This window comes from Schistocerca gregaria, chromosome 4, assembly GCF_023897955.1.
Source record: "Schistocerca gregaria isolate iqSchGreg1 chromosome 4, iqSchGreg1.2, whole genome shotgun sequence".
NCBI classification, from domain to species: Eukaryota; Metazoa; Arthropoda; class Insecta; order Orthoptera; family Acrididae; genus Schistocerca; species Schistocerca gregaria.
Window position 1 is genome coordinate 440,815,871 of NC_064923.1, and position 288,358 is coordinate 441,104,228.

A 288,358-nucleotide genomic window follows, 5' to 3' on the forward strand; every position below is an offset into this window, starting at 1 on the left:
TGCAGGTGAGCGCCGCAATCAGGACTGCATACGACCGAGGCACACAGGGCCAACACCCGGCATCATGGTGTTTGGAGCGATCTCCTACACTGGCCTTACACCTCTGGTGATCGTCGAGGGAACACTGAATAGTGCACGGTACATCCAAACCGTCATCGAACCCATCGTTCTACCATTCCTAGACCGGCAAGGGAACTTGCTGTTCCAACAGGACAATGCACGTCCGCATGTATCCCGTGCCACCCAACGTGCTCTACAAGGTGTAAGTCAACTACCCTGGCCAGCAAGATCTCCGGATCTGTCCCCCATTGAGCATGTTTGGGACTGGATGAAGCGTCGTCTCACGCGGTTTGCACGTCCAGCACGAACGCTGGTCCAACTGAGGTGCCAGATGGAAATGGCATGGCAAGCCGTTCCACAGGACTACATCCAGCATCTCTACGATCGTCTCCATGGGAGAGTAGCAGCCTGCATTGCTGCGAAAGGTGGATATACACTGTACTAGTGCCGACATTGTGCATGCTCTGTTGCCTGTGTCTATGTGCCTGTGGTTCTGTCAGTGTGATCATGTGATGTATCTGACCCCAGGAATGTGTCAATAAAGTTTCCCCTTTCTGGGACAATGAATTCACGGTGTTCTTATTTCAGTTTCCAGGAGTGTAGTTTTGACGATCAGCTTTTGAGGACGAAGGCCCGTTCCAAGAATTCGGAACGAACTCACTAATTTCACGGTGCAGTTATCAAGAAAAGCACATCTTCTGTAGTGGAATTGAGGACTAAGTCCGATAATGAGACGTAATTACGTCGGATCGCAACCTCATAACGCACATAGTGCAGCAGCATGCAAGTTACTAAACCCATGAAAAGAAATTACAAAACGGACGATAAATAAAAAAACTCAGCACAAGAACACAGAAACGCACACGACACATTCATACATGGTGTATAAAACTAACTGAAGTTTCACTCACTTGACGCCACTGCGTGCCACCGCAAAGTTGCACTTAAAGAAAGAAAGACAATAAGTAAATTTCATATTAATAAAATAACATTTTTCCCTAAGTGAAATGATTTGTATAACACGATTACCGATGATTACAATGAAGAATGACTTCTAGACACTCAGAAATTAATTCACAGACAATTCAACTTATGCAGCTAGAAATGACCACTGGAAATAGCCTTACTCATATGCGACCCGGGAAAAGTACACGCTACTGTAGCTGGTGTCTTTACAGAAGCTGGCAATGCTCAGAGAGCGTACGCGGTGGCTACCTGTGCCAACCTTACAATAGCTGTTGATTATTGTCCACCAATGTCTCTCTGACCCAAAGTACCTCTCTTCAAACTCTACACAAAGGTTGGGGAAACTCGTCGCAAGGTCCACAGAAAACTTCTCCTAACCAAAGGCTTTATAAGTACCACACACGGACAACCCACACATTCACTTTAGCAGCCGAATGTAGGAAAAGGAAAGCCATGGCATTAATACACGATAAACAAGTTATATGGACACATATAGAAAATGAAACATGAATTATAAATTGAGAGTTCAGTCCCTTTTAGCGTTGAAATCTGGCTGAGGGTATTAAATGACGCACTCTCCCTTTCATCTCCTGCTCCAGTTTCTAGTACAGACGCACCGAACATCGGAGGCGAGAAGAAACGTATAACCGCAGTTTGCTCTGCAAGTTCGATGGAACGGCTCACGTGGAGATGTTTCGGCGCTTGTCATCCACCAGACCATGGACGAGGCGAAAATCCTGAAGAAGATCCAGAGAAATTGAGAGAGAGACACCCGTTTCATCTAAGCTGTGATGTACGGTAACAATACAAAACCCAAAAATTAATTTCATTTTGACTTTGCCTCCTTCTTCAGGATGCAAAATGGAGTTATGTACTCTGGTGGGACGATATTCTACAAATTTCGGTCTAACATAAAGCAACCAAATAAGAACCACAACCAATTAATAAGAAAATTAAAAATAATATTCACGAGCCAAACTCTCTGCAAATAATCTGAGTATCTACCTTCAGGAACTGAAAATTATAGTTAACTAAATGGCGAGCAGCGAAGTTTGTTGTGAAGGTTCATGACTAGTAGTAACGTACTGTAAGTAGGACTAGCAAATACAGATATGGGTAAATACACCACTGGGCATTAAAATTGCTACACCAAGAAGAAATGCAGATGATACACGGGTATTCATTGGACAAATATATTATTCTAGAACTGAAATGTGATTACATCTTCAAGCAATTTGGGTGCATAGATCCTCAGAAATCAGTACCCAGAATAACCACTTCTGGCCGTAATAACGGACTTGATACGCCTGGGAATTGAGTCAAACAGAGCTTGGATGGCGTGTACAGGTACAGCTGCCCATGCAACTTCAACACGATACCACAGTTTATCAAGAGTAGTGACTGTAGTATTGTGACGAGAAAGTTGTCGGCCACCATTGACCAGACGTTTTCAGTTGGTGAGAGATCTGAACAATGTGCTGGCCAGGGCAGCAGTCGAACATTTTCTGTATCCAGAAAGGCCCGTACAGGACCTGCTACATGAGGTCGTGCATTATCCTGCTGAAATGTAGGATTTCGCAGGGTTCGAATGAAGGATAGAACCACGGGTCGTAACACATCTCAAATGTAACATCCAATGTTCAGAGTGCCGTCAATGCGAACAAGGGGTGACCGAGACGTGTAACCAATGGCACCCCATACCATCACGCCGGGTGATGAGCCAGTATGGCGATGACGAATACATGCTTCCAATCTGCGTTCACCGTAATGTCACCAAACACGGATGCGACCATCATGATGCTGTAAACAGAACCTTGATTCATCCGAAAAAATGACGTTTTGCGATTCGTGCACCCAGGTTCGTCGTTGAGTACACCATCTCAGGCGCTCCTGTCTGTGATGTAGCGTCACTTGGTAACCGCAGCCATGGTCTCCGAGCTGATAGTCCGTGCTGCTGCAAACGTCGTCGAACTGTTCGTGCAGATGGTTGTTGTCATGCAAAATATCCCCATCTGTTGACTCAGGGATCGAGACGTGGCTGCACGATCCGTTACAGCCATGCGGATAAGATGCGTGTCATCTCGACTGCTAGTGATACGAGGCCGTTGGGATCGAGCACGGCGTTCCGTATTACCCTCCTGAACACACCGATTCCATATGCTGCTAACAGTCATTGGATCTCCACCAACGCGAGCAGCAACGTCGCGATACGATAAACCGCAGTCGCGATGGGCTAAAATCCGACCTTTATCAAAGTCGGAAACTTGATGGTAGTCATTTCTCCTCCTTACACGAGGCATGATAACAACGTTTCACCAGGCAACGCCGGTCAACTACTGTTTGTGTATGAGAAATCGGTTGGAAACTTTCCTCATGTCAGCACGTTGTAGGTGTCGCCACCGGCTCAAAATGGTTGAAATGGCTCTGAGCACTATGGGACTTAACTTCTGAGGTCATCAGTCCCCTAGAACTTAGAACTGCTTAAACCTAACTAACCTAAGGACAACACACACATCCATGCCCAAGGCAGGATTCGAACCTGCGACCGTAGCGGTCACGCGGTTCCAAACTGAAGCGCTTAGAACTGCACGGCCACATCGGCCGGCGTCGCCTCCGGCGCCGGCCTTATGTGAATGCTCTACAAAACTAATCATTTGCGTATCACAGTATCTTCTTCCTGTCTGTTAAATTTTGCGTCTCTAGCACGTCATCTTCGTTGTGCACCAATTGTAATGGCCAGTAGTGTATTTTCTTCCAGAGATTCCTTTTGTATTCAAGTAGATATTAAGCTACTAATAGGATATACACAACAGCTATATATTGAATAATTGATGAAGCAGCAGATTTCCTAATATTCTAATTTTCCTTACTTGAATTTAGCGGACGTAAACATGTACCACATTAACCAGTATAGTTAAAACTTTGCTGCTACGCGAATAAGCTGTAGTAAATTACTTGCGTTTTGTTGATACGTACTTTGAATTGTTCCACATCGCTATTGAAGGTACTCGTACTAGACAGGGTCTACGGACCACGAGGAACCAATTAATTAATTAAGCCTTCCGAGTGACTGTTTTCTTCTTACATTCACAGACAGCTTCCTGTTCCACCTACAATTCGTCTCCGAAGGTCCCTTCTTTGGAGTTAGTTATTGACTAAACTGTTAGCCAAACAAAAGCAAAAAAGAAATGAAGAGCTGTTTTGTCTGGAAGTAACCTTTCTGTGGGCGATGTTTCCATACTCATTGAAAAGGCATCTTGTATAAACATTATAGCGTTCCATTGTTAATGGGGGGGGGGGGGGGCAGGGAACGCAGTTGCATTGAAAATCAGAGGAGAGAAACTTTTCCTCGGACTGGAAATAAATTGCCATTATCGATTTCGTGGCTTCCAGTGTATACGCTATGAAGATATTGCTAGTTTTTCTCTACTTTCTCATTCTACATCACTGCAACGCGGGAACTTTATACATATCGCGTTCACGTAGTATGTTCTGTGGGAAAAAGTATATCTTTGCATGACTTATCATTTTATAGTACGTAGGTATCATTAATATGTCTTTTCTGGGTGTGCAATATCTTAGTTTCATGAAAATGTTTGTCGTACCTTTACCAAAAGTAACGATTGTAATGAAATATTATGCAAGAAGAAGAGAATGAGTGATAAATCGATGGTCACAGAGTCGAACGTAGTGTACACGGGTGCAACTTCAAGTGAATGCCCAGACAGTAGAGGATTGGTGTCGTGTCGGAATGAAAATGATTCCAAATACTTTCGAATAGTACATTTTCAGTAATGTATGGACTTAATGTTTCCATGAATGCTGTGAAATGAAAGTATCAGACTGCTTCAAATAAACCTGTGAAACGCTGCACGTCAAACTGACAGAGTGTATACGGATATGAAGTAATCACTGCCTGGCTGGACTAAATTCGCTGATGTGACGTGAGTCGTAAAAAATCTAATGGGTTTTTTCATATTTCCAAGCGAATACGGTTACACCCACTTTATGACAGTAACATGGCTATAAAAGGTGTTAAAAAGTTTTCTATACCGAAATATTAACAGCCAGGCCTAAAATGCACAAAAACGCACGAACTGCATTTTCATATTCCGCAAGTTCAGGTGGTTCCTCACACGTTAGAAACTGTAACCCTGACAGCAGTAATTCTGTCGTGTGATAGATATGTTATTCTCGTGCAATTACGAAAGTGATTGAACTACAGTACTATTCCCTTCCGACCAGCCTTGTCATGCAGGAGACGACGGTGGAATGGTATCAGCGCCAAATGGATTATGCAGACGGCAAGACAACGTAAACGCTTGTATTTTAATACTAACGGATATCCTACGACTTCGGCACCAACGCAAAGCTGTTGAGGACGGCGGACGGAGTCATCAATCACACACAGATAAGAGACTTTGTAATAATACATTGTCGTACACTGAGATGACAAAAGTCTTGGGATTGCGATATGCGCATATACAGATGGTAGTATAGCGTACACAAAGTACGAAAGGGTATTGCGTTGGCGGATTCGTCATTTATACACAGATGATTCATGTGAAAAGGTTTACGACGTGATTATGACCATGCGACGGGAATTCACAGACTTTGAACGCGGTATGGCAGTTGGAGCTAGATGTATGGGACATTTAATTTCTGAAATCTTTGGGGAATTCGACTCAGTATTCCGAGGTCTACAGAGTCAAGATCATGCCGAGAATAGCAAATTTCAGTCTTTGCCTCTCACCACGGACAACACAGTGACCGACGACCTAAAGAGGGCAGCGGCGTTTGCGTAGAGTTGTCAGTGCCAGTAGACAAGCAACACCGAGTGAAATAACCGGGGAAATCAGTGTGGGACGTACGAGTGACGCATACTTTAGGACCATGTGGCCAAATTTGGCGTTAATGGGCTATTGCAGCAGACGACCGACGCGAGTGCCTTCACTGACACCACGACACCGACTGTGGCGCGCCCCCTGAGTACGTGACCGCATCGGTTACGTCCTAGACGATTGGAAAACCGTGGACTGGTCAGTTGAGTCCCGATTTCATTAAGTAAGAGCTAATGGTAGGGTCCGAGTGTTGCACAGACCTCACGAAACCAAGGCCCAAAGTTGTCAACAAGACACTGTTCAAGCTGAGAATTGCTCCATAATAGCGCGGACTGTGGTTACATGGAATGTACTGAGTCCTCTGGTCCCACTGAACCGATTATTTACTGGAAATAGCTAAGTTCGGCTACTTGGAGACCATTTTCAGCCATTCACGGTCTTCATGTTATCAAGCAAAAATTGTTAGGGGTGACAATGTGCCATGTCACCGGACCACGTTTGTTCAATATTATTTTGCAGAACATTCTGGACAATTCGAGCGAATGATGTGACCACAGAATATGGTACATAATCGAGAGGTCAGTTCGTACACAAAATCCTGCACGGCAAATCTTTGTAAATTAGGGACTGCTACAGAGGCAGCATGGCTCAGTATTTCTGCAGGGGCTTGTTGAGTCCTTCCCGCGTAGCGTTGATGCACTATGCTGGGCAAAGGGAGGTCTGATACTATATTATGAAGTATCCCATTACCTTTGTAACATCAGCATAATTATCCCTCTCCACAAAGAGGTAATTTCTGTCGTGATTTGAATGGGGGTATGGCCGCGCGGTCTATGGGCGCCCCGTCACGGATTGCGCGGCCCCTCCCTCCTGAGGTTCGAGTCCTCCCTCTGGCATGGGTGTGAGTGTTGTTCTTAGCATAAGTTAGTTTAAGTATTGTGTAAGTATAGGGATCGATTTAGCAGTTTAGTCCCATAGGAATTCATACACATCTTTTTATCGTAATTTCATTTTCATCGAAGTCATTAAATACGTCCCCTTTTTTATATTAATGTAGCTCTATCTACACACATCATCAACAAAAGTAAAACGAGGATAACGGAGTGTAGTCGAATTAAGTCATGTGATGCTGAGGGAATTAGATTAGGAAATGAGTGAAGGAGTTTTGCTATTTGGGGAGCAAAATAACTGATGGTGGGTGAAGTAGAGAGTATATAAAATGTAGAACGTCAATGTCAAGGAAAGCGTTACTGAAGACGAAAAATTTGTTAACATCGAGTATATATTTAAATGTCAGGAAGTCGTTTCTGAAAGTATTTGAATGGAGTGTAGCCATGTATGGAAGTGAAACATCGACGATAAATAGTTTGGACAAGAAGAGAATAGAAGCTTTCGAAATGTGGTGCTACAGAAGAATGTTGAAGATTAGATCGGTAGATCACATAACTACTGAGGAGGTATTGAATAGAATTGGAGAGAAGAGGAGCTTGTGGTACAACTTGACTAGAAGAAGGGTTCGGTTTGTAGGACATGTTCTGAGGCATAAAGGGATCACCCATTTAGTATTGGAGGGCAGCGTGGAGGGTAAAAATCGTAGAGGGAGACCAAGAGATTAATACACTAAGCAGATTCAAAAGGATGTTGGCTGCAGTAGGTACTGGGAAATGAAATAAGCTTGCACAGGATAGAGTAGCAAGGAGAGCTGCATTAAACCAGTCTCAGGAGTGAAGAACACAACAACAACCACATCTACACACGTTAGTTACTTAGAGTCTCCTGAAGCGTTTTTCTGTCTATATGTAAAGGATAACCTCAGGAACTACTGTATGGTTATTGATACTGTTTACATTGATAGATTCATGAGGTGTTACCTGTGTCTGCAGTTGTGTATCAGTAGTTTTCTTGGGATAAGTGATGGTGAGTAAGTATGCTATTGTATATGCAGTAACATCAGCTGCTCTCACTGTCCTAACTGCTCGAGTAAGCATCGTTTCTGACGTGCGCTCTCCCTCTCACCCCTCGCTTAACTGCCACAATGCTCAACAATGGCAAGCAAAGCGTCGGTGTGAGCAGTGCGTGAGAAACAGCATAGGTATCTGTACATTATACAAAATATACAATTTGGACAAATATAATAATTTTGTAACGTGGTTTATGTTCACTTATGTTCTTAGAAGCGCATCGTTCTGTTCTTTTTTCCTTTTTTTTATTTTATGGAAAAGAAAATAGAGGATAAATTTGGCATTAGGAAAGGTAAAAGCTCCAGAGACCTTGAGGTTGATAGTGGAAGCAAGGCTAAAGAAAATTCAATACGTGTTCATAGAGTTTGTAGACCCGGAAAAAACGTTCGACAATCTCAAATCCTGCAAGATGTTTGAAATCCTAAGAAAAATAGAGGTAAGCTATAGGAAAATACGCGTGATATGCAATATGCACAAGAGCCGAGAGGGAACAATAAGAGTGGGAGACCAAAAACGAAGTGCTCGGGTTAAAAAGGATTTAAGGCAGGAATGTAGTCTTCCACCCCTAGTGTTCAATCTAAACATTGAAGAAGCAATGACTGGAAAGATTTAAGAGTGGGTTTAAAATTCAGAGTAAAAGGAAGATGAGGTTCGCTTATGACATGGCAATCTCCAATGAAAGTGAATAACACTTATAGGATCTGCTAAATGGAATCAACAGGTTAATGAGTACAGATTACGGACTGTGAGTACATCGAAGAAAGACGAAGGTAATGAGAAGTAGAGAAATGAGTACAGCGGGAAAGATAACATGAGGATTATTTATCACGAAGCAAATGAAGTTAAAGAACTTTGCTACGTAAGCAGCATAATAACCTTTGACAGACGGAGCAATGAGGGCATAAGAAGTTGTGTTTTTAAAGAAGCGACTACATTTCATCTACGTGATTATTCTGCTATTCGCTATAAAGTGCCTGGGAGAGGGTTCAATGAACTACCTTCAAGCTGTCTCTATACGGTTCCACACTCGAACGGAGCGCGGGAAAAACGAGCACTTCAATTTTTCTGTGTGAGCCCTGATTTCTCTTATTTTATCGTGATGATCATTTCTCCCTAGGTAGGTGAGTGCCTACAGACTGTTTTCGCAGTCGGAGGAGAAAAATGGTGATTGAAACTTCGTGAGAAGATCCTATCGCAACGAAAAACGCCTTTATTTTAATGACTACCACACCACTTCATCTATCATGTCTGTGGCACTATCTCCTCTATTTCCTGATGACACAAAACGAGTCGCCCTTTTTTAAATTTCTTCGATGTCATCCGTCATTCCCACCTTAAGAGGATCACACACCCCACAGCAGTACTCCAGAAAAGGGCGGACAAGCGTTGTATAAGCAGTCTCTTCAGTAGACCTGTTCCACCTTCTAAGTGTTCGACCAATGAAGCGCAGTCTTTGGTTTCCTCTGCCCACAACATTTTCTAGGCGATCGTTCCAATTTAGGTTATTTGTAATTGCAGTCTCTAAGTGTCTGCAGCTCGTTGTCTCGCGGTAGTGTTCTCGCTTCCTGAGCACGGGGTCCCGGGTACGATTCCCGGCGGGGACAGAGATTTTCACCTGCCCAGAGATGACTGGGTGTTGTTGTGTCGTCTTCGTCACCTTTCATCCCCATTACTGTAGGAGGAACGCAACGGCAAACCACCTCCATTAGGACGTTTCATAGTACGGCAGGGCGGTCCCCGGCATCGTTCCCCTACGCTCTATCAAGAAGCATGGGACATCATTTCCAATCCCTAAGTATTAAGTTGCATTTACAGCTTTCAGATTTGTGTGACTTATCGCATAATGGAAATCTAGCGGTTTTCTTTTAGTACTCAAGTGAATGACCTCACACTTTTCTTTATTCAGGGTCAATTGCCACTGTTCGCTCCAGACAAATATCTAAACCATTTTTCAATTCGTTTTGGTTATCTGATGACTTTACAAGACGGTAAGTGACAGCGTCATCTGAAACCAATCTAAGATGGATATTCAGATTGTCTCCTACTTCATTTATATGTATCAGGAACAATAGAGGGCCTCTAACACTTCCTTGGGGAACTTCGGATATTACTTCTGTTTTACTCGATGACTTTCCGTCTATTACTACGAACTGTGACCTTTCTGACAGGAAATCACGAATGCACTCGCACAACTGAGGTGATATTCCACAGGCACGCTGTTGATCAGAAGACGCTTGTGAGGAACTGTGTCGAAAGCCTTCTGGAAGACAGTTGACATCCCCTGTCGATAGCACTCACTACCCCATGACTGTAAAGAGCTAGTTGTGTTAAACAATAACGATATTTTCTGTATCCTTGTTGACTATGTGTCAACAAATCCTTTTCTTCGAGGTACTTCATAAAGGTCGGACACAGTCTATGTTCCAAAACCCCACTGCAAATCGACGTTAGAGACATGGACAAGTAATTCAGCGGGTAACTGCTACTTCACTTTTTGGGTATTTGTGTGACTGGAGCAATTTTCCAGTGTTTAGGTACGGCACCTTCTGTGAGCGGTGTGAGCGAGAGATTGTATATAATTGCTGAATATGGGGATATTGTAACAGCACACTCTGAAAGAAACCTGACTGGTATACAAACTGGACCAGAGGCCTTGCTTTACTAAGTGATTGCTTTGCAACACAGAAGATATCTACTATGTTTCTTTTCTTGACAGTTGTACTTGATTGGAATTCAGGAATACTTACTTCGTCTTCTTTGGTGACGGAGTTTCGGAAAACCGTGTTTAATAACTGCTTTCGTGGCACTGTCATCACTGACTTCACCGTTGCTATCGCGCAGTGAAGCTGTTGATTGCGTCTTGCCATTGGTGTGCTTTATGTATGACTAGTATCTCTTTGGGTTTTCTGCCAGATCCCGAGACAGAGTTTAGTTGTGGAAATTATTGAAAGCATCCCGCATTGAACTACATGCTATATTTCGAACTTCTGCAAAACTTTGTCAGTCTTAGGGATTTTGTGTTCTTTTAAATTTGGCATTCTTTTTTCGTTGCTTCTGCAACAACGATCTGACCCGTTTTGTGTACCATGGGGGATCAGTGCCATCACTTATTAATTTATGTGGTATACATCTCTCAATTGCTGTCGACACTATGTCTCTGAAATCATACCACAGTTTTTCTACGCTTACATGACTAGATCGGAAGGAGTGAAGACTGACTCTTAAAAAGGCACAAACAGCATTTTTATCAGCCTTTTTTTTAAAAATAGAAATACTTCCCGTTTCTTTTTCATGGTTGTAGGTATAACGGTATTCAGCCTAGCGGCAACTGCCCTGTGGTTGCTAATCCCTGTATTCGCCACGATTCTCCCTATTTGTCCATGATTATTTGTTGCTAAGAGGTCAAGTATGCTTTCACAGTCATTTACGCTTCGAGTGGGCTCATGAACTAATTGTTCAAAATAATTTTTTGAGAAAGCATTCAGTACAATTTCAGATGACGTTTTATGCCTGCTACCGGCTTCAAATGCACAATTTTTCCAGCATATCGAGGGTAGATTGAAGACAGCATGGACTACAATTGTATGAGTGGGGTACCTATTTGAGATGATCATCAAGTTTTCTTTGAACTCTTCTGCAACTATGTCTTATGAGTCGGGGTTCGGTAAAACGATCCAATTAATAGTTTAGTCCGATTGTCAAGTATAACCTCTACCAATACTATTTCGCACGAACTATCTATTTCACTACAAGGTAAACTACTTCTGATAGCAATAAATACCCCATCACCAACGGTATTTAATCTATCCTTTTTGAACACTGTTAGATTGCTTGAAACAATTTCAGCTGGTCTTATTTCCGGCCTCAGACAGTTTTCAATGCCTGTAACTATTTGAACTTCAGTGTTTTCTATTAGGGATGGAGATCTGGTTCTTTCCCAACACAGCTACGACAATTTACAATACCGATCGTTTCTAAAACTGCCTTACAGTGTTGTACCTGTCCCCTTTTAGATGGACACCCTTTCTGTGGTTTCCTGAGACCCTCTAACCTAAAAACCGCAGAGTCTACATCTACATCTACATCTACATCCATACTCCGCAAGCCACCTGACAGGTCATTTCCACACAGTCCCCACTACCCTTGTACTGCTTCCTGTTTGTAGTGGACTCCTGACCTATTAAGCAGAAACCGGAAACACACTACCCGATGGCGCAAGTCAAGGAATCTGCAGCCTACACTGTCACAGAACCTCCTGAACGTCTGATTCAGACCCTCCACTCAGCTCTGCACCAAAGGACCACAGTCGGTTCTGTCGACGATGTTGCAGATGGTGAGCTCCACCTTAATCTCACAGTCGAGAATCTCTTCTGATTCAAAGCGACTCACGTTATTGATACCGACATGAGCCACCACCTGCAGTTGACTGCACCCTGTACTCCTCATGGCTTCCAGAAGCACCCTTTACACATCCGGAATGACTCCCCCTTCCTTCCCGTCCTTGGCAGCCATGTTCCTAAGGGGCCCCATCACGCTAACATTGGAGCTCCCAAGTACCAGTTTACCTTCCCTCTGTGAATTCCCAGACTTAGCGAGCCGAGAAGCTACCTCTGCAACAGGGTGGACTGGACGACTGCATCCAGCTCAGAGATTTCGTCATCCGCAGATATCACCCAAAACCTGTTCGTCAAACGAACTGAGGAGGCCCTACGATCGGTCCCCAGGGTTGGGATTGATCTCTCACTCGACCATGCGTGAGGGATCAACCTCATTGCATGTAGTACCTGGAGCGGCCACAGCAGTGGACAGATGGGGGGACACGTGGGACGTGCTCGACGTCCGTCGCATCCCCGCATTTGACCCCCCACAGTGATTCCCCTTGGCAGCAGCCTGAAGTTGTGTGGCAGAAGCCAACACAGCCTGGAGGTGTGAGCGAAGGGTCACCAACCCAGCTCACATCTGTACATGGCAATCACAGTTCCTACCCATTACTGAACTCACTCCTGTTAGAAGCTCATAAAAATATGTAACAAACGAACAGTGTACTAGCTTTATTAGCAGCAGGAACTCGAGTTACTCTCTGACTGACAGTCTATCCGACATGTTTGTGCCATCAGCTTTAGTACTGTTTGTTTAGTGTGAGCTACACTAACAAAAATATACATAAGCCGGTACGATACGAGGGTCGATATAGGGGTCGATAACAATGGCAGTGCTGTATGCTTCACTGTTATTAAAATAAAAGGTTGTGCCTAGTAATCACTCGAATACACAATAAATTGCAAAAATAAACTACTAACTAAACAGGTATCTGTAAATATAAGTCGTTCCTGCTGGAAGCTCGCAAAAATATATAACAAACGAATGTTGCAATAGCCTTATTAGCAGAAGGAACTCGAGTTGCTCTCTCACTGACGGTTTATTGTCTACCGGTTTCGATTATAACTGACATCTTGAAGGGGAAAACAGTGTACATCAACAGATCCAACATACACTTTCGTCACGTGTGAGCTAACCAAATGTGGAAAATACGTATCATACTAGTCTGTTTTTACACATTCTGTGTAAATGCTCTCTGCCTTGGCAAAATAGGATAGCACACACTTGATAACTCCTTACTGAATAGTCAAGTTAAATATTAATTGTGGAGTTATGTCGGAGTGTGTTGTGCCGACTCACAGCGCATTTTTAGTGTCCTTTGTTAACACGGACTTTTGTGATCATTATACAGGGTGGTCCATTGATAGTGACGGGGCCAAATATCTCACGAAATAAGCATCAAACGAAAAAACTACAAAGAACAAAAACCAGATGGCGGTATGGTTGCCCTGCTAGATGGCGCTGCCATAGGTCAAGCGGATATCAACAGTGTTTTCGTTTAAATAGGAACCCCTATTTTATATTTCACATTCGTGTAGTTGGTAAAGAAATATGAATGTTTTAGTTGGACCATTTTTTTCGCTTTTTGATAGATGGCGCTGTAATAGTCTCAAACGTATAAGTACGTTGTATCACGTAACATTCCTCCAGTGCGGACGGTATTTGCTTCGTGATACATAACTCGTGTTAAATTGGACCGTTTACCAATCGCCGAAAAGGTCGCTATCGTGTTGATGTATGGCTATTGTGATCAAAATGCCACACGGGTGTGTGCTATGTATGTTGTTCGGTATCCTGAACGACATCATTATTACGTTATTTAATGAAACAGGAAGTGTTCAGCCATGTGTGAAACGTCAGCCAGGACCTGCAACAAATGATGATGCCCAAGTAGGTGTTTTAGCTGCTGTCGCGGCTAATTTGCGCATCAGTAGCACACAAATTGCGGGAGAATTGGGAATCTGAAAAACGTCGGTGTCGAGAATGTTACTTCAACATCGATTCCACCCGTACCATATTTCTATGCACCAGGAATTGCATGGCGACGAGGTTCAATGTTGTGTACAGTTCTGCAACTGATCACAAGATAAATTACGGGACGGTGACAAATTTTTTACACGCGTTCTATTTAGCGACGAAGTGTCATTCACCGACTTCGGTAACGTAAACTGGCATAATGTGCACTATTGTGCAACGGAAATTCCACGATGGCTGCGACAAGTGGAACATCAGCGACCTTGGCGGGTTAATTGGCCCCCTTTTATCGATGGCAATCTAAATGGTGCAATGTTTGCTGATTTTTTAGGTAATGTTCTACCGATGTTACTACAAGATGTTTCACTGCATGAGAGAATGGCGCTGACCTTCCAACATGATGGATGTCGGGCCCGTAGCTCGCGTGCGGTTGAAGCGGTATTGAATAGCATATTTCATGACAGGTGGATTGGCCGACGAAGCACCATACCATGGCCCGCACGTTCACCGGATCTGACGTCCTGGGATTTCTTTTTGCGGGGAAAGTTGAAGGATATTAGCTATCGTGATCCACCGATAACGCCTGACAACATGCGTCAGCGCATTGTTCAAATGGTTCAAATGGCTCTGAGCACTATGGGACTTAAGTTATGAATCCATCAGTCCCCTAGAACTTAGAAATATTTAAACCTAACTAACCTAAGGACATCAGACACATCTATGCCCGAGGCAGGATACGAACCTGAGACCATAGCAGCCGCGGGGTTGCAGACTGTAGCGCCTAGAACTGCTCGGCCACACCGGCCGGCCCAGCTAATTGTCAATGCATGTGCGAACATTACGGAAGGCGAACTACTCGCTGTTCAGAGGAATGTCGTTACACGTATTGCCAATTGCATTGAGGTTGACGGACATCATTTTGAGCATTTATTTCATTGAGGTGATGTTTACAGGTAGTCACGATGTAACAGCATGCGTTCTCAGAAATGATAAGTTCACAAAGATACACGTATCACATTGGAACGACTGAAATAAAATGTTCAAACGTACCTACGTTCTGTGTTTTAATTTAAAAAACCTACCTTTTACTAAGTGTTCGTCTAAAATTGTGAGACATATTTTTGTGACTATTACAGCTCCATCTATCACAAAGCGAAAAAAGTGGTCCGACAAAAAATTCATATTTCTTTACGTACTACACGAATATGTAATAAAAAAGTTGTGGTTTCTATTAAAAAAACTGATTTGATATCCGTTTGACCTATGGCAACGTCATCTAGCGCGCCCACCATAGCGCCATCTGGTTTCCCCCTTCAAGCTACACAAGTTTCGTTCTTTGTAGTTTTTTCGTTTGACGCTTATTTCGTGAGATATTTGGCCCGGTCACTATCAATGGACCACCCTGTTTATGTTCTGCATTTCGTTGGCTCACGTATGATGAAAATATATGTTTGATCCACTGATGTACACGGTTCTTCTGTGCAGATAATTGTAATAAGGGAAACTGGTAGAGAATGAACATATAATAGTACAGCTGATAGCACATTTGCGGTTTTTTTCGAATTATGCGACAGCTTTAGACAGTCCCCTATTCATAGCTCTACTGTAAGTTGAATGGAATTCATTATTATAGTACCGTAGACTTAGGATTTTAGGTTCTCTCACTTCAAGTTAGGAGTGCCGTTACTAGTCCGTCCAGAGGGATATTCAGTGTGAGTGGTATACGTCACGATCAGGTTTTAGTAAGTTGGGGTTCTTAGTATGGGCGCTGTCCGAGGCTAAGGCGGAACTTAAGTTTCCAGATTAGGATCCGCTAGTGCAAATTGATACGTTCATCCTTCTCCATCATCCCTGAAAGTCTGTAACATCGTCAAAGTATCACCCTCTGCATCAGATATATCTGATGTAGAGGCTGGAAATCGATTTTCGCAAAATAAAATTAAGATTGTTTAATTACAGTCTGAAGTTTCTTTCTCCTATTCACCCTGTACAGTTTTGGAGGTGTATTTGAAATTCTAAGTGCGATCCGAGTTCAGAGACTATATCTCGAATGGCGGCAGAGTGGTAGGGATCTCGAAGCCCTGTCTCGTATTATTTCGTATCCAGCGCGGCTCGGTGTCCCACCCGCTAGACTTCAGAGTCTCTAAGCTCTAAACTAACGCAAATTTTAAACATGAATTTTGTGATTGGAAGGTACTGTTTAGCGAGAGAAGGTAGCGCGTCGCAGGCGAATGTTAAGTAACGGCGCCTCGCGTAGCCGCAGCTGACGGGGATCCCGGGAGAGACACCATTTGCATTTTTGCGGGTGATTGCTTGGGGCCGGCTGCAGGCGGCGGCCCGCAGAGCCCGGCTGGGCGACGGCGGGCTGTGCCAGACGCTTGACGGGCAGCGTTCAGACACGGCGTCGGACCGCCCGCCCGACAAAGACGCCTCCAGTCTTCCACCTCCGGCTGCGTCTCTCCCTCCTCGCCCTCGGCCCCCGCCGCTAAACCAGTTAATTCCTTTAGCCAATTTTGTCTAATGAGATTTCCGAGCAGTTCCCCGGCTCTCGCAGGCCACGTATCTCTCCTTTATTTCTTGGCTTAGCTTCCGTAACTGCAAGATTAACTGTTTTAGTCCAACGCGCGCGGCCGCCAGCAAGCAGAATTCCTAGTAACTGGATTAAGTGGCTCTCAGGTCGGGCGACTGCGTCCCGTCACGTAAAGAACGGCAAAAGCATTCGGCGTCGATCCACCTCTCTTGCAATTAGTGTAGCTCGTTTTATCACGCTGTTACAGTTACAGTTTAAAAGTGATTCTACTGAAAATTTAACGTCCACTGTATATTGTAGTCCTGCTAAACTGGGTGGATCTAATGTTTAACTATAGTGAATTGCCTATTTAAGTGCACTGTCTGTTACTTTTGGGAAACAGCTGTTGGTACGGCATCTCTTGCCTTTTGACAGAGTTCCTAACATCGTTTCAAATGGTTCAAATGGCTCTGAGCACTATGGGACTCAACTGCTGTGGTCATCAGTCCCCTAGAACTTAGAACTACTTAAACCTAACTAACCTAAGGACATCACACACATCCATGCCCGAGGCAGGATTCGAACCTGCGACCGTAGCAGTCGCACGGTTCCGGACTGCGCGCCTAGAACCGCGAGACCACCGCGGCCGGCTAACATCGTTTCCCTTGTTCTACATGTACATATATACTACGCAAGCCACCGCACGGTGACTCTTTTTTTCTGGTTTTAGGGCGCTCACCTACAGTGGTCATTAGGGCCCAGACTTAAGTTATGAATTGCCCACATGGGCAGAACAGCGCCGGCGCAGCCGTCAGCAGATGTCGATGGCTGAACCGGCAGTGTCCAATTCGTAACCGGGAAGAAACGACCTCACCCCGCGAAGAAGGGCGTGAAGAGGTCGTCCAAGCCGTGGGAAGAGGTTTCAAGGCCCGAAGCTTGTTGTCAGTAAGTGTAGCCCAATCGGCATGCCACAGCGATAAAATGCGCTGACAAATGACCTTGCTAAAATCGAATGAAGGCACACAAAAAGAAGCTGTCCGAGGCTGGAGGACCGCAGCCTTGGCTGCGGCATCTTCGGCACGGTGCGTGGCAGAGTGTACCTGTACCATTACTAGTCATTTATTTTGCAGTTCCACTAGCAAACAGTGCGAAGGAAGAACGACTATCTATGTCCCTCCGCATGAGCACTAATTTGGCGTACCTTATCGTTGTGGTTCTTACGCGCAGTCTATGTTGGTGGCAGTAGAATCGTTTGGCAGTCGTCTTCATACGCCTCTTCTCTAAACTTTTTCAATGGCGTTCTTCGAAAAGAACGTCGTCTTCCCTTCTGGGATTCCCATTTGAGTTCCTGAAGCACCTCCGTAACACGTACGTATCGGTAACAAATCTGGCAGACGCCTCTGAACTGATTTGTGTCTTCTTTCTACCCGACCTACTGCGGATCCCAAACACTCGAGCAGCGCTCAAGAATAGGTCGCACCAGCATCGTATACGGGTGAACCTTTCTTTTCCTAACATTCTCCCAATAAATCGAAGTCGACCACTCGCCTTACCTACCATATTTCTCACATGCTTGGTCCATCTCATATTGTTTTGCAACATTATGCCCAGATATTTAAAAGGCTTTACCGTGTTAAACAGGACACTAGTAAAATTGTATGCGAACATTTGACGTCCCACTCATCGGCATTAACTTACATTTTCCCACATTTAGGGCTATCTGCAATTCATCACACCAACTGTAAACTTGGTGTAAGTCGTCTTATATCTTCCTGTAAATGGTTCAAATGGCTCTGAGTACTATGGGACTTAACATCTGAGGTCATCAGTCCCCTAGAACTTAGAACTACTTAAACCTAACTAACCTAACGACATCATGCACATTCATGCCCGAGGCAGGATTGGAACCTGCGACCGTAGCGGTCGCGCGGTTCCAGACTGAAGCGCGTAGAACCGCTGGGACACACTGACCGGCCCTTCCTACAGTTATTAGACACCTTACCTTCGTCGGTTTAGGAGCAGCGCTATGGTTATCGGTTCGCCCATACAAATGTGCCTCGCCTCGTCACAGACCCATCGTGATGCGCACGCGTGTAGAATAGGTCTCGCGCCAGGAGGTCGCCAATTCGAGCACCTGCTTTAAGTAAACAATGTCCAAGATATAAAAAAAAGGCCCTTTTCAGGGCCGACACAATTTGTAGAAGACTTTCTGTACGCGTACTAGCAGCTGTGGACGTTTTTGTACGTCTTATCATGAAACTACAATGTATGGATCGGGACACCGGCGAATTCGCCCCCAGGCCCCTAGAGAGGAAGGTGGGTTCGCTACCGCTGAGCGTACGGACCACCTTGGATGCAGCGCGACCTTCGGCAGGCAGAGCATTCGCGGTCATGCGTTGTTCCGAGCATCCGGCAACAGGAAAATCCCGCAGCCGTAAGGAGCGCATGCTGCCAAGTTTCCGTACTTTAAAAATTGTGCGTTGTCGAGCTACACAACATTAGTAATTTTGGTCCCTACTACCCAACGCTAAAATCTCGTGACACAATTTATCTCCACCATGCATACAGAGAACAACAGGGCTCCTATTCTAGTTGATTCTTGAGGCTCACGAGACAAAGTGCGACGGTAACTACCAGCCATCTTAGGTGAGGTCAATAATAACCATTGCGGTGAAGTTTAGTCATTAGTTCCCTTTGTGAATTCTAATCCTCAATTTAATTAGAGATATCAAGAAAGTAACCTCCTTTGTCAGGTGACATGGAAAATGGTGTTGAAAGGGAACAATCTAAATTGTGATTCACGTAGGTCATTGTGAATCAGTGCTGCGGCAGAGAGAAAGTCAGATCGGTTTTCGTTTTCTTACAGTAACAGGCTCTGCAACTGAAAACTCCCCCAAACGTGAATTCGATTCAGTAATACGATTTTGCTGTCACAAAATCTCAGATCTATTGAGATTCATCTTGAAGTTTGTACTGTACACGGACCAAATGTGATGCGTTAAGTGATGTGCCTAAATAGACTCTTTTGTTTGAGAGCGTGGGAACAAATGTTCATTATGACGACAGAAGTGGCCGCCGGTCTGTAGTCATCAGTAAACTGGGACAGACAAGTGACAATACATTTCATCGACACCGGTGCTTCGAAATAGTTCAGTTCTTTGACAACTTTCCTCAGAGTTTATAGAAGGTTTTCAGTGGATCGTAAGCAAACAACTAGGTCTGTGCTCTCTGGATTAGAAAATTACGTTCTGAAAAATCACAAAACTCAACGGATGACTGCTCCTCTAGCCTCTTTTTAGCTGCGATACGAAAGGAAAATGCCAAATGTTCAGAATTTTGACTTATGCGTGCATATTAAATAATGGCTTGTCTCCCAGTGCTTTCACTCCGGCGAAGATCTCAAGATGCCGTCAAGGTTTGAATGCTTTCTCAAGCGGCCGAATTTTACTGTCTCCTTTACTTCACGCATTAGCCAAATTGCGTGTTACGCTACTCCATCTCTTCTATGGCCATCGTGCATTTCTCTTTCCAGCGGATTTATCATTGAGAACCTTTACCGGAAGTCTTTTTCCATCCACGCGTTCGCCATGTTCCTTTCACTTTCTCCTTCATTTATGTTTTCATTTATGTTATATATTCAGAATCTTTCCTTACGCTTCATTTATGTTAAGATTTTCGTTTGTATATGCTTCCACACTTCTTGATATCCGTTTTTCGTGGGCCTGTATTTTACTTTCTCGGAGTCTTATTGTTACTCATGCTTCACTTTCATATGTAGCGACTGGTACTGCTATAGTTTCACTAAACTTAAACTGGATTTCTTTCCTGATTTCTATGCTGCAAATTTTTCATTATCATTCCATATATAGAAATACGTTTATTTAATTTATTGTACACGCCATGTTTGTTTCATATGTGATATCGCACCCTAGATATTTTAAATATTTAAAAAAATAGTTCAAATGGCTCTGAGGACTATGGTCATCAGTCCCATAGAACTTAGAACTACTTAAACCTAACTAACCTAAGGACGTCACACAACACCCAGTCATAACGAGGCAGAGAAAATCCCTGACCCCGCCGGGAATCGAATCCGGGAACCCGGGCGTGGGAAGCGAGAACGCTACCGCACGACCACGAGCTGTGGACTTTAAACATTTAACTTGCTCGTAGATTTTATTATCCAAGACTACTTCTGATCTTTCTGCTCTTATGTGTCATCACGGTGGCTCTAAAATATTTAATTGAGTCTCTTTTTGTGACATTGTTTAAACGTTTCGAATACTGTTCTGGTGTTTTATGACATTTAATTCATGTTTTCCCAACAAGGCTCCGGTGTTCAGGATGAAATAAAAGCATTGTCGATGCTATTGAAAAACTGAAAATATTCCTTTACTTGAGCTTTCCAGACTCGTTTTCAGTGGTATCACACAACCTTGTTCCTTAGGCTAAGTGCCTTCAAAGAGGGATTTTTGATTTTAGGTACCACAGAAATGCTTCTCCACTCATTGGCAGAGTATTTAGTATTCAAATATGACAACGTCTTAGAGCAGAGGTGAAAACTGTTAGCAGTAGAACGTCTCTTAGGGAGTTGTTGGGAAAAAATGTAAAAGTATTAGATTTTAATATCCGTTCAACAACGAAACCATTAAGGATGAATAGCAAGCTCGAACTGAAGAAGGATATGGAAGGAAACGGGGCGTATGTTCATCGAAAGGACTCTTCCATTTTAACCTTAAGCAGGAGAAACCTAAATCTGAATGAGTTAAAGTTAAACATGATCTGGGATATTAGCAAGAGTAGATTCTGTTTATTTTAGCTAAAGGTATGTGTATAGAAGTAATAGTGATTGTAAAGGACTAAAGCTCTGTGTATGGCTGTACACTTTATATTTAAAAAACCACAAACAAAATTTTTTTAACAGTTGACTTATTTTTGTTCTTACATTAAAGTTGCCTTATTTTTGTTCTTACATTAAAGTGATATGGAATACTGGTAAGGGCAGCTTCTGTTTGTTCCAGCTAAAACTAATATGTATAAAAGTACTGATTTATGTAAACGATAGATGGCTTTAACATTAGAAATGTAGTACAGGCTTTATTCTATAGTAGGATATTACACTGACACCAGTGTAGTCAGGATTTAAGGAGAGGGAGGGAAGGAGGTCGTTGGGGGGGGGGGGGGAGGCGGTGTAGGATTTGTTGAGTGATTACTTGTTTTTAACTAGTAGATCTCCAAAGTACTGAAGGAGAAACTTGTTTCTCAGTTCAATTTGATCTTTGAGTAGGTAGTCAGGTGGTGTATTTGTGCAAATATTTCAATTTCTTCAAGAAGGTCAAGTATTGTGGCCTTGTTGGCAAAATGGAGTATTTGGAGATTCTGTTCTATGCTGTTTGCAGAATGATTGTGTTGGGCAAGATGTGAGGCAAAGCTGGATCTATTCAGGTTGCTAAGGCGGAGTACTTCTATGTGTTCGTTATATCTTGTTGTGAAGCTTCTACCTGTCTGTCCAATGTAGAAGTTTGTACATGAGTTGCAAATGAGCTTGTTTACACCTTACTTTTGATACTGTTGGACAGTGGTTTTCTGTTGTGTATGGTTTTATTTTGTATTTTGTTGTTGGTGAAGAAACTTGTATTTATGTCATATATCTTGAAGAGGTCGGCATTTTGGTGAGAAGTGTTCCCCAGGAAAGGCAGGCTTATAAATGTGGTCTTCTTGGTTGTGGGTGGTTTTTTGTTTTGTATACAAATTGTCTCTAGCCCAAGGGTTATCAAAAGCACTTGACCCCAACTTTTGGTCACCTATCGCATGCATACGCATTTGTTAAATTCTTGAGTGCAGCAGATCCCTTACTGGATGGGAGAAGAAGATGAAGAAGAAGATGGTGCTGAAAGAACACAGGAGCTTAACTGCCTATGACAACGTATACAGGGTATTTTAAACATTTAGGGTCAGAATTATACGGATGGTGGAGGATCCTAACCGAGTACTTGGAGATAAGGAACCTGTGCTCAGATATTGAAGCTCCAGACACTGCGAGGTTTTAAATAAATAATGAGTGCGAGGCTTGTGTTTGTAAACTGGTTATGTTTCAACTGCCCGAAGCAGAGACTATTATGGCACTGCCCTGAAAAACAACAAAAAATTGTCTATCATGTGTCCCCTCTTCACAGTCCGTAGCTTGAAACAAACATCATGGTAATTGGGTAAAAACGTAGCCGTTGATAGTTGAAGCTACAAAGACCTGCCCAAATGTTCTCAGCAAAGATTGTTGGCGTAGTGTTGCACTACGAGGGAAAAATTTCATCGAAATGACCCATCTACTTTCCTGCCAAATTCACATATCTGAAATTACTTCTGGAGGATAAATTACATCCTTATTGTAAGCATCGTGTCCGCGTCATGGAAGCAAATGATATTGAGCCCATCTTACACTGCTGTCAATGAATTAAGCAGGGCAGTAGCGCGGTGCCGGACTTAATACAATACGTACGGAATCACTCATAACGGTGTTTTCAGCTGGCGCAGTAGCCCTACCTGGGGTGATGAAAACTCATGCATTGTAACTTCTCCACCTATATACTTTTTGCTCTTGCTCCTCTGCAGTATCTTAGTTTGCAATATTATAGTTTGGGTAAAGGACGGTTAACAGAGAGAACACGGTTTACAGCAAAATCTGATCGTGTTGCCTAGAATGAAAAACGTCTCTCTTTATTTTGTGATCATTCTGTTGGTCTCCTTCTGTTAGCTCTGAATATTAATTCGCGATTTGTAATATAATAGTAATCAATATAATGATTTCAACAATGTAGATAAGAGATACCGTGCTTGATAAAACATTTCAAGACGTATAGGCATCTGGGTAACCGGAGTACGCCGGGATCTTACAAAAAAATGAGACTAATAGAAAAATAATCAATACCAAAATAATATCAAATTATATTTACATCAGCACAAGAATAAACATGAATCGTAAGTACAAACCTAAATAGAAATATTAAAGAACGAACCAATCATCAACCATTTTACTCCATTTACTGATTTCATGAGTAACACACTTCCCAACAATGACTAGACCTATCCTCTCACATTAACAGTTAAATTTATTCGTCTTTCACACCAGAGCTTGCAACTCCTGTGTTGATTCTGTAGGTTAGGCTGTCACGATATACGATAACTGTCCACGATAGCCTCTATAACTGTTCAACCAATGGATGCTACTGATGTAAAATGACGATACGGTTTTGTCCTCTGCTTTTGTGTATAGCTACCCCCGCACCCTTCGCGAATAAATGGAATTGTTACTCCCTGTTTCCCTGGCAACCGACGGAAAACTTTCTTTCTCATTTTTAATAACATCTTCACTCTGTTTACATGATTTTTGGTGAGACTCAACTGCAAGTAATCGTTCCGAGCGAAACCCGGAAACACGTCGGCATGGCGTGCCACTCTGTTTCATACTGCATTCAAGCATGTACAACATGATCGACCGGCCGGTGTGTGTTATCTTTGTGCCGTGTAGCGTAACATAGCTGCTTTAGTGAGCAGGAGCCAATTACAATGCAGACTGCTAAAATTCATTTGAGGCAGCATGCTCTGAAACAGGAAATAGACTCTAGTGGCTTGGCTTTCATGGGATGTGGTCGTTCTGGCGCTGCGTCTTGCATTGTGTGAGCGGAGGTGACCATTTTGCGGGCTCCACATGCTGCTGGTATAACTGCGTGAGTTCAATGACTGATCTGGGCTTTATCCGTGCATTGTGCGTTTCATTCGCCCTCCACTTTCTTGTATTTCAAGTACTTTCTTAAGTCATGCATAGCTAGAATACCTTCTCAATTTGCACGTTTGTTCGATTTCCAGCACGACATCAGTGTCCTTTTTTGGTCTATTCGAATCCATGTCCCCGTCTTCTACTTCTACATGGATACTCTGCAAATCACATTTAGGTGTCTAGCAGAGGGTTCATCAAACCACCTTCACTATTCTCTAGTATTCCAATCTCGTATAGCGCGCGGAATAGAGTTCTGATTTGCCTTATTTTATCACTGTGATCGTTTCTCCCTATGTAGGTCAATATCAACAAAATACTTTCCCATTCGGAGTAGAATGTTGGTGGTTGGAATTTCATGAGAAGATTCCGCCGCAACGAAAAACGCCTTTGTTTTAATGATGTCCAGCCCAAATCCTGCATCATTTCGGTGACACTTTCTCCCCTATTTCGCGATAATGCAAAACGTGCTGCCCTTCCTTGATTTTTTTCGATTTACTCCGTCAAACCTATCTGATAATGATCTCACGCCGCGCAGTAGTATTCTGAAAGAGGACAGACAAGCGTAATGTAGGCAGTCTCCTTAGTAGACCTGTTACATTTTCTAGGCGTCCTGCCAATAAAACGCGGTCTTTCGTTAGCCTTCCTCACAAGATTTTCTACGTGTTTCTTTCAACTTAAGTTGTTCGTAATTGTAATTCCTACGTATTTAGTTGCATTTACGGCCTTTTTTTTTACATTTGACTGATTTATCACATAACCAAAACTTAACGGATTCCTTTTAGCACTCATGTGGATGATCTCACACTTTTCGCTACTTAGCGTCAACTCCAATTTTCGCACCGTACTGATATCTCTTCTACATAGTTTTGCAATTTTTGATCTTCTGCAGAGTGTATTAGTCAATAAATGACAGTGATATCTGCAACCAACCTAAGACGGTTGCTCAGATTGTCTTCCAAATCATTTACATAGATAAGGAATAGCAAAGGGCCTATAACACTACCTTTGGGAGCGCCAGAAATCACTTCTGTTAGAAAAAGAGACTTTCAGTTAATTACTACCAACAGTTACCTCGCTGACAAATTATCACGAATCCAATCACATAACTGAGACGATATTCCATAAGCACGCAATTTCACTACAAGCCGCTTGTGTGGTATAGTGTCAAAAGCCTTCCAGAAATCCATAAATACGGAATAAATCTCAAATTCAACGTCAATAGCCCTCAACACTTCATACGAGTAAAGAGCTAGTTGTGTTTCACAAAAACGATGTTTCTAAATCCCCATGCAGGTGCGATTCTCCATTTGCAGTTAATCCATCTGTGAATATCCTCTCTCTCTCTACCTCTCTATTTCCCTGTCTCTCTCTCTCTCTCTCTCTCTCTCTCTCTCTCTCTCTCTCTTCCTTTCTCTCTCTCTCTCTCTCTCTCTCTCTCTCTCTCTCTCTCTCTCTCTCTCTTCCTTTCCTCTCTCTCTCTCTCTCTCTCTCTCTCTCTCTCTCTCTTCTCTCTCTCTCTCTCTGTCTGTGTCTCTCTTAAGAGTATGTGAAACATTTTTTCGATCTTGTTAAATGATGGTGTTATTTCTGTGCTTGTGTAACAGGATTTGTCCATGTTGGATAATCCTTTCTCTAGTATTGTTGTGAACATGTGGTATTCATTTCAGACATCTCGAGTATGCATACTCTTTGTGTTAGACAATTCGCCATGACCACACGTACAGCCACTCATATTAATACTTGGTTGTCTTACGGAATATGGTCCCATTTTCGTGAACTGGCTCCCGTGAATGAAGGCCACTTACATATTTTGTTGCCGTTGTCAACAATCTGCCTTATTGTTAGTAATTTTTCAGTGATCAGTTAAGGCAACGTCATGTAATTATGGAGATGCAGCTTAGGGCAGTTGTTTAATTCTCATTGTTTATTAGGTTTTCAAGTGATAAATGCAACAGATGGCAAACATATTTGCCATGCGCGAGCTTCGCCTATAAGGTTAAAGTTCATTGAAAATTAGTCATTGATTACACAATAAGTGTTCTTAATATATTAATCGCGTCCTTAAATATGTTTCACAAAAACCGTTGTGGGACTTGCAAAGGTTCTATCGTGTCAGTAAAGTTTTTAGAGACTCATATTGCCTTACCGACGTCGCATAGTGGAAAATTTGGTGTATAGATCAAGGTAAAACTTGTTCAGACTTTCTCTTGAACATGCAGCATAAAATTTACATGACACTTCTCCTCACATTCTAGAGCCTCACCGTAGCTCTTAGGAATTGTTTTATCTAACAGCAACACAATGCTCCTACCGGAGAAAGCCACACTCCGCTGCGAAAGTTAAAGAGAACCAGCGATTTACTACGTCATATAACCATCTGTAGTATTACTTCTCACAACTCCACGTTCATTTCATATCAACAGCAGTAAGTCTCAGTCGGCTTGAAAGTTGAATTTGCACTTTCATTTTTTCCAACAATATTTTCGCTTTCTTAAATCGCAAATTTATCTTTGCAGTATTCTGCAGGAGCATCATGTGGTCAGCTTCGATTAGTCGCACAGTTTCTTTGGATTGTCTGTTTAGTTGAAGCGTGTTCGTATCTTTGATACTTTTGCTTGGATCTTCAGCCAATGAGAACCTTTCGTAGTTGACCAACCACTAGACAGTGTAGTTTCAGATGGGCATTCAGCATTCAGTCTCCTGCTTTCAGCGTTCTGCTTTTTGCTTTGTTGCTATGACGCCATTCGGAACTTTTCTCTGTTGGAGACCTTGGGTGAGATCTTTAAGATTACATGTCTTGGTGGTTAACAGGCGATTTTTAGGTCCTTTCAGTCGTGTAATCCAAATTTTCGCACAGTTATTCTGCGTACAGAACTTGCACTGAACTATAACGTGAAATAGTATCGTTGCTCATGGAAGAGGTACACAGAACTCTCGTCTTTTGTAAACTGAAAGGTAGTAACGAGTGGTATCTTTTCAATCCGTCGCATTATTTGTTCAATTTTATCATCCACTTTCGGGTTTTACACTGAGGTGAGGAAAATCACGTGATAGCGATATGCACATGTACACAGATGGTGGTAGTATCACAAAGGACATAAGAAGGCAGGCATTGGCCGGATTGTCATTTGTACTCAGGTGATCCACGTGAGAAGGTTATTACAGCCACACAACGGGAATTAACACACTTTGAACGCCGGGTGGTAGTTGGAGCATGCGATATTCCATATTGGAAATCGTTGGGGATTCAGTATTGCGCGATCCACAGTGTCAAGAGAGTTGCGACGGCCTTCAGTTGACGACCAAGAGGAGCGGTGTCTGCTTAGAGTTGCCAGTGCTAACAGACATGGAACACTGAGAGAAATAACCGCAGAAATCAATGTGGAATGTACGACGAATCTATCCGTCAGGTGAGTGCTGCGAAATTTGGTATTAATTGACTATGGCAGCAGGCCCCCAGCGAAAGTGCCTTTGCTAACGTCCCAGCATCGCCTGCAGCGCCTCTCCTGGCCTCGCGACCATATCGGATGAACCCAGGAGAACCGTGGCCTGGTCAGATGATTCCTGAATTCACTTGGTAAGAGCTGGTAGTAGAGTTCGAGTGTCTGCACAGATCTCACAAAGCCATGGATCCAAGAAGTCAACAGCACACTGTGCGAACTGCTATGGCTCCATAATGGTGTGGGCGGTATTTATATGGAATGGGCTGGGTCCTGTGGATGTTCGGCTACTTGGAGACCATATGCAGCCATTCACGGCATCTTGTTCCCAAACAACCATTGAACATTTATGGACAAGGATGTGCCATTTCACCAGGCCGCAATTGTTCCCGATTGGTTTGAAGAACGTTTTGGACAGTTCTCGCGAATGGGTTGACCACCCAGATTATCCAACATGAATCCCATCAAAAATTTACTAGGTATATTCGAGAGGCCAGTCCGTGCAGAAAATACTGCACCTGCAACACTTTCGCAATTGTGGACGGCTATAACAACGCCGCATGCTCTCTTTGTGTCGATGCTGCTGAACGTACGACCACTCAACGAGTGACACAGTCATTATTTCACTTTCTTTAATAATATGTCACCTCACCAACAACTTTAATCTTGCTACAAATAAAAACACCTTTCATCTATAGTGACACAGACTCCGCCTCATTTATTTTCCGACGATTTCTGGTCCTAATAACCGACGGCATTGTAGACACATAATGAGATGTACCGTGTCGAGTGGGACTTAGTTTCTGGCGTGGACGCACACCACGGGCTACAGTATTTCTGCACGGAATTTCTGACCACTTGTTGAGTCCATGCCATGTCCAGTTGCTGCATTACGTTGTGAAAAAAGGACATCCGACACGATATTAAGTGGTAATCAATGACTTTTATTACCCCATCGTAAGCAGTTAATTGTTATCTCGAAAACGTGCGATTTTGTGACCTTTCCGAAACGTTTTATTAAAGTTTCGTCACAGAGAACTCATGCGGTCTTTGTGAACAGTCTGCACAGGTTTTAGTACATTGCATTAACTGTTTGTGATATTTCTGTTAATTATTTCCTTCAGCCTAACTCATTGTTTTAGTACATTAAATAGTTACATTCTAACATGCCACCATCTTGTTTACACCTACTGCTGCAGTCTTTATTGTGTCAATGACCATTCACTGTGTGAATACTCAAATAACCATTCATGTGCTCTTATATCAGTCCATTAATAAGAGATATCATTTCTTTTGTATAAGTGACTTTAAGATGCCGAATGGTAGGTTACTGGATCCTGTTGAGGAATGTAGATGACTGTGTAAGACTATGCATGTGCTTTGGAAAATAGGTATATATTTCTTGGAACACGTGTTCCCTATTTGCAACAGTGGGTGTGATATAAGGCGCACGCGCCTAGCAGATCTGCAACTCCTCTAACACCTGTGATATGCAAGCACCCTCACATAGAAGGGGCTATATTAGTAGATGTCAAACTCCAGTCATGGATGCTGACTACCCCAGAAGGCGGCATTGCGAGCGTCGCTGGCAATCACTATAGTTCAAGTATCACTACATGACTTGGATTTAGGACGGTTCAACGACGTTCCAAATCAGCCTTCCATCGAGCTCTGGGCCAGGCATCAACAGCAGCTGCAGTTCTTTAACCGCAAACTCATTTGCAGACGCATTTGAAATCGTCGCCACGTACGGGGCCATGCCATTCACCAGACGAACCCAAAGACCGGGCCGCCAGGGTCTGTCTTCACCACAACCTGGACTTGAATTCGGAATGACCAGAACTTTGGTGTCAGCCATTGGCCTTATTTTCGTACATTGTTCTTCTACCAACTGAACCTTAGACTGTATCGTGTATGTTGGCAGCACATCTGAATGATGCACCTTATACGTGTTTATTGGATATGTGCTGCCACAATTGTTGGAAACTGCTCTTTCTGTTAGTCGCGAGAGTTTAACAACGGTGGACCACCCCACTTCAGTAATAATGTCCGTGAGTAGCTGAGCAAAACCGTTCTCCACGGCCTGAACGATTTGCCTTCTCTCACTCCTACGGATTTATTTATTTATTTACTTTTTTTGTATGCTGTAACATGAAGTCGACAGCGTAAACCCGCTGTAAAAGCTGTTGTATAAATGGTTGCTTGGGTTTTTACTGACCGTCTAATACAACAGAGATGTTCGAGTGAGGGCAGTAAATGCATTGAGGCCTCTGATTCCCACTCTGAATAATTTCTATGAGTTTAAATTTTTGCTGTAAGTGCCGAAGTTATTTTGTGCACGCAGCAAAGCACGCACTAAAGCGCAAGGAAGTTAGAGCAAGCTGTCATGGCAGCGAGGGCTAATAGGAAATTGTAATTCTTTTTTTCTCTGCACTCATTTCATGATTTGTCATGTCAGGGGACAACAGGGGAAAAAAGAAATCTGTCGTTATGAGTGAAAAATCGGGGAAGAAAGCTTGATGTTTCCTCGATAATAACTTATGTTTAGAGGATAAATACTCGTTCCAAAATGTACTTTAGGTACATCTTTTCAGTCAATGTTGATAGCCGCAACTTCTTGTGGATCTGATGTCATTTATTGAGTTTCCTTTCTATTGAGTTGCACCCCGTATGTAGCAAGTTGGTCATTCCAAACTTGTACTTGGTACCGGAGATCAAACCAGTTCTCTGCAGCCAACATGACATCATCAGCATAGAGGAATGTCCATGATGGTGGCATGTGCAGGTCTGACGTGTTAGTCTCCATCACACTGGTGATAAGGCCGAGCCATTGTGGGCTCCTTCTGTGATGCGAAAGCCGTTGGAAGCCCCTGCAGCCACATCTACTGTATGTAACACCTGGGGCTCAACATACATAAGCCATACTGAGTTAACAACGTACTCTGGACTCGAAGTGCTAACCAGATTGTGCCATGCAGTACCTGGTCAATAGTCGTCTTGAGGTCTAGGAAAGCAAAGTGCAATAGATAGCTATTTTAGTGGAATTTTTCAACCAGCAGCCGTGCAGCATGGATCGCGTTAGTTGTGCCACAATTTCTCAGAAACCAGCGTTGGTTCCTTATGATTTCACCTATCTTCTGTCCAGAATGCGGTCAAAGATCTTCTTGCTGTAGCTCAGTTATCTGATTGGGCGGCAATTAGAATACTCGGCTTCTTTTAGTGTCGAAGATTGGTACAGTGATGCTCCGCTACCAACTGTTGGTACTCCAACATCTCTGTTGATCTGGTTGAAAAGATCTGTAAGCCAACATGAGACATTGCAATGCTGAGAGCATGTCATAGAGGCCAGTGGCTTTCCCCTTCCTCACCTCCTTCACAGCAGCCACGACATCAGCATTGTTAATTTCGTTTACTGGTCCTTCAAGAGCTAACACACATCGCATTGATGGAGGGGAGATTCCTCAGAGATTCTCTCAGAGTAACTCCGCCATCATTTCCTTGCTTTCTTCTAGTCGACCAACAGTTGTTGAATATCTTCTGGTTTTCGATGTTTTGATTTGAGTAATTGATAAACGTCACCTTCTCCTTCCTGTGAGTCAAGTTTCATGTAGAAATATGAATATTTGTCTGTTTTTGACACTGCAATCACCGAAGCTTCTCTACGAGTTTGTTTGTAGGAATTTTAACAGGATAATGTTTTATTTGCAAGAGACTAGTGGTACAATGTTTTCTCGTAGTGCAGAGCACTCTCAAAATTGTCATTCCAAACCCACGCGACTTCATTGGTCCTTCGTTGTTCCGAGTATAGTGCATGCGGCTGAATGAGCAGAGATCTTCAATTTAGCCCAGCTGCATTAGACTGTGATAATTGTTGGTGCTGTAATTTGTGCCATAATGTGAGCCTCCTCCTCCTCGAAGCGCCGCCATTTAATTCTTGACGGTCCATTTCTGTACAGGGTGCCCAGATCTCGATGGAATTGTTCCAGGATTACAGATGATAGGTCGGGTTGCTTTGTGAGGGTTTCATGCAGGACAACTTTCGTGTGCAACACCCCTTTGATGTTCCTAAGTCTTACTAGGACAATGTCAGTCTCAATCCAGCTCGATCCACTATAGTATGCGATTCGGCGAGTTTCACGCTTTTTGAACCAATTGTTCGTGATGACGAAATCGCGACTTGCCCGTCAACAAGAGACTGATTATCAATTACTTTACCAGAATGAGATTTTTACTCTGCAGCGGAGTGTGCGCTGATATGAAACTTCCTGGCAGATTAAAACTGTGTGCCCGACCGAGACTCGAACTCGGGACCTTTGCCTTTCGCGGGCAAGTGCCCTACCAACTGAGTTACCGAAGCACGACTCACGTCCGGTACTCACAGCTTTACTTCTGCCAGTATCCGTCTCCTAACTTCCAAACTTTACAGAAGCTCTTCTGCGAACCTTGCAGAACTAGCACTCCTGAAAGAAAGAATACTGCGGAGACATGGCTTAGCCACAGCCTGGGGGATGTTTCCAGAATGAGATTTTCACTCTTTAGCGGAGTGTGCGCTGATATGAAACTTCCTGGCAGATTAAAACTGTGTGCCCGACCGAGACTCGAACTCGGGACCTTTGCCTTTCGCGGGCAAGTGCTCTACCAACTGAGCTACCGAAGCACGACTCACGTCCGGTACTCACAGCTGTATTTCTGCCAGTATCCGTCTCCTACCTGCTGTGAGTACCGGACGTGAGTCGTGCTTCGGTAGCTCAGTTGGTAGAGCACTTGCCCGCGAAAGGCAAAGGTCCCGAGTTCGAGTCTCGGTCGGGCACACAATTTTAATCTGCCAGGAAGTTTCATATCAGTTGCTTTCATTAGTTGCTCATCTGTGTAATTTGACTTAAAATGTCTGTGAATCCCTGCATTTTCAACAACACAATGGTAATCACTATATATACAGGGTGTTTCACAGTTCCCATTACAGGCTTCTAGGAACCCATGTCCGCAAATACACATTTTGGACGTGAAATAAGGTTGAAGATCGGGTCACTTTCAAATCCTTTACCTCACGGGACGCACAGAGCAGAGACTGTTGCTCTGACCTGTGTGCTCTAGAGAAGCACATGATATCGTCAATGTTGCGAGTATTCGTCGTAAGGTTCTCCTCTACTTGATGAAGGATATCCTCTTCAAAGTCGACAGTGTGGCGCGTCCGTGGAGCTGCAAACATCGACCCTCCTAGTTGCGAGCGTGCCGTTTCTGTAGTCGGGCGAAAGCGATACGTTGTGCCATAATTAGAAAAGAGACTGACGACGGCGCCCTCATCTGTTTGTGTGCGTACCGTGGAGCGGGGAATTTGAAAGTGATCCGATCTTCAAACTTATTTTATATCAAAACAGTACATTTCTGGAAAACGGTTTACTATTAAAACTTTGTGTGTCATGTCCCCTCTCCAAGCCTTAGAAGCGTGTAAAAGGAATTCTGAAATATCCTGTATAAGCGTAAGTTGTGTTTCTTGCCAAGGTTTTGGAAATATGGTGGAGAAAAATGGTATAAATGAGAAACAATGACGTCCCACAAAAAAGCAAGAATGTTTGGATGTTATTGAATCTCTATACTGACCTATTTACCAGAAACATGGATAATGTATAAGAAAGAAATTCTCCGATTAGAGGCATGTCAAATAAAGTTGCTCAAAGTAGGGTAGGCGTCACAAGGACAGATAGGATGAGGAATGGAAGGATAAGGGAAACAGTGAAACAGAAACCCTTATACAGTAGGATAGAAACATGAAGTCTAAGATGGTACGGACACTCAGAGAATGGAAAACAAGAGGAATCACAAGAAGATTCCTGAAATAGAGGTGCAGAAAAAAGACGGAGTGGAAGACGAAGGGATAGATGGCTGAGTGGAGGAGTGTACTGTAAAAAGAGGAGAGGATTTATTCAGCTTGAATACAGAATAATGATGGCAAAATAGGACTAGACGGCGAGGTTTGTGTTCCAAATAGACACAACCGGCGCTGGAAAGTGTTCAGGGTGAGGATGATGATGATGATGATGATGATGATGATGATGATGATGGTTGTAAGTAATGGTACGCCGAATAGAAGATGATGCCGCGGAAGCCGGCAGCCGGTGGATACTCATTTGGCCTGGACGAGGAGCTCATTGTAAGTAATAGTAGACGAGATATGTTGAAGATTCATGATAGTCGGTCCACATATATGTCTTTCACAGGCAGTATGCTAGATGTGTGCCGTTGTCTGAAACGCACCTCGAGCTTGTAACTACTTACTGATAAAAAGCTAATTCATTCCACGAACTTGTGCCTGCTTGTAGTGCTTTTCTCGCTAATAATTTACCAACGAGTGAAGAAAATGCTCGGAGTCTGCTGCTGTGAGATAGGGAGGCGGGGACTGGGACACCGGCCGTCCATTCTGCGCCCACATTCGGAAGCGAGCCAAGACCGGGCGGTCATTAGCACCCGCCACTTGCAGGGGGCGCAAAAAGCACAGCGCCTAGTTTCACAAAGCCATTTCAATTAACCCTGAATTGCAGCCAAGATGATGTAATGCATAAATTGCTATCATAAAGCAGACCCGTAAACCTAGCGCGACGAAAAAGTGAGAGACTTGTCAGATGCCTCCCGGACCGTGGCACGGATTTACGACGAGCTCGGGGCATCTGTCGCTGCAGGACGCCACAGCGGCAGATAAGGCGGCGGTCTGGTGTTTGTCACGCGGGAGGCGCCAAACGACGCAGTGATTCCCTGTATGCAAATGTAAGGAGAGTGCGACGTTTCCCAGCAGCTCAGCACTGAGCAACCACACTATATAGTGCATACGTCGTACACCATCAGCAATAATCGCTCTTATGTCATGGGTTCAATATGGAATGCAACACTTTTTTTATGGAAAAAGGTTGGTTTTATTCAGGATTTCAATAGACCATATTACTCCACCCTTTTTGGCTATAAAATCCCGTTTTTCAACATAATCTCCGTTCAATAGACACCATTACGCCATGTTACTGAGCCTGTATGCCCGCATTATACCATTCTACGGGTTGAAGTCTGAGCCAACCTCTTGGTGCGTAAATAACTTCCGCATAATCCACGTACTGCCTGAAGCGTAGTGTATCCTTCATTGTGCTACACAGATGAATGTCGGAAATTACGAGATCCGGACTGATGGGTGGATGAGGAAGAACAGTCCAGTGAAGTTAGGTGAGCTCCTCTAGGGCCCGCAGACTTGTGTGGGGCCTTGCGTTGTCATGGAGGAGTAGGAGTGTGTTTGCATTTCTGTGGCGACGCATCATGAAGGAGGACATCAGACAAAATAGCCCCATAAATTATAGAGGTCGAAGCGGAAATATTCCACAATATCCCACATCAAAATGCGCAGTTTTTCAACCGAACCTGGTCGAGAAAGAGAAATACTGCATTTATAATTTAATGTCTCTCATAGTAGGATCTGACATCTCTCCGATCTCTCACTGGGTCGTAAATATTGAAAGTATTAATTATTATTATTATTAAGTGGCTGGCTTCTACTGACATTGCTTCGCTATATTTGTATTTTAGACTTGAACAAGCGAAGGAAGTTTCTGAAATCTCTATATGTGGTAATACTTTACTTCATTGGGTTGTACTGAGTTGTTTATAGGAAAATCATTTTCACGCCTCTAATTTATAACATAATCTAACGTGAATCCAGAATTATTTATGTGCTCTGAACTCATTTAACGTGAATTTATTGACAAGATCATGCTTTGAAACCGAAAACCTTTTATTATACTAGTGATTAGGAGTTACGGACGTTTTCTTTGCTCTTCCTGTCATACATCCCGTACATTCGTCCAGCAGCGAACCTACCTGTTGCAGTGTGTTCAGTACATACTGTTCAGTGTTTACAGAAAGCGACTTAGTGACAATGGAATATAAAGTAAGAGTCTGGGTTTCGGTATAGGAAACCTTTAAACGATGTGGTATAAATCTCTACGCAGTGTATTACGTTTGTTGTTGTGGTCTTCAGTCCTGAGACTGGTTTGTTGCAGCTCTCCATGCTACTCTATCCCGTGCAAGCTTCTTCATTTCCCAGTACCTACTGCAACCTACATCCTTCTGAAACTACTTAGTGTATTCATCTCTTGGTCTGCCTCTACGATTTTTACCCTCCACGCTGCCCTCCAATGCAAAATTGGTGACCCCTTGATGCCTCAGAACATGTCCTACCAACCGATCCCTTCTTCTTCTCAAGTTGTGCCACAAACTTCTCTTCTCCCCAATCCTGTTCAATACTTCCTCATTAGCTATGTGATCCACCCACCTAATCTTCAGCATTCTTCTGTAGCACCACATTTCAAAAGCTTCTATCCTCTTCTTGTCCAAACTATTTATCGTCCATGTTTTACTTCTATACATGGCTACACTCCATACAAATACTTTCAGAAACGACTTCCTGACACTTAAATCTATGCTCGATGTTAACAAATTTCTCTTCTTCAGAAACGCTTTCCTTGCCATTGCCAGTCTACATTTGATATCCTCTCTACTTCGACCATCATCAGTTATTTTGCTCCCCAAATAGCAAAACTCCTTTATTACTTTAAGTGTCTCATTTCCTAATCTAATTCCTAAGAATCACCCGACTTAATTCGACTGCATTCCATTATCCTCGTTTTGCTTTTGTTGATGTTCATCTTATACCCTCCTTTCAAGACACTGTCCATTCCGTTCAACTGCTCTTCCAAGTCCTTTGCTGTCTCTGACAGAATTACGATGTCATCGGCGAACCTCAAAGTTTTTATTTCTTCTCCATGGATATTAATACCCACTCCGAATTTTTCTTTTCTTTCCTTTACTGCTTGCTCATTATACAGATTGAATAACATCGGGGAGAGACTACAATCCTGTCTCACTCCATTCCCAACCACTGCTTCCCTTTCATGTCCCTCGACTCTTATAACTGCCATCTGGTTTCTGTACAAATTGTAAATAGCCTTTCGCTCGCTGTATTTTACTCCTGCCACCTTTAGAATTTGAAAGAGAGTATTCCAGTCAACGTTGTCAAAAGCTTTGTCTAAGTCTACAAATGCTAGAAACGTAGGTTTACACTTTCTTAATCTACCTTCTAAGATAAGTTGTAGGGTCAGTATTGCCTCATGTGTTCTAACATTTCTACGGAATGCAGCTGTGACTTATTAAACTGATAGTTCGGTAATTTTCACATCTGTCAACACCTGTTTTCTTTGGAGTTGCAATTATTATATTCTTCTTGAAGTCTGAGGGAATTTCGCCAGTCTCATACGTCTTGCTCACCAGATGGTAGAGTTTTGTCACGACTGTCTCTCCCAAGGCTGTCAGTAGTTCCAATGGAATGTTGTCTACTCCGGGCCCCTTGTTTCGACTCAGGTCTTTCAGTGCTCTGTCAAACTCTTCACGCAGTATAGTATTTCCCATTTCATATTCACCTACATCCATTTCCATAATATTGTCCTCAAGTACATCGCCCTTGTATAGACCCTCTATATACTCCTTCCACCTTTCTGCTTTCCCTTCTTTGCTTAGAACTGGGTTTCCATCTGAGCTATTGATGTTCATACAAGTGGTTCTCTTATCTCCAAAGGTCTCTTTAATTTTCCTGTAGGCAGTATCTATCTTACCCCTAGTGAGATAAGCCTCTACATCCTTACATTTCTCCTCTAGCGATCCCTGCTTAGCCATTTTGCACTTCCTGTCGATCTCATTTTTGAGACGTTTGTGTTCCTTTTTGCCTGCTTCATTTACTGTATTTTTATATTTTCTCCTTTCATCAATTAAATTCAATATTTATTCTGTTACCCAAGGATTTCTACTAGCCCTCGTCTTTTTACCTACTTGATCCTCTGTTGCCTTCACTACTTCATCCCTCAAAGCTACCCATTCTTCCCCCATTCCTGTCAATTGTTCCCTTATGCTCTCCCTGAAACTCGGTACAACCTCTGGTTCTTTCAGTTTATCCAGGTCCCAACTCCTTAAATTCCCACCTTTTTGCAGTTTCTTCAATTTTAATCTGCAGGTCATAACCAATAGATTGTGGTCAGAGTCCACATCTGCCCCTGGAAATGTCTTACAATTTAAAACCTGGTTCCTATATCTCTGTCTTACCACTATATAATCTATCTGATACCTGTCAGTATGTCCAGGCTTCTTCCATGTATGCAGACTTCTTTTATGATTCTTGAACCAAGTGTTAGCTATGATTAAGTTCTGCTCTGTGCGAAATTCTACCAGGCGGCTTCCTCTTTCATTTCTTTTCCCCAATCCATATTCACCTACTACGTTCGTTCTCTGCCTTTTCCTACTACCGAATTCCAGTCACCCATGACTATTAAATTATCATCACCTTTCACTATCGGAATAATTTATTTTATTTCAACATACGTTTCTTCAATTTCTTCGTCATCTGCAGAGATAGTTGACATATAAACTTGTGCTACTGTAGTAGGTGTGGGCTTCGTATCTATCTTGGCCACAATAATGCGTTCACTATGCTGTTTGTAGTAGCTTACCCGCACTCCTATTTTTTTATCCATTATTAAAGCTACTCCTGCATTACCCCTATTTGATTTTGTATTTATAACCCTGTATTCGCCTGACCAAAAGTCTTGTTCCTCCTGCCACCGAACTTCACTAATTCCCACTATATCTAACTTTAACCTGTCCATTTCCCTTTTTAAATTTTCTAACCTACCTGCCCGATTAAGTGATCTGACATTCCACGCTCCGATCCCTAGAACGCCAGTTTTCTTTCTCGTGATAACGACATCCTCTTGAGTAGTCCACGCCCGGAGATCAGAATGGGGGACTATTTTACCTCCGGAATATTTTACCCAAGAGGATGCCATCATCATTTAATCATACAGTAAAGCTGCATGCCCTCGGGAAAAATTACGGCTGTAGTTTCCCCTTGCTTTCAGCCGTTCGCAGTACCAGCACAGCAAGGCCGTTTTGGTTAATGTTGCAAGGCCAGATCAGTCAATCATCCAGACTGTTGCCCCTGCAACTACTGAAAAGGCTGCTGCCCCTCTTCAGGAACCACACGTTTGTCTGGCCTCTCAACAGATACCCCTCCGTTGTGGTTGCACCTACGGTACGGCCATCTGTATCGCTGAGGCACGCAAGCCTCCCCACCAACGGCAATGTCCATGGTTCATGGGGGTGGAGGGGGGGAGGTATTACGGTATGAGTGTAGATATTATTATTATTATTGGTATCTTAATACTTACCTATTTCGGTATGTTAATTGTTTTTTTCCTCTGCATCTAGAAGTCTCCCTACAAACATATCACACAATTTACTACCTGATGTTTTCTGCAAAGTAAATATTGAAAGTATTAATAATTATTAGTAAATGTCTGTCTTCTACTGACATTACTTTGTTGTGTTCGTATTTGAGACTTGAACAAGCGAAGGAAGTTGTTGAAATCTGTATCTGTGCTAATACTTGCGTTATTGCACCACAAAGTGGACTACGCCTGTCGTATAGACTAGCTGTTTTGAGTCCACGCACCTACCCGTCAACACCAGTCCAGCTTCCCAGAGGAAAACAAGAATTAATGGGAAGCTCTTGCATCACGTACTTGGATATACTAACTAACCCAAAAACATGCAACTTCTAATAGTTGTAATTATTTCCCAGAGGAAAACAAGCAACAATGGTATGATCTAGCCGCATGTACTTGGATGTGCTAACCAATCTAAAAACATACAACTTCTAATAGTTATAATTGTTAGTCTGCAAATGAAGTAAATACTTATGTTATGTCGTTCAGTACACTTTCTCAGTCACCAATAAAAAATCATCTCTTAAGCCTCTAATACCCTGAATTCTGTGAATCCAGCTATAAAAGGTAACTGAGGTTTCCAGTTGCGAACAAAGCAAGTGCGTCCATGACCGAATACCACATGCACACAGTTCGTGACCACATGTTATTGAGATTATAAGCATCAGGAACTGCTACATTAGTTTTAACCGCAAGATAAATGGAAGAAAAAAGCAGGCAGAAAGAGTATAAGAGGTTACAAATAAAGAATATGGAAAGCAATAACTTCCATGTGGGTCAGAACATGTATTCAACAGAAATAATACGGCCTGTCAAAGAATTTGCTGGACCTCCGAAACACAAAGATTTGTACTACATACAGGGAACGCGGATAACCTACCACAGTGCGGAAGAAAGTGGGTCGAGTCATCGTGACAGATAGTCATTGAAGAGGATTGTGACGAATAATAAGAAACAACAAGCTGAAATACTCACTGCAGAACGGAATGTCGCACTCGTAAACTCCGCCAGCACCAAAATAACATGAAGGGCGCTCCGATAAGCAGAGACTTGCAAGACGAACTGGGATCCCAAAACCATTTCGTCAGTGATGCACAAGCCTATAACTGCGAAACGTGGTGCCAAAGCCATAAAACCTGAACTACGAAGCAACGGATGAACGTCATTTGGTCGGATGAATCTATTTTCGCATTATTTCCAACTGCTAGCCGAATTTATGATCCAGCAGTGGAATATGGCGAGGGTTCTGTGATGATTTGGACAATAATATAGCGGTAATCCACGGGCCTTGGGTTTACGCTACAAGATCGCATTATAGCAAGATTATGTAGCCATTTTGCTGATCAGGTACTGTAATGCCACTTCCTCGGGCGGAAATGAAAATCAAAAATTAGCTCTAAAATTCCCAAAAATTTCCACAAAACAAGTTCCAAATTCCATTAAAAATGAACAAGCAAACAAATTTCCAGTTATTATTTCTATATTAACCAGTAATTGAATCAGGAGTCTAATACTTAGCAATTTATTAACATACAAAAGAAAGATAAAATTCGCAAAGTAGAACCAACGTTCCCAAAGAATACTCCGTGTGAATAGTCTTTGAGAAACGTGAGTAATGGCTAAGGATAATTCAATCCATTGTCGCTACGTTACGAGAGTTAGCCAAAGCAGGTCATACTTTAGAATGCTCATACATGTAGGCGCAATTGGAATGTTTTTTTGTTGTTGTCAGAATTGATTATTGCGATCTACTATGACGCCAGTGAAACGATACTTCGACTTCAAATATTACGTTATTTAGAATTCAGATAGAGGACTTGTATATGTTTGACAGAAGTGACTTTTAATTAGATAACCTGAAGTTAACACTGTTTATGAAGTGAACGCAGATAGACAATTTCGTTCGTAATGACTAATGGGCTATGGAACTTGGCGAGAGTTACGAAGCATATAATTTGAAATTCCCCCAACACCTGGGAAAGCTTCTTCCTCACGGCTCTGTTAGGAGGACACTAATATTGTTTAATAAACCAGCATATCGTGTCAGTTCACGCATTTATCAGTCAAGTTTTACAATATTATGTATAGAGATAACGTGCTGCGATATTATTTAACTGAAATGCTTGGCTCTTATATAGAAACTCCTTGACGTTAGGAATTAATAACACTGTTACGACTGATTATAGATTTGAGATTACAACCAGTCTATAGGGAATTTGGTGTCGCTGGAACTAATTTGAACTTATCATTAATATTTAAATAGCACCTGATAAACCATCGATTATAAACGATTTAATTACGACATTCGGTGAAGTAAATATCTCGCACAAATCGCGATTTCAGTTCATCAATGTTCTTTTTGTAACGTCGATACCGATACATAAGAAATAACGATCTCATTGTTCTACCGCTGAGTGTTAGCCAAGACCGAAGATCCGAAGGACGTTACAGTACTTATCATGGTGTGGTTATGTTCCAAGGCGACAGGACCCCTCTTCACCCATCATCGTCCAGGACTGATTTGTGAGCCCTGGGACGAATTGTCGCATATTTCTTGGTCAGCATAGTCACCAGATATCAATATTATTAAGACTTTCTGGTATATAAGGGGCGTTCAAAAAGAAACGAACCGGAGGCATAATTACACACACAAGCATCTGTATGTTAGAAGTATTGACCCTGGCTGTTGAGACACTTGTCCCAATGTGACACAAGGAGGTGTGTGGCTGTCTCGTAAAATTCCTGAGGCTGCGATGTGAACGAGTTCCGCAAGGATAGTAGGACGTAGTCGTCCGAGATGAATCGTTTTCCCCTCAGAGTCTTTTTAAGGGAACCAAAAATGCCGTAATCACAGGGAGAGATTCACCACGGTGGACGCCCAGCGTTACTCGCGAACTTTCACCACCCTTCCCCAAGCGATCAAATCAAAACGACCAGGCAATCGCACGACAATGCAAAGCATCATAAGGCCAACACAGTCACGGAACTCCTGCAGAAATTCAAATTGGATGTTCTCAGCTACCCTCCATATATTGCGGACCTCTTTCCCTGTGATTACGTCATTTTTGATTTCCTTAAAAAGGCTCTGAGGGGCAAACTATTCACCTCGGACGACGACGTCCACAGCTGTACGTGCAGAACTGGTTCACAACGTAGCCCCGGAAATTTTATGAGATAGTCATTCACCGATTTGTGTCACAGAGGGACAAGTGTCTCAACAGCCGTCTTCAATACTTCTAACATAGGCCTACAGCTACTGGTTTATATAGTTATGCCCCCGGCTCGTTTCGTTTTCAACACCCCTTATATTATCGCTATCCACCTTCACCTTCGTTACCCAAACTTGTCACTATTTGAAGGAAGAATGGTACAAGATTTCCTTGAATACCAAAAAGGACCCGGTTTATCCACTCCGAGACGACAAGAAGTCAATGTGAATGCAATATCGCATTAGACTGGGTAATGTGTTGTGTTTGTGGTGTTTCCATATATCTACCCATCTCAGGATAGTCACGTCACGTACTTACAGTCAGTAAATATGCTTACGTCGTGTTTTCTGACCAATCCAGATTCTGTGCATGGCATCACGAGGGATCTTGTGTGAAGTCTCCAAGAAAAACGTACTGTACATTTCTATATTGCACTGTCGTACAGACCGAGCACCTAGTGTGATGTTATGGGTGCCCATTGGTACACAACACCATTACATCCGGTTCGCATAGCTGCCAACGCAAGAATCCATAATTCTCGTTTTGTCGTATTCAGGTTAGATACAGAGGATACTACACTGTTGCACTGACGAGCATGTTTTCTGGATATCTCACACATTGAAACATGTGGTCGAGTATTTCTGGCAGAGTGTCAAGCAATCATTCGGCAGTCATTGCAGTTGATGAATCCCGTCGAAGAGTTGGAGCTGCGTGGAACTCCGCACCGTATCGTCAAGTTAGCTCAGTTCTACTCTATGCCCACAGCAATTAGAGCTATTGTTGCTCCCAGAGGTGGGGTATTTTATACCCCCAAATCAGCTACAATCTTAATCATGTCGCATTCGGGAGGACGACGGCTCAATCCCGTCTCCGGCCATCCTGATTTAGGTTTTCCGTGATTTCCCTAAATCGTTTCAGGCAAATGCCGGGATGGTTCCTTCGAAAGGGCACGGCCTATTTCCTTCCCAATCCTTCCCTAACCCGAGCTTGCGCTCCGTCTGTAATGACCTCGTTGTCGACGGGAGTTAAACACTAACAACCACCACCACTTAATCATGTCTTCTTCTTACTATATTGTATACGTACAATACGTAAAATTTCGATATTTGCTGTCCTTCCTAATCTTGAGATTTTAGTGGCCAGTTGTGTAATTTACAGCCTCAACAGTGATTGACTCACGTAACATGAAGCATATTCTAATTTACTTTTGAGAATGCAACACAAATTGTGCAGTGTAAATATATTTTGCTGCGTTACATCTATTATCTTTAGTCAGTGCAGTTAACAAACGCATATCCAAAGTTCATCATCACCTCACATACAGCGCTTTACTTAGCCGTTGCTTGCCACCAAAGCAGCTGCGTAAAGTTGCCATTCCCCTGACTATAACAGTGTGATGTACGGAACGTATCTGGATTATGCTCTTCAATGACTCGGCTGCCCACCTCTAGCCTCACCACAGCTGATCCATTTAAACATCTGGCCTACCGTCTACCATGTCTCCATCCAACTACCAACAGCCACCCGTGAACATGAATGAATCTGGGTGTCTAGCTCCTTCATTAAGGTACCAGGAAATTTCCCCTTGTATCTCGTCAGCTAGCAATTTAATCAGACGAAGTCTACGAAGTCTAAAACCGATGTGAGCGTCTGTAAAGACTTTCAGGGTTTCTTAAGCTCCACCATATGCAAAGCACAATTTCCTCATTTGCACTCACTCAGACGTGTTTCGACACCTACGTGTCATCTTCTGTAGTTTGAATCTATATATGTGTTAATTATAATACAAAGTTCATGATATGTTATCTACTTTACGCCCAAAAATTACAACGTGTGCATTTCGTTTGGCTTGTTTCAACTGCTCAGAAGAAAATTACATTGCAAGTGGAAATGCATTTTGACAGCTCGACTTTTTTCTGCCGTTTCTTTTTCTTCTTTTGATAGTTTGTTATCTGCAAAGCAGTTATGTAGAATTTTGTGCATTTTTTAAATACTTTTTCGTTAGTGGTGGACACGTATCTTGGTGTACTTACATTTTCCGTCCTGTTTGGCATCTCTAGAACCTATCACTTTTAATTGCTATTGTGTACACTGTCCTTACGCTGTTTTTTATAATATTTCACTCTCACCGTTATTTCACACTTATTTTCCTCAACATGTGAACTGAACAGACACTTGTGTTCGTACTCATTAAAAGGTGCTATGTTATAATCGCTGCTCACTCGTTCATCGTTTGCCTTAACCTTAGCGTGACTCTAATTTTTGAATGTTCCGCTTCAGCTATTGTCGCGTGTGTGCTGAGAAAGAACTTACGTGGTGTGCACTTTGTCTTCATCTGCGCGTGTGAGAGACACATTCTTATTTTCTATTATTTTCCTTCTCTCTCTCTCTCTCTCTCTCTCTCTCTCTCTCGCTCTCTCTCTCTCTATCTATCTCTCAGTGTGTGTGTGTGTGTGTGTGTGTGTGTGTGTGTGTGTGTGTGCGTGTGCGTGTGCGTGCTTGCATGAGGGGGGGGGGGGAGGGAAGGTTAATTATTACAAAAGACTCAAACGTAATCCAAACGAGGAACGAATGAACAGCCACTATAACATTTTGTGGAATATACGAGAAAATAAAAGTGAGAGGGGCGAAGGGGCCCTACACTTAAGCAATTAGGCAGGTGTACCAATTTCTTTGGCTCTTCAGTGCATTCCGCGCTCAGAATCTGTTAATTCCCATGTCTGCAGCCATAATCGACTCGGTAACTGTTTCACATGAATCATCTAAGTACAAATGACAGTTCCGCCAATGCACTGCCCTTTTTATGGGCCTACCCTGTGTAGGCGATGTTACCGCCATTTGTTTACGTGCATAACGCTATACCATGACTTATTACCTCAGTGTATGAGTGCTCAAGCATTCATTACCGAATGAATTCACGAATTAAGTACTCGACATACCGGTTGTCATTTGGCACCCGAGCCACGTTTTAGCGGGGCTAGGACACAATCAACCCAGATGTGTACTGGTTGGAGCCAACTCCACCTAGTCTTCATGAGCTATGAGCTGCATTTAACCGCTTTTAATGAAGACAACTGCCCTAATTTTCTCAGTTTTCGCGAATCTCACATCGCGCCATTGCTACAGGCCGTGTCCAGCCTGATTGCCCTTGAGTGTACATCGAACAGACATCCGCAGGCACGGAATTTCACGAGAAATTTGTTATCGACACCCTTGTTATATTTTACATGAAGTAGACACGTTGGTAATACTCCATTCTAAAACCAGAAAATACGATTTTATATGATAAATCGCAGTTTTGGGTGAAAATATGCTCCTGGGAAGGAGAACACTGTTAATCGCGAATACTATTGCAGCACTGTGTTTCTGGAGGAACAGAAAATTTCTGTTACACAGTTATTGGAAAAATTGTCTCAAAGCGATAATTGGAAAAGAGGTCCAGTGAACGACAGTAATGGTTTATAATTCCGCGCACGCAGGAAAACGAATGTAGATTGAATTCCAATAAATTGTATGCTGGTTCGTTCGAAAAGGAGCTTGGAAATAATGACGCAACACGAATTTTGTTGAATATGTTATAGAATTTATCGTCAAAAAATTTAAATATCACAAAAAAAAATTACGTGGAAACTGAATCCAAATTGGCTCTCAAACTACGTTCGCAAATGAATAATTGATCGTTAGGCTTGTAGTACTGTACCTCAGAAGAAGAAATGTTACTGCTTTAATAACGGTTGGAACCCATACCGGCATTACTACTGATACTGTGTAAAACGTATAAAGCACAGTTTAGAGGGGTTCGTGTGAGACAGTTCTGTGAGATTTAAGTAATGATTAACTTACAATAAAATAATATTAGTTGTACGACGAGTAGACTTGTTTAGCATAAAGGTGTGTTACAAGTTTCATTATTCATGAAGTACGGTACTGATGTTGTTGTTGTTGTTGTGGTCTTCAGTCCTGAGACTGCTTTGATGCAGCTCTCCATGCTACTCTGTCCTGTGCAAGCTTCTTCATCTCCCAGTACCTACTGCAACCTACATCCTTCTGAATCTGCTTAGTGTATTCATCTCTTGGTCTCCCTCTACGATTTTTACCTTCCACGCTGCCCTCCAATGCTAAATTTGTGATCCCTTGATACCTCAAAACATGTCCTACCAACCAATCCCTTCTTCTAGTCAAGTTGTGCCACAAATTTCTCTTCTCCCCAATCCTATTCAACACCTCCTCATTAGTTACGTGATCTACCACCTTATCTTCAGAATTCTTCTGTAGCACCACATTTCGAAAGCTTCTATTCTCTTCTTGTCCAAACTAGTTATTGTACATGTTTTCACTTCCATACATGACTACACTCCATACAAATACTTTCAGGAACGACTTCCTGATACATAAATCTATACTCGATGTTAACAAATTTCTCTTCTTCAGAAACGCTTTCCTTGCCATTGCCAGTCTACATTTGATATCATCTCTACTTCGACCATCATCAGTTATTTTGCTCCCCAAATAGCAAAACTCCTTTACTACTTTAAGTGTCTCATTTCCTAATCTAATTCCCTCAGCATCACCCGACTTAATTCGACTACATTCCATTGTCGTCGTTTTACTTTTGTTGATGTTCATCTTATATCCTCCTTTCAAGACACTGTCCATTCCGTTCAACTGCTCATCGAGGCTTTTTGCTGTCTCTGACAGAATTAGAATGTCATCGGCGAACCTCAAAGTTTTTACTTCTTCTCCATGAATTTTAATACCTACTCCGAATTTTTCTTTTGTTTCCTTTACTGCTTGCTCAATATACAGTTTAAATAACATCGGGGAGAGGCTACAACGCTGTCTCACTCCTTTCCCAACCACTGCTTCCGTTTCATGCCCCTCGACTCTTATGACTGCCATCTGGTTTCTGTACAAATTGTAAATAGCCTTTCGCTCCCTGTATTTTACCACTGCCACCTTCAGAATTTGAAAGAGAGCATTCCAGTCAACATTGTCAAAAGCTTTCTCTAAGTCGACAAATGCTAGAAACGTAGGTTTGCCTTTTCTTAATCTTTCTTCTAAGATAAGTCGTAAGGTCAGTATTGCCTCACGTGTTCCAACATTTCTACGGAATCCAAACTGATCCTCCCCGAAGTCCGCATCTACTAGTTTTTCCATTCGTCTGTAAAGAATTCGCGTTAGTATTTTGCAGCTGTGACTTATTAAACTGATAGTTCGGTAATTTTCACATCTGTCAGCACCTGCTTTCTTTGGGATTGGAATTATTATATTCTTCTTGAAGTCTGAGGGTATTTCGCCTATCTCATACATCTTGCTCACCAGCTGGTAGTTTTGTCATGACTGTCTCTCCCAAGGCTGTCAGTAGTTCCAATGGAATGTTGTCTACTCCCGGGGCCTTGTTTCGACTCAGGTCTTTCAGTGCTCTGTCAAACTCTTCACGCAGTATCGTATTTCCCATTTCATCTTCACCTACATCCATTTCCATAATATTGTCCTCAAGTACATCGCCCTTGTATAGACCCTCTATATACTCCTTCCACCTTCCTGCCTTCCCTTCTTTGCTTAGAACTAGGTTTCCATCTGAGCTGTTAATATTGAAACAAGTGGTTCTCTTTTCTGCAAAGGTCTCTTTAATTTACTGATAGAATGAACAAATCTTGCCACGTGGAGTAGCCGCGTGGTTTCAGGCGCCATGTGACGAATTGCGCGGCTCCTCCTGCCGGAGTTTCGTGTCCTCCCCATGGTATGGGCGTGTGTATTGTTCTTAGCGTAAGTTAGTTTAAGTAGAGTGTTAGTCTAGGGACCGATGACCTTAGCAGTTTGGTCCCTTAGGAATTCACATACACTTGAACAGACCTCGAATTGCACAGCGAATGATGATTGTGTTAAGACACCAGGGAATACCTTCTACGATACTGTAGGGAACTATAAGAAGTGATAACTGTAAGAAAAGACAGAAGCTGCAGTATATTCAACAAGTATCTGAGGATGTAGGGCGCAAGTGTGACTCTGAGATGAAGAGGTTACTGCGGAGAGGAATTCGTGGAGGGGCATATAGAATCTGTCACAAGACTGATGACTTAGAAAGACGAAACTAATGAGAAATGGGAATAGTGAGAGACTTAACATCGAATTTGGTGATCACAAAGTATACGACGCTAAGGAGTTCTGCTACCTTGGAAACAAAATGACCCATGGCGGATGAAGCAAGAAGGATATAAAAAGCAGACTAGCACAGACAACGATAGTTCAGGTATACATGCCGACGTCGCAAGCTGAACATGAAGAGACAGAGAAAGAGTATGAGGATATTGAAAGCGCAATGCAGTATGTAAAGGGATATGATAATCAAATAATCATGGGAGACTGGAATGCAGTTGTAGGGGAAGGAGTAGAAGAAAAGGTTACAGTAGGATATGGAGTGTTGACAAGGAATGAGAAAGGAGGAAGACTAATTGAGTTCTGTAACAAGTTTGAGCTAGTCATAGCGAATACTCTGTTCAATAATCACAAGAGCAGTTAGATCACATCGTGGTCAGACAGAGATTCCGAAATCAGGTACTGGATTGTAAGACGTATCCAGGAGCAAACATAGACTTAGAACACAATGTAGTAGTGATGAAGAGTAGGCTGGAGTTTAAGATATTAGTCACGAAGAATCAATACGCAAAGAAGTGGGATACGGAAGTATTAAGGAATTACGTGATACCGTTGAAGTTCTCTAAGGCTATAGATACAGCAATAAGGAATAGCTCGGCAGACAGTACAGCTGAAGAAGAATGGACATCTCTAAAAAAGGCCATCAAAAAAAATGGGAAGAAAAATATAGGTACAAAGAAGGTTCAAATGGTTCAAATGGCTCTGAGCACTATGGGACTTAACATCTACGGTCATCAGTCCCCTAGAACTTAGAACTACTTAAACCTAACTAACCTAAGGACATCACAAACATCCATGCCCGAGGCAGGATTCGAACCTGCGACCGTAGCGGTCAAAGAAGGTAACTGCGAAGAAACCATGGGTAACACAAGAAATACTTCAATTTATCGGTAAAAGGAGGAAGTACAAAAATGTTATTTGAAACTCAAGAAATACAAATCGCTGAGGAATGAAATAAATATGAAGTGCAGGGAAGCTAAGAAGAAATGGCTACAGGAAAAATGGGAAGATATCGAAAAAGAAATGATTGTCGGAAGGACAGACTCAGCATGCAGGAAAGTCAAAACAACCTTCGGTGACATTAAAAGCAAGAGTGATAACGGGATATCCGCTGTTAAATGCTGAGGTGAGAGCAGATAGGTGGAAAGAATATACTGAAAGGCTATATGATGGGGAAGATTTGTCTGATGTGATAGAAGAAAATACAGGATTCGACTTAGGAGAAATAGGGGATCCAACATTAGAATCAGAATTTAAAAGAACTTTGGAGGACTCAGAGGGACATGCTCGTGAAAAATGACCAAAAATTTGAAAAAAAGCTTGTTGGTCTATAGAAAAGAGCATTTCATGCTGATTTCAAAACTATAGTTTATGGGCATTATCATTTTCCGTTCGTTCTTAAATCGCGTTTAAACATAATGTTGCACAGGGGCCACTTCCATCTGTCAGTTTGAATTGCGTCAGAATACGTGATGCATTATTTTGTTATTCCGTTTTTTCCGTCGTTAGTTAGGGATCGTTAACACAGGTGTATTCTAGAAACATTGATTCCTGGAACCAAAGTAGAGACATGCCTAGAAGGCTATGGTTCGAATGTCAACAAAAATATGAGAATATGATTTCGGAATTTCATGTGCATGTGGTTTTTAGGTTATTTTGTGTTTTTTTTTTTTTTGTTTTTTTTTTTTTTTGTTTCGCGGCAACCAGTTCCAAACACAACTTAATAATACACATCAGTTGCTTCAAAAGTCACCCGTGTAAACTGTGTCTTCAGGCAGTACTTCTCGACGTAAGCTTTCGCTTTCTGAATCCAACAAGAACGAGCCTAGTAGTACTGTGAGAAGCAATAACGACGGAAATGTTATTGTGAACCAAAATAAGCTGTCAAGACTTTTGAAGAATGCTGTGAAATGTAAGTAGTGCAATTGTGAAGATAGTATTCACGTTTCTGAAGGCATTTCAGCAAGGAAGGGTCTTTCAGGTCGGTTAGTGATTGCCTGTAACTCGTGTAAGATGCACAGTGATACTATGACATCGCCAGAACTGATTGTCGGCTTTACAGTGTAAATATTCAGCTTGCTTATGCTATGTGATGTATTGGATGGGGAAGGAGAACTGCCCAGACCTTTTGTGCAGTGATGGATTTGCCTCCACCTCCACTGAGGTTTGACAGATACAATAAATTAATACATAATGCTTTGTGTGGTGTAAGTAGACATTTAATGAAACGAGCGGCAGAAGAAGCAGTATCCTTGTCTGAGAATACAGACACTGTAGCAGAACTTGATGGATCTTGGCAGAAGAGAGGTCATATTTCTCTAAACAGGGCTGCAACTACCATATTTATTGAAACTGGTAATATACTAGATTATGAAAGGGTTGTTAAAGTAAATTTATTGTCATCAATGTTTGTGTAAAGAACTTTGATAGCCCAAGTGGAAACATGGAAACGAAAGGAGTTATAAACATTTTTAGACGATCAGAGGTCAGTCTTGGTGTGAGGAATGTAAGCTACCTTGGGGATGGAGACTGTAAACGACACACTACTCTTGTTAATGACAGACGAAATGGGGACACTCACAGAAAATATTGAATGTGTTGGTCATGTACAAAAAAGAATGGGAGCTCGGCTGAGAAAATTGTGTAAATACTTCAGTGGGAAAAAACTATCAGACGGAAAACACATTGGTGGTACAGGTCGTCTTACAAATAAATGGATTCTTTGACTCAACATTATGGACTAGCAATAAGGACGAATGTAGGAGATTTGGAGAACATGAGACGAGCTTTTTGGGAAACATGGTTTCACAGAGTGTCAACAGATAAAAGCCCACAGCATGGTTTGTGTCCAAAAGGGGAAGATTTATGGTGCAAGTACTGGTTGAGCAATGGTGCAAGTATTTCATACCACTTGCTGTAATGGAGGCAATAAGGCCTATATAAATCTGGCAAATAAAAATCTACTTAGGAAATGTATGCATGGTGTCTCTCAGAATGCAAATGAAAGCTGTATATGGGAGAGAATACCCAAAACTGTATTTGTTGGGCTGACAGTGCCGAAGATTGGTGTAATGGATGTGATTTTAACATTCAATGATGGTGCAATTTCAAGGATCATTGTTACGAAGAAATTGAACATCCAGACTGGTAGGAATATGGTTTCAGCTCTCACTGCTACTGATAAGTGGCGGGTAATCGAAGCAGATACAGCTGCAGAAGCTGCTACCAAGGAGACAAGGATAAAGAAAAGAATGAAGAGAAAGAGCATTGAGGATAAGGAAACAGGTCAACTGTAGTACTCAGCTGTAATGTTCTACACGAACATAGTGGTAAGTTAATTATTCTGTAAACCTTCTTTTGTGACTTACCAAAATCAAGAATTTTCATCATTAAGGTACACTTTTCTCCTAAACGACTGACGTTAAATTCACAAAAATTGGTACAGATATTTAGAATGACCTTCTCTACCTCTCTTACCTACTATTACTTGAAAAATTTATAACATGATGTTGATGTCTGTGATATCTGAGCTACATTTTTAAATATTTTTGTCGTTACAACATAAATTACTTGTCTTATTCACAGATCAACATCATGGAAGGAAATTGGAGGCATAGAACACTTATGTCAATGTTGTCTGTACTCTGACTCTTTCTCCAAGCCGAGCAGTCAATGGTTAAAAAGAAAATGGTACCGCAGTGAAACAGTGTTCCGTTTTCTATGCTATTATAAATATTGTTCTCAGTACCAAAATATAATAAATATCTCAATGATTTTTTTGGGAAGTGCTTTCACTAACGACCCTAATTGTGTGTAAGAATTTTGAGCTATCTCTCATGTGTAGATCAGTTGCCCTATGCGAGTGAAGATAATGCTAAAAATAGAGCCTGTTCAGGAGCGTGTCCCCTCAACATCAAATAATCCAGAAGGAATAGATAGCATTCCATCAGAATTTCTAAAATCTTTGGGGGAAGTGGCAAAAACGACTATTCACATTGGTGTGTATAATGTAACTTTCGGAAAAGCATCATCAACACAATTCCGAGGATAGCAAGAGCTGAAAAGTGCGAGACTTGCCGTAAAATCAGCTTAACAGCTCATATATCCACGTTGCTTATAAGAATAATATATAGATGAATGGAAATGAAAATTGAGGATCCGCTACATGACGATCAGTTTGACTTTAGTAAGGATAAAGGCACGAGAGAGACGATTCTGACGTTGCGGTTAATAATGGAAGCAAGATTAAAGAATAATCAAGACACGTTCATAGGATTTGTCGACCTGGAAAAAGCGTTCGCAGTGTAAAATAGTGCAAAAGGTTCGAAATTCTGAGAAAACTAGGGGTAAGCTATAGTGAGAAACGGATCATATACAATATGTACAACAGCGAAGAGGGAATAATAAGAGTGGACGACCAAGAACGAAGTGCTCGTATTAAAAAGGATGTAAGACAAGGATCTATCCTTTCGCCCCTTCTGTTCAATCTCTGCATCGAGGAAGCTATGATGGCAATAAAACGAAGGTTCAGGGGTGGAATTAAAATTCAGTGTGAAAGGATATCAATGATACGATTCGCTGATGAGATTGCGATACCGAGTGAAAGTGAAGAAGAATTACATGATCTGCTGAACGGAGTTAACAGTCTAGTTAGTACACAGAATGGATTGAGAGTAAATTGAAGAAAGACGAAGTTAATGAGAAGTAGGAGAAATGAGAACAGCGAGAAACTTAACATCAGGATGATGGTCACGAAGTAGTTGAACCTAAGGAATTCTGCTGCCTAGGAAGTAAAATAACCAATGACGGACGGAGCAAGGAGGACATTGATAGCAGACTAGCGTTGGGAAAGAGGGCATTACTACCCAAGAGAAGTCTACTAATGTCGAATATCGGCCTTAATTTGAGGAATAATTTTCTGAGAATGTACGTCTGGAGTACAGCATTGTATGGTAGGGAAATATGGACTGTGAGAAAACCGGAACAGAAGAGAACGGAATTATTTGAGATGTGGTGCTACAGAAAAAGGTTAAAAACTTGTTGGACTGGTAAGGTAAGGAATGTGGATGTTCTCCGGAGAATTGACGGGGTTAAGGAATGCGGGGAAAACACTGCCAAGGAGAAGAGACATTATGGAAGGACATCTGCTAAGACATTACGGAATAACTTCCAGGTACTAGAGAGAGCTGCAGAGGGTAAAAACCGTAGGGGAAGACAGAGATTGCAATACATCCAGCAAATAACTGTGAACGTAGGGTGCAAATGCTACTCTTTTTCAGCGTAACAGCGTGGTAATTTATTCGTGTCAGTATCATTTTACAGTGGTATGAAGTTTGTCACTTTGGATGACACCAAACAAGACGGGTATTCTGTGGGGACAGAAGTCATAGCATAGGCATTTTCCACAATCTAGTCTAATCCATGTAAACACCAGAATTCTTTGTGAAACTGTGTTTAATGTTTCTATATGTTTTCTGAAGTTTCTCATCCGTTTATTCGCAGACCGCCACATCGTTAAGCCTAAGTAGTCAAACAGTGATAGATATTTATTGTATTACATCTTCTTGCTTCTGTGAAGACGCTTCTAGTACAATCTGATTCAAAGGCAGATATACAAATAGAAGTGAAGAAATCTTTCATCAAAATGAACTGCAGTGATGCCAAAAATTGGTATGGGATTGAGGAAGATATTTCTGAAACTATAAGCGAAATACTTCTCATGCGAAGTATATAATCACTTTCACAAATGACACGAAAATATTCTGACCATGTAGAGTCTCATCTTGCGATGCGGAGCCTCAGGAAGTTGGCTGATCAGGTTCTCCCTCGCCCTCCTCTCAACTTCACGCATCGCAAATATGACACCATTCTACACACACACACGAAAACTAGAAATCGCTTCCACGCTACACATTCATAATATCACTGTTAAAATTATCAGCTTTCTCGCTTTCGATTGTTAACCACCTTATTTAAGAAACTTTTAACTCGATTTTGACACACAAGCAGACACCCAGAACTGCGCCGATAAGATTAAATTCTCAAGTCATTAATGATTTGAGTAAACGGCAATTCTGTCGCAACAGCCTAAAGTTCTCGGACGACCTGCTTACTCTGTGAGCTCTGATGTTATGCCTCATTATCCTCACGGTAGGTTGTCCATGTCAACCGAATCCTGTTCTGAATTAATCTACCCAACTGGAATGAGAAGAGTGACACAAACGAAAAGTAAAAGACATAGAAATGACTGAAGAAAAATAAACTGGAATAATTGGTAGTAAGATGTTACAGAAAGATGTTTAAAGAGATAAAAGATTACATCGAGTGTCGGAAGAAACAAAGAACATGGATAGACATCTTACTAGAGCAAGAAACAAGCTGGTGGGTGTCTTCTTAGGCAGACACGAATACATAATTTGGCACTGGAAGAAGCCATAGATATTTTTAAAAAATTTAGCAGGCAGCGATTATAATGCATAAAACAGATTATAGAGGAAGCTGAGTGACGGGTGTTTGCTGGAATCAGAAGATGACGACAAGTATCGGGACAGAGCGAGAAAGATGATTTTTGACCTACCACACACTTTAGGAATTTTAAAAGTATTTCCTCAAATCTTGGTTCGGAATTCCACGATTTTCTCCTTATATTTTGATCTCCGCTTGACATAAATCCTAAATTCTCTCTACTGTGTTGGGAAATGAGGGCATATATCGTTACAGACGCCGTCCGACATTGGCATTAACTTCAGAAAATTCTGCGTCATGTCAACGATGACAGTGCAGACGGAATTCTGTATTGAAAATGCATCAGCATTTCTATCTCTGTTGGTGGGAAATGCTCTGCAGGATTTTATTTTACGATTTACATTCGAATTTCTTCTCATGTGGTTACAATGTTAATACGTTTCCTACAGGGGATTCCGTTTGCCCTGTCACCTTACGTAAATCGTAAAATAAAATCTTGCAGAGTATTTCTCATCAATCGAGCTAGAAATTCATGAAGTAAGCAAAGCATTCAAAAACGACAGAGCAAGTGATGAGGACTCCATTTCAGCAGAATTATTGAAACAGTCAGAACCAAAGATTATAACTGATCCACACTTGCTTTTGAATACATTTGGAAAGTATAAAAGATTTCAAATTGAAGAAAAATAATATTATTTCACACGCTACGCCTAAAGGAAGGCAAACAGAAAATCTATAGTTACAGGAGAGTATCACTTCTGCCAGTTGCACACAAAACATAATCAAAAATTCTCCTAAACAGTGTTGAAGACACACAGATAAACAAGCGGAAAATGTCAGGGCGGTTTTCGAAATTAGTACCTATAAATAATAAATTTTTAACTTAAGAACAATTATTCGTCACAGGATGTTAACCAGCATGCCTATAATAGTATTAGTTATTAATGTCAAGAAAGCGTTTGATTTTTAGATTGGAAAACAACACATAAAGTCATCACAGAATTCGGTGTTAAAGCAAAGTTAGCAAACACGTTTCATGAAGCTTTAGCGAATAGTGTATACAGATATTCCTCATCCATTTGAAATAAAGACTTGTGTTAGACGTGGAGACGGCTTTTCGTCTTTACTACTAAACAATGTTTTAGAAAACATGGCAAGGATCTGGGATTTGGAACCAACAAAGAGAAAATTGAACTAATAATTCTAGGAAGAAAATCGAATGAAACCAAAATTAACTGCTCAGCTTTCGCAGACGATTTCCCAAAATTTTGAGCAAAACTGACAGAAGCAGTTAGTCAAATAAATAAAGAACTGGTTTCAGAATTTCAACTGAATAAATCAAACTAAATATTTTAGAGAAAACTTATATCAGAATAGATTAGAAAATCGAGCAATATATATATATATATATATTAAAAATTAATAATTTTGGGATTTTTTTCCTTTACATTTACTGGCAAGACTTGCTGACCGCCAAATTTCATTATTGTACCTCACCAGAAAGTATCCTACAGGTTTTAATGAACGTAAATACCCGTATCTTTTGTTTGCATTGACGAAGAACTTAATATATTATATATCTTTGTGTGTGTGTGTGTGTGTGTGTGTGTGTGTGTCCGAACTTATATATATATATATATATATATATATATATATATATATATATATATATATATAAAATGGTAAGATCACATAGTTCGACAAAAAGCTATTACACAGCTACAACAAGAAATTTATATCTGTACAAAGAAAACTAAAATCTATGCTACATTTATACGACCAGAATGTGTATATGCATGTGAATGCTTAACAATGAACTACAGGCTTGACAGAACGAAGGTATTTGAAAGACGAATTATTAGAAAAATAATGAGTGCAGTACAGATTACAGATTGTTGGAAAATGAGAAGATGAAAATATATAAAAATTATGGAAGTACTGACTAAGTAAACATAACTCTTTTTGACAACTCTCTTATCAAAATCATGCGGAACGAGTCAGTTAACAGGGTATGTATACATAATTTATATTATTTTCAGTCCTTCTCATACATTCGAGCAATTGAAAAAGATGCTTTTGTGACGCATGAATATACACTACTGGTCATTAAAATTGCTACACCACGAAGATCACGTGCTACAGACGCGAAATTTAATCGACAGGAAGAAGATGTTGTGATATGCAAATGATTAGCTTTTCAGAGCATTCACACAAGGTTGGCGAGGGTAGCGACACATACAACTTGCTGACATGAGGAAAGTTTCCAATCCATTTCTCATACACAAACAGCAGTTGACCGGCGTTGCCTGGTGAAACGTTGTTATGATGCCTCGAAAAGGAGGAGAAATGCGTACCATCACGTTTCCGACTTTGATAAAGGTCGGATTAAGGTCTATCGCGATTGTAGTTTATGATATCGCGACACTGCTGCTCGCCTTGGTCGAGTTCCAATGATTGTTACAAGGATATGGAATCGGTGGGTTCAGGAGGGTAATACGGAAAGCCGTGCTGGATTCCAACGACCTCGTATCACTAGCAGTCGAGATGACAGGCAACTTAACCGCATGGCTGTAACGGATCGTGCAGCCACATCTCGATCACTGAGTCAACAGATGGGAACGTTTGCAAGACAACAACCATCTGCCTGAACAGTTCGGCGACGTTTGCAGCAGCATGTACTATCAGCTCGGAGACCATGGCTGCGTTTACCCTTGAAGCTGCATCACAGACAGGAGCGCCTGCGATGGTGTACTCAACGACGAACCTGTGTGCAAGAGTGGCAAAACGTCATTTTTTCGGATGAATCCAGATTCTGTTTACAGCATCATGATGGTAGCATCCGTGTTTGGCGACGTGGTGGTGAACGGACATTGGGAGCGTGTATCCGTCATCGCCATACTGGCGTATCACCCGGCGTGATGGTATAGGGTGCCATTGGTTACACGTCTTGGTCACCTCTTGTTCGCATTGACGGCACTCTGAACAGTGGACGTTTCACTTCAGATGTGTTACGACCTGTGGCTCTACCCTTCATTAGATCCCTGCGAAACCCTACATTTCAGCAGGACATTGCACGACCGCATGTTGCAGGTCCTGTACGGGCCTTTCTGGATACAGAAAATGTTCGACTGCTGCCCTGGCCAGCACATTCTCCAGATCTCTCACCAACTGAAAACGTCTGGTCAATGGTGGCCGAGTGACTGGCTCGTCACAATACGCCAATCACTACTCTTGGTGAACTGTGGTATCGTGTTGAAGCTTCATGGGTAGCTGTACCTGTACACGCCAGCCAAGCTCTGACTCAATGCCCAGGCGTATGAAGGCCGTTATTACGGCCAGAGGTGGTTGTTCTGGGTAGTGATTTCTCAGGATCTATGCACCCAAATTGCTTGAAAATGTAATCACATTTCAGTTCTAGAATAATATACTTGTCATATGTTAGTTCAAGTATGATATATTTGTCCAATGACTATCCGTTTTCATCTGCATTTCTTCTTGGTGTTGCAATTTTAACAGCCAGTAGTGTAATAACATCCCAAAGAAGGACTTTTCTGAGATGTGAACCAACATTTCAACTCTTCTCAATCGGTAAAAACGTAACCCTTATAGGATCACTTTGTTGTCAATCTGTCTATCTGGACGACTGTTTAATACAATTTTTCTCATGAAGTAGTAGACGGATCAAATTGAAATTTACGCTACCTACTAAAGTGTACGTTCTCTTGGCAGTATAAAAAAGTGAAGCTTCTAACTCAAAGCAATCAAAAGATACTGCTACTTCAACACTCGCAAACTCACGAAAAACTATATGGTACTTACGTTTGGACTAGAACCATGATATTTGGCTAGAAGCAAGGTATCAATGTCCAAGTAAAGGAAAAAATCTGAAAATCGTTAATCTGTAGCTATTTCACAGTGTTTTTATCTGACTGTCTGTCCCCTGTACGAAGATGAAGCCTACACTATGTGATCAAAAGCACCCGGGCACCTGGCTGATAATGGCTGACAAGTTCGTGGCGTCCGCCATCGGTAATTCTGGAATTCAATATGGTGTTGGCCCACCATTATGCTTGTAGGCATAGGTTCAGCCAGGTGCTGCAAGGTTTAGTGGGGAATGGCAGCCCATTCTTCACGGAGTGCTGCACTGTGGAGAGGTATAGTTGTCAATCAGTCAGACCTTGCACGAAGCCGACGTCCCAAAATATCCCAAAGGTGTTGTGTAGGATTCAGGTCAGGACTCAGTGCAGGCCAGTCCACTACAAGGATGCTATTGTCGTTTAACCACACCGAAGCAGGCGGTGCTCGATCGTGTTGAAAGATGCAAACGCCATCGCCGAATTGTTCTTTAACAGTGGAAAGCAAGAAGGTGCTTTAAACATCAGTGTAGGTGCGAGCTGAGATAGTGCCACGCAAAACAATAAGGGATGCACGCCCCCTCCATGAAAAATATGATCTCCGAATTTTACTGTTGGCACTACGGTACTACACACGCTGGCAAATAACGTTCACCGAGCATTCGAAATACACAAACCCTACCATCGGATTATGTACCGTGATTTGTCATTCCACACAACGTTTTCCCATCGTTCAGTTGCCCAGTGTTTACTCTGCTTACACCAAGCGAGACGTCGTTTGGCATTTACCGGGGTGATGTGTGGCTTATGAGCAGCCACTCGACTATCCCAATCACCTGACCATATTTGAAGTCCGTGAGTTCCCCGTAGCGCCCCATTCTGCTCTCTCACAATGTCTGATGACTACTGAAGTTCTTGATATGGAGTACCTGGCAGTAGGTGGCAGCACAATGCACCCAATGTGAAAAACGTATGTTTTTGGGGGTGTCAAAAAATGGTTCAAATGCCTCTGAGCACTATGGGACTTAACTTCTGAGGTCATCAGTCCCCTAGAACTTAGGACTACTTAAACCTATCTAACCTAAAGACATCAAAGACATCCATGCCCGAGGCAGGATTCAAACCTGCGACCGTAGCGGTCGCGCGGTTCCAGACTGTAGCGCCTAGAACCGTTTGAGGGTGTCCGGATACTTAAGATCTGTGGTCCCTTGGTGGTGTAAGAAACTTAAGCTGCAAAGTCAGTGCAGCCAAGAGATACGGAAATCAGTGTCACGTATTTTGATATTCGAAAAACTCACTTATCAAAACCTGTAGGATATATCCCGTTGACCTATCTTCTGAAATTTTGCAAGAAGCAATATTTCATCATTCAACTAAAGAAATAAATCCGAAAGTTATCAAATCGTTACTATATTAAACTAAAACTAAAATCTCTTTCTTCTCATTTATGTCCGACTCTGCCGGCCGGTGTGGCCGTGCGGTTCTATGCGCTTCAGCCTGGAACCACGTGACCCCTACGGTCGCAAGTTCGAATCCTGCCTCGGGCATGTATGTGTGTGATGTACTTACGTTAGTTAGGTTTAAGTAGTTCTAAGTTCTAAGGGACTGATGACCACAGATGTTAAGTCCCATAGTGCTCAGAGCCATTTGAACCATTTTGTCCGACTCTCTGTCTGTCCGTCGGTTAAGACCCCATTTTCTCATTAACCAGGAAACGTATGAATTACAAATGTACACAAGATGCTAAGGCCTACGGTTAACTGGCAGTGTAAAAATTTAAGGTTCTATGTCAATACAAACAAAAATACGGTCATTCACGTCGCGTACTTTAATACTCACAAACTTGTTCACTAAAACCCGTAGAATACTTTCTGGCGACATACACTCATGAAATTGGACGGTCAGAAAGCTTTCAAAGTAAATTTCAAGGGAACAAATCGGAAAATTATTAATTTCTAATTGTCTCACACGAAAAAAGTTCTCATTTCTTATCTGGCTGTCTGCCCCTCTGTCTGTTACGATCCGTTTTACTCAGGAACAGGTAGGTGTAATAAGCTGAAATTTATGTCACACATTTAAGTCCACTGTCCCAGTGTGTTGATAAATATTTCAGTTTCTACATATTTTCAGTCAAAAGACTCGGCCATTTATGTCAGATATTTTGATCCTTACCAGTATCCATGTCGACAACAGGTAAAAACCGTCGAAATTCTCAATTCCTGTGATGGATGAACTATCTATTTACATAATTAAGAGTATACGGAACCCTCGGTACGTGAGTCCTATTCTAACTTATCCGGATTTGTTTATTAATCCAGTCGCGAAAATTGTAGGACAGACGGCGCAAAATACTAAATTTAGTGAGCTTTAAGGCACAAGAAATAAGATACCAGGAAGAGCATGGATAGAAGAAATGTATAGCCAATGTGTGGAGAAGGTGGAGTACTAGGAGAATAGGAAACGACAAAGTAAAATAGTAAATGAATTTGTTATGTGATGCTAATTGGCCAATACGAAAAAACGTAAGAAAGTTATTTATCTTTACTGGGTGTTGTATATACTGCAGTTATTGACGTGCCTGGTGATAACGATAAGCTACGATTTGTCTTCCTTAGAATGTACAATTTATCTTAGTCAAATGGTTCTAAGCACTATGGGACTTAACATCTGAGTTCATCAGTTCCCTACGCTTATAACTACTTAAACCTAACTAACCTAAGGACATCACACACATCCATGCCCGAGGCGGGATTCGAACCAGCGACCGTAGCAGCAGCGCAGTTCCGGACTAAAGCGCCTAGAACCGCTTATAATTTCCCAGGGTGTACAGGAAGTGTATAGTGAAGTCAGTGGAAACATCAATAAGTTAATCGAGTCCTAACAGTTTGGTGGCAAGAATTCGTTCTTTTTTCGCAGCAGCACCTTTTGCATCAGTCGTAGCTACTCCAGCTATAGGAAACAACTTGTGTGTTATACAAAGCAAGCTGATGTATTGTTGGCCTCTTCCAGCAGCCGCTTCACTGCGTGCACATGGACAACCCCCGTGTGAAAGGGGCAACACGGAGCACGTTTTGTCGTTTACTTCTCATTTCGGTCTTGTTTAATTGGGAAATTAATTAATCTCGTATTTTGTCGAGGTCTGTGCAGTAACTTCTGAGTTTACACAGACAGTGAAACAGCATAGAGCAGAGACTAGTTCCCGAACGGAGCGCCGGCAGGAATGTGGGTCGCGCCACTGTTGACCCGCAGCTGCTGCGTCCGTCCAACCTCGTTGGCTGCAATTCGTGGTGTCAGCAGCGCAGAGGCGCCGCTTTGCGCTGTCAGCTGACAGCACCAACTATAGGACGTCTGCCAGCGCGTCACTCAATCACGCGAGCCGGTGCGGCATTCCGCCGCGACGTGGAACAGTTAAGCTCTCCTGATTTGTCGTCCTCTCTCAGAGCTTCTGCGAGACCTTCTCCTCTATCATTTAGCTGGCGCCTGAGTGGTTAACGTTACGCCGACATTTGAATGTAATCAAGGTAATCAAGCTATTTTTACAGACACTTTGCTTAATGTACTCTATGCCAAATACAACTTAAGAACACATTCAAATCCGAGGACAATAGTCGTTCACGGTGAATGTGTACAGAGTTCACGGCGAAATGTAGCAAATATGTCTATAAAGACCTGCTCGTAAGCGCGTATAAAACAAGACGCTGCGTTCCCTTTGACACTACATCTCCACAAAAGAGTAATGACACTGGGCCAATCTCCCGGCTAGCCCCCTTTGGTATTGCTGCTAGTTCATCGAGCCAACAGCAGACAGGTTTTTGTGAAAATGGCAAATCATCATATGGGACTTGCATTTTACAACTGCAACGTAATACATGTGAATGAAATATCGCACATTTTAAAGTCGAGCTGGGACGTTTCCCTAAGGCCAAGCCTGCCACTGTCGCCGAGCGGTTCCAGGCGCTTCAGCCCTGAACCGCGCTGCTGCTACGGTCGCAGGTTCGAATCCTGCCTCGGGCATGGATGTGTGTGATGACCTTAGGTTATTTACGTTTAAATAGTTCTAAGTCTAGGGGACTGATGACGTCAGATGTTAAGTCCCATAGTGCCTAGAGCTTTTTGAACCATTTGAACCCTAAGGCCGAGCATGTCAGCTTCTTGTGACAATTGGTATATTTCTAGTCAGATGTGTGAGTGGAGCGACAGCAAATCTCCTTGTAAATTACACAAGAGATTTTTGTCCGAATTTTCATAACAAATCTGTGACACTATAGCTCTAATGCTGTACGGATTTATTTTGCCTTTTGTTTTGGTTTAATGTTATAGCATTGAGTATCTGTAGATGTTGTTTCATTGAATCGTTATCATGAGAGTGTTTATTCTTCTCGGTGTAAAAACTTTGGTGTCATGGTTTCATTCTATGCAACGTAGTGTATCTATCACTTAAATTCTTTGTCTTATTAAGAGGGAAACAAAACTTACTGTATATAATTGTAATTTTGTTTAAATAATTCTTTATAGAAATGCCAATAAGTGTAAAGGTTCTGTTTGGTTTAAAATGTTTTTTGTCTGTTATGTAAATTGCTGATCCTCACTTAGGGTTTTAAGTTATTTGGCACGTAAAAGGTGTTGTGGTTCCCTCGGGAACGGAACTGTGTAGCGCGCGCAAATTATGGTGGACCTAGGTAGAAAATGTGGAACCAAGAGTCAGTCGGGGACGAACCACCAAACTGTGAACTGCTCGTGTAAAAGATGTATATTATGCTGTTTCCGAGGGCCGCTTTTCCTGATGTTTTCCTGTGCCTCGGGTTGATGGACAAAGAGCTGTAAATATTCTGAAATTGGTATCTATCATTGCCACCAAGAAATGAATGTCCAGCAATTCTACCTGCAAATCCACCTAACAACATGCAATCGCCACCACATTGCACAACCACTGTAATGGAACACTATAGTAATGTACAGTAAAGGATCACTTTATTGGTTGTGTTAGTGTGCTTAAAAATAAGGAAATTTATAACTGAATTTATGAACCTACGTAGATTTTTTTCCCTTATCATATCACCTCTCAGGTTCCTCTCCGTTTGGCCTAAAGTGATTACCGAGTGTCCTCATTGAAAGAACATTAAAGCCCAGTGTTTTAACTAATTAATGCCTCTTGAATATAGTAAAAAGAAAGTTATAGTTAATGTGTCAAGAGAGTGAACTAAAGTAAATAATGTTTGCTGAAAATAATTTTTCAATTAAAATTGCTAATTAGTATGTTGTTGCCAACTTCAAAGTTAAAAGTTCTTAAAACTGAGGCCTATAAAGTTTTGCTTAGTAAATGATCACAATGCAGCCAGTTGTCAATCGTAAAAGGTGTGTCAGTATCTTACAAATACGTCAGTTTTGTGTCCCACTGTAGTAAAAGTGGAACACTGCAGTTGTGGAAAATTATATACTCATGCTTGCTAAGCATTTGTTTCTTTTGTGTATTGAAAGTGCTCATGAATAGTGTAATAGGATCCACGAGTTATCGTTTATGCTCATGATAAATAACAATTAATAGAAACACCACTATTTATGAAAACAATAATTTCTTAATTCAAAAGACAGTGAGAAGTAACCTGTTAGTGAATTCCACTTAACTTTCATTATAACTATAAAAGTATTTAGCTGAGAGAAACTTAACCTGTGGCCAGTTCATAGTTTTGCAATAAACTACATTTATAATTTTATGTCAGCTAGAAAAATGTTTGAAAAATAATACTGAACCTATGTACAATTTATGATTCTACAGTGTTTATTAATAGCAATGTATTAAAGACCATTCAGTCTGAATAATCCATGAAAGTAATAGTGTGTATTGTTATCTGTTATATTTATGCCAGTAGTTTGTTCTGATCTGCTCATTCCTATCTTAACGTGAACTCACTGTATTCAGGTGCAGAGTTCACTGCACTCACGTGTGGCAAAGTATAGGTTGTGTTTGTCCGTGGAAGTTACTTATACCTATTTTCTTAAACAAGAATGTTAAGCATTATCTTGCCTAATTAGGCTGGCGACCGTTTTCTATATTCTTTAAACAGTGTAGCTAGGTAAAATTTTAGTTATTACTGTTTGAATATTTACCTAATTCTGACTTTCAGTTCCGTTAAGCCATCTCCATTAGGTACAGCACGGTCAATATCACAAAACTCCTCTCAAAGGGTAACACTGCTCTCCTTCTTCATACTATAATTACTTGAATAAGAATGTGGACATGCAAGATTTCAGACTGACCATCGTAAGCCTGAGTTGTTATCAAATCTTCGAAGGAAGCACTTGAAATACAAATTCACGACATCCAAATACTGATGGCGTCAGTATCTCAATATCGATAAGACTGAGTGTCTACACACGAGGTGCATATGGGACCTGAAAATGGCATGCTGAATTTCCGAAACTGATAATGAAGATAAAATAAAATAACGTCTCAAATTGGACTGCTGATTAGCGAATTTTCTTGTTAAATAAATCGTAAGGTCTAGATTTGCAGAAAAAGGTTTACTTGCTTGCAAATGTATTGGAAATTAAGAAAAACTTAATTATTTATGTGGGAAAAAATTGAAATATGTCGCTCTCAGCTGCTATTAGCTTTGTTAATCAATTGTCAAAACGTTTATCTCTCCAGGTCTAGCTATTTTGCTCACAAGAACTTACGCTGGTTTACTTTTAACTGTCAATTAAAAAAGTTTAGAATAACAAATTGAAGACAAAGCAGTCAAAAGTTTTAGTAATTTATATAGAAAGAAGGAATAAAATAGATTAGAAGAACATTAGACACACCTTTGTATGATGCTCGAAATCACGTACAAAAAATGTTTTGGTGGCTAATAATTTCAAGTTCAGTGTGTAGCTAAGAATTTTTGAACTGTAAGGAGAGAAGGTAGACGGTTGATGTCCTGGGCCAAAGTACTTACATAACTGAATGAGTACATGCATTAAGGCCAGACCGAGTGGAAACTCATAGTGATAAACGGTCTCGTACTGCCAAGTTCTTTGAAAAGTTGGCTCGGTTTTACAATAATTTAAATAACGTGGCATACCATCTGAACCCTTAAAGATTCGTTTTCTTTGTGGGTGCTCCATATTTCGGTCAGGGACTATACACAGGCTGTACCAGAAACGTTGCGACAAACTTCTAGGGGAAGTGGACATGTCATAACGATTAAGAATTGCATAGCAACTCGTGACCGCGGTCAGGAGTAAGAATTAGCTGAGATCCAAGATCGGAAAGGAAACCAGAGAGTCAATCATTTCAACGTTTATTGGACATAATGAGTAAAAATGTTGTATGCCATGAATACAGCTCTCATGTCACAACAGGTGCTCGACGTTTGGACCATCAGACGCCATGCATGCCTGACACTGACCGAGTGTTGACTGCCGGACACACCAGGGTTTTCTTTGTTTGTAGCAGGCGAACAGACGCTTCTTGCGACTCCACAGAAAAAATAAGGGCTTTATACACCCCGCAAGAGTGGGGGGCAGGTAAGCGATCCAACACAGCCAATCCATCGATGCAGTAATGACGTGTTCAAATGCCTGCGACCAGCCAATCCAAAATGAGGAGGTGACCCATCATGCTGGAACCACATGCTGCTCCTCGCATTTGCAGGAACGTCTTCAGACAAGCCGGAAGCAACTTGCTCTCTTCCAGTACTCTCGTGTACAGCACTACCTAGTGGCGTATAATGACTTTTGCTCCCATGCGTTGCTAAACAGTTCTTAATAGTTACGTGGCCCACCTGTCTAGAAGTTTGTGTGTGCACAACAACTTGCAGAAACCTCCACTTCACAGCATATGCTGCTGCTAAACCACTTCCATACCGTATAACCACTAAGCTAACGACCAGTTTAACTATCTAAAAGCCGCATACCGAACTCCATGCATTAGTTTTCAGCTTTATGCATCCATGCCGTTTCTAGATGTTTTCTATTGTCATGTACCCACCTTCCCCTTGATCGTCTTCCCAGGATTTTATTCTCTGGAACCCAGCCTCGCACCTTCCATCTACCAAAAATTCACTTAGTGACATGGTTCACTCTCTTTCGTTTTAACTTCAGTATCATAATAATTACGCCTTCCGCTTGTTCCCTGATCCACTTTATTACTCTGCGCCCCTAATAATTTCCAACAGATTTACCTCGACTACCACTGAGATACCATCAGCTGTTTTTGTAGTATTCGTTTTAAAAATACATGTGTCACAGACATATATGAAAACTGGCTGAAATCCCGATTGCGACCCTGGTCTCCAAGCACTTCAGAATCTTATGTGAAAGGATGAAACCGCATTTCCAGCTGTGTGCCTTGTAGACAAGCACCCATTCTACCATCCTCACTGTTCTATCCGAGCATAAAGCATGGAATTCAAGTGCTACAGACCCCATGTAATAAACACACACACATATATATAATTAAATACTTTAACATTGAAACTCACACGACTGATCAAGGTAAAAAGGCACTGAAATAGGTTTACAAAAAAATGGTTCAAATGGCTATGAGCACTATGGGACTTAACTTCTGAGGACATCAGCCCCCTAGAACTTAGAACTACTTAAACCTAACCAACCTAAGGACATCATACACATCCATGCCTGAGGCAGGATTCGAACCTGCGAACACACCGGTCACGCGGTTCCAGACTGTAGCGCTTAGAACCGCTCGGCCACTCCGGCTAGGTTTCGAAATAGCCTGGGTAGGACATAGTTGTCACTGGACTGGGTGACAATAGTCGGTCAATGAAGAAAAACCGAATTCTCAAGTAATCCGACGACAAGTTGAAAATGACGAAATAAGACATGTAATTGTGAGCGAGTCGGAGAGATACGGTCTAATATTGTTACATGCCAGTGGAAGGTGGCAGAGTACCCTAGCAGCGCCACAGAGGCGTCTGTGCTCTGGATGTGGTCCTAATTACGAGCAGCGGTCGTAGCTCCAGATGATCTTGTTGTCGTAACTATCGCACAACAAGATAATTAACTGTTTCTCCGGCTAATGAACAGCCCTTTAAGCTACCTTTTGGTGTCTGTAGCACTTTGTTAAACCATCTCAACATGTGACATCCGTGGGAGGACCATGTAGTTTGCAGACTGATTGTACCAGCCACAGAAACACGCATCGATGGCAGAAGAACTCAGGTTCCAGAGAGGCAGATCTCTTTCTGCGGGGGTTATTTAAAGTCTCAGGAATCGAAGAACACACCCGACTCCACAGATGGCTACGATTTCCTGAGCCTACCTAAGTGAGAACATCTGCCACCTTTGGACAGGCTGCTCAGTTCTGCTAGGTTTCCAGGCACTGGCTTTCCTTGAAATCCACGACCAGTCCTTCGCCGCCTCCGTGGTGTATGCATCCATGCATGGAATACCGTTCATAGTTAGAGCATATGACTCCTCTACAGTGGAAAATGCCATCTTGTCGGAAATTACGATGTTGTGAACTTATTGCATTTGCGGCCATCAGAAGTTATGGATAATATCTCCAAACCAGGACATCATTACTGCCGATTTGGAAACTCTCGTCTGTCCTAGCAACACACATAAAACATGAATCAGTTACTGTCACATTAATTCATACAGGAATACCTTAGCCAATCTCAAAGGCTTCTTAATCAACGTAATTCAGATTATTCAACGAGAATTTGCACCCCTGGAGAGTGTGTAATCATGTTTAGCTCTGAAAAAAAGCATTATTTATTTGACTAGAAGCGTCTTTTGCTTGTCAGCCAACTGTCGTTGTTTTCAGCTGTATAAAATACAAAGATACTATATCCGGCGGCATGACTTCAGTGAAAAGTTGTATTTTTTTATTTTCTGTGTTTTGGTTATACTATATTTTCGTCTTATCAATTGATTATCAATCCTACTTTCAAAGTTCCTCCCTTAATGGAATATCAGTGGACGATCCGCTACAAACGATACAGGTTTAGTACGAGAGCCATCTCTAGATGCAGATCTAAACTGCCATGAATCTCCTCATGCAGCGATATCCTGCGCGAGTGCCGAAGGCGGTACTTCCAAATATGCTTTCTGCTAGTTATTGTTTGTGGTTTACGATTGTTGTTGACATCTGTAGCCAGCAGGTACCTTTGGGTTTTTATATGGAGATTTTGGAATTTTTCCGTGATTAATTTTCCACAAATAAAGTAATTTAAGAAAAGAAATATTTTCTGCAAATAAATTTTCTTTTGTACAAGCTGTTTCCACAAAGCATCTTTCTACTGATAGCTTCATATTCTAGAAATACTGTGGATCCGAGAAGAATTAAGCGTCCCAGTTGAGGTCTTTAGTGAGGAAAGATGATCATAATGACCGGAGGTATCATAATAAGATATGTTAGCAATTTCTTATGTATGAGTAAATATGCGTAACAATATACAAGTGTTATTTTCGATTTGCGTATGTGGTACCGCAATCGACGAAAAGTCACGTTTGATTCGGTTTCATATTTTACTTTATTTCAGCGTACTAGTAAGGAGAAACTGGCAAAAGTCGGCGAGAGGGTCCACTCAGAAGATGAATTGATTCTTACCTACGACAAGGTGAAACTGCCTCCTGCACTACTGTGTCACTTGAGAGAGCCCCTTTCTTTGTGACTTTTAGCAGCTTGTCGAAATAAGCCACGTCCTTCTCATAAAATTCCGAAATTCCTGCTCATTTTCGGGCCTCAATTCCTTCATTGATAGGGAATATATGCCACCACCCTTGCCCTTTCTTTCCATCCATGTCTGAATCCAATAACACCTGGCTTGTAGTCATCCTGCCATAATCCTGAGGGGTACAGACACTGCAAGCACAAAAGTTCCAGAAGCAACTGCATCATCGACGTACAAAACCCTATAAAAACGTAAATTTACATAAATGTATTCTTGCGCCACCAACTGTCATAACATAAAAAGAACAGTTCAGCCCAAAATTCAGGATAGTTATAACTCCGTGATAATTACATAAGACAACATCAAATACTAAATAAGTAGTAAGAAAAAAAACAAATATTTAATAACGAGGACTCTTGAGCTCTTACAGATTTTAATTTTCATCAACGACTTTACAAGAATTCAGTTTACATTGAGATTTACGCCCTCTAATGGGCATGCGTGGATTCGCGCCAAGACTATCCCACGTGCGTCGTGTAATGGAGCTACATGAATCATCCTGCAGTTACAAACGTGTATGCTTGGGGCGCAGCTGCGTAGATGTACAGCCTGTTACACGCATCCTGTAATAGCGGCTTAAGCCACTCCACTCGTCTCTGGAGCTCGTCGGTTCTAGTGGCAAGCAGTCCAATGTCTTCAGCAAAACTAAGGTGGGCAGTACAGGCTGATTCTTATTAGCATTTAAAAATTTCCGAAGCGACGTAGATGATGGTAAGACAAGTGAATTAATATAACACACATGGAGCCACAGCTAGCGGGAAGGACCACAAAAGTGGATGAAAAACATATGACATCAACAGACGACGTACCTCGCCGCAAGTGCAGTGTTTGGGCCTATCGATGTGCCACATCTGATCATCACAATATTAGTCAAGTATTCACGTCGGTAGGGCTCTACGCCCAGGTGTACGACTTTAGCACTTGAGCTCAGAGTTCGAGCCTTAGATCGTGCAGGAAAAGTATTTTTGTTATTGAGATAGATAGTTGTGTGTTTATATTGAGCTAAGATTTATTATTTCATTTACGGGTCTCGCGATCTCCGTTTCGTTATTGCGAAGTTCATTCAAAACAATTCTGCCATATAGCGTCATACAAATAAGTATAAATTTCAGAATTGCTCCTTTGCCAGTACATGATCTACGTTTTCAGTACTAAACAATGTGTCGGAACAAAAACAGAAGAAACAAAAGGAAAGAAACACTAAACAAGAGTAACCCTTCATTAGTTAGACCGTGGACAATAATTTTGTACCTTCTGTGTTCACAATAGATGAGATTTACAAACGATTTTCGAAATTTGCATCGTTTGCTCAAATTCAGGTATTGCATAGCTCAATCATCCCTTCACGCCCAAGCCGGACCGGTGCGCTTAGGGTGACGTACATTATCTTCTGACGTGAAGTGTTCAACATTTCTCATTCACTTTTGGCGTATTTTCCGACATTTGAAACCCCATGTGTCTTACATCAAATAACTTGTCTCTGCGTCATTTGCGTCACTTCTGGCGTTTTTAAACGTCAGTAGGAATCATCCCGTATATGTTTCGTTGACATGTGCAGTACTTAGCTAATGAAGAAGTACTTCATATTGGGGTAGAAGGAAATTTATGACACGACCTGACTAAAAAAAAAGGGGGGGTTGTTATGAAGACTCATGCACAGTATTGACTGGAATTCAGAGCTGCTGCAAACAGTCTTCGGTCTTAAGACGACAACTACTTGACTTTTCCAGTTTAAGCAACTGAAAATTTCCTTCAAGGCTGGTGAAAAAGTTTTCCTGACACGGAAGCTAGCCTAACTCTTCGTTCAATCCTAGTTGTTCAGTTAGTCAAAATTACTATCAGCTATAATATCGTGTTGAAGGAAGAAAGAAAAAAAGCTTAGGGTCTTACTTCCCGTCGATGATGACGTCATTGCAGACAAAGCACAAGTTTGGACTCTGGAAAGATGGGGAATGTAGTCGGCTGTATCTTTATGAAAGGAAACATTGCGGTGTTTGCCTTAAGCGCTTTGGAGAGACTATGGAAAACGGAACTGCCATTGACACTGTGTAGATCTGAACCGCCATTCGTCCGAAAACACGGCGTTACCACTGCGCCAACTCGCTCGGCAATAACATCTTTGACTGCTATAGAGCTATCATTTTAGTGGCTAGCTGTACACAGTTTCGCTACATTTCAGAAATAGTGTCTTCTTTCCAAGTTTTTAGCCATACTAAACCGATGTAAATGAGGTATGGTGTTACGGACTGCTCTTGTCTGACCTATTATTCAGTCTTTTGACTGGTTTCATGCTGTTGCCATCGTTAACTGCCTTCTGAATCCTAATGCTGTTGATCACTGCACATTTATCCTAACCTAAAGGTTCTTTAATGACTGCTCGTGACAAGTGCGGCGATTATTGCCATGCTGAGCCTTGTCTGTCACGAGGTGTCATTTTAGTTTACACTTCAGGGCCAAAATTGGGTGTGTTGTAAGATCTGTCTTTTGTGCAGTATGGTACTGGAACGATAAAAGTGAGGTTATAAGGAACTATGCCTCTTACGGAAAAATGAAACACAATAAGAGAATGCAGGTACAAACAGTAATAACAGAGTTTATTAATGGCCAAACTAAAATTCGTAGTGGATGTTCTTGACAGAAGTCGTATGGTAAGCACTGAACATTCTTTAAAATTGGAATAATAGCAAAAGTGTGATCAACTCGTTTCAAAACATCTACGTTTAGTTGATAAATGTAAGATGTGCCTAAAAATACGCAAACAATATAAGGCAGTAAACTGCGCTTTCTTAAATTATACTTTTTTTTTTCAAAGGGCAATTCAACATTGAAAACTATTTTTCTCGTTAAACAGCTCTGGATTTTTCACTGTTGACATAATCTTCATTAATAAACTCCAACCTATTTACGTTCTTATTTATGCCCAGAGTAGCATTTTTCTTTGTACAAGTGTTGTAGAACGTAAATATCTCTTTGTCGTCAAATATTTCTTCTTCATCTTTCGCTACACCAGTAGCGAAAATCCCAGTCCTTCGTGCCGCTTTTGCAGCAGTCACGAAAACAAAACAAACAATAAAATAAAGACTAAGAATACACAAAAGTACGAAATGCATTACTGTAACAGGGGCGAACTCGGTGAGAGAGTGTTAACTTCCGACTGCTTCCCCACATGCACAGTCTGAATGATACTGACGATCTGAGAACGCCACATCCGGCACAATCAGTTGATCGCGATATCACAGTTCCATTCGTGACGTGGATGGCTGATTATTTTCACTCAAGCACGTGACGCTCACTCACAAGAAGCAGTCGATTTTGACCAGAAAGTCAATCGCATAAGGTGGGCTTAAGGAAAGAGGTTGCCCTGAACCTCTTTCTGTTCCTCCAACCTCCTCGACAAGACTGTTGGCCGAATGAGGTCGACTCTTTGTACCGGAAGTCTTCAGCTGCCATTCTTCATCCTCTGCAAATGCCTGTTTCTGAAACAACATTGTCTATCAGTTGTGCCTACGTTCTGTAGACAGTATAATCTACCGCGTCCAGCACCACGCCTGATATCAGCCTTCCTTTGAAATATTGATTGCAACATTCTAACAGTCTGCGTGGTGTCTGTTTGTCTTATATCGTGTCTCCCTACCACTTTCGCGCAACGACGCTCTGAGCGTGTTTTTTAGGGAATTGACTAGTTTGAACCTGGGACCTGTTGCTGGTAAGGAGACGCCAGACCACACATGACATATAGAAATCAGAAGAGTACAGGGAGACTAGCGATGATATAATCAAATACTTAATGATTTCAGCGTCAGCTCCACTGCACTGCCTGTGAAAGAATCTTAATACTAACTAAATTTAGTGGAAGGGGTTCAAGGCTTTCCTATTTTTAGTTAACTGGTAAAATAACGTCGAAAAAGCAGTTAAGTTTACCATTGGAAATTTTATTCTACTCACAAAACATTTTTTATAAATTGCACTATTGATAAAAGGAAATGTTTCAATACAGGATGGTAAAAACCAACTGCGTTCAACAAAAATGAGAGCGAATATTCCTTGAGTGGTTTTCCAAGTTCTACAATCGATCGAAGGATGACCTATGCCATATCACATCTATAATCTAGGTTTAATTTAAGTTTCACAAAAGAGCAAACTATCAAAATGATTTACAGTGACCCTCAATTATCTTTAATTCTTATCCAACTTGTCGTAAATAACGGTGGCTGATGTGGCTTCTCAATAACTATATAACAGTAAAATCATCGTGTTTCAGATTTTTACTTCAAGTGGCAAATGTGAACACGATGAGCTTTAATTGACGATAGACACTAGACGCAAAAAGGGGCTGTAACAGATAAGACTTCTGCAGTTCTGAGTGAAGCTTTATGCGCTGTTATGCGGCATCGCATGCGTTCATTACCTTGTCGGCGTTCGTCAGGGGGCTGCGGGCAGCACAGCACCGCTCACCTCGCCGTCTCGGAAGCAGCTCTTGTCCTAACTTCTCCTTACTACAGTTTACCAAAGTTGGTTTAAAGAAACTATCTGACTGTGTTTTCATCTGACCAATCAGGCTCTCAATGTTAACCTTAAGCTCCGCATACAAAAATTCTGTCTCTCCAATGAGAAACGTTATACTTTTCGTGGGGGCGCAATATTTTTAAAGTTTGCAACGTAACAGAGACGCGAAAAAGTCTCACGCTAAAACTTGCAGCTCGTGTGGTCCTTTTAGTGTTAACGTGTGATCTATACTGTTCTTCTGGAGGGCTCTATGTTTTAACATGGGCTGGGGGGTGGTCCTGACATAACAGAGACGCGAAAAAGTCTCAACACTAAAACTTGCGATTGGGGTGGCCCTCTTTGTGTTATCGTAATATCTATTCTGTTATTCTGGAGGGCTCTAGCTTTTAACACTGGCTGGGGGGGGGGGGGGGGTCCTGACGTAACAGAGACGCGAAAAAGTCTCACGCTGCGGTGTGGTCCTAGCGGTTAGCTTGCGATGTTCTGCTTTCGGCTTCTTTTCTCGTTTCTCCCCTCGGAACTGTGTCTGTCTCACGGCGGGAAGGTATGACATGCATTTAGGCATTCTTGTGTTAGTCTGTGGTATTCCATTTGCTCACTCGTTAACTCGTATTATTTTGGCTAATTTAATGTCACGATTTATTCGGAGCTATGTGACGTATTACTGGATTTACATATCATGTCAGGGTTTTCATGGAAGGTGTTGGATTTGCCTGACACCTTACAAACAGGTGGTATTTGTTTTTCCACAATATATGGCTAAAGTACTGCAGTTTTCTTCTGTCGATGACCTTGAGAGTTTGTACATAAAGGTTCTTACGTCGCAGTACTGTCACAGATCCGATTTTATCTGCGTATGGGATCCTTAATATTCTTCCGTTTACAATAAACTCCCATTTATCCGAAGTGATTGGGACGGGGGCCGGTTCGGATAACGAAAATTTCGGATAAACCGAAGTCTCCCTGTTTTCATGCGTGAAACACCCAGGGTTCCGTCAATACCGCGAAATATGATCGTAAAACGTGCCTAGGGAACGTATGATGTTATTGATATGGTTGTGAATAAGCCTGCTTGTTTTTGACTAAGAAAATTGTGTTGATGTGTTAAAAAGGCACCAAAGTATGATTGAAAACTCCACGTTTTTAGAGTCTGAATAACAAAGCTCGTTTATTTTGCATACTTATAGAAAAAATTCGCCTTATTTGACAGCAGGAAGAAACAGGAGTTTTAATTTTATTACCTACCTTTTTGAGTGAATAATAAACTACTGTACAAAATTATGAAACAAATCTAGAGATACTCAAAGGAACGAAAAGTTTGTCTAGAGGAACTTTAAAGTAAAGAAAAACAAAAGCTTTTAACTTATGGACGTTTAAGTTCTAGGACGCTTCATTAGAATTTAGATTTTGATAAAAAAGTGTGTAATGGTTTTTTGTTTTTTGCCTTGAGAAACTTTTGTTGCGGCAATATATCTCCAACATTCGAAACAAACGATTTCGGGATAAGTCGCCTCCTCCTGTTGGCTGATGTACTCCGGGGCAGTTAAGATCGCTTCGTAAGCGACTGTGTGAGCAATCTTTTTTCTGTTTTGTCTTCACACACATATTCTTCTGACGGTTTCTGACTGGTAGCACTTTGGACGATTTCTTCCTCAGTCAAATCAAAAAAGTCGTTTTCCATCCACTCTTCAACGTCTTAAAAGTTGACGTCTTCACAACCCTATACCTTCTCCAATAAACTCACTAAAATTAAGCCTGAGTTTCGGTGTTGCCTCCTTCTTCCCACCACACATGATTTTCCTTAAGATCTAAGAGTTTTTTCAAAGACCTAACGAGAGAAATTGGAGGAATTAGATTCCAAGCTTCAGCAATCCAATGACTGACACGATTTTTTTTAAGAGCTTGCACAAAATCGTGTTCAGCATCAATCGCACCGATTAAGTATTCCAGCAGCTTGCATTTTTAATGTTTTAATGTTGTCTTATGGGCACCTTGGTCTTTCGGTTGACACAGGGAGGTGACATTTGGTGGGAGAAACACAACTCTGATATCCCCATCTTCCAGATCATCTGGGTGAGAAGGAACGTTGTACACAAGAAATAGCGCTTTACGAGGAAGTCCATTGTCCTCCATGTATTTTTCCACGGCTGGAACAGCCCGCCAGAAATCACTCTTCAAAGATGGCACCGCTCATCCATGCTTTAGACTGATACGTGTACCACAACGGCAAAGGTTTATCAGCTGGCTGCCGTCTAAATACTCTTGGGTTTTTGGATTTGCCAATTAAAGTAAGGTGGAATTTAAGATTGTCGGTGGCATTGCTGTATGCGAGGACAGTAATTCCTTCTTTGCTTTTGTTATATCCGGATGCCGATTTTTCTTTTTTAGAGGCAAGGGTTTTTGCTGGCAACATTTTGTAATTCAACCGGTTTCATCACAGTTGTAAAGTTAATCGTCAGAATAACCTCCTTCGTCGATGACTGCGTGCAGTGTCTTCTTAAAATCAACGATAGTGGCTTCATACTCCAAATAATGATTCGCCGCTGATGGCAATTCCATAATGCCATGCCGCTTCTTGAATTCTCACTCCTTTCCTTCAATCAGCTCGTAAAACGTCATCGCTTTTTGTCGAAGTAGAGGACCTGAAACTGACACAACTTTGGCTCTTATTTATTCGTGCCACAAAAATAAGGCCTTTCTAACTGAGGATGTGCAACTTTTCTCATTGATTTTCGAGATTTCACTGCACTACCTTCGCTTGGATGGAACAAAATTTTTCAACTTTTGATCGCTTTATCTTCCAGTCAGTAATCGTACTCCCACCGACGCTCAAATCCGCAGCGGATGGCTCACCAGCATCAATTCTCTGCAGAGCGCGAAGTTTTTGTCCTAGCGAGATCACATTCTTTTTTCGTTTCGCACTCGTAGTCACGTTCAGCGGTTTTTTACCGTCACTCGACTGACTCTTTTTCGGTTTTGGTCACTTTTATCTCTTTGTATAAAAAGCATGGAGCGCGAGCACGAAACGTTACATCGAAAACACAAAGACGTGCGACTTGACAACATTCGAGACGCACTTGACAAAGCTTTTGACTTCTGAAACCGGGTTGTGGTAGCCATCGAATAAATATCGAATCTTCTTTCCTTCTCCCCTGTCCTACCCAAGCCCACGCGGCAATACAACGGTGCGTTGTACGTTCACTGTTAAATTGTTAAACCGTCTGCTTCGTGTGAGTCACCGACAACAAGCGGGAAGTGCTTGGCGCCGCACCCTCAATGTCGGTTTCGACAGGGCTACATCGCGCTGCATGGAGCAATACTGTACGTACCGTACTTTCAAGGACTTCCAATAGATGGCAATGGAATGAAACCACGCAATACGAACAAGAAACACACTAAAACGTCAACCAACACAAGCACGAGTTGGCAACACTCGGACTTTCCACACACACTGATTAGCAGTAGACTGCCGAAAAAACACAAACGCTACATAACTCCAGGCGTAGACAAGTTAAAACCAGTGAAGTGTCAATCTAGCTAGTCAAAAGCGTTGCTATGCGATGTGTCAGACAGCGGAAATGTCAGCAGTGATAATCGGAAAAATTTGTTCGTGTAAAAAGGATTCCGGATAAAAGCGATTCAGATAAACGGGAGTTTACTGTACTTGCTTTTCAAATACCTCCAGTTTCGTTGCTAAAACTGCTTATGACTCAACGCCATACAGGATACTAAACGCACTGAGTCGAAGTAGTCGAGTATGAAGTATAGCACTTACTTCACGGGTTATCAGAACTTTCTCCATAATTCTGCTGCAAATTTATAGAGAGCCGCCGCAGTTATCATTGATTTGACACCCCAAATATTTATATAATGAACCTCTTTGGATCTGATCAGTACTAAACGCGAGAGTGCCCTAAGTCTCATCTCTGTTTGTACTAACAACATCCATTTCGTCTTCTTGACATTTAAATGCATGATGTAGTCCGGAATCGCGCGACTGCTTCGGTCGCAGGTTCGAATTCTGCCTCGGGCATGGATGTGTGTGATGTCCTTAGGTCAGTTAGGTTTAAGTAGTTCTAAGTTCTAGGGGACTGATGACCTCAGATATTAAGTCACGTAGTGCTCAGAGCTATTTGAACCATTTTCCCATGTTGTTGCTTTCTTCAGTAGCAGTGTTCAGTAGTTCTTGCAGATATTCCAGCCTGGTTGCAAGTAAGAAAGTGCCATGAGCACATCCGATTTTATTATTGATGACTCTGTTACCCAACACTTCTTGCTAGTTAAGCAGTCACTGCCGTCAAACCCTGGTTAAGATATTTTGATCGTTAGTCAAAGACAATACCCATGGTACTTCCTCTAACAGCTGTATCTTGAACTTTCTGAGTGCCCATGCTGCCTGGTTGTGTATTTATTCCAATCTTCCATTCGTCCATCTCCTCATTCCTCCTCTATCTCCTTCTCACCCCTCCTTGGTCCATTCCTCCTCCCCTTTCACTCTGCAGTTGTCCACCTCCTCCTCTGTCCAGCTGATCCTTCCCCTACTGTCCATCTCCTCCTAACCCCTCTGAGTTCATCCCCTCCTTCCTCTCTATCTTCTCTTCACCCCCTATAAGTTCATCTTCTCTTTCCCCCTCTCTTTCACCATCTTCTTCTCTCCTCTCTCTCTGTGAGTTTCCTCATCTGTCCAACTCTTCCTCTTCCCTCTCTGTCCTCGACGTCCTCCTCCCCTTTCTCTTTCCACATCCTCATCTTGTCTTTTTGTCGATCTCTGCCTCCCCCTTTCTCTGTTCATCTCCTACTCGCTCCTATTTGTCTCCTTCTGTTCCTTTCACCCTGACTGTCTGTCCATCTCCTTTTTCTCGCTTCTCTCTCGACGTTATCAACAAAACCTCAATACGAGATTGCTTTTTCTTACAGCCAAAAGTATTTCTTTCCATGTAGTATGCAATAAGTGTAGAAAGTTTTGTTCAAATCCATCCATCGATTTAGGAGGTGCTTTTTACGCGTGACTTTCCTTGCGTACTCACATGTGAAATATTTTTAACGTACTTAAGTCTTTCTCTCCTTCTATTTGTTAGTCTCCTTCTCCTCCCTTTCTCTGCCCATTTCCTCGTCCTCACCTCTCTTTCCATCTCCTCTTCTGCCTCTCTCTGTTCATCCCTCCTTCCTGCCGCTCTTGTCAATCTACTCCTCTTCCCTCTCTGTCCTCGACGTCCTCCTCCCCTTTCTCTTTCCATATCCTCATCTTGTCTTTTTGTCGATCTCTGCCTCCCCCTTTCTCTGTTCATCTCCTACTCGCTCCTATTTGTCTCCTTCTGTTCCTTTCACCCTGACTGTCTGTCCATCTCCTTTTTCTCGCTTCTCTCTCGACGTTATCAACAAAACCTCAATACGAGATTGCTTTTTCTTACAGCCAAAAGTATTTCTTTCCATGTAGTATGCAATAAGTGTAGAAAGTTTTGTTCAAATCCATCCATCGATTTAGGAGGTGCTTTTTACGCGTGACTTTCCTTGCGTACTCACATGTGAAATATTTTTAACGTACTTAAGTCTTATTTGTACTCGTATTTCACCTTTATTTCTAGCGCATTTGGCCCTGCAGCTCCGTTTTCACGGAGCTCAATTTTTACATTGTCATGTCTACTAAATTATTTATCATACAATGATATAATTTTGAAGGTACATCCAGTAGTATATGTCAGAACTGTCTGGGAAGTGTGATGCATACAAAGTTAAGAGGAAAAAATAATAAATTTAAGTGTTACAGGATGCCGCAGTTTCTCACGCATCTCTCTTTTTATGACTTGAGATCTACTGAATTATGTATTGTACAATGATATAATTTTGCTAGTACATTCAGTAGTATTTGTGGATACAATCTGAAAAATTTGATGCAAATAGATTAGGTAGTGAAGAAGTAATAAATTAAAAGATAATGCCTGATGCAGCAGATTCACTACATGAATAGGGAAAATGTAGTTGTAATGGTTCAAATGGCTCTGAGCACTATGGGACTTAACATCTGTGGTCATCAGTCCCCTAGGACTTAGAAATACTTAAACCTAAATAACCTAAGGACATCACACACATCAATGCCCGAGGCAGGATTCGAACCTGCGACCGTAGCAGTCGCTTGGTTCCGGACTGAGCGCCTAGAACCGCGAGATCACCGCGGCCGGCCCAGGAAAATGTAGTAACCGATAAACTTTTTTGCTTCCATTATTTTGTGGGGGTGTCAGTGGAAATAGTCTTGTAAAAGTTTGGAATTATGCGTTAAATAGAATGCAAGTCACTGAGTATTCTCGTTGTCAAATATTCGATGAATAAATGGTGGCTATCAATGTGTCGTGATCTACTCTATTTTCCACTCTATCCTCGACCCTTTGAGAGGTAGGTGGTTCTTAAGCACACAGTCGTTTCTTACAGGCAATATGTGATAGGTATGCCAATTATGGCTGAAATCGATGCAGTGGTATAGGAGGAGGTGTGGAACATATACAAATGCACTGACGGAAAAAAATATCGCAGCACGTAGAGAGAATTGTACATAATAAACGAAAGTTTGTAGGCGTTTTCCTACATTTAAATGATGATGTCTATTAATATTTCGCGCCAGTAGCGTAAGAGTGGTGCTACTAGCCCCATTATGAAGACGAAAATCAGGTTTGCTTCTAATCCATGCTATAACGGTCATGAAAGGTCGTTACTTTTGAGAATACGTTTAAGGATACAAAGACGCCATTATCAGCACCTCACTGAGATTAAACTAGAACGTGTAATAGGACCTGGAGAAGCTGGAGGTTCCTTCTGCGATATTGTGGAAAGACGTGGCAGGAATGTAGCTACTGTACATGAGTAATAGAAGCTTTGGTAGCAAGAATATACGGTCGCAAGAAGATCGGGATCCGGACCGCAACGTGAGACTACCGAGAGGGAAGACCATCGTGTTCGGCGTATGGCTCTTGCACATCGTACTGCATCTGCAGCGGCAATTTCAGCAGCAGTCGGTTACTTCCAAAAACAGCTACGAGCCGGACGCCCTGTAGCGTGCATTCCACTGATCCCAAACCCACGCCATACGCCACTCCAGTGGTGGCAATCGAGAGCTCATGGAGGAGGTGTGTTGTGTTTTCTGATGAAAGTTGATTCTGACTCGGTGTCAGTGATGGCAACGTGTTGGTTAGAAGGAGTCCAGTTGGGGGCCTGCAACCAACCTGTCTGCGTGCTAGGTACACTGGACCTACATATGGAGTTATGGTCTGTGGTGCGAGTTTGTATAACAGCAGGAGCAATCTCGTGGCTTTACCACGCTCCCTGACTGTAGATTTGTACGTCAGTCTGATGATTTGACCTGTTCTGTTGCCGTTCATGAACAGCATTGCATGGAGTGATTTCCAACAGGATAACACTCGCCAACATATTACTCTTGTTGCCGAGCATTGTCTACAGAGCATCGACAAGTTGCCTCGGCCTGCTCGATCTTCAGATCTTTCTCCAACCGAGCACGTACTGGACATCATCGGACAACAACTCCAGAATGAGATTTTCACTCTCCAGCGGAGTGTGCGCTGTTACGAAACTTCCTGGCAGATTAAAACTGTGTGCTGGACCAAGACTCGAACTCGGGACCTTTGCATTTCGCGGGCAAGTGCTGTACCAACTGAGCTACCCAAGCACGACTCACGCCCCGTCCTCACAGCCTTACATCTGCCAGTACCTCGTCTCCTACCTTCCAAACTTTACAGAAGCTCTCCTGCGAACCTTGCAGAACTAGCACTCCTGAAAGAAAGGATATTGCGGAGACATGGCTTAACCACAGCCTGGGGGATGTTTCCAGAATGAGATTTTCACTCTGCAGCGAAGTGTGCGCTGATATGAAACTTCCTGGCAGATTAAAAATGTGTGTCGGACCAAGATTTAATAGCTCAGTTGGTAGAGCACTTGCCCGCGAAGGTCCCAAGTGGGACTCTTGGGCCGGCACACAGTTTTAATCTGCCAGGAAGTTTCAACAACTCCAGAGTCATCGAGATCTGTCTCCAACCGAGCACGTATTGCCCGTCTTCGAACAACAACTCCAGAGTGATCCAGTAACAGTTTTAACTGTCCCTGTATTGACCGACCAATGGCTTGCTTGCATTCAACAATCTGGTAGTTACATCAGTTATTAAAGTACCAACATTTGACATCTTCAAGGAATATATAGTACTTACATTATCCTGTGATCTTTCCATGTTAATAACTTATATATGTTACCTAGAAAGATGTATTCCCTAAATTTCACTATTCTACATTAATTATTTTTTGATGTATCAATTTTTTCAGTCAGTTTCGGTACATTAACCTTTATAATACGTATGGACTCGCAACACTCTGATGCACCAAGCGCGTCTCGTGCATCGTCTCAGTTTTATTCTTTTGTATTTTGATACAATTTCAGCTACTTTGTTGAGAAGCAGAAAGGCGAGAGAGAGAGGTAGAGAGAAATGCACGTCTAGTGTTTAGGACGAAGAGCACCAAAAGGAAGAGTGCAAAATACGTGCTCAGCAGCAGGGCCCGGTGCACACTTAGCAACGTTCTCCCCTTACCGGAAGAACATTGCCGGCGGGACTTATGTAGCCAAGGACTGCGGTTACAGGCGCGGCGCGCAGCTGCGGCAGTAAACAAGGGAGAGCATCAGCCCTGTGCCCGGGCGTGCGAGAGGCACCCCGCCGGCTGCGCGGGGCGGTAAATCCCGAGCACAGCGCCCCGGTCTGCACTCGCAGCAGCCGCCAGCCGCCAGCCGCCGCTGCCCTCCCTCGCCATCGCCGCTTGTCCCGGCTGTTTGTCTTCCCCTCGGGACAGGCCGGCGCTCCGCCGTGTCATTGTCCTTTCGCGGATCGCCTCCGCGGCTGGCAGCCGCCGGCAATAAATGGTGTGCGCCACCAGCAACAGCGACGGGGCCGCCGGCGCTGCCGCGATATGGACACTCGCCGCTATCGTTAGGCTGCAGCGCGACCCTAAAGCTGCGCCGCCCGGGATCCATTTTTCTCCGGAAGCTTCGACCACAATATCACAAGGGCTTATATCTCGCATCGTAGAAATAATTCCGGGGCGTTTTACATTTCAAGAGAGATAGCGCAAGTCCACGTGCGCGCGTGAACCTGTGTGTGTGTGTGTGTGTGTGTGTGTGTGTGTGTGTGTGTGTGTGTGTGCGTGCGCGCGTGCGTGTGAGCGCGTTGCTGCAAGTGGTGAAGAAATATATGTTTTGTACGTGGATACGTGCTGATGCATGAGGCAAAAGGGGGCCATGAAAAGTAATGAAGTGCGAGATACGTTGAATATGAGCTAGACTTCAAAACAACATTTAACCATTGCATCAACACTGCCGTAAATTAAAACTGCTACCCGCCAACAGGCTTGAATCTAGGCTTCAGTTCTGGGAAGGGCGACACAATTTTTCACTCTCTCTCCATCTCCTTTCCCACATAAAATATACGACGGGCATTCTATATGCAATGCAACACGTTTTTCTCTGCCAATTTCAGTAGAAACTATGCGAAATTTGTTGTGCGACATCGTGGAATATTCCTGCCTTGACACCTATAGCTTCATGAACTTCCGACAGTGGTGCCGCTATACGCAGCTTTCAAAATGGTGTCTGTATCGGAAGTGTGTTCCAAGGACACAACTGTCCTTGAGTTTCTATTGGTGGAAAACCAGAGCTTCACAGATATTCGTAAGCGCTTGCAGAATGTCTGCCGACAAGCTGCTGTGGGAAAAAACACATGGAGCCATTGGGCGAGGCGTTTGTCATCGTCGCAACAAGGTCACGCAAACATGTCTGATCTCCTGCATGCCAGTCGGCCACACACACCTGTGACTGCTGCAGTGTTGGAACGTGCGGACACTTTCATTCGAGATGGTCGACGGATCTCAACCAAACACTTTGTTGCACAACTGGACATTTATGTGGTTTCTGCTGATACACTCGTCCATCAGTAGGGTTACCCAGACGTGTGTCTCCGCTGAGTTCGTCGCTATAAGGCCAGAGAGAGCAACGAAGGACAATTTCTGCGCAATTTCTTGCACGGTATGAGGCTGAACGTGACATTTTTTTCTCTACCGTCGTCACAGGCAATGAAACATCTGGTCATCACTTCGAATCAGAAACAAAACAGCAATCCATGGAGCGACACAACGCTACGTCTCCGGTGAAGTAAAATTTCAAAGTGATTAAGACGGTCTTCTCGGACTCTGAAGGCGGTATTCTGTTTGATATTCTCCCTGATGGTGCAATGACCAACTCAGAAGCGATTGGGCTATCCTCAGAAACTTCAAGAAACGACTTCAGCGTCTTCGTCGCCACGAAAATGTAAACGGATTTCTCCTTCTCCGTGGGAACGCAAAGCCTCAAACAAGTCTCTGCATAAGACAGGACTGTTCTGCCTCATCCAGCCTATACCTCCGACTTCACACCTTACGACTTACATGTATTTGTCCCAATCAAGTATGCACTCCGTGGGAATCAGTACGTGGATGATGGACACGTTATTGCTGCTGCAAGGCTTCGGCCCCGAAGTTGACCAGTAGAGTTGCGCCATGCTGGCATACAGCCCCTCCCAGTAAGGTGGCGTAAGGCCGTCACATTGAGGGGAGGTTATGTTGGAAAATAAGATTTTGGAATAATATGGAGTATTGATGATTGAACCAACCAGCTTTCACAAAAATATGAGTTCATCCGCACTTAACGTGTCAGAGATACCCAGAATTTTAATAGTAATAACAATTAACTGTATTAAACTTTTAGTTTCTTCTTCTCCCTGAAATTTTTCTGCTCATGCAGGTCGTTCACAAAGCCTCTTCCAGGCTTCTACTTTCTCCCTCACAGTCTACCACTTAGGATCTCCTCCCACTGCAGTCCTCTTCACCTCAGACCATCCTTCACCTGGTCTCTCCAGCGTGTTTGTGGTCTACCAATTAGCCTTCGTACGGATTCTGTTCGTTCTAGAATCTTTTAGGAAGTCTTTCTGGTCCCATTTTTTAAGTGTGGCCAAACCATTTAAGCGTTTTTCGCTCCAACTTTACTTTATGGGTTTGATTTGCAAGGTGTTTCGCATCGTTTCATTCCTTATCTTGTTCCTTCTCGTCTTACACAGGATCTCTCGTAGAACGCCCATCTTTGTTGCTCGTATTCTGCTCAGATCCTTCTTTGTCCAAGTCCAACCTTCTGATACATTGGTCGTAACTCATAGACAACACTATCCTTGGTGTTTTCATTCTTGGTTAACCTACTTCCTAAATACCTGAAAGCATCTACGGTATTCCTTCAACAGTTTTCAAAAAATGGTTGAAATGACTCTGAGCACTATGGGACTTAACATATGAGGTCATCAGTCCCCTAGAACTTGGAACTACTCAAACCTAACTAACCTAAAGACATTACACACATCCATGCTCGAGGCAGGATTCGAACCTGCGACCACAGTGGTCGCGCGGTTCCAGACTGAAGCGCCTAGAACCGCCGGCTAACAGTTTTCAATTACATCTCACATCCCTCATTTTTTTTCTTTTTCCTGCTCATTTTTATTACTTCACTTTCTGTTACGCATATTTCTAGGCCTGTTTCCTGATTCTCTACCAGATAATAAAAGTTAAATAATAATAAGTTAAATAACAATAGTTGTTACTTCAGTGGTTTTGCTATTTTTTGTGTGTGGGGGGGGGGGGGGGTGCAAGTCAATTCGGAATTTTTTTCGCATGAATCACAAATGAAAGCTCCTTTTATACCTTGTGTACGCGATACTACCTCTATGTTTCTACGTGCATATCATTATCCGATTACTTTTGTCGCCTCAGTGTAGGTTAACAGTACACTCGGTACCCGACGTGGTGCGTTTTAGGAAAATGCATTTTGCCCAACGGTTACTAAAGAGTTGGTTAGCCAGGAAAACGCTGTTCTGCACTGACGAGCCAAAAAATGTTTCACCGGCGCCCAGAGTGGGACTCAATGTCATGTGGTTGCGTTGCATGCATATAATGTCCTAAGAATAGTACTTTGAGTGGTGTTGAGATGAATGGATAATCATTCTACCGAGGATACGGCCAGCACATGTGGTAAATGCGACTCTAACAAAGGTCATATTGATATGCCCCGGCGCCTGGAAACGAGCATGTCGGAAAGTCGCGATGCTTGTCGACTGTTTTCGCATGCTAATATAAACATCTATGCAAACAGGTTCAAGGTTTGTGAAAGCACGAGGGGACGACAAGTTGTGGGACATACACGCCTTATCACAGACCGTGCAGCTTGGAGGATTGCCCACCCTATAAAGCAGGACGAACGGCTCTCTGTGGCACATCTAAGGACAGAGTAAGAGGGTGGTTCGACAATACTGGTAAAAAAATATTGTTGTAAACAACTGACCTTACTTCTCGATATATAGTCTTTTAAGAGACATACACTTAGTCCAATGATCCTGTAGCTTTTTCATCCCATCGGAAAAATATATTCAGTCAAACTCTATAAAATAATCGTTGATTTCCACTATGAATGCACATTTCTTTCCAGCAGGACGTAGTTTGAAGGCAGCCCCAAGTGACTGCTTCCAGTTCCGGATGTCTGGTCAATAGGGTGAATGAGGAACCAGCTCAAAGGCCAGTTCATGTACTTTCGCCATTGTCGTTGATGTGTGGGATGAAGCATTATCCTGATGAAAGAACCCTTTTTGACTTGCCAACCTCGGTCTTTTCTCAACCAACACCAGTTGCAAACGATCCAACAATATAACATAATAGGATCCAGCTATGAGTCTGCCTTTTTTCAATGAATCAGTGAGAATTATTCCTTGTGAACCCCAGAAAAAACAGTGGCCATCGCCGTATCAGGCGACAAAATGGTCTTTTCCGTCTTCCGTGGAATATCACCAGTCTTTGTCCTTTGCCGTTTCGACTTTCATCTGAAATGACTGGTTCAGGTTTCATCAACAGTCACAAATCGGCACAAAAAGTCTTGCGGATTACGATTGAACCTCGCTAGACTTTGTGCTGAAATGTGCCAGATGCGTTTTTGATTGACTGTGAGCAATCGCGGCACCCACCTCGCATATAACTTCTTCAGAGTCAATTCTCCGTGCACGATATTATACACTCGCTCAGTTCAGGTGCGTACAATCTCATCACACTGACAAATTTTTTATTCAGCCGTCTTGCAGTACCATATCATGGATTTTATCAATGCTTTCCTTTGTGGTTACTCAATTGGACAGCCAGAGAGCGCTTTGTCTTCAGTGCTTGTCTGACAGTTTTACTGCATCAATCCAAAGTAAATAATCTTCACCCCGATGGTGCATATTCCACGTTCACATCATGCAGTTCTGTTTTGGTTGGTGCGGCAGTCCAACCCTTCAAATGAAAATGTTCCATAACAGTAACAAACTAGGATTTCTCCATTTTCAATGGCCATGAACACACTGGCCATTTCAGGTGCCTGTCAACAGTGAACTGTATGCTGTACATTGTTGGCATTTTTTATATGATCCTAGGAATAATCAAGCTTACCAACCATGAAGGCGCAACAAAAATGATCCATTTCTTCTTTGAAATTTAGCAGACTTACCAAACCACCATTATACAATGCAGGGGCAGGAGCAAATGTTTCGGAACACATCATTAAGTGCACATACGCAGGTCAACAAAAGCTCTGCATCATCCCTTTATTTCTAAATTCATGGCACAGAAAAATAATGGGTTTGAGGCATGTGCATATATTGATTTGTGGCGTGTCCAGATTACCAGACTGAAGAAGAACAAACATTTGTGTTGAGGCTAGGTCGTCTGTTTGCCATGGGAGGTCTGTCGCAGCACTCCAGAGCAACGACAAATCATGGTGAGACGTTCCTTTGCTCGCACGTGGGCATAAATCTATCGCGGCGTACCAGCGATGATATGATCTAGCCATCCCTAATTCTAACTGATCGTCCCCCTCCCGTTTTCAATGGCGAGCTTTCGTAAGTCGCGCAGAGAACGTGCTCGTTGTCGACGTCCCAAAACAAATCGTCTTAATCCATTCCACACATGTTCGGTTGTGTTCATTTCGGGGGAACACGCATGCTATTCCATTCTACTGATTTGGCATGCTAAAGAAACGTGTTGACGGTAATAGCAAGAGTTATCAACTGTGAAGGTGAAATTGCCAACACAATTTCGGCGATACGGTTCAACTATTGGTTGCAGAATCGCGTCACCATACGGCAATGCAGTGTTATATTCCTCGAAATCCACGGAAAGTGTACGGGGACCCACGTCACGCCACCCCAGAACATCATTCCATGATCACGTTGTTGCATGTATGGGACAATGTTGGAGACGTGCGATATTCCCCCATTGTCTCTTAACACATTGTCTGCTATTACCAGGATACAAACCAATTCGGATTTCGTCCGTAAACAGTACTCAACACCAATCCTGGAGCATCTATTCGGCATGATTTCTTCCTCATCTTCAGCGGAGTCCATCGTGTTGTTGTGTACGACATAGTCAAGTGGTTCAAATGGCTCTGAGCACTATGCGACTTAACTTCTGAGGTCATTAGTCACCTATAACTTAGAACTAGTTAAACCTAACTAACCTAAGGACATCACACACATCCATGCCCGAGGCAGGATTCGAACCTGCGACCTTCGCGGTCGCTCGGTTCCAGACTGCAGCGCCTAGAACGGCTTGGCCAGTCTGGCCGGCACGACGTAGCCCTCCCCATGGTCTTCTCAAATGGAGATTCACATCGCCATGCGAAGCATGACGTATTATAGCCTCTTTGAATACCAGACTAAGTTCTGGATCACTCGGAACAATTTACCCTTGACTTAAAAGTCATAGATATCGATCATCCTGTCGACCTATGTACATCATTTTGTCTCTGATACACACATCGAGCAGCTATCACAGTTGACAAGCATCTGCACGTAACGTGACGAAGCGGGCCCAATGATTGTTCGCGAGTGTCCTTCACGGCCTAGTGGATGCTCACTCTGCAGGTGAGTAGACACCTCTAATGGATTCCTACTGGTACTTTACTTACAGTCGAAATGCGGTGTTCTGCCTTCAGGTAGAGCTCATGGTAACTGTGTGTATGTTTACAAACAACGTAAGCGATGACCTGCCGATCGATACTGGAGCGGTCACAATAGAAACACACCTCAACGACTTATTGAATGTTGTAAAACTTTTGTCCATGTGTGCAGTTGATCAAAGGGCTCCGAAGTGTACTGCCCCTAGAAGTTCCCAACATGACCCAACAACACTGTCAATTACGATTGCAGTGGGCATGGGGACATCGTGATTGTCCCGGATTGACTGACTGGATGAACCACATTCCTTATTACAACATGTCGACAGTCATGACTTAAGGTCATTCAGACGAAGGTCTGCTCGAAACAGGACTGGACCTCGGACGCAGTCCGATGGGAGACAGTGTTATGCTATGGTAAACAATGAACTGGGTTTCTAAGGGCTCTGTGGTAGTAATCAAAAGTCTCATGACATAAGTGAATTATGTTAAAGTTTTTACGAACTACCTGATTCCTTCATGCTTGATGTTTTCCCGATGGCGTTGACGTCTTGCAGCAGGATAATTCTCCATGTCACAAGACCGAAATAGTAGTATAGTGGGGTGTCATGGCGAACTCACACTGATGTCTTGACTACCAAACTCACCGGTTCAAACATCCTTTCCAAACTGTGAAGCCGCGCAAAGTGACCACGTGGTTCGAGGCGTCATGTCACGGATTGCGCGGCCCATCCCACCAAAGGTTCGAGTCCTCCCCAGGGCACGAGTGTGTGTGTTGTTCTTGGCATAAGGTAGTTTAAGTAATGTGTAAGTCTAGGGAGCGATGACCTCAGCAGTTTGGTCCCTTAGGAACACACGCACATTTGAACATCTGCGACGCTATCAAGCGACATCTTAGCGCCACAAATTACCGGACCGTAATTCACAGTTAGTATGTAACCTATACGTAGACATCTTGTGCCAAGTCCCCCCCACGCAGACTCGCCCCTATAGTGCACTCGGAAGATGACCCGACATGCAGTTAAGCAAGCGGGCTTAACGTCTTGGCTCATTAGAGTATGTTGCCTGAATATACATCTTACACAGCTCTAAATACAACCCATGACCTTTCCCCCAAATGAGAGAAATGGTTCAAATGTCTCTGAACACTATGCGACTTAACTTCTGAGGTCATCCGTCGCCTAGAACTTAGAACTAATTAAACCTAACTAACCTAAGGACATCACACACATCCATGCCCGGGGCAGGATTCGAAGCTGCGACCGTAGCGGTAACGCGGTTCCAGACTGAAGCGCCTAGTACCTCACGGCCACACCGGCCGGCCAAATGAGAGAGACTAGTCGTGTTCCTAGCACAGAGCCAACCAATAATGTAACTGCTGGCTCGTTTACAGTTAAAAGGGTTGTCTCACACCCAATTTTCAGCAGCTAATCGATGCAGGAAATTAATTTGATTTCTCGCTACGTTTAATATTTTCGTTTGATTTCTGTTTTATATAGTCAAGACTAATTAGATAAATTAGTTTTCGCAAGTGATTTCGGTCAGCGTTGAACAATTGAAACAGCTATTGCAATAAAACATGACCCTATCTAATATTTCTTATGCAACAACTTAAGTGTGTTCATTCAAACTTATCATAATAAAAGTAACTAATCTATCAAACTGAAGCTGAATTTTACCAAAACAATATTAAAGTTAATGAAACCTGGCACATTACTAACAAATAGAGTCTAAAATTTCTATAATATAAACTGGGAATAGCTATTTGTAAAAACACAAAATGCTGAATGTTCCAAAAGTTAACAGAATATTACACTCATTCGGGCTGAAACAGTTACTGATTGATATTCACGGGTGCCACAATGGCCCTGCTACACCTTAGCACGACGAGCTCTGAGACACTCAACTGCCGACATTCACCTGCCAGATTTAAAGTTTCTGGCTGCCTAAATGCTTCATAATTGAAAATCCAGCTACTCTTTCCTGACTGAAAAGCCAACTGGCTTAATGGTGGACTCTACACGGCCCAAGTATTTTACTAGAACACTGCATAAAATAGCACACAACTATCGTGCAGTTTGGGCAAACAAGCAATAGAGAGGAGTAACACAAACACTAAAAATACACTCTGGGATTGCAGTAAAAGATGTGGGGAACATAAATCGGATTTTTTTTAATGCGTACAACCATATGACACATGTAAATGCCATGGAAATAAAACCAATACCAAAAGCGAAAGTCTACGCAAGTATATAATATTCTGCTACTGAAAAGGCATGTAACGAACGTTTCAGTTTAACATTTTAAAGCATTGAAAGTTTGATTTAAATTGCCTGCGAATTAAGTTACGTGAGATGGGTAAAAACAGTGAGAGTCTGTAAATGTAGCTTCAGCATAAAATTTATTGGTCATGACAGGAGTTCTTTTGAAACAAATTTTGGAGTGGAGAGGTTCTTAACAGCCATAATGTCCGATAAAGAAACACTTAGCCCTGAGAATGATGTGCAATAATCCCACGCTGGTGACCCTTGCGCCGGAAGTGTAATCATTATTAAGAATTGGCGCAGAAATTTCCCTTTGAAAACCGCCATGTATAATGACGCAGATGCGAACAATGTGCAGTCTCCTCGTTGACTGAAGAATCTGTAGTGTCTAACGTAGACCAAACCTGTTTAACATCTATGTTTATAGTCATAGCACATCATCAGTATCAAAAACAATCTACTTAGTAAATATGTTACTCCACTGTCCGAACATCGAAGCTTTCGAATTACTTTGGAAAGTATAGTCCATGACACGAAATATATTTATGCAGTAACTTCGGGTTTCGCGCTATGCTTTAAGAGTAGTTCACTTGGTAAACCTGTTTCTCCACTGTTCTGACTTTTGTAGCTTTCAGATTATTATTTTCTGAGTCAATAATTTAGTCAGTAGAAAGTACCACTAAGTTCACAGTCTGCTCTAGCCCAAAAACAGTCCAGTCAGCAAACTCGTTACTCCAGTGGCCGAACATCGTAACTTTCAAAGAATTGTCTTGAAAGATAATGGTTTATAATAAGAATCATTTTGGTTTATACGCCCATTAAGTTCATAGCCCACGCTGTAAATAGAAAACAGTCCACGTTTTACAGCGAAAACACTATCTATAAAGTTTCTGCTATAAAAAAAGCCAATTTACTCGCTGACGCACGACAAAAATCATTATTCGACTTTTTTGTTACTCTTCCACATAGCGACCTATCGATACCCTTCAAGCTCGTCTCTCTCTCGCAAAATAAGAGATTTATTACGATCTTCAATTGACAAACCCTTTAATGTACACAGGAATATAAGAGGCAGTCAAATGGAAACGAGACTGATGGAGAAAAAGGAGATACACTGTTCATTATTTCAAAAGTAATCGCCATAACTGTCAATACAGTTATCCCACTGTCAGAGAAAATGGTCAACGCTTTCATGTAAAACTATTTGCGGTTGCTTATGGAACCGTGATTGTACCCTGGCATGAACTTCTTCATCCGAAGCAAATCGTTGGCCACTAGTGTCTGTCTCAGGGCAAGAAAATTACATAAATCGTATGGGAGAGGTTGAGATGGTATGGAGGACGTGTAATGGTTTCCCAGTGAAACTTCTGCAGCATCGTCGCAACAGCCTGGACAATATGTGGGCGGTTATTATCCTGCATCAAAATGACGCTGTCCCTCAACATCCGTCGGTGTTTGGACATGACGGTGCGCTTAATTTTTCCGAAGTGTCTACGTGCCACTTTGAGTTAATTTTGTGTCATGCTGCAGAGGTTCAAAGAGCAGCGAGTCCTTGCAGTCAAAGGAAAAAGTTATCATCACTTTCCCGGAGCTGCCTTGTCTGCTGTTTCGACTACAGCAGAAGTTTCGCTGGGAAGCTTTTACGCATCCCTCATACACTCCTCATGTCTCCACACGCAATTTTCATACTTTTGAAACTCTGAAGAAAAACATTCGTGGCCGTCAATTTGCTTCAGACGAAGAGGTCCTCGCCTGGGTACAATCATGGTACTGTAGGTAACCGCACACCTTTTTCCCTGAAGGCATCGACCGTCTTGTCTTACACTGGGATAAATGTACTAACATTTATGGCGATTGCTTTGGAAGTAACGAAGAGTTTGCTTTATTTGTCCACCCTTCTAATTTTTATTTGACTATCCCTTATATTTTAACAACATGTTACTAAACATGCGCCAGCCGCGGTGGTCTCGCGGTTCTAGGCGCGCAGTCCGGAACCGCGCGACTGCTACGGTCGCAGGTTCGAATCCTGCCTCGGGCATGGATGTGTGTGATGTCCTTAGGTTAGTTAGGTTTAAGTAGTTCTACGTTCTAGGGGACTAATGACCACAGCAGTTGAGTCCCATAGTGCTCAGAGCCATTTGAACCATTTGAACTAAACATGCCAGAACCCCACAGCATAAAATGAGAAACAGTTCCTTTGATGACAGCCATAGAACATAGACAGAAAGAGCCATGAAACGTGCACTATTGCATATCTATTTTTGATTAAAGGAACATTTCAAAGTCTATGTACATATCACAAGGGGTGACAGACCACTTCTTGCGAGACAACTTTGGCTAGAGAACAAATGATCCCTAACGGTTCCTAGCTTCGCCAGGGTTCCTTAAGTATTCACTGGCCCTAGGACGAGGAGATTTGATCGAACTACTAGAGTCTACTAATCTGCGGTGCTTCACACTACCTGTCCCAGTAAATTGATACAGTCGTTTTCAAGAAGAAAACCTAAGCAATGAGTGTCTCTAAGAAGGGACAGATGTTTTAGAAGCGAATTAAGATCTTCTTTTCCGTGAGCCTACCCTCTTTCATATGGAGCAAAAAGATTATAGGCAACACGCAAGGCATACACACGTCGCAAGGTTCCTGTGCCATGCCGCATCTCAGGAGTATAACCAGTACAAAAGCACGCCTGGGAAGTGTCAACGAACATTTCGGCTTTAATGATTTCACATGATGCGACCTGTCACCCCTATGTATTTTAATTCAAAGACTTTTAAAAATATGTGTTACTAATCAGTACTATGTACTTTCTAGATTATTAATTTTGTGGTCGCAATTTAGGGCCGTAGTTTACATCGATTAGGTGCAAGGCATATTTGAATTCAGTCGACCATTTCTTAAGTACATTAAAATTGTAAAGCTGCCTTCCCTCTTAAGTGCTGCCAGTAAGTCTCAGACTCATTTTAAAGCTTTACCGTCAGAGAATGAATTTCTGTCTACTTTGAACCGCTGAAAATAAATACTGAAATACTTTTATGACGCAACAATTTCCCGTATTGCTCATGTGAACGAGTGGAAGTAGTAGTAGTAGTAGTAGTAGTAGTAGTAGTAGCAGCAGTATTAGTAATAGTAATTAAATCATCCAAATATTGTTTTGTGGTTTTGTGGTACTTGTGGATATATCAGCTTAATTCTAAAATATAATTAAAAAATTAATTAATTTGTACAAACAGATATTATGGTATACAAATCGTATTGACGAGATTGCGTACTGTTTTGTATGCAAGTACATGTAGACAAATTCGATGATAACATAAAACCGAATATTACTATATTCACTAAATTTTCCAAACTACTTACCACACACACACACACACACACACACACACACACACACACACACACACACACACACACACACACACACAGCTATTCACATTGTCTCTCGAGTCGGTGCTCGAACGTGAAACCCTGCTTTTGTGGGCACTGATAGAACTGAGGAATCCATGCAAAACCTTAGTTCTTCCATTACGTGTCTCCTGCTGCCCTAATTCAAAAGCAACTTTCCTGCAAATCGTATTATATTCAAACTGTTGAAAAAATACTGCGATAGCACATGGCTTAGCCACTGCCTAGAGTCAAAAGTACGCGACGTACCGTATTCTAGCAGATACTGTTTGTCTGAGGAATGCCACCCCAGCAATCTGTTATCATGGGTTTTCAAAGTGGGATGCAGGTCATGAAATGTGAGTAAATGGCTCAGCTGGTAAGAGCATTCTGCGCGAAAGAAAAGGTCCACGTTTGAACGCTGGTCCTACTTAAATCTCAAACTGCGGCGAAACGTTACACACACGTAAGATTGACATGATGTCTATGACGATAATGCCCCTTTAGTCACAATAAAAAGACTTTCATTGCAGTTCAGTAACAGCTCTAGGTTTATTTTCAGCAACAGAGCGTAATATTCTGGTTCCTACTAAGCGCGAATGATAGAACATGCACTCCGACAAGTTTTGTTACTTGCAGTATTATTTAACTAGCTGTACAAGATTAATGATTGTCATATTATGCCCACTGCTCATGGTACGCTGAGAGTTAATTACGATTAGTTATTGAGCACAAAAGCAATCTGAAAATGACGTCTCGACGCCATCTCCAAACAAAAGTAAAACGCAAAAGGAAGCATAGATTTTAGACTCAGAAATGGTAGTAATTCACCGTCTTGCCTGCTACGCTGTGTAACGGTAGTGTCAAGACGGTTGCCTAACTTTCAGGCAATCCGGCTCCGTAACGGAGTGATGCGACGTCGAAGTTTACATGCACTGCGTTTCTAAATTCCCGTTAAAAAACGTGCTGTTTCAGAACTGTTTACACAAACATGTTAATTGACCTGTTCCACTATTACTTTTATTGTTCGAGTTACTTATTTACTATGACTCCGTTGAATACTTACCTTTTTCTTAATCAGACTTGTGGCTGGTTTTATGCGGTACACCACGACGTTCTCTCCTGTGTCAACCTATTTATCCCAGAAAAGAACCTGCAACATACGTCCTCAATTATTCTTTGGATGCATTCCAGTATCTCTATCGTTTTTACTCTCTCCCACGCCATTCATTTATTCCCTGATATCTTAACACATTCCCTATCACCCTATCTTTTCTTCTTAGTGTTCTCCGTATGATAGTTTCCTCGCCTATTCGACGAAGAATCTCCTTGTCTCTTGTTGTCATTCAACCTTATTGTTAATATCTAGCTGTAGCATCACAACACAAACTCTTCGATTTCCTTCTTTTACGGTTTTTCCTGAGATTTTGTCCAATTAGTTAATGTTATGATGTTTCTCAAATGCATGTTGATCATAAGTGAACGAGGAGCAAGATAAAGCAATGCAGCACATAAATGGCGAAAATGTCCTACATACTTGAGCGCTGGGCACAGTAACCAGATTATTTAATTGATTGAAAGGTAATAATTAAGTTATGTCACAGTAAAATATTGTTTCTCTTACACAAAATCATTCTGAGAGATTGGAAACCATGATTATGATGAATTTCATTACTGCCTCTATTATTATGTTTACGGTCGTATGATAGAATCTCTGACAGCCTATGCCGTTATATTGTTAATTAACGCCGGACGGGGTGGCCGAGTGGTTCTAGGCGCTACAGCCTGGAAGACTTTATTCAGGGTCAATTGCCACTTTTCGCACAATACATATATCTTATCTAAATCATTTTACAAGTCGTTTTAACCATCTGATGACTTTACAAGACGGTATATGACAGCAACATCTGCAAACAATCTAAGACGGCTACTCAGATTGTCTCCTATGTCGTTAATATAGATCAGGAACAATAGAGGACCTATAACACTTCCTTAGGGTACGCCGGATTTGTTCTACGACAAATAATAATAATAAGATGAAATGAAATGATGGTATGGCATTATTCGCCGGAAGATCCCTTCTGGGGTTGTTTGCGAGCGTGGTGCAAGTCTTCAGAAAATAGGTGTACTGAATTTTTATACAGGGTGGTCCATTGATCATGATCGGGCCAAATATCTCACGAAATAAGGACAAACGAAAAAACTACAAAGAACGAAACTTATCTAGCTTGAAGGGGAAAACCAGATGGCACTATGGTTGGCCCACTAGATGATGCTGCCATAGGTCACACGGTTATTTCAAAAATAAGAACCCCCAATTTTTATTTCATAATCGTGTAGTACGTATAGAAATATGAATGTTTTAGTTGTTCACTTTTTTTGCTCTGTGACGTAAAACGTGGTTGACTGATGACACAACTGAGGCAAAAACACACACGTCCCAGTAGCGTCGCACCAATTTACCATCTGCCAAAAAATTCAAATACACAATTTCCGGCAAAATGTCGTAGCCTCAGTGTTGAGGGGCTTAAAGGGCATGATTTTGGTTGAATTTCTACTTCAGAGGGAGACCCGACGATGTTGTGAGTCTCTAAAAAACTAAAAACGAACATTCAAAATATAAGGAAGGAAGTTCTGACAAGAGCAGTGTGTTTGCTGCACATCAATGCCCGTCCTCACACAGCCTTAGGCACCAACACGTTCTTGTACTCATTTGTTTTTGATGTTTTAAACCACCCCCGGTATTCCTCTGACTTGGCGCCTTCAGGCTAGAATATTTTCACCTCCCTGAAGGCAAACATGTGTGAAATCAAATGTTCCTCCAATAATCAGGTACCGAGTGAGGTTCTGAAATGGGGGAAGGAGATGGCGGGCGAGTTCTTCAGGGAGAGCGTAAAGAAAAGTTTGTGTCCTGGCTCACCACATGCTCTGAAATGGGTGCCGTTTATGTGGACAAACAGTCAACAAGTGCATCTGTAATAGCTTGTGATACTTTTCCAGTAAACTTTTTAAAAATTATATATACAGGATGGCCCATAAATAGTGACTGGGCCAAATATCTCACTAAATAAGCATCAAACGGGAAAACTACAGAGAAAGAAACTCGTCTGCCTTCAAGGCGGAAACAAAAACAAAATGGTTCAAATGGCTCTGAGCACATCTGTGGTCATCAGTCTCCTAGAACTTAGAACTATTTAAACTTAACTAACCTAAGGACATCACACACATCCATTCCCGAGGCAGGATTCTAACCTGCGACCGTATCGGTCACGCGGTTCCAGACTGCAGCGCCTAGAACTGCACGGCCACACCGGCCGGCGGGGGAAACCAGATGGCGCAATGGTTGGCCCTCTAGATTGCGCTGCCATAGGTCAAACGGATATGAACTGCGTTCTTTTAAATAGGGACCCCAATTTTTTATTACATATTAGTGTAGAACGTAAATAAATATGAATGTTTCAGTTGGACCACTTTTTTCGCTTTGGGATGGATGACGCTGTAATAGTCACAAACGCGTAAGTACGTGGTATCACGTAATATTCCCCAGTGCAGACGGTATTTGCTTCTTGATACATTACCTGTGTTAAAATGGACCGTTTACCAATTGCGGAAATGGTCGATATCGTGTTGATGTATGGCTAATGCGATCAAAATGCCCAACGGACGTGTGCTATGTATGCTGCTTGGTATGCTGTACGACATCACCCAAGTGTCCGGACCGTTCGCCGGATAGTTACGTTATTTAAGGAACAGGAAGTGTTCAGCCACATGTGAAACGTCAACCACGACCTGCAACAAACGAGGATGCCCAAGTAGGTGTTTTAGCTGCTGTCGCGGCCAATCCGCATGACAGTAGCAGACAAATTGAGCGAGAACCGGGAATCTCAAAAACGTCGGTGTTGAGATGCTACACCGACAACACCTGACAACATGCGTCACTGCATTGTCAAAGAATGTGCGAACATTACGGAAGCGAACTACTCGCTGTTGAGAGGAATGTCGTTACACGTATTGCTAAATGCATTGAGGTTGACGGACATAATTTTGAGCATTTGTTTATTAATGTGGCATTTACAGGTAATCACGCTGTAAGAGCATGCATTCTGTGAAATGATAAGTTCATAAAGATACATGTATAACATTGGAACAACGGAAAGTAAATGTTCAAATGTACCTACGGTCTGTATTTTCATTTAAAAAACCTACCTCTTACCAACTGTTCGTCTAAAATAGTGAGCCATATGTTTGTGAATATTACAGCGCCATCTATCACAATGCGAAAAAAGTGGACAACTAAAACATTCATCTTTCTATACGTACTACACGATTATGTAATAAAAATTGGGGGTTGTTATTTCAAAAACGCAGTTGATATCCGTGTGACCTTTAGCAACGTCGTCTAGCGGGTCAACCATAGCGCCATCTGGTTTCCCCCTTCAAGCTAGATAAGTTTCGTTCTTTGTAGTTTTTGCGTTTGACACTTATTTCGTGAGATATTTGGCCCGGTCACGATCAATGGACCACCCTGTATAAAAATTCAGTACACCTATTTTCTGAAGACTTGCACCACGCTCGCAAACAACCCCAGAAGGGATCTTCCGGCGAATAATGCCATACCATCATTTCATTTCATCTCATTATTATTATTTCTCGTAGAACAAATCCGGCGTACCCTAAGGAAGTGTTATAGGCCCTCTATTTTTCCTGATCTGTATTAACGACATAGGAGACAATCTGAGTAGCCGTCTTAGAATGTTTGCAGATGTTGCTGTCATATACCGTCTTGTAAAGTCATCAGATGGTTAAAACGACTTGTAAAATGATTGAGATAAGATATCTGTATGGTGCGAAATGTGGCAATTGACCTTGAATAAAGAAAAGTGCGAAGTTTTCACATGAGTGCTAAAAGAAATCAGCTAAATTTCGATTATGCGATAAGTCACACAAATCTGAGGGCTGTGAATTCAACAAAATACTTAGGGATTACAATTACAAATAACCCAAACTGGAACGATCACATAGATAAAATTGTGGGTAGAGCAAATCAAAGACTGCGATTCATTGGCAAAACACTCCCAAAGAGACTACTTACACAACGCTTGTCAGCCCTATTCTGGAGTACTGCTGTGTGGTGTGGGATCCGCATCAGGTGGGACTGACGGATGACATCCAAAAAGTACAAAGAAGGGCAGCTCGCTTTGTATTATCGCGAAATAGGGGAGATAGTGTCACAGACATGATACGTGAACGGGATTGACATTCATTAAAACAAAGGCGTTTTTCGTTGCGACGGGATCTTCTCATGAAATTTCAATCACCAGTTTTCTCCTTCGATTGCGAAAACATTCTGTTGGCACCCACCTACATAAGGAGAAATGATCATCGCGATAAAATAAGAGAAATCAGGGCTCGCACGGAAAAAATTAAGTGCTCGTTTTCCCGCGTGCCCTTCGAGAGTGGAGGGGTAGAGAGCCAGCATGAAGGTGGTTCACTGCACCCTCTGACAGGCACTCTATTGTGAAAAACAGAGTAATCACGTAGATGTAGATGAAAGTAGCAGTTCATCCCGAATCTTGGTTTTATTCCTCTGTGTTTCTAATAATTTATGTATTATATGGATAACTATAAGTTTTTCGGAGTAAATGGTTCTAACGTTGTGCATGATAACAGAGGTGTGGAAGCAATGTGATTTATCATAAAGCGTTGCAGGACTCAACGGAAATTTGCACTCAGACTGGTCGTGCGTTGGATGAGTGGTCGTTAATCTGGTGTGTAGAGGAAGTAGTATTTCATCGGTTCTCTATGTTCAGTAAAACCGACTCTTATTTTCTTGTAGGAAATTAATTAGAAAATTGTGCTTCGTTGGTTGACCGTTGCGTTAATAACTTCAATGTACTCTGCTGTACCATCCAGCAGTCGAGCAGGATCAAAGCTTTTTTTCTGTATAGCTATAATACGTACGCTGCTCGTTCGATTCATATAAACAACCTGCCATATGTTTCAAATCACTAGGGAAAAAACCCAATTGAATGAACTCAAACTGGGTTCCATCCTGCTAACTGCCCATAACAAGAGCTTTTATTAAATTATCGATATTTACCTAACATTAATTTCCCACGTTGGCTTCAAAACTGTCTCACAGATATTGCAGCCGTCCATATATTTGAACTAATTTCATTTCTCGATTAACAAAGCTCTGTGATTTCTTTGGGGCATATGTTTACTGAGCTACTCTTAAATAACGCCGGTGTTTCTTTAACTACGGTTATCATACAGAAAATGTATGAACATTTAATTATCATCACACTCGCCGCATTTCCGAGTTGATCACTGAACAGTTTAGTAGACCTGAAGAAGCCACATCTAAGTGCGTAAGTTATTCCGTTTCTGTCTAGTTGATTTGTATTCGTTATCTTATCGCTAAAAACTACGAAAAACAACGACTCGAACTTCTCTCAAGCTCGCTCTTGTTATTAGCCTACTGATATTTTCTTGGATATTTCTATCTTTAAAACTGATATCTGGAAGAGATTTCATTATAGTATTTTAATAAGAGTGAAATTCATAACGAACAAATCACAATTACGTACTGGAAAGAATAAAGATTCGCACTGCTCCCCTATTTAGAACGAAACGACACTATCACACACAAATATTTATGTCCATATTTTGATATTACATATATTTTTGTGTAACTACAAACTGTGTTTCACATTTATTACTACTTGCAATAATTATGATTACACAACTCTCTCTTGCTATAAATGCAATATTATAGAAACAGTACAGTACCTCAAAATTTATGGAATTATTTCTTAATGGTATAAGTACTGTAGTTTTTGGATGAGCTAATCTACCCCTAAGAGAAAATTACCACCATCTTTTGAAGCTTCGTCCACCATGAGACAGGCGTCGTTTCATTATCATGTAGCGTGGTGAATATTGGCGCTCAGGTGCAGAACATAACCAATCAGCATCAACTGTGGCAGAGATCGGAATCCGATGTACTTGGTGAAAGTTCCTCTACAGTTTCGTCCCGCAAAATTGCATCGGACAGGAGGGGTATGAAGGCAAACAGACCATTCAAATGTTAGCTCCATGATAATAATGATGACAGTCAAAGGTAGTTCTGTGGAAGAGCTGTATCTTATAACTGCTGAGTTTTCGTAATTAAAATGGACATGAACAATCACAAGCTTGTGGTTTTGACCGTTCTTGTTCATTTTAAGTAATAAAAAACCGCTTTTCTCCAAGAGAAATGTTCGTAAAAATTACTTAGTCGTGAGAAGCTTCGGTGTGGAACGTATGGGATTGTTAAGGGATGCTCAAATCTACCGATGAAGATCTACGTTTGCCTTCAGTTTTAAGGTAAAATTGAATATCGTTCCATTTAGTTTTGTACAGCGGAGGATCAGCTTCATTTGATCAACGTACGTTAAGTGTGCAAAATATTGGGTAAGTGCTGTAGAATGCCTCGAGAACTTTAGGTAATATGTGATCCTTTCCCTATTCATGCACGTAGTAAGTTCATTAACGGGTTCCAGCAGTAGCAACATAATAATTTACATGACATCATGTTCTATAAATGCGTAAGAATTGCATTTAATTTTAATAGCAAGGAAAACTGTAATATGAAGCTAAGTAACTAAATTTATTGACTAGGATGTTTATATCAGTTTAAACAGAGCAGAGACATCCACGTTGATGATAGTCGGAATTAAACGATGAGAGCTACAAATCAAAGTGGTACTGAGTTTCTTGCTTCGGTAAAAGGAATGTTACTTGCTGTTGTTGTTTAGAAACTAATTTCGTTGAGACGCTAAGCAGAATAATTCTTTCAAACAGTTGCATACATAGGTCTCAGTTGTCAGGTGCTGCTACTTCCTAGCGGTCTCAATTCAAAATCATAATACAGTCACAATATTTAGAATAGAGAGTACACTGTTTCTCGTACGTGGAGCCAGTTTTCTGGATTTTATTAAGGTTTTTCACTTTTTCTAATTGTAAGTATCCATTTATTGGAATAATTTACATTATTCACGCTGTATTTACAAAGGCTGTATACTAACAATTTTTTATTCTTTTGTAGCAATTGCGCAATGTCGTTCTGTGTTAATATTGAGATCATGTCCATGGTTTGCTTTTCCAGCTGAGTGTTTGTGTGGAAAGTGCACTCGGGGTCAGTTACCACAAACGTTTCGGAGATGGCTGTTATTAAACAAGTTATCCCAGCAGGAGATTATAGTAATTCTTTCGTTTGTTTCATGGATAGGTATTGAGATACCATAAAAAAGAGAAACCGAGGAGAATTTTATAGCGACATTATGCTTGCAGCAGTGAAAAAGCTGAAGAGGAAGGGATCAGCTCGTAAAGCTGGAGCTTATTGTCAAAACAGGTATCGAACTTTAGTGAGATTCTGTAATAAAATTCCCAAATTCAAATAGGCAATATAAAGACAGTTCTGGCTTCCACCACCGTAGATTACTTTCCACACTGAAAATTTCTCTGCTGATGGCGGTAAGGTCTTAAGGCAATATGTTTTTCAAGCAACCAAAGTTTACTACTGTTTAAAGCCAAAACAAATAAAAACTTTAGCCTATCAGCCTTGCTTGGCAAACTGTACTAATTAAAGGCTCTATATCTTGGAAAGATAATTCGTGTGCCGAATACGGTTGTTTCCCCGACCTTTTAGAAAGACAACCAACTCTTTCTGTACAAATAGCAGATGCGACCAGCTTAGCATAAGCTTCTGACTTCAACCGCACAGATGTGGTATCTTCTTTCTAAAATTTTACAGCAGTTTTAGTAATATCTGGTTTTCAACCTCACGGAATTTGGAACGTGTAACTGTTGCTAATAGTAAAAGTGGGGAATTAAGGACCCATATATAGAACGGAGGAAGTGTTGTCACGAATTACGTGTGCGGCGGCCAAATAACCTTAATACATACGAAAATATCGAGAATTTTTTCTATCTAAATCATCCTTTAAAACCAGTTCCTTCGTCTGCGACAAATAATCCAGGAAGGAGGCAGGTTGCCAAAAAGATTCTTCATTTCTGAACTAGGCGTATGCTGCTATGGTTTCATATTCATAAGAAAATATATAGCCACAGCTACATATTACGAGATAAACTAATGATAGAAAGGGAAACTGTGAAAACGTCCATTTCAAAAACTGAAAATCATGAACTGTGCCTCGGTCTCCCCTACATAAAATTTTCGCTAATAAGTAAAACGAAAAAAGCTACTTCGATTCACATATCAAAATAGGTGTTCTTGCTTGTTTCATATCAGTTGGTTGAAGAAGAGTAGAAAACGCGTACAAGTGAAAAATATGACTGCTTTAAAAGGAAAGTAAAAATAACTATTTGCCACAGAGATTGGGATTATTTATTCGGAGCACAGCTCTTCCATCCAAAAGATCTTTTTCTTTTCTAACCAAAATCCAGTTTTATTGCCAATTTCTGGCTTCTTACGTGAAACGTGCTAGTTATAAGTGTTTGTTACGTATACATTGCACCCTTCGAAAACTATTACATGAAACATAAAAACGATCTGTATTGTAAAGTACGACTGTTTGATTACATACATGTAAAAAGAAAGGCTTGATACATGACTGTTTCCCTCCTTTCGGCCTCTTCTGTGCTGCAATATCCCTCCACTTACGACAAACAGATGATATCATCTGGTGCTGCTTTCTCGAGCTCACTACTGTACTACAGCCAGCCTCAATCATTTATGACCTATCAAAACGTGAGAGAGATTTTTTCAGTCATCTAAGTTTGTCTCCTCCTCTCGTTATACTTCCCCTCGTGTCACTATTTCCACAGTATCGTTGTCAACTGGTTCACCAATTTCATCACTTGCCATCCATTCTCTGACGCCCTCTGCATCGAAATCATCACAGACCGGCACATGTTTGAGTAAAGAAACGACATCATCGTTGCCATCTTGGTCTTCGATTTCACAATGGATTCAAAGTTGAAATGTCGTTTTATGGCCTAACAGAATTCTGCAAGACTTTACAAGTGATATGTTCAGGATCTCGTTCCACGCATCGGCCAACCACATTATGATATCTAGGAAGTCATTCCTCTACAAGTGTGACACAGTCTTCGTTATTTTGTCACTGATATCAAAGAACTGAGAAGATGTCGACGATACTTCTTATTTAGCTTTTCGACGATGCTCTGGGCTATCGGCTGCCTAAGAGCAGTCACGTTTGTGGTCAAATTCATGCTTTCGTTTTTTATCTGCACCTGTGAGTTCGTCGCTGGTACGTTATCAAGAATAAGCAAAGCTTTCCTCAGAAAATTGTTGTCTTTCAAATATTTATCTACTGCTGGAACGAATCATTTTGTGAGTTTTCAAAACGTTGTGTGCGTCTTTTTAATGCTTGTCTGGAGTCACACACACTTTACGTTAATACTGAATAAATTACTGGAACCACTTTTCAACAAAAGATACTTAGAAGCCCTTTCCGGCGTTCATAAGCAATAATGAACACTCTTAGAGAGCAGCTCTGTTGGCAACCCTGTGATATTTGTTTTCTCAGTTGCATCACTGATGTCCAAAGAGCGGGCGTTGTTAAATTGTGGTTTGTGCAGTCCTTTTTATTTTAACTGAAGAGTCCAAAATGAGTGATAAACGAAGAAAACTTGTAATGACTACGGATTAGAAACTACGTGCTTTAATGTGACAGTATGCTGGGATAGCAGTGAAAATTATTGTTTTGGAGTCAAGTGTAGGAAAACGTACTGTTGGATACTGGGAGAAAAATCGAGCATAAAATGAAAATCGGTGTGTTTCCCAAGCTATTGGAAGTTGAATAAAAGTAAGGTAGGCAATGTTGAAAGGTCAGCTTAAAGAAGCTGGGGAAGCTTTAGTTTCGTGACATGATCATTTAAGGGGAAGAGGTTTGCCACTTAATGAGCTGATATTGCAAGAAAAAGCACTGCAGTTGCAGGGGTCAATACAAGGAGAAAATTCAGAATTTATTGCCAGATATGGAAGGCTGTATTGGTGGAAAAAACGACTGGGTATTCGCCAGATTACCATTAACTGGGAGGCTTTATCCTCTGACAAAGAGGCTGTGCCGTATTTTGAAGCCTATCTTTCGAAAATAATTGACGAGGAACGAATTTCTGGGGAAGTGTTGTAGGATTGAGATGAGATAGATTTAAATTACAAGGAGCTCCCTACGAAGGCGCTTACTTAAAAAAGTAAGCTGCGGCACACAGATACAACAAAGATAAGGAGCGAGTTACCATACTGGCTTGCACTAATGCAGCTGGTAACCAAAAGCTTAAGCTTACACTAATAGGGAAGTCACGGAAATCTAGAGCTCTCAGAAACCTGAAAACTCAGAAATCATTGCTTCTACAGTACACACATCAAAAGAAAATATGGGTGAATTCAGAAGTCTTTACAACCTCGCAATAAATTAATGTTCATTTCATCAGAGAGAATTATTTCCGACGGCACAGAAGACGGATAGTCACGAGCTGGATAATCGAGAGACTGCTGTATCTGACGTCAGGTAATAGGGCAGTCGTAGTTATTAAGGTTACATTTGGTCACGTTAGAATATCGGAATTAAGCGTAGCTCTGCGATACATAAAAGACATATAAATATTTATTCCTAGGCCATTGCACAGCACTTTGTTTCAGAAACTAGACTGCCGTTCAAACGTTTGTTTTACATTCATACACAATGTGGGTAAACATATTAACGTTGAATTGCAGGTACAACATTCAATCAAAATAATGTAATACTTGTAAGTCACAAATTAACTCAATGCTCTATCTTACTATCAAATGTCTACCAGATGGTTATAGTTACAACGACAGTGTACTGAATGTTGTAGTGTCCTCTCTACACATCGCAGGACGCTGTTTATTGATTAGTGCATTCGCAGAATATGCTGAAAAAAATAATAGTTCCACTTTCTGCCAATAGGACGAGGCGATAATGGATCAGAGGGTATCACAAAATGTTACTGTATCAGCCGAGGAAGCACGTCTCGAATGTCGACTCGACTAGAGCCGACCGTGTTCAGCTACTCGAATTGGCAATTCTCCGATCCGTCTCCCCTAAATTTACCGAGACTGGAAACTTTAATTTAACTCGAACCAGAAATATTCATCTTGTCTTCAGTCTGGCTACACATTACGAGTAATCGGCCAAAAACTATAATAACACGAAGGATCACCCATTAGCCCAAATAAAACAGATTACCACTGATGAAATATTCTCCTGAACAAACTGAACAACTCGATATTTCTCTAATAATGCAATGGTGGTTGAACGCACCTAAAATTTATCGACAGAGCACAGCAATTCGCATAAGATAAAATGCGAAACAATAGAATATGGAAATGCGTAGAAGCACTCACAAAACGTATAAACAAGGAAGCATTGACAATTAAAAGCAAGTGAACGGGAGTAAAATTGTTTGACCTTTATTTCGTTAGTATTGATAGCAACTGTTTGCAATAATGAGGACTATGTAGTAAGTCAATGAGTTTGAAAAATTATTGCAATTATTGAAAAGTAAGATAATGGATGAAACCAGGGTTTAACTATTATTCTTAACGCTATTACTCAAAATAAATTAAATAAACATTACAATGTGACAGTTTATAATCACTTCAAATTAACCACCATGAAAAGTTACACCTACTTACGCATACTGAGCTTTTACATAACTGATAACAATAATATAGTCCGCAATATCTCTTATTCAATCCTCATTCAAAACAGTTTCCATTTAGCTTATGCTGTCGGTGAGGTTGTCGGTGTCCGCCTCATTAGTCCATAACCCTTGAGCGCTTAATCTGTTAACTGGCACTGTTTTGCTGAGCTGCTTGACCGGGGGCGCCCGTTATGAATGTAACAGAAACGCTGGATGTTTGCAGAATTAATTCCAATTTGCATATCTACATGCAACGACGAACTTAAGTCGCGCTTCTTTCCATTAACGCGTGACGTAGCCTGACGTCATAATGTTTGTTGCACAAATTAGCCACAGTTTTCACATTTATTTTTTACGATTGCGGCGTCGCACTTTTCACCACATACCCGTCCACACTACGAAAGTAAATCAATTCAGTTGTACCGAAAATCATTAGCCCGTCGTTTAAACAGAACATTAAGTTCGTGCGCAATTGTCTACGCAGTCACTTCAATCTCGCGGTAATCAGCACACCGTACTTTCACAGTTAAAGTTCTTCATATCTATACACGACAGGAAATGTGTACCATATTTTCTGTTTCTTTCCACAGTCCGTGCTATGCACTAAACCGTGTGTGGTGTCTACAAACGAAAAAAATATCGTTACGGCGTGCACGTGGCTTACCGGTCTACGTATCAAAGGTTTATACTTAATGAATCAAAACACAGTTCCGACAAATGAGCAAGCGACGCCTAAAGGAACTAGGTCTTCAATCGCAGTACAAACCGAGATCATAAATGTAGCACTGGCCAAACACTGATATCTTTCGGGTTAGGTTGTTTGGGGGAGGAGACCAAACAGCGTGATTATCGGTCTCATCGGATTAGAGAAAGACACGGAAGGATGTCGACCATCCCGGCATTTGCCTGGAGCAATTTAGGAAAATCATGGAAAACCTACATCAGGATGGCCGGACGTGGGATTGAACCGTCGTCCTCCCGAATGCGAATCCAGTGTGCTAAGCACTGCTCCATCTCACTCGGTCTGATGTCTTCCACTGGCCATGAGTACAATGCTTAGCAGTACATACGCGGCACTACAATTATCACCACTCTTTTCTACTCGTTCCTAACACTTTGATGACGCCTTTTACTTCGATCTATGGATAGTTTAAGTCTACATCGCTCACACAACTCGCTTTCCGTAACACCTCCGGAAATTCCGATCTTTGAAAAGATTAAGTGTTTTGAGATAAAACATTTCTGCCAAAGAGTATCTTTCATAAAAAAAAACTAGTGAAATTAGAAGCAGAGTCTCTGTGACGAGTTCCAAATAGTTTCGTGACTCTTCAAATCTGATACTATACAAAGTGCTACATGTGACCGACTCGCTCACGTAGGTTAGCGTCAGCTCTTTTGGTTTTGAGATGGCACAGCGTCGGATCAAGTTCGTTTTACGAATTAACTATTATTTTTGTGCCAAAAGGCGAGCGTGGTTGCTGATCTTAGGCTGTCGCCAGCACCTATTCAGGCCAAATTTTCTGTTTCTTCGCTTAAGAAATTCGACGTCAAAGAGAATGTGGTAATGGTAAAAAACGGAATTAAATGATTCTCGGACACTTTGGCTTCATCGTTTTCCTCCCGTTAGATTATTCGGACGTTGTGGACAGAGTAGTTGGTGAATGCTGCAGTGATGTAACCCGGGTCCCTAGTGCATCCCAGACGTGCTCTATGGGATTCAAATCGGGCGGGCAAGCTGACCGTGCCACGCGTGCAATATATTTCTTTTCCAAGAAAACATCAACCACGCGTGCTCTATGAGGTCGAGCTCTATCGTCCAGCAGTACCAAGTCTTTATATCTCGTCACGATACCTGACAGCAGTTGAACCATACCGATTCCATCACACAATTTCATGAAGAGTTGATGGAGTGATCAACATAATCCATGCCCACACCATTAGTGATCCTCCTCGATATCGGCCGCTTTCCACAATGTTTGGGTTCCGGAGTCGTGTTCCACGTTCCCTCCAGAGGCGAATCCGTCGAGAATATTTCTACAGACAAAATCGGGACTCGTCTGTGGAAAGAACATTTACCCACTGTTCGGCCATCCACATGGCATCTTGACGATCCACTCTAGACGTTCCCTTCTGTGAAGAGGCGTCAGAGGTACATTTACAGCTAGTCTCCGACAATAAAGGCCACTCTGCCGATGCCTTCTGTACATCGTTCGTGTAGATAAGACACGACCAGTGGATGCTGCAAGGTCAGATGCCGGTTGTAGTGCAGTACTAAGGCTGTTTGATCGTGCCCTTACAAGGGTTTTCTGATGCTACATGTGGGCGATCCCGTCCTGGTCTTCGGAATACAATTTCGATCTCTATTAACTGTAACCACATCCGAAAAAAGAAAACGATTCACATTAAGCCATAGGGCCATATCAGTTTCGGGCTTCCCTGCTTCCCTTCCTCCCATGGCTCTCCACCAAAGAGAGCCTGGTAAGCGTCTTCTCTGTGCCATACTGCACCTTCTGTGACTGTGTTCACAGCGATTGTGGATGTGGGACTACCTGTCAGACACTGTTAAGTTTGATAAGTGCCCTGGAGTCATGGTTGTCGTTGTCCGTTGAGCAGAATGCCATTTTCAGTGCAGGACACGAACGTACGAACATCTGTAGACAGTTTGCATGATCATATCTTCAGTTATCCGCAGGACTGAGAAATAGTGTTTTGTTGCTTTAGTTTTGACATCAGCGTAATTGGTTGCTTTAGTTTCGGACACCGGTGTAGATCGAAACCTGTCAGAGTTAAAGGAATGAAACTGCGATGAAACATTGAACATCACAAATAGTAAAGTCATAGGAAGTACTGCAGGAGGACAGAAACTTATCCTAAGAAAATAAAATGTAGCCTTTCTCTACATCCACATCCGTATTCCGGTAGCCACAGTACGGTGTGGCCAGAGAATAATTAGAGTACCACATTGATATTCCTTCCTTCCTGTTTCCGCTAAAGCATTAGTGCGCTGCTCTAGCGATGACTAAAGAAACCCTTGAGGAAGCACTCTGCTCTACTCTGAATCTTTATCTCTTTACATACACCCACCTGGTAAGGCTATCAAGAATTGGTGGAACCAGCGATTTTATAAGCGACCTGCGACAAAGGTGATACATTTCATCAATACGTTTTCGAGAAACCTCACTCGTGTGACGGCCTCTCCGGCGAGTAGTTCTACATTGTTGTTCCTACTTTAATTTCTCCGAGCAAATATTCCTACATACACTGTGCTTGTCACTCATTGCAGTAAATGGTCGTTGAAATATAAACTAATACTGATCTGGCCTTGTAACAATAACCAAAACAGCCTTGCTGTGTTGGTACTGCGAACGGCTGAAAGCAATGGGTAACTACAGCCGTAATTTTTCCCTAGGCCATGCAGCTTTGCTGTGTGGTTAAATGATTATGGCTTCTTCTTGGGTAAACTATTCCGGAGGTAAAATAGTCCCCCATTCGGATCTCCGGGCGGGGACTACTCAAGAGGACGTCATTATCAGAAGAAAGAAAACTGGGGTTCTACGGACCGGAACGTGGAATGTCAGATCCCTTATTCGGCTCGTAGGTCAGAAAATTTAAAAAGGGAAATGGATAGTTTAAAGTTAGATATAGTGGAAATTAGCGAAGTTCGGTGGCAGGAGGAACAAGACTTTTGGTCAGGTGAATACAGGATTGCAATGGTGAAACAGATATTTAGGAATCAGGTTTTAAATTTTAAGACATTTCCAGGGGCAGATGTGGACTCTCACCACAATCTATTGGTTATAAACTGTAGATTAAAACTGAAGAAACTGCAAAAAGGTGGGAATTTAAGGAGATGGGACCTTCATATACTGACTAAACCATAGGTTGTATATAGTTTCAGGGAGAGCATAAGGGAACAATTGACAGGAATAGGGGAAGGAAATGCAGTAGAAGAAGAATGGGTAGCTCCGAGGGATGAAGTAGGGAAGGCAGCAGAGGATCAAATAGGTAAAAAGACGAGAGCTGGTAGAAATCATGGTTAACAGAAGAGATATTGAATTTAATTGATGAAAGGAGAAAATATAAAAATTCAGTAAATGAAGCAGGCAAAAAGGAATACAAACGTCAAAAAAATGAGATCGACAGGAAGTGGCAAAATGGCTAAGCAGGGATGACTAGAGGACAAATGTAAGGATGTGGAGGCTTATCTCATTAGGGGCAAGATCGATACTATCTACAGGAAAATTAAAGAAACCTTTGGAGAAAAGAGAGCCACTTGTATGAATATCGAGAGCTCAGATTGAAACCCAGTTCTAAGCAAAGAAGGGAAAGCAGAAAGTTGCGAGGAGTATATAGACGGCCTATACAAGGGCGATGTACTTGAGGACAATATTATGGAAATGGAAGAGGATGTAAATGAAATGGGAGATACGATACTGCGTGAAGAGTTTGATAGAGCACTGAAAGACCTGAGTGGAAACAAGGCCCCGGGAGTAGACATCATTCCATTAGAACTGCTGACGGCCTTGGGAGAGCCAGTCCTGACAAAACCTGCGGAAGGTTCATTACGAGTGTAATGTGCTGCGAATACATAGAAAGATAGAACCCTTATCATTTAGCTACGAAATAGCAGGTCAGCAACTGGAAGCAGTTAATTGGTTCAAATGGCTCTGAGCACTATGGGACTTAACAGCTGTGGTCATCAGTCCCCTAGAACTTAGAACTACTTAAACCTAACTAACATAAGGACATCACACACATCCATGCCCGAGGTAGGATTCGAACCTGCGACAGTAGCAGTCGAGCGGTTCGGGACTGCGCGCCTAGAACGGCGAGACTACCGCGGCCGGCAGCAGTTAATTCCATAAATTATCTGGGAATGATTTAAAATGGAATGATCATATAAAGTGGATCGTTGGTGAAGCAGATACCAGACTGAGGTTCAGTTGAAGAATCCTAAAGAAATGCAATCCGAAAACAAAGGAAGTAGGTTACAGTACGCTTGTTCGCCCACTGCTTGAATACTGCTCAGCAGTGTGGGATCCGTACCGGATAGGGTTAATAGAAGAGATAGAGGAGATCCACCGGAGAGCAGCGCGCATCGTTACAGGATCATTTAGTAATCGCGAAAGCGTTACGGAGATGATAGATAAACTCCAGTAGACGACTCTACTGGAGAGACGCTCAGTAGCTCGGTACGGGCTTTTGTTGAAGTTTCCAGAACATATCCTTACCGAAGAGTCAAGCAGTATATTGCTCCCTCTTACGTATATCTCGTGAAGGTCCATGAGGATACAATCAGAGAGATTAGAGCCCACACAGAAGCATACCGACAATCCTTCTTTCCACGAACAATACGAGAATGGAATAGAAGGGAGAACCGATAGAGGTACTCAGGGTAGCCTCCGCCACACACCGTCAGGTGGCTTGCGGAGTATGGATGTAGATGCAGATGTAGAACTCTTCCATCTGGTGAGAAAAATGTGTGAGACAGGCGAAATACCCTCAGACTTCAAGAAGAATATAATAATTCCAATCCCAAAGAAAGCAGGTGTTGACAGATGTAAAAGTTACCGAACTGTCAGTTTAATAAGTCATGGCTGCAAAATACTAACGCGAATTGTTTACAGACGAATGGAAAAACTGGTAGAAGCCGACCTCGGGGAAGATCAGTTTGGATTCCGTAGAAATATTGGAGCACGTGAGGCAATACTGAGCCTACGACTTATCTTAGAAGAAAGATTAAGGAAAGGCAAATCTACCTTTGTAGCATTTGTAGACTTAGAGAAAGCTTTTGACAATGTTGAGTAGAATACTCTCTTTCAAATTCTAAAGGTGGCAGGGGTAAAATACAGGGAGCGAAAGGCTATATACAATTTGTACAGAAACCAGGTGGCAGTCGGAACAGCCACTCCCATGAGATACCGCTGCGAGAATCATCTTACAGCTAACGATGAATACTTGTGCAGATCTAGCGGTACACAACGGCGTAAGAAGATACTTACTGCTGCAAAATACTTACCACCAAAGTGAAACAAAGTGTAAAAAATGACGACTATAGTGTCAGTACAGTGATCGCCAAAGCTGTTAACGAGAAGAATCAACATATTAGCAGCTATACCGATTTAGCTCTAGGAAAACCATATACGAAGATAATGTCCGCGCACTGTTCTGGGATTTAAGATATGAGCTGCACTGGTGCAAAGACAATATCGCTGACCTATTATATTTAATTACACGTAAGGAGAAATAACAGTGTAAAATCGTATTTAATTCCAAGACACCTTTTGTTAATAGACAAATTATATCCAAAAATATAGTTCAGTGTTTTAAATGCATCTATAATCTTTAGAAATTTTGATAAAATGTATGTATGGAAGACTTGGTTTCAAGGCACCATGATGACATACTTGACTTAAAATACTTCGTACACCGCCAGTACGAGTGAATGCAGACTTAATGTGGCACAAAAATTGTCTACATGAATTTATCTTTTTCTGTTTCTTTTTTTTTTTTGTAATTACAAGATTTACAAAATTCATGCTTCTCCAAAATAAACAACCTCAGTAAATTCTTAATAAACAGTATGGAAGACTGGTTTGCAAAATAAAATTTTCCTGAATGTATCTGCAGTGCAGAAGATCGCCATATTCATTAAATACACATGCCGTTGAGGATCTATGTTAATGAATCCTGAGAAAGGAGCAATCATTTCTACATCTGTTTACTGTGTAACATGGATTGGCAGAACTCATACGTTTGTTGATGGCTTCCCTTCCGAATGCTATCGTAGCTGCGTGTTAGTTCTGCATTACACGGTTTTCTTAACAATTTGCTGACTATGGAACGACACATTCATGTTGCTCGCCAGTCATATCGTCTCAGATCGATGCTAAGCAGCGGCGTGGTTCCCTGCAGAGGCGCCTGTGTTGTTGAGAATTGCAGCACGTCGCTATGTGTTGTGTATTTTAAGAGGATACGCGCACAGATAAGTAAATACCCAGCGGTAATAGTAGGGCGTAATTAGACTAGGACAACGTGAGGAGGTCCCAAAAGAAAAAAAAAAGAAAAAAAACGAGGAAAACTTTAAAGTTTAAATTCGTAAAATCGGTCTGTTGAAAAATATTTTGCAAATCATTCTGATGTAAAGATATGTGAATCGCTAACCCATTTTATCGAGGTCAAATAGCAGTCATCATGAGGATACGAACACTAACAATCTGAATATATAAAACGAAAGGGAGTAGCTGTGTGCTAATTTTTCGGTCACGGCTTCGACGGAACATTTACCGTAAGTGTCGTACAAGAGAATGTGTAAAAAATAATTAAGTCACAATTTTAATTAAGTTCTTAAAGGCGCTGTACATACTAAGAGAATACTCAAAAACGCCTCCGTATTTTGAGAGAGTTGATAACATTTATAATTCAGTTGGTCATACATTACTAAGGTGATAGGACATAAAACCACGTTCCGTGAAGACTTCTAAGGTAACGTTAAACACTCTAAATAAGAAACAGTCTATACACTTACAGATCCTTTAACATTCACAAGACTCTGAAAAATTTAATTCGTAAGAGAAAGAAATTTAAAGAAAGACAACGTCGCAAGAGCTGTTTAAAACCTTGTCTGAACCAATTTCAGACATAATATAAATGACAAGAAAGAATTAATACCCCACCTAAAGCCTTGGAGTCTGAGAGACGTACATCACAGCTACGTCCGACTTCTTAGGAGGGACTCTGTCAGAAATGAAGATGGAAGATTACGATTTAACGTCCCATTGACTACGAAGAGCAAACTAACAGAGTGGAAAGACGGGCAAAAAAAAATTGGCAGTACTGTTTTCAAAGGAACCATCCGGACTCTCGCTTTGTTCTGTTTAGGCGAGAAATCATGGACGGACAGGGATCTGAATCGCCGTCCTCCCTAATTCTGGATCAGTGTCTTAACACTACGCCAACTAGTTCGGTTGTTGCCATAAATAACTAGCATCAAATGATCATGTGATAAATTTGACGAAACTTTCATTGCCTGTGAAATATGATTGTATATTTCCTAACAAACGAATTGAAGCAGAAAGCAGCACTTCGATAAGGTTTGCTAGGACGAGAAGCTGACAGAGCACGTAACTGTCATAAAGATAACACGCCTTCTTTTTCGAATGATTGCCGACACTAATTCACAACTAAATACGTGGATTTAAGGAATGGTGTACGTCGTACATGCTTAGAAAGAAATATAATCTTTCTTTCGTATCTACTGCCTGCTACCAAGACCCTAGAGCAACGCACGTGAGTATTTCAGTGACATTTTCTCACGTACAACACTTATCAGAGCTGATCTCGATTTACCTAACGTCTGCACAGCCGTGCTGATGCATCTAACAAATGCTACACAGATGTTAGCAAAAACTGAACGTTCTTTTCCCAAACAAAAATATTTTTATAAAACACGTTGTGCAGTGAGTCTGTATGGTTATTCTGTTTGTCTGACTGGTGTGAAAGTGAGACAGGAATGGTGAAAATTTTTAATGGGAAGAACACGAAGAAAGACGCCCTACATCATTTAAGAACGTGGTTGGGGAACTGAGCAGTTCTGCGACTGAGGTCAACACAGTTGCTCCAAGTCTCGTCATCGTCAGCCAAATGGCGCATTATCTGGACAGGGCCTACTAGTAGCGGCCGCAACTGGTCATATTTTTGATGAATGACTGTGCGATCAAGATTTTTTTCACTAATTTTACTTAACTGAGAGATCGCCTTTAAATCTCAATAATGTTATCTAAAATTTTATTTCATCTCATATTGTAAAACTCCTTTCCATATTTCTAGTATCACAACAAGCCATCGATACTTCAATTCGATAGTTAGTGTGGTATTCTAGTATTTCGTAATTCTCATTGATATTTTGAGAATGTATGACTGACAGAGTGGATTTTTAATTTATTAAGTGCAGTGCATCATTTACATTTAAGTGAAGAATATTACGAGAAATGGAATTATTCGGTAGAATAGAAAAAAATTCCATTGACTTAAAACTATTGCATAATGAAAAACTTTATTTAACACACAGTCAGAGGCACATTTCGGGCCACAAATAGACAGTTTAGTTTTGAATTCGAAGAGCCTTTTTTGAGAATTATATCTCCCTCTTTCACGGGCGCTTCAACTGAGCCAGAATTTTGTACTTATTCAAGCGCTCATGAACATGGGATTGGAAGTGTTAGCAATTAGACGCAAGTTTCCAGTTGTTCGCTGCTGTGGTCTTCAGTCCAAAGACTGGCTTGATGCAGCTCTCCATGCTACTCCATCCTGTGCCAACATCTCCATCTCCAACTAACTACTGCAACCAACATCCTTGTGAATCTGCTTAGTGTATTCAGTTCTTGGTCTCCCTCTACGATTGTTATCCTCCATGCTTCCCTCCAGTACTAAACTGGTGATCCATTGATACCTCAGAATATGTCCTACCAACCGATCCCTTCTTCTAGTCACGTTGTGCTACAAATCCCTTTTCTCCCCGATTCTTTTCAGTATCTCCTCATCAGTTATATGATCTACTCATCTAACAATTTACATTCTTCTGTAGCACCACATTTCAAAAGCCTCTTTTCTCTTCTTGTCTACATTGTTTATCGTCCATGTTTCACTTCCATACATGGCTACACTCCATACAAATACTTTCAGGAAAGACTTCCTGCTATTTAAATATATACTCGAAGTTAACAAATTTCTCTTCTTCAGAAGTGCTTTCCTTCCCATCGCCAGTCTATATTTTATATCCCCTCTACTTTAACCATCCTTAGTTATTTTGCTTTCCAAATAGCAAAACTCATCTACTACTTTAAGTGTCTCATTTTCGAATCTGATTCCCTCAGCATCGCCTGATTTAATTCGACTATTTTCCATTATCCTCGTTTTGCTTTTGTTGATATTCACCTTATAGCCTCCTTTCAAGACACAGCCCAGTCCGTTCAACTGTTCTTCCAAGTCCTTGGCTGTCTCTGACAGAATTACAATGACATAGGCAACCCTCGACGCTTTTATTTCTTCTCCCTGGATTTGAATTTGTACTCCCCATTTTTCTTTGGTTTCCTTTACTGATTATTCAAAGTGCAGATTGACTAACACAGGGGATAGGCTAAATCCCTATCTCACTCTCTTCACAACCATTGCTTCCCTTTCATGCCCCTTCGTTTCCAGTAAACCCCCCCAGAATAACAGAAGGATCACAAAATAATAGTGCATTAAAAACATTATATGCATAAACTTTACGGCAAAATAATTGGAAAATCTACCCGAATTTCACATTAGGTTTGATTGGGCCAGTGGTAGAGTGTAAATGTTAAGGTCAACAGTTTTGTGACTGTACATACCATTACCTCCAGACTTAGATCAGTTTCTGCTGTAATACCCTACAGCCTGAATATAATCAAGAATAATTATTCAAATTACGATAATTTTATAACACATTTTTGTACTGGATGAAAAAGAATAAAACAGTTTCCGGAGTCCCAAACATTTGTGATTGTGAATTTTCTATAGCTATGAAAATACTTGTAAGATTTATAATGAAAAAATTGGGCGCATGCCACAGGTAAAAGTTAGTTGGTGAACTATTCCTGCATCAATTATGGACTGCACGCACCACAGGTTTTTTGTTATGAATCTTACAATTATTTTCATAGCTACAAAAAAATCAAAATCACAGATTTTCAGAAATATGTACGGAGCATTAGTGATCTGTATGCTGCTAGGAGTAATTATTTTGCACTTTCTAGTAGGACAGTATTAAAAATTTATTATTATTTAAATAATTATTTTCTGCTTTCCAATATTACATGTATGAAGTTTTTCAGTCGATGTGAAGTATCTCGATGGGACTACAGCGGGGACATTTGTACCGGTCCACATGGGGGCCGATAAGGGCGTGTTGGTATCAGTCCACAGACGACACTTCGAGAAAAGCGTGTTATATTGAAGAATAATTATTTTCTGCCTTTCATTCCGGCGTGTGAGGGGTTTTTAATTGTCGTGAGGTATCATACAAAACTTTAAGTTTATTATTTAAGTTATTATCCTCAGCTTTTGATATGCCCTACGCTTACGCTTTTGCTACTTCCATTAATACTGGAAGCAGGAAAAATCGCTTTTCATCTTCACATGAGTCAACAAATATATTTCTTCCTCCTACATGTATTTCGCGAAAACTCCATGAGGTAAAAATTAGAGTGATTACAGCTCACATAGAGGCTTACCAGCAATCGTTCTTCCTGCGAACCATTCTTGATTGTAATAGGACATTGGAGAAATGGCAGTGATACAAAAAGTACCGTCCGTCACACACCAAACGAGAAAACGAGTTAATATTGCATTGTCACCAAGTTCTGAGCTATGTGGGAATTTTCAAGCCGCTAGCCCATCGGGAAGTTAATTTCATATCGATTAGAAAATTTATACCGAACGGACAAACAGATATACAAAAGAGAGACTAAATATAAACGTAAGAAAATGAATCGTATCTACATTATGTCTAGTTCAAATTGCTCCAGGCATTCATGATTTATTATTTTATGTCACCCCTTTGTACCAACCCCTGAGCGTTAAGGACGCTACCTGGGTGTTACAGTCACAGTAATTCTTTTTTCTAGGTTTCAAGTGATATGTATGCCCAGTTTTCGCAGAAATTGCTTTCTACGTTACAGAGGTGCACCTGTAAATCGTATGGGTTGTCGCAGACTCTTTCTGCAGTAGGTAACTGAAGGATATTACGCCTGCAGGGGCTCTGATGCAATGTGCTAAGCACAAGCGTCGTGCTGGAACTGCAATTGGACAGGCAGTGCCCTGCATTATGCTTCTTCGTTACCAAGTTTTTACCTCCAGCCCCGTCCCTTTTGCAAGTAGATGGTTTGTTTCCCCACAGTATTAAGTTGTCACCCAATTTCAAGTTATGTTTTAAATTTCCAATTTCTAGCATATCGGGTAGTTAGTTCGTAATCAATTGCAAAATTTGCTTCGAGCAGACCAACAGATAAAAAAAGGAACTACGGGGGCTCTTCTGAGAGTGTGGTCCGATTGGTCGCGAAGTTGATACTACTGTGAAAATCAAAACTGTTTTATTTGCTACAATTAGCTACATCTTCCAGCTGCTTCTCTACTCCGACTTGGACATTTATCATAGCGCTGTACCAGATTTCCTTTACTCTCATCGTAGAAGGCAACCGCCTGTGCTTTCCGCCTTTCGTCTATGCTGATCTACAGCTCGTTGTCTGTAACCGCCTGTACTATCTGCCTTTCGTCTATGCTGATCTACAGCTCGTTGTCTGTACTAAGATATTGTCTTGATAGCCACCTGCTCCTGTGGGTAGAGAGGGAATTCGAGTGGGGCCAATGAGGGGCTGTATTGTGGTTGATCAAATACATCCCATAGAAAACGCTGCAGGAGCATCTTCAATGCTCCTGCAGTGTGCGCCTGAAAACTGTCACGAAGAAGAAAGAGCGTGACATTTATGTTATGTGAGCTGCATGGCGTCATGCGAAATCTCTCATCAGGTCTTCATACGTGGCTGGAGGCAATATTTTCTAGGCATTTTTATGTGCTGACTGTCTGGTCTGAATTGAAACAAGCGAAATGGCGCCACCGATAGGTATACAAGAGACGCTGCCCAACAGATCTGGGCTAAACTTCATCGGATTTTCGCTGTGGTTTCCACTTCGCGCCCGACAAATTAATGTTTTTCAAAGTGACTTAGGTAAACGTGCCAATTCTCATTGTTTATTGTTTTTATGCACAATGTTATATCTATTGCTCTGAAGATCATTATCTTAAACTTCATAATCATCATCAAAATCACCAAAAAGCCAATAACAAAAATGACTATCCTCATTAGACTCTTGCATTTTCTGGGCCATTGAAATGGCTCAAGCAAGCTGTCTTTGCTAAATGATGGTTTACCATCACAAACGTACGAGGAGTATTCGGAAAGTGAAGTCCGATTAGGCCCGAAATGAAAATCACCGTAAAAATCCGATGGAACCTTGCGCAGATGTGTTGGGCAGTGTCCTTAGTGTGTCTGTCGATCGCTTCACGTCGCTCTTTTCAATTCAGAGTGCAAAGTGATCGCATATAAATGCCTAAAAAAACAGCGTACCCCGTCAAGTATGTGGATTTTGCTATGCAGCCCAAATAACATTAATGTCATGCACTTCTTTCAAGACAATTTTCAGCTGCATTCTGCAAGGGCAATGAAGAGGCTCCTACAGCTTTTTCGATGGGAAATGTTTGATCACCCATAATACAGTTGGCTCCCTCCGTTCTTCATTTCTGCGCACATTAACCGCTGGATACGACGACAAAATTTTGGAACAAACAACGAAAGGCAGACCAGTGTAGAAAATTGGCGGAAAGCACGGACGACTGCTTTCTGTAGCAAGGGTACTGGAAAGTTAGTACAATGTCACGACGAAAGGCTAAGTCAGAGCGGCGACTATTTAGAGAGGTAACTGGAAGGTGTGGCCTACTGCTGGGAATAAAAAAAAAAATTATTTTCACTGTGGTTTTCATTCTGTTACCGATCAGACCTTACTTTCCGAACAGCTCTCATATAAACCGAGTGAGTAGCCGCAGACTCTTTTTGCAGCAGGCAATTGCCCGCCTTTGCCCCTATATGTGCTGTAACGCAATCTGCTAAGCACAACCGTTGTGTAGGAGCTCCAACCAGACAGGCGTTATACTTCTTCGTTACCACGTTTTCAACCTCACCGCTTCCCCTATAGCAGGTAGGTGTTCATAACCACACACTATTCAGTGTCATTTATTTCTGCGCTATGTTTACGTGTCTCTGGCTTATCGGGTAGTTAGTTAGTTTCTGACCGACTGTAAAATTTCTAACTAATAGACAGAAAGGCAGAAGACAAAAGTCATGGGGTGGCGATATGCACACATACAAATACCCGTAGTATCGCATACACAAGATAGAAAAGGGCAGTGCATTGGTATTGTCATTTGCTTGAATAGGTTTGGGCTTGATCGTGGCCACATGAGGGGAACTAACAGAATTTGAACGTGGAATAATAGTTGCACCGAGACGCATGGGACATTTCATTTCGTAAATCGTTAGGCAATTCAATATTACGAGATCCACCATGTCAAGAGTATGTCGAGAATACCTCAGTTCGCGAATTACCTCTCACCACGGACCATCTAATGGCCGACGGCTTTCACTTAACGACCGAGAGTAGCGGCGTTTGCGTGGAGTTGTCAGTACTAACAGAGAAGGAACACCGCGTGAAATAATCACAGAAATAAATATTGGACGTACGACGAAAACATCAGTTAGGACACTGCTCCGAAATTCAGCGTTAATGTGCTATGGCAATAGATGGCCAACGCAAGGGCTTTTGCTGACCTGCGAAGCCTTTCATAGGCTTGTAACCACATCGGTTGGACTGCAAGCGACTGGAAAACAGTGGCCTGGTCAGATTTCAGTTGGTAAGAGGTGATGGTAGGGTTCGAGTGTGGCACAGATCGCACGAAGCTGTGAGACCGGGTTGTAAACAAGGAACTGTGCAAACTGATAGTGGCTACATAACGATGTGGGATGTGTTTACATGGAATGAACTGTGCCCTCTGGTCCTACTGAATTGAACATTAACTAGAAATGGCTATAACCGGCTACCTGGAGACCATTTGGAACCATTCATGGGCTTCATGTTCCCAAACAGCGGGGGGATTATTATGGATGGCAAAGTGCCATGTCACCAGGCCACAACTTTTCCCGATTGCTATGAAGAATATTCTGGGCAGCTCGAGCTAATGATTTGGCCACCCACATTATCCGACATCAATCCCGTCGAACGTTTATGAGACACAATTGAGAGGTCAGTTCGTGCACAAAATTCTGCCTGGGAACATTTTCGCAGTTATGGCCTGCTATAGATGAAACACGGCCCAATATTTGTGGATGGGAATTCCAATAAATGGTTGGTTCCATGAAATGTCGAGCTGCTGCACTAAGCCGGGCAAAAGGAGGAACGACACGATATTGAGAGGTGTTCCGTGACTTCTGTCACCCCTGTGTATTAAATACCTGCCTCAACGAAAGAAACAAAAAGATGTGCCACTTTCTGCAATAACAAAGTGCGAATGAATGACATTATTACCTTTGCTCGAATTATTTGATGTGGAACAGAGCGTATGACACGTACACCACGTGGTCATTTTCTGGAATTTTCCCTTATAAGCTTACCATGTGTGGCAGACGTGCAGGCCTGCCTTGTCGGGAGCAGCCGAGAACAAAGTGTGCAATAAAGGCGGGCAGAGCAGAGCTGGCGGTGCGAGCCGGCGACGCGACATCCCACTTTATGTAGGCGGGCAGTATTTTAATTTCCAGGGCAATCCCGGCGGGCGGCGGGTGGTCCAGCATTTATCACGTAACAACCCGGCTTTAGCGGAGCCCCGTTAAAAGTTAATGGTCGCAGCAAGCGCGTTTGCGGTTGTTATGAATGCAGCTTAGATTTATCGTTATTGTCTTAGAGCGGACTACCGTTTTAATTAAGCCATAAATAAATTATGAACTCCATCTAGCGGTTTAAGAATCTTCTTACTTTCGATTACGCGGCAGCTTTCTGCTGGTCCGTCGTCAATTTATCCCTTGGTGAACCGCAAGGGTCAAGGGTTTGGAGTTTCGTAGGCACGCAACACGAATATCGGTCATGCACACTCAATTAGAGGCAATGGAGAAGGTAATAGAAATTCGGAGCCACTTGGAGAGCACTTGGCAGATGGCGCCACTGGATGAATGTTCTCCGAGGCAGGGTCAGCTTGATAAATCGTGCCGACGAATTGAAACTGGCTGAGACAGTTAAGATCTGTACGAGAATGCACTCCATAGATATTAACAGAACCCGATGAGAAATGTAAATCTCTTTCGTGAATGAAAATTGAAGACTATGCGTAACGATGTCATCATTATACTTTGTAATGGTAAACCATCATTCAGCAAAGCTACCTTGCTTGAGCAAATTAAATCGAAGAACATATAAGAGTGCAATGAGGATACACATGGTTGTTACTGTCTTTTTGGTGATTTTAATAATGATTATGAAGTTTAAGATACTGATCTTCAGAGGAACATAACTAAAAATGCGCATGAAAATAAGAAATGATCAGAGTAAACACGCTTACCAAAAGCAAATTTAAATATTAATCAAATATATGAAAGAAGACATAGGTCAACGACAGACCTTTCACAAGAATGTGGAAATACCAAAAACGTCTCAAATGATCAAGTTTTTGAATAAATTGCAATTCATATCGACAGTTAAACTGTTGCAGAGTTACAAGTGACTAGCAGAAGAAAAACTGAAGCCAGAGTGTGATGTCATATTACAGACGATTTATACAGGGTGTTACAAAAAGGTACGGCCAAACTTTCAGGAAACATTCCTCACACACGAAGAAAGAAAATATGTTATGTGGACATGTGTCCGGAAACGCTTACTGTCCATGTTAGAGCTCATTTTATTATTTCTCATCAAATCACATTAATCATGGAATGGAAACACACAGCAACAGGACGTACCATCGTGACTTCAAACACTTTGTTGCAGGAAATGTTCAAAATGTCTTCCGTTAGCGAGGATACATGCACTCACCCTCCGTCGCATGAAATCCCTGATGCGCTGATGCAGCCCTGGACAAAGGTGTATTGTATCACACCCGTCCACAATACGAGCACGAAGAATCTCTACATTTGGTACCGGGGTTGCGTAGACAAGAGCTTTCAAATGCCCCCATAAATGAAAGTCAAGAGGGTTGAGGTCAGGAGAGCGTGGAGGCTATGGAATTGGTCCGCCCCTGCCAATCCATCGGTCACCGAATCTGTTGTTGAGAAGCGTACAAACACTTCGACTGAAATGTGCAGGAGCTCCATCGTTCATGAACCACATGTTGTGTCGTACTTGTAAAGGCACATGTTCTAGCAGCACAGGTAGAGTATCCCGTATGAAATCATAATAACGTGCTCCATTGAGCGTAGGTGGACGAAACTACAATGAGGTCTAACATGGAAATTAAGAATTTCCGGACACTTGTCCACATAACTTCTTTTCTTTATCTGTGTGTGAGGAATGTTGCCTGAAAGTTTGGCCGTATCTTTTTGTAACACCCTGTACAAATCGGTACTTTCATTTGCTGATATGAAATATTTCATAATAATTCCGTAGCTCAGTTCTTTTGATAATTTTTGAATAATGTATAGTTTACTAACAATGAAAAAGGTATTTGTTTATTCCCTGAAGCCATCACAAAAATGCGAAGTTTCTATTGGATGACGAAAACAAACATTTTCCTACAACAGGCACACTTGATAATACAAAATTAATGCATTCAGTCACTTCACAGTAATTAATAGTTTCATTTAGACAGAACGGGAATTGAGTACAAAATGTGTGTGGTCTTTGTTTTGCATATTGTGCTGTGTACCAGGCACACTTTGGCCAAATTCATAAAATGTGTTAATACAAGTTGACGACGCAGAAATGATTGAAGTTTAACAATACTGTTCCGCTGATAAATCTTAAATGACGAAGAGCTATCGAAACATATAGTGTTTGACAGTTTTCTGGAAAATGAATTACACTGTCCTAACCTTTTTTATGGAGAGGTTGAGTCACCCTATTAGCTGAGTGGAACCCCAATCATATTAACAGTCTTTTCGCCGCCCTCCTCAAGACGGAGTTGTCTTTGTGTCCGGACCAAGAGTCCAACAAAAATAGGGAATTATTTTTACAGCCTGACGACAGAGATAAATCTTCGGGAACATTAATCCAATAATACCTATCACTGCCACTATTATATACGAATGTGTCAATAGAGTTCATCGGTCTCTTTTCACTTGAAATTACAGTATGCAGTTTGCACGTAACCTAACTGATCGGCATTATATAGAGTTTGTGTAGGATGATGAAAGGCTTCACCTTCACGCTGCAAATTTCCCTATAGTATTACCTATTAATGACAGCTCCTCTACGCTTTTACTTGAAGTAAACTTCATAATTTCCAGTATAATTTCGTGGCTCTACTTAACTACGTCGAAGGATCCTGCAGTTCAGAGCACCCAGTCCTGTAGTCCTCCTTAATAACAGATCATAGGCTCTCATGAGCAGTTCTAAATCTTTCAAACTTTTGCGAGTTTCATTATGGTACACATTTTGTACTTCGTATAAATCTTTCTTCCCTTTATACACTTTAAGTTTACATTTTAGGAAACGAATCGGCTTTGCAACATGCGTAAGTTTAAACGTTTTTCTCTGTTTCTTTCATCTAAATAATTTACAGCTTTCCCTTTCTCACTGAAAACTGTTATTGTACACGATTTATTTGGGCTTGAAAGGTACTCTATGTTTTTTTTCTGGACTTCAGTTAGCGCAACAATCATTATTCGAACGACAGTTCACAAAATCGTCCCAGTTATTTCTTTTAGTTCTCATGTGAATAACTTCACACTTTTCTTTATTTAGGGACAATTGCCACCCCGCACAGTACAGATATCTTATCTGAATCATTTTGCAGTTCATTTTGGTCATCTGATGACATTACAAGGCGTTAAATTACAGCATCATCTGCAAAAAATCTAAGAGGGCTACTCACATTGTCTCCTATGTCGTTAATATACCGTAGATCAGGAACAATAGAGGGCCTATAAGACCTCTTTGGGGAACGCCGGTCATTACTTATGTTTAATCGATTACTTTCTGACAGGAAATCACGAATCCAGTCGCACAACTGAGGCGATATTCCGTAGGCACGCAGTTTGCTTAGAAGACGCTTGTGAGAAAAGGTGTCGAAAGCCTTCTGGAAACCTAAAAATATGAAATCAGTTTGACATCTCCTGTCCATTGGACTCATTACTTCATGAGTATAAAGAGCTAGTTGTGTTTCACAAAAACGATATTTTGTGAATAAGTACTACGTGTCAGCAATCGTGTGGCAGTGGACATATCTATTGACCGTGAATACGGAAATAGCACGGAAAACTTACTACGGTTGACAGCAAGTGTATGGGACATGTACGTATAGCTTTTCAGCGTACATCACGTCTATTTTTAAGACGTTAGAAATCCACATGCCACTGGTTCGCTATACCTCAAAATTCAATCGATGTGTTACAGTGGTAAATGATTGGTCGCATAATTCGATTTTTATTTTTTTATATTTTTTTTGTTTTGTCTATAGTGCACCTTGGCACCCTGATCGGCGTTAGGTAATCTGAATCAGATGATCGTCAGTAGAGAGACTGATTAAAGTGACCCAGTGTCCTACGGCCCTGACATAAGTGTTGTTGTGACGGTACGTCACGTAAATATTGACATTTTTATCGGTTGTAAAACGTAATTAGGTATTTTGTGAATATAATTAGTGTAAAAGATATAGTTAATGTTTTTGAAACAACTGATGTGCAACGATAATTAAAGAGTAGCATCTTTATTTAATGTCTATGAAAATAAAAAGGGATCAAAAGAGACGCGATTGTACGGCCGAAGAGGAAGGACGTATTTTGTGGTGCACACACTGTTTTGTTTCGCTATACGAAAGGCAGCCATTGAGCGGATACACGTATTTTATGTAAGTTATTCGTATCTGTTGCTAAAATAAACTTGTTATTACTATTACAAAATGAATTTCTTTGTTGTCACCTCAAATGCTCGCAGTGGCTAATTATTTTTAATAAGCATTTTTTCCGTAATTTGCGCTGCGAGAAGCTCATCGTCCGATGCAGTCTCTGGTCGGCCATTAAGCGCCGAAGTATTAATTTATTTTTCAGTGTGTTAACAGTAAATGTAAATGGGAGAGATTTCGTTGCAAGAACCTTATTAAATTGCAACAGATAATTACTTTACGTTAAAGATCATGTTTTTAAATGATACAGATTCCATGAGTTCAGTAAGTTTTATCTTGGCCGCTTCACGGCAACAATCGAAATTCTCTCAAGCCTTACTTTGCAATCAATGAATAGAAATTGACAAAAATTACATTCAATTCAGTTAACAGCAACTATATTTTAGTCATCACGTTCAAAATCTAAAGTTCGTTCATGAATAACTGAGGCCCTTCAAGAACCCGTTTCATATTTACTTATGCACGTAAGTAAAAGTGATAAGAAAAGACAATATCCCTGAGGGAAAGAAGCATGATGATATAATTTATTTCGTATGTGACGTAACGAATGCCACTACGTCACAGTGTCCCAAACAGCTTCATTCCTGACGTCTGACGAGACAGAGACGACTCATCTTGATACCATTTGATATCTTCGGCCTTCATCCTTTAATTTTATCCATCGGGACTACGCTTACCAAATCAACGCAGATACATCGATGATCGGGTGATCAGTACAGGTCGGAGTTTTCGCGACAGCTACTGGATGGGTCTGAGGCTAGTTGTCTATTGTTCAGGATAGTGTAGCATTTGTGGTGTATCATTCTATGTTATCATTACAGTCGGAAACAACAGTTTAATTACATACGTTGTTGAAAACACACGAAGGAACCAAAACATTATGACCACTTGCTTAATAGGGTGCCCGTCCATCTTTTGAATACAATAGAAGAGCAATTCTGTTTGACGTGGATTCTAAAAGTTATTGGTAGGTTTCTGGACGCAGTACACGTGTCCGCACATGCACTCCATGCATTTCCCGTGAATTACGGGCCGGTATTCTGTGGACTTGGAGCTGACACCCAATAGCTCGCAGATGTGTTATATCGAATTCACATCAAGCGAATTTGGAGGCAGTGACTTCAACCTGAGTTCACTATCATGCTTCTCAGACGACTGTAACACGTTTCTAGCTTCGAGGATGGACGGTTATCTTGCTGAAAGATGCCATCGCATTCGGAGAAGCATCAAGCATGAAGGAGTGTATGTGGTCCGCAATAACCTTCAGGTAGCCCACAGCTGTTACGGCGCCCTATATTTCTCCCACAAGTGCCACAAACCCCAGGGAAATATCTCCTATAAGATAATACTGCTCCCACCCATCAGCGCCCATGGTGGGGTTCAAGTTTCGAGAGACTTTTGGTGTGAATGATGGCGTATCCGAGCACGACCATCGACCTTGTGTAAGGAGAAACACAATTCATAGATCAGGCGACACGTTTACATTAGTAGATTTTACGGTCTCGACAATCCTGAACTGACTACAATCGTATTACGTGACGACGTAGGGTAAACAAAAGAACTCATAGGCATCATTTTCTACGGAGCCTCTATGTTCAGAAATGCGCCCTGGGCGGAATTCTTTGGAACATATATGCCTGCACCAGGATTGTACTCTCTCGTCAGATGTGCCACAGATTGCCGTCTGCCCTACTTTACAGGCTGGTCAAGCCTCAGTTCTCCACGATCTGTGATGAGGCACGGACATCCAACACCTTGTCGCCTACTAGTCGTTTCACTGGTCCTCAAACATTTTATGAAATTCATTCTAGGCAACTGCTTATAAGTCCATTATTACCACTACTAGTTTCTGAGTTTCGGTTAATAAACGTTGCTACAGTGTAATATTGCATGGACATTTGTGTATCATGCCACGTTACGTTAATGGAGCAACAGTTTTCGCATTTGAGACACCACCTGTTACGTATGGGTACCTGCACGTGCTTGCAATGTTCAGGGCTTCAGATGGGGCTGCATCAATAACATTGCCACATTGATATGACATGCTACGAGCCAGAACTCGAATGGCAAGTTTTCAGAGGTTGTTCAGGGAGACCGTATACCGAGGTCTGCCTGGGGCAGCAGCTGCCTACGCGTGGGAATCACGTGTGTGGATATCGATTGGTCGATGCTTCGTTAAATACCGAAGCACTGAGCTACAGATGACGGTTCTCTTCAGTTATCGCCGAGTCTACAAGCTGCAGAGTTCGTCCATCGTCTGCGAGACTTAGGCTCTGTAGACATCTACGGCCAGCGCTGGACTCTCCGTAGGCATCACTCAGAGGCGCAGTGACAAGTCTGTAATCTTTTAGAGGACTTGTCATAATTTCAAAGAGCTAATTGTCGTGGATATTTCACAGGATCATTTAAGTTGAGTGTTGTTGTTGCGGTCTTCAGTCCTGAGACTGGTTTGATGCAGCTCTACATGCCACACTATCCTGTGAAAGCTTCTTCATCTCCCAGTACCTACTGCAACCTACATCCTTCTGAATCTGGTTAGTGTATTCATCTCTCGATCTCCTCGATCTCCCTCTACGATTTTTACCCTCCACGCCGCCCTCCAATACCTAATTGGTGATCCCTTGATGCCTCAGAACATGTCCTATCAACCGATTCCTTCTTCTAGTCAAGTTGTGCCACAAACTTCTCTTCTCCCAATCCTATTCAATACTTCCTCATTAGTTATGTGATCTACCCATCTAATCTTCAGTTGAGTATTACTTTATATTTAATAAATGTCATTTCATTATTAATTGTTGGAAATCTTTATGATTGAAGATAATCTATGCCGTCCTTTTGTGTTCACAACATTTGCTACTACATTTCTTCCGCTGTGACGCAAGATGGTCAGTGTCTTCACGGAAAAAAGTTTTCGGTTGCCTATGACACCATGATTGTAGCAATGTGTGCACCTGTTCTTCAGAAAGAAATCGACGATCACGAATATCCTTCTTCAGGGCTTCAATAACATGGAAATAGCTTCGTCAGATATGGGGACTGTATGGAGGTTGTGTAAGGCCTTCCCAGAAAAACTAGGACAGTTTAGTCGAAACAACTGTTCTTCAGAAAGAAATCGACGATCACGAATATCCTTCTTCAGGGCTTCAATAACATGGAAATAGCTTCGTCAGATATGGGGACTGTATGGAGGTTGTGTAAGGCCTTCCCAGAAAAACTAGGACAGTTTAGTCGAAACAACTTTGGCGACACGTCGGCGGGCATTAGTCTGCAACAGAATGATGCCGTCCGTCAACATTCCTGCATGTCTAGATATGATGGCGTGGTTCAGTGTTTGCAGTGTCCACGTGCCCCTGCGCGTTAATAGTGGCGCAGTGTTCCATAAAGTCAACGATAAGTGGGCCGTCGGTTTGTTTCGCACGAAGAGGTGATTCCTCGAAGCAATAATGGTTCCCCAAGCAATCGCAATGATCTTTCCATGAAGGTACTGATCATCCTGTTTCACAGAGGGCTGAATGCATTAACATATATGGCGATTACTTTTGAAATAACAAATCGTTTAAATACTATTTTTTTCATCTGACTGGTTTTCATTTGACTGCACCTTATAATTAAGAGAGTTTTTCACTTTTTCACAGCAGTCGACATTTGTTCTGTGTAATTACCTTCTCAATAATGAAGAAGCCTGTAATACACAATATTGAAAGCATAGAACACAAAATACAGGGTAATGGAACAACAATCGGATGCAGAAGTACAGAGATGTACCTGCCGGCGCCGCAAGAGTGGCTCAGCACAGCATCATTGTAGTGCTGTTCCACTGCTTTCAGCGAATTCGTAGACGAGGTGAAAACTGGCCAGTTCTTCGTCAGTGAACCTGTTGATGCTACTGTATGGCACTGTGAACATACAACGAAGACTGCCGGAATAACGAACTTGAGAAACAAGCGAGCAGCACTGAAAGAATCTAGAGAACGAAGTTTAAATTTGGCATTAATGTTGTCAACAGCAAGTCCAAGAGTGTCTGAAAGTAGTTCGTTTACAAACAAGATACACAGCGCAGACCGTCAGTAGTCACAGCGCATGACGTCGGTATTTGTACTGTTGTCCACTATTTTCTGTGCAATACAAGTATAAGAGTAAGTCAAAAATTATCAGCAATTTTGCTCTAATTGTCTTTAGGTTGGCCACACGGCGTTGTGTGCTCATCTGGCGCTAGATGGCATCGTTGTCTTCTCCTGTGGTAGGTTGCAGCGACATCACACCAGTCCGCTTTGCGCTATTGCTACGCAAAGACGGCCGTGTCACAATCTGTTTGCACTATACAAGAACAGAGTGCTGAAATCCGTTTTTTGTGCTATCTAGGTTTACCAGAAGCGGAAATTCATACAAGACTTTCAGCACAATATGGAGCGATTTTTTTATCACAGTGATGAGTTTACCAGTGGCTTTAACAGTTCCAAAATGGTCGAACAAACGTGAAGGATGAGGAAAGAATGGGGCAACCAGCTACAATTACAACTAATGCCAATATTGAACAAGTCCGTGTCTTGATTCTGAGTAAGTAGTGAGTGATAGTTGATGACAAAATATATGCAGATTAGTCACGATCCTGCGTATGAAATTATGTCGATAGGCGTTGTTTTGTTGCATGACATGGAATATTCACACACTGTCACCGGCATTACTCAAACTCTTCGGACGTTGCTTTTTGAGATCGCGAGCATCCTGCATTTTGTTCCGATCTCACCCCGTCGGATTACCGTCTGTTTGGTCCATATAAAGATGGTTTAAGAGGCCGTCGATTCATCACCGAGCAACAGGTAAAGAAAGTGGTGCTTAGACGACTTGCTGCGTAACCAAAACCATTTTTGTGGAGTGTATCGGAAAGCTTGTGCAACGAGGGACCAAGGTAAATCCATAGCAGGGTCACTCTGTTGAACAATGATGTGAATAGAAGTTGAGTAATCTTGTTGAGGTAAATGATAAAAATTGAGTGCCGATACTTCTTGACCTATCCTCGTGCAAATCTAATTGCAGCAAGAAAACAAATGAAATGTCACAAATGCCTACCGGAGACCTCGGACCCCTTATAGAAAAATTCTTAGACGGTCACCTAGCGAGGTGGCGCAGTCGTTAGCACACTGGACTCGCATTCGGGAGGACGACGGTTCAATCCCGTCTCCGGCCATCCTGATTTAGGTTTTCCGTGATTTCCCTAAATCGCTTCAGGCAAATGCCGGGATGGTTCCTTTGAAAGGGCACTGCCGATTTCCTTCCCCATCCTTTCCTCACCCCAGCCTGCGCTCCGTCTCTAATGACCTCGTTGTCGACGGGACGTTAAACACTAAGATCCTCCTCCTTAGACGGTATCCCTCAACAACCTCTGAAAATTTGTTGGTGGAGTTCTGGTTCACCCTATAAGCACCAAAGAAACTGGAAGAGGCATGCGCATTCAAATATAGAGATATGTAAACAAGGCGCTGCGGTCGTCAACGCCTAATAATATAACAAGTGTCTGACACAGTTGTCGTAAATCGCTTACTGTTGCTACTCGTACAATGGCGGGTTATCAAGGTTTACGTCAGTTTGAATGTGCTGTTGTTGTCGCCGCATCCACGAGGCAGCGATGGAGTGGAGATTTTCCCGTATGACCAGTTCACGAGTGTACAGTTGATATCAGGAATCCGCTAAACCCTCAAATCTCTGACATCGCTGCCGCCGTAAAGAGGTCCTGCAAAAACGGAAGCAACGACGGCTGAACAGAACCCATCAACCTGACAGATGTGCAACCCTTCCGCACATTGCTGCAGATTTCAATGATGGGCCATCAACGAGTGTCAGTGTGTGAACCGCTCAGCGAAACATTATTGATATGCACATTCGCAGCGGAAGGCCCACTCTTGTACCTTTCATGAAGCACGACACAAAGCTTTACGCCTCGCCTGGGCCCATCAACACCGACATTGGACTGTTGATGGCTGGAAACATGTTGCCTAATCGGACGAGTCCCGTTTCAAATTATATCGAGCGGATGGACGTCTATATGGGACCCCTGATAGGGGACCCCTGATATGGGACCCCTGATACTTCTACACTCATGCTTATAAATTATGGATAATGTGGTGCCACACAACGTGGCACTACACAAAACTGGCGCTAATAGCAAAGGCACATCAGGAACACACACGAAAATTCTGTAAGCCCAGAGTATTGGTGATAAGTTGAGAAACCATCACGAAACACATGTGCTACAAAGCTCCTGCGCTTGTACCCAGATATCAATATGGGATATGATCACCATGTACACGTACACAGACCCCACAACGGGTTGGTATCCTCTGGATCAGGTGGTCGAGCAGCTGCTGGGCTATAGACTCCCATTCTTGCACCATTTCCTGTCGGAGCTCCTGAAGTGTCGTCGGGGTTTGAAGACGGGCATCGATACGTCGACCAAGAGCATCCCAGACATGCACGATGGGGTTTAGGTCTGGAGAACAGGCAGGCCACTCCATTCGCCTGATATCTTCTATTTCAAGGTTCTCCTCCACGATGGCAGGTCTGTGGGGCCATGCATTATCATCCATCAGGAGGAAGGTGGCACCCACTGCACCCCTGAAAAGGCGGATATACTGGTGCAAAATGACGTCCCGATACACTTCACCTGTTACAGTTCCTCTGTCAAAGATATGCAGGGGGAGGGGGAGGGGGGTATGTGCACCACTCATAATCCCATCCCACACCACCGAACCACAACCTCCACAGAGTTCCCATTCAAGGTCATTAAGGGGTTGGTCTCTGGTTCCTCGTTCATGCTGGACGAAAACCCGGCGAGAATCACTGTTCGGGCTATACTTGGACTCGTCCGTGAACATAACCTGGTACCACTGTTCCAATGACCATATACTGTGTTCTTGACACCACACTTTACGGACTCACTTGTGACCAGGGGTCAGTGGAATGCACATTGCAGGTCTCCGGGCTAATAAACCATGTCTGTTCAGTCGTCTGTAGATTGTGTGTCAGGAGACATCTGTTCCAATGGCTGCGATAAGGTTCCGAGCAAGGCTACCTGCAGTACTCTGCGGGCACTGATGCTGAGATATCGGTCTTCTTGTGGTATTGTACACTGTGGACGTCCTGCATTGTAGCGTCTGGACACGTTTACTGTCTTGTGGAGTCGTTGCCATAATCTTGAGATCACACTTTGTGGCACACGGAGGGCCCGTGCTACGACCTGCTGTGTTTGACCAGTCTCCAGTGCCCCTAGTATTCTACCCTTCACAACGTCATCAATACGCGTTCTTTGAGCCATTTTTAACACACAGTCACCATTAGCACGCCTGAAAATGTCTGCACACTTACTCGCTGCATCGTACTCTAACACCTCTGCGTATGTGGACTGCTGCTAGCGCCACCGTGCGACGACCGCAGGTCAAATGTAATAAGACCTGCACCAAGGTGGCCGGACCTGCCTCACAAGGGGCCTCCCGGCCAATGACGCCAAACGCTCATTTTTTTTTCATTGTACTATATGAAAAAAACACAAGTTAGTTACAAAATACGGCGCGAAACACACTTTATTAAACATGTAAACGTCACTACAGATATTCGGATTTAGGTTATGAGATGTTTTATACGCCTGTCATCATTGTCGATGATGTGGCGCAAGCGAATAGTGAAATTCGCCATGAACGACTGAATTTATTATTTTACACTCCTGGAAATTGAAATAAGAACACCGTGAATTCATTGTCCCAGGAAGGGGAAACTTTATTGACACATTCCTGGGGTCAGATACATCACATGATCACACTGACAGAACCACAGACACATAGACACAGGCAACAGAGCATGCACAATGTCGGCACTAGTACAGTGTATATCCACCTTTCGCAGCAATGCAGGCTGCTATTCTCCCATGGAGACGATCGTAGAGATGCTGGATGTAGTCCTGTGGAACAACTTGCCATGCCATTTCCACCGGGCACCTCAGTTGGACCAGCGTTCGTGCTGGACGTGCAGACCGCGTGAGACGACGCTTCATCCAGTCCCAAACATGCTCAATGGGGGACACATCCGGAGATCTTGCTGGCCAGGGTAGTTGACTTACACCTTCTAGAGCACGATGGGTGGCACGGGATACATGAGGACGTGCATTGTCCTGTTGGAACAGCAAGTTCCCTTGCCGGTCTAGGAATGGTAGAACGATGGGTTCGATGACGGTTTGGATGTACCGTGCACTATTCAGTGTCCCCTCGACGATCACCAGAGGTGTACGGCCAGTGTAGGAGATCGCTCCCCACACCATGATGCCGGGTGTTGGCCCTGTGTGCCTCGGTCGTATGCAATCCTGATTGTGGCGCTCACCTGCACGGCTCCAAACACGCATACGACCATCATTGGCACCAAGGCAGAAGCGACTCTCATCGCTGAAGACGACACGTCTCCATTCGTCCCTCCATTCACGCCTGTCGTGACACCACTGGAGGCGGGCTGCACGATGTTGGGGCGTGAGCGGAAGACAGCCTAACGGTGTGCGGGACCGTAGCCCAGCTTCATGGAGACGGTTGCGAATGGTCCTCGCCGATACCCCAGGAGCAACAGTGTCCCTAATTTGCTGGGAATTGGCGGTGCGGTCCCCTACGGCACTGTGTAGGATCCTACGGTCTTGGCGTGCATCCGTGCGTCGCTGCGGTCCGGTCCCAGGTCGACGGGCACGTGCACCTTCCCCCGACCACTGGCGACAACATCGATGTACTGTGGAGACCTCACGCCCCACGTGTTGAGCAATTCGGTGGTACGTCCACCCGGCCTCCCGCATGCCCACTATACGCCGTCGCTCAAAGTCCGTCAACTGCACATAGCTTCACGTCAACGCTGTCGCGGCATGCTACCAGTGTTAAAGACTGCGATGGAGCTCCGTATGCCACGGCAAACTGGCTGACACTGAAGGCGGCGGTGCACAAATGCTGCGCAGGTAGCGCCATTCGACGGCCAACACCGCGGTTCCTGGTGTGTCCGCTGTGCCGTGCGTGTGATCATTGCTTGTACAGCCCTCTCGCAGTGTCCGGAGCAAGTATGGTGGGTCTGACACACCGGTGTCAATGTGTTCTTTTTTCCATTTCGAGGAGTGTATTATTATTTATAATTATCTAATATTTCAGGTCAAGGTGGAGCCTATAGTTAAGAGGAAGTGGGTTACAATAGAATTTTGTTTATAACGGATTTGATGGTGAAATACCGATGCTGTCGAAGACCTCCTGAATGGCTATTTTCAGCTCAGCAATGGCTCTGGGGTTATTACTGTACACCTTGTCTTTAATATAGCCTCACAATAAGGAGTCGCAAATGTTCAGATATAGAGAATATGGCGGCCAGCCGTCATTACAGACGGAGCACAATCCCTTGTTGGTGCATGATGGAAAAGGAAATCGGCCGTGTACTTTCAAAAGAACCGTCCCAGCATTTACCTGAAGCGATTTAGGGAAATTACGGAAAACCTAAATCAAAATGGCATACTACTGGCCATTAACATTGATACACCAAGAAGAAATTCGGACGATAAACTGGTATTCTTTGGACAAATATATTATACTAGAACTGGCATGTGATTACATTTTCAAGCAATTTGGGTGCATAGATCCTGAGAAATCAGTACCCAGAACATCCACCCCTGGCCGTAATAAGGGCCTTGATACACCTGGGCATTGAGTCAAACAGAGATTGGATGGCGTGTACAGGTACAGCTGCCCATGTAGCTTCAACACAATACCACAGTTCATCAAGAGTAGTGACTGGCCTATTGTGACGAGCCAGTTGCTCTGCCACCATTGACCAGACGTTTCCAATTGCTGAGAGACCTGAAGAATGTGCTGGCCAGGGCAGCAGCAGAACATTTTCTGTATCCAGAAAGCCCGTGCAGGACCTGCAACATGCGGTCGTGCATTATCCTGCTGTAAACAAAACTTGGATTCATCTGAAAAAAAAATGACGTTTTGCCATTCGTGCTCCCATTTGTTGAATCAGGGATCTAGACATGGCTGCACGATCCGTTACAGCCATGCGGATAAGATGCCTGTCCTCGACTGCTAGTGATATGAGGCCGCTGGGATGCAGCATGGCATTCCGTATTACCCTCCTGAACCCACCGATTCCATATTCTGCTAACAGTCATTGGATCCCCATCAATGCGAGCAGGAATGTCACGATATGATAAACCGCAATCGTGATAGGCTACAATGCGACCTTTATCAAAGTCGGAAATGTGATGGTACGTATTTCTCCTCCTTACAGGAGGCATCGCAACAACGTTTCACCAAGCAACGCCGGGCAACTGCTGTTTGGGTATGAGAAATCGGTTGGAAACTTTCCTCGTGTCAGCACGTTGTAGGTGTCGCCACCGGCGCCAATCTTGTGTGAATGCCCTGAAAAGCTATGCATTTGCATATCACAGCATCTTCTTCCTGTAGGTTAAATCTCGCGTCTGTAGCACGCCATCTTCGTGGTGTAGCAAATTTAATGGCCGATCACGTCATCCAAAACTTTTTGCTTTAGGTTGTTGTAAGGTTCTAGATTTCGATGAAGTAATGACGACATTCCAATATTCCCATTCTTTTCCGCCTTTTCTTGAATCTTCAGTCCAAAAGAGCCAGCACTCCATAGCCAAATGTAGCGCTGTTCACAACGTGCTATGAGGCGATTTTACCTGCACCGGGAAGCTATTATTCTCTTGCTGCGCCCAAGGACTACTCGAAGATCAAAATGAAATTAACGGAATACGAAGTCGTGTACGCTTTAATTTCAATCCTTTCTTGGAAATGTAGTCCGAAATTTTCCTTTGCCTTTCCTATTCATGCCCTTAATGAAAATATTAATGCGATAGACTGAGAATTATTTAGATCTATTTTCGACTTAAATAACTTAAAAATAGAAACAAGAAAAGGAAAAGTTTCCGCGCAGTGACTGCATTACACGCAATCGTATTAATGTTCTGATCACTTCCCGCTAGCCAGCTGCTGTCATGAAACTGCGCTAACACAAATGGATCATGCCTCGATCGACCCACGCCAAAAATGTTATTTGTTTCTAAATGCTTGCCCACCTACAATTCGCTCTTCTGTCGCTTCCCTTTCTGACCAAGCCCTGAATATACAGTTAATTCGAACGAAATTGCTGCTGACGAGCAGGCGCGGTCCTCTTTCAGGGGCTGCCTAACTTAATCGACAGCTATCCGACAGACAAGTTAGCATCAAGTGCCACATGCCCTCAGTTCATGAGACAAGGTGGAGAGGTTTGGAATTTAATTCAAGGCATTGGCGTGAACATTGGTGGTAATCGCCTCTGCTCCTCTTCCAGCCAAATACTGACAAGGAAAATTTCGCCCACCACCAGGATTCGAACTGGTTTACCTTCGAGTAGAGCTCCAGCGCACAGGCGTGCGTTACCGATTTAGGGCATGTCGGCGGGTATGTAGCTATTGGTGGTAATGTTTCGGCTCAACGGGTGGACCGTATGTGATTGAGCTAGACTACAAACCTGAGCAGGGAAGAAGAAGCGTACAAGTTGAAGTGGCTGGGAGAAGAAGGAAAACAAAATGTTGACCTCGTGCACTTACAAACACTTTATTCTCCTTGAGGAACCGAAAGATAGGCGTTAGGGAACTGCAAATTTAACTTTCGATAGACGTCATATTACCTTAAGACTGTTGGGAAGTACCATGATTTATATAAATATCTACGGTGGAGAAAAGATTAATCGCGTCGTCTCTAGAATAGAAATGTGGATGACGTCTCGGTGTTTCCATTATTTTGGCCCCCATCTGCAGCTGACAGAGAGGCCGGGCGATCCCAACAAACGAGGTCTCATCTCTATGTAAATCACACACATATCGCTCGTCGCCGCGGGTGGCTATCAAATAACCGCAACATTTACATGTGACCTCTGGGCTTCGTCACGACCACAACACAACGCTATTTGACTCTCCCCTGCCCGCTCCCGCTTGTAACAACGAAATAAAACAGAATCGGGGCGGACGATTGGGAACAGTGTGGTAGGTGCGGCGAGCACAGTTGCGGTAAGGTGAGGTGAGGTGAGGCGGGGCTGGGCGCGGGCATCGCGCTCTGGGAATTGCTACCCGGCGTTGCGACATGAAATATTCATGGCGGCGCGATAAATATTTAATTTGGCTTGCGGCTGCGTTATGAACGGACGCCAAAGCCGCCGCCATCACAGCGGAGTATAACGGCGGGTTGCCGGCGGCACCTCCCGGCGTTGCAAACGGCGCCCCCAGCTCGGTGGATTAGCCTGCAGCTGTTTGCTCTCGCCGCTGCCGTTCAGGCAGCTGCTCTGTTTCTTAGGTTGGTGGTCTTAGCCGTGTCCGTCCACCTGTTGTTGACTTTTTTCTAATATGTTGTGACACACCGTTCGAAAGGGTTAGGGGAACATTACTTTGTGCGTCTTCCGTACTCCATTTAGTAATACCTCAGGACTACGTTCCCAAAGAAGAGTGAAATGTTACATCATTACAGCCTCATTCATTTACATAACAAGAAATGAAATGTAAGAAAGGTGTCGAAAATAAAGTCGAAACATCCAATCAGTCAGTCATCCTGGGTGCTTTTCACTGGACTTTGTGATCTTCAATAAATTGTATACCCTCCGTGAGCGTTACCACCGCCTGACACCTACGCGACATGTTCCTATAGATCTGTGGAGGTCAATCTGTGGTGTCCTTACCCGTTTTTCAACGACAGCCCTTGAGAGTTCTTGAATATTCTGTGGTGACCAAGGCTCCTACGAACACGTCTTTCAAGCATGTCCTACACACGCTCGATGGGTTTAGGTCGGGACGCACCAATGGCCATTCCATTACTTCAATGTCTAGATTTCGCAATACATCCCTCTCGTCGACCGCCACATAGGCCGTGGTCTTTTTGAGCTTGAAAAGGAATTCAAAGCCTTCACAGCTTTCATCAGCCACTACACGGTCCAAAAGGTTCTGTTGGATGTACTGCCTGGTGATAAGGTGACCATAGACAACAACAAGACACGTACAGCTGGCAACCTTAATTCCCCACACCCCATCATTGTCGATGAATTTTGGCCGGATCTGTTGACTCCCTGACAATACTTGGCACTTATAGCTGGCCAAGGCGTCTCCACACACGAGCACAGCCTTGCATCATAGGAAATCTGGACTCGTCTGTGAATAACATGTTTCATCGGAGACGAAGTCGCTTGATATGGAAATGGCAGTACTGAAGGCGAGGTGCGAGATGTTTTCGTGTCAAACTGGGCACTCGACCAGTACGTCTAGGTCTAAGGTCCTTCCTCGTAGCGTGTTCCTTGAAGTCTGGTCGGGGCAGAGCGGCCCCAGTGGCTATTCTGTAGTGCTCTGGTGGTAGCCGTACGATGCTGCAACGCAAATATTGCGAGATTTCGATCTTCACGTGGGCTTCTAATGCATCGGCAACTTTGTCAAACTCGTCTTGTGTACTTACATGTTTCTCTGTACCGTGTCCACAACCTGTGGAATATATATGAATATACACTGGCACTTGTAGAAACACGATGAGAAGTCCGTCCTTCTTGCGTCAACGTGCACGACATAAGATGTCGCACTGCATTTCCTTGGTTGAATACAACGTCCACAAATGGCAACTCCCGCCTGCGTACCTCAATAGAGAATACTGGGACATCGGTACTCACTTCCTTCTGAGCGTTCGTCTGTTAATGTAATGCATAACACACCCCATAGATGCCGGATGATTTTATTTACTGCGAAGGTCTCAAGCTATACGATAAGATCATAGGTGCTGCCTTATCAAAACAGATTTTACATACCGGACGTTGAAACGCATGTCCCCCGAAATGTTTTGAGCAATGTATAATTTTAAAGAACTCAAGACTTTTGTCATAAACCCGAGATCCATTGCGACCAGTCGATGGATTCCAAAATTTTTCGGATGAAACCTCATTTGCAAACTATAACGTAAAATACTACGTTTCAAAAATTTCTTCTGATGTAACATAGCAGACACATTCGGACACTTCATTAAATTGCCTGAAATTATCTGTTCCTTTCCATAGCGAGCTTTTTACTTGCACTAGCTGTATCAGCTTTCCTCTTGTGTTTCAAGTTTTTATATTTTGTTTCCTATTTAGACATTGTCCTCAGCTTAACTAAAATATCTCGGATGTCATAGCTTCTTCTTACGCACTGACATAATATGTTTTGTGGCGATTACATCATCCACCTTGCAAAACCTGATTTTGACACTTACAAAAGTTTTTTGAAGTAATTGAGATAATTGATCTCATACCGTGTTCAAAATGTCTGTGCTCTATTAACTAGTTTTACTGAAACGACGCTGTTTTAATTACCATTAACTAAGTAAAACATCGATAGGCGAACATCGGTAACTGTCGCAACACTTTGCCTAATAAATTATCTTTCCTATTTCGTATTCCTGTGATTAAACAGAATCGTTTGATATATGTGACGGAAGCAGTCTCTTCCATCTTTATTTTGAAATTTTTCCGGCTTGTTTTGGTTTTGTGTGTCCTTAGATCTTCCACCCCCTTTCAGCTCCGTTGAACCAACATATTACGCGCATGATTTGCAAGCGAAAAAAATCTACGATTTGTGAGGGATATCATACCACTGTCCTTTAGCTCAGCTTTAAGCTGCAATGCTGGACAAAAATATGAAACGCCCAGAAGACATGGTCAGATTTCACTGTAAGTTCGTATACATTCACACCATCGATGACTATATAAGTGATTAGAGTTGTAGTTCTCTCTGGCTTGTGGAACGGCCACAAGTGTACACTAGTGTTGTTAATGTTTGTGTAGTTACTACGCCTGGTAAGGTGTGTTACGGGAATGAATAGTGTCAGATGTTGAGTGATCGACGTGCAGGACACGGAGAAGCTGGGTACACGTGTGAGACGGCGTTATCAGCACCTTAGAGATTTTGAAAGGGACTTCATTGCGGCTTTCCACTTGGACAGTTGGGAGCATCGTGAAATATTCAGATTAATGAGTCATTCAAATGTGAAAATGGCCCGTCGTTGAGCGCATTGGGGACATGAGGCAGGCATGCTCGTCGTCTAGTGTCCAGTCTACCACGTCTGACCACCACATGGGAGGATCGCCGAACTGGTGCACCAAGGACATCGGAACCCTTTCTCATCAGCCATTCCAGAACAAGTAATGAACTCCTTGGAACAATCTGTGTAAACGCGCATCGCTCTTCGGAGACTAGCAACGGCTGGACTAGGGTATTACCGTCCCATGCGTAGACTGCAGTCAGTACCACAACATAAACGGCTGCATTTAGAATGGTGTCATGAGCGGGAAGTATGTACTATTCATGAATGGCGTAGCACTGTGTGCAGCCATGAATCACGGTTCTGCACTATCATTGATGAGCATTGTCAGTGAGAACGATAGCGACTTGAGGAGACGTCTCACTCTTCCATTGTTTAGAAGTGGCACCGAGCTGTTTACTTCTGGCGTCATGTTGTGACTTCACATCACGGCTGGTAGCGACTGAGGGACCTCGGACATCTTGCGTCCTCAAGTGTCACACCCTAAGGGACATTATCGGGATGCCATTTTTCAACAAGACAATGCTCTTCTATAATGATATGTATCTCTATTTGTTTTCTGCGTCGTATTCAGGTACTGCCATGGCCAGCAATTTCCCCAGTTCTGTCCCTAATATAACATTTGTGGGACGAGTTTGTACATCAGTTTGGTTCTAGATCCAGTATCCAGGATATCAAGGACGAGTTACAATAATTGTGGGCCATCTTGCCTCAGGGGAACTACAAGGGCTTAATGACAATTATCCCGGCTCAGTCAGTACATATATCGAGGCCAGACGGGATGCAATTTCGTTGTAATAAGTGCGTTCATTCAGACTCGAGTTTGTAATCACTGAAATAACATCACATACAATTTCAGCTCATCTAGGTTCATTTCGTTTCCTCCTTCATTCACGGTGCTTCTTCTTTTGTCAGGCAGAGACTATGAAACTTCATTTTATCCGTATGACATCTCGAAATTCCGCAGTAGGTCTTGTTTGTTTGGTGAAATAAGATTCATGTCAAAAACCAACGGAATAAAAGGAGCCTTCTGTGCTAAACGTGGTCAGTTGTGGGCATCATTCTAGAGAATATTGAACTACTTATGATAGTGATAAGGATTTCTGATTTCATTCAATATGTTGGCAACACTGTGTAGTCCAGGTGAAGAATTTCCTTGTTTATTAACTTGACAATAATAGACCATCATTACTCAGAGTTGTTCTTCCTTATTCATAAAGACATGATCCTTTCAGGATTAAATGGAACCATGGACGCACAACCCTCAACAATCAACGATCACAACATAAGTTTATCTACAGGAGTTGTGGATCTGACATTCCGTTGATGGAAGCTCTCTTTTTGTGTATTAAACAACGTACATTGGTAGATGTCAATGTGTATTCACTTCGTAGAAATATAAACAACTCTTCACAGAGAAGTATCGTTTATTACGGAAAATTATTAGACAACATTACTAGAAATCGATTGTGTTAGGAACTTGATATATATTCTAAAATAATAGCAGGCATAAATAATTTAAAGAAAAAGAATCATACAATATGTGTGAAACAAACAGAAAGAATTGAAATATCTTTCCATCGATATTATCGTCATCAGCGAAACCAGTTCTGCTGTCGTATATTGGAAACGTGAATTTTCCTGCTGGTTCGTCACTCTCCTCAGAGATAACTATCACATCACAGCCACCAGTGCCAACATCATCTTCACCATCCGCTCTGAGGACAGTACAAGTTCACTCTGCACTGACGTGACCGTCGCTACAGGGCATAGACTCTGTAAGAAACGGAATGGAACCACACCAATTGAAGACCACTGTTACATACACCACCTCACAGGTCCCACAACTACAATCCTATCTTAGTACACGTATCGCATTTCACAATAACCTTGCTGCCTATACTATATTCCATTAGGTTAGTTCAGCTCGAGTGCCCGCCCGCATGCAGCCGCGTACCTTACAGGCACGGGGCAGTTAGACTGCCAGGCTGTAACTTCACGACCGTACTGCTCCGCCTTCGCGTCTGTAAGTCGGGGTAGCCAAGTGCATCGTGATGTATGGAATGGATGCCAATGGGCTTCCTAGTAGGAAGCTTTTACTAGCTGTACCTGTCCTTGAGTAAGCTAGAGGCACTCAGCAGTACCCGTGTCCAATAGGGCAATGTCACTTTTCACATCTATCATCGATATCATAAGCAGGACCAGCACCATCGCTATCTGCATAACCAAGTCCTCAGTCACATCAATCACATAAACCACTTCCAGTTTCATCATCAAAATAATTGGCAGTCCAATGACCACCACCGGTTGTGCAGGCTCCAGGAAATCACCAACTTTCGAGTTTCATGGTATAATACGTCCATTAACCATCACAACCCTTGAAAAAAAAATCCATTAATAAAGCCTATAACTAAGAACCCCTGATCTGGAAGTTCGAACTGGCATCCGCGTATATAACAATCACCATGCCATCAGTCGGCTCTTTCCAGAAACGTCGCCTGCCATTTATTCATAATGCATCCTTCCTCCACCTGGAATGCCACAAATTACAACCATTGGGATCCCAACCGAAAGTTATTTCCTGTCTCCACTGCCTGTAACATACTGACCACCACACAAATCAATGAGAAAAAATTTATGCACCTTTCTTGATTGATGGTGCCAGCATATTCACAAAGATTGCCCAAACTGAAAATTTGCCCAGTCCATATAGTCCCACATATGAATGTCGAAGCCTGCTCCACATAATCCCAAATTAACCGCCCCATCTCACCAGACGATATCCAAAATCATTGCAGCAGCTCCTTCCAGCCAACGCTAGCAGCTGAAACTAGAGATTTATCACTATAATCCTATTGACTATTCCTCCAAGCTACACCAAATCTCTGTTAGCACGGCAACTGTTTTCACCTTAACACAACTGTCATACTTTTCCACAAACAGACCCACATCGTAGTTAACACATTGTTCACCCTAAATGTAACCAGTCTACTTTGCTATTCTACAGCTCTAACTTCAAAATGCCGCTAAAATGTTTCGTTCTCCCCATTTCTTAGTTATCAGTTGAACTTTACTTACCGATACTCTTAGCCAGCACAGCCTCCAACGAGTATATATCTACAGCTGCAGCTAGAGACTGAATTCAGTTCCTCAAAAGGTTCTCTGTTCAGACAAATCTCCTGTTCAGTTATCCTGATAAACTCCTTATCTTTACCACACTTTTCACTACTAAGTCATGTGCAACACTACATAACACTACATATTAAATGTGAAAAAGCTTCTAATGTGAAGTTTTTTATTGCCTTAACCGCTTCTTTGTATACTCAATTTAAGAAAAAACTAAAAAATGGTTCGAATGGCTCTGAGAACTATGGGACTTAACATCTATGGTCATCAATCCCCTAGAACTTAGAATTACTTAAACCTAACTAACCGAAGGACAGCACACAACATCCAGCCATCACGAGGCTGAGAAAATCCCTGACCGCGCCGGGAATCGAACCCGGGAACCCGGGCGTGGGAAGCGAGAACGCCACCACACGACCACGAGATGCGGGCAAGAAAAAACAGAACAGCTTGAATGACGTTCATATTCACAGGTAATGTACATTAGTATGTTCGGCAGCAATGACTATTATTTCAGTTACCTCGGTCCAGAATCTGTCCTGTTGCCTAGTAGGCACGGGATACACCCTGGTCCCTGACAACTTCCTCCACGCGTTATGGCATCGACGCGTATAAGGTGCGAGTGGCGTCCTGTCCTATAGTCGTCCATGCTGCATTCACCTGGTTCCAAAGTTCATCTGTGGCGCTTGGCATTGGGTCGCAGAGATCCACCTATCGTTTCACCACGCCCCATACATTTTCGATTGCGACATGTTTGGTGATCTAGCGGTCAAAGGCAAAAGACTGACATCCTCTGCCTCCAAGAAAGCACATGTTCATGCACTTTCTGACTGAACAATGATGTCTGCGGTGTTGTCCAGGAAGGGTATGGCTACGGATCACAAGATCTCTTTCACATAGGTAACAACGGTCGCAGGCCCCTGCACACGCACCAACTGTGATTTGTGGTTGTACCGAACAGCACAACACACTATAAGGCCTGGAGATGGTGCAGTATGTCTTGTGCGAATATAGTCACTGTGATACCCCTCTCCTCTCTGAATCCGGCCGCTGTGGCCGAGCAGTTCTAGGCGCTTCAGTCTGCAACTGCGCGACTGCTACGGTCGCAGGTTCGAATCCTGCCTCGGGCATGGATGTGTATGATGTCCTTCGGTTGGTTAGGTTTAAGTAGTTCTAAGTTCTAGGGGACTGATAACCTCAGATGTTAAGTCTCATAGTGCTCAGAGCCATTTGAACCATTTTTTCCTCTTAACGGTGAACCAAACTGCGACCATCATCTTCAAACAAACAGAACCTAGATTCGTCCGAAAGGACTATCGGTCGTCATTTCTGCCCGTTATTTCGTCTTTCCATACACCATTGCCATCATGTATATGCACATTCGTCAAAGGTAGACGGAGAAGTGGACGAAGCGCACGTAACCCTTGCCTTAATAATCGGCAACGGGATGTTACCGCTGACTGTGTACGATGTGTTACACTATTACACTGTTGCATCAGAGCTGAAGAGGACGCAGACCTGTCTTGCAGTAACATTCGGATGAGGTGTCGCTCTTCTCAGGGTGTTGTCTGGGTGGTGAGACCTTACACATCCGTTTCACTGCCAAAGCACTACATCCCACGCGAGCAGCAATTTCCTGGATGTGTGCACCACATTGTATCATGCCAATAATGCGCCCTCCTTCAAACTCACTGATCTGACGGCCTGTTCCCGCATTCGTCTGTGAGGCATCCTGCGCACTGCTCGAGTCACACAGATTCATTACCTTCCTTTCATAGCGACAGCGAAAGCCGCAGGTACATTTTATCGGTCATGGTGTTGCGCCGCAATATCGATGTCGACCTTGAACACACAGGCCGACATTGTTTAAATGCTAATCATTTCTGCAGAATATACTAACGTGTATGTCCTGTGAATTAAACGTCCTATCTCTAGTCGTACAAGGTGTTCTCTTTTTTACTGAACATGAGTGTACATTACAGTACTGGATTAGACGGGACTAATCTGCTCTCTAAAGATCTGTAAAATTACAAAAACGACGAAAATATCTACCCTGAACTAGCTGTAATCGTAAAATAATGAATTAACATGACTTCTTTTTAACGTTCCCACAGAAGTTACGAAATCAAGCTGTGCAATAAACCACACCTTTGTAATCGTGTGAAAGTAACAGACTATGAATTATAAGCACAACAAAATCAATTTAGATAAGTTATTACAGTAAATATACAAATTCGAATATAAGCCTAAGATAGCATTACATCGAACTAAAAGTAGAGTGGGACATTAAAAAGTCGTAAGACAGAGTCATGCAAGAGTGGTACATCAAGAAATGCCGCATGTCCTGGAATGGCTGCCAGCTACACACTTCGTTAACATTAAACTCTGTTACAGGCCAAATGAGCGATATATGGAGAAACAATTTAGATAACAGTACGAAAACCATTCATTCATTTATTAGGATTATGGCAGAATGTCTGCTTTCACAACTTGAAATATGATGTATTTTACTTTGCGTCCTACAGTAGACATTATATTGAAATTTCTAATTACAGTGACGTTTTACATAACTGTTTTCTTGCAATGTATACATAGATTTACAAAACATGGCATAAAAGTAATATCATCTTGCCATACTACAGTAATGGGTATCGGGTCATGTCTAGGGTACAAATTTAAGATGCACACTTAAATATTTCACAATAAATGCACACAGATACATTTTCCCATGCAGTGATAATACCATGAGATCTAGAGTAAGGAACTAATGGAAGATAATTTTCAACTGGTATAAAGATTGTTTGTCGATGACAGCGTTGTCACTCGTCGTTTAGGTAAAAACTGAACAATGTGATTATCGAGATGTGATACTGTAATAATTTACAGAGAGACACTATGACATTTGCTGGCTTTTTAAGGCAATACACAGATTAATTAGGAGGAATACAGTTAATTACATGTGAGGAAAATGGCACGTACATAATTACTAAACTACAATATATGATTACATTCCAATGTAACATGACAAACCACAAAATTATCATCAATATTTCAATAAAACATCCAATCCAGAGTACAGCGAGGGGGGGGGGGAGAAGGAGAGAGAGAGCTACGTTGATCTATCAAGCCCTGGGCGTCACTTGCAGCGAGGCAAGGATTATTGGTATTAAGAACAAAAAACATTTACCTGGAAAACTAATTATTATTAAAGTAAATTCTGTATATTATGTCACAATATGAGTTTATCTAGGAGGGAGGTGAGTGCCAATAAATCTCGTGCCCCAGTGGCTGGGGGCTTTGCCAATGAAGTGTTGCGTTCACTGCCGTGATGTTATTTCAGTGATTACAAAATCCAGTCAGATATACAGAGGACCCGACAACATGAGTCCATTTGTCAGTATGATGTTGCACCGCCTTTGCCGCGGATGCATGCACAGGTTCGGTTGGTAATGTCTTAAACTTGTTTATTATATTTTTACTTGGACTGAAATAACTGGGCAGTTGAAACTTCTCAATTTAATTCTGAAACTGCTAAGTGAAACTTACGTACTTTCGCTTTGATCGTCTTTATTGTTTCATTTCCGACCTACAGAATTATTCCTGATAAATAAAACGCAGACGCAATCTGACTGCCCAAACAATTAACACAAAAACTGGCCCTGAATTAGAAGAAATCTTAACAATAACCTATACCTTTCATAAGACATTTACCTTACAGAAAAATCTTCAGTACACGAACTGCAGCGATACTGCAAGCACCAATACAGCAAACTAAATAATATATTCTAATTACTTTAGGCTCTAACTACTAATAGAGCAAAGGAACGATTTTGTTGCAGAGCAAACAATATATTTACCAAATTTTACCTTAATAATGTGACAACCTGTTCAAAAATTCAACACTCATCTGTGACATCCAGTTCCAAAAAATTATATAATCGTCAATAATATAAAATATCAATGACAAACACATCCAGACCGTCCACTTCTGCTAACACTTCAGACCTCCAACCTCTATCACAGCTAACTTTTAACTTTCAACCTCCATCACTGCTGACTATACTCACCCAACTGCCATCACTGCTGGCTATTCACTCCCAACTGCCAGTCCGACCAGCGACACGGAGTCCCTTACAGAGGGCGCACAGCGCTATCAGAGTCATTAATGCAGTCTATCACGCTGCAAACATAGAAATATGTAAATTGGCTACTTACAATGCCCACCTGCTCCAATCAAAGAGTTTTACAAAGTGTTTCGGGCAGTGGCCAAGACCAATTTGTAAAAATTAGTTGTATTAACAATATCAAATAAATCAGATGCAGACAATTAGTAATTAATATTGGTCAATAAAGCAAAAAAATTGTCCTCATAGTCCCTAAAGACAATCCTAATCATTCATCAGAAGAGTAGTCTATGACAGTTTTATGTACAAAGTCTAAGCTGTGAAAGAAAATACATACGTAAGTAGTGGCCTCAATGCAGTCTTGAAGAAGTTGTCTTGTCCTCCCAACGCAAACGCAGTGCTGATTCTTGACATGAAGACATGATGATTGGTAAGGAGCCACAACAGAGCACATCCAAAGCACAGTCAGTCGAAGTCTTGAAGAATATTGGCAGAATTCGTAGGTCATCGTAGAGCAGACCTGCAGTATTCATTGTAGAGATTATTGTAGTAATGGGTCACCAAAGGTGCAGACCCTCTCTAGTCCTTGCAGAAATTATGGTAGTAGTGAGCCCACTGTAATCTGTGTAGAGATGGCCAACAGCCATCCGTTGCGATTGTGCAGGTGCCCAATCACAATTGAAGAGTATTGATGACAATGTAACAAGTCCGTGAACCACTACTTGTGCACTAACTAACTTTTTTTGGAATATCCTTAGAACCAGCAATGCTGTAAACCAGTCCCTTGATAAATTATCAACACAGTCGTATAACCTCTGACATTTTATACATATAGTATGACCAACAGACAAAATGTGTAAAGTTAAATGAATCCCTGCTATTTACATAACCTGGAGAACTGGTGTCTATACAATTCAATTCTACAGCATACAAATTCAATCGCAAATGCAAAGAAAACATCATTACAGTAAACAACATGATAATACAGATAACATTTGTAGTAATACAAGCTTTACAAAAGGAATAGAAATAAACATATACATGAGTATTACAGGAACTATGACATAAGTGCCGGCAGCTGTGGCCGAGTGGTTCTAGATGTTCCATTCCAGAACGGCACTGCAGCTACAGTCGCAGGTTCGAATCCTGCCTCGAGCATAGATGTGTGTGATGCCGTTAGGTTACTTAGGTATAAGTAGTTCTAAGTCTAGGGGACTGATGACCTCAGATGTTAAGTCCCATAGTGCTCAGAACAGTTTGAACCAAGACATATGTAAATGACTGAAAAATGAGAATACCCTTAAGAACATTAACTTGACACATGAGCATTAAAAAGAAAAAGAACAGAATAAATAATTCCTGAACATCTTTTCAAAGTAAAAAATAAGATAGATTTGAGGATAACAGTATTCCTCATCATTGTGAATGCAGCTTAGTATTAGAAGGAAAAAATTCTACTAAATTTATCTTGACAAGTATACACACAGAGACAAGAAGAACACAGACATACGAGGATACACATAAACATATAGCAGAATAACACAAAAAGGAAAGGACAGGGACTGTTTTCAGTGTGACATTTGGTATGACAGTACTTGTGGTACTTCATTTACAACCAAAATTCCTTTTTTTCTTGGAGATCTCGCTTAGTTCAACATTTGTTCCCAAAAAAAGTCATATCTATCTCCATTTATACTTTCGTATATTTCTTACCTCATCATTTGTTTCCTACCTGAACTTGTTGTCATTACATCCTACATATCTGTTCATTTTGTTTTCAAAATAATTGTTCTTCATTGTGCAATACTCTTTGGCCAAACCTTTTCTTCTTATAGCTTCTCAATGCAATCTTCCCAACACATCGCAACTCATTTTCGTATATGGCATACCTCCCTCTTAAACCACCTTAAACCTACTGAGCTCAGATGTATAAACTACATATGGAGGCAATGCAGCAGCACAAAATAATTAACACAAACAACAATGAGAAAAAATGCAAATCGGCAAGACAAGCAGCAGTGTATTTAAATTAGCAAAGAAAATGTAACATTGCAACTAATATAAGGCAATATGCAGCAAACAAAAAAAAACAGTGGTAATACTGGCTTATCAGAGTAATACAAACTAAAATTCAGTAGGACAATGCCTGAGAAATGGTAGAAGCAAATACAATAACGTATACCTAAACATGAGAAAGCACAAGCAGAAAAAATATATTACAGTAAAAACAGCAATGGAGATAAGGGAAATGTCTATTCACATGTTAATGTCTGTGTCGCATCTTATCACTAAAGTGGTGCACCACAACAACTTATTCTACAAAAGAAAAAAAAATCAAAGTCTTTGAAAACAGAATTATTTATGCAATTCCTGTTACAAATCCTTCCACCTTGTTATACTTCCTTCCTTTCCTAGTCCTCTTTTTGTAAGAATGTAAATCATAGATTAATTATTTAATAGATGTGTTGACAGAAAATGTATAAATTAGCATATATATGAAATTTTTGTAAAACCAATGCTGCGGTCCAAATAGAAGCCAGATATCAAATAAAATAAGCAAACATGTACAAAGTAAAGCATGGAAACATCGTTCAATAGCCATGTGGCATTACAAAAGTCAGTAAAAAATTGTCGCATCTCTCGTAGAGAGATACTTGTCGTAATCAGGTGTGTAGATGTAAGAATATTTCCCATCACTTCATAATCATTTCAGTGAGTAGCAAAAAGTACAAAATCCAAATTGTAATTATATGTTTCCAAGTAATATTGTGTCGTGTTTGTGGTGTGTCTGCAAAGAAACGTCTACAGTGAGGTGAATGGCCTCTCATTTATGCAGCTCTGCAAGTGCTTACGGAAGTGCGGCGAAGTTCATAGCGGTACAAGTGAAGTTGAGAGTCCACACAAAAATGGGTATATTTCAAAGCGGCTAGTGCGTAGCTGGGTGCAGCGTTACGTCAAGATCACATACACTTTTTACCGACACTTTTATGACTTCAGTTTCAGCTACAATGAAGTTTGGTACCAATAAAAAAAATTCACAGGTTAAAAAATTACAGTAGTGTAAAAACAAAATCTCATCAATAACAGTGTGCAGAAACTTCAGTCAGCATTGTGGTACTCTCATTCACATATATATTCACATCTCATAACTTAAAGTGCGATTCTAGGTTTCCAACATTCTTTGCCACAAACCACACCCCTACTCATTATTCATATACATAAAAGTTGATACTACTTCAATACTTCATCAAAATAAATACGCAGCATAAACATATTCCTCATACAGCATCATCTTATCAATCATAACCATATCTCAACATCATAATACACATGTCGAAGTAATAATATCATCATAACTCCTCAATCAAATTTCATAATCGTTGTAGTTTCCTTCAATTACCTCAAAACATCTAAAAAAGATTTCTGCTCGTTCCAATAGTGTCATCTACCCCAAACGTACTTCAAAAAACATGATTCCATACAAAATGCATCACTCAAAGCTCTCACAATATCTCAATGGTTCCAGAAATGTATGTGAACAGTTCATAAAATGCAGATAGAGTATAATTTTCTATATGCGAAACAATCAAACCGTGTAATTACGTAGGCATGTGTCACTGACGTAGTAAATGTTAATTTCTCTCATTATAAAATGACCAGATAGCTGTGTACTTTAGAGAAATATGCTAACGATGTGTAAAATTGTATAAGCAAATACCATATTAGCTAGGCTCCTTGCACTTGCCACGCGCTTGATACACAAAGTAGGCATACCCCCAAGAGGGATAACGTAATTATGCCCTCAGATGTTACAGATTAAAATTGCGGAATGAAATGTATCTCCGAAAACATTCTCTGTATCATAGTAGTTTCAAAGTATCTCTTAAAATGTTCCAGGTAGATAAGGTTATCACTCAAATGCGTGTCATGTAGCGCTAAACTCTAGTTCTTGCTCTAAGATTATTTCTGTCATTGCTTAACGGTAAGAATGTGCCAAGTGTCGTAGTTATCGTCGTCCATAAGCGAAGTTCTCAAAAAATCAATCTACTTACCTTTGTCATATGAAAAAGTAAAGTGCTGCGCATATAAATGTCGTAGCTATTACGTGCATTCCCATAACCTTGAAAGTACTATGCTGTAACGTATTGTTATGTTACGAAAAATAGCCATCTCATTGTAGCTATGCCACAAAAGTCATTACAAAAATATGTTTTACTTTTCAGAAGGACACAGAAAAACTGAGCAGACATTAAAAAAAATACAGTGCCAAAGCAATAATCATGATTATGCCACTCCTAAGAAGCGTCGTAGCATACACCTGAAGCTGTCAAACAAACCACATATTCTGTCATTTGTGGCCTCTCAGAAAGTACTTTAAATACAAAATGTCTCTTCAAGTCAACCAAAATGTTTCAGGAAAACCTCGTTAGCAATATATATTTTCAAAATGTGAGCATTATAGGTGTGACGTAATCATGCAACTAACAAGCAAAATGTACACACCGTAGGACTGTGTCGTCTGTTCCCTGTATAAGTGAACTCGTAAAAGTCCTGTCTTAATATGTTCCATAGGTTCTTGATTAGATTGCTGACTTCAGAACATCGCTGCATGCTAAATGCGAGAAAGTGTAATAGTAAATTAAAGTTAAAGTTTAATGGCAAAGACTAAGTCAGAAAGCAAATTGTTTCTCAATAATCGGTTTTACACGAGAAATGTGGTAAATTTTTTATTATTTTTTTCTCTACTCTAAGAACCAGTTAATAGGAAAGCAATAAGAAAAGTGATAAAGCCAAGCCTGTTGATGTATGTCATTACTAGAATTATGAAATGTTCTGAATTTACGCATTGTGATGAAGAGCTCATAGTGAAAGTCATCGTGTCGCCGAGTCGCAAATCTGCCATTCTTACGTTGTGTCGGCGGTTCCATCTCAAAATTGGTTATACCCTGCCAACTCCTTTCAAGATCTCCGAAATAGCATACATTATTGCTGTGCGACTTTTGTGTCATAATGATATCTACTGTCTCCTTAAGGCTTTCCTGATTCTTTACAAGTTGTGTGACCATATCGGTAAATGCAACAGCGTCAGTTTAGCCTGCAAGGTGTCGTGATTTTCGTGAACAATAATCTGCAATTCTTTTATGTCACCTTACTGATTCTGTAATATGTCTTCATGTCAAGAAAAAATAGAATGGAATTGTTCACAAATATGTGTTTTTACATCTTCAGAAACTTTTTGATATTTTGATTCGATTTCGAGTGTCTCAGCCGTTAAATCTACATGTGTTTGTTCAAGGGGTTGTTCAGTAGCGTTAAATTTTGGGAGCCATTGAATTATTCGTTCTTGATATTGTTCCAAAGTGTCGAACGTTTGAAGCTTTTGGTCTATTGGGTCTCATTTTTGGTCTATTAGTTTCTGATTTTCTTCCATTTTTTGCTGTATTTGTTCTTCAGTTTTAACTAATTGTTTCATTTGTTGCATTAATTGCAATAACAATGTGTTAATGACTGAAACATGTTCCTTTGTGCTTCTCGCCAGTGCATTTGCACCTGCAACATTCGTGTAGTGAAAAGTTGTGAGCGAGTGTTGACTTAATTGAGAAAAGGGTGATGACGCAAAACCTGAGTGTACGGTATTTGCAAGAACTGATACCGTTATTTCACATTCCTGAGGCGAACTGTTACCGACTGATCGATCGACAATAGATCCCTAAATAAAATATTCTAACTACTGTAGGCTCCGACTACTAATAGGCATGTGGTTACCAAAGGAACCATTTTGTTGCAGAGCAAAACAATGTATTTAGCAAATTTTACCTTAATAATGTGACAACCAATTCAAAAATTCTATAACCGACTGTGACATCCAGTTCCAAACAATTATATGATTGTTAATAATATAAAATCTCAATGTTGAACATGTCCAGACCGTCCGCTCGTGCTAACGCTTCAGACCTCTAACCTCCATCACTGCTAACTATTAACTTCTAATCTCCATCACTGCAGACTATAAACACCCAACTGCAATCACTGCTGGCTATTCACTCCCAACTGCCAGTCTGAACAGCCACACAGAGTCTCTTACAGAGGGTGCATTGCAATTTCAGTTTTATTAATGGAGTCTATCGCGCTGCAAACATACAAACATATAAACAGGCTGCTTACATGGTGTCATAATACGGTTGTATCCTCTCCTGAGGCAAGCTGGCCCACAAATGGTAGCGGCGATTCTTTATATACTGAATAGCTGCTGTCACCGAGACAAGGTTGATGTCCGAGCTGGCCCCACACATGAACAAGGGACAGAGCGGTGGATCTTGCTGGCCATGAAAGTATCTCAGCAATGCGCAGGCAGTTCGTAGATACACGCGCCACGTGTCTATATGCACTGGCGTTTAGAAAAATGGCAATACAATGCTGCTGCATGAGAGGTAACACATGATGTCTTAGGATCAGAGTGATGCATCATTGCGCCTTCAGCGTTCTCTGCCACTCCCAGCTATGACCTGAAGACATACACAATGTGTTCCCACACAACGACGCCAGAAGTAACACCTCCATGCTTTTCCAAACCATCGGGAGTACAGGACCTCTCAATGTCCCCGCCATACTCGCCGATGACGATCATTCAGCATAGTGTAGAAGCGCGGTTCATGGCTCAACACAATACGACGTCATTCATCAGCAGTCATGCTTCCCCATCACAACTCTACTCCAGTCGTAGTTGATTGTGAAGTGGTGTTAGCAGGAGGCTACACATAGTACACATGGGATAGTAATTTCCCAGTTCGGCTACGGCCACGCTCCGACAAGTGTTGTGGGATATGACATAGAAAGTTGTAGTGAGTGGAATGCTTGTTCTCGTGGGCGGATGCAGATGTGAAGGGTTACAATATGGTTGGTGAACAATAAGGAGATTCCTCCTTGTGGTGTGCAGACGTGATCGACCGACACCATGACGACGAGTGTGCCTGTTTCACGTAACCGCGCGGTCCTGCAGCGAGAGACTGTCACATCTGAATGCCCTACAATGAGGATCTGGTACAATTCGACCAGATGGCCAAATGGAGATCCACAGTGAGGCCCCTTTCAAACTGTGTCAGGTGGTTACAAGCTGTCTCACACAAGTACGAGGCATCCCCATATCTTTCACAGTGACTACTCAGTTTCTGAAGTTGTTCGCTCCATTTTACGCCGTACCAATCCTGGTAACTGCACTAACGCGAACAACAGGAGTAAATTCTCGTGGCCGTTCTACCTGTCTCAGAGATTTTCAACCCTAATCATTTAATACCCACCGATGATGTGCACGTGTACGAAGTTGCATTGAAGTCAGTGCATGTTTTCTGGGTTCTTTGCGTTTTTTCCAGGTAGCTCTCTCCTGAGAGACTAAAGGAGGAACCCGAACAGGCTCTACAGCTACTTCTTCTGCACCTACAACTGGTACTCACTCACTGGTGACCATAAATTCCATGCCAAGTCCATGATTTTCAAAAAAAAAAAAACACTAGGTATTCAATAAACTTTATGCATCGCTACACATTAACTCAAATATCTGCTCAAGGATTTCCAATTTCTCTCTGGGCACACCCCTATCCCATATTCCTCACTCACGCAGAACAACCAACCCACGCCTGACAAATTAAGTTAAGTCAGTCTTTTCGTTCATATCCTAAACATATAATCATCACCTCTGACAATCCCAAATTTTGTTTCGCCTTGGCGTTAAATTTGTGAATTTTGATTATCATTCTGTTGCTCCTCTCTCTTCAAATTTACCATGCTCCTCATCTTGGCCACTCACTGCACACGATGTACAAACTGAAAAATAAAGTAAAAGAAAGGAAAGGACTCTCCTAGCAACTATAGAACACATCAGAGTGTACAATGGTGCCGACTGAGGCATATGGAAAACCTAACTTATTTTTCTCTTCCTGAATTCCAGCGAACCTCGTAGCGAACCCTTTTCCTAGTGAACAATTAGCCCAACCCTACTCTCCACCACGAATTCTATCCTAACGAAGCACATACCCAAACAACTAGGTCAACATTACCATACTCAACGTGCAGTGTGATTCTGACCAAAATATTCTCATCGTCTGGAGCTGGTCTATACCAATCTCCCCAACTTCCCCCCTAATTCTATCCCTAGAAATTTGACGCGTCTGTAAGACAAGAAACGTCGCATCATGAAGAATATATCATAAAGGGATGTAATGAGATGTACAGGCAAACAAATGATTACAATTTCAGAAAAAATTGTTGATTTATCCAAGAGAAGGAACCTGACAAATTGAGCAAGTCTATAACGCGTTGGTCCAGTCATGGTCCTTATACATGTGGTATCGAAAGCTACGATGCCACAACGTAGGTGCGCTCTCGTAGGTTGGCACTACGCAAGCGGGCGAACAATCCCGACCACAGCGCCCTCCAGCCGACGCTGTGCAGCTCTACGAGCGTCGCTCCAGATTCAGCGCCATTTGTTCACGAGCAGACGACCAACTAACATTGTTTCATTTTCATAGTGGGCGAGTCACTACAGATTTGCCTTTGTCACTTCTAGTTGCTGTTGCTTTGATACATGAACGGCTTCGCACATTCGTGCTCATCTGTACGCAAAGTAATATTATAATTTGTATATGTCCATACACCAGTAAAAGAGCTACCCGCCAGGATAGCCAAAGGCGCTAACGCGATGCTTTCTGGACTCGGGTAGGCGCGCCGGCCCCGGATTTAATCTGCCCAGCGGATTCACGACGACGGCCGGCGTGCTGAGCATCCTTGATGTGGTCTTGAGGCGGTTTTCCACATCCTGTTAGGTAAATACCGGGCTGGTCCCCAAGTCCCGCCTCAGTTACAAGACTCAGCCATTTGTAACACATTTACACTATTTCACGATTTACAATAGCTGTAAGCAGCTGGGGTACAGTAATTCCGTCCCAGGGGTATGGGGTGACAGCAGGAAGGGCATCTGGCAACCCCAAAAAATTAACCATGCCAATTCCGTACTTAACCCTGCAGACCCTGCCCACAGTGCGGGATAAAGGCAGTAGCAAAAGAAAGATACACCAGTAAAAGAGCTTTAACCTATACGCAGTACCGAAGTACTTCATCTATTCCGCCAAGCGGTTGTAGGGGCTTCAGTCCGGAACTGTGCGACTGCTACAGTCGTAGGTTCGAATCCTGCATCGGCCATGCATGTGTGTGATGTCCTTAGATTAGTTAGGTTTAAACAGTTCTAAGTTCTAGGGGACTTATGACCTCAGAAGTTAAGTCCCATAATGCTCAGAGAAATTTTAACCGTTTCACTTTTTCCTGCTCCTACTCGCGTCCTTCACTCTGGCCCTATTTTGCAGAAGCAGTTCACAGGAGCAGATCCACGCGCCGCCTATCCAGGCGGGATACAAAAATACAAGCTGTTCAAAATGGTTCAAATGGCTCTGAGCACTATGGGACTTAACATCTGTGGTCATCAGTCCCCTAGAATTTAGAACTAGTTAAACCTAACTAACCTTAGGAGATCACACACATCCATGCCCGAGGCAGGATTCGAGCCTGCGACCGTAGCGGTCGCGCGGTACCAGACTGTAGCGCCTAAAAGCGCTCGGCCACTCCGGCCGGCCACAAGCTGTTATTTAGGTTGGGGTTGATTGATGGTGTTGTTGGATTTCCTCCTCAGGGATATCGTGCCAAATTCTACCCCACTGGTGCCTTAGATTGTAAAAATTCCGAGCTTGTTGGAGGGCCCTGCCAATAATGTCGAAACGTTCTCAGTTGGGGAGAGATCAGGCTGTGCTTTTGTCCAAAACAGGGTTTGGCAAGCACGAAGATAAACAGTAGAGTCTCTCGCTATGTGCGAGCGTGCGTTGTACTGCTGAAGTGTACGCCCAGGAAGACATGGCATGTACTGCAACTAAACGGGGCGTAGAATACCACCAATGTATCTCTGTGCTGTAAGGATGCCGCGGATGACATCCGAAGGGGTCCTTCCATAAAATGAAATGGCACCCCAAGCTGTTCACTGCTGGTTATTGGGCCATAAGTCGGGCGACAGTCGGGTGTATCTCCCATCGGTGTTTGAGGCGTCTCTATATGGGTCTTCGCTGATCATTGGGGCTATATTCATTTGTGATTTGTCACTGATGGAGATTCTGTTCCATTCAATGAGATTCCAGGCCGAGGACGTTTCTGGAGACGCCTCAAATAGCAGTGAGGTGCCAGTCTGGCTGTTGCCAGAAATACGGCTCGACCGCAATGAGTGATGGTATCAGATGCTATTTCATTTCTCGGCAGGGTCCCTTTTGTTGGCATCCGCGGGACCATTACAGCAAAGCTGCTCGTCGACGATGTTCTACACCATGTTTTGTTGCCCTACGTAGTAAGCCATCCTGGGCTTCCATTTCAGCGAGACAATTCCCGCTCACACACGTCGACAGATTTTGCTGCTTCTCTTCGTGCTTGTCAATCTCCGCCTTGGCCCACAAGGTAGTTGGTTCTCTCCCAGCTGACAACGTTTGGAGCCCTCCAACAATTTTGGCAGTTTGTTGATATGACGCGCCATATTGCACAGAATCTATCAATTGACGCTGACATAAGCGCCAGAGGTGGACCAACTACCATTATTGACTTGCTCAATTTGTGAATCTCGTTTTCTTGAATTTAAGAAACAGTTTTTCTAAAAGTGTAATCATTGAGTTCGTCTAAAGATATATATGACTTTTTTGTCTTAGAGTTTAGTTATTCACTTATGAATCTGTTAAGTGATGTGTAGCAATATACACAAAAAAGCCACTTTTGTGATTTATAAAATTTAATAATTGCTGCTAAATGTAATCTGAAATAGTATAGCAGATTTTAATTAATTTTCATTGCCCTTACGAGGCATAATTTCTTAAGTGTAATACTAATGCGGAACACTAAAGTAATGTGGTTAATAAGTAGACACCGGAATATAGGCATTTGCATTTTGCATATACACTACTGGCCATTAACGCGAAATTTAACCCACAGGAAGAAGATGTTGTGATATGCAAATGATTAGCTTTTCATAGCATTCACACAAGGTTGGCGACGGTGGCGACACCTACAACGTGCTGACATGAGGAATGTTTCCAACCGATTTCTCATACACAAACAGCAGTTGCCCGGCGTTGCTTGGTGAAACGTTGTTGTGATGCCTCGTGTAAGGAGGAGAAATGCGTACCATCACGTTTCCGACTTTGATAAAGGTCGCATTGTAGCCTATCACGATTGCGGTTTATCATATCGTGACATTCCTGCTCGCATTGGTCGGGATCCAATGACTGTTAGCAGAATATGGAATCGCTTGGATCAGGAGGGTAATACGGAACGCTGAGCTAGATCCCAACGGCCTCATATCACTAGCAGTCGAGATGACATGCAACTTATCTGCATGGCTGTAACGGATTGTGCAGCCACGTATCGATCCCTGAGTCAAAAGATGGGGACGTTTGCAAGACAAGAACCATCTGAACGAACACTTCGACGACGTTTGCAGCATCATCGACTATCAGCTCGGAGATCATGGCTTACCCTTGACGCTGCATCACAGACAGGAGCGTCTGCGATGGTGTACTCAACGACGAAGCTGGGTCACGAATGGCAAAACGTCATTTTTTCGGATGAATCCAGGTTCTGTTTACTGCATCATGATGGTCGCATCCGTGTTTGGCGACATCGTGGTGAACGCACTTTGGATACGAGTATTCGTCATCGCCATACTGGCGTATGACCCGGTGTGATGGAATGGGGTACCATTGGTTAAGCGTCTCGGTCACCTCTTGTTCGCATTGACGTCATTTTGAATAGTGGACGTTACATTTTAGATGTGTTACGACCCGTGTCCCTCCCCTTCATTCGATCCCTGCGACGCCCTACATTTCAGCAGGATAATGCAGGACCGCATGTTGCATGTCCTGTACGGGCCTTTCTGGATACAGAAAATCTTCGACTGCTGCCCTGGCCAGCACATTCTCCAGATCTCTCACAAACTAAAATCGTTTGGTCAATGGTGGCCGAGCAAGTGGCTCGTCACAACACGCCAGTCACTGCTCTTGATGAACTGTGGTATCGTGTTGCAGCTGCATGGGCGGCTGTACTTGTGCACGGCATCCCAGCTCTGTTTGATCCAATGTCCAGGCGTATCAAGGCTGTTATTACGGGCAGAGGTGGTTGTTCTGGGTACTGATTTTCAGGATCTATGCACCCATATTGCGTGAAAATGTAATGACATGTCGGTTCTAGTATAATGTATTTGTCCAATGAATATCTCTTTATCATCTGCATTTTTTGGTGTAGCAATTTTAATGTCCAGTGGTGTATATTTGCATATTTGACTTATTTTCACAGGTTATTGAATATTATACCTAAAAGCTAGTGACTATGCGTATTTTCGCTTTGTGTGTGTAATATTTTAAAAAATTAGACAGGCGGTCTCTACCTCTATCTAGTTTTCATGTGTCACAGATTGACCGCGACGTAGAGCTGCGTGCAATCGCTAACCGCGATGCCGCTTTCTAGCGAAATCAAATGGTTCAAATGGCTCTGACCGTTATGGGACTTAACTTCTGAGGTCATCAGTCCCCTAGAACTTAGAACTACTTAAACCTAACTAACCTAAGGACATCATACACATCCATGCCCGAGGCAGGATTCGAACCTGCGGCCGTAGCGGTCGCGCGGTTCCGGACTGTAGGGCCTTGAACCGGTCGGCCACTGTGTCCAGCTGGCGAAATCATTACAGAAGAGAAACAGTAACAGGCAGAAAGAATCAATGCTCCTGCGCTCGCGCCCCTGGTTACTCCCCTCCGCTGTCATCCCGTATTCGTCGGTAACAATCAAGTTAAACTATTCAAGCTTTTAGTCTCAGTTAGCTTCCTATTTAACAGCTGAACGTGTTCACGACGTGTAGTGTGTAACGTGCTGTGCGCCATGCCGCCTGAAAAAAGAAACGCCGTTTCGTGGATAGCTGACCATCCTGGAACATTTACATGAGACAGAATTGCTAGAGAAACGTTTCGTGGAAAAGAAAAGATACGTTTCAAATAGACCAGCATGTCAAGATTAGTCTTCATATCGCAGGAATGGAGAAGAAAAGCACGAAAACTTCTGACAACAGCAACTTGCAGTAGCAGGTATTTGTTCAAAGATAACCAAAGAAGTGGGTTTAACATAGTTCTATCTGAATCAATATTCCTTTTCATAAACGTCTGAACCCTATCCTTAAAGGCTTCCTGCGCAAATATTTCTTTAATCAAAATATACCAGATGAAAAAATATTGCGTAAAAATTACATACCGACAATCTAAGTAAATGTTCTGGAAGAAATACACAATGAACTCATTGTCAGCGAATCTGCATTTCAGCTGTCGAAACTACAGACATTTACGGCCGTTACACTGCAAATTTAACTGTTGGTGCATCAAAAGATGAGCCTCCTTCTTCGTATTTAGTCGCCTGCAAAGAACTTGAAAAAGTAAATCATTCTACGACCGCCAGGTTTATGAATGGGGGTTTTAAGAAAAATATTTCCAGAATCTTCTGCAGATAAAGGAGTGTTTGTGTTTGTTTCAAATGCTGATCCCTATATGGTCAAAGCAGGAAAAGTCCTCAGAATGTTTTATGGCAATGTGATTCATTCCGCCGGCCGATGTGGCCGAACGGTTCTATGCTCTACAGTCTGGAACCGAGTGACCGCTACGGTCACAGGGTCGAATCCTGCCTCGGGCATGGATGTGTGCGATGTCCTTAGGTTAGTTAAGTAGTTCTAAGTTCTAGGGGACTGATGACCTCAAAAGTTAAATCCCATAGTGCTGAGAGCCATTTGAACCATCTGATTCATGTGACGCGCTTTGCCCATGGAGCACATCGCCTTGCTGAAGAAGTGCATTCCACGTGTGTAAATGTAAATAAACTGATTAAATCCACAAAAAATGTGTTTCTAAAGGCTCCCGATCTCATCAAGACCAACGAAGACAAACTACCAAATGTGCCTTTACCTCCCGAACTAGTGGTAACTCTTTGGTGTACGTGGGTCGAAGCTGTGCTCTTTTACAGTGAACATTTCGCGGCCATTAGAGGAGTAGTGATCGACTTCAATAGCGCAGAGGCTTTTGCAGTTTGCCAATGCAGGGAAGCTTTTAATGATTACGGTATTAAAAAGACATTGCTTATTAATAGGCTTGAATCTCAAGGTTTGGCGTTCAATGAATCTATTCAGTTAATGAATAAAATTATTCTAGTGAACTCCTCATTGCCGGAGTTATTCCTACGAGAACTCAAAGAAAAGATTGAAAACATTTTAAACAATAACCCATACTTTCAACCATTGTGCTAAGTTGATAGTTTTATTAATGGGGCGGGCGAACTTATAAGAGAAAGAATAAGTGCCAACATATCACCCAAATTCAAATACTGCCCAGTTACAGCAGTTGATGTAGGACGGTCCTGTTCTGCTTAAAAGAATGTTTAGAGTGATCGAAGACACAATCTCACTACCGAACGTTTGGAACAGTACTTGGTCGTTTACGTTTACAATAGTAGAAAAATGTAAAATAAATTGTTTCAATAGTATTATTAATAGTTAATGCTGATCAAAAAAATTCATGATTGTATGTTGGTTTTTAAATAAAATATCACGTAGTTTTTAAGCGTGCCCCTCTCCGTGCGATATATCTCTAAGTAGGTCCTGAACATAGCGATTGTTTCTCTGCGACTAACCCCCATCGCATCCGCTTCTTACCGACACAAATAGCAAAAAAGGAACAATTCTTTAAACTCGGTACGCGTCCCCATTTTGCAAATTTTTAGAAAATAATCCCAGAAAGGCCCCCTTTCTAACCTCTACTAGATAGTATTGAGAAAATGATATCAGCCTTCTAAATGCACCGATTTTTCACGTGGCCGGCGCTCTTCCTTGTAACTGAGAAGCACCGGTTCGACTTTGTGATATAAAGCACACAGTCATCATCATCATCAGTGTTCTGCTTAAAGGCAGGTTTTCACATGGTAGTTCTCCAGGCTGTCCGGTCTTCTGCCATCCTCTTCAGGTCTGCATAACTTCCTCTTCCCTATATGTCGTCTATCACCTTGTATCTCCTTCTTCCTCTCAGTCTTCTCCCACAAACCAATCCTTCCAAAGCATCTACTAGCAACCACTCCCTTCTCAATGAATGTCCCAACCAGTTCTTTTTCCTTTCTCTAACAACCTTCAGCAGACATCTTCTCTCACCAACCCTTTCCAATAATCTTTCATTACTCACTCTTTCCATCCAGCTTATTCTCCTCCACATCCACATCTGAAATGCTTCTAACCTTTTTTCATCCTCTCGTCTCAGAGTCCATGTTTCTGCCCCATATAGTGCCACACTCCAGACAAAATATTTGGCAAGCCTTTTCCTTAGTCCTTTATCGAATTTGCCACATAAGAGTCTCCTCTTTCTGTTGAATGCCTCCTTCGCTATTTCAATTCGAGTTTTCACTTCCTGGTGACATCTCAAGCCTTCAGTTATTGTGCTTCCGAGATATTTAAATTCACTTACTTGGCTAATCGTAGATTGGCCTATTTTAATATTGGACAGTCTGTGTCTTGTACTGATGACCATACTCTTTGTTTTTGCTGTGTTTATTTGCATCCCATATTCCACACAAGCTTCATTCATATCTTTGAGCATGTTATTCACTGTCCGCTCACTTTCTGCCACTAATACCATGTCATCAGCAAATCTCATACATTCTATTCTCTTTCCACCAATACATATTCCCCTTTTCCCATCTAAACTTTTCCAAAAATCTCTTCAAGGTATACGTTAAACAACAGTGGGGAAAGGCAACAACCTTGTCTAACACCTCGTCCAATGCTGCTTCCTTCTGACATTTCATTTCCAATCCTTATCCTTACCTTCTGTTGTAAATATAGATTCTGTATCAGTCGTCTCTCTTTCCAATCTACTCCTTTCCTCTGCAAGATATCTATTAGCTTGTTCCACTGAACTCTGTCAAAAGCCTTTTCTAAATCTATAAAAAGAGCAAAGATTTCTCTACCCTTCTTCATATATCTTTCCCCTATAGTTCTTAGCAGGCCAATAGTATCTCTTGTTCCTTTTCCTCTTCTAAATCCGAACTGCTCCTCTGCAATCCCTCTATCCAGGTTGCCATATAACCTTCTGTTCAACACTCTCAGCAAGACGTTAGCTGCATGAGAAATTAGACTGATGGTCCGGTGCTCTTCACATTTTTTAGTACTTCTCTTTTTCTCTGTTGGTATTATAACTGTTGCAGCGAAGTCCTCAGGCCATTCCTCTTTGTCATATATCTCGTTACAGAGGTAGATTATTTCTTTTCTTGCCTTGTTTCCCAGACTCTTCAACAGTTCTGCTGCCAATCATCTATTCCACATGCCTTCCTATTCTTCATCTCCTTCAGCGCCTTTTCTACTTCTGTTTCCAAGATGGTAAATCCCTTTCCATCTTCCGGCACATATCGCTCCTCTTCAACCTTAATTTCGCTTTGCATTTCATCCCCCTTAAGCACACAGTAACTACCATATTTTTTAATTATTTGATCTTGCGTATTTCGACACCTTGCATGCATTTTTCATTCATATTTTAATGTTTTTATGGTGCATATAATCCGGTAAGTTAATCTAGTAATTAGTGAAAAATAAGACTATCAATGCAGAAAAGCAATTAAAAGTTATTTGAAATGTTTCGTTTTATTCTTGAGGAGAAGTGTAATTTAATATACTTTTCAAAATTCATTTGTATTTTTTGTGAGCTACATGTCAGTGAAAATTAATTTCAGACTGATTTGATACATAGCTGTACTGGTGGATAAATATGTTAATATGCCGGATTTATCCTGGCAGTAGTTTGCTTTTGTGCTGCTGATATAAATGAAACAAGCATGTATCGTATTTATTCTAGCGGCAGACAAGCGGCACGTGGCGGTAAAATAGCGGACATTTCCGTAATGTGTTGTCATGCCACGCTCACAATGCGACAGCTACACCGATTTCAGTTATGGCAAGTGGCTCTCGGATGCTGCGTTGTACGATTAGCTTCATACAACCACGTTTCTGTGTGTTTATTTGTATACATGAAATGAAGTGAAAACAGAATGACAGTAAGTGACAATTGTAAATTCTCTGTTGACATATTTTCTACCGAATATTATCCTATGCATTTCTACGGTACTGTGCATTTAGGGCAACTAATTTTATTTTGAAACTTTATTTGGAGAGCCGACTGGAGAAGACATCGTAGTTCAAAACAATCATATGTGTGAAATTTAAACATGTGTTTCGGAGACATATATTAGGCCTATTGTAGAGGTTAATAATAATGATAAACAACCAGTGAAAATTATTGTGTATTAAGAAATTATAGTTTAAGTCATATTTACGCAGCTTAGCTAGTTCACTCCGTTAAATGTCAGTTTCCCTGCGCCTTAATGTTATTTCAGATGACAAAAGTCGGTGTACCAGTTATCTCTGAGGTGCGATTTTGCGTGTGCAGAATCAAAAATTTATCTTCCAAAAACACGAAAAAGGAAGCACGTAGATATTCTTTGTTTGAAACTACTGGCACTTACAAAGTGAAGATAGTAAAAATAAAACAATAAACTACTACTTCATGGCGACTGTATTATTTATCTTTCCACTAGCATAAAAACAGTTGTGTTTCACTGTTGCCACAGCCTGTGATTGTCTGAAATTCATTTTTGTTTAAGTGGCAAATCACACTGGTACGGTAGGACTCCCCTCAACTCCCGATGTTTACGTGTAGTTGTTGCATGGAAACGTACCTAATACTTTCATTTCATCCTAACTAAAGTCTATAGAAGCTAAGTAACCATATGTACTGTGGCTGTGAAATGACATTCAACTCAGCAGTGGCAATATTCCCACGGTCTTAAGGTCTACTCTCGACTAGGTCATGTTATTTGCTTACACAATCTGCCACACCAATTTGAGAAAACATCGACCACCAAACGTAGTTTCGTGTTTATAACATCTTCAAGTTTTCTTGTCCTGTTTTCAGTTGGATGCAGTACAGGGTGATCAGTACAATGGATCAGCAGAAGTTGGCTACGAAGGATACTGCAGTGACCGTCACCGAAATAGGCACCTCAAGGTCATACACACTACGTGACGTCATCAGATGCGAAGCACTGCGATTTGTCCGCTTCACGGCTTTGTTACCACACACACTCTTCAGCAGCGATGGAGGCCAGCACCAGCTGTAATTTCAGTGTTCCCGTGCGCTCTCGGGCGTTCATGTGTCATTTCACTTATCCGAAGAAAATTGCAATGACTTGCGTTGTATAGAAGGCGTAATGCAGGAGCTAAAGGCCTAGATTGCTGTGTGTCCATAAAGGACGACAAGACATTCAAATATAAACTAATACTGATCTGGCCTTGTAACAATAACCAAAACGGCCTTGCTGTGCTGGTACTGCGAACGGCTGAAAGCAAGGGGAAACTACAGCCGTACGTTTTCCCGAGGGCATGCAGCTTTACTGTATGATTAAATGATGATGGCATCCTCTTAGGTAAAATATTCCGGAGGTAAAATAGTCCCCCATTCAGATCTCCGGGCGGGGACTACTCAAGTGGATGTCGTTATCAGGAGAAAGAAAACTGGCGTTCTACGAGTCGGAGCGTGGAATGTCAGATCCCTTAATAGGCAGGTAGTTTAGAAAATTTAAAAAGGGAAATGGATAGGCTAAAGTTAGATATAGTGGGAATTAGTGAAGTTCGGTGGCAGGAGGAACAAGACTTCTGGTCAGGCGACTACAGGGTTATAAACACAAAATCAAATAGGGGTAATGTAGGAGTAGGTTTAATAATGAATAGGAAAATAGGAATGCGGGTAAGCTACTACAAACAACATAGTGAACGCATTATTGTGGCCAAGATAGATACGAAGCCCACACCTACTACAGTACAAGTTTATTTGCCAACTAGCTCTGCAGATGACGAAGAAATTGAAGAAATGTATGATCAAATAAAAGAAATTATTCAGATAGTGAAGGGTGAGGAAAATTTAATAGTCATGGGTGACTGGAATTCGGTAGTAGGAAAAGGGAGAGAAGGAAACGTAGTAGGTGAATATGGACTGGGACAAAGAAATGAAAGAGGAGCCGCCTGGTAGAATTTTGCACAGAGCACAACTTAATCTTAGGTAACACTTGGTTCAAGAATCATAAAAGAAGGCTGTGTACATGGAAGAACCCTGGAGATACTAAAAGGTATCAGATAGATTATATAATGGTAAGACAGAGATTTAGGAACCAGGTTTTAAATTGTAAGACATTTCCAGGGGCAGATGTGGACTCTGTCCACAATCTGTTGGTTATGACCTGTAGATTAAAACTGAAGAAACTGCAAAAAGGTGGGAATTTAAGGAGATGGGACCTGGATAAACTAAAAGAACCAGAGGTTGTACGGAGTTTCAAGGAGAGCATAAGGGAGCATTTGACAGGAATGGGGGAAAGAAATACAATAGAAGAAGAATGGGTAGCTTTGAGGGATGAAGTAGTGAAGGCAGCAGAGGATCAGGTAGGTAAAAAGACGAGGGCTGGTAGAAATCCTTGGGTAACAGAAGAAATATTGAATTTAATTGATGAAAGGAGAAAATATAAAAATGCAGTAAATGAAGCAGGCAAAAAGGAATACAAACGTCTCAAAAATGACATCGACAGGAAGTGCAGAATGGCTAAGCAGGGATGGCTAGAGGACAATAGTAAGGATGTAGAGGCTTATCTCACTAGGGTTAAGATAGATACTGCCTACAGGAAAATTAAAGAGACCTTTGGAGAAAAGAGGACCACTTGTATGAATATTAAGAGCTCAGATGGAAATCCAGTTCTAACCAAAGAAGGGAAAGCAGAAAGGTGGAAGGAGTATATAGAGGGTCTACACAAGGGCGATGTACTTGAGGACAATATTATGGAAATGGAAGAGGATGTAGATGAAGATGAAATGGGAGATACGATACTGCGTGAAGAGTTTGACAGAGCACTGAAAGACCTGAGTCGAAACAAGGCCCCTGGAGTAGACAACATTCCATTGGAACTACTGACGGCCTTGGGAGAGCCAGTCCTGACAAAACTCTACCATCTGGTGAGCAAGATGTATGAGACAGGCGAAATACCCTCAGACTTCAAGAAGAATATCATAATTCCAATCCCAAAGAAAGCAGGTGTCGACAGATGTGAAATTTACCGAACTATCAGTTTAATAAGTCACAGCTGCAAAATACTAACGCGAGTTCTTTACAGGCGAATGGAAAAACTAGTAGAAGCCGACCTCGGGGAAGATCAGTTTGGATTCCGTAGAAATGTTAGAACACATGAGGCAATACTGACCCTACGACTTATCTTAGAAGCTAGATTAAGGAAGGGCAAACCTACGTTTCTAGCATTTGTAGACTTAGAGAAAGCTTTTGACAGTGTTGACTGGAATACTATCTTCAAAATTCTGCAGGTGGCAGGGGTAAAATACAGGGAGTGGAAGGCTATTTAAAATTTGTACAGAAACCAGATGGCAGTTATAAGAGTCGAGGGACATGAAAGGGAAGCAGTGGTGGGGAAGGGAGTGAGACAGTTTTGTAGTCTATCCCCGATGTTATTCAATCTGTATATTGAGCAGGCAGTGAAGGAAACAAAAGAAAAATTCGGAGTAGGTATTAAAGTCCATGGAGAAGAAATAAAAACTTTGAGGTTCGCCGATGACATCGTAATTCTGTCAGAGACAGCAAAGGACTTGGAAGAGCAGTTGAACGGAATGGATAGTGTCTTGAAAGGAGGATATAAGATGACCATCAACAAAAGCAAAACGAGGATTACGGAATGTAGTCGAATTAAGTCGGGTGATGCTGAGGGAATTAGATTAGGAAGTGAGACACTTAAAATAGTAAAGGAGTTTTGCTATTTGGGGAGCAAAATAACAGATGATGGTCGAAGTAGAGAGGATATAAAATGTAGACTGGCAATGGCAAGAAAAGCGTTTCTCAAGAAGAGAAGTTTGTTAACATCGAGTATAGATTTAAGTGTCAGGAAATCATTTCTGAAAGTATTTGTATGGAGTGTAGCCATGTATGGAAGTGAATCATGGACGATAAATAGTTTGGACAAGAAGAGAATAGAAGCTTTCGAAATGTGGTGCTACAGAAGAATGCTGAAGATTAGATGGGTAGAACACATAACTAATGAGGAAGTATTGAATCGGATTGGGGAGAAGAGAAGTTTGTGGCACAACTTGACCAGAAGAAGGGATCGGTTGGTAGGACATGTTCTGAGTCATCAAGGGATCACAAATTTAGTATTGGAGGGCAGCGTGGAGGGTAAAAATCGTAGAGGGAGACCAAGAGATGACTACACTAAGCAGATTCAGAAGGATGTAGGTTGCAGTAGGTACTGGGAGATGAAGAAGCTTGCACAGGATAGAGTGGCCTGGAGAGCTGCATCAAACCAGTTTCAGGACTGAAGACCACAACAACAACAACTGTCGTATCGAACGTACTAAAGTATTTTTTACTGATATGGTTAACAGTCAAGAAACTAGGAATAACATTTTGCGTAAATTCACAAACTGACAACAAAACCTTGCTTTACTTCGGAATCGGCTGTATTCTGAATTAAGGACTGCAGTACCACCGGCAATATCTCCTTATGTAAGCATGTGTTTTGGTTCTCCAATAAAATAATATAAACGAAAACGGAAATCTATCGGCTAAAAGAAAATAAAAAATAGATTAAATAATCTAGCTCAGACACCTCTGCTCTCCGTTTTCTCGCTCACTTGGTTTTTCGATTCGGATAGTGTAATGATTAACGAAAAGTAGAGACATTGCAGCAACGAATACGATGTATGGTATCGAACTCAGTTACTGCGTTCTGAGGGCGTTAGCCTTGTAGTATGCATCGATGAAACTTGGGTTTCACAAAAGTATACATTTTGTCCAATTTAACAGAAATAGTGGCTACACTTTTGTGTAGCGTAGATCTGCGTTTTGGTCGGTAGGGGCAGTGATGAAGGGCGTGTAACAACGGAAACTAAAAATTTTCGGGAGGTAGGGATACAAGTACTCGCGCGTGGCGCGCAGAGAGTCTCTCGTAAATAAATCACGTCCATAGGCGACATGATGCAATACTGTTTTATAAGATACTACCAAAACACATTCTATTGTTTTCTTAACATGTTACCCGTTGGAAGTAACTTCACACTTGTCACTGTATTTTATTTTTTTTATCTCCGAATACCTTTCTGTTTTCAGGAAAGAGAATTGTATCACATGCGTGTATAAACTTTTTAATATCATATATGTTCTGCAGTCAATATATGTTTGTGTGCTCTTTTTTCCATAGGTCAAAGTTAAAAAAAGTTAAAAAAAATTTAAAATTTCTTGTAACGCTAAGTTTTATTTCTCTTTCTTCTGTAACGACTGGGCAAGAATTTTCTTCTGGAAAATACTCCGTTTTGTTCTAGACAAAAGAAAGAAAACAGATGTCTAACATTTTTTCGGAATTTTTAGTAAAATTAGATGTCACTATCTTGCAATTCTGTGGAAAGGAGACATAACCTTTATCTGTTTAGTTTCGCCACTGTCAGTTCAGGGCGATCTAAACCAAAAAGGAAACTAAAAGTGGCGTTAAAACAAGTTCCTGGAAACGCTCTGTGAGATATGGAAGTGGACGAAGCCACATTTACCAGAATTTTATTTTCAGTCAACACGATTACCATGTTTCGGCTACCGAAAATCCACACGCCATCTTGCAGGTCCATTCCCAGCATTAGTTCTCCATCGGCATTTAGGAAAGAACAGCCTGCTTGGACCGTTTGAAGTGTATGGACGGCCAAGACGTGTCAACTACCAGCTGTTCCGTTACAGTGTTCTTTCTGATAAATTGGAAGCTGCTCCGCCGGCTACGCGACTACGATAGTTTCCTTAGTAGCCGTGGTCAGTTAATGGCAACCGCGTTACCTTTATATTAGGCGTGTTACATACCTATTGATCGTTATCTCATTTCTATCGCTTTGTTTGCGTGTGCAGTCAATGTCTCATCAGATTCCCCTAGAAACCGGAAGCGGGGAGCTATCTATAAACGGAGCGACTATTTACGGAAAATTTTTGTTCTACATTATAGTCAACAGTCATGGATCACCTTGTATTATGTTGATAACTATAATTTCAGGTCCGTGTACTACAATTTAATTCCTGCTGCTCTAGAAACGACCTTTGTCCGCTTTTAGATGTGTAATTCTATTCACAGCAATTCGAAATTTCATTTGCATAGCAGTAGTAAATGAACACTCATGTACTTCATACCATGAAATAGATGTAAAAGCAACGTAGAGACGTGAAGTAAATAAGTGTTCCGTGCAAACAAATTTTGAATGGCAGTAAGCAGAAGGAAAGCTCTAAAATCGGAACAAGAACATACGCAGAGCACTATCTACGAAATTTGCCAATGATGATGGCTTTCAAATAATAAAGGCAAAGCGCATGGGAGATGAGAAATTCGTTTTATTCGGGAGTAGCTAGACGAACCTAAGTGGTAAGCATGAACGTAATAACTCTTGTTTATGTTTCCACGATCAGAATGTAGATGGCAGTGACTCTCATTTTGTCAAGTGATGGCTCTGAATGACCTGGAAATTGTCAATTGTTTTCTAAAGCTGAAACATAGGCGCCATTGCTTTACTGTCTTTTCCAGTGATATTTGGTTGACATGCATAAATTGCAGTATGCGTTTTACACACTACACCTTTGAGTTAATATTGGTAAAGCAGTTGCTTATGAACAAGAGAAAACAATTTAACAAAAAAAACATATGAATGTTGGTGCATAAAATCCTTTGAATTTCTATGGAGCACACTGCTCAGTAGTGTGAAAGTTAGACTCAGGTTAAGTTATAGAGGTACTGACTTGTAGCTGCTGTTATGTGGATATGGCGGAAAATGACAAACCGAACTGCACGGAAAGAAAAACCAACCTAGAAGTCTTGAGCGAAATCAACAAAGAGAGAGGATTATTAAAGGAAACTGAAAAGAGAAAAATAAAATTTATTGGACCTGTCGTCAGGCACCTTCACCATGAATGTTCTTCAAAGAGAAGCGCTGGGATAGAAAGGAAGAGGGCGGTCTAGGATGATGTATTTTAGAGGTATCGAAAACAGGATAGGATATAACAGTTATGTGGAACTGAAACGAACAGCCAATGAGAGAAGAACGTGGCTGCATAGACAAAACATTAGCCTTTAGAATATGCACGTACATCGTTCAGTGTCGGATGACCTTTTTTGAAAGTGTCACCCGACTGTCTATGAAGATCATTAAAATGATGCAAAAAAAATTCAGCGCAACGGGACATAATGTCTAATCTAATGCAACTGCAATACAAATTTGCACTTTTATGCTATAATTTGGCATATACGACTATCTTTCATGACTATTATTCATATGTAATATGATCGCAAGTCCTATAAAGTCGAAGTAGTTACAGGCACGCTGAAACTAATTTCTATCCTTGTCTGGATAACATTTATTTTTAATACAAATTTTCTGTCACCTGTATAGCTATTACGACACTCAGGAAGTCTTATTGTTACAGTGATAATAAGGGTTGGGTTCGGTTTCCGTTTGTACACAGTCACTTAGCAGACACAGCTCAAGAATCTGGCCTCCGATTTTCGGGACAGTTAAATTACTACAGAACTGAGAACGCAGACGTTTATAGTTCAAATTCCAACGTCTCAACGACGTTGTAAATATGAGAGATGAAGCACGCACTCTAACTGAGTGGCCAAAATTCAATCATGCTCTTTTGTAAGAAAAGTTCCACAGACGCCGAACGTCATTAGGAAAGTTACGAGGAACCTGCATATGAATGCTGATCTCTTTTACCGAATACGATTTCTGTGTCTTTGGCACTTCGCCGCGTCACTCTTACATACACCATTGGACAATGAAATCACAAAACTACTAAGGACAGCAAATAACGAAATTTCACTCCTTGTGTATATACGGCTATAAAGGAATAAGTTTACTTAACTCAGGATACAAAATTTATGGGAAAGTTATTCATCAAAGATTATAAACTATCACTGATCCAATACTCTCGTAAGAGCAATCGGGCTTCAGAAAGGAATGTTCGTGTAAGGCTAATGTATTTTGTAATACGATATATTACTGAAAAAATCAAGAATTTGGTTTCGAAAGACATTCAACATTTATTCGTAATGAGATATGCTTTGACAAGGTAAAACTACAACTTTTCTGGAAAATGTTAAAAACCGGTTTTCCTAAACACCTTACTAATAAAGAAAGATTCTGTATGTAAATACAAAAATAATTTTAGGTTGCGGTTAGAGAATGTCTGGTGGAATCCAGGTGTTCGACAAAGGTGCAGTCTATTACACACTTCAGTTATCTATTGACGACCTAGTTATGAAGTGGAGAAATGAATTAATACATTTACAAATTGCAACAGGGTGTAGTGTATAATTAAATACTCTGTTACGGGCTAACAACCAGAGAATTATACGGAAGACAGAGGATAATTTACAATGAACTATATATATTTTGAGCCAGAACGCAATATATTACAACTTAAATATATCTGCAAATAAGACAAAGATAATGACTTTCAAAGGAAAGAATCCAGTCAGATCGAAAATAATAATAAATGAGCAAATTTTAGAACTAGTATCCCTTTTCAGTTATCTTGGATGTGATATTAGTTTTAACTGTGGCAATGACATTGAGAAGATGGTTCATAAATATCAAGTTATCTGCGGAACTTTTGAAAGAATTTTGGGAAAAAATTCGAGAAAAGAAACACAAACGAAATTGTATAAAGGTATGGCTGTACCTACTATTGTACATTGTTGTGAATCTTGGACAGTAACAAACAAAAATCACGTATAAGGGCAGCAGAGGTAATGATAATGATGATGTGATGATGATGATGATGCTGGTGGTGGTGGTGGTGGTGGTGATGTGTATACAATATGCTATGAAGAGTACATCATTTAATATGTAGTTAGGAAACCTGGCACACAGAGTATCGTCGGCTCAAGACAGTCAACGAATTGAGTCAACCTGTACTTGGATGTCGCACAGGGATACTTCGTCCCACTTTGCTGCAGCCCTGTGCTGGAGTTCATCAGTCATAGCGGCTGGCGATTGCTAGCATCGCTGTCTCTAGGCGTCCCGTAGCTAAATGTTTTCAGTGGTTGACACATTTGGAGAACTTGCCGATCAAGGCAACAGTAGAACAACCTTTGTATAGAGGAAGGTCGTGGTAGTACAGGGAAAATGCTAACTTGCATCATCTTACTGGATAATAACTTCACAGCCAATGGCTTTGATACGTCAAAAATGTAACCTCTGTTGTCCAAATTATAGGCTGTGCTAACAAGACGTGGCTATTTTCTGTACAAATTTTCACCCGATACCATCGCTCCACGTAGACAGCGTGCACGATTATTTAACCGCTATCTGCGCAGAAGGCGCTGTGAGCGAGGGGTCAACGGTAGTGATGGGAGGGGGGGGGGGGGGCTCTTTTTGGCGAAAGCGCGGAGAGGAGGCGTAAGTTATACAGCTTAAGCCTTCGCACATAAGTTTAACGTGCAGAGCTTCTGTAAGTTACGGCCAGCGGGTGTTAACAGACTATGCTGGAAAGACAAATAATTCAAGAGGTCAACACTTTTATTATTGAAAGTACAATAAGTACAGAATTAGGCTGAAATTGGATTGGAGAACGCGATTTATTTTCTCCTGTCTCACACATCTTTTTTGGCTTTCTCTAGCTGCCATGTTAAAGTTCGCTTATTTTGCCAAAACACAGCTGTGGTTACACAATTTCACCTCAGTAAAATGCTAGTACCGCTACAAGTGTAACAAAATCCTGATAGAATCTACTATTAATCAAAAAATTGATGACAAATAAAAGTCAATAACCTCGCGAGAAGCCCTTGCTTGGTATAAGGAGAAAACTGTGATTCCCTCATTTATGAAGTTACAAAATACAAACTAACTCTCATTTCACCAACTATCGGTAGCACTTCGCGAAATTACATTATTTCATTAAAGAAAGTGTAGTCACTCATAAATCGCAGTATATACAAATGTTATACATGTTATCTATGTGGTAAACTAATCTTTGTCTAGCATACTATCATTTTCCAAAAATTCTTTCCGGTATCTCAAACCATTTATGGAACCTGAAGGATGATATGAATATTTCACTTCCACTGCCGTTCGTGCCGACGATCGGAAGTGAGTACACTATACACAAACCATTTTCCCGAGACCGGCGATAATATAGGTCTTGTCTCAAGTTTAAAGATAAATCCAATATGTTAGCTCAATTTTGTACGTGGCAGCATATGGACTAATATGGAAAACTCATGGCTACCCCAATTTTTCATTCGAAAGCATTTCAATTTAGCACTGTACATTGCTACATGTATGAATATCACACTAGCAATGATCTGTAACGAAATGATTGGCAGTTTATCACGAAGCTGACGAATGAGGCTATGAGATGGGCTAGAATCAGATTTTTTTTATCTGAATGGATTCTTTAAAACTATTTGAGAAAGGTAGTAGTGCAACCGGCGTGCACACGCCTCCGTTTTCGCAGTGTAGCTGGGCCGGCCGGAGAATGTTTCATTCCTAACGGACAAAGCTCACAGCTGTGTAGGCGATCGGCAGCTGAGGCGGAGGCCCGTTCCGAACAGAGGCGTCGATTCTCCCAGCGCTGGAGATAGAGAATGCGCTACTGCGTGCCGGGCAGGCAATCCTGCGTCAGCTCTACTGGACAATGACGAACGCATGCGTCCAGGCATGAATATCTCCATCACATTGTCGTTCAGGGTACCACTGACGGCACGCTCTGTCTACTGCCGTGCCAAGGGAAAGTGCAACATTGGTCTCCATGATGGCCGGCCACTTTGATCGAGCGCTTCAGTCCGGAACCATCACATTGTCGTTCAGGGTACCACTGACGGCACGCTCTGTCTACTGCCGTGCCAAGGGAAAGTGCAACATTGGTCTCCATGATGGCCGGCCACTTTGATCGAGCGCTTCAGTCCGGAACCGCGCGGCTGCTACGGTCGCAGGTTCGAATCCTGCCTCGGACATAGATATGTGTGATGTGCTTGGGTTAGTTAGGTTTAAGTAGTTCTAAGTTCTACGGGGCTGATGACCTCAGATGTTAACTCCCACAGTGCTCAGAGCCATTTGAACTATTCTCCATGATGACAGTCCAAGATATTCCAAACGTCGTCACACTGTCCGTGTCGATACCCATCTTCTACATCTACATCTACATGATTACTCTGCAATTCACATTTAAGTGCTTGGCAGAGGGTTCATAGAACCACAATCATACTATCTCTCTACCATTCCACACCCGAACAGAACGCGGGAAAAACGAACACCTAAACCTTTCAGTTCGAGCTCTGATTTCTTTTATTTTATTTTGATGATCATTCCTACCTATGTAGATTGGGCTCAACAAAATATTTTGGCATTCTCTCCAAAATGACTTCCATCCCAACTCGCGTATCATATCTATCACACTCTCTCCCCTATTAAGTGATAATACAAAAAGAGCTGCCCTTTTTTGCACCCTTTCGATGTCCTCCGTCAGTCTCAGCTGGTAAGGATCCCACACCGGGCAGCAATATTCTAACAGAGTACGAACGAGCGTAGTGTAAGCTGTCTCTTTAGTGGACTTGTTGTATCTTCTAAGTGTCCTGCCAATGAAACGCAGCCTTTCGCTCGCCTTCTCCACAATATTATCTATGTGGTCTTCCCAACTGAAGTTGTTCGTAAATTTAACACCCAGGTACTTAGTTGAATAGACAGCCTTGAGAATTGTTCTATTTATCGAGTAATCGAATTCCAACGGATTTCTTTTGGACCTCATGTGGATCACCCCACACTTTTCGTTATTTAGCGTCAACTGCCACCTGCCACACCATACAGCAATCTTTTCTAAAACGCTTTGCAACTGATACTGGTCTTCGGATGACCTTACTAGGCGGTAAATTACAGCATCATCTGCGAACAACCTAAGATAACTGCTCAGATTATCACACGGGTCATTTAAATAGATCAGGAACAGTAGAGGTCCCAGGACGCTTCCCTGGAGAACACCTGATATCACTTCAATTTTACTCGATGATTTGCCGTCTATTACTACGAACTGCGACCTTTCTGAGAGGAAATCACGAATCCAGTCGCACATCTGAGACGATACCCCATAGGGTCCGCAGCTTGATTAGAAGTCGCTTGTGAGGAACGGTGTCAAAAGCTTTCCGGAAATCTAGAAATACGGAATCAACTTGAGATCCCCTGTCGATAGCGGCCATTACTTCGTGCGAATAAAGAGCTAGCTGCGTTGCAGAAGAACGATGTTTTCTGAAACCATGCTTATTACATATCAATAGATCGTTCCCTTTGAGGTGATTCATAATGTTTGAATACAATATATGCTCCAAAACCATGCTGCAAACCGACGTCAATGATATAGGTCTTTAGTTCGATGGATTACTCCTACTACCATTCATTAACACTGCTAAAAAGCTAACAAGCCCACTTCCCGACAAAAGGTACATGACACGGCTGTATGATGCTATCCCAGCGAATCAATGTTACAATGACGTGACGAGAGTCATGGCATACCTCTTAATATCGTGACGGGTTTCTTTTTGCCCAGCGTTGTGTAGTAACTCGCAGCGGCCTGATCTCAATAAGTCGTGGGAAAACTCTGAAAAACCAGTGAGCTATGCTGTGCTAGTAGCCTTCCATGGCGGGGGAGGTGTTGTCGGTGCAGGAATTTGTGCAAGAATTGACCTCCCGATTATTTCCCATAAATGGTCGATGGGATTCATATGGGGCGATCTGTGTGACCAAATCATTCGCTCGAACTGTGTAGAATATCCTTCAAAACAACCGCGAACGTGGACAAGTGACGTAGCTCATTGTCATCCATAAAAATTCCATCTCCGAAGGGCGATAATTTGTCTCCAAGTAGCCGAGCATAACAATTTCCTGTCAATGATCAGTTCACTTGGACCAGTTGATCCAGTCCTTTACATGTAAACACAGCTACGCAACTACGGAGTCACCGCCAGCTTGCTCAGTGACTTCTTGCAGAGCTGGGTCCATGGCTTCGTGGGATCTGCACCACACTCGATCCCTACCATCAGCTCTTACCAACTGAAGCTGGGAGTCGAGTCACGGTTTTCCAGTCGTTTAGGGTCCAACCGATATCGCCACGAACTCAGGAGAAGTGCCGCACACGTTGCCGTTCTGTTAGCAAAGGCGTTCGCATCTGTCGTATGCTGCTATAGCCCATTATCGACTCACTGTCCTAACGGATACGGACGTCGTACGTCTGACATTGATTTCTGCGGTTATTTAACGCAGTGTTGGTTGTCTGTTACCGCTGACTACTCTATTCAAACCCTGCTGCTCTCGGTCTTTTAAGTGAAGCCGGCTGACCACTGCGTTGTCTGTGGTGAGGGATAATAACGGAAATTTGATATTCTCAGCACACACTTCACACTGTGACTTGCTATCCCACCTCAGTTTATGCCTGTCCTCTGGACGTTAGTCGCGGGGAGCACTGACATCCTACAAGACGATGACTAAGACCCTCCTAAATCCACCCATTACTCATTAGCTGCACAGTAGTATTGTGCTGACCAACGTGGGCAGCAGTATTGCGGAACGATAAACTATTGTCTTGATGGACTATGATCGTGCCGCTGACGAATTCGCGAATCATTATAGTACACGTTACCACTAACACGAGGCAAATGCGATTTTTCCTCGTATACATATTGTACTCTCACCTGATTTCTGTGGTTGTGCGTAAATGCTAATCATCTGCATATCCAAATATTTAGTGCACTTCATATCAATTTCAAATTTGTATATACTGATTCATAGTGCTACACTTTTAAAGGCCAGCCGTGCGAATGCTGAAATAGAAAAAAATAAAGGTACTATGAAGTTTTCCACCTCGACTGTTTCTGACAAGTGCAGTAATGGAAATCTGTATGACGTCTCTGTTGTTACAACAGTAATAATACAATGTCTGAGATTATATATATATATACTCCTGGAAATGGAAAAAAGAACACATTGACACCGGTGTGTCAGACCCACTATACTTGCTCCGGACACTGCGAGAGGGCCGTACAAGCAATGATCACACGCACGGCACAGCGGACACACCAGGAACCGCGGTGTTGGCCGTCGAATGGCGCTAGCTGCGCAGCATTTGTGCACCGCCGCCGTCAGTGTCAGCCAGTTTGCCGTGGCATACGGAGCTCCATCGCAGTCTTTAACACTGGTAGCATGCCGCGACAGCGTGGACGTGAACCGTATGTGCAGTTGACGGACTTTGAGCGAGGGCGTAAAATGAGCATGCGGGAGGTCGGGTGGACGTACCGCCGAATTGCTCAACACGTGGGGCGTGAGGTCTCCACAGTACATCGATGTTGTCGCCAGTGGTCGGCGGAAGGTGCACGTGCCCGTCGACCTGGGACCGGACCGCAGCGACGCACGGATGCACGCCAAGACCGTAGGATCCTACGCAGTGCCGTAGGGGACCGCACCGCCACTTCCCAGCAAATTAGGGACACTGTTGCTCCTGGTGTATCGGCGAGGACCATTCGCAACCGTCTCCATGAAGCTTGGCTACGGTCCCGCACACCGTTAGGCCGTCTTCCGCTCACGCCCCAACATCGTGCAGCCCGCCTCCAGTGGAGTCAAAAAAAAAAAAAATGGCTCTGAGCACTATGGGACTCAACTGCTGTGGTTATTAGTCCCCTAGAACTTAGAACTACTTAAACCTAACTAACCTAAGGACATCACACACATCCATGCCCGAGGCAGGATTCGAACCTGCGACCGTAGCAGTCGCACGGATCCGGACTGCGCGCCTAGAACCGCGAGACCACCGCGGCCGGCGCCAGTGGAGTCGCGACAGGCGTGAATGGAGGGACGAATGGAGACGTGTCGTCTTCAGTGATGAGAGTCGCTTCTGCCTTGGTGCCAATGATGGTCGTATGCGTGTTTGGCGCCGTGCAGGTGACCGCCACAATCAGGACTGCATACGACCGAGGCACACAGGGCCGAACACCCGGCATCATGTTGTGGGGAGCGATCTCCTACACTGGCCTTACACCTCTGGTGATCGTCGAGGGGACACTGAATAGTGCACGGTACATCCAAACCGTCATCGAACCCATCGTTCTACCATTCCTAGACCGGCAAGGGAACTTGCTGTTCCAACAGGACAATGCACGTCCGCATGTATCCCGTGCCACCCAACGTGCTCTAGAAGGTGTAAGTCAACTACCCTGGCCAGCAAGATCTCCGGATCTGTCCCCCATTGAGCATATTTGGGACTGGATGAAGCGTCGTCTCACGCGGTCTGCACGTCCAGCACGAACGCTGGTCCAACTGAGGCGCCAGGTGGAAATGGCATGGCAAGCCGTTCCACAGGACTACATCCAGCATCTCTACGATCGTCTCCATGGGAGAATAGCAGCCTGCATTGCAGCGAAAAGTGGATACACACTGTACTAGTGCCGACATTGTGCATGCTCTGTTGCCTGTGTCTATGTGCCTGTGGTTCTGTCAGTGTGATCATGCGATGTATCTGACCCCAGGAATGTGTCAATAAAGTTTCCCCTTCCTGGGACAATGAATTCACGGTGTTCTTTTTTCCATTTCCAGGAGTATATATATGAAACCTTTGATGACTCGACGACATTGCGCTCGGAGTCGTTTGTAATTAATACAATGCGCCAGCGTACGATATATATATATATATATATATATATATATATATATATATATATATATATATATATTTGATTTATTATGAAAGTAGTAAATAGATACAAGACGTAAAGGATCATGACAGAATTACGTAATTTCTTTCATAGTATTAGTAACAAAATAAAACGTTTGCGTTTCTTACATGGAAAGTGACATTAAGGAACTCACTGTCCTGTTGTGTTAGTGCGTTGGTAGTATAGTGTCCAAGCTCTGTTCTTCATAATTTTGTCAAAAATTCTGTATGGCATTCATTTTGTTATGGTTTGTAATTCTCGGAGTGAAATTGTCACCCATTCTTTTCGTATCGCTCTTTTCATTACACATACGGCCTCAAAATGCCTTCCATTGCTATAAACGCTCCCTACAAGTATTCTCTAGAGCTTGTTCACAGGGTTTCAATCAAGGCTATGCGCAGGCCAGCACAAGACACCACTACCTTTACCTTAAAACCACTTTTCGGATGTAGTGGAAACATGCATAGGTGCATTATCTGTTTTAAACATTATACTTCCGTACCCAAGGTCCTCATACATTTATCGCAGAAGGCTGCCCAAATTATGAGACATCTACGACAACAATTTGTGCTCATTCTTACCTGCTGTTCTGTTCTCAGATCATGCCAGTAACATCGAAATCCATCTTCTCCATCTAAATTAAACTTCTTGTCGTCACTGAAGGTCACTTTATCTCATTCTGAGTCCGTGCCATAACTTCTGTCTAGCCGGTGTATGTTTGGCTGTTAGAGGAGGTTTCTGCAGTCGTTTCTTGAATGCAAGATGTTTCTCATGTGACATAATTTTAGTATACGTCTAACAGTTACTGGTATATGTAAATCAGCAGCAAACTGAGAAGAATAACGGTTTGTGCTCCTTACTTTGCGCAAATGTAATCATTTCGATGTCTGATATAATTATCTACTTAAGCACATTTCCGTTCTGTCAACATTGTGCTCCCTATCTTACGAAATTATCGATCATTTCCTTGTACGGACAGATTTTCTCTTTCTTATCACATGACACCATTTTCACAATCTTGGTTTATACACTGACAATGTTAATTATCCTACAGATGTCTATGGATTTGTACAGATTTCCATTAAAGTCTTTACGTTATTAAAATTTGACAATTGGCCAATTTAGGCCTTGCGGGTCAGTTTCAGGCGCAGTAGGTGTGGATCTATGCTTTAAAATGGCCTGTGAGGTTCAATTTGGCCAATCGTGAAAAATGAAATATAGTGAATATTTATCAAAAACAGCCGAAATGGAAAACTTCAAATCGTCTTTAAACCCCATATGAAGAAACTGATCGGAAAAATAAAGGTGAACAGAATGGGAGAGAGGAAAAACACGGGAAGAGAGAAAGAGTGGGAGAGTAACTAGGAAAAATTAAACGATATTAGAGTGTAATTCCAAGGTCCTCAGTAGCAGATCACAAGATTGGACTCGACAAGAAAATAGAGCTGTCCTTTTCAAAAACGACCCTGTTGTTAGTGCAACGACGGCAATCTCAGTCAGGATACGCGAACGAGGATTTAACCCCGCTGCTCCCGTTCGAGTTCATTGTCTCGACTATCGTATCCTCTCAAAAGACTGAAGAAATGAAATTTGTAGAAATGGGGTAAAGGGATCAGAGTTACGAAAGAGTAGGATGGGAAAAATGGAGAGAAATGATGCGTATGTGTGTGTGTGTGTGTGTGTGTGTGTGAGAGAGAGAGAGAGAGAGAGAGAGAGAGAGAGAGAGGGGGAGACAGAGATGGACAGACAGACAAGGAGAGGAAAACAAAGAGAAAAAGGGAAATAGAGTTGGAGAGGCGGCTTCAACACAGCATTTTTCTAAAACTCTCCATTCATCGGTAGCGATATTTTTAACAGAGAACCTAAGCGCTTAATCATCTTTGTATATCAGGTAGGAAGCATACTACACATTTCCTGTGGAAAAATCAATAGTAACTATAGTTGTAGTCTGTGCGTGACTGAGCACTTAAGTGAGAGATCGTTAACTTCTGCATCTGCATCTACATTTATACTCCGCAAGCCACCCAACGGTGTGTGGCGGAGGGCACTTTACGTGTCACTGTCATTACCTCCATTTCCTGTTCCAGTCGCGTATGGTTCGCGGGAGGAACGACTATCTGAAAGCCTCCGTGCGTGCTCTAATGTCTCTAATTTTACATTCGTGATCTCCACGGGAGGTATATGTAGGGGGAAGTAATATATTCGATACATCATCCAGAAACGCACCCTCTCGAAACCTGGCCAGCAAGCTACACCGCGATGCAGAGCGCCTCTCTTGCAGTCTGCCACTTGAGTTTGTTAAACATATCCGTAACGCTATCACGGTTACCAAATAACCCTGTGATGAAACGCTCCGCTCTTCTTTGGATCTTCTCTAGCTCCTCCGCCAACCCGATCTGGTACGGATCTCACACTGATGAGCAATACTCAAGTATAGGTCGAACGAGTGTTTTGTAAGCCACCTCCTTTCTTGGTGGACTACATTTTCTAAAGACTCTCCCAATGAATCTCAACCTGGTACCCGCCTTACCAACAATTAATATTATATGATCATTCCACTTCAAATCGTTCCGCACGCATACTTCCAGATATTTTACAGAAGTAACTGCTACCAGTGTTTGTTCCGCTATCATATAATCATACAATAAAGGATCCATATTTCTATGTATTCGCAATACATTACATTTGTCTATGTTAAGGATCAGTTGCCACTCCCTGCACCAAGTGCCTATCCACTGCAGATCTTTCTGCATTTCGCTACTATTTTCTAATGCTGCAACTTCTCTGTATACTACAGCATCATCCGCGAAAAGCCGCATGGAACTTCCGACACTATCTCCTTCTGATGACACTCTCGCTTGTCGACACATTCTGTCTGGTTTTAATACAGCGGCGATTCCCAATGTTTCAGCGGAAGGGCAGAGAGCTACGTTTCCTGGTAGTTAGGCTTCGGCTGTTTTTCTCGTAGTCTGTTGAGTTTAAGAGCAATATTTCTGGGACAACGCTACAGCTGTGCTATCCATTGCTTCCAGTTTTCAGAACGTTGGTATAAGAAATAGCATTAATAGCTGTCGGTGCTGGTTTTTAGTTTGTACGTACACTGGCGAAAACTGAATTGTCTTGCACCACGACCATCCAGCACAAAGATTCCCAAATGATACTGCGGCATTCGCATGCCTATAGGGCACGCTGTTTAGAATTGAATCCTTATTTGAGCTAATCTTCAGCACGGAAGAACTACGTTTTACAGACAAGGACTGGTGTGAGTACATCACGAGTACTGTGTATGTATAACGGCAGTAGGACTTTCTCTGTCAACATAGAATTTCTACTGGTGGTGCGCACGCAGCTTGGTGCAGACTTTCGGACTTTGAACAAGACCGATAAGTTGGCATGAGGGTCATGAGAACATATACTGTGCAGATCCCACAGACGGTTCTCTATAGTGCAGTGATTGCAGAACGAGTGGCGATGAGGTGGAGTTAAGATAACATTGTGGCAAGAAGAGAACGCACGTAGCCATTTTAGAAAGTCTACGCTACGAGAATATCGTAGGATTGTTGATTAGACTTCACGCATAGCACAAACAATGATGATTAGAATGGTAGACATCCAGAGTCAGCTGAGACATTGAGTGGCATTTTCTGGAGTACAGCCAGATCGTGCCAATATATCCATAAACAGCCTGGTGAAAGGACATAGAAATCAGCACTTCTCGACAGCCATATCACTGCAACTCTTGGTATAATTTGTTAGGGAGCTACTGGGTATTTTATAATTGTTGAGTGAGGATCAATGTTGCCAGTACGTGACAAGAATGGAAAAACCCCGTCCTCATACCCTTCATGACCAAGATACCAAATGGCATATTTCATCACAACGTACGACTACACACTACAGTTGAAACCTCACATGCTTTAATGAATGTGCGGATCGTTCACAGACCTGCTGGATTCCATGATTTGTATTCCAAAGAGCATGTCTGGGATGCGATGATGGAAAGACGTGTAGTCTCTAGACGGAAGAAGAGGATTAGAATTTGACGTCCAGCCACCATCGCTGTCGTTAGAGACTAAGCATGAACTCTTACTGAGAAACTACATGGAAGGAAATCGGCCACACCCGTTTGGAGGACCATCTCGTAAATTGCTTTAAGCGATTTGGGAAATTATGGAAAATCTAAATATATGGATGGCTAGATGGAGATTTGAAACATCGTGCTGCCGGTCACGACTCTGGTGTCGTAACGACTGCTTAATCTCGTTCGACGTTCTTCATCCATCAGTCTTCATGGACTCACGCAGCTTGTTTAAAGTACGAATTCTTCCCTCTGTAGTGGAGTGTGCGCTGATATGAAACTTAACTGGTTGATCAAAACTATGTGCCGAATGGACACTCGAACTCGGGATCTTTGCTTTTCGGGGGAAAGTGTTCTACCGACTGAGCTATCCAAGCACTACAATCGATATGTCCTCGCAGCTTGCCTGTGAAAGGCAAACGTCCTGAGTTCGAGACTCGGTGCAGCACAGTTTTAATCTGGCAGGAAGATTCAGTGACCTAGAGTGTGTTTCATCCATGGTAAGGAATTGCTAGTGGTAACGGACATTCGGGTGCTATTTGCCTCCATGCTACAACGAATACAAGTTTAATGATTTAACATCCGCTATATAAAGTACATATCCACGAAATTTTATAAATACCGTTACAGTGCTTCATAGTGTAACTTGTTTCATTTCGGTCGGTGTACATCGCGGAGAATGTTTGCTAGAACGTCAAAGCTAGGGGAAAAACCCTACGATTTTGTCGTGGTGTACACCATGTGGAGCAACAAATGTCTATTCTTGTTGCCGCAGAATTGTCCAGAGCCCATCTCACCATCGTCCGACCCCGGTAGCTGAGTGGTCAGCGCGACAGAATGTCAATCCTAAGGGCCCAGGTTACATTCCCGGCTGGGTCGGAGATATTCTCCGTTCAGGGACTGGGTGTTGTGTTATCCGAATCTTCATCATTTCATCCCCATCGACGCACAAGCAGCCGAAGTGGTGTAAAATTGAAAGACTTGCACTCGCCGAATGGTCTACCCGACGGGAGGCCCTAGTCACACAACATTTATGACTTACCATCACCTATTCTGCACTCATTGCACGACACGTAACTCTCTGTGTGATATGGTGCTCCAATACCCGTAATACCAAAGATTAGCTATTTATCAAAGTCCGAGACATGGAATAATTGCTCATGCACCTCCTCTTGGAATGTTGCTCTGTTTATCTTCGCCATAAAAGTTTCAGTAACGTTAGATACCGCCAATAGCTATCATGGACTCTCTCCATTACTCTCCTGTATGGATGGACTGGTTCTGTACTGACAATAATCGTGCATAACAATGTTGTTTTATTCAATTAGTACACTGACTCAGAAATACTGCAGTACCACTTTGGTGGCGTTCGGGACAGGTGCCAAAGTGTAACGCTTTATATTTTAGTCAGTGTACATCAGAAACGATGGGCGCCAGGATGCTACCCCGTTGGTATCGACTATATTGAACTTCAAAACCAATTAAACAACAGCTCACTTCTGGAAGACGACGTTCTGCTGGCGTAGATAACGAGTTTATAGCATTCTGTAAATGGGTGAAGACGTTGGAGCTAAATTATCTTGCAAAAGTAAACACACTGGTTAGTCGATGGCCATCAGACTGATTAAGGGCCATTGTGCAATACAAGAGTTCGTCCCCTCGCCTTATTCGAAGTCAACAGCCGGAACGTTCCGGCAGTAATGAAACGGCAGCGCTTGTTTGTAGAAACAAAGTGGAAACGGCAGTGGGTCCATCGTTCCCCTGAACTCCTCGGGCGGACAGAATTCGTTCTGGTGCTGGAGCCAAACACTCAGAAGGCCAACAAGACCGGCAGGACGGGGACTCGAGGAAAGCAATACGGAGACCGCGGCTCGCCGCCCCTCCCCCACCCCTCCTCCCCTCAATTAAGTCGTCCAGTTGCTCTCGGGAGGTCGATCCAATTGCGCGGCCGGTGGCCGGCAGCCTTTGTTTTTAATCCGACAGCTGCCGGAGGCGAGGTAATTGCAGGGGGTGTCACTGGGGGCGGTAGCCGGCTCGCGCTGATGAAACAAGGGCCCCGGGGGCGGCGCTAATTGACAGAGACGGGCGGGGGCGGAGTGCAGGCCGCCGTTAGCGAAAACTGACGCCACCTGCCGCCCCCAGGTAACGACGCGACGCCCCGTGCTGTTGAATGCTGATCAGCTGCTCGTCGCCAGTCCGGCCGGCCGGCTCGTAAAATAGAGAGCACAGCAGGACAGGCGCCAAGATGACAGCACAGAACAACTTTGGATTTTATGTTCTCCAGGTGAAAGCAGACTTCTTTTTGTTACTGCGATGTAGCCTCGCACATGCAGTGGTACGACAGCTATGAGATGTCTCGTTTCGGGGACAGTTGGATGTTTTACAATTAGCATTGTGCTGGTAATTGTATTGTGTTGAATGAAAATTATTGAATGGTGAGACGGTGTAATACACAGTAGTGTAATGACATTAATTGGCGATGTATTAGGTTGGTGCATAAGTTAGTACCGTTTTTACAAAAGTTTAATAAACATAACAGATACACGTAACAAAGACTTTTGTCATCAATAATACAGGGTGAGAAGTATTTAAACCGAACAAATTTGGGAGGTTGTAGGGGACATCAAAGCAAATATTTCTCCATAATGTCATTTTTTTCCCATGAGGAGTATTTAAACCAGTGGAGACCGTATTACGCTCTTCATTTGTTAGAGGTTGTATTACGATCTTCAGCTGTAGGCAACTGCTGTCCACCAGCGTAGTAGTGCATTGTCTCTGTTTACTAAAGGAGCAATTCGCCTGGAATGAGTACACTGATATGGTTGGTGCGTACTACGTAGTGCACCACAATGCATGAGCTGCACAGCGGGTTTATCAACAACAATATGCTAATCGCCGTACCCCGCATCATACGATCTTTGCTGCTGTGTACCAAAATCTGCGTGAGACCGGGTCATTTAGCAGATTACCTGGACAGGGACGCCGTCGCATGGTAAGACCGCTGAAATTTAAGGAAGCTGTCTTGTAGCATGTGGAGCGGGATCCTTCACTCGTGAAATTGCACGTAACATGGGGATCAATCAGACGAATGTAAGAACAGTCCTTCGAGAACGATTGTTACGTCCATTTCACTTACAGGCTGTTCACAACCTGGAACCAGTTGATTATCCACCCAGAGCACATTTTTCGCAGTGGTATATGGAACAGTGTGAAATGCATGCTACCTTTCCATCCTCTGTTATGTTTACCGATGAAGCAACGATCGGGCTTGATGGAGTCTTCTACATGCACAATTCGCATGTTTGGAGTGAGGATAACTCACATTCCACAGTCACTAGCGCTCATCAAGTGCGGTTCTTCGTGAATGTGTGGGTCGGTGTTGTTGGGAATTGTTTAATTGGGCCGTATCTGCTACCTAGACCATAAAATGACAGGCACTATTACAATTTTCTCGCCAGAACATTGCCAGAAGTGCTGGAAGACGTACCGCCCCCTACAAGACAACGCATGTGGTTAAAACATGACGTGGCGCCGGGACATTTCAGTCGTCGTGTGAGTCGATTCCTGGACCGACGGTTCGCAGAAACGTGGATTGGCAGAATGGTCCTGTACCATGGCCTGCTCGATCCCCAGGAATGTCCCCTCTGGACTATTTTGTGTGGGGAGAGATGCGCAACCTTGTTTACGCAACTCCTGTTGCATCAGAAGAGGATATGGTTGCCCGGATAGTAGCAGCAGGAACAATTCAGGATACTGCTGGGGTTTTTGCCCGTGTCAGACAGAACATGATCCGACGGTCTACCTTTGTTTACGTGTCAATGGAGACATTTTTGAAAATCTACTGTAATTGAAATTGAGTTGTGTTAATGTGTTGTCTCTTCGTCATGAAAAAATGGAAAAGTGTTTGTTGGTTTAATTTGCCAACAGATAAAAATCTTCCTCTATCGGTTTAAATACTCCTCATAGGAAAAAATGACATTAGGGAAAAATATTTGTATTGATATCCCCTACAACCTCCCAGAGTTTGTCGGTTTAAATACTTTTCACAACAGATACAAGTAACAGAGACTTTTGTCATCAGTAATATATTTTCCTTCGCTATTTGCAAAGATCAGCCAATACTAGGGTAGCTTTACGATTCCACGACTATAGAAATCACTTGGTTTTTAGGCAAAGAACTCGAAGAGCCATGTTCGGAGCTCATTTTCATCTGGAAAGGAATTTCTCTGACATCTGATCGATAGAGAGTGACTCGAACCTCCGACAGAGGGAGCAGTGCGAACCGTGGCAAGGTGCGTTAGTCCGCATGGCTATCCCGCACGGCTTTGAGTGAAGGACGATGTATTTCGTTCAACTACATCTTGATCAATTCTGTGCTTGCTCTCGAGCTAGTGGGCTTCCTACCATGATGTTTGTGTCCCTAGCTCTGTCTCTATGATTACACACCTCTCCGTCTATCGTTAAAACAGGATCTCCAGCTAAGTGCGTGTATGTTTATGCAAGTTTCACAGCAAGTTACAGCGGCATCTTTTTCGATAATAAAAATCTATAACACGGAGGAGGATGAGGTGATACGGCGCTTGCGGATAGGTGCTTGTGACTTTACCTACAGAGCTTGAGACAGCTGGGTATGTGCCCAAATATTCTCCTCATTGTCGCTATGGATTGACTTGAGCCTATAATACCCGTATCTCGCATTGCCAAACGCAGTGTATCACGACTACTAAGGGGTGTAACTGCCACTGAATTCTGTCGCCATCAGTTGACACGGTAGTGTTGTGATGGGTTACTGGACATTGTTCGTGAAGGGAGAAGCTGATGGTCATGGCTACGCTGTTTCACATTCATCGTGAATCAATGTTAACTTCTTATTAAGTGGGAAGCTCCTAAGTACTTTCGGCACTGAAACTCCGACTTTCTTTCGACTTCAGACTAGTCTGATTCAACCCTCACGACTTCCTTTCTTGTGCCAGTCTCATCATCTCAGAGTACCACCCACATCATCCGATTTCAGTTTTATTCGTATCTTACAATGTATGTCTTTCCTTACAGATTTTTCTGTGCACATATCCAACTAGTATCATGTAAACAGTTTCCTGATGTATGAACGCGAGTCCGACATCAATTTCGTCTTCTAGTCAATGTTTTCCATGTATTTCTTTTCTCGACAAATATAGAAAAGCCTTCTCGTTTCTAATCTTCCTAGTCGATTTATTTTTCAGACCATTTCTGCTATACTACACGTCACGTGCTTTGGATCTCTTTATTTCTAGTTTTCTCCACAGCTCCTAACTTAGTTCCACAAGACGCCTTGTTCTTGATGTACATTCCCAGAAATTGCTTTCACAGTTTAAGGTACAGTGTTGATTCCAGGATTGTTCGCCCTTTTTGGAGAGAAATGCTCTCGTTTCCTGTGCTAATCTGTATCTTATGTCCTCCTTGCTTCAACCATCACGTGTTACTTTTCTTCCGAGGCAGCCAAATTCCTACACTTCATCTACTACATGCTTCACAATTTTGATGCAAATTTGCTGCTACTTTCATTTCCTTCATTCGTTGATCGAATAAAGTATTTCTTCTGTTACCCAAAAGCTATGCTTAGTTTCAATTCTACTGCCCATAGTGTTACTCAACTTTGTAGTGTGTACAGATCCATAGAACTTGAGCACTCACCGTTATTCCTCGGTACTTCAGACATCCCACTGACTCCCACTTTGGACTAAAGTATGGAAGACTGGGGCTTAACGTTCCGTCAGGAACCAGGTCATATGAGAAGGAGCACCACCTCCGATTGGGGAAGGAGAAAGAACAAAATCTGCCATGTCTTTTAAAACGAATAATCCCGATAATTGTCTTAAATTTAGACCAATCACGGAAAATCTAAATCTATAAAATGACGGGCATTTAAGCTGGTGTAGTTCTGAATACGAGTTCATCTCTCTCGGACTTGCACTTTGACTCTTCCTGACGATTCCCTTAAATCGGAGCCCACTAGTCTTCATCAGTAAACTGCGATATCAGTCTATATGTTCTCTTTTGAAATTTCTGTCAGATTATGATATAATTTATGTAGTGTCCCCTTGTCTCAGCTGTCTTTCTCCAAGTACGAATATGTCCCCTCCTCTTCTCATTTTCTGACAGTGTATTTGGAATTACTAGCTGAAATTCATTGCAGAAGTGAAGAGGTCTTTTTGTCCTCTCATTCGTAACTTCCATAAATTTGTCTTCTGTACATTCCTGTATTGTTGTTTTCCATTTTGCCATGATTATAAGATTTTGGTCTTCCTTTACATACTGAATTGGGGGCTCAGTTTCCTCCTATATGTTCTGTACCACATCGTCTGCTTCTGACATAGACTTGTGTATCCGATCCACGGTTTTTGGCGTTGGTTTGGTTCATAGTAAATCACTACGTTCATCTGCTGGCGCTAGTTAACTGACACACAAATTAATCCCCAAATGTTTCATTTCTTAATGTATACAGAGTGGTCAGAAGTACCATGGCAGCTTGTAAGTTTGTCGCAGGGTAGATTGTACTCAGAAATAATTGTTGATAAATAGTTCTACACATTTCGCCGTATACAAGTTAATTAGTATCGAAGTTAGCTACTCAGGCCATTACGCGTGCAAATTCAAGCAGCCTGCCAGATACGGCGTCGCCAAACGTGTTCTTAGTTTGCTTTCCTAAAAACGAACAAGAGAGAGACACAAAAATTGGACATTGAACGGTGGTAAGGATCGAACCCGAACCTAAGGCTGAGCAGTCTCGTGCTCTGTTGCTTATGTTATGAGAACAACTGACCCTAATTGTACCTGGCGGGCGTTTTAAATTTGCAGGTGTAAAGGCCTGATTGGTTAACCTCAGTGTTATTTAATTCTGAAACGGCACAACGTGTCGATTCGTTTTTTGTTAACAAATATTTTATCAGCACAACTTACCTTGCAACACCCTTACAAGCTTTTCAAACTACTTACAATTGTCTTCTAAAATTACTATATAAGTTTTATTGCACAGTTTATTATCGCTCTTAATCAGGTATTAGTATTGTTGAACTCGATATTGTCAATATTCGTTTACTATATATTGTCTCGTCGCTACCGAGTTTTAAGTGAAACTTGTAGGAATTTGTGAAGAAGCTACGGTGTAGCAATTTGTTAGCTGTCACTGGCCTCCAAGCCCAATGTGGCGACATGTAGGTTATAGAAACACGTACGCAAAGAATTGTGAGACAGGCTCCCCGTACTCTGCGAAACCCGTGCTGCGCAGCAGTAATAGCCGGAGCGGGCAGTTCGGTGTCACCACACCAGGGCAGGAACCATGTTATGAGCTACGTGACCAGGTTCCGGATGATAGTGGAAGAAATGTGTTTTGTAGCAGCATTAATAAATGCGAATTTTGGGACAGATGCATTCGAAGTGCACCAGACTACAAGGATGCCATAGCTCCGCTAGACTACGAGACGAATGGGCGCCGCCAGCCGTAGACATGGTTTCGAGACCACATCAGGGCAACCCTCTCTTATACTACGTCCACCCAGGGCAGAAGATCTGCTGTCTGCACCTGCCATCACCAGACGCTCGCCAGGAGGCAGTGGGTCATGCCCCATGCATGGGTCTCCCTCCAACAATGCGGAAGACGTGAACCGCACTTGAGTGGCCTGGACTTGGATATTCAACAGCATGGGGTGGACGCAGCAAGAAGAAATGTATTTTTAAATGATATTGACATACCAGTCTCATCGATGTCCACTATTCTGGATGGCTAAGATTAATATTTATCCATAATTGAATTTAGATTTTTGATAAATGTTTCGAACTCCTTTTAGTGAACGCAGTCACTCTGCTAATAATTGTTTCATATGGTTTGCGCAAAGACATTTCGTGATTTGTCCTTCGAACTCTGGATATCCAATTTTTCCTGAGTTTTTACTATCTCGATTGAAGTTATGCTTGATTTGATGTTCCTCTGCCAAATTGCATGCTAGCTGTATCAAATCTGTAATAGTAATTCGTAGAAAAGGTTTACTAGACCAGTGACTCGTTTTGTCAGTTCTGCAATCCAAAGACTGCGATTCATTGGCAGAACACTTAGAAGGTGCAACAGGTCTACTAAAGAGACTCCTTACACCACTCCTTACAGCGCCCTATTCTGGAATATTGCTGTGTGGTGTGGGATCCGCATCAGGTGGGACTGACGGATGACATCGAAAAAGTACAAAGAAGGGCATCTCGTTTTGTGTTATCGGGAAATTGGGGAGTAGATAGTGTCACAGACATGATACGTGAATTGGAATGGCAATCATTAAAACAAAAGCCGTTTTTAGTTGCGATGGATGGGATCTTCTCATTAAATTTCAATCACCAGTTTCTCCTCCGATTGCGAAAACATTGTGTTGGCACCCACCTACATAGCGAGAAATGATCATCACGATAAAATAAGAGAAATCAGGGCTCGCACATAAAAAGCCAGATCTCCCCTAAAGGTTGCTTATTAATATCCACACCATCCCTATTTTCAATCGGAAAATGCAGCTGACGTTTCATCCCACCCCTATTACTCCGTGGCTCGCAACACGGCTTCTGTATATGCCCCGTATGCCTACAATTAAAGCATTTTGCATTTGCTGCAAACACTACGTCTGCATCGTAGCCCTGTTGCAATGGTAATTCTTCAAATTCCATTGCTAGCCCGACTGCTGCATGGAGATGCCTAGGTGCTAAGCCGCTCATGAAATCATTTAGTGCCCTTTTCTCGGCTTCTTGTAATAATACCTTGTTCGCTTCATCATTCTGCAATAATTCATACGTATGTACAGTAATTTTCCTAATGCTGTCTGCAACATTCCTTACAGCATCCTTACTCTTTTTCATAATTATGCTTAGTGGTAAAGGAAAATCCGCGCACTAGTCTGCATCTTATGCCTTTACACTAACCAATATCCGAACTGCTCAAAATTCTCTGCCTTGTTTAGCACCTCCATGCATCAAACAGACGAATTCACATCTCTAGAAAGGCGTAATCTCGCCATTTGCAGCAACTGTTTGTCCGACGAACTCCCTACCTCAACTGATGACAAAAGATCTTCCAACAACGAAAATACATGCTTGGATGACCTACTGGAAAAGGGAGTAACAAGGTTCGCAGTGGCTGTTTCTACTCCTACACTACGTGATTTTAATAGTCACAACTCCTCATTCATCGCTGCCAACTCATAATTTGCAGTATTTTTAGTTCTTCACGGCGCTAGTACATTACCTAACGGTTGCACAGCTTCTGGACCAGTGACCTATTGCTTCTCTGAGTCTGCTATCGCATTACCCTTAGTCATATTTTACAAACTCTACAATAACATACTTGATAACACGGCTACACTGATTTCTTACATCTAATTGTCACCTGAATTCTCTGCATTGCCTTGCCACATGCTCAAAACGGTGACACGTAAAACACACAATTGCTACAAATTCGGCACAAGGGGCAGAATGAGCAAATAAATTACACTGTGCGCATCGCATGTGTTCTAACCACTGGTCCTCGAAATCACACCTAAATTGGAAGACTTCTACAATTCCTTATGGTCTCTAAAAAATAAATTTGCTCTTACGGTGGTCCTCAATTCTCGCCCCCATGACTGTCACGAAAACACAAACCACAGTTTCGCTGACCACACAACGAAGTTACTACAAGCTGATACGACTCTAGTCAGTGGTCAGATTAGTGGGACAGTGGGCCTCAGTGACAGACCGGTGGTCGAGAAGAACACTTTATTAACCTTCAGTTGCCAATTTCATCGTTGTCGGTGTGAGGCACTCTGGTGCAGCATGCCGCCGATGGTCAGTGGATGGCTGGTATCTGCCCAGTGAGACGGAGCTTGTATAGGTACACTGCCTTGCTGATATCAGGCCAGGTAGCGGATGGCGTTCTGTCAGTAGGCCTACACTTACACATTTTCCTTAACAGGCTAACTAACGTTGTGTTCTGCGTTATGGCAGGTCTTGTCATGGGGGAAGCGTCGTCAGAGAGGTCCACCGTATGAGCGTCTAGGGAAGTGATTCCAGTGGTGGTTTCCCGTTACTTTCCACTGATGATGACGAAATGATAATGAGGACGACACAGCACCCAGTCCCTGAGCGGAGAATATCTCCGACCCAGCCGGGAATCGAACGCGGCCCTTGGCGTGGCAGACCGCCGCGCTGACCACTCAGCTATCGGAGCGGACCCTTGACTGGCTAAAACACTTTAATAACTTCACAAAGCCATCAGAAGGAGAGCCAAATCTCCTGTTACTCGATAATCATGCAAATTACATATCACTGATTCGTGTGAGTTTTATCAATAAAACCATGTTCATATGTTATCGATTCCTCCGCACCTATTTCACAAAATACAACCACTTGACGTCACATGTTTCGGTCCGCTGAAATGTGCTTACAATAAGGAAAGTGACAAATTCATGAGACCAAATGTATACAAAAAAATAGCATCATATGACATTGCTAAAGTATTCAGTATGCATGTGTGAATGTGGTAATATTTGACAAATGAGTTCCTCTCTTTGTAAAGACTGGAATCTTCACAGTAAATGCAGATAAGTTGAAAGAAGAGGACTTTACACCATGTCAGGCAGTATATCGTGTCGTGGCAGATGATCAAGAAGGTGAAGAGGTCAATGATTCCAACACTAACGACGATTTCGCAGAGCTACATCCAAACATAAGTAGGAGTATATCTGAACAGAGAACCTAACCCAAAGCGTGTGAGACTTCTTTGGATGTTAAAGGCCGTAGTGTGTACACAGCAGATGGCTTGCTTGGAGTTCCGTGGCGCTCTGGAATGTCGTCAGGTATTATGGCTGGGAAAATGTCTTCTCAAGTGCTGGATAAGTTATCACCAACCCCAAAGTAGGAGTGATTAATGTGAAGTTAAATCCGAAGCAAAAACGTCACTCTGCTATTCGAACGTCCACTCGTATGCAGTTAGTTCCTGAAGATAGTGAGTATAAAAGAGGTGAAAAAAATTACCAAGAAAGAATTTGCTGCCAAGAAAGCAGCAACAAACCTTTTGGAAAGAAATGCAAAAACTCTGAAAAAGAGCTGTACCACTAAAAAGAAGAACGTTTTATCCAGGAAAAACAAACCACTACCTTCCTGCCTTAGATTAAATTTGAGGATTCCTCAAGTAAAGATAGGACGGGTTTATACGAGAAAGCCTTGTGCAACGATTATGTTTTTGACCTAAGATCAGATAATCGTAAGTGGTATGTTGTCTGTGGAGAGTACAGCTTCAACGAGTTTTGGTTCAGATGTAAACAGTGTGGACAACGAGCAAACTCCGAGTGTAGAGGTGCTGATCCCCCAAGCAATTATTTTTGCGATTTTTGCCAGAGACCTTAAAACTTAACTTAAACCTTTTTCATGTGTATTAATGGTTGTAAGCATTAACTATATAAAATAACATAGTGTTATTTAATAAATTTTTCATTGAATTATTTTATTTATTTCCATCTTCTATTATTTTTTTAGTTTTATAGCTGGTGGCATGATTACCCCATGGGTAAGGCAGAACTACCCAGGTACCTGAGGAAATCCTCGCACTGTGCAGACATTTGAAGAGAAAAATGTTTAATGCACTTACAGTGAAAGCAGAAGAGACAAAATGTTTTCTGTATAACCAACTGTGGAATCATATTATATTATATTTATATAATTGTAATTAATTTTATATAAATTAAAAATCATTTTACATTAATGTGGTGCGATTGCCCTGGTCTGCCCTAAACTTAAAAGGGAACCCCGGACCACTGGAAGGCATTTTCCATAAAAACAGATGCAGGAAATACGAATGTGCCATAGTGGATGAAGTAGAAGAGAAGAGGTACAAATTTCTGTTGGACGCAGGGTCACATGCATCTGTGGCCTCGAGAGATTTAGGGGGTAGGAGGCAATGGGACCCACCACGTTATAGTTCGTGTGTAATGGGGATAATGACGTACGGCCACTAGGGTCGGAAATGGTGAATTTTCAATTGGAGGCAACCAATTTTAGGCAGTGTGTAGAAGCTTTGTCTCATGTAAGCAAGGGTTATAGTATGATCCCAGAACTAGACTTTCTACGCCTGCGTTATGCCATAATTGACCTTCAGTGATGTGTGGTGAAACTTAGTGAGGAGACCTTTCATCTAGGGGAAGAAAGCCACCGTGGAGCGTTCTATTAGCTGCTGCCGGCCGGTAACCTCAGTGTGACGACAAGTAGGTTATTGCAACATGTTCGCAAAAGGATTATGAGACACGCTAGCCGTGCTCTGCGAAACCTGCACTGCGTATCCGTAATAACTGCAGCGTTAAGGACAGTGTCACCACCCAGGGCAGGAACCACGTTAAGAGCTATGGGACCAGGTTCCGGATGATAGTGCAACAAATGCGCCACAGAGCAGCACAAATACCTGTGAATTTTGAAACAGATTCACTGAGAGCACAGTAGACTACCAGGATGCCATTGCTCCGCTAGATGTCGAGAATATTGGGCGCCGGCAGCTGCAGCCACCGTTTCGGGACCAGGTCAGGGTAACCTCCACTCACTGTACGTCTACCGTGCGGACTAGGTATCTCAGCGCAGAAGATCTGCTATCTGCGCCAACCGCCACCAGACTCCTGTCAATGGGCAGCGGGTCACATCCCGTGCATGGTAGTCTCCCCTCGCCATCATGGGCAGGTCACATCCCGTGCATGGTAGTCTCCCCTCGCCATCATGGGCAATGTGAGCCGGGCCTGAGTTTCCTGGGTGTGGGCGTTCAAGAGCAAGTGGCGTTAGGCACTTGGCATACCGAAGAGCAGCTGGCCACTGCCTGGCCAGACATCAACAACGTTGGGTGCCTACAAGGGCCCTGTCCTGTTGGGGCAGAAGCCAGCCGTCGGCTGACCGTCACCAGTCTACCACACTGGAGTGGGGTGTAGCTCCTTCACTTTGACAACAACTAAATGTGTAATTTGGCAACAATGAAGGGATTTTCTCGTCGACAGGTTCGTCACTGGGCCCCACCAGCCCACCACTCCGCTCACTCAGCCCTGGGTCCTACAATTTTAACTTATTGTGGAATTCCAAACGTTTCATTCGCTTTTTCTGCCAGGACTTCTGAGTTACTTCTATCATCACAGTGTTACTGTCAGCAAACAGAATATTTCCCATGTCTAACATTGTCAATAGTCACTCACGTCTTCTCGAAACAAATTATGACAGGTTGCAGTAATACAAGGTTATTGAAAATTAATGTAGAAATACTTCTACTGTATTTACATTAGCTTACTTTATTAGCCGCTGTACGTTTTGAAGCACATATTAATCTTAAAGAGTTCATCTGCCATTTGAAAAACCATTATAGCGATGTAAATTGGGTAAAAAGTCGTGTCAATAAACATTGCTACTTTATTACTTGTGACGTCATTTTTTCATATTCTTTACACAGCAGACGTACTACACTGTTTTCAAACACGAATACTACTTTCATGCATGGACCAAACATCCAACAAAACTAATTAAAAGTAGTTTCTAACATATCTAACAAAGTATCTATCGAGAGTACATATCACAGTCCCCTATAGTTAGCAGGGGTAATTCGGTGCAGACATCATCCAACTGAAGACATAATTTCCAGCGAGAGAAAGACCCTATCGAATGAATGACTACACACATCTTCATTGCGTTCGAATTTAACTTCACGCAAAAACCACAAAGTGCATTGATCGAATATATTACGGTATCCTTAGCAGTATTAATAGATACCATTTATCCTTTAAATGGAATATTTTAAAGCTGTCCCACTTTCTCCTTGACCACTCTTCTGGACCTAAGTGACGTCATCCTGCCTGGCAAGTTATTCACGTGATGAGGTTGCGCTTAGGAAGGATTCGTAACTTGTTGCTGTAGTCGGGTGGCCTCAATAGAAAGTGAGAAATGACGCCACAGTAATCTGTCGGATAGATTCTGTTTATTTCCACGTTTGTGAGTCTCAAGCAGCATTGCAGAACCAGTTTGTCATTCTTATACATAGCTCTGGGAAACAGCTCGACAAAACCTTGTCGATAAGTGTGTGGCAGACAGCTCTAAATGTAGAAAAACTTAAGTTTACGCGTATGAGTAGGACAAACAAATCTGTAATGTCAGAATACAGTATTAGCAATTCTTGCTCGACACAGCCGCGTCGTTTAAAGATCTGGGAGTAAAGTTTCAAAGGGATATGAAATGGAAGGTTTCTTGGGAGAATTTTGTTAAAGTATGGTTTATTTGAAAAGGATAACGCATATAAAACTCTAGTGCGAGCTGTTCTTGAGAACTGCTCGAGTGTCTGGGATCCGCATCAGGTCGAGTTAAAGGAATACGTCGAAGCAATTCAGAGGTTAACTGCTAGATATGTTTCCTATGGATTCGAAAAATACGCAAATATTACGCAAGATGCTTCAGGACCTCAAATGAGAATCCCTCTAGGGAAAGGGACGTACTTTTCGGGGAAGACTACTGCGAAAATTTGGAGAACCGCCATTTGATCTGACTGCAGAAGCGTTCTACTATCACCAACAGACATTTCGCGTGCAGACTACGAAGATAAGAGGAATTAGGGCTCATCCAGAGAGATATAAGACAGTCACTTTTCCGTCGCTCTATTTGAAACTGGAAAAGGAAAGGAAATTATTAGCCGTTTTGTAGGGTACCCTCTGCCACGCACCGTACAGTCGTTGGTGGAGTGTGTATGTAGATGTATATGTAAAAGTAACAAATGTTTCCAGAATGAATTTTCTTTTTGCAGTGGGATTAGTGCCGATTTGAAACTTCCAGACAGATCAATACTGTGAGCCGGTCCCGGGCTCGAATCTAAGACGGGTACCTTCCACGTAGAAGTGTCATAATCAGCTATCAATGCAAGACACGCACAGCTGTCACAGCTTTAGTCCTGCGAGTAATTGCTCTCCTACTTTATACTTCTCAGAAGTTTTTCTGCATGCAGGGTATGTTCCGAGAATTTCAGAAGGTGGGAGAGTACCTACTGCCGGTAGGAGAGCTGCGAGAGCGTGTAGTGGGTCTAGATTGATTGCGCCGCTCAGTCGGCTAAACTCTTTTCTGAGAGAGGCAAAAGCCCTAGGTTTGAGTTCCGGTCCGGCACAAAGTTTTAATTTGGCAGGAAGATTCTAGCGATTTTTATTTGGCTTAGGAAGTATCTCACTGCAAGAGCAAATTTAGTTAACGCTGGTTTTAACAATGAAATCAATTGCGACGTAGAAACTGTGTTGCCATACGTCTCATTTTTCAAGCAGCCAGTTCATTAAGTTTCAGTTATGTTACAAGGATACACGCGCTACAGCCAAACCAGAGGGGTTGCCTGAGCGTCAGGCGTAAGCAGCGAGACAACACTGCAGTTCCAGCCGGGGTTGCACGATTCGACGACAGCAGAGCGAAGCGTAGGATCAATTAGAATTCGAGTGCAGGGAAAGCAGATCTTACTTTAGGGGTCGACGTCGTGCCACCTGTTACAATAAGTGCCATAGACGTTCCGACGACCGCCGCTCGTCCACCACATTCATAGCTCTCCTGACGGACTTCAGATCTGATGCAAGTGTTTGTGGCTTTGACGTTGCTGCTTTTCAGAATAAAGTTATTACTGTGCAGGGTGAACCAAAACGTCGCTGAAAAACTTTCAGTGGTGGTAGTGTGGACCAAAACAAGAAAGAAACGGCTAATAAACATGGGTTCCAAAATGCATACCTTAAGAGCTATGAGCACTCGTTCATCTCGCTGCTATAAAACAAACCTCTTCTACTGAACAAGTACTCATAACTCTTAAAGCATGCATTTAACAGTCCATGCTTACATGACTTTTTCTGGTCCATACGGCCTCCTCTGGATGTTTCTCGGTAGAGTTGTAAGGCCTTTGTGCATATATGCATTTGTGACTCCTATAGCGAACTCGAGTCCCAGCACACTACACTGTCCCCCATTCTTGAGGACCCTGGCCTGCTGCTCAACATCTATGGACACATCGCAGCGTCATTGAGAGCGACAAAATCACATTGGGGTATACAGTGATGTTAGGTTTCAAATTTGTGGAACTGAATAAGACCTTTGATTGCAATTTGTTTCTTTTGATTCACGGGTGGGTTTGTTTGTATGCAGTGACATGTGACATGTGACTAAAAAGGCAAATAGAGAGTGTAAAGTTGTCAGTAAAAGAATTACGATAGTACATAACGAGCAACATTGGTGGTAGCTTAAACACGTTGACTACCACACTGATAGCAACGGATGTTCCACTGCCAGACCAGGACAAGCCACGGCGTCGGACTTAAAGATATCCCGTGGGTGTCAGCAGTCTGATGGCGGTCATCGTGTTAATGTACATGACCCGCAAAGTAAAATGGGAACAACTACCTGTCTTCCCAAATTAGTAAGCAAAACATGGTGGTTGAGAGGCTGTGGTCAAAATTTAAGAGTATTCCCTGACAGATCACCTCTGACGGAGGGAGACATTTTTCGAAATAAAATGGCAAACTCTCTCCCACGGTAGAAGACAAAAAGTCTTTTCGTCCTTCATCGTTATTTCACACGTCTCATCCCATGTCGGTGAGAGGTAGGCTGCCTGTGACAAGAATATTGTGCTCTTCAACCCAAAGGTTTAAAAATTTAAATAAAAAAGAAAGAATTTTGATTCAAACGTGATTATTTCGCTGACATTTGCAAAAACATTATGACTGTTCGTCTTCTTTGTTATTTGAATTAAGATCGAAGGACTATAAGATAATGGTAAAAACAACATAGATATTTAAAGCGTACCACAGAGATCACGGCATTCTTCTAAAAAAACACCACTTCTACTAAAAAGTCGAAGATTTTTACTGAGGAAAAAGGGTTTGAGGAGGGAAAAACGTGTTCTACAGGGCTGACCTCTGTGAGTAAAAAGCTCAGATAGCATCTGGAGATGAAGGTATGTGACAGGGTGGGATAGCGGGAAAACAGAAAGTGAGGCGGAATTGGTTATGTAGTTAGATACAGAGTTAATTGGTCGTTATATAATTTGAACGACTCTTTCATCGAAATAATGTGGAAAGAGCCAATTTACAATACTTTTAGCATACATGGTTACCGTTAAAATTACTGCACAGATTGTTTTTTAGTCTCACCCATGCTTCTAAACTTAAAAACTAGGGATTCTTTCTTTTTGAAAATAATGTTTGGCATTATAGACTAACATCATTTTCATGTAGAGTTTTCGGGGTTATAAACTAGCATTATTTTTATCTAAAGTTAATATGGAAAGGGGAGTAGTTGCAACGGATGTAAGTGTTGGACACAAAGTCAAAAATATTGAAATAAACCGCTTTCGTGTAGACCAGGACAAGCATATGCTTGTAAATTGTTGCATAGGCAGGGCCTTGAGATCGAGAAGATAAGGGATGGAGAGAAATGGAGAGGGAAGAGGGAAGGAGAGCCCTGATGCGGAGATGGGTAGCTGGGGCTGAATTATGGTTAGTAGGACGGATAAATGTCGGGACAGATTTCTCTGGCTACGACAGGGAGTTGGTTGAAATTACGTAGAATATTTCGAGGTTGAGTGTGGGTAAAGAGGGGTGGGATTTTGATGATGTGGTAGAGGATGCATGTGGGAGAAGATAAACTGAGGCGAAAAGCAAGACGGAGTGCATAGTGCTAAAAAATTTTGAGGAAGTGATAGAACTTGGGTGGGGCGTGTATTCGGGCAACGTTGGCGTAAGATGGTATAGAGGAAACCATTGTTTTCTAGGTGTGGAGTACAGACGAGATCCGCAATCCCAAGTTCGGCTGGTTAGTGGTTTTAGTAATTTTAATCTATTGCACGCTTTCTGATGGATGATTAGCAGATGTGATTTCCGTCTTAGTAGCTGGTCGCGGGTTAGTCCACGATGTTTTAATGTACTAGTCTGCTGGCTACAACGCTTTTAAATGGTGAAGTAAAAGTCATGGATAGGGGAGTTTACGGGTGGTTCGTCCTATAATTATTGTGTGTGTCTTGGAGTCGCTTATCTTCAGGAGGCACTGGCTACACCAAGAGAAAACCAGCTAAGGTGGAGTTGGAGAGATAGTTGTGATTTCTGGAGTGTTGGAGAGAAAGCTAGGAATGCAGTATCAATAGAATACCGAAGGAGGTGGACTTTTACATCAACAGTGTGGAAGATATAAGGGAGAAGAGAGATGACAGGGCCCTGGAGCAAACCCCCAGTAGGATGAAAGACGCGGCGATTTAAATTACTAATTGTGGCACAAGAGGGACATAGTAAATAGGAAGTGCATGTGCCTCAAGTTTTTGGAGGAAAGCAGGATGCTGTACATGATCGTAGGCTCTTCCGAAGTCAAAGGGGCAAGAAAATTGCGGATTTCCTATTGTTCATTTAATGGAATGGGAGATGAGTGAGGTACAGCAGCTTGTCATAAGCGAATAAGTTGGATTGGAAGCCACTCGGCTTCACAGGAAGGGGGTTTCAGGAAAAGTAGGTTCTGGAGGTTTCCATTACACAGGATAGTAGAGCGTTAAGAGGATCATGTTGTAAAGGATAGCAAGGATTACTAGGAAAGGATGTTGACATTCTGTTAGGTATCTGTGGTAAATTTATGGAACAAAAATCCTTTTCGGTTGCTGGGTGGTCGCTGTGGTTGCTGGTACTGCACTCCCATGCGTTTGTTTGACGTGAGTGTGATCCCCAGTGGCTGACTGCCGGACGCCACTCGTTTATGTTTTTATGCTTATTTGCTGCCACCCGAAGATGAAGTTTTAAGCCTCGAAACCAGGCTTGGAATAAATTTAGAAAAAATATTTTGAACGGAAGCGAATTTTTATTCTGTACATATGTTCGTCAGTTGCGGATGTTCTCCTAATCACGTATTTCGTATCTTCAGTAAAAGCAGTCAGGACCTGAAGCACAGTTGAGTTTCTGTTTGTGTGTGTAATACTGGTCTGATGGGTATTTTCAGCCCTGGCTGTGGTAATTTTCCAAGTATGGGAAGCTAGGAGCAAGTGGCGTGATAGGGCGTCAGTAAGCTCATGGACTGTAGGGCATCGGTAGTAGTCTAAATGAGAGTCACCAGGAATTGTGAAGACGTTGGAGGGATAGGACGCAAAGTGATTAGTTTCGCTGAGGAGTCAGGTAGGACCGGTTACTGTCAAGAATTGGGGACAGTGAAACAAAATACAGTTTACTCTAACAGCAGAATGGAAATGAACAGAAAAGAGCCATTTTGAAATCAGGAACCTTTAAACGATTAAATAGAAATGGAAGAATGGAAATGAACAGAAGTGAGCCATTTTGAAATCAGGAAACTTTAAACGATTAAATTGAAAGAATTGATATATCGTATCCAAACCAAGGTTCTAACGACACTTTTAGAAATTGGTAAGCCGAACAGATCCTTTTGAAAGCTAATTGCCAAATCCTTCCAGATCATTTATAAATTGGTATAATATTTTTTTTTTCAAAATGTTTTTCATTTCGGCATAACATTCGTCATTTGTTTCCTGAAATCTGGAAGTTTCCGGAAGACGCTTGTAAAAAGCTCCCTCGTAGCAATGGTTGAAAAATGAATAACTTCAAATGGGTAATGGCGAAACGCAGTTTCAGTTGCACCGTGGATTTTTAAAACCACGAATTCCCCCAGTTCTCCTGACCCTGTAACAGAACTATCTTCAACATCAGCATAGTCCTTTTTTGTAGAGCTCCGTACCTCAATCGGTAGAAACGGAACCTTATAGGATCACTTTGTTGTCCATCTGTCTCTCTGCGCGACTGTTCAAAACCCTTTTTCCTCAGGAATTGGTGGACAAGTCATGTTCAATTTTATGTCAAATATTAAAACCTACGTACCTTTGGCGATGTGGAAAAGAGAAGCTTCTAAGTCAATGGAATAAAAAAATACGGCCATTTATGTAGAATATTTTGATATTCGCTATTCACTGGTCAAAACCTACTGGTGTCGCTGACCTAGAATCATGAAATTTGCCAATAAGCAAGGTTTCGCAATACAATCAAAATCCGAAAATTATTAATTTTTGTTTATATCGCACGTAAAACGTTTTTTTTTTTTTTTCATTTGTTATCTAGCTGTCTATATGTCCGTCCGTCCTTTAAGCGTAATGTTTTCTCAGGAATGGGTAAACGTATTAAGTTGAAATTTATGCCACATACTGATTCTATGGTCCCTTGGCGGTATAATAAACGTTAGCATCTAAGTCAATTGCAGTCATAAGATACGGCCATTTATGTCACATATTTTGATACTCGCAAACTAACTCGTCGAAACATATAGGTACATTTCGTTAACAATCATGAAATTTGGCAAAAAGAAAGTTTTCACAGTACAAGTAAAGGGAAAATTGCGAAGCTGATAATTTTTAATTATATTAAATGAAAATATATTTCTCACGTCACTTCTTACTCGACTTCAAACTTGAAATTAAAACATCCTCGAAAGAATTAGAATCCTTGAGACCGTTATCTTACCAATATCAGTACCGATAAAAACTGTCAGTATGCTCCGTTCTAGGAATGGATGGGTAGTCTATACACATAACTAAGTTTGTATTGAACCCTCAGTACGCGAGTCCTATTCGCACCTGCCGTTTTTGCCCAGTGTAATAGTGTTTGAGTACTAAGGTGCTTCGAAGGTTTCAAATAATAATGGCCATCAGTTTAACTCATTTAATGCACATTTATTTGCCATGGCTATTCCGCATCTTCGCTGAAAATAGCAGCAACAGCAAATCAAATCTCGCACGGTGACTCATTCGTTGCAGCAGCTTCTAGTTATTCGCATACCGCGTGCCGGCGCGGTTGCTCATTAGCTACCGTGTTCCGTGAATCGAGGCAGAGGTAGCGAAAGGGGCCGTGTTTATACGTCGGTAAGACAGTAAACGCAAAAAGTTCGCGACCTGTGTTGACGCTCCCGGGGTGGCTGTTGGCCCACCGCCAAACTTTTTCCGCGGCGGGCACGGCAGCAAGTTGGCTGGCGCTGTTGTTGACTTTGCCGGCTTAACGATCCCCAGCCACGCGCCTTTCCACATCGATTGCCGGCGCTATTTTTTCATATTGCTGCCGGTAGCGGAGATTTTGTTGCTTCGATCACTTGCCATACCTTCATGGACAATATGTTTCTACACATCTAATCGACGATTCTCTTCGGTGGTGACTTACTTATTCACTGTGTTCCTGATTTACTTATGCACTGTATTCCAGCCGCGTGGCATTAGTCGAGCGGTCTGGCGCTGTAGTCATGGACTGTTCGGCTGGTCCCGGCGGAGGTTCGAGTCCTCCCTCGGGCATGGGTGTGCGTGTTTGTCCTTAGAATAATTTAGGTTAAGTAGTGTGTAAGCTTAGGGATTGATGACCTTAGCTGTTCAGTCCGATAAGATTTCACACACATTTGAACTCTTTTGAACTGTGTTCCACAGTTCCTCTCTCAGGATTGGAGAGGTTTTAAAGCGGACGTAGCAGATATTACTTTATTTTGGAACAATTTTCCGGAAACATTACGTGGGAACTTGAAAAGCAAAATGCGATTACTAGTGTGGGTGGCTCTCTTCGTGGACATATCTTTGTGTACCCGCCGATTGACTGAGTCCACGTTGTTGTTATCGTGTTATCCACTTCGATGACTGGTTTTTGCTGCTTTCCGCCTACCCAGAGGTGCCTCACACAGAGAGCATCCCAGAGTGCCCCTGAGAGCTACAACAGCAAGAAGAATCGCTTCTCGGCTTTTGGCAAGATCAATGTGTAGTGTTTTTTATCTATTAAAAAAGGAAATAAGGAAAAGGTACGGTAACTTTATTAATTTCTGTAAGAATGAGTTAGCCTTTTAATTTTCAAGTAACCACTGCAGCCTGCATCCATTCGAACTTGTTTACGGTGTTCATTATTTGGTGTCTCTATTCCCTCCCCCATCTCCCTCCCCCCTTACATTTCCCGCAATTACCAACCTGATAATTCTTTGATGCCTCTGGATGTGACCTATCAATCTAGGCCTTCTTTTAGCCAACTTATGCCTTTTATTTCTGTTCTCACCAGTTCGATTGAAGACCACCTCTTAATTATCAAATTTTCAGCATTCTTGGCTCTGTTAATGGGACAGATTACTAGCACATATCTTGAGATGACGTTTATAAGTCCTACTTTATGGAGATGGATGAGGACAATCTAGCATTGTCTTTTGCCTAGTTTTGTTGCAGGCTGGAACCTCTGCAGCTGAAGTCTTTCCTGCTCTCGAAAAGCAAGAAAGAAACAACTACGTCCGGTTGGGGTTATTCCTGAACGGTAACTCACTTTTAGAACACTTCTCCCTCTCATACATCGAATCTAAAACAGCTAAACGTTTTTGACTGGCTCTATAACGGTGTTTCCTTCTCCAAGCCGTGTCTAACACGAAGAACTTACAGCCTGGGAGACCTAAAATGTAGCACTGCGTTTTACGATCAGTACGACTAGTGAAGCATCTGAATCTCCCAGTAATGTTTCTAGGTGTACAATTAATGCTTCTTGCCTAAACTGCAGTTTTTGTCCACAAGTAAGCGGGAAATTCGGTAGATGCTGTTAGGTTGCGACGTTATGGCTAGGCTGAAACTGTCAAGAGCGCCACTATTAGCAATGCGACCTCAAGTGTAGCTGTACCTCTTTCACTGACCTTGAATATCTAGCAGGTCCAAAGGATTTCTAAAAGCGTGTAAAGCTACAATGTACTTTCGAAGGCAGAGTCACAAGAGTATATTAAATATCACGTAACTATGCTCGCACTTATGACCAACAGAAATCATATTTTCGCATTCAACATTCCGTTTTGCTTCGTATAATCATATTCGAGTACATTAATGCCGTTTCTCCACATATTTCCTATGTTTGATTCTCCAATTAATGCACGGGACTGATAAAGCAATTTGACCACCTTCTTCTTTATATAGATTGATTCGATGTTGATGTTATAGATTTTAAGAGATGACGGAGAAAGGTAAATGAATCAGACTGAGGTAAGGGTCCCTGGTACGGAAACGACAGAGTAGCAAGTTATAAACGAATCTCATTCTGATACCTCTGATGGCGAACCTCTTCTATTATATGCCCTTGGTTTTCCATACTTTGAGAGGTGGTAGCATGGAGTAAAACAAGAAGAAAATGTGCAGTAAACCTGGGCTCTAAAGTTCATACCTAAAGAGTTATGAGCACTTGTTCAGAAGTTCAGAAGAAGAAGAATTGTGTTTAACAGTAACCTATGTTTATTAGACAATTTCTTTCTTGTTTTAATCTACATTACATCCTCCCAATATATATGCAAAGCAGAGAGACTGCAGTAGAAGCTATACACTGTCACAGGTATCCGAACAATTTTCGCTTATAACTTTCGACTTGGTCGTTTTCCGTACTATGGTCCTTAACCTCAACCTGATACATTAATCCTTCTCCGTCATCTAGACCACAAAATAGTGCATTACTATTAATACATTTACACACAAACAATGCAATGTGCCTTTCACTTTCCTTTACACAAACATAATTCAAAAGATGCGTTTCAACCGGCTTGAGTGACCGAGCGGTTCTAGGCGCTACAGTCTGAAACCGCTTGACCGCTACGGTCGCAGATTCAAATCCTGCCTCGGGCGTGGTCATGTGTGATGTCCTTACATTAGTTGGGTTTAAGAAGTTCTGAGTTCTCCCATAGTGCTCAGAGCCATTTGAACCATTTTTTGATGCCTTTCGCTTACCTTTACATAATCATAATTCGAAAGCTTTTAAGTAGATTGAGATGAAGAAAACGATAAATTAGACATCTCATCCGTTAAGGAAGATGAAATCAGATTCTAAAGTATAAACGTAGCATGAAACGTCTCCCCCCCCCCCCCACCCATGCCACCACCTAAACCCCATACCCACCCCCACCCTCGATTATCTACTACAAGTCTCAGTTTTCCTACCGTAGTGTAAATATCAATTTAACTGATCACTTGTTCTTAGGAGGGAAAAAAGTACAGCTCTACCTAGGAAACCAATTCTCGAATATAGCCAGAAGCACCTTTGAAATGGATCAGTTACCGACTGCCAAAGAGTTTGGTCATTTTTTACTCTAACACTTCACTGGAACTACCGTAAGCAACTCACGAACACGTTTACTAGTGGTGGCATATGAGCTCCACAACTCTGTAGTAAATACTGTACTACATTGTGATAGTACCTTTCTGACAGTTCTTGTAAGTTTTATCTCTGGGTCGCTTTGAGCAGCGACATTTTAACACCGAACACGCATCAGACGACGTAAATAGCATGGCGGCCATAGCGTCATATCATTGGTCATATTTTGAAACTTAAATACAACAGCTAGTTTCGATTATTAGAATTTAATGAAACTGGAATAGAAATACTTGGAGTTACAACTATGATCTTCGCTCACAGATTAACATGGTAACATTTATCATAAAGGAAATGAAGTGAGAATTGTAAAGGCAGGTGCAGTGAGACCATAATACACGACATGAATTAAAAAGAGAACATATTTATGATCAACAAAATAGTCTGATAAAACGGAGAAGTATTACAATGCCTCCAAAAGCAGACGGGAAACTGTTTTGTTACCAATACACAACAGACTATACTAGACTGGGAACCAACAAGAATATGGCAACCAATGAATACATAAAGAAATTAAAATCGAAATACGCATCAAGAAGTGACGTCATTACATTGCTGGCTAAACGCTACGACTGGTATTTCAGATTCCAGTTGATCCAAAAGGGAGGGATAAATTCATTACAAAACTTTTTAAACTATCCATTTTTGTGCAAATGTTTCTAAGAGATACGAGGCAAGAACGCAGTTGTACTCGGCACTCCTCGTCAGCAGTACGAGTGAACGGCTACATCGAGGCAGCGACCTATGCTGGCAGCGTCGGACAGAGGAGTGTGCGAAACGCTCGCCGCGACTTACCGCATGAGTAACCAGCTCGTCGAACGCAGCTCAGAGCTGACTGACCACCGACTTCGATGTCTAACCCCAAACGTTTCCCTGGTAACCTTGTCTGTATTTACATTGTCGAAACAAAAGACAAGAGTGCCGATGACAAATGTTTGGTGAAAGTTCTACACGAAACTGCTAATCAGAGTTAGCATTTGTCTTTCAAAAAGCAACTGCTTGTTGATTCGTTACGGGACCTTCCCTGATCAGCCATGGCGGGAGGGATCGTTTTCTTTAGACAGGCGTTGCACTGGCTGTGCCCCAGAATTGGAAGAGATTGAGGAGGCAATCAATGATTCCTCTTTGATTTCGGCTTGGTCGAGATCTTCAAGGGCTCTGACATGGTGGAATACGATAGAGTGCATTGTGCCCAAAGCCCTGTGTCAACTGTAAAGCTCTTGAATTACAGATAGCCAAGTTATGTTGCTTAAGATAGAATTGGATAAGATTTTTGTACGTGTATAACACGAGGAGAAGTCATATTCTCATGACTCTCATGTGCAGTCCGTTAGTAATTTATTTCTTTCCTGGTCGCTTTGTACGAAGTTTGTTAAATCTGGTGTCTAGAATGGGTCATGGTTGAGAATTACTCTAAGAATTTATGGACAGTGAAGTGTAATCAGGAAGGTGAAACGATTGTTACTACATATTATGACAGTTGCTATATTTTTAAAACTATTTGTTTAAAAATACCATAAAATGTAACGGAGGTCAAGTTAATGAAGTGATTCAGGAACAGCTGTAATGTTTAAAAAGCTGAGTGGAGAGCAAGGAAGATGGTGGCATCTGTACACTACAGTTGGTGCCTTAGGTGAATGAGAATAGATAATGCCGGTCCTTAGGAAATTCCTTCCCCCCCTCCCCTATGAACCATGGATCTTGCCGTTGGTGGAGAGGCTTGCGTGCCTCAGCGATACAGATGGCCGTACCGTAGGTGCAACCACAACGGAGGGGTATCTGTTAAGAGTCCAGACAAACGTGTGGTTCCTGAAGAGGGGCAGCAGCCTTTTCAGTAGTTGCAGGGGCAACTGTCTGGATGATTGACTGATTTGGCCTTGTAACAATGACGAAAACGGCCTTGCTGTGCTGGTACTGCCAACGGCTCAAAGCAAGGAGAAACTGCAGCCATAATTTTTCGCGAGGGCATGCAGCTTTACTGTATGGCTAAATGATGATGGCGTCCTCTTGGGTAAAATATTCCGGAGGTAAAATAGTCCCTCATTCGGATCTCCGGAGGGGAGAGGGGGGGCTACTCAGGAGGACGTTGTTATTGAAAGAAAGAAAACTTGCGTTCTACGGATCGGAGCGTGGAATGTCAGATCCCTTATTCGGGCAGGCAGGTTAGAAAATTTTAAAAGGGAAATGGATAGGTTCAAGTTAGGTATAGTGGGAATTAGTGAAGTTCGGTGGCGGGAGGAACAAGACTTCTGGTCAGATGAATACAGGGTTATAAATACAGTATCAAATAGGGGTAATGCAGAAGTTTAAACAATGAATAGAAAAATAGGAATGCGGGTAAGATACTACAAAAAGCATAGTGAATGCATTATTGTGGCCAAGATAGATACGAAGCCCATGCCTACCACAAGTTTATATGCCAACTAACTCTGCAGATGACGAAGAAATTGAAGAAATGTATGATGAGATAAAAGAAAGTATTCATACAGCGAAGGGAGACGACAATTTTATAGTCATGGGTGACTGGAATTCGAGAGTAGAAAAATGGCGAGAAGGAAACATAGTAGATGGATATGGATTGGGGCTAAGAAATGAAAACGGAAGCCGCCTGGCAGAATTTTGCGCATAGCATAACTTAATCATAGCTAACACTTGGTTGATGAATCATGAAAGAAGGTTGTATACATTGAAAAACCCTGGAGATACTAAAAGGTATCAGATAGATTCAGGAACCAGGTTTTAAATTATAAAACATTTCCAGGGGCAGATGAGGATTCTGACCACAATCAATTGTTATGAGCTGTAGATTAAAACTGAAGAAACTGCAAAAAGGTGGGAATATGAGTGGATGGGACCTGGATAACTGAAAAAACCACATCTTGTAGAGAGCTTCAGGGAGAGCATTAGGAACGATTAACAGGAATGGGAGAAAGAAACACAATAGAAGAACAATCGATAGTTTTGAGAGAGGAAATAGTGAAGGTAGCAGAGGATCAAGTAGGTAAAAAGACGAGGGCTAATAGAAATAATTGGCTAACAGAAGAGACATTGAATTTAATTGATGAAAGGTGAAAATATAAAATGCAGTAAATGAAGCAGGTATAAAGGAATACAAACGCCTCAAAAATGAGATCGACAGGAAGTGCAAAATGGCTAAGCAAGGATGGCTAGAGGGCAAATGTAAGGATGTAGAGACACATATCACTAAGGGTAAGATAGATACTGCCAACAAGAAAATTAAAGAGACCTTCGGAGAAAAGAGATCCACTTCTATGAATATCAAGAGCTCAGATGTAAACGCAGTCCTAAGCAAAGAAGGGAAAGCAGAAAGGTGGAAGGAATATATAGAGGGTCTATAGAAGGGCGATGTTGTTGAGGACAATATTATAGAAATGGAAGAGAATGTAGATGAAGATGAAATAGGAGATATGATACTGCGTGAAGAGTTTGACAGAGCACTGAAAGACCTCAGTCGAAACAAGGCCCCGGGAGTAGACAACATTCCACTAGAACTAGTGACAGGCTTTGGAGAGCCAGGCCTAACAAAACTCTACCATCTGGTGAGCAAGATGTATGAGACAGGCGAAATACCCTCAGACTTCAAGAAGAATATAATAATTCCAATCCCAAAGAAAGCGGGTGTTGACAGATGTGAAAATTACCGAACTATCAATTTAATAAGCAATGGCTGCAAAATACTAACACGAATTCTTTACAGACGAACGGAAAAACTGATAGAAGCCGACCTCGGGAAAGATCAGTTTGGATTCCGTAGAAATGTTGGAACACGTGACGCAATATTGACTCTACGACTTATCTTAGAAAATAGATTAAGGAAAGGCAAACTTATGTTTCTAGCATTTGTAGACTTAGAGAACGCTTTTGACAATGTTGACTGGAATACTCTCTTCCAAATTCCGAAGGTGCCAGGGGTAAAAAACAGGGAGCGAAAGGCTATTTACAATTTGTAGAGAAACCAGATGGCAGTTATAAGAGTCGAGGGGCACGAATTGGAAGCAGTGGTTGGGGAGGAAGTGAGACAGGGTTGTAGCCTCTCCCCGATATTATTCAATCTGTACATTCAGCAAGCAGTAAAGGAAACAAAAGAAAAATTCAGAGTTGGAATTAAAACCCATGGAGGAGAAATAAAAACTTTGAGGTTCGCCGATGACATTGTAATTATGTCAGAGACAGCGAAGGACCTGGAAGAACATCTGAACGGAATGGACCGTGTCTTGAAAGGAAGGTGTAAGATGAACATCAACAAAAGTAAAACGAGAATAATGGAATGTAGTCGAATTAAATCGGGCGAGGTTGCGGGAATTACATTAGGAAATGAGACGCTTAAAGTAGTAAATGTGATTTGCTATTTGGGGAGCAAAATGACTGATGATGGTCGAAGTAGAGAGAATATAAAATGTAAACTAGCAATGGCAAGGAAAGCGTTTCTCAAGAAGAGAAATTTGTTAACCTCAAGCATAGATTTAACTGTCTGGAAGTCGTTTCTGAAAGTATTTGTATGGGGGGTAGCCATGTATGGAAGTGAAACGTGGACGATAAATACTTCAGACAAGGAGAGAATAGAAGCTTTCGAAATGTGGTGCTACAGGAGAATGCTGAAGTTTAGATGGGTAGATTACATAACTAATGAGGAGGTATTGAATAGAATTGGGGAGAAGAGGAGTTTTTGGCACAACGTGACTAGAAGAATCTATCGGTTGGCATGGCATATTCTGAGGCATCAAAGGACCACCAATTTAGCATTAGAGGCAGCGTAGAGCGTAAAAATCGTAGAGACCAAGAGATGAATACACTAAACAGATTCAGAAGAATGTAGGTTGCAGTAGGTACTGGGAGATGAAGAAGCTTGCACAGGATAGAGTAGCATGGACAGCTGTATCAAACCAATCTCTGGACTGAAGACCACAACAACAACAATAAGGAAATTACTGTGGATGGCTTTAAGCGATGGAGTTAGGAATCGTTGAAGATGGCAAAATACGGCTGTGCTGGCACAAATAAATAGAAATGCATGTGTTTGTTATTTGAAGACGATTATGAAATGTCATACACGGTCTATGGCTTACTCGAACTAGAGGAACACAAAGAGTGTAGAGTGGCGATTTTTATTTCTGAAGCTGGGTATACGAGACAAATGGGCTGATCGTCTGTAGTGTCGCTGTGAGGGGGATTAATTCAGTGTTGTGAAGAGATACATTTTTTTTCATTTCACGTGTGTTGTAAACCAGGGTACCGAATTGTATTCCGAAGTATAGTGAATGCTTCTAGATATGAGAAATGGCTTTATTTCAGGTGGCGATACGTCACAGAATAGGGACAAGGCTCTGCGTGTACAGGAAGATGTAGTCTTGATAACTTCTGGCCTTTCCTTATTAGGCGAAATGAGGCTTTTTACGGTTCCCATCATTTCCGTCAGGAGCTTTTTTACCATTTGGTTAAAAATTATTTATCTTACATGGTAAGATTTGTAGATGATCACTCCTTTTTATTTTCCGTTTTTTTATCCAGTTTTTCTTCCACATTTCTGATTTTCCTACAGAATATCGTTATTTCGTATTTTATCAGTTTTCATCACTTCGTCCCTTTAATAAATCGTATTTCTAGTCCCTGTGTTTGTTTTTCTTGTTTCTCATTCGGTATTCACGATTGACTTCCATGCGACTGTTTTGTAAAATTTCAGTCGTGTTTCTTTCTGTGTTTTGTACTTTAAAGTTCTATTAACTTTTCCACATTTACTTCTAGATCTATTCACCTTAATCGGCATACCTTTTTCGTATTCGTCCTGTATTGTGTATTATTGTGCACTCAAGATCGTTGAAATATTTTGACTGTTCAGTAGTTTATTCTTGGTTCTCAATTAAGAAGATATTTTCAAGTTATTACATTCTGTAATGTTTTATTTAATTCATGAAATCCTATTAGTAAATCACCTTCTCTTGAAAATAATTACTTTAAGATCATCAGCATACAGGACTGATTTTAGCGTTGACGAGTTATTTACTTGTACGCCAGAGTTTATCTTAGAATCCCATCGGCGAACTCCATTGTCATTGGAAGTATTAAAAAGCGTACCTTCTTTGTGGAAGCCTTCTCAAAATATATAATAGCAATAAGAATGTCATTGTTAGTTGCTGTCTGTTTTTTGAGAAGCTGCCGTAAAACAAAAACTGCAGAATTGTTTATCGTTCATTTATAAATCAGACCTATTAATCCACTCTGCTATGGTTTCCAATCTTGTATTCAATATTTTTGCATCGAGTTTATATGCTGTGTCAAGTAAGCTTATCACTATTTTTCAGCCGGCCGATGTGGCCGTGCGGTTCTAGGCGCTGCAGTCTGGAACCGCGCGACCGCTACGGTCGCACATTTGAATCCTGCCGCGGGCATGGATGTATGTGATGTCCTTAGGTTAGTTATGTTTAAGTTGTTCTACGTTCTAGCGGACTGATGACCTCAGATGTTAAGTCCCATAGTGCTCAGAGTCATTTGAAACATTGGAACTAGTTTTCGCAAACATTGTTTTCTCCTGTCTTATTCGGCGATATCAGTTTTGCTTTCTTTCAATTCTTGGTACATACGTTTGCTTCCAAGATATGGTACAAAATGTAACAACAGTTTAAGATGTAGTGATGATCTTTCATACTTCATTAACTTTGCTATATCTCTGTCTAAACCTGTTGTTCCTCGATTTTTTGTGGTTTTGAAACCTGTTATAAGTTCTTTTATCGTTATTTCATCTAGGCCTTTTCCTTCTGTTCCTCGATTTATTTCATTGTTCTCTTTCATGTTAGCATCATACCATAGCTATATATAGTATTTAATGCAATCTTCTGTAGTAGCATCATTCAAACGGATTTTATCTTATCTGCTTTATGTAATGTTTTCAAAGCTTTGTATGCTATCTGCTGATGGTCTTGAATGTCACATTCTACATTAATAATGTATCTGTCCCAGGCTTTCCGTTGAATTATCTTCCTTTTTCCTTTTGTATAATCCCGTATTTGTTTATAGATTTATTTACTTTCCATGGTTTTTGTTGTTTTGCTTCCGCAACCTTCGCTGACAAAATTTTTAATTATGCCTTCTGTGATCTTTCTTTTTGTTTCCTAATACCTCATTTGCAGTTTCCTAATTGCTTTTTCAATATTTGTCCGTTATTCTTCGTTGGTGTCCCAGGCTGCTGATTGTTCTGTTTTTTTGGTTTTTTTCTGGATCTGTTCTGATAGAGGGTCCGAATATCTTCATCCTGATGTAAATATACTTTACAAACATCTTCTTGATACTGTGTAGTAAAAAGTTTCTCCGCTTGTGTTTAGCAAAAGACACAGTAATCATAGTCACTGTATAGCAAAATAATATGCACATCGCAAGCACATTTCCAAATTACTAATAGAACGAAGAACTGAAGAAACTGGCACACCTGCCTAATATCGTGTAGGGCCAGCACGAGCACGCAGAAGTGCCGCAGCAAGACGTGGCATGGACTGTACTAATGTCTGAAGTAGTGCTGGAGCGAATTGACACCATGAATAGTGAAGGGCTGTTCATAAATGCGAAAGAAAACGAGGGGCTGGAGATCTCTTGTGAACAGTATGTTGCAAGGCATTCCAGTTATGCTCAATGATATTCATGTCAGTGGAGTTTCGTGGCTAGCGGAAATGTTTAAACTCAGGAATGTGTTGCTAGAGCCTCTCTGAGGCAATTCCGGAGGTGTGGGGTGTCTCATTGTCCCGATGGAATTGACGAAGTCCGTGGGAATGCACAATGTACATGAATGGATTCAGGTGATCAGACGGGATGTTTACGTACATGTCACCTGTCAGAATCGTATATAGACGTATAAGGGTCCCATATCATTCCAACTACACACGACCCACACCATTACGGAGCCTCCACCATCTAGAACAGTCCCCTGATGACATGAAGGGTCCTTGGATTCATGAGGTTGTCTCCATACCCGTACACGTGCATCCACTCGATAAATTTGAAACGAGACTCGTCCGACCAGGCAACATGTTTCCAGTAACCAACAGTCCAATGTCGGTGCTGAAGGGCCCAAGCGAGGCGTAAAGCTTTGTATTATGTGTTCATCAATGGTACACGAGTGCGTCTTCGGCTCCGGAAGCTCATATCGATAATGTTTCGTTGAAGGGGTCGCACGTTGACACTTGTTGATGGCCCAGCATCGAAATCGGCAGCAATTTGCGGAATGGTTGCACATCTGTCACGTTGAGCGATTGTCTTCCGTCGTCGTTGGTTCCGTTCTTGAACGATCTTTTTCCGGCCTCAGCGATGTTGGAAATTTGACGTTTTACCGGATTCCTGATATTCACGGTTCACTCATGAAATTGTCGTAAGGGAGCATCCCTGCTTAGTCGCTACCTCGGAGATCCCGTAACATCGCTCGTGCGCCGACTATAACACCACTTTCAAACTCACTTAAATCTTGACAACATACCACTGTAGCAGCAGTGACCGATCTAACAACACCGCCAGACACTTGTTGTCTTAGCCGGCAGTGGTGGCCGAGCGGTTCTAGGCGCTTCACTCCGGAACCGCGCGACTGCTACGGTCGCAGATTCGAATCCTGCCTCGGGCATGGATGTGTGACATGTCCTTAGGTTAGTTAGGTTTAAGTAGTTCTAAGTTCTAGGGGACTGATGACTTCAGATGTTAAGTCCCATAGTGCTCAGAGCCATTTGAACCATTTGAACCAACTTGTTGTCTTATGTAGGCGTTGCTGACCGCAGACCCGCATTCTAGCTCATTGAATACGCATGCCTATTCCAGTTTCTTTGGCGCTTCAGTGTATGATCCATGGCCTCTTCTGTCACCATCAGGAAATCAGCAGTCCGGCTGCGTTACTTTTTGATAGGGCATTCCTAGACTACGTATTGAATCGTTTGTCTATCAGCACCACTGTCACACTTAGGAGAAGTAACCATGTGCCTTGGAATATGGAGTCCGCATATCTTCCGTGAATTATTCTTGACCTAATCAGCCCGGCCCACACTCCCTTGGGAAGATTAAACTCTGGCAGTTTTTCAGGTATGTACTGGATCTCTCTGAGATGTGTCAGTAAAGCTAGTTCCCACTGTCTACGCCATCATTATTTCACGTCGAAGTCGTTTCGTTTCAAGTCGACGGCAGTATCAGTTGCTGGATGTTTTGAACGAAGTCTGTTGATAGAAAAATGGGCGTCGTTTTGTATGTTTTGTACTCTGTGACTAATGCACGCAGTCTGCACAAGTGGGAGGGTGGAATATGATTAAGTACTGGTAGCCAAAGAACGGGTGTAATTTTTACTGTCCCAGATGTCATTCCCACGGTTCTCTTAAGTATTACGTCGATTGTAATCATGTGAACACTATTCAGCCGTATCATTTTCTGCCTCGAGTAGACCAGACGCACATAGAGTGGATTCCGTAGAGCCCCAAATTGTACCTCAAACATTTTGAATTATATTCTTTCTGGTTCGGAGTTTAGCTCCTGCTTTTGCCAAGTACTCTCTGTAACTTGTGGTCCTAACCAAGGTATCTTCCTGATACTTCGGTGTCATACTGTGGGACAGTAAATGGCTGTTAACATAAAGCGCTATTTGCAGTTTCATTATTCAAGTGAAAGCATGTAACTTCTGTATTTGTTGGGATCAGCAATAGTTTCCAGTCCCGAAAGTAATTACTCATGCTGATAAGATCGTATGTCAGTGCGCTTTCGATTACGTCCACGTCTTTATGCTGTGTGACCCGTGTCGAGTTGTCAGCATATATAAATTTCAAAGATGTTTTTCCAGACATATCAGCCATGTATGTTGTAAACAGCAGCAGTGCCATAACTGATCCCTATGAAAGGCCATGTTTGAGTTTCCTTCGCTTGCTTGTTGTGTCTTCCATAATAATGCGGAATGGTCTGTCGGATAACATTTCATTTATCAGTTTTCCAGCCTTTTACATGGTATAATACGTAGAATATGTAGTTTATAACCTGCTTTCAAAATATACCGTACGCTGCCTCGAGGTCTACAAATACAACAGGGTTTTTGAGTTTTCATTGGTATCCCACCTCAGGCAGTGCTGTAAGTGTCAAAACTTGATCGACGCAGCTTCTTTCTGGAGGGAAATCATTTTGCTCAGGAACTACGGTGCTCAGTAGTTTATGAGCAATTCTGTCGCACAGTAACAAAATGGCTCTGAGCACTATGGGACTCAACTGCAGTGGTCATTAGTCCCCTAGAACTTAGAACTACTTAAACCTAACTAACCTAAGGACATCACACACATCCATGCCCGAGGCAGGATTCGAACCTGCGACCGTAGCAGTCGCACGGCTCCGGACTGCGCGCCTAGAACCGCGAGACCACCGCGGCCGGCCGCACAGTAACCCCTCTACAGTTTTTAGACCGTGCTAAGTTGCAATATGGGGCAGTAGTATTTAAGTTTGTCGTTCTGTCTACCAGGTTTGAGAACGTCCATAATTTTTGCTGTCTTAAGAGTATCTGGTGTAATAAATTTATAATTTAACATCTTAAAATTGAACCTTTTGTACAAGTCTTTTTACAGCTACATCTAATACTAAATCTTTCACGTTAAGAGATTAAACGAGTGAATAAACATTTTTTTTTCGGACATCTAGAACATTCAGTGGTAACCAGATACTCACAGTGTTCATTGTCATTGATTTTTGCACGATCGGAAATGCAACAATGCTGCCCCTTTAGTAACATCTGTCTGTTTCACGACCGCTGTTCCATCACTCAGCTTGTCCTACGATATACTCCATCCGTCTACCGTCTACCTTAGTCCTCATAAATACAGGAAAAGTCAGTTCTTATACCTGAGGTAGTTTAGTATGACAGACCATAAATAATTTTTGTAAGACAAATAGCTTCAACTGCAACCTCTTGATACTACAGTCCCCGTTAACAGCCTTTACCAACGTAATTAGAAGGCAACCAGACGCAAATGAGCATCAGCTAACTCCGTAATTACTGAGAACCAAACTTCATGAATCTTTTTAGCACAAAACACTCAAACAGCCACTTAGTCTTTATGTTAAAGGCTGTACAATCCACAGCAGACAGCGTTTCAACCACTGGGATGAGTGATGTGATACCGACGAACCATAAGTTAATTTCGGCCAAGAAGATGAGCCTGTAGTATAGCCGAATGACAGTACATTTGTAAAACTGGCATTAACCCAGCGGCTACATTGACACTTCACGTATCAGTCCACTTGAGGCACGTTACATGCACTGCAGTCTACCTTTTCTCACCGTGCCTCTTACTTCCTCCGTGCACGAGGCTAACCGCTCTTGCCAGTGTACAATCGCACCAAAAGTATTGGTACAGTTACATTTTAGTGGTCGTAGGTTAAACGAAACATATATTTCAGAACATAACCTAGACACGTGCCACCTTACGTTAAATAGGTTACAAATAAGTCCAAATCACTTGTCCGTAAAGTAACAGTGTTATGAAAATTACTCCTGCTTCAAGCAAAGTATTGGCACACGCGTATGAATCGGACAGTGTGTTCGTTTTCTTCATTGATGTTCACCTTCTAACAGCTAGTGTGCATCCCTTTAGCATCTGTAACAGCACGTAAACGCCTAGGAATGCTTTGAATTAAATTCCGGGTGATATCAGGGGTAATTTTCGACCATTCCTCCAGGAGCATTTTCTCCAAGTTGTGGAGTTTTTACCGGACGGACGCCTTCTTCTGACTTGTGTGTCAAGATCAGCCTACAGGTTCTCAATAGGGTTCAAATCAGGGCTATGAGGTGGTGTTAGAACCTTTCTGGGGGCATTGTACACTAACCACTCCCGGGTTTTCATGGCGGTATGTTTTGGGTCGTTGTCTTGCTGGAAATGAAACACCCCAGTAAGGCCCAATGTCTGTGCACTAACGTGTGAATTACCTCGCAACACGTCGATGTATCTCATGTGATCCATTGTACCGTGGATTACAGCTAGATTTCCAACGCCGGACGGCGCCATACAGGCCCAGACCATAATACCGCCCCCATCGTGTTTGACTGTGAGATGCATGTGTTTGATGTCGAGGAGCGTATTCGGCTTGCGCCAACCTTTCATTCTTGCATCAACCCCGAACACATTGAACTTCGATTCGTCGCTAAATATCACAGTGTTCCAAAACTCCAGCGGCTTGCGGATGTAGTCCTTGGCAAACTGCGGGCATTTCTGCCGCTTAATTTCCGATATGTATGACTTTTTCCTAGGAGAACGTCCATGCATGTCAGCCTCATTCAACATATTTCGTATAGTCTGAACACTAACCGTCTTTTCGGACGTTGTCTGAACAACCTCAGAAATGGTTGCTGCACTTGTAGCAGGTTCCTTCCGAGCAAGTGCGATGATACGGTGACGCTCTCGGGTTGTAAGCACTTTTGGACGGTCAGAACCTCAATTATTCACTGTTGTTCCAGTCTCTTCATATTTATGAATGATGGCTCGTATCGTGGCGTAGTTAACAGACACGTCTGCTCCGATTTGATAGCTTCACCATTGTGAATGGAGCAATACCACTCTCACACGCAACGCCACTGAATGTTCCTTCTTCTTCGGCCCGTTGCTGACCACTATCGCGCAATACAGCAAAATAGTAGCGACTGGGCCGTCAACAACACGCAGTGTCTATTGTGTCAGCGTTCCGGTACCTGAAAACGCATCAGTATACCGAGAAGCCACGCTCTGTGCCAATACTTTTTGTGTGCAGAGGAGATACATGTTTGCCCTTATCACGGGATTTCTTTGTTAATTGTAGGCAATGTGGGCAGAATTGTAATGTCTGTTATGTGAGGTAGCACGTACATGTGCTGTGTACTGGACGGTGCGGCGTTTGTAACCAGCAACGATAAATACCCACGTGTGCCAATATTTTTTGATGCGATTGTAGCTTCCACCAAGTAAACACCGGCGCACTCGATTGGCGGCGCTCCCCACACAAGCACAGGTTCCTTCCATCCCTGTGCGTCCGTCCTCCGTCCCCACAACAATCGGTCTACCGCTGTTTCAAAGACTCCTGTTCAGATAAACCTCTTCCCTCGGCAGAGGAGTTTAACAAACATAAGCAGGGCAGTCCGGTCAACCAAGATCGGCTAATGCCACACTCAATCGTCGTGCCCTAAAACAGCAGAACACGAATATCGCTAATGCAACATGGTGGCCATTTTACTTTTCGTACAGAACTGCAACTTTTAATAATTTACACTTCTGGCAATAGCGTGGACGTTTACAAAGTGACATTGACGATCATGTTTTTGGGCGCTTCACTCTTTTTGTCACGTGGTGGACATTCCTCAGAGATTCGAAGAATTACATATAGTGACAGCATACATTATCTTACAGGTCAAATTTTAAGATTCCAGCAGTGCTAACTACTTAAATATGAGTTCCCTTCCTTACGGCGCCAGTGAGTACCGACGCGCAGTCGTGAAACATTCATAGCGATCGAGGAAAATTGCCCTAAACTCTGGGCACCTTTTCATCCGTTCAGGACGCCTAACTTCCTCCGACAGTGGAGGCGCTCGTCGCCTCCTCCGCCGCGCCGTAACTTTCAGTTCCGGACTTTTAGTTTCCGGCGAGAGGGGAAGCCCCGCCGCTTGAGGTCCACCCCCGCAGCCGCGGCCGGGGCAGCTGTCTCTGGGCAGCGAGGGGGAGGCGGGGGAGCCTGAGCCGCGGCACTCATTAGCGATGATCAAAAGGAGCCGTCCTGCGGCTCCCCCTGCGGAGAAACCGCTTGTTCAGGCTCGGCCGCCTCGTAAAGGCAGCGGAACCCACCAAAATAACTCCAGTCCTGCCTCAACGTCGGCCGCCTTCCCTGTGTCGCCCGTCGCCACTCGCTTGCGTCTTGAACCCATTACTTCACTAGCGTATTTTTTCCCTCAGCTTTCATAAACCAGCCAGATTCCAATTAGAGAACTTTATCGTTGCAGTCCTTCAGTATAGAGCTATTTAGAATTACATTCCTATAAATGAGTACTGCAACCACAGATTCTGTATAAACAGTTTCACAAAGCCATTGCAACAAAAAGTACGAAGTGTTCGTGGAAGAACAGGAACCACGTGCGGATCCGAGGGAAGTAAAGGAAGCAGACGATAATTCCAAGTTTTTTTTCCATAGAGTCTCTCGCACTTGCTGCTGGTCAGTTGCAGAGCAGCCGGCCGCTGTGGTGGAGCGGTTCTACGCGCTTCAGTCCGGAACTGCGCTGCTGCTACAGTCGCAGGTTCGAATCGTGCGTCGGACATGGAGGTGTTTGATATCCTTAGATTAGTTAGGTCTAAGTAGTTCTACGTCTAGGGGCTGATGACCTCAGATGTTAATTCCCATAGTGCTTAGAGCCATTTCTACCATTTTTGAGCTGCAGGCGGTAAAAGTGGGCACTGATAGGCTGACAGTACCTGCTGCCAACAACAACTGCGATACGTTTCCTGAGTTGACAGAAAGAACTGGCAAGCCACAGGAAGTTGAACATGGCACGACAGAACGAGAAACACCCTGCACTAAAAAGAGATATATTAAAGGAAACATAAACACTGAAAAAGCAGAAAATACTAAAAGAACCATCATTGCTCTCAGTTACACGCTCGTAAAGCCTTAGTGAGCAAACCATTGTTCACAGTGCACGTGAAATACTAAGAACAGTGAATGCACACTTCAGATTCATATCGTGTAAACAATTATTCTTGTATGTTATCTAGTAATCATTAATCATAAAATAATTGTACTTATACAATTAGAAGAATTTATACACACTGTAAGCAAAAATGAAAAGAATGAATGACGCGTATGGGAGGGAAAAACAAACAAATGATTACAGCTTCAGAAGAACTGGATTATTTATGCAAGAGAAAGAGCTTCATAAACTGAGCAAGTCAGCAACACGTCAGTCCATCTCTGGCTCTCAAGCAAGCAATTACTCGACTTATGGACTGATAGCGTTATTTAATGTCCTCCTAAGTGACATCGTGCCACATTCTGTACAGCTCGACGGTTATATCGTCAAAATCCACAGCTGGCTGGACGGTTCTGTCTCTAATGCTCTAAACGTTTTCAGTTGGGGGTAGTTCAGCGACCTTGCTTGCCAAGACAGGCAGACGCGAAGACAAGCAGTATAAACTCTCACCGTATGCAAGCGGGCATTACCCTGCTGAAATGCAAGGTTATCATGGCTTGCCATAAAGAGCAACAAGAAGGAGCGTAGAATATCGTCGGCGTACCGCTGTGCTGTAAGGTTGCTGCGGATGACGAACAAATAAGTCCTGATATGAAAATTAATGGCACCTCCAACCATCAGTGCTCGTTATCGTGCCGTATGGTGCGCGACAGTCTGGTTGGTGTCCCACCATTATCCAAGTCGTCTCAAGGCACGCTTTCGCTGTTCATTGAGGCACAGTTGAAAGCGGGACTCGTCCCTGAAGACAATTGTTCTTCAGTTAGTGAGTTTCCAGGCAAAGACAGCCGTAGTATACCAACCGGGATGTTGCCCACCTTATGGTCCGACAACCAGGAGTGAAAGTCTGGGCTGCATTCCAATTTCATAGTAGAAACCGGTGGTTGTCATTCTCGGCACCCTTACAGCACAGCCGTACTTCGATGATACTTCAGATCCATTTAGTTGCCCTTCATGGGAAGCGATTTTCAGCAAGGTAATGAGCTCAATGTGGAGCCGAATAACTGCTCGGATTAGGATCAGAGGTGGACCAATGCGTTATGGACTTTCTCAATTCTGGAAAGCTCTTTTTGTGTGCAAATTATCGTTTTTTTCAGAAATTGTAATGATTTTTCTGTACATGTACATCACACCTACCGATTTGTGTCCCATTCGTATAATTCCTTCGTGGCGCGTAGTTTTTTATGTTTTAGAGTGTATATTTGATTGTTATTATTATTAAACCCTAGGCCACTGTTTTACGTTAAAAGTTTAATGTGACAGATAACTTTAGTGCGGGGGGGAGGGGCGGAGTTCAAAAATGGTTCAAATGGCTCTGAGCACTATGGGACTTAACTGCTGTGGTCATCAGTCCTCTAGAACTTAGAACTGCTTAAACCTAACAAACCTAAGGATATCACACACATCCATGCCCGAGGCAGGATTCGAACCTGCGACCGTAGCGGTCGCGCGGTTCCAGACTGTAGAGGCCTAGAGCCACTTGGCCTGCCCGGCCGGCAGGGGCGGAGTAGGAGAAAATAAAATACCTTGACTCCGCAGCCCCCACACCCTCTGGACGGAGAAGAGAATCATCGAGCAGGGCCTGATGAGAGGGCTGCTCTGTCAGAAACGTTCTGAATGTTTTGACGACAGTTATCTCAGGATGACACCACAAATTTCCACGGTAGTGTAAACAGTGCCTCAATGAACAGATAGGCGTTATCAGATCGTCACAGATCTATCTGGTCGAGTAATGTTGCGGTATCTCAAGTGCAGGGGCCAACAGCCACTGTTAATTCACCTGACCACAGCATATTCGTATCTTCGACTCTAAGCGCTGCGGCAGTCATTCGAGATCCATAAATAACAACTCGAGTTGGAAGAGTTACTTAATGTCTTTTAGATTGGGTAAAAGTGAAATTAATCAGAGATGTAAACAAAAAGCAAGCGCAAACAACACACAAATGAGATTTAAGAAGTAGTCACTATTCTTCAACCCTGTGCTAAAGGAGACTGACGAAATTACAGTAAAGGGTATAAGATCCTAACCGCAGTACTGAAGCACTACTGAGACCTACGTAACGTCGTTCAACGCATTCGTTTGAAGCTAATTAACGTAACGTTTAAATTTTTCATACAATGAAAGTGGTTGTGGTTTTAGTTGCAGTCTTAAGTTCGAAGAATTGTTTGATGGAGCTCTCCACCCTAGTCTGTTCTGTACAAACTTCATCTCAAAATAAGTAGTGCAACTCATTGTCCTTTGTAACTGCTTACCCTATTCATCTCTAGGTCTACTTCTACAATTTTTACTCCCCTTACTTTCCTCCTATTGACTGTTTTTTGATGCCTCAGCACTTGTCCGACCTACCGAGCCCATCTTTCAATTAAGTTGGGCAACATACCTCATTTTCCTCTTCGATTCTGAACCCCTTCAATAGTTATTTGATGTTACAATCTAATTTTCTGTTTTCTCACGTAGTAACACATTTCGAAAGCTTTTATTCTCTTATTGTCTGGACTGCTTATCTTCCACGATTCATTTCCGTACAAGGCTATACCCCCCGGGAAAGACCTCCAAAAAGAAGTTCCTCACACTTAAATTTATATCAAATTCTTCTTATTCAGAAATGATTTTCTGCTATTGCCAGTCTGCATTTCACATCCTCTCAGCTACAGCCATAGTCAGTTATTTTCTTCGCAAATTTCTAAACTTATATACAATTTCTAGCGTCTCATTTCCTAATATAACTCATTCAACATGACATGATGTAATTCGACTACCCTTTTGGGTCTTTGTTAGTGTTTATCATCAATCCTCTTTTCAAGACACTGTCCATTCCATTAAACTGCTCCTGTCAGTGCTTCTCAGCCTCTGGCAGAAACACCAAAAGTTTTAGTTCTTCAGCTTGAACTTTAACCCCCCCCGCAAAAAATTCTCCTGAATTTCCTTTAGAGCTTGCTCAGTGTGCAGACAGAATTACATGTGGAATGGGCTACAACCCTCTCTTAGTCCCTTCTCAGCCACTGATTCAATTTCGTATCCTTTGGCTATCATAACTACAGTCTGGTTTCTGTAGAGCTTAGCATTTCGCTTCCCGTATTTTATCCATGCTAAATTCAAAATTTCAAAGAAAGTATTGGAGTCAATATTGTCAAAATCTATCTCCACATATACACATGCTGTAAACATAGATTTGCCTCTCTTCAACCAGTGTTCTAAAGCAAGTCGTTACATATCTATGTAAGATATTAAGTCTCAGCGTAGAATGTGAAGCAGCACACATATACAAGGTTATCGCCATATGGTCGTAAAATGACGTCGCTGCTAGACATTTTGATAACCAGGATGGGAAACACGAAAATCGGTTAGGACGTTTGCGAGTATAAGAGAAATATGGAATAGGGTACACAGGGCGAATATAGAGATACTTTTTTGAGGGAGTCCGAAAAGTTTCACAGGAAATAGAGGCTGTTTCAGCTAGAGAAATTGGAAAAGGAGGTGCTGAGCAGTGAGCAAGAGGTTGTAGAAGAAGCAGTGATAAAAAGTATGCATTGGTTAAGACCTAGTGGATAATAACAGATTTATGCTTTCTCTTTGTTAGATATAGGTGTTGCATAATGTGATTGGCGAAATGAACTACTATGCGGCAGTAGACGATTTTAGGGGAGGAAAGGCTAAAAGGTATCCCTGTCCTCAGGTAAGATACGACAGGAAACACGATGATACAGGGGTACTGGTAGTCATCGGAGGGACAGTAGTGAGGAACTAGGACCTGGAGGGGACTCTGCCATTCGTAAGCAAGTAGTTGTGGTGATCACCTGCAGTCACTGGTATTTTAAGTATGGGAGGTTCAGAATGAGATTCGATGGCTAGAGGAAGCCTTCGATATTTTCGATAATGGCAGAGAATCATGGGCTGCTTAAATGGGTTGAAGGGGTATGTAAAGGAATGCATGGAAGTTATGAGCAATGGAGGAAAGAGGCGATGCGGGTTCCAGGGATAGAGGAGGGATCGGTGCAGGAGGCTGACTCCTCGAAATTGTGTTTGGGACAGCAAACGAGAATGGCTTCACCATGGTGTACGACGCATTGGAAGTAATGAACCAATGAGTGAAAGGATACAAGGCAGGTCAGTGGCACAACACTCAAATCGCGAGTTTGGATAAATATGTGTCGAAGAATACGCAGCTGAATGTGAAACGTGATGAACTACGCAAAAACTGTAGAAAAACCAGCGATCCGTAACATTAAAGGTTGCAATTCAAGTATAAATTCTTGGATGTATGTTCCATTTTAGCAACTAAATGAGAGACAGTTGTTTTTGCCATACAGTTTCATTTCTTTTATTTATGAAGCATATTTAGTGGCCTTTAATGCATGTTTTTATAAATATAATAAATCCGTTGTGTATCAGTTAGACGTATTTTGCTATGTTACGTTTTCCCATGTTTTTCTCTTGTCTGTCATGTTAGGAACAACTTTTGTAGCACAGATCCCTTGAGGTTAAATTGTCGTTTGGTGTTACTTACTACTTCTAGCGTTTCTAGTCCATGTGTTTGGTCATGGAGATATGGTCCCTCGATCCCCATGATCCAGATGGCGTATGTCCTGTGTTTATCCATCCACATGTATTAAGACATTTCACTTGCACTTTTCATTGTGTATTGAACGGGTATGTGTTCACAGTGTGTAGCGTTACCAGCTGTCACAGTGTGTTTCTTTTCCCTCTTTTGTTGGTGTTGTGCATGTTCTTTGATATGTGTTCATTTGTGTGTGTGTGTGTGTGTGTGTGTGAGAGAGAGAGAGAGAGAGAGAGAGAGAGAGAGAGGCAGAGGGAGGGAGAGTGAAAGTGAGGAAGGGGGAGAGGGAGAGGGGGATGCATTAATTATTTATTTTGGTTATGTTCTATATTTCTGTTTTGTTATTGCTTTAGTGGATAACACGACATGCTGATCTGATAATTAATTACGTTATTTTCATTGCCGTAGCTCTTTTTTATATGAAAGTTTACTTGTAAGAATTTTCTACTGTAAGTCACCACTCCAATAATTTTCATGTCCGTTCCGTTATGGATGGTTCAGATCCATGCTTTATCAGGTATAACGGCTATTTTCGTACTCCTAGCATCCTATATTTTATTTTTACATAGTTTTGGAATGTCTACCTTCATCGCCATATCAACTGATTCACATTCTTGGCATTCTAGTTGATATGTATCTCGTCTTTGGTAATTTTCTGGTTTGTCTATTTTTGTTTGTAAATTTGGCTGAAGTGTGTTCTTGTGCTGTAAGCAACGTGTAATCCTTGTTTCTATAGTAAATTTGATATTCTGTGTGTTGATTTGTGTTTGTATGTTAAAGTGTACCATTGCATTCTGATAGTCATGTCACGACTATTACTGTCTTGTATTTCTGTGTGTGTATCTGTGCTGTTTGTGTGGTTCTGTTGTGCTCATTTTCACTGCTTGATTTCAATTTCCTTTATTGTGTTTTGATTTTTTGGTTGAGTCTTTGTACAATATGGATGTAATAAATATTGCTTGTGGTTATGAGGTGTATTGTTTGCAACTCTTTTCATTATTTTCTTTTCTGAGTGGGATATTAATTAGTCTGTGTAACATGTGTCTCATGACCGCCAGTTACTGATTTTGTGGTTCGATGTAGCATGTATAGTTGTGTCTGTGGCCATTGGCTTTCTGGATATCTCAAATGTGTGGTTATTTCTGTCTTTCTTTATTGCTGTATCCAAGAAATATATCTGCTTTTGTTTTCCTTTTTCCATGGTGAAATGAATATTTTTGTGCGTTCTGTTTATGTCTGTATGAAGTTTACCTATTTTCCCCATTGATTCATGTGTCATACTTATTATATCATCCACCTAGCTGTACCAGTCAACACTTGTGTATTCTTTCTTTTTTATGTTTGTATCAAAGATTGTGTTTTTTGTGTGGTTTAGAAATATATTTACCAATGGTCTTGATATTGGGGATCCCACTGGAAGACCATCTTCTTGTAAGTAAAATACCTTTGCAAATTGCAAGTAATTTTTGAACGCCACTCCCTTAAGATTTATTTCTTTTGCTGTGTCTCCAATATTATCTAAAGACCATTTGTTGTACTCTTTGCAAAAACTGAAGTGCAGTAACAAGTCCAAACACCCAGGAATATTGACAGACAATAACATTCTATTGCTGCCAAGGTTGTTTCGACTATACTGCCAAAATTTCGCTGGAGAACCATAAAACATTCTCTATACAGTTCCGATCTCTTCACTTGCGGTTTCCGTATTTTTGGTGCCCTCGAAAAGAGACATTCGTCTTGGTCAATTTGGCTGCCTGCTATGGGACTATATACTGGGGTTCTAGATTTGTCCCAAATGTGCGCACTGTTTAGGTTCGATAATAACAATTAAATTAGTGAGATTGTCTCAGCCCAGGCTGATGCAGTAATTCAATATATATATATATATATATATATATATATATATATATATATATATATATATATATATATATATATCAGCATGAGGTTCCATGCTTCAAGCCTTCTGCTCTTCTACCTTCCTAATATCTTCAGGTCTCCACATTTCCGGGAACGTACCTCAGAAATCGGAAGGTAAAGAAGTGAGTCTTTTTCATTAAAAAGAGAAATTTACATCGCATTTACCTAGATGGTTCTTGTTAATACTAACAGACAATGTAATTTAAAGGAATTGTCCACAGGGACACTATCATAATAGGGACACTGTCATAACCGCTTAGAAGTGCTCAAGTGTTGTAATTTTACGATTGCTCGAACTTGATAGTTTCTCTCAACAGAGTTTATGTAAAATGACCCAGCACCCTATTCTGATATCGATGGTACTATCTTGGGATACATAAAGCCTCTTCCAACCCTCAAGACCCTCACATGTGCTAGTGAGTTTGTTATTGTCGTAGCAAGCGATAGTGTATCGTTCAATGTGCTACATACTTACACAAAGGATGTGTGCAGCACTTAAGGAACGTAGAGTGGAGGAATATATGAATAGATCAAGATATTGTAAGAGACGTGAGATAATAGCAAAACAGTCACGGATGTTAGCAAGACTAATCAACAGCAGCAGATGGAAAGCACAGAAAAAAACAATCTTCTGACACTGTAGCACTAGCCTCTTTCCTAAACAGTAAATCTGTGCGCTATAGAGGGAAAAATTAACAATTCCGCGGAGTCTTCCTAATGAGATGAGTTCCTACACTTTGCTTCTGGAAACATGTTTCAGAACTTTCGAACCTCTAACTTCTGAAACTTCTTCTGCCTGGATGACACCCTCTCTTCTCTCTCGCCCCTTCCCTTCCACATTCCCCTTCACGCAAACCTTGGATTACTTTATTGTTCACTAACACTCTGCTTCTGCCACAGCAAGGAAAAAGCTTCTAAAGAGAATGAACGGGAGGTCACATTGAAATTTATGTGTCTAAGAAGTTGTCTGAATTCTCTTTGACTAGAGATAATACTCAAATTTATACTCTCCTCCTTTAACGTAATATTCTCCCTTTCGATGTTGGTTATTATTTCTGTTCATACTGTTTCTTGAAAAAGTACTTGAAATTGGCTTAGTGCTTAATATTCTTACTCTGTTTGTCGCTTCTACGAAATTTAAAGATGTCGAGAAGTGTGTGAGCGTTGTCTTGATTTTTTGATGAAAAAAAAACAAAAACAAACATCAATTGATAAATCGAATATAAAGAAATAATATCGCACGTTTAGCCTTTTAATAGTAATTCCGATGGTGAAATATTATAAAACTAAAAGATAGCGCAAGTTCATTGTGACTTTACTCTCGAGAAACACACCGTTTACTTAATTTACAGCAATTACAAGAACGGTTGCCAGCCTTATTTGAGCATTTAGTTACACTTATCTCTTTTATGCTCAATAAGATATAATAGATGCAATTATTACCTGTAACAATGAAGGTAACTGCTACACTTTCATTAGGGATATCAGACTAGTATATACCGTACTTCACAGGAAATCAATATTAAATGATTTAGAAACACTATGAAGACAGAAATTGAGCAAAGCAATGCTTGTAGCAGAGACACTAGCAATGCTGGTAAGAAGACGTCACAGAATAGGCCTAACCGTAATACATATCTTCAAATACTTACAGAGCTTTCAAAAAGAGTTTTTATTTCAAAAAAGTTAATAAAAAGTACATTTGCCCAGAAATACGTTTTTGTATGACAATCACAAAATTTTAATATGGCACTTAGTCGTAACTGATCTGATGTTAGGGTCAAACATTCGCTATCATACAACAACAGCAAGGCTAATACTTTGTTAAGTGTAATTAATACTTCTTTCTGTATGTAAAGTTAAATTTACATTGTATGATTCCAGAGGAATGTCTGAATTTAGCCTATTTCAGCTGTATGTCACATGACTAGGGAAGTTTAAAACTGCAAACTAAATATTTAAACTCTCTCCCTTCTACAATTATTTGTCTATCTGGAACAGATTAACTGTTATGGGTTACAGACCTTGAAAAGCTATCAATTCTGTTTTATCTGCCGATATTCTCGTTCCATATGTAGCAGCAAATGAATCGACTTATGTACTGGATTCTTGAACCTGTTTCTTCAGATTTTTCCATTACAGATGGTCAACAAATAGCAGCATCAAAACACTTAAGTTGTCAGTTCTTAAAGCGTCGCTTGACATAATCAAACACTTATGAAATTGTGTTGTACAGTAGAGTGGGAAGCTGTGTCTGAGTCATTGATCGGTATCGATGAACGATGAATTGTCTCGCATTTCTTACTTTATGAATTTTGTATGCGTTTTCCGTTTTACCTTCTCAAACGCCATTACATAATCGAAAAACCGTAATATGTTGGTAATATAAATTCCCTTCTTTTCTTTGGTATTTGATCTATTATCTCTAAACTCATGTTGTATATCTAACATACGTGGTTCCACTATTGGCATTAATCTCTTATTTATAATTTATCATAAAAATTGTAATAGGAATTTAGCAGACTTATTCTTCGGTGTTTTGCCCTTTATGATTTACCTCCTATCATGGAAACATGGCATATAAAAGCTTCATTCCATAATTCTGTCGGACATACATTCAACTAGCATAGATTCATTAAATTTTGGGGTCTATGCTTTGTGATCTGGTGCATATTTAATGAACTCTGTTTGTATATTATGAGTGAATAGCGAATTTTTGTTTTCTGAATCTTGGATCACATTTTACATTTCTTTCATTGTTATTAGATACACACAATCATTCTTACTGTCACCTTTTTCTCGTTGTTATTAATTGTCAGTCCATCAACACTTACAGTAATTTAACCATTCCTTTTCGGCTATTATATTTAGATGTAAGGTAACTCGTTCTACTTTATTCAACTGCTCCATAATTTTGTATGCTTTGTTTCATCTTCTATTAATATCATGTTTTATTTTACTCATATATCGATCCAAACTTCCACGTTTAATTTTTTGTATTTATTTCTACAGTAGATTTACTTCTATAACACTCTTTGTAATTCGTATTATTAGCTAATGACAAAGGTTTTGCCTTTATTAGTCTGCTATATCGTCACTCCTGATAGTTAATCCATTTTAGAATAGTTCCTTTTCCTTCTACCTCATGCTTCAGCAGCTGCTCGTGTCATAATTTCTTTAATAATGTTTCGTTCTCCATTCATCTCGGTACTTACTTGTTTCATTTGAAAATTCTCATTAATTTATTCTTTTTGATACGATAGGCTGATACCAAATTCTTGGAGCAGATGCACCTTATAAGCTACTGACTAGCTTACTGTTTATGCATCGTCTCGTCCATTTTTTTAAAAAGCTACGTCATTTCTTACTAAAATGCAATCTGATGCTAAATGCAAGCTTCTGTACGCTCTCGTATCTTTTTTTGAATCAATGACTTTCTCATTTAACAATAAAATCTCTCATGGAAGCTAAATTTCGAGCTGCTGATGTAAATTTATGGACGTTATGGTGTTTAACAAAGGTAGTTGTATGTGAGTATGTGAGGCAACGGCAGTTAGCTACTTTCCATTAGTCTACAAAGTACTTTTATCCGCTGTATCTACTACATTATTAATATGTCTTTTACCTACTCAGACTTTAATTCTCCCATAAGGGGTACAAAACTGATCTTATTTATCTTCCCTGTTGTGTTTTTTAACATGTTATAATAGTCACTAGCATTTTGAACTCCTTTATGCTCCGGCGAACATAGATACATTATGAAGATGTATCCTCTCCCAACTTTAAGACGTAGTATTATTACTCTGTCATATACAAATCTGTACGAATGTACTCTGTTCTTTACTGTTTTCTGCACCCACACGGAGACTCTACCTGCAGTTCTTTCTTCCTGTGATACTCGGCAACAGATCATCACTTAACTGTGGTATTCGATCATTCTCTGTAATCTCATTTTCGTTTCAGTAAAACCAGTAATATCGATGTTTGGTTTCGTAAATTCTTTCCCAGTGTTGTTTCTTTATGTGTCAGACCTCTTATATTCCACGTCGCTGTATTGAACGTTGTAACGTTACGAGTATGTGGGCGAGCTATTCATCCACCTAGGCCGGTTATTAAGGAGAAATGAAATTGTTACACTATTGAATGCATTATGGACCGAGGTCTCAGGCATTTCCGGCGTCCAGCTAGGTGACTGGTATGGGTGAGTCAAGGCACACAGTCCAGCGGCCTCCTTGTATGTGGGTTAATGCCGGTAAGGTGTATTTTGGCGATGGACGTCGCTAAGATGGACAGACAATGCTCCAAGAAATGGTGGAGTGTCACACAATCTTAAAGATGGCTAAGTTATAGTTCTCTGAACTTCAGCAGGACTCACAGCTACATATCAATGCAAATCTGAATGATTCAACCTTCTCATATAAATGAGGCGAATCCAGTGACACAATAAACTTTCAGTAGCTTTATAACTGTGTAAGCTAATATTTCACAGTGAATAAACGTTTACACAATTAACCTCTGAATTAACAGTTATTTACATCTTGATGAGTTTTCAACAAACGATATCTCAGATAATGGCTTTACACTATAGCCATGATCACTGAAAGCTGCCTATCGGCATCTATTTCATTTCTTGATTAAATGTGATTTTATTACGCAAATGTTAGTCAGGACATCGTATTCTCCACATCTCCACATTTACATGGCATCAATACCTCATATTTTGTCACACTTGTGCTTTTGTTTAATGAAAAGTTTACTACTTCGTCAGTAACTTTATTTAAATGTTGACTGCAAAGTGCTACTAAAAATTGCGCTAATTTTAAGTGGTCAATCACATGTGTTATCGGACACCACGATTTGAAACAGAACCAAAAACGCTTCAGTCAAAAAAGACATAAATAACTGTTTAATCAATACTTAAGGACAATGTTTTGTCGTTTATCATGAGCACATTTGTGCAAAAATGCTGGCTTACTTATTTATGATCCACCTATTACTTATATTTATTGTAAAATCTATCGTAAATGCTCTGAGTGTAACCAAATGTTTTAACGTTTCTTTACTTAAATATTGATTTAATGTATTAGTTTAGTCCGAGAAGTGGTCAACTTCAATCGAATTGTGGCTGTAGGGCGATGTATTTTTGGTGCGGATTGCCTTCAGACAGTGGCAAATGAGATAGTAGCGGAACGCGAGGCAGCCAAAGTGGAGAACGGAACTTCTTGAGTAAAGAGCTTAAGGGGCGTTTCTAGACACTTGTACGTTTTTGCTGGAAGAAGACAAACCTGCCTGAGGCAGCGTACATTATTCGTACATATAGGTGATGGATTCTGGGCGGAGACAGCTGCTATGAAACCTTAACTTTCAAGGATACTGTTCCGTTAGATCTCGAAGTGGACTCAGCGTCGATTATTCGAAGAACATAGGCCAGCCAGTAGTAATGCACATGATTTGGATGTACAGGCGATAGATTCTGGGCAGTCAACAGCAGCTATGAGAGTTTAACTTTGAAGTGACTTATTATTTCGAAAGGTCTGAATCTGCTCCATAGTATGACTCTGTTTCCACCCGATTTACGGAATTGATAATAGGAAGAGTAAGAGGTACTATTCCTAGTCTTAATTAGTTAATCATCATACTGCACTCTGAATTGTTTTCAGCTCATGAATATTTCAATTATTGTGATCAAAAAATCGTCTTAGTTTTCGCATATCTTTGATAAAGTTGTCTTTGGGGATATTGCTACCATTCTCGTAACGCTCTTAATGTAATTTTACTTCACTTAATTGGGGTATTATCCGTGTGTACTTTAACTGAATATCTTGGGACCACTTCCCGTTTATTTTAGATGTCACCGCTTGAATAAATACTATTCAACCCAATTCTCAGGCATTTAAATCATTTACTGACGATAGAATGGAAGCTTTGTTGTTACATTAATCATTTACCTTTCATTATATGTGTTGTGTGGTCTTCAGTCCACAGGCTGGTTTGATGCAGTTCTCCATTCTTCTGTGTCCTGTGAAAGTTTCTTCGTCTCACAGTACCTACTGCAACCTACATCCTTCTGAATTTGCTTAGTGTATTCATCTCTTGGTCTCCCTCTACTATTTTTACCCTCCACGCCGCCCTCCAAACTAAATTTGTGACCCCTTGATGCCTCAGAACATATCCTACCAACAAATCCCTTCTTCCATTTAAATTGTGCCAAAAATTTCTCTTCTACCCAATTCTATTCAATACCTCCTCATTAGTTATATGATCTACCAATCTAATTTTCAGCATTCTTCTGTAGCACTACATTTCAAGTGCTTCTATTCTCTTCTTGTCAAAACTATTTATCGTCCTTGTTTCACTTCCATACATGGCTACACTCCATACAAATACTGTCAGAAACGCCTTCCTGACACTTAAATCTATACTCGATGTTAACAGATTTCTCTACTTCAGAAACACTTTTCTATCCTCTCTACTTCGACGATAAACACTTATTTTGCTCCCCAAACAGCAAAATTCATCTACTACTTTAAGTGTCTCATTTTTCAATATAATTCCCTCAACATCACCCTACTTAATTCGACTACATTCCATTATCCTCGTTCTGCTTTTATTGATGTTCATCTTATATCCTCCTTTCAAGACACTGTCCATTCCATTCATCTGCTCTTCCTGGTCCTTTGCTATCTCTGAGAGAATGATAATGTCATCGGTGAGCCCCAAAGTTTTTATTTATTCTCTATGGATTTTAATTGCTACTCCAAATTTTTCTTTCGTTTCCTTTATTGTTTGCTCAATATACAGATTGAATAACATCAGGGATAGGCCACAACACTGTCTCGCTCCCTTCCCAACCACTGCTACCCTTTCATGCCCTTCGACTCTTATAATTGTCATCAGGTTCCTGTACAAACTGTAAGCCTTCACTCACTGTATTTTGCCCCTGCGACTTTCAGAATTTGAAAGAGAGTATTGCAGTCAACATATTCAAAAGCTTTCTTTAAGTCTACAAATGTTAGAAACGTAGGTTTGCCTTTCCTTAACCTATCTTCTAAGATAAGATCAGTATTGCCTCCCGTGTTCCAACATTTCTGCGGAATCGAAACTGATCTTCGCTGAGGTCGGTTTCTACAAGTTTTTTCTATTCGTCTGTAAACAGGGTGTATACGACCCGGAACAAGTGGGAGATTCGGGAAAAACCGGGGAATTTTTTCATCCGGGAGAAAACCGGGAAAAACCCGGGAATTGTTTAGAATTCCGGGAATTTTTCTTTTTTTTAGTATTCAGTTAAATATTTGTGATTTTGACTGGTAAGAACCAATATTATAACAAAGGACATTACTGTATCCCGCTGCTGTAGAATAATGGTGCAGCAACCAAACATGAACGAGAGAAAAAAACGAAAATAAAAAAGTTGCAAAGGAAATGCGCCGTATACAACAACAAAACAGTGCTCATACAAGCGTCTACCAACAGCAAAGTCTGTCAAACGCTTTAGGAAGACTGTGGAATGCTTTATAACAACAAATTGCCTCCGATGATAAGCGTGACGTGATAACTGTTTAAATTAGATTTGTTTGAACAGTTGCGGGCGGGATCTTGCGCATTCGCAGTTGAGTCGCGCATGAGTAGTACCTTCTCCTGCTTCTGGTTACAGAAGTTTGGCTGGGCGCCACTACTTAATATTGCCCCGATTCGGAAATATAGTAAATCTGGGGCTGATGCACAAAGCAGTCTGAGTTGTGGTGAGGAAGTGGGTCGTCGCCACGTGAACTGTGTTCACGTTCAGTGATTTTGTTGTTTCTTCTTCGTTTATTGTTCTCACGTTAAACGATAACAAAACGGATTTTTGTGGCCGTGAGCTATCAAATTAATTAAAATAGTTCACATAATTACGGAAGGCTAAAATAAGTTTTAGTTTCAGATTTTATTTCCACCTTTCTGACAGTCAAGCATTAATCGCCTTACAGAACAATGAAGTTATTTTTGCCGGTTTTTATTAATCTTTTCTGCTGAGACAGTCAATTTATTTGATTTCACACTATTGGCTAGTTTCAACTTTTCCCTGCATTTCAAGTGCACGTATGGCATTATGCCATATTGAATCAAACATAATATAGTACTGGTACTCCAAGAAAATTACATACGATTGTGCATTTGAAGCCGAATTATGCATTTTAGTATGGTTCATGAAATTCCGACGCTTTTGAAGTATCCTCTTTTGTTTTGTTTCTTTTATGACACAATGTAAGATCTTTTAATGTTTTACACGTACGAACATGAGGGCTTCCTGCGTCATCGTAGCTGCGCAAGCGCGATGACGCCTATTATCTGGCGCTCTGTTGCAACTGCTGAACCGAACCTATGTCTAACAGGTCGCGGGAAAATATTGAGAATGGTGTTTTGAAAAGCGCTACATTCAAAGCAGATTTACTTATTCGGAAGATGAACTATACGCGAGAGTGTACGATGAATTTCTTAAATCACAAAGCGTTTCTCTCTCATTTAAAAGTGTACTCTTTCAGGACGACCATTTAGAAGAATTTAAGAGTCCAGAAGATCAGACATTTACGTCGTTATTAAAAATTTTACTGGCACATTTGTGTGATGTATCTTCAAGTGTAACACGCGCAAAAAAGATCAACTTATATGTGGAAACTTAGTTTCTCTTCCAGCTTATTAAACTTCGAGGACAATATTATATGTGAATGCTATGTATGTTTATTTAAATCATTAACTTTCGTTATTTGTGTGTTCGCGATACTTAAGAGTGATATTGCTATTGGCTGACTACATCACGTGTCCTATGCTGTCATCAGCTGGCGAGATCACGCTTGCGAAAGCGTATCACAATGTCGATTTCAGTGCTTTGGAAAGTGCCATGCGGTGTTTGGTGGAATTCAAATTTACAGCTTCGTAATATGAAAATATGCAGCTTACATGTTGCTGCACATCAAAGGTGTTTTTCACCCCTGGGATTCATTTTCTAAAGTGGTGGGAAATTCTACGTCGGTATATAAAACAATAAACATTCGAAGCATTGATGAGTTTTACAGTGCCGAGGAAGGGTATACTGTCACGTAACATAGAAAAAGTGTACTTTCACCCGGGAGAAAGTGTATTTTTAACCGGGAAATCCTGGAAAATTCCTTGTCCACGTATACACCCTGGGAAAGAATTTGCGTTAGTATTTTGCAGCTGTGGCTTATTAAAATGAGAGTTCGGTAATTTTCACATCTGTCAAGATCTGCTTTCTTTGGGATTGGATTATTATATTCTTCATTATATATTTCCATGTAATTTATTAATTCACTATTCTAGCCAGTGCATAGACTATTTGACTTTAAGAGAGAAGAAAAAGGCTACGCAGGGCCGAGTCGAGTACGAGTCTGCAGTGGCCAGTAGCAGCGGACACCTCGATGCCGTGGCGGACACTTCCAGTTCACCAGCATCGACACTTCGAGCAGCAGCGGTACAGCAGAAGCAGCCAGCATGACCGGCAAGTTAAGTACCGCTGCCGATGGTCTTACCATGTGTGAGCCCGCAGGGTTACCGTCCGTAATGGAGCTTCCATTAATTAAGCAATCACCCTGCATGTGTGGTTAAGATAGTGTTAGTGGGCCAGGTTGTCCAAACTCTGAACTTGGTAATAGGTACCCTGATATGGGCGACATTAGTGGGGAAGATGGTCCAATGCCAAAGAAGGGAGATGTAGTTTAATGTGATTTAATGGCATGGTTAAGGGAAATTCTGACAAATTTGGCCTCTGAAACGGGTAGGACTGACTCGAACGTAAGTTAAATTTATGTTTATTTGAGTACAGTAGTTGATTAACACGCAGTAATTTCTAAAATTTGTGGTACATATGAACCAACCATTCTTACCTGCCTTCCGTAGTCGTATGTGTCTATGGCGCTTAAGTTCAGTTACAGCGGACGAAGGCAGTTATTTAACTAATGTTATTTATCCTTTCACTGCATTGCTAATTACTTTGAGGGTTTCCCTTTTTTTCTTAAATACTGGTGGCCACGAAGTATTTTAATAAGAGCGTTGTTAATTGAAATTTAGTCCTTTAGTGCGTTTTAACCAGTTTATGGACAAACTGGGTCTGAGTTCTCTATTGGATGGCTACGCGAAATTCTGATTGAACTGAAATGTTTTGCCATATGAACGCCTAAGTCTAAAGTCAATTACATTTACTAGTTGTATTTTCTGCTGCTGGTTATTTTAGCAGTTGACGTTTATTACTTTTTTTATTTGTGGGGGTATGTATTTAAACCTTGTATTCAAATTTGTGTTATAGATTTCTTGCTTAAAATGTTGTTCAAACAGTTAAAGGGCATGGGAATCTGTTTAATTACAGTTCCGTAGAGGTTAGCTCACGCCTTCTTGCTTTATTCTAAAACACGCCAATAAACGGTTTAGTGGGCTGACAGTTATCCGTTGTACTCGTCGAAGACTGATTACAGACTGAAGAGTTCAAAATAGCTCAAATGGCTCTGAACACTATGGGACTTAACTTCTAAGGCCATCAGTCCCCTAGAACGTAGAACTACTTAAACCTCACTAACCTAAGGACATCACACACATCTATGCCCAGGGCAGGATTCGAACCTGCGACCATAGGGGTCGCGCAGTTCCAGACTGTGGCGCCTAGAACCGCTCGGCCACCCGGGCCGATGATTGAAGAGTCGCCGGCCGCGGTGGTCTCGCGGTTCTAGGCGTGCAGTCCAGAACCGTGCGACTGCTACGGTCGCAGGTTCGAATCCTGCCTAGGGCATGGATGTGTGTGATGTCCTTAGGTTAGTTAGGTTTAAGTAGTTCTAAGTTCTAGGGGACTAATGACCGCAGCAGTTGAGTCCCATAGTGCTCAGAGCCATTTGAACCATTTTTTTTTTTTATTGAAGAGTCAAATAAACACCTACATAATATCGTGTAAGCGGAAGAGCCGCAGCACGATGTGGTTTGGATTCGACTAATATCTGAAATGGTGCTGGAGGGAACTGGCACCATGAATCCCGTAGCGCTGTCCATAGATCTGGAAAGAGTACGAGGGAATGAAAATCTCTTCTCAACAGAAAGTTGCAAGGCCTCCCAATAATGTTCGCCTCTGTTGAGTCTGGTGGCTATCGGAAGTGTTTAAACTCAGAAGAGTGTTTCTGGAGCCCCTCTGTAGCAATTCTACACCTTTTGGGTGTCGCATTGTGCTGCTGCAATTGCGAAAATCCATCGGAATGCACAATTGACGTGAATGGATGCAGGTGATCAAACAGGAAGCTTACGTGCGTGTCACCTATCAGAGTTGTATCTAGACGTATCAGGGATCCCATATAACTCCTAGTGCACACTCCCCGTACCTATAAAGATCCTCCACCAGCTTGAACAGTCTCCTGCTGACATGCTATGTCCATTGATTCATGAGATTGTCGCCATACCCATACACGTCCATTCACTAGACACAATTTGAAACGACAATCGTCTCACCAGGTGGCATGTTACCAGTCAACAACAGTCCAATGTCGGTGTTGAGGGGCCCAGGCTTTGTGTCGTGCAGTCATCAAGGGTACACAAATGGGCCTTTGTTTCCGAAAGCCCATATCGTCGATGTTTCATTGAACGGTTCGCAAGCTGATGGTCCAGCATTGAAATGTGCAGAAATTTGCAGAAGGGTTGCATTTCTGTCACGTTGAACGATTATCTTCAGTCGTCGTTGGTCTTCTTCCAGCAGCAGCGTTGTATTAGATTTGATGTTTTACCGGATTCCTGATGTTTATGGTATACTCGTGAAATTGTCGTTCGGGAAAATCTCCACTTCATCGCCCCCTCGGAGATGCTGTGTCCCATCGCTCGTGCGCCGACTATAACACCACATTCAAAACCACTTAAATCTTGATAACCTGTCATTCTATCAACAATAACCGATCTACCAACTGCACCAGACAATTGTTGTCTTACATAAGATTTGCGACCGCAGCTCCGTATTCTGCCTGTTTACATACCTCTGTATTTGAACATGCAAGCCTAAACAGTTTCTTTGGCACTTCAGTGTAATTGTGACTGACTAGTTTATTAAGAACTGATGCTGCCTTTAATTCTTACGTTCTCTTTTCTTGAATAGAGATCTTTGTTAAGTCAGTTGAAGAGAAGCTGCTACTCTTTGGTATGTTCTTACCAGGAGTTCATTTATAAATAAAAAACTGCTACTTTGTCCCTCACTTATTTAGTGTTAACAGCATTATCGTGCCGCAGCTTGCGGCCGTCTTCTGTATTCCTATTCACGGGGACCTGATGACGTTACGCGCCGCGCCGCCCTGTTGTTCGTTCATTTGTGTTGTAGCGCGGGAGACTGGCCGAAACACAGTAATTTAGGCCGTCTGTTGGAACGACCAGTTTAGGCTGTCCTGTGTATTTTCCGCTCTGTATTGTTATTCAAAATTGCACCCCTTCCCTCGCAACGTCTTGGTTATTAGAGTTTTAGATTTAAGGGACTGTACTTACCAGTTTTCTCTCAACTCTTATGGGTTCATAATTTATTTGATGGTATTTCTTTTAACTTACTTTAACCTGAGCTGCCCATGTACTGCTTTCACCTTTCATCCTCTAGAGGCACTATAGTGTTTTATCCTTAATTTTTTTTTAAACGGGGCGGGAGATATTCTACTTTGATAGTACATTCGCATCTTTTCTTCGTATAGTTGATATTACTATGAAATAACTTGTTGCCTTTAATGAAATTACTGATTGTACTACAAATTGTAGCAGTTTCTGCGATTAGCGACGTAGCTTGGGTCAAGTACATTTTCTTAATGTAAAATGGTACTCTTCTTTTTGTGTATATATCTTTTTATACATTTTTTGACGTTCTTGCCCTGTGGTTTTTATTTTAGTGGAAGTCTGATTATTACTAAGTTTAATATTATTTGTTGTTATTTGATTAAATATAATTAAATGACAAATGACATTACTGCACTGAGTTGCCCCCTCACGCTTCCTTATCCTTCTATCATGTTTAAGAGGGTTATTAAGATATTGTAATGTATAGTATTAAACAGAAACGACGGAGAGGCTGCGTCCCACCTTAGCCCTCAGTGCTTCACAGCCCCACAGCCCCACAACAGGTCACAGCAGCCAACCCACCCCACCGCCGCCCCACACCGAACCCAGGGTTATTGTGCAATTCGGTCCCCAGTAGATCCTCCCCGGGGACGTCTCATACCAGACGAGTGTGACCCCAAATATTTGCGTGGTAGAATAATTATGGAGTACACGTACGTGTAAACGGTGTTTGCGCTGCAATCGCAGACAATGTAACTGAGGTGGAATAAGGGGAACCAGCCCGCATTTGCCGAGGCAGATGGAAAACCGCCTTAAAAAACATCCACAGGCTGGCCGGCACAGCTCCTCGACACTAATCCTCCGGGCGGATTCGTGCTGGGGACCGACACGCCTTCACGCTCGGGAAGCAGCACGTTGAACCTCCGGGCTAACTGGGCGGCCTATTAAGGTATGGTGAACGTATGCTTATAATATGACATATCCTGCAAGGTACATTCTATTTCATACACCGCCACGAAGATAATTACTCTATTGCTCTGACACGTAATGTTGTTATTGTTGTGGTTGTGGTCCTCAGTCCTGAGACTGGTTGATGCAGATCTCCATGCTATTCTATCCTGCGCAAGCTTCTTCATCTCCCAGTACTTTCTGCAACCTACATCCTTCTGAATCGGCTTAGTGTATTCATCTTTTGGTCGCCCTCTACAATTTTTACCCTCCACGCTGGCCTCCAATGCTAAATTTGTGATCCTTTGATGGCTCAGAACATGTTCTATCAACCGATCCATTCTTCTTGTCAAGTTGTGAGACAAACTCTTCTTCTCCCCAATTCTATTCAATACCTCCTCATTAGTTATGTGATCTACCCTTCTAATCTTCAGCCTTCTTCTGTAGCACCACATTTCGAAAGCTTCTATTCTCTTCTTGATACACAATACGGCATACCATTCGTTATGTTATAAATTTATTTATTATGTTAAGTATGCCAAATCTGGTACGACTTAATATGCGAAATGTACCAGGCAATATGCCTCAGTAAGTGGAGGCGTGGAACGTTACGAGTATGTGGGCGAGTTATTCATCCACCTAAGCCTGTTACCAAGGAGGGTTGATATTTTTGGATGGCTGAACGCTATCAGACCAAGGTCTCAGGGCGCGCCGCGGCAGTTCCCACGTTGAACTAGATGACCGCTAAGAGCGATGCAAGTACAAAGATTATCAGCCTCACCTGATGCGGGTTAAGGTGCATTTTTGCGACGGACGGTCGCTTAGGAGCCCGACAGTGCTCCAAGAAATGGTGTATTGTCAGACAATCTTAAAGATGGCTATTTTCTTTTTCACAGTGGATAAACGTTTATACAATGACCCTGGGAATTAACAAAATTTAATCGCTTGATGGGATTTTAACAAACGATATGTCAGCTGACAGTGTTGCACTATAGGCATCATGTTTGAAAGCTAAATATTAGTATCTATTTTATTTCTTGATTACGTCTTTCACATCTTTTTTTTTAGACAATTGTTTGTCATAACGTTGTATTCTCCACATTTATACAGCAAATGTACACAGCATCAGTACCTCATATGTTGTCACACATATTTTATTTAATGAACAGCTTACTATGTTGCATCTGACTTTATTTAAATATTCTTTGCTATTAAAAAACTGTGCTATAATTTGTAAGTGGTCAATGACATGTGTTATTGGGCACCATGATTGAAAAGAGAACTAAAAGACGCTTCTGTCAAGAAGGCATAAATAACTGTTTAATTAACATTTAAGGACGATCTGTTGTCATTTATCATGAGTGCACTAGTACACTAATTCTGGCTTATTTATTTGTGACACAAATATTAATTATATTTATTGTAAATGATTTGAGTTTTACCAAATGTTTATGATATTTTTTTAATTAAATATTGTTGAAAGATATTAAATTCGTTTGGGAAGTGGTCAACTTGAATGAATTCATGTCTTTAGAGCTTAATGACGATGTGTTTTTCGTGGGGATTGCCTTCAACGAATGGAAAAGTAGGTACTAGCTGTACACTAGCTAGTCAAATGGACGATGGGACTTCTTGACTGAAGAGCTGAAGGGGCGATTCTGGACACTTCTGCGTATTTGCTGGAAGAAGGCAGGTCTGCCTGAGGAAACGTACGTTATTCAGACACTTAGGTGATAAATTCTGGGTGAGACGTTAACTTTTGAGGATACTCTTCCTTTAGATATTGAAGAGCACACTTTGTGTCAAGTGCTGGAAGAAGACAGACATGCCAGGGGTAACATGCATGATTCAGACATATAGGCAATGTATTCCAGGTGTGAACAGCCGCTGCGAGACTTTAACTTTGATGGAATTTTATATTTTGAGAAGTCTGAACGTGCTCCACAGTAGGACTGTATTTCCGCTGGATTTACGGAACTGAGAATAGGAAGAGTATAATGTAGAGCTCTTTGTATCATGTGTGTTAGTTTGTTAAACGTCATGTTGAACACGGGCAGTTTTCAGCTGATGAATTTTTCGTCTATTGCTATCAAGAAATGGACTTTTCGCATATGTGGGATAACAATTTAGTTTGGCGATATTGCTACCACTCTTGTAACGCTCTTAACGTAATTTTACTGCATTTAATAGGGGCGTTATCTGCGTAAAGATCACTTTCCTTTTATTTGAGATGTCATTTTTGAATAAACTCCATTAAACATAATTCTCTGTCGCCTAAATCAATGACAGGCTTCTGAACAGAATGTTTGTTGCTAAATCAATCATTCATCTATCGCCACATACTCCTGTGTAATTTATTAATTCTCACTTCTAGTCAATTCATATACTATTTGGCTGCAGTACTGGGGCTACAGGTTATTATTTTCAGCGCATTAGCTGTGGACATGAAAACAAATGCTCGCAGCTCGACCGTATGACTACATTGAGCTGTTCCCTTCAGCCAGAGCCGTGCGTAGCCCCAGAACCTGAAGTACTGGTAACCGTCGTTAAAAGCGCAACTGGCTTCCTCGCATAAACTGGTCTTTGGAAGAGCAGCTACACGAGTAATAACCTTTTGAGTGTTGGTAGTGGTCGTAAGTTCCTATGGGACGAAACTGCTGAGGTTCCTGGGCTTGCACACTACTTAAACTAACTTATGCTAAGGACAACACGCACTCCCAGGCCCGAGGGAGGATTCCAACCTCCGATGCGGAATGCCGCGCGAACCGCGGCAAGGCGACCAACACCAAGCAGTAACGTTAGGTATGGGCCAACGTAAATTTTTCTTGGGTTTTAGCAACTATAGTGCGCCCTGGCCGCGTCTCAAATGTTGGGGTCGTTAACGTCACAGGTGAGGCTCCCAACATTTAAGCTTGCATCCAGCTGATTTTATTTCCTACTTGATATGTTGGAGACAGATTGTCCTCTCTACGGCTTCGATATCTGTTCTCCTGTTGTGATGATTTTGGCCCACCCCAGCTATTTGATTTCTCTTTCACCCGCCATATCTGGTCTGCATTCTACTTTACATCGCCTGGGGAGGTCCCCGATGGGGTACTAGCGCACTCCTCATAGGGCAGAACATTTCTTGCACGAAATCAGTTCTCATTTCTACTGCAATATCTTGCAACAGACCGTGGAGGCTTCTCTTTACCTTAACTGTCTCAAAGGTACATCTTTCCAATTACTCGTAACATTGACCATGTCGTTTTACGATTTTACAGGCTGGCAACTCACTGTACAACTTCTGCTTGATGGCTACGATTGGACATAACCGTGCAGTTTGGTTGAACCGACTCGACTGATCTGAACTGTCTTCCCACGGTACATCTTTTCTTCGGCACCTTCGAGCCTACCTAACACAAAGGGATTTTCTCCTGGTTGTCCTTCCTTATGATTATATCAACTATAAACTACGTGACTGGAGTAGACAGGCTAGCAGAGCATAGGCCTTTTCTAGATTGTCGCCAGATGTCTCTCCTCCCCCTATGACATTATGCTCCCTTGCCAGATTTTCTCCTTCCCTCCCATCCCCTTCCCAGCACTCGATTTCACATACGCCAATTGCCCTATGTTTAAAATGCTAGGAAGTTTTAAAAAATGGCCAGAAACTCAAATTTTGGCAGGGAATTAAAAACAGACTGAATGTGCTACTAATGTTGCCCCACCCACTTGATGTCATTGTAGAATTAGACTTGTTGCCCTAAGAAACAAACAAATGTTACACATAATTACAAACAATATAGAATCCAATGGTAACAGAGAGTTTTTTAAATCTCGTTAAGGAACAAGAGTGGCAAGATGTTTATAGTGCCGATAACACAGATGACAAATATAATGCTTTGCTTAAAACATTTATCATGCTCTTTGGGGGTTGCATTCCATTAGAACGTTCTAGACAGGGTACCAGTAGTAGATGGCAGCCTGGATGGCTGTCTATGGGATAAGGATATGATGAAGCGCGAAGTGGGAATTATATCAAAATGTTGGAATTTGTCACAATTAAGGTACCGCAGCCCATTACAAACAGTATTACAAGGTGCTTAAAAATGTTATTAGGAAGGCAAAGAGTGTATGGTATGCAAATAGAATAGCTCATTCACAGGACAAAATTAAAATTTAATTTATACAGCGAATTATATAACTCTCCTGGAAATGCCTTCCCGAGATTGATGTCTGAAATACCTCTCTGTGATACTGACAAGGGGGAAACTGCGTCAATAATTAAGTCATTGAAGACTAAGGGGCTGTCATTGCTATGATGAGGTGCCTAGCAGAACATCAAAGTACTGTGCTGCACATGTTAGCCCTGTACTAAGCCATATTTGTAATTCTTCCTTTAAGAATGGTCAGTTTGCAGAACGATTTAAGTACTTAGTAGCAAAGCTGCTTTATAAAAACGGGAAAATGAACAATGTGGATAATTTATCCCTATTTATATTCCATCACTGTTTGCAAAAGTTATTGGAGGGGTGTGCGTGCAAAGATAATTGATCATTTTATATCACATAATTTGCTATCAAATGTACAGTTCGGCTTCATAAGTCATTTAACTGAAAATGCTATATTATATTTTCTCTGTGAGATACTGATTTGATTAAACAAAAGGTTTCGATCGCTAGGTATCTTTTCTGATTTAAATAAGGCGTTTCATTGTGTTGATAACAAAATATTGCTCAAACAGTTGGGCAATTATGAAACACTGGAAGTAGCTCACAATTGTTCAGATCTTACTTTAACAACAGACAGCAAAAGGTCATTATTCACAGTGTCGAGAATGACTGTGATGTGGGGTCTGAGTGGGCGCAATCAAGTGGGGGGTGCCCAAGGGATCAGTGCTGGGGCCACCCTTGTTATTGTTGTAGACGATAGCTCTCTAGTATTACAAGTATATCCAAAATATTTCTGTTTGCTGCTTACAATAGCTTGCTAGTACTGGATGTTTTGTGTGCAGCATTGGTTCTGTTTGAAATAGTGCAGTTCATGACATAAGTTCATGGCTTGTGGAAAATAAACTAACGCTAAATCACAGTAAGACTCAGTTTTTATACTTTCTAACAAACAATTAAAAAAACCGAACGTTTTAATATCACATCGTGGGCATATGATTATTGAAACTGAACAGTTCAATTCCTAGGTGTTCAGATAGTAAACTGCCGAGGAAAGCCCACGTTCAGGATCTTTCTCTAAAACTTAATGCTGCCATTTCTACTATTCGAACGGTATCGTAAATGATCGTTCGACATGAAAATTAGTCTACTTTTCTTATTTTCATTCGCTTATGTCGTCTGGTATTAATACTAGGCAGATATCCAGTTTGCATTTGGATCGCACTTCCTTGACTCTTGTGCAGAAAGCTGTGCAGCATACTGCTGCATCAAATTTTAGTAAACTACCACAAAATTCAAAAATATTAGCAGTAATTCACACGCTTTCAAATAGAAATGAAGTGTTTTCTCATTGGTCATTTCTTCAATTCTGTCGAGGAGTTCCTTGAAAAATTAAGCTGATTCCTACGTTATTTTGAGTTTACTTAAAATTATTGCTTGTCCTCATTTTATCTTCTGGTATTACTTTTACGTCGTAATTTCATGTACTGGCATGTTCCATGAACTTGGAAATTTGCTCCTCATTTTGGTCCCATGAAACTGGACGCGTAAAAAACCTGGCAAGAAATCGGACAAGGTGCACTGACCTGTTGACGTCCAAGAAGTGATTCAGGAAGGCTGGCCTGGTATTGCGCAGATCTATGATAACAGCATTGAAGATAACGATCCTAGCTGGTTCACCAGGGGTTTTGGCGCATTCTTCATTGTTAACATATTTTCTGGGTTTTCCCAGCCCTCAAGCCTGCGTGGGATGCTATTCACAGCCAGGATAAAAGATATTTTTCAGCTCCATGCCTGTCTGTTAGGCAAAAGATGCTTTTCTCTTAACAACCTGATCCCGTTTGCTGTTTTCAGGATATATAAACACGTTTCTCACCCTGCAGATAGTAAGCAACCTGCTCATTCCTGTTGATCAGTTTTCAGTGAAATTAAAACCCACATAACATGCTTTACGCAATCTATTATTCGCTCAGAAAACTAGGTGCGTGTAGGCATAGTTACCAGATCACTTGTTCTAAGTACGGAATTGAAGATGACCAGTGTTTTCACCTGCCACACGTCAGCTGTTTTCCTCATCCCCCCGACATCACAGTTTAATCAGTTACCACGCTGAGTTTGGATCTGACTTTACGTAAATCCATTTGCCCTATGCATAAACCACTGCTGGTAATAGGATAGTTACAGTTGTGTCTTTGCTTATACAAAAACCACTCCGGACAGAGCCCCCTTTCTGCAACAGCAGAGTCTGCGCCATCCCTCCCCTCCTGCTGCTGCCGTCGCCAGTGCTACGGTAGCACAACCCTAGGGATCAGAGGACCACCGGACCATCAGCTGCCAAGCCGCTGAGGGCTGCCATTTCCAGCCAGCCAGATGTAAATAAATATCAGCTGTGTAGCCACAGCCCCTCTCCTGCCACTGAACTGATACTACTGCTGGCCGAATGGCGAAGTCCACCGTCTCGGTTGCTCCAACAGACCACGACAAAGATGCTTGAGTCTAAAATGCAAAACCTCGCCTATGTTAAGAGTACGAAGTTCAAAATGCAAACTGGTACTTTCAATTACCACCACTGGTTTGTTATTTGCAATGCCGCTACAGTTACAGCCCTTGTGGGAAAAGTTATAATAGTCGAGAGAAATGAAACCGTGGAAAAATTCAGAACCACCAAAATCCCACACCTCAGTCACGCAGCTTCACGGTACTTCCATCGTCTGAGAGAACAAGTCGAAAAACGGAACATGCACGGTAGTTCTATGGTGAGGACTTGTACTGGTGTCTGAGGAGCCACATAAGAAAAATTTACCACAAAATTTTTTGTGCAGAACGGATAGCAGCTATGAAAAAAACAGTTTGTACAGGTAGTGGCCAGTATTCACGGATATGACAGGAACTATCATTTGAAGCATAAAGCTTCATATGGACATTTAGCCTATTCTGATTGGTCTCCGACATAGAACACATTAAATGCCCATTTTTATTTATTTTCTGTATCATTCGATAAGGGAAAGTGACTTCTGGATCGGAATTTTGAGTGTCCATTCGACACAACGTTCTCAGTTAGTCTACTTCGATATTTGTCTTATCGATATTCATCATGAAAGACGGTAGAACCCGAAGAAAAACCAGCTGCTACGTGTTGGTAGTAGTGTAGGGTTGGAGTACTATACTCCATGTTTTCCTGCCCATTACGATGCACACAGAAAAAAAAACTCTAGGTAAAGCTGAGTCAACTTACCGAACGGTCACGTAAAATTCCTCTTTAAAAATCGTTTTCCTGCATAGGAAAATACAGAAGGTAGAAAACAATGTACACCAGTTTCGTTCTGTGTCGGAAACGATTTGGAATAGGGCATATGTCCTGATGAAGTTTTCTGTTTCAAATGACGGTGCCTGTTCCACCTGTAATATTCACCATTCCTCCTGTGACAACCTGTATTTTCACCGGGAATACACCACACGCACTCGACAACAAAACATATTCTTATCTACGAGTCAAACCGTAGACCTCAGGAACATTGACAGTACATAATGACTTTTCAAAAGAAATGTACAAAACGTCGTAACACTCAAACCGGTTGAAATTTCCATATGCTGCTTTGGGATAATAAAGTGAAACATCAACGGACGTGAATGTATTGTCTAGCGTAGTTGGACATATGATGCAGGAGAGAAGCGGTGAGTTCCATCCATTTGGTGCAGCAGTGCATGTGAGGACATCATGGAGTTCACAATGCCAATTCGACAGTTTAGGAGCAGCGAAGTGTTACCAGATTTCTGACTGCAGAAAGAGTTAGGCTGGCCGATATTCATCGTCAAATCGTTGTCGTATATAGGCCAAAACGATGTCTTCTGATAGGAAAACTACGCCCCGAGATAACATTCGTTTCTATAACTACTGATGAAATTGCAGACTATGGTGCTTGTTTAGTTTTTAACTGTTCTGATCTTGACAGACTATGGGCACTACGGAGACTAGGATTTGATCCCAGAGCTTTAAGGTTGTTGATACTGAAGGAAATCGATAACAGGATAATTGGTGCAGATGACTCTATTGTTGCCCAATTTGAAAACCAGTTTATTCTAAGAGGACAAACAAAGATAACGCTGCTTGTGGACGAAGAGCAAATGCATATAGTAAGGTCTAATGCAAACACTGTCAAATCTTTAATTTAGGTTTCCCGTAATTAAATTTGGCCAACTTTATGTGGCTTCTCCTCGCAACCCCTGACTTTATAGATCTTAAATTTGGCATGCAATTAGTGAATACTATAGTGAAGCATTCCGTTGAAAGAATTTTCATTTATTCCAATAGTAGGGAATTTATGTAAGAGAAAACCCTAAGATTTGTTTCTTTTCTTTGTCCAGAAATTTGGAGAGCTGTAGAACTCTAGTAACAAAAGATATCCATATTCTGTTCCACAGATATTTGTATTAATGGTATACCAAACTTTTTAGAAAATTGCATTAATTCTATTTTGTCAGATTTTTCAAAATAAGAACATTTGTTGTCCCCTTGTTGAAAAAAATTTCAATTGTTAATCATTAAAGGTATATAACTTGAATAAGCGTGAAAACGTATATGTGTATCCATATAATATTCCTTAACAACTGTGCCAAATTTAGTTACATTGCCTTCAAAATTTGGGACTTTATAAGGTTTTCTTCACTGTATTGCAACTTCGCTCACGTCCCCCGTTGATGAAGCTTAAAAGCACACTAATTACAGAAACACAGCTGCGTGTTATATGGTCTAATAATGTCATGTAAGTGCAGTTATTTACTTATCTGAACTCCACAATCGAAATAAAGAGGCAAAGACGTTTTCCGTGTATGTGAGAACAGGTCATGACACTTTCTACATCCACAGTCACATACACATAACGCAAAGGACTTTCTAACGAGACAGTCGGACAAGCGGGAGGCATTGAAACGATTCAGAGGAGTGTGAACTTTCTCTTCGCGAAAGATTATGCGAAAGTTTATAGAATCTACATGTTTGACAGGATGTAGAACGATTTTATTGCTATGAACATATATTTCATGTAAGAACCTCGACTCATACAAAACCACAAAGTGACATACCCATCGATAAACTATCGTTAATTGATGACAAGATATATTGTTGACGCGTTTACATTTGAGACGAGTATGTAAAACTTTCAGGAGTGTTTGACGAGCACACAAGGTCCAAATTTAATTTCTCTGTTCGTACATGACAATGTGATAATGTAGAATATCCTATCACTGACTCAGAACCGCTACAGCTATGAAAAGTAGCAACAAGGTTTGCATTCAAACTGTCTGCAACCATACTAGTTCGACAGACGTAGAGGACAATCGTTTTAGATCGATGAAAGTCTCCTCTTCCTACATACTAAACGAACGATAACAAGTGTCACAGGCTCGCTATTGAAGATAAATTGTTGCACAATGCAGCCATTACTTAGGGGAGTATTTGGAATAATACGGTAACTTAGTTTGTTAAACTCAAGTCACCCCTGGCCCTCCACCCTCCCTATAAACAAATACTGATCTGGTATTCACGCTAGAATAATACGACATCTAATATCTCTAGCGGATATACTGTCCTGTGAGACTGAAAATCAGGTAGGTCTGTGCGCATTAAAGCTAAATGTCATTCTAAGGAAGATGAACGTAAGTACTCTACTGATAGACCATACAAGACCAGATCTATGGTTTCGGGCAGTGATCTGCAGGATACGCGTATATAAGTGCAGTATAGACAGCTGATGTTCCCATATGATTTTTAAACCACTATTGGTTTGCTTCATTCAGCAACAAGCTTGTATTGGAAGTCTTTTGATGACCAAAACTGGAATGCTCACAATATTGAGGGTCTGCTAATACATTTACTGTGGACCCCATATGATGGTTGAGGATTGTCGGCAAACCAAACATGCTACTCTTCTAGGTTTGTGGAGGTTTCTGGCATTACATGTTTGCACATACCTCCTGTAAACTGCAGGTGTAGAGCCGACATCCAATAGCGTGCCGGATGCGTTCAGTAGTGGTGCTACGTAGACCCGCCTCTACGTTGTCAGGCTGTTGTTGTGGAACCTGTCGAACTTCTTCCGTCACTAATCCAATATGATTATTCGTTCAAATTTACAGTTCTGTGTCTTCTCGTCAAGCTGGACTGACCTCTCATGCCAATAACACGCCGAAATTAGGCTGAACGCTGTTTTTTTCTCGGCTGGACGTCGTCAAGGCTTTTTCTCCAGCAATTCGGCTGAAGTCTTGTGAGCTGTCGTCTGTCAGGAGAAGCCATATCCTGGGTTTACGTCCCCACACTGCTTTAGTGTCCTAGATTCCGCTCTGGAAGGTGATGAATGTCCTCAATGACCCATCGGGATGCACCGTGCTGTCAGAAGTCATGAGGTGGACTGAACCTCGTCCCACCAGACAAGCTTGCAGCAGCGATCAGGTGCAGAGGCACCGGATGGCCCTCTCTCCCAACAGCGACGATCATGTTGGTGCAATAAGCAGGGCGAGATCTACTGGTGTTGGCAGACCACAGTCTCCCTATCTGCGATGTGATCGGCGGCCAGTGTGAAGTCCCACGAGTGGTAGGTCGCTATTCATAGAATCGAGTGCTTCTGTACAAACGTCGTCGGTCCTAATGACGAACTGGATTCAGAGCTGGAGAATTGTGGTATATACATGAACTGGATAGAGGCTCTCACTTGAGGCTGTGTTCATTATGAATGAATGTGACTTGCCTCTTTACTATTGGTCAGCAATCCTCGTTCCGCTACGTTTCCTTAACTATTTGAGGGGCATCGTTTCAAAGCGTATTATGTGCACATATCATAATTATATAGGAAGCGAAAAAAATGTTTCTTTTGCTAACGAAATTAAATATATCAAAATTTTCGACGGCACGACCTACGTATTAAGATTACGTTTCAAAATCAGTCAATATTGAAATCATTTCTCACTGCGCGGAGGCGCTCTTTTAATTTTAAAGTCGTACTTAATTCATTTTGAACAAATTTACTTGAGAAAATACGTTTTGCTCAATCATCTTTTCACAAAATATGATTTGAAAAGTTCGTTTCAATTTATTCTTGATTTTATTGTTTTACACATAACATCACATAAGAAAAAACGCTGTTAACATGTCTCTGGAGGTATATCTTTGTGTTACAGTCATGCAGTTAGTCCTTCTTTCAAGTCCAAACAGTCACAGTCATCGCCCTCCTGAGTCAGCCTACTAATTTCAGATGATGTTCCATCGATGTTTGGTGCCGAAACATAACACTGCAAACTACCAACCTTCTTCCAGATGTCTTCAGACCTTGTTTTCAACAGTTTATCGACATCTAGTTTCTTAGTTTCTGGTAATTCTTTCGGTTTATCAATGGAATTTCGGTTTCGCTTTCCTTCAGAACGCTTCCCAAATATTCGTGGTTTTGGAGACGTAACTTTCATCACACAACTGAGTCTGCGATCTTGTTCCACGTTTTCGATATGGCCTAAATTTAATTTGTTACTTTCACCAGGTAGAACACTGGGATTATTCCATACTTGAATAAGCTGTCTTTGTGACTCAAAGGTGGCTCAAAATCACTTAAATGTGGTTCCCCGTTGAAGTAAATCTCGTCACGTCATAACAATAGATATGCAAGTTCATTCAAAATATGTATTTATGCTGTCTTTCCCACACGAAAAATACAGCAATGCACTGACATTACAAACACCACTGAAAATGATCATTCGTAAAATGTCATGTCTTATTACTTACTGAGATTTATTTTGTTTCAGTCCCAATTCTAATTTCACTTACTTTCGATCGCTCACCCACGGGAAACCAGCTCTCCGTAATGATCGTAATGATAGGAAGTACACAGTCACGTAACAAGCTCCACAAAAACTGTAAGATGAAAGTAGTGGAAACAGCAAGCAAAAGAGCGGGCTAATAACGCTCGATGGGAAACTTGCCCTGACCTTAATACGTTTTGGTGCTTCGGCTGCAGTGTACATAGACGCTCTGATCCGATTCTCGTTTTTCAACACTGAATTAGTAAAAAATACGAAATGACTCAATCTGAGCATACCATAACTTGGGATGCAAAAGTATCAAACTGTATTTTGACCTCGGCTGCATTTAATACGGCTTCCAACCTTGCTCCCAGTTTTCTCCTTGCTATTAGCTGCACTGTCAAGTCTCTGATATTGCATCCAAGGTGTAGCTTGTTGCTCCACGTAACAAGAGCTAACGACTACACCTCTCTTTATCTGCCGCTCTCTCTCACACACAGTGGACGTTCTGCTGACAGTATAACTTGTGCGTGGCGACTGGTGTTGAGGTAAGAATGTGTGCTCGTGTCCGTGACCGACTTACAGTGTTGATTGTTTCTTTCTGCTGCATACCTATGTCTGGTGTCGTTTGTGGTTGTGTTAGTGTGACGTTAAGAAAAAAATCAGTTTCTTCCCCATTTGTGCTCTGTGGCGTAGTATTCCCCTCTTCTTTAAGAAATTTGTTCCAAATTTTACTTTCTCTGTCCGGTAATAAACCAGTCAGTACGTCATTTCAATTTACAATTTCGTATTATCAGTCCTTTCGTTGCTTCTAGACCTAAACCCTAAAACTCTTAATCTTAGCCTGTGTTAATTTACTCATCTAACTTAACATTGTCTTCCTGGCCTACTACTACTAATACTCTTTATAGATTCTATTCTTATTTCTTATCACTAGAATAATCTGTTTAATGGGTGTTTGATGGATTTGTCATTCGGTTAAACAGGATATTCTGCATTTTAAGCAAAAGCAAATTTTACAAATGACAACCGGAATGAAGATAACACACGTTGTGGATACAGTAGCAGTTATTATATATTGCTTCGTTTCTCTTGATATTGCTTTGGTTGTAGCAGCATTTGGTGAATTGGAATTCCTCTCTTTTCCGAGATAGTCATTTCATCTAAGGATTGTGTAAGTACAGAATCAAGATACTGTTAAGGAAGGTTAGATTCCATAGAGGTAATACGCGTAGCGGTGCTTCCACCCGATACAACATCGGTCGAGAAGAGGTAATCATTGTTGTTTCTTGCAAAGTACCTGGAAGATGAAACCGTATCCTAGCTATGTCAGCCTTGGTTGCGTTAACTGTAATCTGATATTTCACGATTCTAACTACGAAATCGCTGCTGATTTTAAGTTTCCCTAGCAAATGACAGTCACTGTTTCTGGTGAAAATATGGAGTACATCCAATGGTCTACAATTTTCTGAAACTGTGGCTTTGAGGGTAGTACTCCCCTTTTACACACTATTGCTTCCATTTTCCCAGGAAATAGATGGGTGTCATATGCCAGTTCATCAGTCTGAACTGCCCTGCATAGATAAATGGTAACACACTCTCTCTCTGATATATCTGTATCCATCTGCTGTGGACATAAGTACGTGAGAATATTTTCGTTCTGAGGTCAATAAAATTCCTGATTCTTTACTTGTACCTATTTATTGATGGTGCCACACTTAATTTGGTATAGAGGAATCGTAAAACATCGACACTGTGCTTTTATGTCAACTACCGGAAATTGTCAGGTATGGCCACCTGTTGTTACCCTTCTTTTCGTTTCATAGGCAACTCATCCTTTTCTGGTAATGCTGAAACAACCTGTGGTAATTCGATAGTATCTTCTTTAAACGGTTTTACTCTACCGCCATGAACTAAGGTACAAGGCACTCAATGGAAACGTCTTCAGCTATCTTCAAAATTTAAACATGTAGACAGATATTTCGTATCGACTGGTAAATGCTCTAATAATTTGGTAGTATTCACGGCTTTCGAAGCTTAAGTCATTCCGATGAAGAAGGTGATATTCCTTTTCTAAGATTACAGCTCCGAATGTTATTATTTCTTTTGAAAAAAATGGTTAAAATTGCTCTAAGCACTCTGGGACTTAATATCTGAGGCCCACGGTCCCCTACACTTAGAACTACTTAAACCCAACTAACCTAACGACATCACACCCATCCATGCCCGAGGCAGGATTCGAACCTGCGACCGTACCAGCAGCGCGGCCACAACGGCTGGCATTTCTTTTGCACTGCGGTGGACAATCTACAACAATTCTTGAGTGGCTTTGCATACTTTGGAGTTACTCCGAAGTATGCATATTCCACAAACAGTTGTCTCCATGACTGTGGTGCCTAAGCATCTCATAGCTTCCTTACTTCAAGCTATTATAGTACGAAACCTTCCTTTTGTAATGACTGTACCACCACTGAATATAATTCCATTTGACTTTATGGACAGAACAGACAAGTATTTAGTTTCTCAACGATGAGAAATATGAATTTTTCCACAACAGTAGTCAGATATTGATAGAACGCATCACCTTCAGTTGTAAGTGGCTTATCTGATCCCGCGACCAGTTTCAGTTTTACATAACGCATATCCAAATCTTTTTGTGTCGACGGAAATATAGTGTATTTGACAATAGTAACCCGTGCGGCCAAAATGAGTCGTGTGTTCTAAGTAGGTACATACAGTTCAAGCAGTTATATTTTATTTTCTCGCCCCTCAGAGACAAGGACGCAAAGTTCAGAAGCTAATGAAGAAGCTCCTGAATGTGTACGTGTGTGTGATTTTTCAGTTTAAATGATCGTAAATACATGGAAAATTTGCAGCAGTTACTAATACTTTACATGTCACGAATTAGTTACTAACGTGCTATCCTTTGACATGCTGATTTTTAGGAGGCGGATTACTTGTAAAAATGAATAAAAACTTTTAAAGGGTATTATTAATAATCTATTTTATTATTATACTCGTATTCATCTTGCAGCTAATTGCAATACTCGCGACATCTCCATAGTCTGCTTGTTGTATGTTGAATGGCAGATTATATAAGTATATTCATAGCATGACGGAGCTTAGTGGAAGTTTGTGAATGTTGTCTCCCAATTAGAAAAAAAATATCTGGCTACAGTCATTGACTTATGCCAGACAAATTTCGAAATTCTTTTCGCTTCGCGTGACATTTGCCTTTTGTTAGTTACTTGCTTAACTGAAAAAATTACTTGTTTTAACAATCTATTTCGCATAGTCAAATACAGTGAGAAACACACAGAAATTTTAATTAGTACCGTTTTGTTAGTGAGTGCCTATAAAATCTAGTAAGTGAATATGGCAATGTGAGCCATATCATATTACATCGAGAAACAGTTAACTAGCAGAGACAGGTAGTAGATTAGAAATACTGTGTGGGTAGAGAAAAATTAAAATAAGGAATTTGTAGAATGTACGTAGAACGAGGACAAGAATTAAATATTCGGATTAGAAAGGGTATAAGGCAGAAATTTAGTCATACGTTCTTACTGTTCAGTCCACGTAAGTAAGATGTTATGTCTGAAATAAAAGAATGGTTGAGTAAGGGGATTTAATGTCAGGGTGAAACAATATCAGTAATAAGATTTTCTGATTCTACTTTCCACGGGAGGAGTGAAGAATAATCTCAGGACCTATTTAAAGGAATGAAAAAGCTAATCAGTACACACTATGGGTTAAGTGTAAACCGATGAAAGAGGAAAGTAATAAAGAGTAACGGAAATAAGACTGGTTAGGAACTTCCGTAAAAATTGGTGAACATAAAACAGACAAAGCTAATGAATGTTACTACTGTGGGAGCAAAGTAACACATAACAGAAGCAGCAAGAACGACATGAAAAAAAAGACGAGCACAGGCAACATAAAACTTAATTGAGGGAGAAACTTCTGCGAATGTATGTTTGTAGCATATTAGTACATGGAAGTGAATGGTGGAGTCTGAAAAAGCCGAAAAACGTAAAACGAAGAGTCTGGTATGTTGTATTAATGATGGATGTTGAAAACAGGTGAACTGCACACCATCGGCGAGGAGACGAACATCTAAAAACATTGGAAGTAAGAAGGGACAGAATGAAGGGACACATGTTAAGACATCAAGGACCAACTTCTATGATACTTGAGGGATCTGAAGTGGGTGAAAACAGTAGGGAAGTCAGAGAATGGAGTATACCTGACAAATAATAGAGGATTTTGAATGCTACTCTTATAGAAGCTGGCAGAGGAGAAGAGTGGAATGCGAGCCACATCAAACCAGTCAGAAATGTGGCAACTCAAAATAAGAAACAGTATATAGAGATGAAACGGTTAGCACAAGATAGAGGAATCCCAAAGACTCCTAAAATTAGACGATATCTCATGGCTTTAAGAAGTAAACTATATCATCAGCTAAAAATTTTCCGAGTTTTCTGAGTGGTGTAGCACAATAGTATCGATTTCCCTCCTCAAAATTACAAGGAGACCATCACACCAGTTAATCACATATTTTGGCTAGTCTCACCTAGGCTGTAGATGGACCAGTCCTGAGTACCTGGCTAGCTGCTTTTCGTGTTAGTGTCCTAGCTTCCGAGAAAATGGATGCTGAAGTTTTACACGTATGTTATATGCTTGTAACGTCACGTTCGTTATGACCAAATGATCAGTCTACCTATGGCAGCGGTGAGGCGAGCATGTTTTCTTTGAGTCTCGCCTTTGTGCTGCAAGCAAGCTAATGCGCTTTTGTTTACTTCCGCGTGTCTTCGCGTCCGTATTCATCGAGCATCTTGCCGTTTTCCTATCGCCTAGCCACGATTAAATTACGTTTTCCCTTGGATCATACAAGAGCAAAAGCGTTCGAAGTCGAAAGGCATGCACGGGACGAAATGCGTGTTATGGGAACTCTTTTTCGATCATTAGTAGCAAATTGTAAATCAATATGCGGTGCCATGCTCAAGTTCCATTACTCTGAAGCCGTACAGGATTTATTTTCGTTGATCATACTGGATTTGACCTCTGGAAGTTAAGGGTCTTCGATCTTCCGTTTAAGATGCAGTCGGACGTTATGGAATCCGCTTTTAAGCTGTATGGCAGCGTCGTCACTCACGTTGCTAAAACGTGGAAGAAATTCGAAACCTACCGTGTCCTAAAAAGCGTCTGTCAGATAAAAGCTGTACTGTCGAAACACGTGCCTTCTTACTTGGTTTTTGCCGGTTGTGGGGCTGCCATCGCGAACGGGGCCAGCCCCACACTTGCTCAAGTTGCGGCCAGAAAGACAATGTCCTTTCGGAATGTCTCTAAAGCGCACTGGCTCAGAGGCCGATGGGAAATGAAGCTCCCACTGTGTTATGCCTATCTCAGCGTTCACGGTGGGGCTGCCTATTTGTGCCCACTCCGAGTCAGTCGCACCAGCGTCGGCTCCTCTCGATGATCCAATGAACGTTTTGCCTATCCCTCCTAGACTCGCACCTCAGGAAGTACCGACGAACGACAGCCATCAGCAGCAATAAGACGTCTGTCCAGCAAATCTGCCATCTGGCCACTTGTCGGAGGGCAGCCGTCCTCCATCCAACACGGAACAGCATGTTAGAAAGCAACCGTCACCGAGGAAAGGGAAGAGACAGTGTCGTCCCCTTCTCACGACTGCCTCTATTGGATGTGTTCACGGCACGACGATCCTGCTACTAATGATGCATTGTCGTCTGACACCCTGGCACCAGGCGATGGAAAGTCTTTCCCTACCATTGTCTCTCATCAACTTCCACCCAGATTTCATGAGGCCCACAGAATGTAACTGTCATGCACTTCCTTTTTCACGAAAATTTTCGGTCAAACTCAAACGAGGATGCTCTTGTTGTTTTTTGGTGAGAGGTGTCTGAGTACCCACAATATAGTCCGTTATTGGCTCCCCCTGAGCTTTATCCCTGCTCATGGTTTCCACATGAAGACAACTTTTGGCTCAGACAACGAGCTGCAGACCAACGTAGATACTTGAGGGAAAGCATTAGCAGCTGCCTTCTGTGGGGCGCTGGAAAGTTGGTGCAACGCTACGCTCGGAGTAACATCTGTGTAGGGTAGCAAATGAAATATTTTTGATGTTCACAGTGGTATCCATTTCGCGACGGATCGGATCTTACTTCCCGAACAGCCCTCGTACTTAATGACACTTATTACGAAGAAATTAGAAAAAAATTTAAATATCTTCAACGTTTCACGGCCATGTGAGTAAATGTGTAAATATTAATTTTAATTTTAATGATTAACAACCTCAGATGCAGCATTTACCTAGACTTTACCTAGGTTTCAGTCGGGAGTGCCCAACCTTCTTCAGAATAACAGTAACTACCGTTTGACCAAAGTGGTCATCGTCAAGCTAAAACTATAAATCCATAAATTATAATCTGACTATAAAATCTGACTATAAAACTTATCTGGAACTGCCTCGACCCACTTCGCAGCCACGAGTGCTGTACTGGAACTGACCGTAGCGTCATGAGGCCCGCTTAGGTGGACACAATACCTTGCGCCTGCGCGTAAACTGTATGATAGTTACTTGTTGGGACAAGACGTGAACTTAACTCCTGACCCTGAATTTACTAGTAAAGTGAAATAAAAGGTGTAACTGAGGAAAAGGGAGTATATGTTAACCTATGCAGAACGTACTTAGATCAACTGTGTTAACAGTTATGAAGTATTCATTGGTCATCATGTGCTTACAAGGTATGGCCTGTCTAGGAAATTTTTTGTGCTTAAGCACGAAATTTAATCACCGAAAAAGAGCTTAGAAGTGGGAAGGATAATATAAAGCCAACATCGTCATTATTACGACTAGGTCTAGAAGTTTTTAAGATGCAACTGTTAAGCACTTGCTTAGCTATGGTTACAACGCATGAACATCCTATTGACTTAGCACACAAATGGTAGTGATTGAACTTATGAGCAAGTCTATATCTAATCTCTAACATCCGGCAATACCGGCCATATAAAATACCAAGTGATCAAAAAGTCCGTATAAATTTGAAAACTTAATAAACCACAGAATAATATAGATAGTGAGGTAAAAATTGACACAAACGCTTGGAATGATATGGGGTTTTATTAGAACCACCCCATATTGGCAGGCGCGTGAAAGATCTCTTGCGCGCTTCGTTTGGTGATGATCGTGTGCTCAGCCGCCACTTTTATCATGCTTGGCCTCTCAGGTCCCCAGACCTCAGTCCATGCTATTATTGGCTTTGGGGTTACGTGAAGTCGCAAGTGTATCCTGATCGACCGACATCTCTAGGGATACTGAAAGACAACATCCGACGCCAATGCCTCACCATAACTCCGGACATGCTTTACAGTGCTGTTCACAACATTATCCCTCGACTACAGCTATTGTTGAAGAATGATGGTGGACATATTGATCATTTCCTGTAAAGAACGTCATCTTTCTTTGTCTTACTTTGATATGCTACTTATTGCTATTCTGAACAGATGAATCGTCATCTGTCAGACATTTTTTGAACTTTTGTATGTTTTTGGTTCTAATAAAACCCCATGTCATTCCAAGCATGTGTGTCAATTTGTACCCCTCTATCTACATTATTCCGTGATTTATTCAGTTTTCAATTTATACTGACTTTTTGATCACCCAATAGATAGTCATTATTCAAGAGTTGTATATTTGACTTGAAATGGTCTAGAATCAAATCAAAAACTAATGCACGTGCCTCATTGAGCTTCTTGGCGAAGTTATGGTTATGAGTTGCAGAAAACACTAAAGTAGGAGATAGTGTGGTGGCAATGGGGTACCCAATTTTCCTTCATGGAGGTGAAGCACGCACGTACTGTAAAAACTGCGCCTACTCGCTTGGGCGAAAAACGATTAACTGTACGGGTGTAGGTGATACGCCCATAAGCCCCAACACAAACACATCGATATTTTCTCAGAAATCAGGGATCGCCGCATGAAACTGAGGTAGGTAGATACTGGGGATAGGTCTCTCTACAGAATAACTAAGACTCAGCAAAATCCGTGATTAACAAGTCTGATGATCCTTCTATAAGTTTCTGCCGTCTTAAACGACTTCGTAATCGACGGGTCATTTAACCCCCATAGTTCTCCCCTTTCCCCCTGTAATGGTACTTGAATTACGTAACAATTACGGCAGCTCACCTCAACCTCTCTATACCAACCATATTCTACTGTGTTTACGTAAAATAGTTAACATGATTCCATTCATGTACAGGTACTTTGATACATCGATATGTTTATATTGCAATGATTTTATTCTTATGTGAATTCTCTCTTTAGTCACTATAATCTTTGACGTGCTTGTAACTCTGATTTTTGGGCGTGTAAGTGGTCATTAGAGAGTCAAGTCTTGGTCGTCATGTTGTAAAGACGCAAATTGTAGTCAGTTTATAAAATGTGAACTTTAACAATGAGGAAGATCTTTTCAAGTATGTTTTATAATGTGATGTTTTGTGTGTTACGTGATACTGCAACAAAAGTAATAAAAAAAAGAAGTGTAAGAATGGTTTGTGAACCACATTTATAAAACTTTTGAATATCGCAGAATAACACCTAGGCCTCTGTGCATCCGAGCTTGGAATCATCACTACCTAGATTTTCGACATTTGAGCCATGATTTCACAACGAGACTAGCGTGGGAAACACGAAAAGATGAGTGCCTAGTTTATTCATTATTTCATGAAATTAGCTGTGCTCTAATGACACCTGCCACATAATACAACTTTGTTGTTGCCCGAAAATGCAGTATTTAGCAGCGTGAGCAACACCACAATTATAATTAATCTTTGACCTTTGTTGTGGTAGGGTTGTTAAACGCCTTAGCCTCAACTGCAGTCTCGCGTGCTAGAACCTGTCTCAAAATACCACTAATAATTGGCTTCCAGCGCTCCGCAAAGCGGTTATTCACAGCCTATTGGTATTCCGGGACTCGTACCAGGTGGCGGTGTCTCGACTTTGGGTCGACGCTGCCAAAGTGCGGTCGCAGGAGGAGGAGCGCGATTGGATGGGTCGGGGCGAGGCGAACGGCGGCCCTGATGAATGGCTGGACCGCTCGCGCCGCGTACCGAGCGACCGGCGCTGCAATTAATCGCGGCCCGGCGGCGCGCCACCCGGAAAGGAGCGCCGCCCGCGTTTTGATTTACGCCAGCGCTGCGCCGCGCAGCAGCGCAGCCCCGGCCAAGCCGGCATAGACCGGCGTGGTCGTCCAGCACGGCGCGGTCCGGCCGCCGGAAAGCGGCGCCGCGACCCATTAATCGTCGGCTCCGCACCGCCACCGCCCTTTATTTTGCTCGGCCGTGTCCGCGGAGGCCCCGCGATTAGTGGATTAATCCGGAGGGCCTCCCCGGAACACTGGCGATTGTCTCAGAGAGGAGACCCCGAGAGCGCTGCGAGCAGAGCTGCGGAGGTGTTCATCGCTGTTCTCAGTTTCCGAGGGAGCGGCTGCGGCTATTCGTCTTCCCGCGGACGCTAATGCGTGAGGTGTGTGCGTCGGCGCTTACACAGCTCACTTGTTTTACTGCTACCGTCCTCCACGGTCACTGTCAGTAAGGCAAGAAAGTGCGACGGCGCTTCTGCCCTTTCGGGCTCCGTCCAGTACAGATCGCTACATCACAATAGCACAGCAGTATGAGTTGCGCATCTGCCTTCCCATCTTCTGTCCACACTCTGCTCTCACTATACAGGGTGGTCCATTGATAGCGACTGGGTCAAATATCTCACCAAATAAGCGTCAAACGAAAAAACTACAAAGAACGAAACTTGTCTATCTTGAAGGGGGAAAGCAGATGGCGCCATGGTTGACCCCTACATGACGCCGCCATAGGTCAAACAAACATCAACTCCGTTATTTCAAACACGAACCCCAATTTTTTATTAAATATTCGTGTAGAACGTAAAGAAATATGAATGTTTTAGTAGGACCACTTTTTTCGCTCTGTGATAGATGGCGCTGTGATAGTTACAAACATTTGTCTCACAATTTTAGACGAACAGTTGGTAACAGGTGGGTTTTTAATTTAAAATACAGAATGTAGGTACGCTTGAACATTTTATTTCGTTTGTTCCAATGTGATACATCTACCTTTGTGAATAATGATTTCTGAGAACGCATGCTGTTACAGCGTGATTACATGTAAACACCACATTAATGGAATAAATGCTCAAAATGATGTCCGTCAACCTCAATGCATTTGGCAATACGGGTAATGACATTCCTCTCAACAGCGAGTAGTTCGCCTTCCGTAATGTTCGCACATGTATTGACAATGCACTGACGCATGTTGTCAGGCGTTGTCGGTGGATTACGGTGCCAAATATCCTTCAACTTTCCCCACTGAAAGAAATCCGGGGACGTCAGATCCGGTGAACGTGCGGGCCATGCTATGGTGCTTCGACGACCAATCCACCTGTCATGAAATATCCTGTTCAGTACCGCTTCAACCGCACGCGAGCTATATGCCGGACATCCATCATGTTGGAAGTACATCGCCATTCTATCATGCAGTGAAACATCTTGTAGTAACATCGATAGAGCATTACGTAGGAAATCAGCATACATTGCACCATTTAGATTGCCATCGATAAAATGAGGGCCAATTATCCTTCCTCCCATAATGCCACACCATACATTAACCCGCCAAGGTCGCTGATATTCTCCTTGTAGCAGCCATCGTGGATTTTCCGTTGCCCAATAGCGCATATTATGCCGGTTTACGTTACCGCTGTTGATGAATGACGCTTCGTCGCTAAATAGAACTATTGCAAAAAAGAACTCTTGTGCCCAGTGGCAGAACTGTACACGACGTTCGAAGTCGTCGCCATGCAATTCGTGGTGCATAGAAATATGGTACGGGTGCAATCGATGTTGATGTAGCATTCGCAACACCGACGTGTTTGAGATTCCCGATTCTCGCGCAGTTTGTCTGCTACTGATGTGCTGATTAGCCGCGGCAGCAGCTAGAACAGCTACTTGGGCATCATCATTTGTTGCAGGTCGTGGTTGATGTTTCACATGTGGCTGAACGCTTCCTGTTTCGTTAAATAAGGTAACCATCCGGTGAACGGTCCGGACACTAGGGTGATGTTGTCCACGATACGGAGCAGCATACATAGCATACGCCCTTTGGGCATTTTGATCACAATAACCATACATCAACACGATATCGACCTTTTCCGCAGTTGGTAAACGGTCCATTTTAACACAGGTAATGTATCACGAAGAAAATACCGTCCACACTGGTGTAATGTTACGCGATACCACGTACTTATACGCTTGTGACTATTACAGCGCCATCTATCACAAAGCTAAAGAAGTGGTCCAACTAAAACATTTATATTTCTATACGTAATACACGAATATGTAATAAAAAATGGAGATTCCTATTTAAAAAACGCTGCTGATATCGGTTTGACCTATGTCAGCGCCATCTAGCGGGACCACCATAGCTCCATCTGGTTTCCCCCTTAAAGCTAGACGAGTTTCGTTCTTTGTAGTTTCTTCGTTTGATGCTTATTCCGTGAGATATTTGGCCCGGTCACTATCAATGGACCACCCTGTATACATTAATCATTGATAAAGTGGATTTTTTTGCAACTTTAGTTTAGTTAAAGGCTCTATCTACACGAGTGAGCAGCGTACACTAAACACTTATTTCTTTCAAATCATAAACCTCTGGTTTCATCTGCACGTACATCGTTAGACTGCAATTCACAATAAAGTGCCTGGTGATAGAACAAATCTGTGTACTTTTCCGGTACAAGTATGACCGCCTTTAACCATACAGGAATGTCTCTCTGATAAAGTGCGGTAGTATTACGCCCAAGATAATCTTTCTAGACCTCATCATTGCCTCACAACCTTAAAAAAAGAAATTACCACCAATTCTCCCCCTCCTTCGGAGACTAAAGTTCGAAATACTAAATGTCTTTTTCCAAAGCTGTTTCACAGAGGAAGGCTGCACTGTAGTTCCTTCTCTAGATTGTGGCACAGATGGCAAAATGATAGATATCGAAATAGACGACAGAGGGATAGATAAACAATTAAAATCGCTCAAAAGAGGAAAGGCCGCTGGACCTGATGGGATACCAGTTCGATTCCACACAGAGTACGCGAAGGAACTTGAACCCCTTTTTGCAGCGGTGTACCGTAGGTCTCTAGAAGAGCGTAGCGCTCCAAAGGATTGGAATTGGGCGCAGGCCATCCCCGTTTCCAAGAAGGGACGTCGAACAGATGTGCAGAACTGTAGACCTATATCCCTAACGTCGATCAGTTGTAGAACTCTGGAACACGTATTATGTTCGAGTATAATGACTTCTCTGGAGACAATAAATCTATTCTGTAGGAATCAGAATGGGTTTCGAAAAAGACGATCGCGTGAAACCCAAGTCGCGCTATTCGTCTACGAGACTCAGAGGGCCATAGACACGGGTTCCCAGGTAGATGTCGTGTTTCTTGACTTTCGCAAGGCGTTCGATACAGTTCCCACAGTCGTTTAATGAACAAAGTAAGTGCATATGGACTATCAGACCAATTGTGTGATTGGATTGTAGACTTCCTAGATAACAGAACGCAGCATATCATTATCAATGGAGAGAAGTCTTCCGAAGTAAGAATGATTTCGGGTGTGCCGTAGGGGAGTGTCGTAGGACCGTTGCTGTTACAATACACATAAATGACCTTGTGGATAGCATCGGAAGTTCACTGAAGCTTTTTGCGGATGATGCTGTGGTATATCGACAGGTTGTAACGATGGAAAACTGTACTGAAATGCAAGAGGATCTGCAGCGAATTGACGCATGGGTCAGGGAATGGCAATTGAATCTCAATGTAGACAAGTGTAATGTGCTGCGAATACATAGATAAAAAAATCCTTTATCATTTAGCTACAATATAGCAGGTCAGCAACGGGAAGCAGTTAATTCCATAAATTATCTGGGAGTACGCATTAGGAGTGATTTAAAATGGAATGATCATATAAAGTTGATCGTCGGTAAAGCAGATGCCAGGCAGATTCATTGGAAGAATCCTAAGGAAATGCAATCCGAAAGCAAAGGAAGTAGGTTACAGTACGCTTGTTCGCCCACTGCTTGAATACTGCTCAGCAGTGTGGGACCCGCACCAGATAGGGTTGATAGAAGAGACAGAGAAGATCCTACGGAGAGCAGCGCGCTTCGTTACAGGATCATTTAGTAATCGCGAAAGCGTTAGGGAGATGATAGATAAACTCCAGTGGAAGACTCTGCAGGAGAGACGCTCAGTAGCTCGGTACGGGCTTTTGTTGAAGTTAAGAGAACATATCTTCACCGAGGAGTCAAGCAGTATATTGCTCCCTCCTACGTATATCTCGCGAAGGGACCATAACGATGAAATCAGAGAGATTAGAGACCACACACAGGCATACCGCCAACCTTTCTTTCCACGAACAATACGAGACTGGAATAGAAGGGAGAACCCTATAGAGGTACTCAAGGTACCCTCCGCCACACACCGTCAGGTGGCTTGCGGAGTATGGCTGTAGATGTATGTCTACAGAAGCAAAGAAAAGCACATGTAAAATAATGTAAGCTAAGTAAGCTATATGGTAATGTAGCCCATGAACACCTTAACTATAAAACGTGTGGACTAACCTATTTTCAAATGGCTCTGAGCACTATGGGATTTAACACCTGTGGTCATCAGTCCCCTAGAACGTAGAACTAATTAAACCTGCCCGAGGCAACATTCGAACCTGCGACCGTAGCGGTCCCGCGGTTCAGACTGAAGCGCCTAGAACCGCACGGCCACACGGGCCGGAAACCTATTTTCTCCTAGATCTAAGTTTATATGGTACATTACCTGTATCCTTTCGTTTCCTAGACAGCTTCTCTTTTTCCGGTAATTGCGAAAGAACCTGTGGCAATGCGGCAATCTCTCCTTCAAATGGCTTTACTGAAGCCGCCTAAAGTACGAGGCATCCAATGGAAACTTATTCTACTATCTATAAAATTTAAATATGTAGCCCGATATTTCATATCGACAGGTAAATACTCAATTTGATAGCACCAGTATTCACGGCTTTCTAGCGTTGAGTCAGTTTGACGACTTGGCAGACGTTTCATGGAACCACGTTTAAGCTACTCTTCTGCTGTTCCACTCTCGAACAGGACGGGGTTAAAACAAATACTTAATCTTTCCGTGCGGGCTCTGATTTTTCTTATTTTAATTATGAGGATCATTTCTCCTTTTGTAGGTGGACACCAACGACATATTTTTACACTCTCAGAAGAAAATCTGCTACTGAAAGTTCATGAGAAATTCCTGCTGCAGCGAAAAAGCGCAATTGTTTTAATGACTGACACTCCAGTCTGTGTACTATATCCGTGGTACTCTCTCCCTTAGTTTACAATAAAATAAAACAAGCTGCCCTTCTTATCTTTTTCTGTCTCCTCCGCCAATCCCATCTGATCACTATAAGAGGGCGGAAATAATTGTATAAGCAGTCTCATTATTAGACCTGTGGCATTTTCTAATCCTTTTGGGCCGGCCGCGGTGGTCTAGCGGTTCTAGGCGCTCAGTCCGGAACCGCGCGACTACTACGGTCGCAGGTTCGAATCCTGCCTCGGACATGGACGTAAGTGATGTCCTTAGGTTAGTTAGGTTTAAGTAGATCTAAGTTCTAGGGGACTGATCACCTCAGAAGTTAAGTCCCATAGTGCTCAGAGCCATTTGAACAATTTTTAAGCTTTTTGGTGCTAAATCGCAGTCTTGGTTGGATTTTACTACAAGATTATCTATACTATCGGTCCAGTCATTTTAAGTTATTTGTAGCTCTGTTAATCCTACGGGACTTCTACTGTCAATATATATATATATATATATATATATATATATATATATATATATATATATATATACACTCCTGGAAATTGAAATAAGAACACCCTGAATTCATTCTCCCAGGAAGGGGAAACCTTATTGACACATTCCTGGGGTCAGATACATCACATGATCACACTGATAGAACCACAGGCCCATAGACACAAGCAACAGATCATGCACAATGTCGGCACTAGTACAGTGTATATCCACCTTTCGCAGCAATGCAGGCTGATATTCTCCCATGGAGACGATCGTAGAGATGCTGGATGTAGTCCTGTGGAACGGCTTGCCATGCCATTTCCACCTGGCGCCTCAGTTGGACCAGCGTTCGTGCTGGACGTGCAGACCGCGGGAGACGACGCTTCATCCAGTCCCAAACATGCTCAATGGGGGACAGATCCGGAGATCTTGCTGGCCAGAGTAGTTGACTTACACCTTCTAGAGCACGTTGGGTGGCACGGGATACATGCGGACGTGCATTGTCCTGTTGGAACAGCAAGTTCCCTTGCCGGTCTAGGAATGGTAGAACGATGGGTTCGATGACGGTTTGGATGTACCGTGCACTATTCAGGGCCCACACCATGATGCCGGGTGTTGGCCCTGTGTGCCTCGGTCGTATGCAGTCCTGATTGTGGCGCTCACCTGCACGGAGCCAAACACGCATACGACCATCATTGGCACCAAGGCAGAAGCGACTCTCATCGCTGAAGACGACACGTCTCCATTCGTCCCTCCATTCACGCCTGTCGCGACACCACTGGTGGCAGGCTGCACGATGTTGGGGCGTGAGCGGAAGACGGCCTAAAGGTGTGCGGGACCGTAGCCCAGCTTCATGGAGACGGTTGCGAATGGTCCTCGCCGATACCCCAAGAGCAACAGTGTCCCTATTTTGCTGGGAAGTGGCGGTGCGGTCCCCTACGGCACTGCGTAGGATCCTACGGTCTTGGCGTGCATCCGTGCGTCGCTGCGGTCCGGTCTCAGGTCGACGGGCACGTGCACCTTCCGCCGACCACTGGCGACAACATCGATGTACTGTGGAGACTTCACGCCCACGTGTTGAGCAATTCGGCGGTACGTCCACCCGGCCTCCCGCATGCCCACTATACGCCCTCGCTCAAAGTCCGTCAACTGCACATACGGTTCACGTCCACGCTGTCGCGGCATGCTACCAGTGTTAAAGACTGTGATGGAGCTCCGTATGCCACGGCAAACTGGCTGACACTGACGACGGCGGTGCACAAATGCTGCGCAGCTAGCGCCATTCGACGGCCAACACCGCGGTTCCTGGTGTGTCCGCTGTGCCGTGCGTGTGATCATTGCTTGTACAGCCCTCTCGCAGTGTCCGGAGCAAGTATGGTGGGTCTGACACACCGGTGTCAATGTGTTCTTTTTTCCATTTCCAGGAGTATATATATATATATATATATATATATATATATATATATATATATATATATATATATGTGTGTGTGTGTAACTGAACGAAATTATATTATTTCGTTAAGTTGCAAGGACCGATGACCAAGTTACCTACGTACTGAAAAGGATATGTGTGTGTGTGTGTGTGTGTGTGTGTGTGTGTGTGTGTGTGTGTGTGTAACTTAACGAAATTATATTATTTCATTAAGTTGCAAGGACCGATGACCAAGTTGCCTACGTACTGAAAAGGATAAAGGATCAGTTCCGAACAAACTGTAAGGGCCTTAAAGGGATGCTAGATGACTCACCGCTTATATACCATAACTATCTCATGCATTGCCCTCACTGACAGCGACCAATAATTCCACTGGTTAGCACGTAAATCGAGTTTCGGCCAGGGTTCAGTTGGAAGTGAAAATCCTCATCTGGCCTCGATCCATGTGATCAAAGTTTCTGTGCAAAACAGGCGTGTTTTTGGGATGTCTGAAATTTCATAGTCGGGAATAGGCTTTTAGCATGGGGTCTCGGGAGCTGTTCTCCACTGATAATCTACAATCTATACGTCCGAATCACTCATATTACCACAGGCAGTCTGTCTTCTTCCATCAAAATTGAGGATGTTCCCACAATCGCCTCCTGAGCTAAGCACTCAAGCAGTCCGAGAATCCACTTGACACCCATGGTGTTCCACTACTCCCAGGCATCGCTATAAGAACAGGAAGCAAAATCACATCGCGGGCAGTCGGAATTCCTTTCTGAGAGCATTCAGTTCGAGACTGATACGTCTCTCTTAGAGCAGAAAACGGTTCAAATGGCTCTAAGCACATTTGAGGTCATCAGTCCCCTAAACTTAAAAACTACTTAAATTAACGTAAGGACATCACATACATCCATGCCCGAGGCAGGATTCGAACCTACGATCGTACTGGTCACGCGGTTCCAGACTGAAACGCCTAGAACCACTCGGCCACAGCGGCCGGCTCCTAGATCAGGAGGCCAGTTTTGAGCTAGAGATGCTGACAGAAGACACGTAAACAGGCAGAATATCACGCGGCGATCGGCAACGCCTATACAGGGTGTTACAAAAGGTACGGCCAAACTTTCAGGAAACATGTTAAGTCGACATGTGTCCGGAAACGCTTAATTTCCATGTTACAGCTCATTTTAGTTTCGTCCACCTACGCTGAATGAAGCACGTTATCATGATTTCTTACGGGATACTCTACCTGTGCTGCTAGGACATGTGCATTTACAAGTACAACACAACATGTGGTTCATGCACGATTTAGCTCCTGCGCATTTCAGTCGAAGTGTTCGTACGCTTCTCAACAATAGATTCGGTGACCGATGGATTGGTAGAGGTGGATCAATTCCATGGCCTCCACGCTCTCCTGACCTCAACCCTCTTGACTCTCATTTATGGGGGCATTTGAAATCTCTTGTCTATGCAACCCCGGTACCAAATGTAGAGACTCTTCGTGCTCGTATTGTGGACGGTTGTGGTACAATACGCCATTCTCCAGGGCTGCATCAGCGCATCAGGGATTCCATGCGACGGAGGGTGGATACATGTATCCTCGCTAACGGAGGACATTTTGAACATTTCCTGTAACAAATTGTTTGAAGTCACGCTGGTACGTTCTGTTGCTGTGTGTTTCCATTCCATGATTAATTTGATTTGAAGAGAAGTAATAAAATGAGCTCTAAGATGTCCACATAACATTTTTCTTTCTTTGTGTGAGGAATGTTTCCTGAAATTTTGGCCGTACCTTTTTGTGACACCCTGTATAAGACAACTGTCTGGCGCAGTTGTTAGATCGGTTACTGCTGCTACAATGGCAGATTATCAAGATTTAAATGACTTTGAGCGTGGTATTTATAGTCGGCGCACGAGCGATGGGACACAGCATCTCCAAAGTAGTGATTAAGTGAGGATTTTCCCGTACGACCATTTCATGAGTGTACCGAGAATATCAGGAGCCCGGCGAAACATCAAATCTTCCCCATCGCTGCGGTCGGAAAATGATCCTACAAGAACGGGACGAACGACTACTGAAGAGAATCGTTGAACATGACAGAAGTACAACCCTTCCGCAAATTGCTGCAGATATCAATGCTGGGCCATCAACAAGTGTCATCTGCGAAACATTCAACGAAACATCATCGTTGTGACTGCACGACAGAAAACTTTACGTCTCGCCTGAGCCTGTCAACATCGACATTCAACTTTTGATGACAACGTATTGCCGGGTCGGACGAGTCTAATTTCAAATTGTATCGAGCACCTGGACGTGTACAGGTATTGAGACAACCTCATGATCCATGGACCCTGGATGTCAGTAGGGGACTGGTGGAAGCTCTGTAATGTTGTGGGGCGTGTGCATTTGGAGTGTATGGGACTCCCGCTATATCTATATACGATTATGGCAGTGACCCGTACGTAAGCATCGTGTCTGATCACCTGCATCCATTCATGTTTATTGTGCATCCCGACGGTTCAAAAAAAATGGCTCTGAGCACTATGGGACTTAACATATTAGGTCATCAGTCCCCTAGAACTTAGAACTACTTAAACCTAACTAACCTAAGGACATCACACAACACCCAGCCATCACGAGGCAGAGAAAATCCATGACCCCGCCGGGAATCGAACCCGGGAACCCGGGCGTGGGAAGCGAAAACGCCACCGCACGACCACGAGATGCGGGCATCCCGACGGACTTGGACAAATTCAGCAGGACAATGCGTCACGCCACACATCCAGAATTGCTATGTAATGGCTCCAGGAACACTGTTTTGAGTTCAGAGAATTCCACTAGCAGACTCCTCAGACATGAACATTATTGAGTGTATCTGGGATGTCTTGCAACATGCTGTCCAGAAGAGATCTCCACCCCCTCTCACTCTTACGGATTTATGGACAGCCCTGCAGGATTCGTGGTGTTAGTTCCCTCTAGCACTACTTCTGGCATTAGCCAGCCTTGTTACGGTACTTCTGCATGATCGCGGTGGCCCTACACGATACAGGCAAGTGTATCAGTTTTTTGGCTCTTCAGAGTGATTTTTCCATTGAAACTTGCATCCTAACTTTTTTCATTTTGGCTCTCGATTTTCACTAATTCCCTTCTTGTTAAAGTCACAGGTTACTCGCGCTGCTCGCCCCGTCGGTGGTTCGAGTGCTCCCTGGGGTATGGGTGTGTGTGTTGTCCTTAGCGTAAGTTAGTTTAAGTTAGATTAGGTAGTGTGTAAGCTTAGGGACCGTTGACCTCAGCAGTTTGATCCCATAAGACGATACCACAAATTTCGATTTCACAGGCGACTGAAATGAATCCAATGAAGTACATTTTACTTGAGGTAGTACTTAAACTGTCAGATAAATGGCCACGAAACAAACCAACTGTATTTGACAGCCTTTGAAAATCTGTCCTTCAAGCCGGAGAGAAAGTCGTCTTTTCCGGCAGATACCCCCGTGTCATAGATTCCATGCCAAGACGCATGATTAAAGTTAGAAATAATGTGAGATTCAGCACACGAAATATGCGAACTGACAACATTATTATATTCCTTTGTTCAATTTTATATCAATGACAGGTAGCTGAAGATCCATTGGTCACTGAAAAGTATCGAATCCAAGACTGTCCTGGACTTGACGTGCTGGTTATCTGTGACGTCATGAGAACTCTTTTGATGTTTACATTGAAAACATTACTTGAGATTTGGTCAAAATAATGCACAGTGTAGAGCAGTACCTTCAGCGCGCAGGAGGCTAGAGTGCGAGGGTGCGGCAAGATATCAAACAAATTGTAGCTACAGCAGCGGTTAGCGAAAATGCATGGGTCTTAAAAATTGGAGCTCATGGAACAGGCGAGTCTATTCCTGTCCGTCGCCGGATGCAGAAGAGAGGTCTTAGCGTCCAGATGGCCGTAGATTTATTAATACTACAACAATACGTTCTGTTTCTGTGTGTGGACGTCACTTTCATCACCAGTATCCGAAATCCGAAGGCGAGTGTCCTGATTTAGAGCAGAAACGATAGCTATTGCGGTGGGAGTTCACGTGATCATCAGTTTTGCTCTTCAAAGTACATTGTATGGAGACAGAAGAAGATAGTCTAACTAAGCGAGGGCAGCCTTGTAGAGCAAATAACTGGGAATAAACCATATTATTCTGTCTGATTTGCTTTTCTGTTGTGCTGAAATTTCTTATGACTTTGTAGGATGCTAGTTGGTGGTAAATCGATGTTCAAATGGTACAAATGGCTCTGAGCACTATGGGGCTTAACATCTGAGGTCATCAGTCTCCTAGAACTTAGAACTACTTAAATCTAAAAATCTAAATCTAAAAATCTCATTCTGGAAACATCCCCCAGGCTGTGGCTAAGCCATGTCTCCGCAATATCCTTTCTTTCAGGAGTGCTAGTTCTGCAAGTTTCGCAGAAGAGCTTCTGTAAAGTTTGGAAGGTAGGAGACGGATACTGGCAGGAGTAAAGCTGTGAGTACCGGACGTGAGTCGTGCTTCGGTAGCTCAGTTGGTAGAGCACTTGCCCGCGAAAGGCAAAGGTCCCGAGTTCGAGTCTCGGTCGGGCACACAGTTTTAATCTGCCAGGAAGTTTCATATCAGCGCACACTCCGCTGCAGAGTGAAAATCTCATTCTGGATACTTAAATCTAATTAACCTAAGAACATCAAACACATCCATGCCCGAGGCAGGATTCGAACCTGCGACCGTAGTGGTCACGCGGTTCCAGACTGAAGCGCCTAGAACTGCTCGGCCACAATGGCCGGCGCTTAATCGATGTATCTTTGTGTTTCATTTTTTGGGTTTCCAGTTACTTTGTCCGTGCTGATGTCACTTGGGACATCGCTATTTTTCATTTTTATTGAATTTCCTGAATTAAAAAAGAGCCGGTGTGATGGTGAGATGCTTCTGCAGACAAGTAAATGTGCTCAAGGCGTTATTAAGCCCACTCCGAAACCTAAGGACTTAATAACTTTTCGTGGGACAAGTTGAACGCTTCAGAGTTGTGATCAAACGATGAGCGCTATGTAATACAAAAATTACCACATAACGTAGCAGCCTTTTATAACAAGTGCTCCTCGATGATTCTCATATAAATATTCTGTTGGCCTAGACAATATCAAATAGTCAGGCAATAATATAAAAAAAATCTACACTGGCTGCGAAGCATGAGTTTGCAAATGTGCCCTACACTCATCTAGAGAAATCTTTTATTACTATTTCCGTTTCTTTCTATCATAAGCGTACTTCAAACTGAACAATTCATTCATAAAAGTATTTTCGCTTTTACGAACATAGCATCAGCAAAGTCTCCTTTAAATTTGTTTGGATAGAACTTACCTTGCGTTCTTCCGATCATTATAGAGTGAATAACAGTTTTACTTTAGAATGCCGTCTCGAAGACCGTGAGTCAACGTACTATGCTCCTTTTTACATTACCGGCTTTAATTTCTGCATGTCTCTGAGGCGCGCTTTTTTTTGCAATCAGTGCTTTGTTACAGTCTTCTCACTTGACTTGCTCTGTTTTGGGCGTAATGCCAATGACAGTGTTCTCAAGACATAACAATTTTAACTCAATAAAGACCAAAAGAAATATTAAGTATGTTTATGATTACAATACAACCACCTTAGACTCTCCATTACGTCTGGTACTTGAGATGTTAAAATTTCAGAGCAATGATAACTGTCGCAGCTATTGATTTAAGATTTTCAGCTTTCGGTCAGTGCATCTGAGTGTTATTAGCCTGTAAGCCTAGTAAAAGAAATGAGTGTGAATGTCAGTGGTTAATACTGTTCATACTTCGGTCCTGGGTCAGTCCGGCAATTCGTCTTTGAAACCCAAGCTACTTTTTACACTTCGAAGCCAGCTTAGGGAAACAATCCGCAGTGTAAACGCGTTATTCCTGTGGCTAGCGAAATCGTCCACATTGCTTAATATGTGTGACAACCTTGTGACTGTCGAGTTAGTTCCTAGAATAGCACAGACCTATCCCGCTAAAGTCACTTCATATCTTCTTGTCAGCTGTGTTAAACAATCTGCGTGATTTTTCGTGTAAGGTATGCTATGTTGTTACTAGATTTGTAGTTATGAATCCAGGAAGGTCAATCCAGAGAGAAAATAAAAATACTCTCGTCTTTTACTTCACAAGGTTACGTTAGGTTTCAGTATAGTAATGACAGAGGATGAAACACTATATTTATTTGCTATCGTTATGGTAAGATGATCGTTATTTCAGGCATCTGCTGTGGTTTCGAAACTTCTACATCTACATTTATATCCGAAAGCCACCCAACGGTGTGTGGCGGAGGGCACTTTACGTGCCACTGTCATTACCTCCCTTTTCTGTTCCAGTCGCGTATGGTTCGCGGGAAGAACGACTGTCTGAAAGCCTCCGTGCGCGCTCTAATCTCTCTGATTTTACATTCGTGATCTCCTCGGGAGTTATAAGTAGGGGGAAGCAATATATTCGATACCTCATCCAGATACGCACCCTCTCGAAACCTGGCGAGCAAGCTACACCGCGATGCAGGCCCCTCTCTTTTGCTACTCTCCGTAACGCTATCACGGTTACGAAATAACCCTGTGGCGAAACACGCCGCTCTTCTTGGGAGCTTCTCTATATCCTCTGTCAACCCGACCTGCTACGGATCCCACACTGATGAGCAATACTCAAGTATAGGTCGAACGAGTGCTTTGTAAGCCACCTCCATTGTTGATGGACTATATTTTCTAAGGACTCTCCCAATGAATCTCAACCTGGTACCCGCCTTACCACCAATTAATTTTATATGATCATTCCACTTCAAATCGTTCCGCACGCATACTCCCAGATAATTTACAGAAGTAACTGCTACCAGTGTTTGTTCAGCTATCTACTAGGTCCTTTATACACTCCTGGAAATTGAAATAAGAACACCGTGAATTCATTGTCCCAGGAAGGGGAAACTTTATTGACACATTCCTGGGGTCAGATACATCACATGATCACACTCACAGAACCACAGGCACATAGACACAGGCAACAGAGCATGCACAATGTCGGCACTAGTACAGTGTATATCCACCTTTCGCTGCAATGCAGGCTGCTATTCTCCCATGGAGACGATCGTAGAGATGCTGGATGTAGTCCTGTGGAACGGCTTGCCATGCCATTTCCACCTGGCGCCTCAGTTGGACCAGCGTTCGTGCTGGACGTGCAGACCTCGTGAGACGACGCTTCATCCAGTCCCAAACATACTCAATGGGGGAAGATCCGGAGATCTTGCTGGCCAGGGTAGTTGACTTACACCTTCTAGAGCACGTTGGGTGGCACGGGATACATGCGGACGTGCATTGTCCTGTCGGAACAGCAAGTTCCCTTGTCGGTCTAGGAATGGTAGAACGATGGGTTCGATGACGGTTTGGATGTACCGTGCACTATTCAGTGTCCCCTCGACGATCACCAGAGGTGTACGGCCAGTGTAGGAAATCGCTGCCCACACCATGATGCCGGGTGTTGGCCCTGTGTGCCTCGGTCGTATGCAGTCCTGATTGTGGCGCTCACCTGCACGGCGCCAAACACGCGTACGACCATCATTGGCACCAAGGCAGAAGCGACTCTCATCGCTGAAGACGACACGTCTCCATTCGTCCCTCCATTCACACCTGTCGCGACACCACTGGAGGCGGGCTGCACGATGTTGGGGCGTGAGCGGAAGACGGCCTAACGGTGTGCGGGACCGTAGCTCAGCTTCATGGAGACAGTTGCGAATGGTCCTCGCCGATACCCCAGGAGCAACAGTGTCCCTAATTTGCTGGGAAGTGGCGGTGCGGTCCCCTACGGCACTGCGTAGGATCCTACGGTCTTGGCGTGCATCCGTGCATCGCTGCAGTCCGGTCCCAGGTCGACGGGCACGTGCACCTTCCGCCGACCACTGGCGACAACATCGATGTACGGTGGAGACCTCACGCCCCACGTGTTGAGCAATTCAGCGGTACGTCCACCCGGCCTCCCGCATGCCCACTATACGCCCTCGCTCAAAGTCTGTCAACTGCACATACGGATCACGTCCACGCTGTCGCGGTATGCTACCAGTGTTAAAGACTGCGATGGAGCTCCGTATGCCACGGCAAACTGGCTGACACTGACGGCGGCGGTGCACAAATGCTGCGCAGCTAGCGCCATTCGACGGCCAACACCGCGGTTCCTGGTGTGTCCGCTGTGCCGTGCGTGTGATCATTGCTTGTACAGCCCTCTCGCAGTGTCCGGAGGAAGTATGGTGGGTCTGACACACCGGTGTCAATGTGTTCTTTTTTCCATTTCCAGGAGTGTATATATTTTGACTACTAAGAAGTCTATTATTTTGCGTCTATGTTTTTCAACTTTTTTAAATTGGCAAACCGAAAATTGTCAAGGATTTCTTAATAAATCCTCTGCGTCGCAAGCTTTCTCATAACATTAATGCAGGATGCTTTAGATATGAAGGTGAAAATCTTATGGAATTCCTGAACTACACATTTGTTAGTTTCTTTGCTTCAGCCAACAATATTAAAAAATTTTTGTAAATGCAGAATTCGATTAAATACTGAATGGTATTGAGAAACTTTTTAAGTTGGCCAACAATTTCGTCTGTAGCTGACTGAGACTTTGCTGACTGAGACTTTGCAGACGATCAACCCGAGCATCTGGATGGAACGTAAATTATGTTCCTGGACGTAAACTAATGATGTATTACTTAAATATCTTTTCCTATTTCAGGTGAATCCTCTGTTGAGAGAGCTGTAGCTGAAATGCTTCACAGCAGATGAACGAAACTGTTTCATTTGAACCTATATAGTATACGGCATATCTGAAGCCTGTCAGAACGTTGCAGGCTATTATAAAGGTAGAATAATGCCTTCACGATAGATACTGGAAACATCGCTCTGTCTCGTCCTTCTATTGCTTCAATGAAAAATTGTGGGTCTCATTAATATAATGGAATGACAAATAGATATCGAGACTAGCAATCCCAGTATTTGAATCGCCATGCAGTCTTGACAAAGTCGTGATGGTGAAAAATGCTAAATCAGTGGTTTTAGATGTTATGAGACTGGAGTAGATTAAACATCTAGGAACCGAAAGCAGTTCACTGCTTTGTTAATTTGTCCTTACATGACAAAAGAACCCCCGATATACGCCATAGACGGTTTCTTACTTTCGCTGCTCGTGGTCGTGATGACGAACATTAACGCAGTCCTAGAGCGATAACGCATGGAAAATCACTTATCGATGTAGTTACGGGATAAATTTAGTAACAGGTCCAGATCAACTCCCAAGACCTGATTATTAGCCAAATAGTTTAGATAATGGTCATACCTCGTCTTGGGCCGTGAGACGAGAATAAAAATGGTACCACACACATACTACTCTCAACTCTGTAAAGACCTTATTACATTACATTAAGCTACAAATTACTCCCACTGAACCGGTAACATAGACCGCTTCCGACCTCCACTTAACTGACCCCGCTTAACTCCCTGCTAAGCCACTGCGGTGTCATCAAAAATCTAAGAAAAGAAAAATTGTCACTAACATTTCAATGCAAGCAAGATCCAACAGTCGCAAGAAACCAGACGCATCAGATCTCACGAAAACCTTAGCTACTTTAAATATCTGAAGCCATTGTATTTAATAGTTCGGATAAACATGGTCGAAAATTTCTCTGTCTTTTTCATTCTGCTGAATTCATGCACATGATAAAAAAGGAAGCATGTGGCCTTAAACTCCGCACCTTCAGATTACCAATCCACACCTCTAGCCACTATGCCATGAGAGACAGACGTCGAAGCAGCATCCTTGAACTGCTGAGGACATACATTCGTCGAAGATAATATTTTGGCTTACATCTTGATCCCAGAACTTGAAAAATTATCATTTCAAGTTGTAAAACACATGTTAGAAAAATTAGCCTTTCAGTCTTAGTTAAGACCAATCGGTAGGTAGCAAACCTTAAGAGTGCATTCTTAAAACTTTACACTCTCTGCGCATCATATTTATTGACATACAGATACTATCGCTGGGTTTCTAACTTCAGTCAGGTTCACAAACTGTGTCAAAGTGTAAGCAATCATTAGCACTTGGGGGGAGTAGGATGTGTAGCATATACTGAATCAGTGACTCAATGACCCATGTCCACTGTCTGACGTCACGCTATGCCGCGGCTTTCAAGGTGCTGTTGGTAAATTATTCGATTTTTCTGCCCTTTTGGATTACAGGACCGTGTTGTTGGGGACTGATTTTGCATGAATTTACGAACTTTAATTTTGTTTACAGGGTCGTGCTGTAGTTTAAACTAATTATTTGATAGCTATACTTGTGTCTGATCGATTTGTTACATGTGTTTGCAGTGGTTAGTTAGGATAATGAGCTTTAATTTATATAGCATTTGAAAGAGGCAAACCTGCACTTTCGGAGTTTGACTGTTTTCATCAATTAATCTTCAGTTTAATTAACTCCGCTGTCACGTGTTTCTCTGTTCCATGGTTAGATCACGCTATTTCTATTACGTATTGTTTAACTATTTTTTAAATTTGAATCTGCGTTTTGCGTGAGGCCACCATTCACACATGTGTGAATATAATTCGGTAAAAATTTACTTGGTTTAAACTACAATGTCGTTCATCCTATGGGATATATCCAGATACTTCACTTATTCACTGATCGCCAACTTACATAAAACAGTTACGGATCAATTCTGTAAACCGTATGGGCTTTAAAGCAATGGTGCATGACCGACTCCAAAGATGTTGCAAAGAGTCAATCCAACAATTATCGAGGTTGCTGAAAAAAAAAATATACAGAAGAATGAAAACGAAAATTGAGGATTTGTTAAATAACGATCATTTGGGGCTTAGGGAATGTAAAGGCACTATTGAGGCAATTGTGGCTTTGCGGTTGAGAATGGAAGCAAGACAAGAAAAATAGGACAATATCATAGGATTTGGCGAACTGGGAAATCCGTTCGAAGATGCCAAATGGTGCAATATGTTCGAAATTCTGAAAAAAGGGGTAAGTTATATGGCAAGAGGGGGAATATACAATATGTACAAGAGCCAAGAGGGAACAAAAAGAGTGAATTCGCCCTACTGTTCAGAAAGAAAGCAATGACGGAAATAAAAAAAGGTTCCAGAGTGGGATTAAAATTCGATGTGAAAGGTTGTCAATGATAAGATTTGCTAATGACATAGCCATCCACAGTGAAAGTGAAGAACTGCAGGATCTAAGGAATGTAATGAAAAGACTGGTGAGTACTCAATACGGATTGAGAGTGGGTGATTTTGGTGCCTAGGTAACCGGATTCCTTACTTCATCTAATTCATGATCCCCAATTATTATGTTTTCTCGCTGTTCTCATTTCTGCTGCTTCTCATGATTTTCGCCTTTCTTGGATTTACACATGGTGTGTTTCTACAAGTGGCAAGTCACATGCACAACTAAGTACTTGCTGACGTCATGGTGGAGAGCATCATATATTATAAGATCTTTTTTACGAACCATTAATTATTCCTCAACAATCCGTATCTCTAAGGACATTCCCAAGATTTTATGAAAATATATCATTTAGGGAACAGCGTTGCTGGGCAGACCAAAATAATGAACTACAAGCTAAAAACAGAGCAAACAGGTTCGGAAAGGAACTCTGGGATTTGGGCATTCTAACACAAACTCTTTTCAGCTGCTCACCATAGGTACACAGAATTGATTGTAGATATCTGTCGAACATATGATTACATTTTTGCCAAATTGCCGTTCTATGACTTTGATTTTCTACCGAAAAAATGCAAGGGACCAAGCTTTACAACAGACACTTCTATACTGTTAGTAAGCATCGAATCGCGCTGTGGCGTCCGAGGATGCGGGTTCTGCTACATATACAGGGTGCAGCAGGTGTTAAGTGCAGATACTGGTATTGGTGGCTGAGAACGGTGTACTGATAAACATTACATCAGTATTTACGTTATTTGTGGACTCATAAATGTTGCCATTGCACGTCGTATATGGTTAGGCTGGTTAGTACCTCTGAGTACGTGTGACAAGAGCAAAACAATACTGCTAATTTTCCCTTGGGCAACAGGTCAGGTGTTGATGCATGGACGCTTGCAGGCAAAACGGGTAGTCTACACTGACAGGCGTAGTCCACTGAGCGGTGCAGTTACGACCATGCAGAGAGCATGAGGGCACGAAGCTTGTGACGTGTTTGTGGCAAGACTGTAGTACGCATAGAAAAAAAACCAACACACTGATGTGTGCACTTATTAAAGTACCACATACAAAAATATATGCAGTTATACCCATTACATCTTGTATGCCTCCTGACAAGAAAAATGAAGCGCTCAAAAGGCATGGTCGGACATCAATATAACTTCGTACACCAGAGTGCACTGGTTTTCGACGTGTTTAACGTTGTGTGCAGGTACACGCAGCGAGATCAGTGCCTTATGTCGAGTGATCATTGTGAAGGACACATAGATACCGTGTACCAGTTGAAGAAGTATCGTCAGCTCCTGACATAGTTTCAAGGTGGATCGCCATTTTGTCAACTGGTCGAATCATGCGATATCCAGACGTGTAGTGCAATTGGATGCTGCTGTAGCGTGATGGACGGCTTGAGAATGTGTCGGCAATCGTACTCACCGATTACGTCCGACATCCACACGGGAAAATCGCGGTATTGTGCACCAAGCACGTCATGACCTGTACACATTTGTGCCTACCATCCAAGAACAAGTAACTGACTCTTTGCAACATTCTATGTCATCCTGCACCATTGCAGAAGCAGCATCAGGTCCAGGGAATTACAGGCCCATGTGAAGGCTACCGTTAACACCACATCACAAATGGCTGCGCTTGGAGTAATACCAGGAGCACGAGAATAGACTATTAATTGGCGTCGCTTTGTGTTTAACTATGAATCGCGGTTCTCCACTACCCGAGATGGCCACTGTCGCTGTCAACAACAGTGACGTGGTGAGAGGTCCCATTCTGCCAATGTTCTAGAGAGGAACAACGGTGTTATTGTCTGCATCATGGTGTAGAGAGCCGTCCTATATGACTTCTTGTCAGGGCTGGTAGCAGTTGATACCTCGGAGTACGCCATCCTGTGTCCTTATTTCGTACCTCTCATACGACTTTATAGCGGTGCCATTTTTCAACAGGACAATGCAGTCCACACATTATGAGTCCTTGTGAACAGTAAGCGTGATGTTAAGGTACTCCCGTGGCAGGACAAACCCTTGTTCTGTCCCCGATAGTATGTATCCGGTACCGTCTCTGACGTCAACTCCATCCCAATGCCAGTACATGGGGCCGCAAATGTCGGAAAATACCACAAAAGTGGGTGACAAGAGCTGAAGATGATGTCGTCACTCTTTGACGGTCCTCGCCGCACGTACAGTGACTGACTGGGCTTGTCGGTCCTAACCTCACCAGTAGTAGGACAGTGCTGCACATCGCTTCACTAGACTACTCTGTTTCCTAAGACATGGTGTAAACATATAAACTACAAAATTATTGCCCTCGCTGTAACCAAGCAAAATCTCTCTTCTTTTTTTATTTACGGACTAAATTTAGTAAAAAACACGTACGTCATTTACTGGTAGCGGTGCTAATTAAAAGCTTATACTTATTTACTTGCAGGTTTTTGTTGTACTGTACTTTCTAAGTATCCAGCGAAGTCGTCGAGAGCGGTAAATAAAATAATAAATGGTACGTCCATAGAAACACTTAAATGTTTAGCACAGCGCAAAAAAAAAAACACTTCCTGCCCGACGAAATACTCGAACACTGAGGCTCACGCACTGAAGTCGCGCAAGATGTGAATACTTGACTTGAGTTGAGATGACCATGTGCAACAGACTAACAGGCTAGAACGCGACAACGGTGACGTACGTCATTTGGTGACCTCACGTTTTCAACACTTGTCATACATTTTTGGCGTATTTATGGACATTTGCGGTCCCACGTGTTTTATATTAAATTACTTATCTCAGTACAATCTACGCCGCTTCGGGTGTTTTTAAACGTTAGCAAGAATCACCCTGTATATGGGTGTATGTGTGCGGGTGTGTGTGTGTGTGTGTGTGAGTGTGTGTGTGTGTGTGTGTGTGTGTGCATATGTGCGAACAATACATATACAGTACTCGTCTAGAATATCTTGGAGCCGAAATCTTCTTCGTGTCTCAGGCTTCTACACTGAAGATGATTCAAATGGCTCTGAGCACTATGGGACTTAATTGCTCAGGTCAACAGTCCCCTAGAACTTACAACTACTTAAACATAATTAACCTAAGGACATCACACACATCCATGCCCGAGGCAGGATTCGAACCTGCGACCGTAGCGGTCACGCGGTTCCAAACTGTAGCGTCTCGAAACGCTCGGCCACTTCGGCCGGCTACACTGAAGAGCTAAAGTAACTGGTACATCCTCCTAATATCGTTTAGGAACCCGGCGAGCACGCAGAGGTGCCACATCACTAACTGGCATGGACTCGACTAATGTCTGAAGTAGAAAAAAATGGTTCAAATGGCTCTGAGCACTATAGGACTTAACATCTATGGTCATCAGTCCCCTAGAACTTAGAATTACTTAAACGTAACTAACCTAAGGACATCACACAACACCCAGCCATCACGAGGCAGAGAAAATCCCTGACCCCGCCGGGAATCGAACCCGGGA

General features: G+C 42.1%; 3 non-coding genes across 3 annotated transcripts; 2 read left to right on the plus strand and 1 right to left on the minus strand.

Moving 5' to 3' along the window:
- Positions 1 to 32,488: 32,488 nt before the first annotated feature.
- On the minus strand, positions 32,489 to 32,563 carry Trnas-cga (transfer RNA serine (anticodon CGA)). The gene has a single exon. It is a non-coding gene; the product is annotated as a tRNA-Ser (tRNA).
- A 78-nt stretch (positions 32,564 to 32,641) lies between these two features.
- On the plus strand, positions 32,642 to 32,716 carry Trnas-cga (transfer RNA serine (anticodon CGA)). The gene has a single exon. It is a non-coding gene; the product is annotated as a tRNA-Ser (tRNA).
- A 245,437-nt stretch (positions 32,717 to 278,153) lies between these two features.
- Positions 278,154 to 278,228, plus strand: Trnas-cga (transfer RNA serine (anticodon CGA)). Its single transcript has one exon. It is a non-coding gene; the product is annotated as a tRNA-Ser (tRNA).
- Positions 278,229 to 288,358: the final 10,130 nt, after the last annotated feature.